Raw genomic sequence first — 236,835 nt, forward strand, 5'->3', positions numbered from 1 at the left:
TATTTCATCATTTATGCATTGGCTATTGTGTTCGTAAACACTAACTAGCTGTAAGCACTGCTACATTACAATTCACATTATAACTTATTATATGTTACTTACTATATGTATTATAGATCAATGACTCAAATGTTTAAACTAAATGATGGTGATACAGGTATATGATCCATTATCCAGAAACCTGTTATCCAGAAAGCTCCAAATTATAGGAAGGTGATTGTAGCATGACCATCCACGCTACAATTATGATCTTGCCCGTGACCATTGGCCATAGGAAAGATCATTCGTCCACTCTACTAATGTTAAGAGCTTGTCAGATATTTAATAGTTAAATGATTCCCTTTTCTCTGTAATAATTAAACAGTACCTGTACTTGATCCCAACTAAGATATAATTACCCCTTATTGGGGGCAAAACAGCCTTATTAGGTTTATTTAATGGTTAAATGATCCCCTTTTCTCTGTAATAATAAAACAGTACCTGTACTTGATCCCAACTGAGATATAATTACCCCTTATTGGGGGCAGAACAGCCCTATTGGGTTTATTTAATGGTTAAATGATTCCCTTTTCTCTGTAATAATAAAACAGTACCTGTACTTGATCCCAACTAAGATATAATTACCCCTTATTGGGGGCAGAACAGCCCTATTGGGTTTATTTAATGGTTAAATGATTCCCTTTTCTCTGTAATAATAAAACAGTACCTGTACTTGATCCCAACTAAGATATAATTACCCCTTATTGGGGGCAGAACAGCCCTATTGGGTTTATTTAATGATTACATGATTCAATTTTCTCTGTAATAATAAAACGGTACCTGTACTTGGTCCCAACTAAGTTGTAATTAATCCTAAGTGGAGGCAAAACAATCCTTTTGGCTTTATTTAATGTTTAAATTATTTTTCCATAGACTTAAGGTATGGAGATCCAAATTACAGAAAGATCTTGGAAAACCCTGGGTCCCACTCCCGAGCATTCTGGATAACAGGCTCCATAACTTTAATAGAAAATGTGCTTATTTGGATTAAGATTTGAATCCAGATCTTTCAGTTGGAAGAACATGATGATGAAGGTTGTTGATCTTACCCACTGCCCATGAACTAGGATGGAAGATCTCGCCTCGTGTTATTGACACAAGGCTGCTACAGATGGATCAGTCACTTAGTAACGCAATTTAGGCAGCCTGAAGACGAATGTCTGAGGCATCATTTGGCCACTTATGATTTATTACTATACAATGCTCTTGAACATGACAAGGGTTAAATAATGTGTTTTGTGCTGTCTCAGGACACTTGCTGTTTGGCCTTCAGCGTGTAAATAAAGGTTCTTTGCTGACAGCTGCTCAATAAAAACTAGAATTCTAATTACAGCGCTTAACAATAAAGTACAGAAGACATTTTATCTTCTAAGTTTATAGAAATGTATCTGGGGACCTAACCATAATACATTGTAGCTATTTGAGGCTATTATGGGCATGTCAAAACAGCTCCAACTATTAAATGTAATTTGCGGTAGCATTTTTAATTGATTGTATTATAATTGGGTTTTATTACTATTTATTCAAATTTTCAACTTGATTAATGATTGAAACAAGTTCTGGCGTCTGCTTTATCTGTGTGTGTGTGAGATTTCCATGGCGTTCCTCTCTTGAACATCAAACATCGCTGCATTAATGCTACTGATATATAAAACCATGCAGTGATTTTATTTGACTGTAAAACTGTGGAGTGAAAAGGGGGTATTAGCTTGAAAAAAAAATGTTGAGCGACACAAAAATATATAGCATAAGCACATTGTACTATTTATACTCTACACAACATACTTTTATTAAGTGAGGTCCCATCTAATGTTTTTGAAACAAGCCCCTTTATCAAGGGCTTTTCCACCTTACAGTGTCACCATTTTTTTTTCTAAATGTGCCCTATAGATTTCAGTGATTTTTTGTGATTGCAATACATGAGGTTATTCACTACAAAGGACTGTACCATTTTTTACTTTTCCAATTTCGTGTGCATTTGACAAGGGTGTCTTCCCATTCCTGAGAAGTAATTCATTACTTGCTTGGATGGGTTCCATTTTTATTTCATACCCACCCCAAAATAAAAAGCTTGAAAAATATGGACTGGTCCTTCATAAAGTGGCTAAATGAAGTAGGTGAGATGTATCCAAAAATCAAACAGCTCCAGACATTGTTTCAAAACTGCAGTGCAATTTGTATGTTTTGTTGAACACCAAGACCTAAGGATAGGCTTGTTTTATGCAGTATCCCTGGTATATTTTTGAGATTTTGCAGTTTTTATGAACTGATAAACTTATTAATGGACTATAAAGGACTCACAAAAGGACACAAATGGACACTGACCGTCACTTTAAGAAAGGGGGGGTTGGGGGAAGGTTTTTTGTTCTACATAAAGCTATTTAATCCCACAATGCCTTGCACCTATAGGCCTGTTAGTCTGACATCAGTAGTAGGAAAACTTTTGGAAGGGGTAATAAGGGATAGGGTACTTGAATACATTGCAGTTCACAATACTATTAGTTTGTGCCAGCATGGTTTTATGCGTAACAGATCTTGCCAGACTAATTTAGTCGCCTTTTATGAGGAGGTGAGCAGGAACCTTGATGCTGGAATGGCAGTTGATGTCATCTACTTGGACTTTGCTAAAGCGTTTGATACAGTACCTCACAGAAGGTTAATGATCAAATTAAGGAATATTGGCCTAGAACATAATATTTGTAATTGGATAGAGAACTGGCTGAAGGATAGAGTACAAAGAGTGGTTGTAAATGGAACATTTTCTAATTGGACCAGTGTGGTTAGTGGAGTACCGCAGGGGTCAGTCCTTGGTCCTTTGCTTTTTAACTTGTTTATTAATGACCTGGAGGTGGGCATAGACAGTACTGTTTCTATTTTTGCTGATGACACTAAATTGTGCAAAACTATAAGTTCCATGCAGGATGCTGCCGCTTTGCAGAGCGATTTGACAAAATTAGATAACTGGGCAGCAAACTGGAAAATGAGGTTCAATGTTGATAAGTGCAAAGTTATGCACTTTGGTAGAAATAATATAAACGCAAACTATCTACTGAATGCTAGTGTGTTGGGGGTTTCCTTAATGGAGAAGGATCTAGGGGTTTTTGTTGATAACAAGTTGTCTAATGCCAGGCAGTGTCATTCTGTGGCTACTAAAGCAAATAAAGTGCTGTCTTGTATAAAAAGGGCATTGACTCAAGGGATGAGAACATCATTTTGCCCCTTTATAGGTCCCTGGTAAGGCCTCACCTTGAGTATGCAGTGCAGTTTTGGGCTCCAGTCCTTAAGAAGGATATTAATGAGCTGGAGAGAGTGCAGAGACGTGCAACTAAACTGGTTAAGGGGATGGAAGATTTAAACTATGAGGTGAGACTGTCAAGGTTGGGGTTGTTTTCTCTGGAAAAGAGGCGCTTGCGAGGGGACATGATTACTCTGTACAAGTACATTAGAGGGGATTATAGACAGATGGGGGATGTTCTTTTTTCCCATAAAAACAATCAACGCACCAGAGGTCACCCCTTTAGATTAGAGGAAAGGAGCTTCCATTTGAAGCAGCGTAGGTGGTTTTTCACGGTGAGGGCAGTGAGGTTATGGAATGCCCTTCCTAGTGATGTGGTAATGGCAGATTCTGTTAATGCCTTTAAGAGGGGCCTGGATGAGTTCTTGATCAATCAGAATATCCAAGGCTATTGTGATACTAATATCTACAGTTAGTACTAGTGGTTGTATATATAGTGTATGTATGTGAGTGTATAGATTGGTAGGTGTGGGTTAAGTGTGCTGGGTTTACTTGGATGGGTTGAACTTGATGGACACTGGTCTTTTTTCAACCCTATGTAACTATGTAACTATGTAACTATGTAACCTGTACAAGGGCTCTGCCCAAAACATGTAGTTTGCTGACACTGCTAATACAAATTGCACTGCAGTTTTGAAACACTGCCTGGAGCTATTTGATTCCTTCTCTGCATTTGATTTTTGGATACACTGTTGGGGGTGGCTCACAGACACCTGGAATCCACAGCCATATACTCCTGATTATTTGCGCTGAAGCATAATCCAAAAATCTATTTTTTGTAGGTGTACATCTCCAAAAACAAAACCATACTAAAACTGGATAGCCCTTTTCATTTTCAAAAAGTCTGCAAAATCTCAAATTCTTTTAGAAACCCTGGATAATAAAATGCAGTGGAATTTAAAAATAGACCTTCCAATGACGTATGTTGATGTTTGCCAGCTTTTAGCTGCCCACTTTTTTCATTCAATCTAACAAGATTTTTTCAATTGCTTAATCTAATCTTAAACATTTGAGACTGAGAAACTTTAAGCCATGGCTGTGTCAACCAGTGGAGACCTTTATGAAGATCTTAGATTGTAAAGAAAGAGCCTGGGTAGATACCCCAAAAATACTTCTTGTGGCATGTCCCATAACCCACCATTTGCTATGATGGTGAGAAAATGGCTGTGGAGGAGAAAGACCCTTTGTTCCCTATCCTTATTCAGTGAGGCGCCAATAGATACTTGTTTAAACCTTCTCACTTTACAAATGGTGTTTAGGTTATGAACACCAAAACATATACATCCCCCAATTTATTTACTGTGTGCCAATAGCAAATCCATTCGTCAATGTTTCCAAACTTTTGGTGGAAATACAGTCTTCTATAATCTGTTGTTACATAGAAGGATTTTGTTAACAACAAAAGCTCTATTTTACTCATGTAAAGCATAAGAGGTAATTTATTATGGGAATGTGCAAAGTGCAAAGAGTAGTGATGAGCTAATCTGATTTGCTCTGAAAGGAACATTTTAGCAGCTACTCGTTTCATGCAAAATACATTAGAGGCTATCCCCCATATATAATAAAAGGCACCAAGGAGCAGTAACCTATAGCAACCACTCAGCCACTTTCCTGTTTGAGAAAAGTGAATTAGTCTTGGGTCCATGTCAGATTGCTGGCAGATCTAGATATTTCCATCGTGGGGCTTTAGAAAGCTGTGCTAAGCTGGAAGGACGCTGTTTCCTACCTCATTACAGCTTTAAAATCCAAAAAAGATCAGGAGAGAACTGAGCAGAGAACTGTTTCTATTAGTTATAGAGCTGCTTAGGCAAAAGCATGATATTATTAGTGTACAATATTGCAAAAATAAGAAAAAAATAGAAACTAGTGTAAATGCGCTCAGATAAGTGTTTTGGTAGATGATCCCATTATTTCCCACTTAGGGCACCTTTGTACCTTTGAGTGCTGCACTCTGGTCCATGCACCTGTTTTTTAATTCATAACAACCCTATGGGCTACATAGACGAATCCTGAAATGGGTAAAATTCGGATTGGATACGATAATTTCTGATGATCGCAAATATCATGAAAATTCTTAAATCAGAAAAAAATAGTCATTATAATATCATATTGGCGCTCCGAAAGTCACAAAATTTTCGTACCGAACAATTGTAATCAGCGGGAAAACCTTTCCGACTTTGATCCTTCTGTGCATGATTTTGGAAGCCTCCCTTGGACTCAATGGCACTCTGCAGCTCCAACCCGGCCCAAGGAAAGTCTCCCATAGGGCTCAATGGCACTCTGCAGCTCCAACCCGGCCCAAGGAAAGTCTCCCATAGGGCTCAATGGCACTCTGCAGCTCCAACCTGGCCCAAGGAAAGTCTCCCATAGGGCTCAATGGCACTCTGCAGCTCCAACCTGGCCCAAGGAAAGTCTCCCATAGGGCTCAATGGCACCCTGCAGCTCCAACCTGGCCCAAGGAAAGCCTCCCATAGGGCTCAATGGCACCCTGCAGCTCCAACCTGGCCCAAGGAAAGTCTCCCATAGGGCTCAATGGCACTCTGCAGCTCCAACCTGGCCCAAGGAAAGCCTCCCATAGGGCTCAATGGCACTCTGCAGCTCCATAGGGCTCAATGGCACTCTGCAGCTCCAACCTGGCCCAAGGAAAGTCTCCCATAGGGCTCAATGGCACTCTGCAGCTCCAACCTGGCCCAAGGAAAGTCTCCCATAGGGCTCAATGGCACTCTGCAGCTCCAACCCGGCCCAAGGAAAGTCTCCCATAGGGCTCAATGGCACTCTGCAGCTCCAACCCGGCCCAAGGAAAGTCTCCCATAGGGCTCAATGGCACTCTGCAGCTCCAACCCGGCCCAAGGAAAGTCTCCCATAGGGCTCAATGGCACTCTGCAGCTCCAACCCGGCCCAAGGAAAGTCTCCCATAGGGCTCAATGGCACTCTGCAGCTCCAACCCGGCCCAAGGAAAGTCTCCCATAGGGCTCAATGGCACTCTGCAGCTCCAACCTGGCCCAAGGAAAGTCTCCCATAGGGCTCAATAACACTCCGCAGCTCCAACCTGGCCCAAGGAAAGTCTCCCATAGGACTCAATGGCACTCCGCAGCTCCAACCTGGCCCAAGGCAAGTCTCCCATAGGGCTCAATGGCACTCCGCAGCTCCAACCTGGCCCAAGGAAAGTCACCCATAGGACTCAATGGCACTCTGCAGCTCCAACCCAGCCCAAGGAAAGTCACCCATAGGACTCAATGGCACTCCGCAGCTCCAACCCAGCCCAAGGAAAGTCACCCATAGGACTCAATGGCACTCCGCAGCTCCAACCTGGCCCAAGGAAAGTCTCCCATAGGGCTGAATGGCACTCTGCAGCTCCAACCCGGCCCAAGGAAAGTCTCCCATAGGGCTCAATAACACTCCGCAGCTCCAACCTGGCCCAAGGAAAGTCTCCCATAGGGCTCAATGGCACTCTGCAGCTCCAACCCGGCCCAAGGAAAGTCTCCCATAGGGCTCAATGGCACTCCTCAGCTCCAACCTGGCCCAAGGAAAGTCACCCATAGGACTCAATGGCACTCCGCAGCTCCAACCTGGCCCAAGGAAAGTCTCCCATAGGGCTCAATGGCACTCTGCAGCTCCAACCTGGCCCAAGGAAAGTCTCCCATAGGGCTCAATGGCACTCTGCAGCTCCAACCTGGCCCAAGGAACGTCTCCCATAGGGCTCAATGGCACTCTGCAGCTCCAACCCGGCCCAAGGAAAGTCTCCCATAGGGCTCAATGGCACTCTGCAGCTCCAACCCGGCCCAAGGAAAGTCTCCCATAGGGCTCAATGGCACTCTGCAGCTCCAACCCGGCCCAAGGAAAGTCTCCCATAGGGCTCAATGGCACTCTGCAGCTCCAACCCGGCCCAAGGAAAGTCTCCCATAGGGCTCAATGGCACTCTGCAGCTCCAACCCGGCCCAAGGAAAGTCTCCCATAGGGCTCAATGGCACTCTGCAGCTCCAACCCGGCCCAAGGAAAGTCTCCCATAGGGCTCAATGGCACTCTGCAGCTCCAACCTGGCCCAAGGAAAGTCTCCCATAGGGCTCAATGGCACTCTGCAGCTCCAACCCGGCCCAAGGAAAGTCTCCCATAGGGCTCAATGGCACTCTGCAGCTCCAACCTGGCCCAATGAAAGTCCCGATAACGAAGCTTGAATGAATCCGAAACTTTTGTACTCGGCGCAACAATATGATTTTGTGGCACAAATTTTGTCGCAAGGTACGAAATTGTCGCAGAAAATATGCTCGGAGCATTCGTACATTAATAAATGTCCCCCTATGAGTAGGCTGCTAGTGCTTAGTGTACAGACCCTAAGGTGCACCTCATAGCCCTCCAACATTCCCATAATAATTAAGCCCTAAAGACACAGATATGACCAAATTAGTTGTGATTGAAGAAATGAACATATTGGAATTGGTTTCATTTAAGAGAGATATGTCAATAATGTACATGTAAACTCATTCCAGCCATAGCATGTCCTTTTCCTGGAAGTTCATTACAGCACCGATATCCCTTGAAAAGAGCATGGTCATAGTTAATATTGATTTTTGTCTTAATAGGCACCGATTTCCAATTACAGAGTTACAGAACATTGCAAATTGTTTATATTTACAACTAGCAATTTAGATTTATGGCTCCAAAGAATTGTTTGCTCACACATTTTTTCCAGAGCTGCCTTTGTCCTATAAGTAATGTTTAATAAGGAGCAAGAACTTCTGTCGTCTTCAGTTAGCTGTGATTAATGACATAGTCAGTTTATAAAGCCACTGTATATATAGTCATCCCTTGGGGATTCTTTAGTAATTCTTCTAGGGACCTTGGTCTCCAGTGGTACCATTTCCCTATAGTGAAACTTGGGGCAATGGCATCAAATAAGTCATGTGGTCGACGGCAGCCCCTTAGCAACTTTGAAGTTTGGCTTATCGCTCTACTTGTAATGTTCATATGCATTTGTGTTGGACTCATGGTTTTCGCATGGATTGCAATCAATGACCTTCAAAAAAGTAAGTGCTTTTACTGCCAATATATAAATATTTAGTATTGAAAATTTGTATATATAGAAAGTATCTTTATATGAAACTGTGTATTATTAGCATATACTTAATATAAAGGATTTTTACAAACCAGGTACAAGTATGGGATCCCTTATCCAGAAAGTTCCGAATTAAGGAAAGGCTATCTCCCATAGACTCCATTATAAACAAATAATTCTAATTTTTAATTTTTAAAAATGATTCCCTTTTCTCTGTAATAATAAAACAGTACCTGTACTTGATCCCAACTAAGATATAATTACCCCTTATTGGGGGCAGAACAGCCCTATTGAGTTTATTTAATGGTTAAATGATTCCCTTTTCTCTGTAATAATAAAACAGTACCTGTACTTGATCCCAACTAAGATATCATTACCCCTTATTGGGGGCAGAACAGTCCTATTGGGTTTATTTAATGGTTAAATGATTCCCTTTTCTCTGTAATAATAAAACAGTACCTGTACTTGATCCCAACTAAGATATAATTACCCCTTATTGGGGGCAGAACAGTCCTATTGGGTTTATTTAATGGTTAAATGATTCCCTTTTCTCTGTAATAATAAAACAGTACCTGTACTTGATCCCAACTAAGATATAATTACCCCTTATTGGGGGCAGAACAGTCCTATTGGGTTTATTTAATGGTTAAATGATTCCCTTTTCTCTGTAATAATAAAACAGTACCTGTACTTGATCCCAACTAAGATATAATTACCCCTTATTGGGGGCAGAACAGCCCTATTGGGTTTATTTAATGGTTAAATGATTCCCTTTTCTCTGTAATAATAAAACAGTACCTGTACTTGATCCCAACTAAGATATAATTACCCCTTATTGGGGCAGAACAGCCCTATTGGGTTTATTTAATGGTTAAATGATTCCCTTTTCTCTGTAATAATAAAACAGTGCCTGTACTTGATCCCAACTAAGATATAATTACCCCTTATTGGGGGCAGAACAGCCCTATTGGGTTTATTTAATGGTTAAATGATTCCCTTTTCTCTGTAATAATAAAACAGTACCTGTACTTGATCCCAACTAAGATATAATTACCCCTTATTGGGGGCAGAACAGCCCTATTGGGTTTATTTAATGGTTAAATGATTCCCTTTTCTCTGTAATAATAAAACAGTACCTGTACTTGATCCCAACTAAGATATAATTACCCCTTATTGGGGGCAGAACAGTCCTATTGGGTTTATTCAATATTTAAATGATTTTTAGCAGACTTAAGTTATGGAGATCCAAATTACAGAAAGACCCCTTATCCAGAAAACTTCAGGTTCTGAGCATTCTGGATAACAGGTTTCCCTGTAACTTGTGGAAGTTTAGCATCTAGTTTTGATATTGAAATGTAATGTATCTAGTATTAATATTGTAATGTCTGATCGACATTTCAGCTTACACTTGGACCTTTCTCAAGATGGGAAACTAAAATAAAGTAATTTAGATTTTTTTACACAAAGTCCTGCGAGTTTAACACCAATAATAAATATTTGCACACATTTTTAAGTGTATAAAACATCTATGTGGGAGGACACTCCCTGCAGTAAGAACATGATCCAAATGCTGAGCTGACCAGCACAAATGGGACTTGTGCAAAAGCAGAATATTTGCTAGATCAACATTTTGGTCTTTGAATAGATGCAAACACAGATCAGATCTGCCCCAAAATTATATACCCGGAGAACAAAGTGTTGGTGTAAATGTCACATCACAATGACATTGTCCCTAGTGACATAACAAATTGCCATAAATTGCATGAGTAAAAATGAAAGAAATGAATAACGTGAGGTGAGGCATATGTTGAATAATGTGACCAATTAGGAATGCACCTGTAGCAATATCCCCTTTGGTGAATATGGCGACTTCTCCCTGTGTAGGATGCACAAGGCCTTTAGGAAGGGAGTTATTGAGAGACAGCTTCCATACTGCCCATAATAATGCTTATCATCAACAGTGGAATTGGGCACCAACCACAGAGGTTACCAATGGAGAGACTTAAAAACCCACAGGACAGCCCTATGGTGTATGTTCCTATTAATGAATCTTGCTGAACTGGAATATATATATCAGCATGCAAATATTGGCCTTTTACATCCTTTCCCTTGAGCCGCCATTTAGTGATGGGCTGTGTGCTCCCTCAGAGATCAGCTGACAGGAAATAATGCAGCTCTAACTGTAACAGGAAGTAGTGTGGGAGCAAAAGATAGAACTCTGTCCATTCATTGGCTGATGGGGCCTAGCATGTATGTGTGCCTCGGCTTGTTTGTGTGCACTGTGAATCCTATGATCCCAGGGGGCGGCCCTTAGTGCTTAAAATGGCAGTTTTCTATTTAGGATTACCCAATGGCACATACTACTAAAATAGTATATTTTTATGAAAATGGTTTATTTAGATAAAGCAGGGTTTTACTTAGCTGTTTTATGAAACATATTTTTATAGAGGCCTACAATGTTTGGGGGGATAGTTCTCCTTTAATGCCTATGTGTCACACTGCAAGGAGCCATTCCCAATATGCAAGTCTGGCAGTAATAAATACTGTAGCCTCTCTCGTGTACAAAGGCATTTAGTAGTGGCACTATAATTAGTGCTCAATTGTTGTCAAATCTCACAAGGAGCCTTTGGCAATGCAGTACTACTGAACCCAACTGCTACCTCAGTAGCTCCTCCCATATATAATGTATATATAATTAAGGTTTCATTCCACTCCCTGGGAGTTCCAGTGTGTAGTTAGTAAATTTAGTGTGCAATCTATCCCCACCCCTTCTTGGGCTGGATATATGTTCAGTGGCCACACAACGAAGGGTGGCCAATGGGTGTTTATGTTCTGGAAATGCCTAGCAACAGGTTGTTATAAAAAGGCCTTTATCTCTGTGTCCTTGTTGTTAGAGAGGAATTATGCACACATTCCTTATGAGCTATAGCCATCTTAACATCAGTCCTGCGATTACGTAAATGCTGCCTTAATGTTATCACGGTCTTGCCCACAGATACTGTAGTTCCCGCAGGCATATGATCAAAGTCAAAGTTTACTCCATGATTAATCATAATTCTCTTGTATGCAGGCATGCAAAACTGCGTACAAAATCTAATTATATTTCATGCATCTGTTGCAACAATAACAATCAGTTTTGGCCTTGGGCAATCACATTTTTGGGGTTTTCTGCACTGAGGAAACATCAGTTTTAACCAAAAGTCCTTCAAACTGGGACCCCTCCTAAATCTCATTGTAGGTAATTTATGGCCCTTAAAAGTTAATTTGTGATCATTCAACAAGTGGGAACAGGCACTTATATTGCAGTGTCACCCACTGTGACCTACAGCACTTATATTTGCCTATTTGTGTCTGTAAGTTACCCTCCCATATAGATCTACGGGGCAGGGACCTCCATCCTCTTGTGTCTTTGACCCTTAACTTATTGCAACTGCATCTTGTATTTATTTGTATTTACTGTTATACTTTGTATTTATCTATTATCTTAATAACCCCCTGTTTGTATTAATGTATTCTACTGTACAGCGCTGCGTACATAAGTAGCACTTTATAAATAAAGATATACATACATACTTTCAACAGAGCATTTAAGGCTACTGCCAAACCAGCTTGATTCTCGATCTATGGATAAACTTAGGCCTGGAATCAGCCCCTATGTTACTGTTTGATACATTAGCTGCTTCAGTTTCTCAGCTGCATCTGAAAAATCTTAACAGCTCATCTGAACTGATACTAAAAACCTGGAAGATTATAAACAGGGTTGGACTGGGTCAGCGGGACACCCGGTGTGACCCCGGACTTGGCCCCACCAACCCAGGCCTGCTCCCTCATGGCATTGCAGATTCTCCCCTCCAACCTTGCCTGATCACAACCACAAATTAGGTAAAACATATGGTGCTGAGAGGGAGGAAGGGGGTTAAATCGGGAGCAGGGCCGTTGAAATTGGAGCCTCGGTGAGTCCCGGCTCTCGAGTCTGACCCTGATTATAAAGTCCGAAGTTAGTTATTATTTTTGATTAAAAAGAAAGATGAACATTTCTAAACTTTTTCACATTTTTCATGGAAAAGAAATTATGTGTATATATAAATATGGAATAGCTTGTCAGAGACACTTTTTGGAGAAATGTAAAAATGAATTGTGGCTACTTTTAAGAACATAATAGTTATAAGAGGACCATACAATAACATATATGTTGACTGACTAATCAATAGAATTTCCCAGAGGGCAGAGGGGTATCCCTTGAGATGAGAAGAATGGTAGTTTTATCTCAAGGGCAATATAAGGGCAATAATATAATATTTTTTTTAATAATATTTTGGGATTCTCTTCCTGACTATATAGCACTGGCAGATACATTAGATTATTTCTATAGAAGGTAAATACTGGGAATAAGTCAACCTACAATCTTTCAGTCAATTTAATGCTGCTCGAGAGAGTATATTGTTGGGGGTCTATGACAAAAATATTAAAATATTGAATTTTTTTTATGGCTATACTTTTCCTTTAAAGAAAAAAATATTAGAAGAAAATAAGCTTCATTAGTGATGACATGCACAAGTGCTATAATAGCTGCAATATTGACACACAGTGACAAAGGTACTAGTTCTCCTAACAGCTTGTGGCATTAGAAGGTTATTTGCCAGTCTGTGATACAATAGCACAACTAAGAAGCATCGTAACTAATTATATATATCATTATTTTTGCCCTGATAACTAAATGACTAATGACTAAATGATTTAAAGAATTTATGACCTGATCCTTAAATTGAAAGCTAAATGTATTTGTCTCTTTCTGCTTTGGCTCTGAAGTCAGCTCTTCTCCATGACCAGAAGTGATGAAAATCAAATACACAACTAGATTACTAGATTTTTTGCAGATTTGTTTAAATTCTTTGGGAAGTCATTTTTATGAGGATCTTCCATAGGACCATAAATATACAGATCCACAAATAAACTTTCACTGATATTCAGCTTTTTTCCTTTTCACTAGAAGAATTGCTACTCTTCTAATTGGGGAAATAGGGGCATTAATACTGGGGAAGAAGACCTTATGGTTACTTGGGGAGGCAGCAATGTAGGGGGGCCCATTAAGGCCCTAATTAATGAGTGTTTTCAATATATGTTGGCAGAACAGGTCAACTTACCAACATTTTGGGGCCCTAAATTGAATTTGTTGTGGGGCATAGTAACAGCTATTTATGCCACTGGGGATTATTTGCTTCTTTAAGAATATCCATAGGGGTGCTTGACAATTCTGAAGTTTTTCCTTATAAGACTCCATTCCCTCGTACTTTGTTGTTTATTCCGGAAAAATATTGGTTCTCCCTTTAAACCTTCAGTATACTGTTTCTAACGAGATTGCTGTTGACTTGCTAAACTGTGTTATCCTGAAGTGGGAGCAGAACAGCTAAGGGGGGAAATGTAATAAGTCATAAATGGAAAAAAATTGCACAAATAAGAATACATTTTTGGGACCGCACAAGTGGACGCGCAAAGGAAAATTTGTTTGCACAAAAGCATACATTTTTACATTGCAAATATTTTTTTCCATTGCTAATTTTTATCGCTTAGAAATCTAAGTTAGAAAGGTCAAGCCTTTTTCTGTGGATTTATCCTAATTGCAGACTTGGGGCACTGTCTGACACTCATTAGAGCATAATATATCCATTATCTTAAATTCCTCTGCTCTAATCTGTGTATGTAAATTCTCCACCCACATAGATTGTAAGCTCTATGGGGATGGGTCCGTCTTCCTCTTGTATCTCCATAACAACACTTAATCGTTAATGCAATTGTAGATGTATGTTCTATGTTTGGATTGCTCCCCATCTGCTCTGTTAATGTGTTGTTGTTGAATGTAAAGTGCTGCATGTAGTGTAGAAGTAGAGTAGTATAAACAAAAAAAACAAAAAACTTTGAAGCACATATGTACCTTATAATTATATGATATATATTATTAAATAAATAATTATATGTAACCCCTTTTTGACTGTAAAGGAGTAGAGGAGCTGGTGATAGAACATAGGGGACATAGGACGACTCCTCCACAGGATGGGCCTTCGTTAAAGGGAAGTATTAGGTTAGGAATAGTTTGGTTGAACTACACCACTCCCACTGCCAGATGTAAGTGCATGGATGAAATGAAAGATAATAAGGATGCCAGGAGCAAAACTAAAGTAACATTTAATTTGTCCAAGACAAATGAACCAAATGCAGGGTTGATAAAACTCACAGTTTGAATAAGGTATAGCAAATATTCAGCAGGTACAGTAGATGATATTTCAGAGCGCAGGTCCACCACCATGGGGAGTAGCAAGGGCAGTATAGAATATCCTCAGGGTTGTCCACATTAGGTGTCCCGGATTCCTTGCAGCAGACGTGGATCAGGGATAGAATATAGCCTGATACCCTCTGCTGCCACTGCGGTCAGCTTTTAGGAGACTACTCCTTTAACTATCCTCTCCTGGTTACAAAGTTACATAGTTACATAGTTACATAGGGTTGAAAAAAGACCAGTGTCCATTAAGTTCAACCCATCCAAGTAAACCCAGCACACCTAACCCACACCTACCAATCTATACACTCACATACATAAACTATAAATACAACCACTAGTACTAACTGTAGATATTAGTATCACAATAGCCTTGGATATTCTGATTGATCAAGAACTCATCCAGGCCCCTCTTAAAGGCATTACCAGAATCTGCCATTACCACATCACTAGGAAGGGCATTCCCCAACCTCACTGCCCTCCCCGTGAGGAACCCCCTACGCTGCTTCAAATGGAAGCTCCGTTCCTCTAATCTAAAGGGGTGACCTCTGGTGCGTTGATTGTTTTTATGGGAAAAAATAACATCCCCCAACTGCCTATAATCCCCTCTAATGTACTTGTACAGAGTAATCATGTCCCCTCGCAAGCGCCTCTTTTCCAGAGAAAACAACCTCAACCTCGACAGTCTCACCTCATAGTTTAAATCTTCCATCCCCTTTACCAGTTTAGTTGCAGTCTCTCCAGCTCATTAATATCCTTCTTAAGGACTGGAGCCCAAAACTGCACCGCATACTCAAGGTGAGGCCTTACCACCTCACCTTGATGTGTTCTCATCCCTTGAGTCAATGCCCTTTTTTATACAAGACAGCACTTTATTTGCTTTAGTAACCACAGAATGACACTGCCTGGCATTAGACAACTTGTTATCAACAAAAACCCCTAGATCCTTCTCCATTAAGGATCCCCCCAACACACTACCATTCAGTAGATTTGTGTTTATATTATTTCTACCAAAGTGCATAACTTTGCACTTATCAACATTGAACCTCATTTTCCAGTTTGCTGCCCAGTTATCTAATTTTGTCAAATCGCTCTGCAAAGCAGCAGCATCCTGCATGGAACTTATAGTTTTGCACAATTTAGTGTCATCAGCAAAAATAGAAACAGTACTCTCTATGCCCACCTCCAGGTCATTAATAAACAAGTTAAAAAGCAAAGGACCAAGGACTGACCCCTGCAGTACTCCACTAACCACACTGGTCCAATTAGAAAATGTTCCATTTACCACCACTCTTTGTACTCTATCCTTCAGCCAGTTCTCTATCCAATTACAAATATTATGTTCTAAGCCAATATTCCTTAATTTGATCATTAACCTTCTGTGAGGTACTGTATCAAACGCTTTAGCAAAGTCCAAGTAGATGACATCAACTGCCATTCCAGCATCAAGGTTCCTACTCACCTCCTCATAAAAGGCGACTAAATTAGTCTGGCAAGATCTGTTACGCATAAAACCATGCTGGCACAAACTAATAGTATTGTGAACTGCAATGTATTCAAGTACCCTATCCCTTATTACCCCTTCCATAAGTTTTCCTACTACTGATGTCAGACTAACAGGCCTATAGTTTTCAGGCTGAGAACGAGATCCCTTTTTAAATAATGGCACCACATTAGCAATCCGCCAGTCTCTCGGCACCATGCCAGACCTCAATGAATCCTGAAAAATTAAGTGAAGAAGTTTGGCAATCACAGCGCTCAGCTCATTTAATACCCTGGGATGAATCCCATCCGGCCCTGGACCTTTGTTTACCTTTACAAGTCTCTTTTGAATTTCCTCCCGAGTGACCCATGCGTCAGTAGCTAAATTACTAGAACTGGGAGTCAAGAAGCTGCTTTTTCTAGCTTATTACTGACTGACTCCCTAGAAAGTGCTATAACAGAATCAACCTCCTCTCAATGACCTTGTCCATGGGCTCTCTGACTTCTCTAAGGGTGATTCCCTTAGGGCAGAACACTTTTGGACCATGTGGATCCCAGGCTTCCTGGAGCACATCCACATAGGTCAACTGCTGAAGGCCAAACACTATATTAAACAAGGAAGAGTAGGGACTCCCATAGGGACTTCCATAATTCCTGTCCCAAGGTTTTTAATTCATTCTGTGCTATACTCATTTGATCATTGGTGGGAAACCTTAAACCAAAAGAAGGAATGGATAACTAATGTGTCTAAAAGTATTTTCCAGTCTGGAGTGTAGAGTGTAGCATCAAGTAAATTCTCTGTAGTATAACACACAGGACTGCAAACAGAGCTTCTAGTTTTACCTTAATATCAAGCAAGCAGTTGTTACTGTATGTTTTTTCAAGCAGTTATCTCTGTTAGTGGAGTGCTTACATCCCACTAAGATTACAGGAATGTTCTGAGTGTCTGTGTCTTAATTGCTTCAGGTGAAATGTAGTTAAAGTGGATAATGGATAATTTTGACTGTACCATTTCATAGCCAAGATAAAAAACACCATGTTCCTTTACAACCTTTTAACTTTTAAACTAAAGTGGCATGGGTAGGGAGTGAGGCTTTAGAAAAGGTATGAACATAATGATAGAAAGAGCTTTTCTAATGTAGGATGTTGTGTCCCAAAGAAGCACTATAGTGCAATCATTGAGAAGACCTGTTATTAGGAAGCACTTGTGATAGAACATTTGAGGCCTTGGCAATATGGCTCTTGATAGTTGATATAAATTCTTGAGTATAACATATGGCTTGAAAGAACTGTATTGCGCACTAAGTCCATAAATAATATATAAAGGAGCAAGGGTACAATTACTGCAGTAAGATGAAAAGAGGTCCTCAATCATAATGCAATTGATAGAATGTCTTCTAACCACCGGAATGGATAATGTCTTGTAACCAACAGAAGTTTATCTATAGTACATTCAACTCAAGTCTGGCCTTGGATTCAGAATAAGCCCTGGCATTTCAAGTACACAAAAGCCCAAACAGCCCCCAGCAGCTCAATAAAAGTGACTGTCTATGGCATCTTACAGCAGTCCCTCTGGCATCTGCTTGAACCCACAGATTGCCAGTCCGGGCCTCATTCACCATATGGCACTGTATCTCCTTCAGTTCATCCCGATAACTATGTGCCTACAGGGGCAAAAGATAAATGTAATCAATTGCTGAGTTTACTGTAGTGTGGTGGGATCCACTGGAACACATCTCAGGGCAACTCCTGCACCAAACACTTGTGGTTAAGAGCACCTAACCCAAAACCTTCTCACATGTGTACATATTGACCCATTAAAAATGCAGGGTAAAGCAACTTCCAAAACCATTCACTCACTTTATAGGCATTATAGGGCTAATTCATATAGAATAGGACAAGGCACAAAGGAGCATTTTCTGCTCCCCGTTTAATATGAAGTGTTGACTGTTGTCAGTAGCACTGGCTCCAGAATGGGAGTGGGAGTAGATTATTAAGCTCAGTAGAATATAATGGGGCTTTATCTGTCATCTACTAAGTAACCTGTGCCTTTTCTCCTTTGAATGGCTGCCCCCAAATATCAAAATTGCTGCCCTCCCATTCCATATTCATAAAACCACCTTTATTTCACATATGGCACAGACACAGCAATGTTTCGGACCTCCTGGTCCCAGCGCCGGATTTGTGTTCCCGGCGCCCCTAGGCCGCCCCCCCCCCCTGCGGCAGAGCATGCAGCGCATAGCATAAACTCCCATACGGAGCAGTGGCGAGAGGTCACCATTGCTCCGTATGGGAGCAAAATTTAAAAATATCGTTGCGGCAGGGCCTTTGTGGCCTCTCCACAAATCCGGCCTGCCTGGTCCTCTGACAAACTTCTCTGGAAACCCATTGTATTTTGCACAATGGCTGCCCCGATGGTTACACAGCAGCTTTGTATATAAACTTTTTTATATAAACTATAGTAGGGTTTCAGAGGCAAACACACCAGTTGTACCAGTGCAGAGCAAAAGTCCATTACATTGTAATTGCTTTTATACGCTTTCATTTTTTGGTATACTGTTCCTTTAAGCGGCTTCTCCTTGGGCCTATACGAGCTATGTTCTGGTGTTCCTGCCAATGCCACAGGGGAAGTGCTCTGTGTATAGGTCTCAAGGAGATACTGTAGCACTAATAACATTCCATATAAAATCCACACACATACAAACCACTTACTGTAATTGTGCACGCGACCTTCATGCTGTTTCCCCCTAAAACTGTATTTATTTGAGAGAAAAAATCAGCAAATCCTCAGGATGGTCAGAAACACTAGTAAATAATAAATTGCAAGAATGCTGCTCCTCTAAATTTTTTATCACAGAATCATTTTGCAGGAAAGCATGTGGCCAAGCATGTTCCGCAGTTTGTGTTTCAAGCTGCACGCTCTGTAGTTACGAAGGGCTGTAGGTTTAATCAGCATGAACACCGGCAACTGACCCTTGTCCTCAGATGTGTATATCTGGCCCAGGAACATTAGCATTCACAGCCGATAGCGAATGAAGTGAAACAAATCTCATAAGTGTAGAAGCAGTTGTTGGAGAAATACAGGCCAAATGCATAATGGAGGAAGGATCAAAGTAGTGAATATTTAAGTTTTCAGCCGACATTGCTATGAATATATGTATCCTATATATAAGTACATGTATTTACAACATGTTAACATGGGGGTTAACATGTCCCCATGGCTTTAAACTCTACAACTTCCTACTTTATGCTGTTACTGGGCAAAGACCCATGTATCCAGTTCATAGTTTTACTGTGTCTTATTGGTTTAAAGGTTGACTCCACCCTTTACTCCACACTTTACACTGTTTAGCAAAGGGGTGGGGCTTCCTCTTTGGCTGCCTCTGGTGTCTCAGGTGGATCAACATGGCCCCAGTAAAGCCATCTCTACCCTAGAGTATCCATCTAACACTCTAGAGAAGTCGGGGACAGGGACCCCATGAATGAGGACCAGTTATATAGTTATTCTCTGTCAAGCACTTTCTATGAAAGTGAGATAGTTAGGTGAAGGAAGCAAGAGCAGTTTTTGGCTCCAACCAGGAAAGTAGCTGGAAGTACCCTTCCATACAGGCACTGTTGGCTTAGCATAGGGCCACGGATAAGACACAGGATACAGGCTAGTACCTAACCCTGATCCACAGTCGGCTGTAGGACTCTTTAAAGCTAGAGGTATTCAACCTGAGGACTGAGGTATCTATCCAGACTGCCCTCCATAGTGGTGCCGAGCTGACAGGTGCATTTACCCTGCCCAGTCTCCCAAAAAGAGGTGGAATAAACCGGAGGCATCCTCTCTTGTTGTCCTCTTGTTGTACTACTGCTATAACATCTGCATTTGGGAGTATATGAGCTAACCCTGTGCACTGAATTATCTTGGATAATAAACCCAGTTATTATTTGTTCATCAGCAAAGAACCTTCTGGCGTCCATTATTTGCTATTTTTTGAACCACAGGAAAAATATAAGTTATTTAGAAAAAGAAATGTAGCAATCCAAACTCTTGGGAGATGTTCTTGTCCTTTAAAAAAGATGAATGCCACTAAGTAAGAAATACTTTTGATATTGCCAAGCAATTACTGAGAAATACATAACAGAATAAAAAACCTGGGAAAGAAAGTGCAGGATGTATGCACAGCTTGCCTACTGAGTGGGAAGGAGAAGATAACCTTGTACAGCTGTGTTTAAACATTAAACAAAAAAAGAACGCAGCAGTCTTATAGCAAACAAATATGGCTGCACTGTTGACATTACCAGCCATTATTATTGCTCCTCAACATGGCTGAGGGTGATATATTTCTCTATAAATTGTGCATTTCGACTTTAGGGTTTTTAGTTTCTGTATTTGGTTTAAATGTATGGAAAGAAGCCAAAGGGAAAAAAAGAATAGAAGAAGCTGCCTAGAAAGGCCTGCAGCTTAAATGAGAGGAGAGATGGATATGATAGCCACACAAATGAAAGGCTTCAGTAAAGAACAGGAGTGAATGAGAATTCCAATAGTGAATTGCGTGTCGTGTTGTGAGCTTGCTGGGCGGCAGATTAAATGGAACTGAGAAGACGTATTTCTGTAAATGGAAGTAATGCAGAGACAGAATTATCAGGGTAGGGCTGTTTTTTCTCTTCTTATCAACAGAGGACAATGTGTCTCAGCGGCACTTACCCCCTAATTTGTCTGTTGTTTATATGAAAAATAAAAGTTGATTGTGATATCTGACTTCAGTCTTTTCAAATACAAAAGCCTCTGTGTTTTTGGAGATTCTTTCATCGCAAATAAGTTGCCGGCTGTGGAAACAGTTGCTTTGACTTGTACATTCACATTCGGAATTACCCAGGTTTCTCAACTCTATAGAATAAGGAGAGGATAAGGGAAAATTACTATAGTTTTTGTTCCTACCTGCTGGAAATCACCAAAAGCAGTTTCAGTTTTGAAGAAACAGCAAAATACACATTCGACTCAACATACCTTGAATTCCTATGCCATAGACATATTTATATTCTGCTTGCTTATCTCCTCTGATGGATATAGATAGACTATATGGCCAAGAGCATGTGGAGTGCAACATCTCATTAACATTAAGTTGGACCTTTGCTCCTAAAACACCCTTTACCCTCTGCTTTGCTAAGAAGGCCTTCCACTAGATGTTGGATCATTTTTGGGGGGATTTGATTCCATTCATTTGTAACACACTGGGCACTGATGTTGGGGATGAGAGTTGGCTTACTCTGATGGATATAGATATAATATATGGCCAAGAGCATGTGGAGTGCAACATCTCATTAACATTAAGTTGGACCTTTCTTTGCTCCTAAAACAGCCTTTACCCTCTGCTTTGCTAAGAAGGCCTTCCACTAGATGTTGGATCATTTTTGGGGGGATTTAATTCCATTCATTTGTAAGAAGTTGGGCACTGACGTTGGGGATGAGACTTGGCTTACTCTGATGACTATAGATATAATACATGCCCAAAAGCAGGGCTTTGTGTAGGCCAGTAAAGCTCTTCCACTCTACAAACCAGTTTTGTGTAGACCTCACTTGTACATGGGGGCAAACTGTTTCCACAAAGAAGGAAGAATGGAATGATCAAGAATGTCATAGTATAACAAAGTAGTACGAATGATTTAGACTAAAGGTGGCCATACACGGGCCGATTGTAGCTGCCGATATCAGGCCTTTAGACTGATTTGGCAGCTTATCAGCCCGTGTAGGGGCAGGAACAAGGGGCTTGCCCGACTGACATCTGGCCTGAAATTGTCCAGATATCGATCGGGCAGGTTAAAAGATTTAGTCGGATCGGGGACCACATCGGCTTGTTTATGTGGTCCCCAAACTGACTGCCCCATTGCCGCCATTATAATTCGATCATTTGGCCCCAGGGCCAAACGATCGAATTAGCCTACATTTTCCCGATATCGCCCACCCGTAGGTGGGGATATCGGGAGAAGATCCACTCGCTTGGCGACCTCACCAAGCAAGCGGATCTTCACGTGTATGGCCACCTTTAGGGGTTGGTTTGTCAACATTTACATTCATTTTTCCACCCAAAAAATTTTTTTTGCGCTAAAACTCCCAGATTCAGTTATGGTTTTGAAAAGTCAGAAAAATTAAAAAACCTAAATGTAAAACTTTCCCCCATATATAATTAACAGGTACTAAGTTTGCCCAGGAGCAGTAACCCATAGCAGCCAATCAGCAGGTAGCATTTACTGGTCACCTGTTTAAAAGCAAACATCTTATTGGTTGCTATGGGTTACTGCTACTGGGCAAACTTAGTGCCTTTTATTACATAAACCCTTTTGTATCTAAAATCTTGCAAGGTTCATGTGGTATTTGTCCTAGGCAAAAAAAAAAACTCTATAATTCACAAATCAATAAATAATCTACCCCTTGACCCCTTGTAATTTACTCTTTTTAATGGGTACTTTTTATTTAATTATGTATTTTATTGCATACAGCAGTCCAGTCTTAAGGTAGTGTTTTTCAGAAAAGCTCCACATTTTTGTGTGTGTGAATATTTGTGAGCATGAAAAGTTCTCCAGAGGTCATTCTGCCCTGTAAGCAGCAATAAAATATATTAAAATGATGTGCCAGGTTGGCTGAGAAGTGCAGTTTACTGTATAAATTCCCTTATTCCCTTTAACATTTCAAATAAAACCAATTAAGGCTCTCATCTGTTGCTACATGGATCTATGATGCATCCTTCTGTCTTGTGACATAAGCAACATATGCTGGACCAGCCATACTAATTGATTTGTATTTGCAACATGAGACGTTATCCAATGTTAGGTTCCAGTATAGTCTACTGGGCTATATTACAAGGTCCAGGTAGCCTTTCTTATTTATACTTAGATTGTAAGCTCTATGGGACAGGGACCTCCATCCTACTGTATCTCACACCACATGGCACTTGATCTCTGTGTATTTATATTTATTTATTGTACAGGTGTCAGACCCCTTATACGGAAACCCATTATCCAGATTACTGAAAGGCCATCTCCCATAGACTTCATTTTAATCAAATAAACCATTTTTTAAAATGATTCCTTTTTCTCTGTAATAATAAAACAGTACCTGTACTTGATCCCAACTAAGATATAATTACCCCTTATTGGGGGCAGAACAGCCCTATTGGGTTTATTTAATGGTTAAATGATTCCCTTTTCCCTGTAATAATAAAACAGTACCTGTACTTGATCCCAACTAAGATATAATTACCCCTTATTGGAGGCAGAACAGCCCTATTGGGTTTATTTAATGGTTAAATGATTCCCTTTTCCCTGTAATAATAAAACAGTACCTGTACTTGATCCCAACTAAGATATAATTACCCCTTATTGGGGGCAGAACAGCCCTATTGGGTTTATTTAATGGTTAAATGATTCCCTTTTCTCTGTAATAATAAAACAGTACCTGTACTTGATCCCAACTAAGATATAATTACCCCTTATTGGGGGCAGAACAGCCCTATTGGGTTTATTTAATGGTTAAATGATTCCCTTTTCTCTGTAATAATAAAACAGTACCTGTACTTATACATACATACGCAGAAACAGGGCTAATAAAGAAACAATACTTGCAATCAATCACATGTCTTTTCATGGTATAATTGGTATTATGTCCCTATCAGAATACTGGCAGGGCAAGATACTCACATCATGGAGTTCTGAAACTATCCTAGCAATGTGGTGGGGTCAGAAGAGCTGCTTCACTCCTTGAGAGCTCAAAGCATGGTACAATTGTTACGTCATGTTTTGCAAGATCTGATTGGATAGACCAGTATCCACTAGCCCGGCACACTGAAAAGGCAGAAGTGAGGCAGGTTTCACCCTTTCAAGGATGGCTTCTGATTGGAAAACCCTGCTGAATAGAGAATTAAACCCTGAGACACTTAAAGCTTGATCCCTACAGGAGAAAATGCAAAAATAGCTTATTAAAAAATAAATAAATAAGAGCACTTTCTTCACATTTGCTTTAATCTTGGGTTGTCTCTAGTGATGAGCGAATCTGTCCCATTGCCCTTCGCCGAAAAATTTGCGAATCTTTCAAAAGATTCACAAATCAGCAAAAAATGTGCGAAATGGCGAAAATTTTTCTTTTGACGCTTGCAACTATTCTTGCGACAAATTGTGGACGTGCGACTATTATTTTGACGCCAGTGATTATTCTTGCTACAATTTTTCAGCACCAAATTTTTTCATCCGTTTCGCCAAACAATCCGCCAATGGCAATACACGGAAATTCGCCGCAAATCCATGTCTGGTGGAACATTTCCCCAATCACTAGTTGTCTCTTTATTCCACGTTAATTTATGTCATATCATACTACTGTCTGCTCCATTCTGTACTATAATGTATAGAGCTGCTTTGCTAAATGCTGTAGACACCATCACTTATGGTTTGTATCCGTTGCCAGATAATGCCATATGTACACCTGGAAATGAGAGCACTGTGAGCGGAACTTTCACCATAGCGTCTGGAGCAGAATTTACACCGAGCTTGCAAAATCAAAGCTCAGTGGACTTCAAAACTCTCGCCTTCGATGTCCAACAACTGGTAAAACTCTCTTTTTTCATATTAATGTATGTTTATATGGATCTTGTATTCTCCCCATGTAAAAATAAAAATAACCATATCTATTTGATTGGCATATGTGTGTATCTTATGTGTGTGTGTATTTAAAAATTTAGATTATATGATGTTTTATGTTTCCATAGATCTATGAGATATTTCAAGCTGGCCTGCTGAAAAGTGTCTACAAATCTTGTCAGGTTTTGGAGTTTCGGTAAGAACAGTCTGTAAGAGATTAGCCACTTAATATTAGGGGGTCATTCTTGAATTTATTATTAAAGGGATTCTGTTATTAAAAAACTTTTTTTTTTAATGTGACAGTTTATAGTGTTCCTACAATAGAATTCTGCATTGTAATCTGTTTTTCAAAAACACAAACAGATTTTTTTTTATGTTTAATTTTGAAATTTCACATGGGGCTAGCCATATTCTTCATTTCCCTGGGTGCCACAGCCATGTGACCTGTGATCTGATAAACTTTAGTCCCACTTTACTGCTGCGCTGCAAGTTTGAGTGATATCCCCCCCCCAGCAATAGTAAGAAATCCAAGTCCGGCTTGGGACTCCTCCAGTTACATGGGAGTAGGAGAAACAATAGGTTAGCTGAAAGCAGTTCTAATGTGTAGCGCTGGCTCCTTCTGAAAGCTCAGACTGAGGTGGTGCCTACACACCAATATTACAGCTAAAAATGAATTACATTTATTGGTTCAAAAATAAAATTTTAAATGGTAGAGTGAATTATGTGCAATGTAAACAGTGTAATATAAAAATTGTAACTATACCATAAAAATCATGACCAAATCCCTTTAATTTTTTTAAAGCTAAATGTACAGTCATTATAACAACACTGATGGGATCATTGATCAAATTTTTGTTTGTAAATTCAAGTTTGTTTTTCTAAATCAAATAAAATAAGCATATCGAATGCTTGCTGAATTATTGATAAGAAAAACTTGAATACCTTGAATTTTTGCGTTTACTACTATATAAATTCACAAGCTTTTAGATGGCGAATGTTTACAGTTTTTTGCCCTTAATAAATACCAGACATTCAAGTTTTTGAACCATAATTCGAATTGGAGTTTTTTTAGTGCAAAAATTTTTAATCATGATAAACGAATGTTGATGAATCTCCCCTACATATAAAGGTATTAAGTACATGGATGAACTGCCGAGCTTTTCCCTCTTAGATGCAAATAGTGCCAAATAGTGGCTAGAAGTCTGTTTATTCTTTCATATAATGGAGAGTTCACCTGTTAGTAATTCAAAAACTTTTATTGCTGTGCCTTAATTGAATGTTAATGTCACCTTTTTGTTCTTTTGTCTAACTGGTTTAAGCTAAGAATGTAACCGTTGACCGTTTGCTTGTAGGTTTTATGAAAATTCTGAAACAAATGACCAATTTTGTCCTGCTTAAATTGCCATTGTCCAACACTTTTCTGCCACAACCTCAACTCCTGTAGAGATTCTTTTGGTTTGGTCTTTTGGTTTGACACAGAGTAAATTGACATCTATGAAGTGAAACTCACTGAGATGGTAATTGGAATTATAACTCTATGGTTCCCAAAACTCTGATATTAAATATTTATTAAGCCCAAACAAACCCAAAAAACTGAAAAATTTCATTGTAAAACTTGGGCATCTAAAAGCTTGCGAGTTCACATACAAGTCAATGGTAGTTGTCCAAGGCAAAATGTATGCACATTTCAATTTGAGTTTTTCTAATACAGGTATGGGGTCCCTTATCCGGAAACCCATTATTCAGACAGCTCCGAATTACGGAGACTGTCTGCCATAGACTCCATTTTAATCAAATAATTCAGAATTTTAAAGCTGATTTCCTTTTTCTCTGTAATAGTAAAACAGTACCTTGTACTTGATCCCAACTAAGATATAATTACCCCTTATTGGGGGCAAAACAGCCCTATTGGGTTTATTTAATGGTTAAATGATTCCCTTTTCTCTGTAATAATAAAACAGTACCTGTACTTGATCCCAACTAAGATATAATTACCCCTTATTGGGGGCAGAACAGCCCTATTGGGTTTATTTAATGGTTAAATTATTCCCTTTTCTCTGTAATAATAAAACAGTACCTGTACTTGATCCCAACTAAGATATAATTAGCCCTTATTGGGGGCAGAAACAGCCCTATTGGGTTTATTTAATGGTTAAATTGATTCCCTTTTCTCTGTAATAATAAAACAGTACCTGTACTTGATCCCAACTAAGATATAATTACCCCTTATTGGGGGCAGAACAAGCCCTATTGGGGTTATTTAATGGTTAAATGATTCCCTTTTCTCTGTAATAATAAAACAGTACCTGTACTTGATCCCAACTAAGATATAATTACGCCTTATTGGGGGCAGAACAGCCCTATTGGGTTTATTTAATGGTTAAATGATTCCCTTTTCTCTGTAATAATAAAACAGTACCTGTACTTGATCCCAACTAAGATATAATTACCCCTTATTGGGGGCAGAACAGTCCTATTGGGTTTATTTAATGGTTAAATGATTCCCTTTTCTCTGTAATAATAAAACAGTACCTGTACTTGATCCCAACTAAGATATAATTACCCCTTATTGGATGCAAAACAATCCTATTGGTTTTAATTAAATGTTTTTTTTATTTTTTAGTAGACTTAAGGTATGGAGATCCAAATTATGGAAAGACCCCTTATCCGAAATACCCTTGGTCCCGAGCATTCTGGATAATAGGTCCTATACCTGTATTTTTGTAGACCCATTAAAAATGATAAACAAAATGTGAAATTGATGCATTTAATTCTTTTTATTTTTTTTCACTGTTTAATTTGATTAAGTCTTTTTTTATATTCTAATGTTTTAATAAATAAGCAAACTTTTGATTTTGGTAAAATTTCGAGTTTATTCTAATTAAAAAAACAAATTCAGAAATAAATAAGCCTTACCAGGTACTTCTACACTAGGCAATCCCATCTCTGTTGTGTCTGGTCCCACAGACACCGTGTCAGCCTGGATACAGACACAGGGAGTTTCAGCATTGTTTTTTATGTGGGTCTTGTGTCTTGACAAGACTTGTTGGATTGTTAAATTACTTTTACCTTACACCTATACACAGATAATTTTCCATGTTGTTCCTTGCAGGCAATTTGCAGTGGAGAGTAATAATTTAGACTGGAGTTAGCGCTCAGGACTGCTTTTTAGCTGTACTGAGTACTTACGCCCATAGATCAAAGAGGATGCTCACCTTCTCACAAACTGACACCTCAATCTACTTGGGTTTATTTGTTAACACTTTCCTCACTGTCAGGAACATCCTATTCTGGTATTGTGAAGTAGGAAACAAGATTGAACTGCTGAGAGTCCTTCTAATTTCCTCTATTCATAAATAGTGATAGTGAATCTGTCCCGTTTCGCTTCACCGGAAAATTCCCAAATCTTTCAAAAGATTCTCGAAACGGCAAAAAATTCGCAAAACGTTGAAAATGTTGCATGTCAAAAAAAAAATTGTAGCTATTCTTTTATCGCGCGGCTATTATTTCGTCGCCCGCAGCTATTATATTGTTGCGCGGCTATTATTTTGTCGCCTGTGGCTATTCTTTTGTCGCACGGCTATTATTTTGTTGCGCGGCTATTATTTTTGTCGCAATCGACAATTTTTGGACGTGCTGCAAATTTTTCCGCGGTGAATTTTTTCATCTATTTTCTATCTATCTATAATCCGCCAATGGCGAAACGTGGAAATTCGCCGCGAATCCATGCCTGGCAAAGCATTTCGCCCATCACTATTCATAAATGAATGTGCCCCTTAGTCCTTGTTAAGTCTTGAACACCAAATGCCACTCTAGAAGAATTGCTATAACAAATAAAATCATTTACTGTGCAAACATCGCCTGTATATTTTAACAAAGTTTGCACACATAAGAAATATTAAATATATATTTCTGCCCAGTACAGTGAAATAATGAAATTAGTCCCAGCTTGAAGGCGATTACGGCAGAATTAGTGGGTAAACGCTGCTCCTCGCTTCTCGAAATAGCGTGAATTTATGTCATTGTTCTCTTTTTTTTGCAAATAAAATGAAATTTCTGTCTGCGGCATAGCAAAGTATAAAAATACAAAATTAGCTTAATGGCGAAACAGCTTGCCGTTTTCTATCCATTTTGATTTGAAACTTCAGCATAATAAACTATACTCTGGAGGGCTAATGGACTCTTGGAAAAAAAAAAAGACAGAAGATGTAGAAATGTAGCAAACAATTTATTCTAAGTGGGCAATGGCACTGCAGGATTTAACAAACATAAGTGATTTGGTTCACTTCTCTAAATTAGAAGCTGCTTGTATTTGGAAATTTAATGTTCATTCCTATTTCTCATTACCACCGAATTAGTTCAGAGTAAATTTAATTGCGTTCGCATATTCTACATTTGCTGGTCATTTTTTTCCCAAATTCTTTGCACCACTTCCTAATACTACAAAGAGATAAAATAAAATCCGCATCTAAAGCGGCGGAGAAATAAAACATGTCCAAAGCATTTAAAAAACGACTAACAATCAACAATAAAAAGAACTGACTGAAGAGAGAAGCAAACAAATTGCTGACGTTACAAGGACTTTGTCCAAATCAGTGGCAAAGTTATCAAAGCAATTTTGGGTGTTGAACAACTTTATGCCTGACATATAATTAATACTTCTTATAATAAGGTAAAGCCAATCTGTTCCCCGTGTATTTATTTTAGATTATAAACGAAAATGGGCCATAGACTTAAGGTCCGGATACACGGGCCGATTCTAGCTGCCGATATTGGTCCCTTTGGACCGTTTCGGCAGCTATTCGGCCCGTGTATGGAGACTACCGACGGGCCTGCCCGACCGATATCTGGCCTGAAATCGGCAGATATCAATCGGGCAAGTTAAAAAATCTAGTCGGATCGGAGACCGCATCGGCTCGTTAATGTGGTCTCTGAACCGACTTTGCCTATACCTGTCATTATAATTTGATCGTTTGGCCGAGCTGATCTGAAGGTGTATGGGGACCTTAAGACCCTGGAAAGAAGTGAAGGAGCACTAAGTAGTGCCAAAGGGTGCCACTTATTGCTCATTCAAAGAGGTCTGGCTTCCCTCTGCACCTTGTGGCAAACAAGAAAATCTGGGTGCAGAGTGCACCATTGGCAGGGCGGCACTGGCGAGCTGCTGTATGCCAGGACAACATAGGCGGAGGATGACTTTTTTGTTTGGGGAGGCTAAAGATGGCCCATACACAGACTGACCTACAGCTAATGTGACACTTAGTGGATTCACTGCTGGTGTAAAAAATTAACCTCCCAACTACCTCTGGCAGTTCCCACTGACTCCCAGGGATACTGTACAAAAGTGCGGGGGGGGGGGCTTTTTTTTACCCTAAAATGTTTAGGATTCATACGTGCACTTCTGTGAGGGGATCTGCAAACATTTGTAGTTCACATTCGAATTCACTTTTATTTGTAATGGTTTTTCAGTTATTTAGCTTTTTGTTCAGCAGCATTCTCCATTTGGTATTTCAGCAGCTATCTGGTTGCTAGGGTCTTATTTACCCTAGCAACCAGGTAGTGGTTTAAACAAGAGATGGGAATATGAATAGTTAAGGGGCCTACTTGGAAGAATAAGTAATACAAAATTATAATAATAATAATAAAATTGTAGCCTCACAGAGCAATATTTTTTGGCCCCCATTTTGAGAGAGGCAGAAGAGAAAGGGAAATTATTCAAAAAAATTAATTAGGAAGACCAATTGCAAAGTTGCTAGGAATAGGCCATTTTATAACATACTAAAGGTTAACTTAAAACTGAACCACCCCTTTATATATGTGTTTATGTTAGTTTTATAGCAAGAAAGGCAGTGGGTACTGACTCCCCAGGCACATTATATGCAGTGAGACGCAGTCCGTATTTACAAAACCAGCACATTATATACAGTGAAACACAGTGGGTACGGATGGCAGATATTCAGGCCCTGGCACTATAACACGGGCACGGATACACAGCACTGTCCCCACTGTAACTTACTATAAATGAACAAAACAATGACAAAAAAAAAAAAAATAGTAAGTGCAAAAAACAACAACAAATATATAAACACACAATGAGCTTTTTCAGAGGGAAAGAGTTAACTTACCCTCCATCTGTTAGGGTAGGGGATAGATTATAAATTATTATAGATGTCAGGTCAAGCAAAAAACAATTTAATGTCAGCTAGTGATTCTTTAGAACTGTATAGTACCTGTGTATAGTGCCTGTGTATAGTGCCTGGGTATAGTGCCTGTGTATAGTACCTGTGTATAGTGCCTGTGTATAGTACCCGGGTATAGTGCCTGTGTATAGTACCCGTGTATAGTACCCGTGTATAGTACCCGGGTATAGTGCCTGGGTATAGTGCCTGGGTATAGTGCCTGTGTATAGTACCTGTGTATAGTGCCTGTGTATAGTGCCTGTGTATAGTGCCTGTGTATAGTACCCGTGTATAGTACCCGTGTATAGTACCCGGGTATAGTGCCTGGGTATAGTACCTGTGTATAGTGCCTGTGTATAGTACCCGTGTATAGTACCCGTGTATAGTACCCGGGTATAGTACCCGGGTATAGTGCCTGTGTATAGTACCTGGGTATAGTGGCTGTGTATAGTACCTGTGTATAGTGCCTGGGTATAGTGCCTGTGTATAGTGCCTGTGTATAGTACCTAGGTATAGTACCTGTGTATAGTGCCTGTGTATAGTACCTGGGTATAGTACCTGGGTATAGTGCCTGTGTATAGTGCCTGTGTATAGTACCTGGGTATAGTGCCTGTGTATAGTGCCTGTGTATAGTGCCTGTGTATAGTGCCTGTGTATAGTACCTGGGTATAGTACCTGGGTATAGTGCCTGTGTATAGTGCCTGTGTATAGTGCCTGTGTATAGTACCTGGGTATAGTGCCTGGGTATAGTGCCTGTGTATAGTGCCTGGGTATAGTGCCTGTGTATAGTGCCTGGGTATAGTACCTGGGTATAGTACCTGGGTATAGTGCCTGGGTATAGTACCTGGGTATAGTGCCTGGGTATAGTACCTGGGTATAGTGCCTGTGTATAGTACCTGTGGGATGAAAACTGCAGCAAAAGTTGAGAGTTGGTTCTTAGGTAAAGTTACAGCTGCAGATTCTTCTTTTCAGTCTTCATTTCTGTACTGCTTCCAGTTTGCAAAATCTCTCGATCCCTGTGTGCTCTGATTGGTCAATTTTACTGTCTGTCAAGAAAGCTGTGCTCTGATTGGACAATCCACAAGAAGAAAGATCCAATCGGAGCACAGCAAAACGGGCTTGCAGAAACAGATTTCCAGGACAGTGCAGAAAGGTAAGGTTTATTTTTTTGTTTTCTTTTTTTTTTTAATGTGCCAAGCAGGTTTGGGGAGGCTTAGCCTCCCCTAGCCTTATGGAAAATCCGCCTATGCAGGACAAAGTCAGATATTTTAGGAATATGCACACAAAATGGACCATAGCCAGTTTATTAGCCACAGATGTAACAAGTATTCAATGTTTTGGGGGGAAAACTCTCCTGGTTTCCTGACCCCAAAATGTTAAATACAGGTATTGGATCCCTTATCCGGCAAACCCGTTATCCAGAAAGTTCCTAATTATGGAAAGACCATCTCCCATAGACTCCATTATAAGTAAATAATTCAAATTTTTAAGAATGATTTTCTTTTTCTCTGGAATAATAAAACACTACCTGTACTTGATCCCAACTAAGATATAATTACCCCTTATTGGGGGCAGAACAGCCCTATTGGGTTTATTTAATGGTTAAATGATTCCCTTTTCTCTGTAATAATAAAACAGTACCTGTACTTGATCCCAACTAAGATATAATTACCCTTATTGGGGGCAGAACAGCCCTATTGGGTTTATTTCATGGTTAAATGATTCCTTTTTCTCTGTAATAATAAAACAGTACCTGTACTTGATCCCAACTAAGATATAATTACCCCTTATTGGGGGCAGAACAGCCCTATTGGGTTTATTTAATGGTTAAATGATTCCCTTTTCTCTGTAATAATAAAACAGTACCTGTACTTGATCCCAACTAAGATATAATTAATGCTTATAGGAGCCAAAACAACCCTATTGGGTTTATTAATTGTTTAAATGATTTTTAGCAGACTTAAATTGTGGAGATCCAAATTACTGAAAGATCCCTTATCCGGAATACTCCAGGTCCAAAGCATTCTGGATAACAGGCCCTATACCTGTAGTTGTCACATTCATTTTGGGATTATTTCAGCAAAGTCTGGCCAAATTGAAATATGTTTTAGCAGTAACAGTTTAACACTAATGTTCATTTACTATTATGCTGTGATAAGTTATTTATAATTATTTATCATTTATATTTAATTTAAAATGATTTGTTATGAATGTATTATTTATAATTGTGGGGAATATTTGTTTCTTATCTTTTTCTTTTTTTCGCTTTTTTTTTGGATTCGGGCATTTCTGAGCATTACCCAGAGTGCACCCACACCACGATTATATATATTAACAATTCAGATATTATAGAGATATAGTGGTGACTATGATGGGATATAAAAAGATGTGATGTGCAATCCTACTGCCGTGGTGTATTCAGTTAGCCATTCAGCCAGGGTGATGTTAGGTCAACCCACTGCATTAGCTGTAACAGATCAGGACACCCTTAGCCAGGAGCATATTACAGAGGTTTGTAACTGCTCCTGGGCCCCTTGGCGTAAGCGAGCTGAGTGGGTTTAATTAAGAGGTAGATCTATTACAGATCAAACAGGTAATTCTGCAGAAAATGTATTACGTATCAAGCAGAATGAAAGCATTCTAATCAATAATAATCCGGTTCTAAATCTTGCCCAGCAATAGAACAAAATGCATTGTGAAGGCGGCCAATGGACAATTCCCCAAGCAGAACTTGAGTGATAAGGCCATAAGGAACAGACTGTGTTAAGATATGGACATTAGGGTCATGGGGGTTAGGGGGGGTCATAGATGGCGACTCATGGAAATTTAGTTACGTCACTGATCCCTGTACCGTAGTCCCCTAGTCACCAAGTACAAGTGCTGAATATTAATTCCAAAAACGTTACTGTGTTAACCAGATGCTTCAGAATAAAATACACGTGCGACGCTTACCACAGTGATTTTATTTTCTAGCATTATTTCTTGTCACCACTTTCCAGTTACACCAACAAACAAGACTGTTTTCAAATTTGTTCTTTCTTCTTAATAGCAAATTAGAAACTGACAGGAGCATTCAGAGCTATCAAAGAAACACAGAATGCTAAAGACTTTCCCCCGAATGCTCGCCGTGCCCGTCTCTGTACGCTATTTTGCATTATGAAAGTTCTGTTCTTTCCATGGCGGAATAAAAGAGAATTAATGTTCCTGGATTCTTTATGCCTGTGACATTATTTTCATGGCAGCTATCTAACGAAGTACAAATGCATTAGAAAACAAAAACATGAGCTTCCAAGGCTTTGTGTACTGAAGGCCAAACTGGGTGACTTGGACAATATGCTGGTTTTTATCTCCTGTATTTGTGAATGTATCAAATAATATTACATTTTACAGACATTTGTACTCCTAGTAACAAGCTTTTTATTTTGTCTTAACTAAAACAGTTTGTCAAGCACAACTTCAGCATCCTATGACAAATAATCTGTTTTTGTATGCCAGTTCATGGCCGCCGACCTCAGTGTATTTCAATGGAAACATTAATAAAGAAAGAGGTTGCCTGAGCCAATAATGAATAGAGTATTGTATTGTTTTCAGTAGTTTTTCTGAATAATGTAATTTGTAGTGTGCATTTATAATGCAGTTCAGCTCTTTAGTCGTTTTAAAGTGTTGCTAATACATGAGTATAATGTATTGCAGTTGGAGGGTTAAACTCCTCATAAAAAAAAAAAGGAAAAACATCTCTGTGCCAAGTGTGTTTTCTGGTCTCTGGTAATTCAGGAGAATGCGGCTTGTTCTGTCAGTTTCCACTGCCAGGTAAATGCTCCAATACATTCAGCTGAGGATGTTAGCGGCTATGCAGATCCCATGCCAAGGATCACTTGGACATCGCCCTGTTTGTTTCTTGTAAGGGGATCAGAACAAAATAGGAGGGATATGATAAGCAAACGTGAAAAGAATATATCTCAGAAAATGATAAAACTGCCAAATGTGTCCTTTGTGAACTATTCATTCACCTTTTCATATCCTTAATGGATCAAAAAGTGGGCATGTGTAGTGTGGGGCAGGCTGGCTAGGTGCCCTAGGCAATCCTTAATACCACCCAGCGCACCACCCCTCTGTGGGACCAGACACAACAGAGATGGGGTTGCCCAGTGTGGCAGTACCTGGTAAGGCTTATTTATTTCTGATTTTTTTTTTAATTAGAATACTGTGATGCACAGCAGAGGGTGAGATTAAAGAAACAGTTCACTGTAAAAATGAAACTGGGTAAAGTAGACTGCGCAAAATAAAAAAAAAAATATTTGTAATATAGTTAGTTAGGCAAAAATGGGCTGGAGTGGGCAGATGTCTAACATAATAGCCAGAACACTACTTTCTGCTTTACAGCCCTCTAAGGTGTTAGCAGTCAAGTAACCAATCAGTGACTTAAGGTCGGGCCATATCAGACATAACTGTTCAGTTAGTTTGCTTTTAAATCTGACCTGCGTGCTCACAAACAAGGTGAACAGTAGTGATGAGCGAATTTTTTCTCCAGGCATGGATTCGCAGCGAATTTCCACATTTCGCCTTTGGTGAATTGTTTCATGAAACTTCCGTGAAAATTCGCTGCGCAGAATTTTTTTGCCACGCATCAAATCGGGTGCGGTCGTGTCAAAAAAGGCACGGTTGCGTCAAAAAAGATGCGGCTGACAAAAAAAATTTCGCGACAAATGCGTTTCGCAAATTTTCTTGCTATTTTGCGCATTTTATGGCGAAGTGAAACGGGACAGATTCGCTCATCACTAGTGAACTGTTATGTCCCATGTGGCCCCCCCCTAAAGTCACTGACTAACTAGAACAGTGATGAGCAAATCTATTCCGTTTCGGTTCTGTGAAAAATTTGCAAATCTTTCAATTGTTGGTGAAACGGGGAAAATGTTGTGCATCAAAAAAACAACAAGAGACAATTTTTTTGACGTGCAAGACAATTATTTTTGACACACAACAATTCTTTTTGATGCAGGTGACAATTTTTGGACATTAATTTTTCTGCACCGCGAATCCATGCCTGCCAAATTTTTTTGCCCATCATTATTCAGAGTATTTAGAGACTATGCTGATTCTCCTATGATGAAAGTAGAAGGATTAGGGTCCTGGGGGAACTTAACCCTCAGTATAGGGGCTCAAGTGTACAGACTTGGGGGTAAATGCTGTCCCTCCTAAGTTCCATGGAGGACCTGAAGCTTGGGGTTAAATATTTTTGTATGTTGAGTATCTGCAGACTAGTAATGAGCAAATATTTTCGCCAGGCATGGGTCTACTGTGAAATTCCACATTTCGTCATTGGCGAATCTCTTCTCAAAACTGTGGTGAAAATTAGCCGCAACAAAAAATTGGCAGAGAATAACGCCCATTGACTTTAATGTATTTGGAGTGAGAAAAAGTTGCGGCCACATCAAAAACATTGCAGTTGGTTCAAAAAAAAAGCCAAGGTCACATCAAAAAGTCACGTGGTAGCCGCATTTACAGTAGCTAATTTTTTGCCATTTTAGTACATTTTTCAGCAGCTTTGCAATGTTTCTATTTGTGAGTATAGATTGATGAGATTGATGTTACTCCGTGCCAGTAAAGAAGTAGTTGTTTGCTTTAAGAATCACCGGCACCCATTTTGTATTTGATCAGCATGAAGATTGTAGTTGTGTGATATCCTTTCCTTCAAGAATATACGAGGGCCCATTATCAGCGTTTAATAGGCTTATTCATACATTTTTGAGTTTGTGAATTCAAGTTTGTTTTTCTAAATCGAATAAACTCACATTTTATTAATGTGGTAAACTTAAAAAATGTGGTGAGATAAAAAAAACTTGAATACCTGAAATTTTTGAGATTACAAACTCGGATACGACTCGAAAACTCAAATATCTCAATTTGAAAATGTGCCTAGACTTTGCCTATTATTTTTCTAATTACTAAAGCCTTTCTGTTTTATCTTTTTCCTAACAGAAACGGAAGTGTGATCGTTCTTTTTAAACTTCACTTTACACAAATCACAGCAAATGAGAACATACACCAGGAACTGGTTTTGGGAATTGAGGCAAATAATGCAGACATTAATAAGAAGTTTTTTATAGACAATACCACCATTGTTATAGCAGGTAAGCATGCTGCATCTTTCATTTTTTATTGGGGGGGGGGTCAGAGAATTTGGTTATGAATCCTTGTGTCTTTAAGAATATTACATTATACATTGTGGGGCAGATTTATAAGTACAATTTTTGGATTGGTAAAAGCATGATTGGAAAAAATTCAGAGCAATTATTGTGGTCATATGAAAATATTGTGGTGCGATCCAAAAGTTAAGAAATGTTCATATCCGAATGATCGTAAACGGTGCAAAACCATTCTGACTTTGAAACTTCAATGTATGATTTTGGAAGCCTCCCATAAGACTCAATGGCACTCTGCAGCTCCAACCCGGACCAAGGAAAGTCTCCCATAGAGCTCAATGGCACTCTGCAGCTCCAACCCGGCCCAAGGAAAACCTCCCATAGGGCTCAATGGCACTCTGCAGCTCCAACCCGGCCCAAGGAAAGTCTCCCATAGGGCTCAATGGCACTCTGCAGCTCCAACCTGGCCCAAGGAAAGTCTCCCATAGGGCTCAATGGCACTCTGCAGCTCCAACCCGGCCCAAGGAAAGTCTCCCATAGGGCTCAATGGCACTCTGCAGCTCCAACCCGGCCCACGGAAAGTCTCCCATAGGGCTCAATGGCACTCTGCAGCTCCAACCTGGCCCAAGGAAAGCCTCCCATAGGGCTCAATCGCACTCTGCAGCTCCAACCCGGCCCAAGGAAAGTCTCCCATAGGGCTCAATGGCACCCTGCAGCTCCAACCCGGCCCAAGGAAAGTCTCCCATAGGGCTCAATGGCACTCTGCAGCTCAAACCTGGCCCAAGGAAAGTCTCCCATAGGGCTCAATCGCACTCTGCAGCTCCAACCCGGCCCAAGGAAAGTCTCCCATAGGGCTCAATGGCGCTCTGCAGCTCCAACCTGGCCCAAGGAAAGCCTCCCATAGGGCTCAATGGCACTCTGCAGCTCCAACCTGGCCCAAGGAAAGTCTCCCATAGGGCTCAATGGCACTCTGCAGCTCTAACCTGGCCCAAGGAAAGCCTCCCATAGGGCTCAATGGCACTCTGCAGCTCCAACCTGGCCCAAGGAAAGCCTCCCATAGGGCTCAATGGCACTCTGCAGCTCCAACCCGGCCCAAGGAAAGTCTCCCATAGGGCTCAATGGCACTCTGCAGCTCCAACCCGTCCCAAGGAAAGTCTCCCATAGGGCTCAATGGCACTCTGCAGCTCCAACCCGGCCCAAGGAAAGCCTCCCATAGGGCTCAATGGCACTCTGCAGCTCCAACCCAGCCCAAGGAAAGTCTCCCATAGGGCTCAATGGCACTCTGCAGCTCCAACCCGGCCCAAGGAAAGTCTCCCATAGGGCTCAATGGCACTCTGCAGCTCCAATCTGGCCCAAGGAAAGCCTCCCATAGGGCTCAATGGCACTCTGCAGCTCCAACCCGGCCCAAGGAAAGTCTCCCATAGGGCTCAATGGCACTCTGCAGCTCCAACTCGGCCCAAGGAAAGCCTCCATAGGGCTCAATGGCACTCTGCAGCTCCAACCTGGCCCAAGGAAAGTCTCCCATAGGGCTCAATGGCACTCTGCAGCTCCAACCCGGCCCAAGGAAAGTCTCCCATAGGGCTCAATGGCACTCTGCAGCTCCAACCCGGCCCAAGGAAAGTCTCCCATAGGGCTCAATGGCACTCTGCAGCTCCAACCTGGCCCAAGGAAAGCCTCCCATAGGGCTCAATGGCACTCTGCAGCTCCAACCCGGCCCAAGGAAAGTCTCCCATAGGGCTCAATGGCACTCTGCAGCTCCAACTCGGCCCAAGGAAAGCCTCCCATAGGGCTCAATGGCACTCTGCAGCTCCAACCTGGCCCAAGGAAAGTCTCCCATAGGGCTCAATGGCACTCTGCAGCTCCAACCCGGCCCAAGGAAAGTCTCCCATAGGGCTCAATGGCACTCTGCAGCTCCAACCCGGCCCAAGGAAAGTCTCCCATAGGGCTCAATGGCACTCTGCAGCTCCAACCCGGCCCAAGGAAAGTCTCCCATAGGGCTCAATGGCACTCTGCAGCTCCAACCCGGCCCAAGGAAAGTCTCCCATAGGGCTCAATGGCACTCTGCAGCTCCAACCCGGCCCAAGGAAAGTCTCCCATAGGGCTCAATGGCACTCTGCAGCTCCAACCCGGCCCAAGGAAAGTCTCCATAGGCTCAATGGCACTCTGCAGCTCCAACCCGGCCCAAGGAAAGTCTCCCATAGGGCTCAATGGCACTCTGCAGCTCCAACCCGGCCAAGGAAAGTCTCCCATAGGGCTCAATGGCACTCTGCAGCTCCAACCCGGCCCAAGGAAAGTCTCCCATAGGGCTCAATGGCACTCTGCAGCTCCAACCCGGCCCAAGGAAAGCCTCCCATAGGACTCAATGGCACTCTGCAGCTCCAACCCGGCCCAAGGAAAGTCTCCCATAGGGCTCAATGGCACTCTGCAGCTCCAACCCGGCCCAAGGAAGTCTCCCATAGGGCTCAATGGCACTCTGCAGCTCCAACCCGGCCCAAGGAAAGTCTCCCATAGGGCTCAATGGCACTCTGCAGCTCCAACCCGGCCCAAGGAAAGTCTCCCATAGGGCTCAATGGCACTCTGCAGCTCCAACCCGGCCCAAGGAAAGCCTCCCATAGGACTCAATGGCACTCTGCAGCTCCAACCCGGCCCAAGGAAAGTCTCCCATAGGACTCAATGGCACTCTGCAGCTCCAACCCGGCCCAAGGAAAGTCTCCCATAGGGCTCAATGGCACTCTGCAGCTCCAACCCGGCCCAAGGAAAGTCTCCCATAGGGCTCAATGGCACTCTGCAGCTCCAACCCGGCCCAAGGAAAGTCTCCTATAGGGCTCAATGGCACTCTGCAGCTCCAACCCGGCCCAAGGAAAGTCTCCCATAGGGCTCAATAGCAGCTCCAATCTGGCCAAAAGATAGTCACAATACCAAAGCTTGAATGAATTCCAAAATTTTCGTTATCGGTGCGCAAAGTACAAAAAAGTACGACTTTTTGCGCAATAACGGATGTAACATGAAAAAGTTTTTTTAACAAGATTATCGTTAACACTACGAAAAGTTCTTAACTTTAACTCGTAAAAATACGAATTTTTTCTAATCGTGGTCATCGTGCTTTAATGAATGGGCCCCTATGGGTTCTAAAAAACTGTATGTTAATATGCATATCTTGAAGATGAGAGGTAAGTATATAAATTGATGTATTGGTAATTTCTCATAAATCCTGCTCAGGCAACAACAAACCTGCCTCTCAAGGTTTTACTCATAGGCTCTGAGGCTCAGGGTAGGGGTCCCTTTTATAAACTTTTCTCTTAAAGCAACATTGATATCTCTTAAGGGGTCTGGTGAAAATGCCACAACACAAGGTACCAGGACTCAGAGGCAGGTGTAACAGGGAACTGGTCCATAGTGTTTATTGGTGTCAGAAAAGATCAAGCAATGTTTTGGGGGCACACCCCCATAATATTATTTGAATATTAAATAAAGCTGCTCCTGGGCAAGTTTAAGAACCGCGGGTGCCCTTATTGTTACCTAAAACTGAGAGGTATAGTTGCTCTACACCCTGGCCTCCAATATATGTGAGGGCTCACACCTGAAAAAAGAGAGTTTCATCTGGGCCAAATTCTGGTAAAGCAACTGGGTTTTAGGAGCCCCAGGTAGCCCCAATTTACCATAGCCTTACACATACAACTGTCAGATATATAGATAAAGCAATAATAGTAAAATATATATAGGGGGGAGCACGAGACAAAATGCTAAATTTCTGCAAAAAAAGTGCTTTTATTTTTATGCCATACACGTCATGTTTCGGGCCCCTTTCGTGCCCTTTATCAAGTGTTTACACAAAGCGAAATGCCTTAAGGCAATAATAGTAATGTTGTCTGTGTTTATTATGGAGTGTGGGCTGCACCTTGTTGTGTATATATATATATATTCCATTGCTGTCAGCTGCAAGTAGGCATTTTACTGCTATATGCAGGTGAAATGTACATGGATCTCAAGTGGTTTTTGGCCCCTGGTACTTGCCTAGCTTGTGCTTGTGTTTAAATGAGGCACAAAATAGGGGGTTTTCTGTAGGACACGTACAGGTCTCCCCAATGACTGCCCATGCCCCTCCCACCTACTCCCACCTCTATATGCAATACTGATAAATACCAGCAGTTCTGCATACAGAATGGGGTCCAAACGTTATCACGTCTTTCCTAATGAATGTCACTCAATATAATTCTGAAATGTAAAATATGGATAGAGAATAAAGGAGAAGAGACTCTCATTGTCAGTATTTACCCTTCTCAACATTAGTTAGACTTGTGCTAAACATACTTTGTGCCTACTGTCTTAATTTGGAAAAAAAAGTAAGTAAGTAAGAGAAAGTAAGAAAGTAAGAGAAAGAGAAAAGTCCCATTCTACTTCTGGCCCACTGAGAAGCTGATCCTTATATGAAACACTATAGCTGGGGTAAGGGAGGGGTCTGTTTATACAGAGGACTTCTCAGTGGACTTCTGATTTGTTAAATCATACAATTCATAAAGCAGAATATACTTTCAGTTTAAGACTTTGCCCTAGTTAGTGCAAGAAATTGCAAAAAAAAAAAGTATATTTTTAATGAAACCAATAGACAAAAGCATGTTCAGCACATTCATTGAACTCACATTTTTAAATGGAAATATACTGCCTGTTTAAGCATTTCCCCATGTGGAAAAAAAATGATTTCAGGCCTCAGTCTACAAATGTAACATATGTGGGAATGCAATAAAAACTATTAGCACAATATCAGTTCACAGAATTAAGAAACGAAAAGTGCATTTCACAAGGTTGAATTGTTCGTTAGACAATTATTACTTGTGTTGCTAATGGTTAACTGTTTGCAAACTGAGTTCAGTCGTTCCAATTTGGATTTCCATTTCGTTTTTTTGGTTCAGTGTTTCTGTTTGTTTTATTATTGCAGATGCACAAGAAATGGCAACAACAAGTCCATCTACGACTCTGAGTAAGCAAAATTCTATTTTTTTTAAATTTTTCTAATACAGGTATGGGATCCCTTATCCAGAAACCCATAATCCAGAAAGTTCTGAATTACGGAAAGGCCATTTCCCATAGACTCCATTATAAGCAAATAATTCTAATTTTTAAAAATAATTTCCCTTTTCTGTGTAATAATAAAACAGTACCTGTACTTGATCCCAACTAAGATATAATTACCCCTTATTGGGGCAGAACAGCCCTATTGGGTTTATTTCATGGTTAAATGATTCCATTTTCTCTGTAATAATAAAACAGTATCTGTACTTGATCCCAACTAAGATATAATTACCCCTTATTGGGGGCAGAACAGCCCTATTGGGTTTATTTAATGGTTAAATGATTCCCTTTTCTCTGTAATAATAAAACAGTACCTGTACTTGATCCCAACTAAGATATAATTAATCCTTATTGGGGGCAGAACAGCCCTATTGGGTTTATTTAATGGTTAAATGATTCCCTTTTCTCTGGAATAATAAAACAGTACCTGTACTTGATCCCAACTAAGATATAATTCCCCTTATTGGGGGCAGAACAGTCCTATTGGGTTTATTTAATGGTTAAATGATTCCCTTTTCTCTGTAATAATAAAACAGTACCTGTACTTGATCCCAAATAAGATATAATTAATCCTTATTGGATGTAAAACAAGCCTATTGGGTTTATTCAATATTTAATTGATTTTTTGCAGACTTAAGTTATGGAGATACAAATTACGGAAAGACCCCCAGGTCCCGAGTATTCTGGATAACAGGTCCCATACCTGTATCTTCTATTCAAAACAATGTGACAGCATTTGAAAATATGTATATACAGTATATAGTAAATATTCTCCTTCCCTTCAGCATGTCCCTCTGGTACTGTATGTTGCTTGCATTACAGCCATGCAGAGGATGATATTAGTGCTGTAACAATGCATTGCTGTTATGTACAGGCTCCCTATGAGCAGTGCTCTGACAAGCCAGATGTATTGTTATCTATGCCCTTCTGTGCTTCTCTTCTGTTAGTGTTCTGTGCCTCCCATAGGCATTACACAGGGGAGAAGAACACATCAAACCTCTTTCCAGGGCTGTAGAATACAAATGAGGGAAAACTAAAGCAGGTCCGTTTTCATGGGGTATTTGAAAATGTTGTACAGGTATGGGACACATTATCCAGAATGCTTGGGATCTGGGGTTTTCTGGATAAGGGGGCTTTCCATAATTCAGATCTCTTACCTTAAGTCTACAAAACAAGTATTTAAAGAGTAATTAAACCCAAAAGGTTTGTTTTGCCTCCAATAAGGATTAATTGTATATTTGTTGGTTTCAAGTACAGGTATGGGACCTGTTATCCAGAATGCTCAGGGTTTTCCGGATAAGGGATCTTTCCGTAATTTGGATCTCCATAACTTAAGTCTGCTAAAAATCATTTAAATATTGAATAAACCCAATAGGCTTGTTCTGCCCCCAATAAGGGGTAATTATATCTTAGTTGGGATCAAGTACAGGTACTGTTTTATTATTACAGAGAAAAGGGAATCATTTAACCATTAAATAAACCCAATAGGGCTGTTCTGCCCCCAATAAGGGGTAATTATATCTTAGTTGGGATCAAGTACAGGTACTGTTTTATTATTACAGAGAAAAGGGAATCATTTAACCATTAAATAAACCCAATAGGGCTGTTCTGCCCCCAATAAGGGGTAATTATATCTTAGTTGGGATCAAGTACAGGTACTGTTTTATTATTACAGAGAAAAAGGAAATCATTTTTAAAAATTAGAATTATTTGCTTATAATGGAGTCTATGGGAGATGGCCTTCCCTTAATTCGGAACTTTCTTGATAACGGGTTTCCAGATAAGGGATCCCATACCTGTACAAGGTTCTGTTTTATTATTACCGAGAAAAAGGAAACCATTTTTAAAAATGTGAATTATTTGATTAAAATGGAGTCTATAGGAAATGGCTGTTCCGTAATTCTGAATAATGACCTGTATCTGTAAAATAGAGTTTTCTCTATTTAAATATAAATAGATCTCTTTAATAGAGTTTTTTGGTACTTGTCTAATGCAAAACAGATGTAGAATATACAATCTCAGGACTATCTCTTGTTACTGCAAGGAATATTCTTGACCTGAAGATGCATAGCATAGTATATATATATATATATAAGCATAGTAACCTTAACAGTGAGCACAGCAGTTAAAATGGACCTCAGTCTCACATTATAATCCTGTAATAATACAACTGGGGGAGGTGGGGGCCTAGCAGCCCCTGCTTGGACTAATACGATTAATAATGTGGACAGGGTTAAAAAGAGCATTCTTAGATAATGTCTTCTGGCATGTCCCATGGGGAGCCATGGCCTAAGGGTCAAATCCAACCAATTTATCAATATACAGTAGAAATTTCCAGATTACACCCCCATCCCCCTAACAAGCAAAAATTAGAGCCTTCTAAGGAGAATATTGCAGATATTGTGAAAGAATGATGACATCATGTTTTATTGTTGCCCCTGTTAATTGAATTTTTTAAATTCTCTTTAGAAATAAACATGTATAAATAATCATATGAAATGATATTGTAAAACCAATAACTGGTATATTCTATTTGCAATGCATGATAATATATATTATTCTTGGTTTATTATTGCAGATGGGGCTACAACAACAAAGCAAAATACAACTTTAGGTAAGAAATGTTATTACACCTTTCAAATTGTTTAACCGCTACAGATTAATAGAAAATCCTTCCTTGTGCTTTTCCCCCAGCCCCTTGGTATTGCTGTTATCCATACATTTACATGCAGTGTGCAACATATAATAGAGATAAGGCATAGTGGCTATAGTTTGTTTTTAGATTAAGGGCTGTATATACCTCCTTAAAGGGGTTGTTCACCAACTCACTGAGTTGAACTTTTAGTATGATGTTGAGGGTGCTATTCTGTGGAAATTTGCAATTGGTCATTATTGATTGTTTGTAGTTTTTAATTATTTCAATTTTTTTTTCAGCAGCTCTCCAGCAACCAGGGAGTGGTTTGAATGAGAGACTGGTATAAGAATAGGAAAAAAATATATAAATAGCAAAATTAGTTTAAATAAGTAACAATAACAATTAAACTGTCGCGTCACAGAGCAATAGATTTTGGCTGCTGGGGTCAGTGACCCCCATTTGCAAGCCTCAAAGAGTTAGAAGAACAAGACATATCAATCAAAGACGATAATAAATAAATAAATAATGAAAACCAACTGAAAAATTGTTTACTATCGGCCATTCTATAACATATTAAAAGTTAACTTAAGGTGAACCACCCCTTTAATATAAGTCCATGACTAGGGCTTGTGCTGAACATATTTTTTTGCCCGCTGTTTTAATCAGAAAAACATATCTATGGTTTGTTGTCATTTCTTGAGCTAAACAGGGCAAATGGAAACTGAAGCTATTCCATGTTTGGTCCTTAAGAGTTAGATAATTACTTAGTTAGTCTGGGTTAATAAAAGGCAGAAGTCCATCAAGCTCAACCCTCTCCAAATAAACATACATATAAACATACATATAAACATACATATAGAGACCTATCTGTCTATCTCACTAATATAAGCTATATATATATATATATGTGCCATTATCTATACAGACTAAGGGGCACATTTACTTACCCACGAACGGGCCGAATGCGTCCGATTACGTTTTTTTTCGTAATGATCGGTATTTGGCGATTTTTCGGAAAATTATCGCGACTTTTTCGTTGCCATTCCGAATGTTGCGCAAAATCTGGCGATTTTTTCGTAGCGTTAAAACTTGCGCGAAAAGTCGCGCCTTTTTCGTAGCCATTCCGAAAGTTGCGCAAAATGTTGCGATTTTTTCGTAGCGTTCGGATTCATTCAAGCTTCAGTATGGTGACTTTTCTTGGGCCAGGTTGGAGCTGCAGAGTGCCATTGAGCCCTATGGGAGACTTTCCTTGGGCCGGGTTGGAGCTGCAGAGTGCCATTGAGCCCTATGGGAGACTTTCCTTGGGCCAGGTTGGAGCTGCAGAGTGCCATTGAGCCCTATGGGAGGCTTTCCTTGGGCCAGGTTGGAGCTGCAGAGTGCCATTGAGCCCTATGGGAGACTTTCCTTGGGCCGGGTTGGAGCTGCAGAGTGCCATTGAGCCCTATGGGAGGCTTTCCTTGGGCCGGGTTGGAGCTGCAGAGTGCCATTGAGCCCTATGGGAGACTTTCCTTGGGCCAGGTTGGAGCTGCAGAGTGCCATTGAGCCCTATGGGAGACTTTCCTTGGGCCGGGTTGGAGCTGCAGAGTGCCATTGAGCCCTATGGGAGACTTTCCTTGGGTCGGGTTGGAGCTGCAGAGTGCCATTGAGCTCTATGGGAGACTTTCCTTGGGCCAGGTTGGAGCTGCAGAGTGCCATTGAGCCCTATGGGAGACTTTCCTTGGGCCGGGTTGGAGCTGCAGAGTGCCATTGAGCCCTATGGGAGACTTTCCTTGGGCCAGGTTGGAGCTGCAGAGTGCCATTGAGCCCTATGGGAGACTTTCCTTGGGCCGGGTTGGAGCTACAGAGTGCCATTGAGCCCTATGGGAGACTTTCCTTGGGTCGGGTTGGAGCTGCAGAGTGCCATTGAGCTCTATGGGAGACTTTCCTTGGGCCAGGTTGGAGCTGCAGAGTGCCATTGAGCCCTATGGGAGGCTTTCCTTGGGCCGGGTTGGAGCTGCAGAGTGCCATTGAGCCCTATGGGAGGCTTTCCTTGGGCCAGGTTGGAGCTGCAGAGTGCCATTGAGCCCTATGGGAGACTTTCCTTGGGCCGGGTTGGAGCTGCAGAGTGCCATTGAGCCCTATGGGAGGCTTTCCTTGGGCTGGGTTGGAGCTGCAGAGTGCCATTGAGCCCTATGGGAGACTTTCCTTGGGCCAGGTTGGAGCTGCAGAGTGCCATTGAGCCCTATGGGAGACTTTCCTTGGGCCAGGTTGGAGGTGCAGAGTACCATTGAGCCCTATGGGAGACTTTCCTTGGGCCAGGTTGGAGCTGCAGAGTGCCATTGAGTCCTATGGGAGACTTTCCTTGGGCCGAGTTGGAGCTGCAGGGTGCCATTGAGTCCTATGGGAGGCTTCCAAAATCATGCTAAGTCTGAAAGTTTTGCCCGCCGCTTACGAGCGCTCAATACGAAAAAGTCGCGACAAGATACGAATGGCTACGAAAAACTTGCGTTTTTTCGCGCAAATCGTATTGGTAACGAAAAAGTCGCGACAATTTCCGAAAAGTCGTAAAGGCGCCGAAAAAAAACGCAAAAAATACGAAAAAGTCGCAAAATCTTCGTTTTCCAATCGGAATTTTTCCAATTCGGTTCGGATTCGTAGGTTAGTAAATGTGCCCCTAACTGTAGATCTTAAGATCACAATAGTCTTGGCTATTATTCATGTACTCATTATGCATGTAGTGATGGTTTATATACTTTTCTCTACATACTATACTCTATTCTTCCATCCATCGAGCTTCCTTGTTCCCATACAGAAATAGGGTATGACCAAAAAAATAGGCTAAATAGATAGAAGCAGGAGGGCCCACTGACACCTGGGCGCACTAGGAGTTTTCCTGGTATCCTGCGCGGGCAGTCCGACACTGGTGATGAGTCCCCTTTTGCTTTGCTAAAAAATTTGCGAAACTGTTGGAAAATTTGCGAAACGCGACTACACCTATTTTGACACAACCGCACCTTTTTTTTGACGCACATGAAAAATTTTTGCAGCAAAATTTTGTGGAAGTTTTCCAAAAAAATTCGCTTTATTGCCCAATTTTGATTGCTCAATCAAAAATTACTTGCCTCTGGGGTCTGGCTGGTATCTGCACCTTGCTGCCCTGCAGGGGCAGGCCAAGTCGATTGAGCGCCCTAGGCAGCCCGGCCAGCCACTTTGCCGCCACCCCTAGGCATGCATGAAGAAGCGCGGATGAGCAGTGACCTAATGGGGTGGGGGAGATGCCGCTCAAAGACAAGGGGTGGGGGAATGGGAGAGCGGGCATGGAATAGGCAGGAGAGGTACCTACCTGGTGCCCCCCCAGCGTTGAGGCAGGTACCACTTCTGCCCCTAGTTCCGGCCCTGCTGTCTTGAGCAGCACTGGTGGGTGCAAAGCAACCTACTCCTGTCCACCTACCATAGATAAGCACCTTGCTTGCACTTGATAAATGACCCCTAGTTCCTACCCCCAGAAGTCTATGGATACCATTGTGCAGGCTTTATGCGAGGATGTGTATTCTTATTTGACAGTTCCAAGCTCTGAAGAAAACATCAATAAATAATTACTCTAAAACAGAGCCACAGAGTATCTGCTTTTCAAGACAAACATATTACTATCCATAATAATCTAGTTCAGCCAGCATTGCTCCAGAATATATTCTTCTGTCATGTGAAAACCCATCTGATATAGCGGCGCCCTGGGACTTTATAAAGCCATTTCCAACTCAGTTTCCCGTTCCTTGTTTATATGATGATGCCTCTGAAATATATCACTGAGTTCTTGGAGGTTTTTATTGTTTACACATCAGATTATTAGAGCGTTTCATTGAATACACAGCGCACTCTGTGTCAATATTGTACCTGTAGTAACCTTTTAAAGAGGAAAATATGTGAACTAAATCTGCCGCATTCAATACCCTCTACATTTTACATTTCCTATTATTAAATCTGTGCAGTAATATTTTTAGATATTCTATGTTATTGCAGGTTCCCCTCTGTTTCCTCCAATGTATTTAGCCTAAACTTGAACTGAGCACAGATTTATTCCTGCAGGTATAGATCATGGGTTTTTATTGGCAGAAAACTGTATCCAAAATGGCATCAATTCTTCGTAAATCTGCAGAACTGAATACATTTGTAAATATATATATATATATATATATATATATATATATATATATATATATATATATATATATGTCATCTGGAATCCTATTATCCAGAACATTCCGAGTTACAGGAAGCCCATCTCCCATAGACTCCATTATATAAGCAAATAATTCAAATTTTTTAAAATAATTTCCTTTTTCTCTGTAATAATAATAATAAAACAGTACCACTTGATCCCAACTAAGATATAATTACCCCTTATTGGGGTTTATTTAATGGTTAAATGATTCCCTTTTCTCTGTAATAATAAAACAGTACCTGTACTTGATCCCAACTAAGATATAATTACCCCTTATTGGGGGCAGAACAGCCCTATTGGGTTTATTTAATGGTTAAATGATTCCCTTTTCTCTGTAATAATAAAACAGTACCTGTACTTGATCCCAACTAAGATATAATTACCCCTTATTGGTGGCAAAACAATCCTATTGGGTTTATCCAATATGGAAATGATTTTTAGCAGACTTAAGGTATGGAGATCCAAATTACAGAAAGATCCCTTATCCGGAAAACCCCAGGTCCTGAGCATTCTGGATAACTGGTCCCATACCTGTACTTTATTCCATAAAGCCCAGAAAGAGCAGTGTTGTACCTAGACTAATGTCATGGAGCCCTGGGTGCCAATGACTCAAAGACTGACACTGATAATCACACAATATTAGCCTATATATCAACCAAATTACAATTTGTTGTTCATCCCAGGCACGTGCAGGTACCCCTATAAAATACAATAACCATTTCCAAGTTTTGTCTGTGTTAAACCAATTAACGTTCCATTGTCGTCCCAAAATGACACTATAATAGCATTATTCGTATGGTCAACTCGTGTAGCATTCATTGAAGTGTTCAACTCTTCCTGCCATCTGTTACTTTTATTTTAAGCCATTATGGGTAGGTCTTAAAAGTCTAAGAACTTCACTTAATTTGTGGTCTGGCCGAATACCAATAGTAGCCTATAATTTTTTTTTGTTTCTTCCATATCGATTGTTAGAAACAGTGACAGGTTAATACAGTCTTTTCTCAGGTACTTTTCTCTATTAAAGCACAACCTGCTACAACAGACTGGCGTTTATTACACCTTTTAGATCACACACTGTGTGATTAAGTGATTTTAGGGGATCCATTTGACTTACAAATATTCTGTGAAATCACTCACAATAAGTTCCAAGTATTCTTGGGTCATTTAGAAATTACCCACTTCAGCTTTTGTTCCCTGGTGTTAATCAGGTTAATCCAACAAATATCTCAGTGGCTGGAGATGATTTTGTTTTAATACAGGTATGGGACCTGTTATCCAGAATGCTCTGGACCTGGGGTTTTCCAGATAATGGTTCTTACCATAATTTGGATCTCCATACCTTAAGTCTACTAAAAAATAATTTAAAAATTAATATATCCAATAGGATTGTTTTTCCTCCAATAAGGATTAATTATATCTTAGTTGGGATCAAGTACAGGTACTGTTTTATTATTACAGAGAAAAGGGAATCATTTAACCATTAAATAAACCCAATAGGGCTGTTCTGCCCCCAATAAGGGGTAATTATATCTTAGTTGGGATCAAGTACAGGTACTGTTTTATTATTACAGAGAAAAGGGAATCATTTAACTATTAAATAAACCCAATAGGGCTGTTCTGCCCCCAATAAGGGGTAATTATATCTTAGTTGGGATCAAGTACAGGTACTGTTTTATTATTACAGAGAAAAGGGAATCATTTAACCATTAAATAAACCCAATAGGACTGTTCTGCCCCCAATAAGGGGTAATTATATCTTAGTTGGGATCAAGTACAGGTACTGTTTTATTATTACAGAGAAAAGGGAATCATTTAACCATTAAATAAACCCAATAGGGCTGTTCTGCCCCCAATAAGGGGTAATTACATCTTAGTTGGGATCAAGTACAGGTACTGTTTTATTATTACAGAGAAAAGGGAATCATTTAACCATTAAATAAACCCAATAGGATTGTTCTGCCCCCAATAAGGGGTAATTATATCTTAGTTGGGATCAAGTACAGGTACTGTTTTATTATTACAGAGAAAAGGGAATCATTTAACCATTAAATAAACCCAATAGGGCTGTTCTGCCCCCAATAAGGGGTAATTATATCTTAGTTGGGATCAAGTACAGGTACTGTTTTATTATTACAGAGAAAAAGTAACTTTTTTTAAAAAATGTGAATAATTTGCTTATAATGGAGTCTATGGGAGATGGCCTTCCCATAATTTGGAGCATTCTGGATATGAGGTTTCCGGATAATGGGTCCCATACCCGTAATAGATTTTAATTATTCACCAAACAGAAAACAGCAAGAGTATAAGAATGAACCTGATTTATAATGCAAATCAGCAGAGAATTAAAAAAAAAACAACAAGCAAATAAGAATTCAGTAATACCATCAAGTATTCATCGTTAATCACCATATTATGCGATTGTTGCTACATAAATTACAATATATTCCCACGTTTTTTGTTTTTATAAATGGTGTGATGTATACGACATAGGATGGTAATACGAACATTAATTCTGCACAAAAAGAAAAAAAATACCTGTGAACATGTTCTGAATTCCATTCTGAAATGTAAATGTGAAGTGGAATTATTGTCTATGATTGCTCTATAAATAACTTGCCTTAGCCAATTCTAAATACGGATCCGATACCAGCAACCTAATCATGTAACGCAACTCATATAGAAGTCAGACCTTCAGCAGAAGGCGGCAGTTAGTCAGATGAACCCCCTCTAATTGGAGAGGAAGGAGAAGTGCAGGGCACTGCCTGTAATGAGCATGTCAGCCACACACACACCAATGCATCGTTTTTGTCATGTATGATATGTGTACAACATTTTAGATACGTATGTAATATTTTTTATTTTAGTTTTCTAAACAGTTGAACATATTTTTTCTTTAAATAGGACAGTGCCCACCTGATGAAAGAATTTGTGCTGATTCGTCATTTTGCATACAAGAAACTCGGTTTTGTGATGGACTTTCTGACTGTCCAGATGGATCAGATGAACATGAAAAGTTTTGCAGTAAGTTCTGATTTATTAATGCTAATTCATTGATTTATTGTACATTGCTTGTATGTCCCTATGCTTATTCTAGGTTTGTATTCACTGGAAGGTTAATTGGTTCATGATAACCACGGAGCGAGTTAGTCACCCCATGAAATACTGTATCTCTGATATCACAGGCGACTAACGACTCTGAAAAGACTTTCCACCAGCAATAATAGGAGTCGCCGGTGGAAAGCCCTTTGCATCGTTTCTTTTTCCAAAGTTGACTGCAGGAGGAAACTTTGCACAACTTTGGATTACTGAAGCAATGCGAAGAGCATTCCACTGGTGACTTCTATTGTTGCTGGTGGAAAGCCTTTTCGGAGCCATTAGTCGCCCATCATAGCAGAGGTTTTTTCGCGGGTAACTAACTCGCTCCGTGGGTTCTTACTCTAAGGCAGCACAGTGGGGAAGTATAATTGCCTTCTAACTTGAAGTTGCAATCTTGCCTATCAATAGAGGTGGCCTCATCAGGAATCATGGGTGGTTGCCAGCTTTGCAGAGAGATAGCATGGAAAATGTTGATTTGAAAAGCTAGTCTGCACTGGGCATCAGTGGGCATCAGCTATTTTATTTTCATTAGCTAAGAAAATGATAAGGAAAGAGAATCTTATTTTCACCAGCAACCTCGCCCTTCTTACCATTCTTCCTCTTTATGTGGAAGTTATGTGTTTTAGTGAACGGTCAGTGATCAACTGGCCTTTTTATGATGTTTACCATTCACTGATTCGGGATTGTTGGCCATTCACTGATTAGGGGTTGTTTGCTTTTACTAATGACACAGTAATACCTATAAGACTTGCTGGCATCTTGAATTCCATCAGAGCAAGCATATAATCTTTGGCATTTTCTAGTTTCTGGTTGATAAGTGTGGTAGGGAAGTTGTGTGGACGTTGGATCAAATGTGTAACTATTGTTCATATGATAAGGCATGGCGCTTTAGTTAGCCTTGTCTGTGTTGTTGGTAGGAGTGTTTCTGTACCTTCCAGACCAGTGTTAGGACCCTGGGACTGCCCAATCCCTTTTGAGTCTCTTCTATTGAAGGACAAGAAATATTATACAAATTATGTTACTCGGAGCAACCCTCTGTAGCTGTGATCTAGTTTATCAGAGCATTGTTGCTGCCCTATAAGTGTGTGCCAGATGTGTTTCCTGATGGAGGTGTATCACCAACCTCAGATTGTCACCTTGTCCGCTGAGGCCTTGTGTAAACCTCCTGGAGGAGACGTGCATGGTCTGGTACCAAGCTCAGTTGTTGCCCAGATGAGATCAAATAAATGATGTTCTGCTGTTTAGTTGCTGATCAATGTTATTGCACAGAGCTTTTGGGAAACAAACTAACAAATAAAACATCAAAAAGGTACTGTATAAAAAAATATCCAAGCCACTGAATGTTGCCCACAAGAGGGCACTGTCTTGGTTCATCTTGATAGCTTGCTACCTATTTTTTCACTTATTCATCTTCTTCTGATCTTTATTTAATTCATAGATGCTTATTGCTTCCAAGAATCACCCAAGAGCCATTTATATATTGGGTTCTTAATTGAAATTGTACAGGTAGATAGTGAGTTTAGCGCTTATAAAGGGGTTGTTCACCTTTGAATTAACTTTTAGTATGACAGTCATAGACATTGATATTCTGAGATGATTTGAAACTATTTTTCATTTTTTATTTTTTGTGGTATTTCAGTTATTTAGCTTATTGTTCCTCAGCTCTTCAGATTGAAATTTCATCAGCTATTTGGTTGCTAGGGCCTTGCTTTCTTTAGCAACGAGGCAATGGTTTGAATGAGAGACTGCATTATAAATAGGCAATGAGCTGAATAGAAAGATAAGGAATAAATAAAATAAAGTAACAATAATATTAAAATTGTAATCTCAGAGAGCATTAGTTGTTTTGCTGCTGGGGTCACTGATCCCCATTTAAAGCTGGAAAGATGTAGAAGATAAAGGCAAATAACTAAAAACTGTAAAAAAATACATAGTGAAGACCAAGTGAAAAGGTGATAGGGATAGGACATTCTTTAACACACTGAAAGTTAAGTTGAAGGTGTACCTCCCCTTTAATATATAAATCCCAAGGTTTATACCTATGAGATTTTAAGAAACGTATTTATCAATTAGTAAACTCACCCATTGATAAATACGCTTCTTAAAATCCCATAGGAATTAATAGACATCGGGGATCATTTATCAACACTGGGCAAATTTGCCCATGGGCAGTAACCCATGGCAACCAAAATGTTGCATCCATTATTCTACCTGCAGCTGGCTGAAAAAAAAACAATCACTGGTTGCTATGGGTTACTGCCCACGGGCAAATTTGCCCAGTGTTGATAAATGAGCCCCAGTGGATGAGTTTTATGTATTAAGCTCTAAACTCACATCTTGATAAATCTGCCCCATAGTGTCAATAAATAGACTTCATACAACTGTGTGCATAAAGTAGGATAAAGGTTGTGCAGTCGGGGGTAGGGCTGCAGGGTCCCACCAATAAAATCTTTGCCCTTGATCAACACGTACAGGGGAGCTACAAGGGAAAATTGTTGACCTAAATAACTATAGATAATTTACTAAAGGCCTCTTGGACTTCTTTTAGATCAAATGAGTGGACTACATCAGGGATTTCACCTGTAGACACCAATTACACCATCATGTCATGTTATTTTAGTTTTTATTATTATTATTATTATTATTATTATTATTATTAACATTTATTTATAAAGCACCAACATATTCCACAGCGCTGTACAATTAGTGGGTTACATACATTGGACATACAGAGTAACATATAAAGCAATCAGTTACCGATACAAGAGGTGAAGAGGGCCCTGCCCAAAAGAGCTTACACTCTACAAGGATGATGTACAGTTTTAATATCTAGTTATTATTTATAACAGAATGAGAGGTTAATCCTGCTGCAGAAAGCCAATTGAGGGGGTTTTATGTAAGGAAGAGAGCCAATCCGGATGTAGGTAGCTAATGGGAGGGGGGTATAAAAGGGATCACCTTGCTGTGAGAAGAAGGCTTTGTATCCCAGTGCCATTTTCATCAATACACAATGTACTTATTAATGTCCACATGGCTTTAGACCAGGCGACATCCAGTTCTATTTTGCCAACACAGATAACAAAAAATCTGACATTTATTGTTATTAAATCAAGAAAGGAAGAAAAAACGGTGCCCATTTTCTGGCACAATGAATTCCATCCATCACGTTTAAGGCTAGACATTCTATGTATCGGCAGCGGCAGAGATTGTCCGCAAGAGAACGGATGATAATCATCCAAGTGATATTCTAAAAAGGTACAACTTAAAACCTTGCATTTACTTTGCTTCTATCATATTTGTTTAAGAAGATTGAGAAGGATCTTTATTAACCTATTCCAGAAATCCTATATTTTTTTTTTCTTTTGTTGAATTTTTCTTCCAAGTCCGATTGAAATGAATAAAGTCATGAAAGCAATTTGAGCAAGTTGGGCTTTCAGAAATCAGCTGCAAACTCTACATAAATATTCACTGTATATTTATTCCTACTCATTCCCATTGGTTTATTCAGCTATAAATGTTATGGACCATTAGTGAGGTGGCTGTTAATGGCTCTGATTATATGTTAACATAAGGCAAAGAAATGTATTGAGTCGAACTGTACAAATGGGCCCTTCTCTCCCTAGAGTTTCACAATCACCAATTAGCTTTGGACGCACAGGGATACATGCAAACTAAAGTAACTTGTATATGGCCACCCTTTAATAATAATATGGGACAGATTTGCCTTTTAACACCTACTTGCTAAGTAAGCGATGTAATGCAGTAAAAGCTATAGAATTTTTATGTGTATTCGGCCCACTAAAAGCTTTTCTTAACACCCCATGCCGCTATAGTATGGATTCATTAACTATCGTTTAACAAGTCTATTGCCTGCGCTTTGGAACTTGCATTTTGAATCAAAAATACATTTTTAATGCATTCCAAAGTGACTTCCAATAAAGTTTGGGGCAGGCGGATTTTAAAGCATTGACATTTCTATTAAACAGGTTACATGTGTGAGTTGGTCATGATGTGCTCAACTACAGCGAAAACTGCTCTACCCTATGCGATGCTATTGCTCAGCAGCCACATTGGCCTTTGAACCATTTATCCCAGAAACAAACTGCAAGAGGGTAGTAAGGATTTCAACTATTTTGTGTTACATGTTAGTATTATTGTATATTATTAATCATAAAAATACATTTTTTATATAATACTTGTAGGGCTGAAAACTTATATGCACATTCCTCAGGCAGTTTCCCCTTTAGTTTAGACACCTAAGTGTGAGCCTAATGTGTAAAACTACTTCCTTATCCAGGGTAAAATAGTTTTCTTGTAGTTCCACTGTGATTGTGAAAGGTAGAGCTTCCATGTACTCAGGGCTTTTTCCTAGATGTCACCTGGTGGGGCGGTGGGTACAGGGCAGTTATTTCATAGTCACTCAATATAACGGTACTTACCCATGGTGATCTAGTGGGATGCTGGGGATGCCCACCGTCTTCCCAGCAGGGACACTTGCCGTCTTATCAGGGGCACGTCTGATGCGCGTGCCCCTTTAAGGTTGAGGCGCTCAAAAATTCAAATATTTAAAGGGCGCTTGTGCATGTTTCCCTTGCCCAACATAGGTTCTGTTGCACTAACGTTCCTGGGTGTGTTTTCTATCTGAATTCTCCGTGTTTGACCTTGCCTGATCCTGTTTTTGATGATTGCTGCCTGTCCTGACCCCTTTGCCTGATTTTGACCATGCTTTTGGATTCCGAATTGGTACCTCGCTGCCAGTACGGTTTTGACCATTTGCCTGTTTCTGACTTCGCCTCCTCCCTCTGATTTTGTATGCTTAGGTTCCCTAGTCTGCCCAGAACATTTGCCTTGGTTCTCTCACATTAAGTCCTGGCGGCTCCCGAGTAGCGGAGGGCTCCTCCCGAAGCGAAAGGTGTCTGTTATAGGCGGAAGAGTGAGCTCAGACCAGGGACCTTGGCTTTTGTTCTGGGTTTACCGTGCGTCACACTCGAGGAGTGAAAAGCAAGTTAGGAGAAGGTACCTGAGCAGCTAAAGGTTCCAACAAGAAGGATAGTATAGTGTGGTAATTTAGCAGCCAGTGTAGGGACATGAGTTGGTGAGCTCAGGGGCAGGAGATTTGTTATCGCCAGAAGATGTATGCCTGGGATAAATAAAGCAGTTTGAAGAAAGTGCTGTTACTGAAGCTGGTGGCTGGCAGACCCTCCAGGTGATAGTGCTTCCCCACTGGTCCAGCAGGTGCCATTTTGAGTGAAAAGTACCAAAGGTACCATATCATTGGTGGTAGTTGCCCTTCAGTTCTATAGTTCTAGAGTACTGCATGCAGCTCACACACACTGTCACTTCTACTAAAGCCAAAACCTCAGGGTGCGCTACAAAGTGTCAGCATCACAGTTGCATATTATTGTCTTATAAGCTATTTAGACAAATTTAAATTGGTTTGTGACCAAGCTTTCCATGAGTAATAATATTGTTGGATATATGAAGAATAAGCTATTCATGTGCTGTCCTAAAAAATGTAAAGGGTCAGTATACCCCATTGTTCAGCATGAGTTTAATAAATAGCTGAACATACGTTTTACTTTTTGTTTTAGTTTAGTTAGAAGATAAAACAAATATGGCACAGGTATGGGACCTGTTATCCAGAATGCTTGGGCCCTGGGGTATTCTGAAAAAGGTGTCTTTCCGGAATTGAGATCTCCATACCTTCCATACCTACTAAAAAAACAAAGTAAACCCAATAGGATTGTTTTGCCTCCAATAGTAATTATATCTAAATTAGGATCAAGTACAAAGTACTGCAGTATTATTAGAGAAAAAAGGGAAATAATTTGTAAAAATGTTAGTTATTTAATTAAAATGGCGTCTTTGAGAGATGGCTTTTCTGTAATTCGGAGCTTTCTGTATAATGGGTTTCTGGCTATTGGTTAATGATCCCCTACCTGTATTATAAATATACTATAAAAAAAAAGTCAGGCATTTATATTATATTGCACTTTATTTTTTTAAAGAATAACATTTTTAATGGTGCAAAGTATGTAGTTGGTTTATGAATTGAGCATGTCACTTACCAATAAAGACCATGATAAATCGACAGAAGTAAAACATAATTGATCAAGATATTTTTGGCTGTGGAGCTAATAAGTCAACAATAATGATTATATGATTAAATATGTGTACTTTTAAAAAGATCATTATCCGGCAAATGATAAATACCAGTGTCGGCTTGTACACTCCCTTGGCCAACCTCTGCAGTTACACAAAGCAGATAATGCGATATGATGTAATTTATATGTATCTCCGGCGAGTTAATGAATGATGCATACCTTCTCAAGCACATCCGAGCAACATTCACACATCACCTTAATAAATGGACCCATAACCCAGTGGTTTTTTTTATCCTGACAGATGTTTGCAATGGTATTGGAACGATTTGCATTCCCTTATCCTTCACACCATTAGCTTGTACTTCTGTTAGCCTGTCCTTTACTGGAGAGAAATGCTCATGTATATTTATGGGTCCTGTATCTTTTTCCGGTTCTTTTTTTTACTTGTTTTAGAAAGAGATAAGCCCTACTTAGAGAATCAGTAATACGTCATTTTTAGCCTCGACAGTTTTTCAGATGCTTTCAAAGCTCCACAAGCAAGGGCTATAAATGATCTAAAGTGCTGTGCCTGGGTTCCTGTGAGATACCAGCCATAGGCATATAATTATGCCGCGCTCCATGCAATATCTATACATATCACTGTAACGCAAACACCTTCCCAGTTTTACTTTCTTCATGCCTTTGTTAGTGCTTGACTTCAGCATTTGTCTCCATTAGTACAGGGCCATTATTGTACAACTAACTGCTCATCTTGGCTACAATGATTTAGAAGTCCCAACTGTTAAGCTATGGGATCAACGATTTTTGTTTGTGATTTATATTGTAGACAATACAAAGGATTTGAATGTTCTACACTTAAAAAAGGGGTGCAGATGACTATACATTAGGTATTATATCTTTACTTAAACATATAGGCGCAATAATATTTCATTTCTATTGTGCAAAGTAATAATATTTATAAGCAGCACGGGTCTGCATACTCTTTTGGTAGTTCCACAGCTGGGTTCCCCGAGTTTGCACATTGTTGACTTATATGAACACCATTTGAAAATAAATTTAAATCTTAAATATTCTGACATTAGAGATAATCGTTCTACATCAGGGATCCCCAACCTTTTTTTACTTGTGAGCCACATTCAAATGTAAAAAAGAGTTGGGGAGCAACAAAGAATAAAAAATTTCCTGGGGTGCAAACTAAGGACTGTGATTGGTTATTTGATAGCCCCTATATGGGCTGGGAGCCTACAGGAGGAAACGTTTGGCAGTATACATGGCTTAAATGCCTCCAAAACTTGCCTCCAAGTCAGAAATGGGAAAAAAGGGGCACCTGCTTTGAGGCCACTGGGAGCAACATCCAATGGGTTGGTGAGCAACATGTTGGTTGGAGGTCACTGCTCTAGATAGTGCATATGTGTTACTGGCAGCTAGTGCTATACAACATTCAAAATACAACTGGTAGTGCATTAATTTTCTGAGTTTACTGCAGATGTCAATAAGAGCATCATGGAAGACTTGCTTCCCCTGCTTGCCTCCAACAACAAAGAAGAGCATTGATATAGCTAGGTCCTATTCAGAGCAACTCTACTGGTTGTGTTGTCTAGGCTACAGTGGCCATTTTCTTAGCTTTTTACCACTTCTCTCCTTCTATCCTGTGCATAAACCCTTAAATCGGTTTCTTATACATCAAAGTATATATTAGTTATAGGTACGCTTATATGTAGGGACGAGTCATTTTTTGCGCCTGATACAGATTTTTTTTTCTGCCAGGATTACATTTTTGCATTGAAGAAAAGTCCATTGACTGCCATGCATTTGGCACTAAAAAAATGCCTATTTAGTATAAGAAAAAATGTGGGGCAAAAAACTCCCGTTTACTGCATTTGGTGCAAGAATAACACTAGGAAATGCCTATTTACCCCAATGCATTTGGTGCCAGAAAAAACACCAACTAACTTCAATGTATTTGAAGCAAAAAAAGAAGCACCCAGTGGACTTTTTTTTCTGCATTTTTTCTCCCGCCTAATGCATTGGAGCCCATGGGAATATTTTCATGTCTAATACAAATTTTTAAGAGGTTTCACTATTTTTTGCTGAAACAAAATGGGGCAGTTTTGCTCATCCCCAATGACATGGAGAAGTCAAGCAGGGAGATATCACCAGCAAATGTCACTATATTTAACACAAAAAGCACAACGGCTCTGATTCTTCTTTGGGGATTATAAAATAGCATTTTCCACTGGCATTCATTTAACCACTTCTGTCCTGTAAGTCATGGCATATACATCACATAAAATGTAATAAGCATTTCCCTTTGCAACCAATAAGCTGGCTTGTACATGTTACCTGCTGTCTGGTTGCTATGGGTTACTAGACCAGACTAGACCGTTGCACATTATACTATGGGATGCAGAAAGTAAAGAACTAGCCACCGATAGTGATAATCGAATCTGTCCCGTTTCGCTTCGCCATCAAATTTGCGAAACGACAAGACAATTCACGAAACGCCGAAAAGTTTGTGAAATGCATTTGTTGCGCGATTATTTTGTCGCCCGCGTCTTTTTTGTCCCCCGCGTCTTTTTTTGGTCGCCCGCTTCTTTTTTTTTGTCACCCTCGGTTTTTTTACACGCCCGCGTCCTTTTTTGACGCAACAATGCCCAATTTGACTCAACCATTTTGTCGTGCGACTAAATGTTTTTACACGCTGTGAATTTTCACAGAAGCTTCGTGAAACAATTCGCCAATGGCGAAATGGCGAGATTCGCTGCCAATGCATGCCTGCCAAAAAAATTCGCTCATCACTGACAATTTTACACCATTACAAGATTTATTTTAAAGCTATTGCCCAAAATTACATATATCTTTAAGCAAGACTGGTGATCCAACTTGTCAATTAAATTTCAGTAAAGCTAGTGTCAAGAGCAATTAGAGCAAGGCAAATAAAAGCGGGATATTGAATGACATTTTGCGCATTAAGATGGCTTAAGGGACAATTATTGTTATTAGAAATACATTTTATTATCTCAGTTCTCAAGATGATGAATAAATATCTTATTTACTTCCTCTCTAACATTACTAATGTATAATAATGAGATTAGAAGTAAAATGGGATGCAGGCACACAACATATTAACTGATTCAAGAACAGAAATCTTCATTAAAACACCCAGAAATAATCAGACATTAACATGCGCTGTGCGTTATTAGGCAGATAGCACACACATATATCAGGAATCACACACAGATCATTTTTAAAGGGATAGTGAATGATAATTCTTCATGGAAGCACAAAATAACAAACTGACTCATCTATTAAGCTAAAGCATTAAACAAAAAGAACTGTTTATTATCAGCAGTCATAGTGCGACAAACCTCCCACATTGGGACAGCCTTCTGCTGTTCATTTTTACAGCATTTTAACGAGCTATTAATCACATAAATAAACCATTATCATTTAACATAAACGTCTACTGACACTTGAAACATTATGTAAACGTTACTTTTTAAAAATAAATAATTTGAGTTAATGTATCTTAATGATTTTATGTTTTATTTATTAAATAAATGATCAATTCCCCTTTAAATTTGTAGGCTTTTTTTATATGGACCTATTTTTAGAATTGAAAATGGTCTAGGCTTCAAGTTTTTTTCTAATGTTATTTTTTTACTGTTTTTTCATCTATTCTTGTAAATCATATTTTAGTATTTCATATTCCAAACCTCAAAATGCAGAACACAACCTCTCTTTATATATACAGGTATGGGATCCCTTATCCGGAAACCCATTATCCAGAAAGCTCCGAATTATGGAAAGCCCGTCTTCCCTAGACTCTATTTTAATCAAATAATACAGAATTTCAAAACCAATCTCCTTTTCTTCTGTAATAATAAAACAGTACCTGTACTTGATCCCAACTAAGATATAATTACCCCTTATTGGGGGCAAAACAGCCCTATTGGGTTTATTTAATGGTTAAATGATTCCCTTTTCTCTGTAATAATAAAACAGTACCTGTACTTGATCCCAACTGAGATATAATTAATCCTTATTGGGGCCAAAACAATTCTAGTGGGTCCTAGCAAACTAGGAGATCCGAATTACAGAATGACCCCTTATCCAGAAAACCCCAGGTCCCAAACATTCTGAACAACGGGTCCCATACCTGTACTTGTAACACAGGCTCCCAAAAGAAAGTAGTAAAGTTAAAGATTATAGTGTAAATTCATATTTCCTTCTTTTATAACTTTATAAAATAGTTTTCCTTTATATGATGGCTGCCATGTTTAAATCCAACCAAACTCCTGCTATTTTGCTTTGAAAGTTCCAGTTGATCAAAACAAAGACAAATTCATAAATGTATTTCCAGCGATACAAACACACAGCGTGTTGCTGCCTTTTGCCATGTTTGTCCGGCACAATTACATTGCGTTTTGTTTGTTTCTGAATTTACTCTGCTAATTTGTTTCCCGCTAGTTATCCACACTGTTAGATTTATAAATATACATTTTTATAGATTAGTTGTTCAGGGAAAGTGTAGCGGCCTTGCTCCCAGTTCTAATTAAAGCTTAATGGGCTTCTTTCTTAAGCACCGCAGTAGCAAAAAGCTGTGCTGGACAAATGCTTGTTTCAAGCTGAAGATATTCCGGCAGTTTGTAATTCAGCGAATCTCATTTCTCGTTGTACAGTATGTTCTTCCATTTGTTTTTTCCTTTCCCCTAGGCTTTGCACCAAAATAACTGTGTGTGCCAACTGTACAGCTGACCCGGTGTGTCATTTGCTTTCATCTTTGTCCCTACTGTTTTTCATTCCTCCGTCTGTTCTGTGCGCTGGTTCGGTCTTTTCTAACTTGTGAGTGAATGTGTGTGAGGAAGAAGGCCATTCTGCTGTTATCTCTGGCTCTTCCTTACACATTCTCCCTGGCAACATAAACTGCCATTAAAAAAAGATGTGATATTTGTTATGCTTTGTTTAGAGCCGACTTTAGGATGTGTGAGTGGAATTTAGTAATAGGCACAAACTCAAGGTCTAGTTGTTTAACCTGTGGATGCTTCACGCTGATTGGTTTCTATTGGTTTTTAGAACTGCAATGTCTGCTTTAGAGTAACCTTTTCTTGTATATTTAAGAGATAATTGATATAATTGATGCCCAAGGCTATATTTTTCATATGTTCTTATCATAATTGCTTATGGTGCATGACAACTGGCATGTTATTTTACCTTTAGCCAGGGATCCCCAACCTTGTATACCTGTGAGCCACATTCAAATGGAAAAAGGCTTGGGGGGGGGGGGCGACACAAGCATGGGAAATGTTCCTGGGGGTGCTAAATAAGAGCTATGATTGGCCACTTACCGTATATACTCGAGTATAAGCCGATTTTTTCAGCATCCAAAATGTGCTGAAAAATTAACCCTCGGCTTTTACTCAAGTTCCTCCAACTAACAACTTACCTGATTCCCTGTGTGCTCTTATATGCTCCGCTCCTTCCTGGTTCCTTGCCCCCCCCCCCCCCCCCCCCCGGCGTGATGTCCCTGCTTCAGCTCCTGTGTCTGTGTCTAATGGGGAGGGGGGAGGGAGAGCCTTTACAAGCAGGCAGGAATGCGCCTGAAAGCTCAAACAGGCAGGCAACGGAACATCATGCTATTGAGGTGAGGAGGGAGGGAGGGAGGGAGGGAGAGGGAGGGAGCTCCTTGAAGTAAACTTCAAGCTGAATTCTCTCAGTTTATGATGTGCTCCTTTTGATAGACAGGTGGAGGAGCAAGGCATTAATGGGTGATTACTTCTGGCCTGGCATCTCACATACTCATTTCCTGCACGTATTTGTTCAGTAAGATTGATAAATCCTAATTTTATTGGAATTTATTTTGATTATTGAAACTTAGAAGCTGCTGCATTTCCAATCCTAGGCTTATACTCGAGTCAATAGGTTTTTCCAGGTTTTTTAGGTAAAATTAGGTACCTCGGCTTATATTCGGATCGGCTTATACTCGAGTATATACGGTAATAGCCCTTATGTGGACTGACAGCCAACAGAAGGCTCTGTCTACTTGGTTTTATTCAACCAAAACTTGCCCCCATGTCAGGAATTCAAAAATAACTGCCTGTGACAGGAAGTAGTGTGGGAGTAAAAGGCAGAACTCTGCCCATTCATTGGCTGATGGGGCCTAACATGTATGTGTGCCTTGGCTTGTTTGTGTGCACTGTGAATCCTATGACCCCGGGGTATGCAATATATTTTTATAGAGACCTACATTGTTCTGGGTATAGTTTTCTATGAGGGTTGGGGTGCATCCCTGTCACTTTCAGGCAGAGGTGGGCTAAGCCAGCTGGCTCCCTAGGCTAATGAGGGCGCACATGTGCAGTGACATTTTGGGGGGCAAAATAGCCTGAACTAGGGGTAGGATGAAGTACCTGCCTAGTGCCCCCCTAGTATCTGCCTACCCTTAGTTTTGGCACTGCTTCTAGTACTGCAATTTACCCTCTCATTTAAGTTCAGATCTTTTATTGTCATCTCAGCTGCATAAGATACTTAACAAGTTTCAGGCCCCAAATAAAAAAAGACAGTACACAACATATATTTTAACAAAAGGTGAGTGATAATGCAGAGCGGCTGTTGTGAGTTCATGTCTAAGGAGTTGTAGAGAAAGCTGGGCGCACCTAGGCAATTTACATATAAACCAGTGTAGTTAGTAAATTCATGGGCAGGGATACATCTTTTTACACATAAGTCTACTGTATTCACATTTTGCCTATTGCTTTAATTAGATACCGTACTTTTTGCCGTATAAGACGCACTTTTTCTTCCCCAAAACTGGGGGGGAAAAGTTGGTGCGTCTTATACGGCGAACTGTCTTCCTCTCTGTGCCGGCGGCTCTCTGCCGCATCCTCGCTTTTATAAGGTTGCGCCTGTGCGTACTGACGTCACACACACAGGGCGCAACCTTATAAAAGCACAGAAGCTGCTGGGAGCCGCGGCACAGAGACGAAGACATCACGGGAGCCGGAGGCCGCTGGGGGTAGGTTAGGGGGGAAATGGAAGGTGCTTGGGGGCCCTGGGGGAAGCTGAAGAATGCTGGGGGTGCTGTGGGGGAGCTGGAGGATGCTTGGAGGCCCTGGGGGATGCTGAAGGATACTTGGGGAGGGCCCTGGGGGAAGCTGAAAGATACTTGGGGGGGCCCTGGGGGAAGCTGAAGGATACTTGGGGGGGGCCTGGGGGAAGCTGAAAGATACTTGGGGGGGCCCTGGAGGGAAGCTGAAGGATACTTGGGGGGGGCCTGGGGGAAGCTGAAGGATACTTGGGGGGGGGCCTGGGGGAAGCTGAAGGATACTTGGGGGGGGGGCCTGGGGGAAGCTGAAAGATACTTGGGGGGGCCCTGGAGGGAAGCTGAAGGATACTTGGGGGGGGCCTGGGGGAAGCTGAAGGATACTTGGGGGGGGGCCTGGGGGAAGCTGAAGGATACTTGGGGGGGCCCTGGGGGAAGCTGAAGGATGCTTGGGGGGGGGCCCTGGGGGAAGCCTCATTATGTGCGAGCCCAGAGACAATTAACTTTATACAGTTGATATAAAATATTTTACTACAGTATTTGGTTCAGAATCTTTTTTTTCTAGATTTTTCTCCTTTAAAATTGGGTGCGTCTTATATTCTGGAGAATCTTATAGGGCGAAAAATATGGTAATATGTAAGTTTTTCAAATATATTTAGCACTTAACAGGGCACACTTTACAATTGAAAGTAAAGTCACATTCTACTTCCTGTTTGGAGAAGCAAAATACAAAAAGTAGGCAATTTATTAAAAAGCACTCTGCATAAACTGACCCCTCCCTTCCCCCAGCTAAAGTCCTTGTTAGGATTTGAGATCAAAAGTAGAAGACTTTTGATGATTTGCTGCTGATTTGTTTTGACTGTGCTCATACTTACCAGTATAAATATATGACTTATAAGATTTTGCCCTGCTTACGTGGAACATTCCACTTAACCCACAAAGTATATAAACATCAAATGGGCCATTCCACTTGTCTGACTCTTCTGCTAGAATCAGAATGATAAACCAGGCGCATTCTGTCAACAAATCACTGCTTAAGTGTCCTGTTTGCTGTTGTAAAAACTATTATACTAATTTTTATGATTTATGGAACGTACTAGCCTGTTTTTAATACGTTGTGGGAAACTCATACATTATGCATATCGCAATCATACACTTAGGTGGACGTATCATTAGCACAGCAAGAACTAACTAAGTAAATCAGCCATTAATCAAACTCTATCCCCTGCTTGAAAGCTGTACGGCAAATCACTTCCACCATAGAGCATAGCGCTTGGTACACTTCTGCCGTATGCTATACTGCTTATTGGTACACAGCTGCTTCTCTTGAAATGTAAAAAAAAATGAATTGCATTTAGGAATGAGATGGGACTCCTGCAAAAGATCCCTCTGCTACTAAATCGAAAATCAAAAAGGACTGCTCATACGTTGAACATTATCAAATAAAAAAAAGCATTACGCTGGCTCTTACCTAAGGGGGAAATCAGCATTCTGCTGAATTTAGGAATATGCTGATTACTTTGAGGTTAATGATGTTAATCCTCCTCAATATAGAAGTGTCAGGCTGATACAATCCAAGCACTGGTTAAAAAGACTCATAAGGAAGCAAGCATTTTTCTTTGCTGTTCTTTCAGTGTCTATGATGTCTAAGTGGTCATACCTCTGTATTCATACTATGTACATATATACAGGTATCGGACCCCTTATCCGGAAACCCATTATCCAGAAAGTTTAGAATTACGGAAAGGCCATCTCCCATAGACTCCATTTTAATCAAATAATTCACATTTTTGAAAATGATTTCCCTTTTTTCTCTAATAATAAAACAGTACCTGTACTTGATCCCAACTAAGATATAATTACCCCTTATTGGGGGCAGAACAGCCCTATTGGGTTTATTTAATGGTTAAATGATTCCCTTTTCTCTGTAATAATAAAACAGTACCTGTACTTGATCCCAACTAAGATATAATTACCCCTTATTGGGGGCAGAACAGCCCTATTGGGTTTATTTAATGGTTAAATGATTCATTTTTCTCTGTAATAATAAAACAGTACCTGATATAATTAATCCTTTTTGGAGCCAAAACAATCCTATTGGGTTTAATTACTATTTAAATATTTTTTAAGTAGACTTAAGGTAGGAGATCCAAATTACAGAAAGATCCCTTATCCGGAAAACCCCAGGTCCCGAGCATTCTGCATCATGGGTCCTACATCTGTACCTGTATATACTGTGTATGTATATATATATATATATATACAGGAACAAACGGAGCACACCCTATTAAACTTCAAATGCCCAGGGTGCTAGCAAAAATATATAAAGCAAGACAGTGAGCTGCACACACCAGGACTTGGCAAAAAAATGATAAGTTTATTTAAGCAAAGAAATCCAACGTTTCGAGCACTAACTGTGCTCTTCCTCAGGGAAAAAACCCACTATATATATATATATATATATATATATATATATATATACTGTATATATTGAACCTTATATCAAATTGTCCAATAATATGCCTGAGTAATCAGTGTTAATGCTAACAGATGGGGACATTACCCACCTAAACTACTTTTGCAATCAAAATGGCAATATAAAAATCAAAAAACTAATTATTAGTACAGATATGGGATCTGTTATCCGGAAACCCATTATCCATTACCTCTGTGAAGAGGCCTAAGGAATTCCATTCTAGGGATTTAAATATTTAACATCTTGAAGTGACAAAAGAGCCGTTGGGTTACTTGTTTTTATCTTTTTGTGATTTAAAGCTAAAATAATGGGAATAATGGGAATGGATTCACGAGGGACAGATCACGTAAAAAATTGCAGGAAAAAAAACAGGAGTTGGACATGGAAGAAACAATAGATGTGGTCTACTTGGATTTTGCCATATTGTTTTTTTTCATGTTATACAGTAACATATGAAAATGGGTCTTCTAAACTAAGATTTATTGGTATTAGCAACGCTGTTTGTACAGGTATAGGACCATTTATCCAGAAAGCTCGGCACCTGGGGTTTTCCAGATAAGGAATCTTTCCATAATTTGGATTACCATGCCTAAAGTCTACTAAAAAATCATTTAAACATTAAATAAGGACATAAAGATTATTCTGCTTCCAATAAAGAATAATTATATCTAAGTTAGGATCAAGTTCAAGTTAGTGTTTTGTTATTACAAAGAAAAAATAAATGATTATTATTTATGATTTGATTTTTTTATTATAATGGAGTCCGTGGGAGGTGGCCTTTCGATAATTCAGAGCTTTCTGGATAACGGGTTTTGGGATAATAAGTCCTATACCTGTACATGGATAGAAAACTGGTCAAAAGATTATGTAAATGAGTTGGTTATCAGTGGTACTTTCTCTACTTTCTTCCTTACACAGTATTCTGTATTGGTTCCTTTTTCACTTTTGTTCATTAAAGGAGAATGCAAGTCAAAATGTAAAAAGCATACTGCCCAATAGTTCTCCTATTGTTTAGTAAAAACGCCACACTTTTGGCTCACCTAATCACATATTTACTCAGTCACACTCACTTCACATTTTCTAGAACAGGCAGCCATCTCTAAAAAGGTATTCTCCCTTCCTTTCCCTCCTTGCTTCATACTGCACATGTGTTTCATTCCCTCCCCCCCTCCCCTCTGCCAGATCCACTTCTGATTGGCTGGTGGGCATGTGTAGCTCAGAACAGGAGACAGGATCAAGTTACACACATGCTCAGAGAATAGGAAGGCTGCCGCTGGCACCTACAGGAAGGGGAGAGAGATTTCAGTGATGTCACTGTAGGCTTCACACTGCTGTAGGCTGCCAGCACCATATCTCAGAGAAGCAAGCAGGGATCTGGGAATTTAGATATGCAGTAAGTACTTAAAAAGAATGTCTTTAGACTTACTTTTAATTTATATTAACCTTTCATTGTTCTTTAATAGCTTGGAGGAAAGTGTTGAAAGTAATGTAACTGTGTTTGTTGATGGCACAAAACTATGCAGACCTGTTAAATCCATCCAGAATGTTTCATTCCTGTAGGGGAGGTCTCTACAAACTGGCAAATTGGATGGCTAAGTGGCACATATATAAATATTGCTTTTTTTCTTCTTTTACTTTGAGCCAATATTTTGTGATGGTCTGTGGTCCACCATTTTGTGATGGTCTGTGGTCCACCATTTTGTGATGGTCTGTGGTCCACCATTTTGTGACGGTCAGAGATTACCTGACCAGAAATAATGCAGCTCTAACTGTAACAGAAAGGCAGAACTTTGTCCATTAATTGGCTTATGTGAGCTAACATGTATGTGTGCCCTTGGTTTGTTTGTGTACACCATGAATCATATGATCCCAGGGGGCGGCCCTTAGTACTTAAAATGGCAGTTTTCTATTTTACCCCATGGCACATAATGTACTACTAAATATACTATATTTTTATGAAAATTGTTTATCAGAGTTCTAATTGAATATCAGAGAGTTGCAAAGAAATACCTCTAATGTGTGGAATCTGCAGGTCCAGTATTTTATTTCAAATGGAGGAAACATGCTCACACCTATTCTGAAGCTGGTGATGCCACCTCATTTGGTAATTATTAAGGTTAAAGTCTGATTAACTGCTGGTTATACATCCACAGCAACATATATATGTATTTTCAGCTTTGTGGTCTATACGTGACTGCCTAAATAAATCACTGGCGCTGCACCCACATCGCAATATGTATCTGTTTTCAGTTGCGCAGCCTATAAAGTCTAAAAGCTTAGCTTCTCATGACACTTTCAGAAAATTGCTGTGGTTTTCTAACTGTTACCAGCTTATGGTTGTACAAAGTGGTGTGATTTTATACCATTTTATCAAATCATTATGCCATTCTAAAAGAGGTACAATCTGACAGTAAAATGTTCTGTATTTAAAGATGTGTAGAGAATAAGTATAATATTTGCCATTTTCAAATATCAGTTTAATGGAAATCGACCGTCATTTTCTCAGACCAAAACATTCCTTACTACAAAACATTATTGTACTTTGCTTCCTTAAATGTGCCAATAATCTGTAAATAACTAAATAAATATCATCTGGTTTTAACAACTCTGCCCTGTTCACTGTTAAATACCGTTTTCCGTTCAGATGGTGAGGGAGCTGCATTAAACAATACAGACAATAAAAAAGATATTTTATAAAAACCAAAATGCCAGTGACCATTAATGTTTCACAGATTTCCCTAAAAGAGACAAGTGTATTCGAACCTATTGCCTACAATAAAGGCTACAACTGTCTAAAGCATACAAATCTAAAATCCTTTAGGAGTTGGGCTCACTAGCTAAAAAGAAAGAATAAAATAACAGAATAAAATGCATAGCTGAACTTATAAAAATGCTATATATGCAGTAAATACAATTACTGTTGCTTATTATTCTAAAATGTATGTAGGTTATTATTTGTTCTGCCACATTCATATTTCAATCAGCAGATGGAGCTGGGAAATCAGGTTTGTGGGCCAAATGATAGTAGACATTAAGTGAAGCAACTCTGAGAGGACTGTACCTTACCTTTTATTTATAGTGTCACCTTGTCTTCTTTGTCTGCACAAGTGTCCCAAAACATCCCTTTCAGAATAACAATCATTCCAGCATTGAAAATACAGCATAAACATTGTTCCACCATTGAAGAAAATTATTCATCCAGGACTTCTCACGCGCTGCACCCATCCTCTGGAACGCTCTTCCCCGTCCCATTAGGCACTGCCAGACTCACCAAGCCTTTAAACAGTTTCTTAAAACTCACCTTTTCATTCAAGCCTATAACTTAAACCCTCAGAAATGCGATTACCCACTGAGCACCCCTAATCTTCCCTTTAACACTCATTAATCATTGGTTTCCACCTCTCACTCTGCACTTACAGTAGCCCAATGACCCGTAGTGTAACGTAGGGAAGCAGGGGCATGACAGATACGTTAGACAGACTTAGCCACTCCCAGTTGCAGGTGATTCGTTGATTCATAAAAGGTATAAATGCTGGTAAACCGTTCCTGCTTCTCAATCCATTTTAGTCAGCATAGTAAAACGCCCACCCGCCCTCCCTATAGAGGTGGAGATAGAGGAGTGTTGTGGGCGGGGTGATTGAGTTGGGGGAAAACAATGGTTGGGTTAGGAGGGGAGTTTTATAGTTAATTGGGGCTGGCATGCTTGGAACCTCAGGGGTAAGAAAATGGATTAGGAGGTGAGTTTTGTTGGGTAGTTGGTTCCGGGCTAGAAGGGCAGCTGGCAGCGCCAGTTGCGCTGCGCAGTTATTGGATTGTTACAGTGTTTGGTTATTTAAAAGTTGGTTTGTTTGTTATACAAATATTTGTGTTATGTTTGAGATGTTTTGTTTCACATTTGTTATTTATGTTATGTTTTAAATTAAAACTTTGATTGTTGTTAATAAATTTTCTGCGGCCATTTTATCCCAAGAATTGGTGTTCGTGTGTTTATTGGGGATGGTAAGTAAAGAGGTAAAAGGGGGTGTTGTTTGGGAGAAGGGTGGATCAGGATCCGACGTTACTCATGTCATGTCACTTTACACCAACATGAACTCTAACGCCATGCTAGTTACCCTGACCTTATGTCTCAGCCGCCCCCCCTTTTAGAATGTAAGCTTTGTGAGCAGGGCCCTCCCCCTAGTGTCTCCGATCCTCATCCAAATGTAACTGTAACCCATTTTGGTGAATTGTTTATATGTACATGTTAACTGTTCTGTATTTTGTACCCCTCTATTCTGTAAAGCGCTGCATAAACTGAAGGCGCTATATAAATAATAATAATAATATTTGATTTTCATCAGGAAGTAAAGATTCCGATGGGTGTTAGTACCGCTGCTGAATGGTGGTGAGTGTTGCTGACACCCTATTAAGCAGAATAGTGTTTGACAAATAAATGTGTTATTTTGTAAATGGGCAACATTTCAAATTGCTGGGAGTGCTTCAAATGTTGAACTACAAATGGGTGACTGAACCCAAAAAAGTCTGAAGAAATCTGGAAATATGAAGCTGGCATTTCTATTTTATATTCTACACTGGTTTCACATTTAAAAACGGATGTTAAAAGAGGTATCACCTGGAATGATCATGGGCTACATCGGGGGTCCCCACCAGTTTTTACCCATGAGCCACATTCAAATTTAAACAGAGTTGGGGAGCAACACAAGCATGAAAAATGTACATGGGGGTACCAAATAAGCGCTGTGATTGGTTATTTGGTAGTCCCTTTAAGAACTGACAGCCTGCAGGTTCTGTTTGGCAGTACACCTGGGTTTTATGCAACCAAAACTTGCCTCCATGTCAGGAATTTAAAAATAAGCACCTGCTTTGAGGCCACTGGGAACAACATCCAAGGGGTTGATGGACAATATATTACCCCTGAGCCACTGGTTGGGGACCACAGGACTACATACCAGATTATAGGGTTGATTCACTAAGGTGCGTTAAAACAAGCGCTGTTTATAGCATGCAGTAAAAATGTTATTGTGTCTTATTTTTCGCTTTTAACGCACGATTCACTAAAAGTATATTTGCGTTAATTTAGACACGATGCTGTTTGCGTTATTTAAGTCGCGAAGACTATTTTCTCGCGGTATTTGACGCAACGAGCGCTAATTAACGAGCACGCACAAATTGTTGGTGCGTGCGAAAAAACACACGCCATATTAGCCATACATGCCATTACATTCGTAAAACTACATTTTTTGAAAATGCCCATTTCCCTGCAAACTGGCGGCTGCATCACTCTGGGGCCAACACAGACTTGAATAAATCCCACTGCAAAGTCCATATTGTGTTGCCAAAAGCTCATTTACTGTACTTTTCTATAATTACCGCCTGCCCCAAGTAGGTGTTAATTTTCGCACAGACTAATGTGATATTTAGCGCATCTAAGTGTTTGTGAATCATGCGTTAGTATTCTTTTCATTCGCTAATTAACGCAATGCATTAAAATGAACGCATTCGGTTGCACGCTATTTAACGCATGCAATATGCGACTTAACGCATGCGATAATACTTACCCAAACCTGTTCCTAAAATGAAACAATAGGACTTATTTTTCTGGTTGACTTTACAAACCCTTAAAATTGCTGCCTTAGAGAAATGTATTTCATAAGTTCTGCACATGGCTCATCTCTTCTATGTTATCTATAAGAACGTGAGCCAAACCTTTGCCAAATTGTTTTGTAGAGCACTGTCTAAGATACTACCAGGGGCGCTTCTGCCATTAGGCGAGTTGAGAAACTCGCCTCAGGCGGCAGAAGCGCCCCAGTTACCAGGGGCGGCAAAAAGCCGCTCCTGGTAAATTTAAGAGCCGAATTTCCGGTTTTTATACCAGAAATTCGTCTCTTCTAGTGTTCTAGTGCAGAGAGCGCAATTGCGCTCTCTGCACTAGCGATCTCACCGCCCCCGGACCCGCTCCTGCGTTTAGAAGGTAAGCGCTGGGGAGCGGGGGGGGGGGGGGCGGCATCCAGGAGCCGCCTCAGGCGGCGATATGTCCAGAATCGCCCCTGGATACTACTAACTAAATTCAAAAACTGAGAAAAAACTCACACAACCTTTGTACAGGTATGGGACCCATTATCCAGAATGCTCAGGACCTGGGGTTTTCCAGATAAGGGGTCTTTCTGTAATTCAGATCTCCTACCTTAAGTCTGCTAAAAAAAAAAGTGTTGTTTTGGCTCCAATAAGGACATTCTGTTTTAATATTACAGAGAAAAAGGAAATCCTTTTTTAAAGATGGGAATTATTTGATTAAAATTGAGTCTATGGGAGATGGCCTTTCTGTAATTCAGAACTTTCTGGACAACGGGTTTCCGGATTTCTGTATTTGCAATGTCTAATGATTTTAGGTGATTAATCATTGGATCAAGAAGGGAATTTTAAATAAGGAAAGCACCATGATGCAAAAATAAAAAATTAAGGAAAAGGAACATAATTATGAAGACAGTCTTAAACAGATGTTTTATATTGATACACTGTTTGTGTTCCATAGGGTAATGTGACCCTACTTCCTGTACATAGAAATGTAAAAGGAAATTATACTAAGGAAAGTTTTCACCTTCAAATCCACAAAGGTTTGTCCAGTAGGACAGCAGTTAAGTATAGCATTCTGCCTCAATATGTTAGAAATAATGGATTCATTATTCAGTACTAGTGATGAGCGAATCTGTTCCGTTTCGCTTCGCCGAAAAATTCGCGAATCTTTCAAAAGATCCGCGAAACGGCGGAAATTTCGCGAAACGGCGAAAATGTCGTGCAACAAAAAAAATTGTCGCCCGCGGCTATTATTTTGTCGCGCGGCTATTGTTTCGTCGCCCGCGGCTATTGTTTCGTCGCCCTCGGCTATTGTTTCGTCGCCCGCGGCTATTGTTTCGTCGCCCGCGGCTATTATTTTGTCGCACGGCTATTGTTTCGTCGCCCGCGGCTGTTATTTTGACGCGCGGCTATTGTTTAGTCGACCGCGGCTATTGTTTTGTCGCGCGGCTATTATTTCGTCGCCCGCAGCTATTATTTTGTCGCCCGCGACTATTCTTTTTTTTGGACGAATTTTTCCGCTGCAAAATTTTTCATCCGTTTCGCGAAACAATCCGCGAAACACGGAAATTCGCCGCGAATCCATGCCTGACGAAACTTTTCTCCCATCACTATTCAGTACAAGAAACAACAGAAAAATTTGTTTGAATATGGCCAATATAAGCAATATATTGAGAACTTTTTGTTATAAGTCCTTAGAAATCAGATTGCTTTGCTTTTGTTGAGGAACATTTTTGAAGCCTTAATTTTGGGTTGTATGAGTTTTCTCTGGCTTTGTGGGTTTACATGGAATAATAATAAACATATATATTTGCAAATGAATGGTGAAATAGAGTTCAAACAACAATTAAAACTAAAAAAAAACTGCTTTAAAATAGCTCTCCTATGGCCTGCTGAGTCTGTAGATTGTAGATCATTGCTTGGAAAGGGGTGGTGCACACTCACAGCATGACTTCCTGATGAGAGATGGCATAAATCAATAGATATCAATAGAAAGAAAAAATTGTTCAGCTTGTCAGGGTAGGAATAATATGGTGTTTAGATTTATCAGAGATTACAAGTGCATTCAATAGAATAAACAGCTACAAAGAGAATAATGATATTTCATATTTGATTTTTGCTTGTGTCTCTGTAACACAATTGCTGGTTTGTATGTATGTATATGTATGTATAACTTTATTTATAAAGCGCCACAAGGGTACACAGGGCTGTACAAACTTACATCATACACAATTACACACAGGGAGGACAAGTGTTATAATAAATACAATAAATATATATAAATGCACAGGAAGTAAGTGCCATGTGGTATGAGACACAGTAGGAAAGAGGTCCCTGCCCCGTAGAGCTTACAGTCTAAGTGGTTGGGTAACATACAGGCACAAATTGGAAGGAAAGAGGCACCAGGTATGGGCATTTGCCCTTAAGCGCAGGACTGGGCAAAATAACGTTTTAGTGCCCCAGAAGGTAACAGCTGAGCTTATTTTTAAAGAGAGTGGGTGAGTGTTCCCTACGGAGGGATTCAGGGATAGAGTTCCAGAGCGAGATAGAAAGGGTTAAGACGAGAGAGCGCAGTGGGTGTGGATGGTGTAAGAAGACGGAGGCTCTGAGAGGAGCGGAGGAGACGACCAGGAACATGTAGGGAGACCAGTGAAGAAATGTAGTGAGGAGCAGAGGAGGGAAGGGCTGTGAATGTTAGCAGAAGGATTCTGTAAGCTCCTTTGCTTAACAGGCAGCCATGCTAGAGAGATTAAGTGAGGCTGAACAGGTTCCCTCTTTGGAAAGAGCAGGAGGATCCTGGCAGCAGGGTTTGGAATAAGCAATGCAAGATGGCTACACTACTTTACCAAATCAAACTATATCAATAATATATTCAGACCTGAAAGTTGCATATACAATAGAGATGTCTAGTTATCAGGTATTATGAATTTTGTGGAGTTAAGCCAAAAATGATGGTAAAAAACACAAAAATATATAATAGTTTAAACCAATATTTGTGGCACAAAAACCAACTGCATGCATTATTTTTATACCAGGTACACCATGCGATGGGCAGTTTTTCTTATCCGAAGCTTCTGGAACGTTTCATTCAAAAAATTACCCACAATTGTATGACCCAAACCTTTCCTGTCGATGGATTATAAGGTAATACTGTTTTCTTTAAATATAACAATCCATGTTAAATAACTTTGAAATTGGGAATATTCCTCCTGCAGAAAATATGTCTACATTAATATTACAGTACAATTTAAAATACAAAAAATACAATTGTATTATGTTAATGATTTTGGTTCCCTGGAACTGGATATACCCTTGAGTTGCCCCGAGTCATCTAATCCACAACAATGTTGAGTTCATTCTTCTGGTACCTATATTGCTAATAATTAGTAACCCCCTATTTGGTTAGCAACTATGTTGCTAGGAATCACCACAAGTATGGATGAGTGAACTTTTTCTTCTGATGACATTTTGTGACAAAATTCCTGTTATCACCAGTGCCCAAATTGTCATAAATCCACACTAGTATTTCAGCATGTGTTTTGTTGCTCCAGAAAAAAATGTGAGTTTTTGCTCCTGGAATGATTATTATGCACCCCTTGCCTTCCATATTACCTAATTGCATGGGAACCCTCCACAGTGCTCCCCCTGTCTGTCTAAGAAGCTATTCGGGTGTTGTGTTTGGAAAAAATGGCAACATAAGAGCCTTTTTCCCCCCTAAAGGTGCCCATTCTCCTTCAGATCCGCTCGCTTGGCGACATTGCCACCTATGGGTGGGCGATATAGGGAGAATCCCTGGGGCCAAACAATTGAATTATAATAACGGGTATAGGCAAAGTCGGTCCGGGGACGACATCAACGAGCCGATGCGGTCCCCGATACGACTAGATTTTTTAACCTGCCTGATCGATATCTGCCCGATTTCAGGCCAGATATCGGTCGGGCAGGCCCGTCGGTAGTCCCCATACACGGGCCGATTAGCTGCCGAATCAGTCCAAGGCACCAATATCAGCAGCTAGAATTAGCCCGTGCATGGGGACCTTAAGAAGTTGTAGAATAGTAGAGCTTCTCTAACAAGGTAGGACAATATAGATGCTGTAGAGCTTTAAAAACACCTTCAATGCAATGTAATTTCATTTTCCCATTACCTCCAATGTATTTGACAAACTTTTGGTGGAATTTCACTACTTCATACATTTTTCTGTGGTTTTGCAAATTTTCTGGTGAAGCAAAATGGTCCAGATTTGCGTATCACTACTCACAAGCAGTTACATAGTTACATAGGGTGGAAAAAAGACCAGAGTCCATCAAGTTCAATGCTTCCAAGTAAACTCATTTATCTTTGTGCTTAGTTCCTGGTCATTGGTTCGGGTCTGTTTTTCTTTATTTTTTTAAATAATGACCCTACACAGTCTGAACCTACATTGTGCAAAACCAAGCAACTAAGATGCATGATTGCTATCTATTAACAGAACCCTATCCTGATGACCAAACCAAGAGAAATAGAAAGAGCTGCCTGACTGTCCACATTTCTGGCTTTGGTGTACTTTTGTGAAAAGGACAATTCAAATAGTTTATATTACAGTGTATTTGCCTTTTAAATGAGAATAACAAACTTCCACTGTTCTGTTATTGTATAGCCAACAAGTAGAGCCAAAAAGTTTCTTGGCTATGGTTTTATCAGTAATTTTAGGCAATTACAGTTATATATAATTCATCATCCCTGAATCCCTCCGTAGGGAAAACTCATCCACTCTCTTTAAGAAAAAACTCAGCTGTTACCTTCTGGAGCACTAAAACGTTATTTTGCCCAGTCCTGCGCTTAAGGGCAAATGCCCATACCTGGTGCCTCTTACCTTCCAGTTTGTGCCTGTATGTTACCCAACCACTTAGACTGTAAGCTCTATGGGGCAGGGACCTCTTTCCTACTGTGTCTCATACCACATGGCACTTATATATATACATATATGTATTTATTGTATTTATTTATTATATCACTCGTCCTCCCTGTGTGTAATTTTGTATTCTGTAAGACTGTACAGCGCTGCGTACCCTTGTGGCGCTTTATAAATAAAGTTATACATACATACATCTTTCGGGGCAAAGCTCTGCTTATATAAATAGGTATTGTACAAGCTCCAGTTTCTAGTGCGGGGATTTTTACTTTCATTGGTCCATTTAGGGTTGTTTTGTACTTTCAAATGCTCATAATCGGAATAGTGTTGTTTGCTGATAAACAATCCCTAAATTTACTTATAATTTTGAAAAGTATACACCTTCACTGCAATACTTTTTGTATGCAAGAGTAAAAGGTTGAAAATCAGGGACAAAATGTATTAAAATGTCAATTCCTTCTACATGTAAGTGGGGTAAACTTAGGCCATTATGGGAGTGGTTCGATTTTTATGAGGAACCAGTTTTTATAGAACAGTGAAAGGGTTTGCATTATAATACTCATTCTTGTTTAACGGGACACCCTCCAGCATCATTTACCCCCCCAACCCCTGCAATTAAACATGCTGCCAGCAACTGGGTAGAGGAAATCTTCTGAAACCCCCAAACGCAGAAAATGTGGTGTTCAAGAAAACTCAGAGGTAGTGATGAGCGAATCTGTCCCGTTTCGTTTTGTCAAAAAATTTACAAATCTTTCAAAAGAAAACGTATAACGGTAAAAATGTCGCTCATAAAAAAAAAATTGTCGCTCGGCCATACTTTTGACGTGCGACAATTCTTTTTGATGAGAGACAATTCTTTTGATAAGAGACAATTCTTTTGATGAGAGACAGTTCTTTTGATGAGAAACAGTTCTTTTGATGAGAGACAGTTCTTTTGATGAGAGACAATTCTTTTGATGAGAGACAACTCTTTTGATGAGAGAGACAGTTCTTTTGATAAGAGACAATTCTTTTGATAAGAGACAATTCTTTTGATGAGAGACAGTTCTTTTGATAAGAGACAACTCTTTTGATGAGAGAGACAATTCTTTTGATGAGAGACAGTTCTTTTGATGAGAGACAGTTCTTTTGATGAGAGACAATTCTTTTGATGAGAGATAACTCTTTTGATGAGAGAGACAGTTCTTTTGATAAGAGACAATTCTTTTGATAAGAGACAATTCTTTTGATGAGAGACAGTTCTTTTGATAAGAGACAACTCTTTTGATGAGAGAGACAGTTCTTTTGATAAGAGACAGTTCTTTTGATAAGAGACAATTCTTTTGATGAGAGACAGTTCTTTTGATGAGAGACAGTTCTTTTGATGAGAGACAATTCTTTTGATGAGAGACAACTCTTTTGATGAGAGAGACAGTTCTTTTGATGAGAGACAGTTCTTTTGATAAGAGACAATTCTTTTGATAAGAGACAATTCTTTTGATGAGAGACAGTTCTTTTGATGAGAGACAGTTCTTTTGATGAGAGACAGTTCTTTTGATGAGAGACAGTTCTTTTGATGAGATACAATTCTTTTGATGAGAGACAGTTCTTTTGATGAGAGACAGTTCTTTTGATGAGAGACAGTTCTTTTGATGAGAGACAACTCTTTTGATGAGAGACAGTTCTTTTGATGAGAGACAGTTCTTTTGATGAGAGACAACTCTTTTGATGAGAGAGACAGTTCTTTTGATAAGAGACAATTCTTTTTTTGACGTGTGACAATTCTTTTAATACTCGCGACCATTCTTATCGATGTGCAACAATTCTTTTGATGTGCCCGACAATTTTACGACGCATGGCAAATTTTTCCACTGCACATTTTTTCTCCTGTTTTGCGAAAAAATCCGCCAATGGCGAAACACAAAAATTCATGTCTGACAATTTTTTTCGCCCATCACTACTCAGAGGCCCTACACCCCCAATATAATAGCCACCTCTTTTAGAGTTCTTATAGTATATAAATAATATGCCCTATACCAGATACATTTCTGTGTATAACAGTTACTTTGCTTTCATGTATTATAGTATATTTCAAAAAGACAATGGTGCTTTTTTATTACATATGGGGAAAAAAGCCACTTCTGATATAAGGGAGATTACTTTCACAGTAGGAGTCTGCAAAATGTATTAAATTCATAGCATTGGATATTACATAAAACTTTGCCATTTTGGGGGTTTATAGTACCTGCAAGGAATATAATTACCCCCCTTTTATTGTTCGAAATGCATTAGTTCTTTTAATTCTTAGGTATTATCCTAAACTGGGTGGTTAGAATAGATGGTCACATTATTCATATTTGATTAAAAATAGTAAACGGGGGAACAATGTCAGTGTTAGGTATCAAAATCCTTTAATGTATGTGTAACTTATTTTCACTATGATTTTGAAAATACCCATTGTAGCCTCGTTAACATCTGGTAAGTATATAATTTGCATGTCATTGTTCCATTACCCCTTTTTTGGCAGTTACATGTATTAAATGACTGTTGTAACTGCTTATCCCAGGAAAACATAGTTATTATGTTACTATCTTTACGTAGGAAAGATTACTACTTTACATGTGAACCGTAAACTCTGAATTGAATTGCTACAATAGCAAATAAAACGAAATGTTCTTGAAATATCAAGTCAATTAAAGCCAATAAATGTATGTTAGATATACTTACTGAATATAGGGCTCGATATTTCCAACTGTCACAGCTCTGAATGTTAGAAGTAGGCTGGAGTACACCACGTTAATCATCTGTAAAATGCAGATAGGTTAACATTCCCCCTGCTGTAATATATAAGGATATTGGGGTAAAATATATTTTACAGTTTGGCCAATAGGAAAATGTCCAAACTGCTCCATAGAACGCATTTCTTAGGGACAAAAGCGTTGTCATATTTTTTCCTAACTCAAATTATCAAGCTTTATTAATTGAAGAAAATATATATATATAACTATAACAGCAAAACCCGACAAGGTTCTACCTTAGTAAACAATGTGATTTTTGTGGTGCAAAAAGTTAGCTCCTCATATTATTTATTACAGGTATGGGATCCATTATCCGGAAACCCGTTATCCAGAAAGTTCTGAATTATGGAAAGGCCATCTCCCATAGACTCCATTATAAGCAAATAATTATAATTTTTTTTAAATGATTTCCTTTTTCTCTGTAATAATAAAACAGTACCTGTACTTTTTCCCAACTAAGATATAATTACCCCTTATTGGGGCAGAACAGCCCTATTGGGTTTATTTAATGGTTAAATGATTCCCTTTTCTCTGTAATAATAAAACAGTACCTGTACTTGATCCCAACTAAGATATAATTACCCCTTATTGGGGGCAGAACAGCCCTATTGGGTTTATTTAATGGTTAAATGATTCCCTTTTCTCTGTAATAATAAAGCAGTACCTGTACTTGATCCCAGCTAAGATATAATTACCCCTTATTGGGGGCAGAACAGCCCTATTGGGTTTATTTAATGGTTAAATGATTCCCTTTTCTCTGTAATAATAAAACAGTACCTGTACTTGATCCCAACTAAGATATAATTACCCCTTATTGGGGGCAGAACAGCCCTATTGGGTTTATTTAATGGTTAAATGATTCCCTTTTCTCTGTAATAATAAAACAGTACCTGTACTTGATCCCAGCTAAGATATAATTACCCCTTATTGGGGGCAGAACAGCCCTATTGGGTTTATTTAATGGTTAAATGATTCCCTTTTCTCTGTAATAATAAAACAGTACCTGTACTTGATCCCAACTAAGATATAATTACCCCTTTTTGGGGGCAGAACAGCCCTATTGGGTTTATTTAATGGTTAAATGATTCCCTTTTCTCTGTAATAATAAAGCAGTACCTGTACTTGATCCCAACTAAGATATAATTACCCCTTATTGGGGGCAGAACAGCCCTATTGGGTTTATTTCATGGTTAAATTATTCCCTTTTCTCTGTAATAATAAAGCAGTACCTGTACTTGATCCCAACTAAGATATAATTACCCCTTATTGGGGCAGAACAGCCCTATTGGGTTTATTTAATGGTTAAATGATTCCCTTTTCTCTGTAATAATAAAACAGTACCTGTACTTGATCCCAACTAAGATATAATTACCCCTTATTGGGGGCAGAACAGCCCTATTGGGTTTATTTAATGGCTAAATGATTCCCTTTTCTCTGTAATAATAAAACAGTACCTGTACTTGATCCCAAATAAGATATAATTACCCCTTATTGGGGGCAGAACAGCCCTATTGGGTTTATTTAATGGTTAAATTATTCCCTTTTCTCTGTAATAATAAAACAGTACCTGTACTTGATCCCCACTAAGATATAATGAATCCTTATTGAAGGCAAAACAATCCTATTGGGTTGATTTTATGTTTAAATTATTAAACAGGTCCAATACCTGTACTAAATAGCCTGCTAACGTTTGTGTTGAGTGTATTCATTGTAAGCAGCCAAAAAAGGACCATAGAAAGGAAAAAATAGACAGGGATTTTTCACAAACATGGCTGAAAAGTAGAACTGCACAAAATCGCAACCTGCAAAGAGCAAAATAGGAACTAGCAAAGAATCAACATTCAGTTCCCGCGCTGCACAGCATCTGCCACTCTTATTTTCCTTTTCAGCTGTTCTATTGTTGAAAGTTTGTATTGAGCGTTTAAGTTATTTTTACTGGCTTTGAAATACAATGTGCTTTTCACTTTCTGTGCCCAAATTCTGAAGTATTTTGCACATGAAGAGATGAAATAGCAGGTTTTTCTCTCCGCAGATCTTTTTTTGGAATGAACAATAAGATTTTCCTTTTTTTTTTAATTTCTGTTTTTTTTTCTCTACACTTGAATATTTTCTGATATTTTTAATTAACATAGAGAAAATAGGTTGGCACTCAGAGCTAATGTCTTTTTTCAATAAATAATTATAAATGTAATAAATAAATGTAAAATCTTGATAAAAGGGGTAATTTATGATCATAGGGGTGCAGGAGCACTGATTGATTGAGTACTCGGCCAGCCCCTTACGGATTGAGTGCAGCCTAATGTGGTCACTCACTGCTAAGTGCACGCTTCAGGTCTCTACGGACAGCTCCTTAGATAGACAGGGGGAGGGCTGAGTAAGGCTCTGGTCCCATTGGTTGATGTAGAAGGCAAGGGGTGCAAAATAATGATTTCCTGGTGAAGCAGAACATACAGGGGCACATTTAATAAGATTCAATGTATTTCTGGGCTTAAAGAATAAGTAAACCTTTTTTTTTTCTATCAGTAAAATTACTCTAAACAGTCTCCAGGATTACCTACCTTTGTCCCAGCATTCTCTCTGACCTGGTTCCTCAGTTAGAAGTTAATCGTTTTTCTTTGCTTCCTTGTGCAGAGTGAAGCCCCACCCCCACTTCCTGTTCAGTTCTCTCTTCAATTCGACTGGAAGTGTGGGCAGGGCTTTACTCTGCACAAGGAAGCAAAGAAAAACGATTAACTTCTAACTGAGGAACCAGGTCAGAGAAAATGCTGGAACGCGGAGAAACCACAATAATTTCTGATAATCTAAAATGTCACAAAAATGCTTTTATTGGTTAATGTAGAAGGCAAGGGGTGCAAAATAATGATTTCCTGGTGAAGCAGAACATATAGAGGCACATTTACTAAGATCCAATGTATTTCTGGGCTTAAATCACAATATGGTAAAAACTCAGAGTAACCACGATAATTTCTGATGTTCTAAAATGTCACAAAAATGCTTTTATCGTTCGTACAAAAATATCGCAATTGGGTTCCGAAAGTCACTAAATTTCCGTGTCGAAAAGTTTGTTTGCCACGAAAACCTTTCTGGGTTTGATGCCTTCCATGCCTGGCTTTGGAAGCCTTCCATAGGAATCAATGGCCCTCGACAGATCAAACCTGGCGAAAAGATAGTCCTGAGGAAAGTTTAAACAAAGCTTTAAAGAATTCTGAAATGTTTGTAGTCTTTGCGCAAAATACGATTTTTTTCGTGTGTTTTTAACAAACTTTCCACATACATTACAAAATGTTCTATAAGTTACAAAAAAAATTAGAAAAAAATACAAAATTATCTCAAAATTGTTTAGTAAATGGACCCCATAGAGAAATTCTAGTGCAGAATTATGAAAATTTTGGGAAAACCAAATTTTTCCAGAAACCTATACCACTCATTCACCCCTTAGTCCCATACAGACTAAGGAATTGTACTACGGTTTTTTAATATTTTTGATAAACTTTTTTATTGCACTATATTTATGAATTTGGATGCATATTTTAGATATTTACGATATTTGAGTTGTTCATATTTACTGTTTTATTGACCTATTAATTTATATTTAGTAGGCTGTCCAGTCACTTTTAATACAAGTATGGGATGTGTTAACTGGAAACCCGTTATCCAGAAAGTTCCAAATCCACATGCTCTCTGTGTTCCGCCGGCCCCGTCAGTTGTATAGGTCCACCAATGGACTAGTCACAATCTATTAACATACCAGTTCATATAAGTAGTAAACATTGGCCAAAAAGTTGGTGATGTGGATGCATTTGCATATTAACTAAATTTATATGCTGATGATAAATGGCATTATTAGTGGTATTATTATTATTACTGCTCATTAAAAGGCATTGTGCCTGAGTCTGAGCTTTCAGAAGGAGGCAGCGCAACACATTCAAACTGCTTTTCTGTAACCTATTGTTTCTCCTACTCCCATGTAACTGGAGGAGTCCAAAGCCGGACTTGGATTTCTTACTATTGATTAGGGATTCACTAAACCCACTTTTTTGGTTTTGGCTGAACCCCCAGGATTATTATTATTATTATTATTATATTTATATTATTGTTTATATTATTATTATTATTATTATTATTATTATTATTATTATTATTATTATTATTATCATTATTTTACTCTTTAATTACAACAATCTAAATAAAATGACAGGTACCAGACTAATATAAAGTTAGAATATCTTTGAAATTCTCACCACAGCGCACTGAATCTCATATTCGCACAGCAAGGAAATCCCATATGACACCTTTTATTGCCTGAAGATTTACAGCCTGATCACTTGAATAGTCCAGGGAGTGTGTCACGGCTCCGGCAGATGTTTTATTAAAAATGTCATTGCTTACTAAATATGGGACAAAGTCAGGGCTCTGCCAGACACAAAGGAAAGGGAATCCAGATATACTTCAAGCACATCTCTTAGAAACCTGCAGGGAAAAGAATGGGATGTAACAATACATAGATTTGGTATTGTGTTGCCAGTGGGAAAATGCAATTTTATGGATGTAGTGTATGTAAAAATGGCATACAATAATAAAATCTTATTGTATGAAAATACAGTTTTACAAGAAGTTCGGGTAAACCATTTCTGTTTACACTGTACTTACATTACGGCCAAGAAGCTTCAGACTGCTTTACAATAATTACAACCATATCATAATGTGTGAAAACTAATGCGGCAAAATTCTACTTTCAGTGTCAGGGATGGCTACAGCATTAAATTCGACTTCCAGTCATTTGATACAGAAGAGTTTTCAGACGTGTTAGATATTTATGAAGGAATCGGACCCAATAAGATTTTAAGAGGTAAGTTTTTCTGACCATGTAACAGTCAACGAATAAAGATCTACAGTATATACATTTCAACTGTGTATATAAAGAGCGAGATCTTCTTTGTTAAATCCATAGGGAGTATAGGAGATAGCACTTTCCCTAAAAGCTTTGAACATAATAAGGAGAATTGACTAATGATATTATTGTGCATTATGTAGGCACTTGGATAGATAGAGAGACAGACAGATTTATATAGATAGATAGATAGATTGATAGATAGATAGATAGATAGATAGATAGATAGATGATAGATATATTCATAGATTGATAGATAGATAGATAGATGATAGATAGATGATAGATAGATGATAGATAGATAGATAGATAGATTTATAGATAGATGATAGATAGATGATAGATAGATGATAGATAGATAGATAGATTTATAGATAGATGATAGATAGATAGATAGATAGATAGATAGATAGACAGACAGATTTATAGATAGATGATAGATAGATGATAGATAGATGATAGATAGATAGATTTATAGATAGATAGATAGATAGATAGATAGACAGACAGATTTATAGATAGATGATAGATAGATGATAGATAGACAGACAGATTTATAGATAGATGATAGATAGATAGATAGATAGATAGATAGATAGATAGATAGATAGATAGCGAGACAGACAGATTTATAGATAGATAGATAGATAGATAGATAGATAGATAGATAGATAGATGATAGATAGATAGGTGATAGATAGATTATAGATTATAGAGGGATAGATGATGATAGATAGATAGATAGATAGATAGATAGATTATAGATAGATAGATAGATAGATAGATAGGTGATAGATAGATTATAGATTATAGAGGGATAGATGATGATAGATAGATAGATAGATAGATAGATGATAGATATGCATAATATTCATGTAAGCAAACATGGCAGTCACTACTGACCCACAAATACTATTTGATATATTATGCGTCAAAACTGTGACAAATCTGAAATAAAATCCCTATAGTTGCCAAGATCATGTAGAAGTCAATGGCAGGTGTGCTTTTTACAAATGGAAGATCATTCTTTGTGTTTTTCGTCTTTTTTTCTATTTTTTTGTTTGGGCTTTTTTTAAAAAGCCTGTTTTAATAAATCACTTAGCATTGATAGTTTTAGAGAAAATGAGTTTGTTTGTGGTTTCAGAAACCTCTAAAACAACGAAAATGAGAATATTGATAAATGGGCCTCTGTGTTGTGTTTGTTACTGAAAAATCAATGTGGAAGAGGTTCTACATCTGTATGGGCTACAAGCAATCTGCTGTACATTATTTCTCTCTTTGCATTATCTGCCCTTCCATAAATGTTTTCTTTGGGTTTTTTCCTCCAAGTCATTCTACCAGGGGCCAAAGAAAATGGTTCCACTCAGGAGGGTGTGGGGGGTAAGTGCTTGTCCAGTGATCAGTACATCCAAACCTTGAATTCATTCCCACCCGCCTACCCTCACTAGAAGATCTACCCTCACTAGAAGATCAGAACCAGGGGTACAAATCCGAGGGCACCGCTGACCTTCTGGCTCCTATGGTTCATTCTACTGCACATGATCATATAAATCTAAGACCAGGATAGATTTAAGATTAAATTGCTAACATGGCGTGGTCCTAATCAGCTTGCTTCATTAAAAATCAGTCTCTAAAGGTCCACCCAGGGGTTTTGCTGCCATGAGGCGAGTTTGCTTTAAGCGGCAGTGCCCGGCATGTTACCAAGGACGGCAAAAAGCCACTCCTGGTAACTTAAAGAGCCGAAACTCCGATTTTTAAATCTAAATTTCACCACTTCTAGTGCAGAGAGCACTATTGCACTCTTTGCACTAACAATGTGCACCCCCCATGCTTCCCTCTAATGCAAAAAAGCTAAGTGTGGGGGGAGCGGGGGAAGCATCAACTTGGCCGCCTCAGGTGGCCAGGACCCCTGAGGCAGCGCTAGGTCTACCACACCCCTAATGCATATGTGGGCTGGACAGAGAACTATCTTTAAACACTATATGTATTCCTCTTACTGCACATTAAAGCCAGCACTACACATTAGAACTGCTTTCAGCTAACCTATTGTTTCTCCTACTCCCATGTAACTGGAGGAGTCCCAAGCCGGACTTGGATTTCTTACTATTGAGTGCTATTCTGATACCTACTGGGAGCTGCTATCTTGCTCCCTTCCCATTGTTCTGCTGATTGGCTGCTGGGAGGGGGGGATATCCCTCCAACTTGCAGCACAACATGTCTATGCAATGTCATTTGAGTGATATCTGGTGCCAGTAACCAATCTTGAAGTTGATAATTGACCACTGGGAGGTTGTTATAAGAATCAAAATGGCTTCCATAAGAAAGACAGAATCTGCAAGCAAATATAGGAATATCATTCAAGAAGCAAGTGAATCAGAACATAATTATATATCAAATTTTCTATTTTTTATCTAAATATAAATGGCTTGAAATAATAAGCACAACAATCTTGAGCAGGGTTGGTTCCTGATTTCTAAGTCATGTTGAGCGAAACATACACTTTCAGTATTTGGTGAAAGTAGATATTATCTAATTCCTGAAGTTTTAATCTTTCCCCGTCTATAATACGATTCATCACTGCCACGATCAAATTACATTTAATCTCTTTAAATTTGCGAGATTTCCATCAGCAAGATAGCGCGCAGGCTGGACACGGCCGAAGATCATCGTACGAGCCGGTATTGCATCTGTCTACATAGTGATAGTACAAGTCACGTCAAATACATAACATTTTATATATGTATAAAAAAGAGATATCGTACAAGGATTGCTGCATCAATAAGATAATACAGAAGCGCCACTGCCTAAAGAGAACTTGATTGGTAGAATGAAATCAACTCTAGTAAATAGGAGGAAATTGTTAAAGTGAGAAAACAGCATATTTGTGAAAACTGCCAAGTATGTTCCTCACTCGGCATTAGACCTTTACATTTTATATCCCTAAAATGTTCTAAAACCAGAATGCATTCCCTTCTCCAAAATGTGATTCTAAATAGACCTCTGAGATATCTGCAAAAATGGAAAAGAACACCCGAAGGGTCTTTAAGAGCAAGGAGAACGTTGACTTATAAGTGCACAGCGTGCCCTCCAACCAGCTTTACTGACATGGAGAAGATGTATTCTGCAGCAATTTGGAAAAGTCATCAAGTTTAGAATGAAAAGGCCCTTACAGATGACCGGAAAAGGCTTTCTCCTACAGATCTGCTTTAGCTATAAAGAGAGCTGAGCAAATCAGAATGACATGATCAGTCATTTTGTAGGAATAAAAAATATTGTGGCTCTACAGTTTGGAATTTACAAGGTAATGCAAAATTGAAAGGCATTAAAAAAATAACTGTGCAAGTAATGGATGGTAGGAGATTGGTAATGTCATATATATTTTACATTATGGTAAAGACCATGTCCTATACATGCTTGAACTTTAGGCTGATATTACCAAAATGTTAACATTCACACTAAAGTAACCATATAGTTACATACATAGTTACATAGGGTTAAAAAAAGAATCCATCAAGTTCAACCCTACCAAATAAACCCAGCACCCACAAACCTATACTGACCTATATACTCACATACAGACCCACACTGACCTATCTATCCACTCACATACAGACCCATACTGACCTATCTATACACTCACATACAGACCCATACTGACCTATCTATCCACTCACATACAGACCCACACTGACCTATCTATCCACTCACATACAGACCCACACTGACCTATCTATCCACTCACATACAGACCCATACTGACCTATCTATCCACTCACATACAGACCCATACTGACCTATCTATCCACTCACATACAGACCCACACTGACCTATCTATCACTCACATACAGACCCACACTGACCTATCCACTCACATACAGACCCATACTGACCTACCTATCCACTCACATACAGACCCATACTGACCTATCTATACACTCACATACAGACCCATACTGACCTACACTCACATACAGACCCACACTGACCTATCCACTCACATACAGACTACTGAGACCCATACTGACCTATCTATACACTCACATACAGACCCACACTGACCTATCTATCCACTCACATACTGACCCACACCTATCTATCCACTCACATACAGACCCATACTGACCTATCTATCACTCACATACAGACCCATACTGACCTGACCCACACTGACCTATCTGATGACTATCTATCCACTCACATACAGACCCATACTGACCTATCTATCACTCACATACAGACCCACACTGACCTATCTATCCACTCACATACAGGACCCACACTGACCTATCTATCCACTCACATACAGACCCATACTGACCTATCCACTCACATACAGACCCATACTGACCTATCTATACACTCACATACAGACCCACACTGACCTATCTATCCACTCACATACAGACCCACACTGACTCACACATTTGACATCTCAGCTGCCAGCTTTAACAAAAGTACCTCATTCAATAGGACATCAGTGTAAAAAGAAATAAAAAAATATCCCTTGGCTATGAAACATTTGCTTGGGTGCTTAAGGCCACAACAGCGGTGAGCACCAAAAATACATAATTTATGGGAAAATGAAACATCCACTTTAGCAACTCAAACACAGCAATTACAGGCCAAGAATTGATTAGACAACAAAAAATGATCAGTTGAAAGCTGCTTAAAACGCAAGGAATGCATTGAACTGCAATACTTAATACTTTAAGTGCAGTAAAAGACAACGGGCTGCCAGAAAAACAAGGTAATTTTGTCCAGTAATAATTGACAGTGGAAACGAAGAAGCAAAAAGGCAGAATTTAAACATCTGTGATAATGTGTAAATATTGTGCCTTACAATAGTTAATCAGGATAAATTTAGGTGGAGAAAGGTCAGCATGAACTGTGTTTTCAGTACAGTACCACCTCCATGGCCCCAAGAAAGGTGGAGTTAAGTTTGCCCATTAGTCACTGAGGTTATTTTTAAGAGTAAGATAATGTTGGAATATGATGAAGATTTCTTAACAAGAATCTTAAGGATTGCCAACAAAAGAAACATTACCATCAGCCTGGGATTTTTCCATATTTTGGCTACTTTGTAATGCCCATAGTGGTAGTAACATACATAGTGGTAGTAACTGTACATACAGTAGTCATAAACAGGTATAGGTCAAACCAGATATTCAAAATACAAAAAAACAAGTGCTTAGGCAGGATCTGAGGCAGAAACCAGCAGAGGTACAATTCAAGAACTCAGCGTTAGGGGCACAAACCCCTAGACAGGTGTCTTAACATAAAGCCCACCAGCGCTGTACAGTAGAATACATTAATACAAACAGGGGGTTAATAAGATAATAATAGATAAATACAAAGTACAACAATAAATACAGATAGATACAAGATAAATACAGCTGCAACAAGTTAAGAGTCAAGGACACAAGAGGAAGGAGGTCCCTGCCCCGTAGAGCTTACAATCTATATGGCAGTGACTAGCATATAGAAAACAGAGGATCATTCTAGTCTCCTGGAACAAATCACCTATACATTGAATTAAACTGGATTTATTACATAGGTATGAGATCTGTTACACAGAAACCAATTATCCAGAAAACTCATAATTACTGTTAGGTCTTCTCCCACACCTTCTCCCACAGAGTCCATTTTAATCAAATAACTAGTTACTGCTCCTGGACAAACGTAGTGCCTTTCATTATATAAAAAAGTTTTAAAAGTTTTTTATAATTAGTCCACCCCTACTTGCGAGGCCGAAACATTGGCTCTTATGAAGGAAATCTTCTTATGAAGGACTTCTTTTTTTGTGTGCTATCCAAAACTCCTTTCTCTCTCTCTCTCTCTTTTTCTGTCTCTCTCTCTCTATATATATATATACATAGTTATATACTGTTTCTATATAGATGACTTTCATGAAGGGATGCTTTAGTAAGTAAGTTCACAACTAGCCTTCCCAAACACAAACTTTGCCCTCTGCCCACCTTTTTATACACAAGTTTGAGGGGTTTTTTAATTGACAATTTCAGGGAGCCAGGTGGATGGCATAAAAAGATGTAATGAGAAATATACAGTTCCATAAATACTCTATTTATTTTACACTGAGAGCAAAAAGAATTGTAACCATTTAATGGGAAAATACAAAGCTGTTTTTAGGAAAAGCTACTGCCTTCAAGTAATACGGCACCCAAGAGAGGTAATGCCTTATAACAGGACAATATTTCCTTCAGTTTAGAAGTGATCTGTAAGCCTTATTGTTTTTAGGTACAGTATATCAGAGAGGTCTCATTCTTGAATGTTTTCTATTAAAACCTGCTCTGGAAAAAGCTTATTCTTTGGGTTCACGGTGTTTACCATATACAGGACATTTATTTTTTTAACTACATTTATTAAGTAAAATGTAAAATTAACATAAAGTAACTCATAAGCCTGGGGATGTGTCTTCATATACAGACAAACATTCAATGGACCCTGTTTTACACACTTGACACTGATGTTCTCTTCTTTTTTGTCTATGCTTTAGATACATCAGTAGTGTTTAATCCAAACATGCTTCCCTTTAGTGAGGCATTTTGTTGCTTGTTTTTGTATTTTTTTTTTAAGTCAATGGCACTCTCATATCTGAAACTTGTGGTTAAAAAGAAACCCTAAAAACAAATATGGGTAGAAAGGCTATATTTTATATACAGGTATGGTACCTGATCCAGAATGCTTGGGACCTGGAGTTTTCCAGATAACAAGTCTCCCTGTAATTTAGATCTTCATTCCTCAAGTATACTATGGTATAATATAATAAGGATATTGGGCTAGGACAGGGATCCCCAACCTTTCTTACTCGTGAGCCACAGTCAAATGTAAAAAGACTTGGGGAGCAACACAAGCACCATAAAAGTTCATGGAGGAGCCAAATAAGGGCTGTGATTGGCTATTAGGGGCCTCTATGCACCCTATCAGCTTACAGGGGGCTTTATTTGGTAGTAAATCTTGTTTTTATTCAACCAAAACTTGCCCCCAAGTCAGGAATTCAAAAATAACTCCCTGGTTTGGGGGCACTGAGAGCAACATCCAAGGGGTTGGGGAGCAACATGTTGCCCCTGAGCCACTGGTTGGAGATCACTGGGCTAGGATATAATATTGGTTGAGTTCAAGTACAAAGTTTTATTTTATTATTACATAGAAAATATAAATAATTAATTACCTTCCTGTAATTTGAAACTTTCTGGATAACAGGTTTCAGGATCCCATACCTATACTAAACTTACTGTGCCAGCCTAAAGTTTCAGAATCTCTATAATAGTAATTATTCAGGCTTTTAAATGTTTCCACTAGGGTCACCATTTTGGATTTTGTGAGAAGTGTCAGTGACACTGCACATGCTCAGTGGGCTCCGGGCAGCTGTTGAGAAGCTAAGCTTAGGGGTCGTTGTAAATTATGAAGCAGGAAATGAGGTTTGTCTGTCACAGAAGCTGATGCTTGTGATGCAAATTGGGTTCTGAGCTGTAATGTAACACAATATATTGTAAGCCAGCGACTAAGCTCAGATAAGTGATAGCAGCCCAGAGCATGTCATGTGAATGAACAGAAAAGAAGATGGGGGGCTACTGGGGGCATATTCAGAGGGGCAGATCTTCCCTGCTAAAGGGCTGTGGGTGCCTTGGGCTGATGCAGAAGCCCCAAACATAATATACAACGTTTCTAAACGACTTCTTTGTTACCCTTTAGTTTTCATTTAAGTAAAGCCAAACACGCATTTCATGATAGTGTTATTACTGTCTGGTAAATAGATTATATATAGATTATGTTTATTTTTAATTAGTATGGCAGCTTTCAACCATGTTAATACAGCGATGGGAGCTGTTATCCAGAATACTCGGGACCTGGGTTTTCTAAATAAGAGGTCTTTCCATAATTTGGATCATAATACCTTAAGTCTGCTAAAAAATCATTTATACATTAAATAACAACCTGCTAGGATTGTTTTGCCTCTAGTAAGGACTAATATATATATATATATATATATAGTACTATATATATATATATATATTGTGTGTGTGTGTGAGTTATATCTAATTAATATATGTGTCACATGAGTTTGAAATCTCTAGTGATAAAAACAATTTCATTAAAAGTGTACATCATATTGCTAATGTGAATTAATCCTTTATATCTTAATATCACTAGCCAAAATAAACACAGGGGCTAGCTAAACCTAAATATAATTGAAAGTGAAGCAAAAGATATCATACCCTAAAGGGGAACATGATATATATTCAAAATGTCATAAGCTTAGTGGAGCTGACTTGCTGAACAGCATAGCCAATTCCAGAATCAGATAAATAAAGTGAATAAGTGCATAAATACAAATAAATATAGGGGAACTTAAAAAGATTAAAACCATAAGCCCTGTCCATAGCATGCTAAACATTACAGAGGGATCTCATATAGGAGGAATAATTCTCAGTAGCGCCAAACAGTATAAAGGTAATCAAGGTTAGTTATAAATAATGTATAGCACTCCATCGATAGTCAATCAGCTAAATTCATAAAAAACACGAGAGTGAGAACATTTCATTAAGGCCACGCGGGGCAATAGTGTCCAATCTCCGGATCCACCGGGCCTCCCTTTGTAAGAGTAATTTGGACCGATCTCCACCCCGTGTCGGTAGAGGAATGTGGTCAATTAAAATAGCCCTCAAAATAGCCCTCAACATATATATATATATGTAGCCCACTTTTTGGTTATTCTGTGCTGCTACCTGCTGATTACTGGTTCTTGGCGCTACAGGAGTCCTGAGCCCCCGCTTACTATGGGGGTTAATAAGGATTTCTCCCTTAAAGGCGTGCCTCCACCCAGGGATGGTGTTGTGGAACTATAATCCACCCCCTGGGAAATTAACAGTCTCTAGTACCTCTGCCTTGGATCCACACACAGCCCCCAGTACCTTGCCCCTCCCTGGGGTAGTAGCTTACCGGCAGGTAGGTGATCCTTGTGCAGGAAATAGTCAGATACACACGGAGTATGATGAATAAGATGAATCGTTTATTATATATATATATATATATATAATATATAATATATATATATATATATATATATAATATATATATATATATTGTAGTTAGGATCAAAAACAGTACTATTTAACTGTTACAGAAAAAAAGGAAATCATTTTTAGAAATATGAATTATTTGATTAAAATGGAGTCTATGGGAGATGATCCTCTCGTAATTCCAAGCTTTCGGGATAAAGGTTTTTGGGATAACGGATCCAATGCCTGTAAATGGAAACATGAAGTGAGTGGAGTATTTTAATGCAACCTATATACTATTTAACCATATAGTACATAGTCTAAATACAGTACATACATATAACTATATAGACACCTGTACATCCAAAATATTAGATTTATATTCAAATCTGTTATAGCTGCTAGAGAAACGCCTGTACCCGCTGAACTTGGCTGAATTATGACCTGAAGAATGATTGCGGCGATTGTTAACATCCACAATAATAACAGGGCTGCACAAATCTGTTGGGTAGCCTCGTACAATTAAACTGTATTCAGTTCATGATTAACAGTAGACTTTATTATTTACTGAACCTCAGGAAATTACATTGCCAGAGCAGTAATTAGTGAACTGTGGCAAGTTAAAAGGGCACCTTTTATATGGCTCAATTGAGAGATCCGTTGGAACACCTCTAATTGACTTTTTATATGGGAGAAAAAAAAGCTGCGTAATAAACAGTTTTAGGCAATTCGATTTTCATTTTTTTCCCCCCTAACAGTCTGTTCTGCAATTGAAGTGGCATTTATACTATTTATTGTAATTCATAAAATCCCTTAATTACCACTTGTTCTGTGTGTTTATTCCTAGCATCCCTCTGGGGAACAAATCCTGGGACCGTGCGAATATTTTCCAATCAGGCAACAGCTGAGTTTATAACGGATTATAGTAATAATCACAATGGATTTAAAGCGATATATGGCACATTTCTGAGCGACAATGTAACAAGTAAGTGTTGTGTAAAAGCCGATGAATAGACAGAGCTTTTTTTATTTTACTATGCCACAATGCATTTCATATACTGCTAATTAACCAAGATTAATGGAACCTACTCTAAATGATACAATGTAAATCTTTGTTGTATATAGATCAGTAAGAATAACCATTTGCTGTGTTAAAGAAACATTTAATATTGAAAAATAATAATGTACTTTTAGGGACCTAATAATAATAATATCTTTCTGTCATATGGGCCATATAGTTTGTACAGTATATATATATATATATATATATATATCAGTGGGGTTTCCCCTGCAGCCTTTCAGCTATTAGTGGGATGCTGGGTAATAGAGATCAACAACATCTGTTGGGCAACAGACATCTTATATCATATTTTATCATATGAAATATATTATCATATATAACACCGACATGCTTTCTATGGGTTACTTTTTATTTCTGAATTGCACAGTTTACATAGCAAATAATTTACTCTACCATTTCAAATGTTATTCTTGAACCAACAATTGTATTTTTAGCTGTAATATTGGTGTGTAGGCGCCATCTCAGTGCATTGTGCCTGAGTCTGAGCTTTCAGAAGGAGCCGGCGCTACACATTAGAACTGCTTTCAGCTAACCTATTGTTTCTCCTACTCCCATGTAACTGGAGGAGTCCCAAGCCGGACTTGGATTTCTTACTATTGAGTGCTATTCTGATATCTACTGGGAGCTGCTATCTTGCTCCATTCCCATTGTTCTGCTGATCGGCTGCTGGGAGGGAGGGGCTATCACTCCAACTTGCAGCTCAGCAGTAAAGTGTGACTGCAGTTTATCAGAGCACAAGAGCAAATTTTGTCACAGCAAATTTTTGGAGCAGTTTCACGAAAAAATTTGCCAATGGCACAACAAAAAATGTGCTCATCACTAGTGTTAAGGCAAGGTAGAAGGTAGGCTCAATTTCAAGCCTGGCAATGTGCCCCCTTTTGGCACAAAACACGTCAGGCTGTTCATGTTTGAAATGTTTTTTTCTTTAAATAAAAACAAACATGTTTTAATTGCACCACTTTTTGTTAATTGGTCCAGTTTTTATTGCCAGCCCTTTTCGCATTTATGGGGTAGTTTTGCTTAATGTGTCAGGGAAGGGTTATAAAGAGGGAAAACAAGTTGACTAGGGTTCAATTCAAGATTAGATTATATATAGGCAGTCTCTGCTGGGAGGTAAATGGGAATGAATTGTAAGAGTAGCTGGGAGCAATTGGCAGAACCAGGGCCACAAATTGGAATAGATAGGGGCTGATTTACTAATCCACGAATCCGAATCCCGAATGGGAAAAAAACGGATTAGAAACTAACATTTTGCGGCTTTTTCGGATTTTTTTTCGATTTTTTTCGCAGCCGTCGCGACTTATTCGTGAATTGTCGCTACTTTTCCGTAGCCGTTACGACTTGCGCGAATTGTTGCAACTTTTTCGTATTGAGCGCTAGTAAACGGCGGCCAAACCTTTCCGATTTTTTTGCGACGGCTACGAAAAAATCTCGACAATTCACGCAAGTCATAACGGCTACGAAAAAGTCGCGACAATTTATGAAAAAGTCACAACGGCGACGAAAAAATCGCAAAATACCGATTATTACGAAAAAAACGCATTCGGACGCTTTCGATCCGTTCGTGGATTAGTAAATCGGCCCCATAGAGTACAATACAAATAAAAGCAATTACGAAAAAAACGCATTCGGACGCTTTCGATCCGTTCGTGGATTAGTAAATCGGCCCCATAGAGTACAATACAAATAAAAGCAATAGCTATAGCTTATAGGATGAAGGTAAGAACAGAAGGCTGCAGAAACAGCAACACTGGTGACAATACCTTACACAAAATTATAAATATAGGAAGACATTGGTATCTGTCATGCAGCCCATGTTTAAGGCATATTTAGGTCATCAAATACATTTTGATCCCAATTCTCATCCTATTTGACTGTTAGCAGAGCCCCCTGAGGGTGCCAGCCCCAATGTCTGGGAACCATTGCTCTAATAAACATAAAATAACACAGCAGCATGAAAGCCTGGGCAAAAATAAATGGCATCATTAAAAAAAGAGGTTTTATATGAAAACTTTATCTCTTTAAAACAAGTGCAGGCCAATGAGGTGCCATGAACCCGCTGCCTTTCCTGCAAAGCCCAATCTCCGAGCGTGACCTCCGCTGGCTAGCAGCTTCCAAACAATGAATGTATTTTACTCCTCTACTTTGTTGAATAACTTTGCACATGAAAGAAAGCGCCTTTCAAATATCCATCATGTTTTATTTTGCCATATTCTCTCAAACACACTAAAACATTTGTCAGCAAATAAAAATCATTTTTTTTTTTTTTTACCTTCGAGGAGAATGGCCACCATTTATTTTCTAAATCTAAAATGACAAGCAGAGATTTTGAGATTTCAATAATAAAAGCAAAGCGTGACTGTCCAAATATAAAACGATATTGGAATTTTCCAGACTCTTCGAAACTGAAAAATTCACGGGCTTGCTAATGTAATATGTCTGGGGAATGTTTCTCCATAGTGTTTGGATTAACCCTGCTCTGTCCTGCAGGTTTTAAAGTTACGTATTGCTGGCATTCTCAGTAGTAATGAGCCAATGGGCAACGTCATGGGCAACAATTTTTTTGATGTGGGCGACAAATTTTTTTGTCCCATGTCTTGTTTCTTCCGCAGACGACAATTTTTTTTTGATGCGGAGGACAATTTTTGGGACGTGGGTGACAATTTTTCTGGACGCAGATGGCAATTTTTGTTTTTGACGCACGTCGAATTTTTCCACATCTATGGCGAAACACAGAGATTGGCCGCGAATCCATGCGTGACAAATTATTTTGCCCATCGCTAATTCTCAGGACAATGGGTTCCACGTCTGCACTCTTTGTTTTTAAGATTTGCGAAACGCGTATGTTGCGCGTGTGGTTTTGCCACGACTGTGCCTATTTTCCCACGACCATGCCCATTTTGACGCGACCACACCCATTTTGATGTAACTGCACCTGTTTTGATATGACCGCACCCAATTTGACGCGACCACTGCTTTTTTTTTGCCGACCGACTAATTTTTCCGTAGCGAATGTTCATGGAAGTTTCATGAACCAATTCGCCACTGCCGAATTGTGGAACTTTACTGCAAATCCATGTCTGCTGAAAAAAATTTTTTTGTCGTCCGTGTCTTTTTTGTTGCCTGCGTCTTTTTTTTTGGTCGCCCAGGGGGGGTTTTGTCACAGGCATTTTTTTTTACACGACTGCGCCCTTTTTGACATGACCGTGCCCAATTTGACGCGACCATGCCATTTTTTTACGTGCCCGCACCCAATTTGACACGCAACAGAATTTTTTTGATGCATTCCGAATTTTTCGGTGGTGAATTTTCACAGAAGTTCCTCGAAACAATTTGCCAATGGCGAAATGCGGAAACTTGCTGCGAATCCATGCCTGCCGAAAAAATTCGCTCATCACTAATCACTAATAGTTACCCCTATTTGAGTCAGATATAACGATCTAAATTATGAAATGACCCCTTTTCCAGAAGACCCCATGTCCCGAGCATTCTGTATAATGGGTTCCATATTTTGGAATTTTTGTCTTTAATAATTTGCATTTATGCTTTATTTAAAGGTTCTTAAGTGGGATACTTTCAGAGACAAAAATTATTTCATTGTATCATTTCATGTGCTAAAACTATATAGTAGAGTTAATAGAAATTCAAGTTTCAACCTTTTTTTTATATAGTGGGGCACTAAAGTTTGCATTGGTGTGTCATCTGTTATACACTTTATGGCTCCTAAAGTGCTTTTAAAACAAATACAGACCTACAGATTTATTCTTAGGAATACCATTAGAGTTGAAATATATGTACCTCCATAAAAGGTTAGAATAAACACCATTCAGCTGAGAGCAAAATGTGCTCCCAATAGTAACCGCTTTCTCTCTTCATTTTATTAGATACTGCATCGCCTTCTTATTAATAGATACAGCTTTATTTATTGCTTTATGGTTTTAAGGACTTGGAGTTAAAGGCTGATGGATAATAATCAGAACTAAAAGAACACCAAAATATAAACCCTTATTCTACTTAAATTGCTGAATGGGCAATATTCGAACATTAGAATTTTAAAATGTAGTTTGATAAACTATGAAGTTGATGAAGCTATAAAATAATAATATTTTTTTAATTGATTCATTTTTCTCTGTAATAATAAAACAGTACCTGTACTTGATCCCAACTAAGATATAATTACCCCTTATTGGGGGCAGAACAGCCCTATTGGGTTTATTTAATGGTTAAATGATTCCCTTTTCTCTGTAATAATAAAACAGTACCTGTACTTGATCCCAACTAAGATATAATTACCCCTTATTGGGGGCAGAACAGCCCTATTGGGTTTATTTAATGGTTAAATGATTCCCTTTTCTCTGTAATAATAAAACAGTACCTGTACTTGATCCCAACTAAGATATAATTACCCCTTATTGGGGGCAGAACAGCCCTATTGGGTTTATTTAATGGTTAAATGATTCCCTTTTCTCTGTAATAATAAAACAGTACCTGTACTTGATCCCAACTAAGATATAATTACCCCTTATTGGGGCAGAACAGCCCTATTGGGTTTATTTGATGTTTAAATGATTTTTAGGAGCCTTAAGGTGTGGAGAACCAAATTACAGCAAGACCAGTTATTCGGAAGACCCTGGGTCCTGAGCATTTTGGATAACAGGTCCCATACCTGTACGGTCAATCAGGAAACATATATAGGAATGATACTGCTGCTAATTACTTTCCAAATAAACATACGCCAACTGTCACCAACATATATATATTCCATACAGGAAAGTAAATAAATAGAAAAACAAAGACCCCAACAGGAACAGAAAAACTATTATATGACTACATTCACTAGTGATAAGTGGATCTATCCTATTTGATTTATATTCCGCATCAAAAAGCTGGCAATGTGATTTTTTATTTTTTCTTTAGTTTAAGTTTGGGTTTTTTTAAAGTTGGTAGCCTCATTGTCAAAATGACCTATTGAATTACCAGAGAGGAGCCTATGTGCAGAGTGAAACATACTGCTTTACAAAAACTGGGTTTTAACAAAAGATTTCATAATAAAAACAACAAGGACCCAACAGTAATGAGTATAAGGGGCAGCAAGAGATCAAAGTCCCAGTACAGGCAATTAGTCGGGGCAGGCAGCAAATAAAACACAATTCATGAAACAGGCAGTCAGGGCAGGTGGAAAACAAGCAGGATCCAATGGGTCAAAACCTGTTAGTCAGAACACAGGGGGCAAGGGCAGGGCAGGAACTGACTTCAGAATTCAGGATCAGCGTCAGACTGGGCCGCCGGGGGCTCCAGGGCAGCCCAGACCTGAACCCTCCAAGGCGCACCCAGGATCCGCCAGTTTCCTTCCCCCAATTTCCCCCAAGTTTCATTTAGGCACGCTTGGGGGAGGGGGTCGGAGGGTGTTGGGGACTCCTGTGGGGGGGTTGTGACGGTGACGGGGGCCATTGGAGGATGCAGGGGCCCCTGAGGCAGAAGCCCCGGTGGGCCCTGGTGCCCCTCAGTCTGACCCTGTTCAGGATACAGGAACTCGAAGCTTGAATAAAGCAAAAGAGTTCATGATATTTGTACTCATGCTGCCTAGTGTTTATTATTCCGCAACATATTCACAATATATATTAAGGACAGCACCCCTTATAGGTGCAGTATATTCTCTTTAGTGCAGTGAGTAGGGCTTCTGCCGAACATACGTTCTGTGTATTTTATCAATCACAAAAAAATCTATGTTTTTTGCTCTTTTTTCAGCTAAACAGGACAAACAGGGAACTAAAGCTCAATGTTTGGCCCTTGGCATGTAGATAATTAAAGTGCAAGTGCACAGATAACCAGAATTCTTTTATGCATGGGGGAGTATATGTGCCCTGGTAATCTAGTTATCTACCTTATAGGGACTAAACATGGAATTGATAACATTTCCCTATTTGCCCTACTTAGTCCAACCCAAGCCATACTCATTGTACTCATGAAAAAATGGGGCATACTGCCCCTTTAAATAATAAATAATTTTTATAATTGGCTTCATTCTAGAGAGTATATAGTTACTGTCGTGTTTTAACCCTTCAGTAACAAGGGTCTTTGTCAAGGAATCATGAAGCCAGCATACTTTAACTTTGGCGTGCCCTATTGAAATGTCAAATGTTGCAGGGTTCACTAAATACTACTAAAAATATAAAATTAGATAGAATTAGAGTACATTTGTCCTAAATTACAGATTTTTATCTCATGGCTTTCAGTAGCCCAACATTTTACATTAAAGCAAGTACTTTTGCATAATTTCAAGAATTTGACTCAATCCAAACCCTGTAAAATTCTCTGAAAATGGAGTAAGTAAATGCTGAATAATAACCTTGTCTGGATTGTCTGCTCTTGTTGCCAAAGTCTTCCAATATTATGTGCAAATATTTATATTTATTTTTGAAACATTATTTATTTATGCCCCTGTATACTGCTCCGTGCAATAATTTGGTGCTTTAGAAATGAAAACAATATTTTGTATCTTTCATTATTTCAAGATGAAGAGAAAATTAACTGTAATTTTGAAGATGGTTTTTGTTACTGGTTTCAAGAAATACAAGATTATGATGGTTGGGAACGGGTACATGGCCCAACTTATCCCCCTACATCTGGACCTAATGAAGATCATACATTTGGTAACTCTTCTGGTAAGCTTCATATATAAGTATGCTCCCAGTAATATTTGGAAATATACAAGTTAATAGTGCACAGGAAACAGTACACATTATATAATTTGTATGAAAATGTATCTGTGCTAAACAATTCATAATAGGGAATGCTGCACTCACAACTACTTGAACCCTTTCCCCTTTCCAGAAGACCAAAAAAGCAAGTATTCAAAATAAAGAAGCTCAAAAACAGCCCTGACTAGTATAATACTGTTAGAGATACACCAAGACAGCAGATCTTAATGTGCAAGCAATCTCATGCGGGCAGCTCAAATGTTCATATTTAGAAAAAGTATTTTTAAGATTCTGGTATTGAACATGACTTGAGTCACATAGGGGCCCTTATTCCCCTTCAAAGCCCAGACAGGGCTCATATAAACTAACTGTACGTATAGCCTTTGAAGGGCCACTTTATTTTTGAGTACTCTTTTTATGAGCAGAACTGATTCATACCTTTGATAAAAAGATAACCATTTTCAATGTAACTTAAATGATCTGATTTGTCGATTTCTGAGGTTGCGCAAATTGTAGCAAAAAAACCTGGCAAAAATCATGGTTTTCATCGTGGCCCAGCTGCTCTAGTGGGCTTCAACGAGCCAATGCGGTCTCCGATCCGACTGGATTTTGTAACCTGCCCGATCGATATCTGGCCAATTTCAGGCCAGATATCGGTCGGGCAGGCCCCTCGGTTCTTCCCCTACACGGGCCGATAAGTTGCCGAATCGGTCCAAGAGACCAATATCGGCAGCTATAATCGGCCTGTGTATGGGGACCTTTAGAGAGGCTGTGTCCAGCCAGAAAGGGACAATACAGTATCTTATCAAGTAAATAACTGCAAATCATCCCACAAAAGCCAACTTGTGTACTTAACCATTTACCAAAATGCATTTTCCATAGGTTATTATTTGACCCCAGGGATTCAAGTGATACCAGGGATATTAAAAAGTGTCCGTCTTCTAAGTCTCCCATTAAAAGAAAATTCCGTGCCGCTGTGTCTGAGTTTTTGGTAAGTTAAATAATATATCAAGCAAGTAGGAATCTAACACTGAGTTTAAATACTGACATTAGAAATATGATCATGTAGAAAGGTACGGAGAATGAGAACTGAATGAACATTTATATACAAAGTTAAATAGGTTGTTCAACCCTAATCAGCAAGGTAATTTCCTGAAACATCAAAGGAATAGGATTCTACATTTTTATTCTCTGTTTTTCATTAACATTTAATATTGCAGCTTCCATAATAATGAATTGTTGTATTTAACTGTAGTTCAAATAATCCTTTTGGCTTTATCACTTTTTGTCATATTTGGCTTTATCACTTTTGTTTTACAGAAGCTGAAAGGCATATTTATACAGGCATGGCCAAATGATGCTCTACTACAATTGTAATACAATAGCTTGTCATGCAGAATCACACTAGTTATAAAGTTGTGTTATAATAATAAGCAAATGTGTAAAAATGGCTCCAATGTTTTGCACAATACTTATCACCAATTGTCACACTAGATATGCCTTCTGAATTAGTCCTGTTCAGTTGGTTACTATTGGGTGTGCTCTAGATAGGTAAAAATTCAGCTTTATTTGTAAGGAGTATGGGAAATCATAATAAAGGGATACAAAATATTTTTTATGAACACAGTTTTGTGTAGTTAATTTTACACTAAAATGCATACATTCCTGTGTTAAGATCTAAATGAACACAGTTTTGTGTAGTTAATTTTACACCAAAATGCATACATTCCTGTGTAAAGGCTTTGTATGACCTATTTGTGAATGTGGATTTATGCAAAAATTTACACCAAAAGTAGACTCATCAATCGATTTGGAAGTCCACAAAATGCAAAAGTAAAACAACAGCTTGAGTCTAGTAAACTTGTGTGGAAATAACCATAGTTATGAGCTTACTTATCTTACACTTATTAACTATCTATGCAAAATTTCACACACCATTACACTGTACAGGTTTCTATGTAGGTTTTGTATCTGTGGTTTAACGGCCATTTCTTTAAATATATCAGCTCTTTAATAAGAAAATTGCATTTTATAATTTTGCCCCATAAATATCTACATGCTGTCTCTATAATGTAATAATGTAGGGGGGAGGGGGAGTATTTATGCAAACAGCATATTTCAGTTTGTTCAGTCAGGCCAAAGTTACAGGATCAGGGTTAGCTAGATCCTCATTGTTACCTTGTTACCATTGTTACCTTGTCCTGGGATGGGTATCCCATGGGTAGGGATAAGCGAATCTGTCCCCTTTCGCTTCGCCATAAAATTCTCAAAATGGCACAAAAATTTGTGAAACGGCGGAAAATATGCGAAACGCATTTGTCGCACATTTTTTTTGTCGCCCGCGTCTTTTTTGTCACCCGCAGCCATTTTGATGTGTCTTCGCCCATTTTTTATGCGTCCACGGCCAAATTTGACGCAACCGTGCCCAATTTGATGTGCAGCTAATTTTTTTGAAGCACAATGAATTCTTCTGTGGCGAATTTTCACAGACGTTTGGCTAAACAATTTGCCAATGGTGAAATGCAGAAATTTGCTGCGAATCCATGCCTGGTGAAAAAATTCGCTCATCACTACCCATGGGGATTCCTTGTTCCACACTGTTGTCTCATGACTGAAATAATACTAATAATACTATAATAACAACATTGAACAACATTTAACCCTTAAACAATACTATTTTAACCCCTCTTATATGCTCATGGGATCCCAACACACTGGTTTCACTGTTATTGGGTGTCATTACTGTAGTACAGGGTTTCTGAGTGGAGCCAGGGAAGTGGTTCAACGTGAACAGCACATTTGGAGGGAGGAGGCCCTCTCCTTGTTTGTCTCGAAAACAATGAGAATTCTGGGAAAATAACTATTTTTCTTTTCTGAAATTTCCATTTTTATAGAATTCAATAGGCTGAAGCTCACCTACTGGGTTTAAAGCACAGCTGAGGTAGCAGCTCATTAGAATCCAACTATAGATCTGTTTTTCACAGCCAGCTAACAGGCAATACAGTCAGTGGTTTGTTAATTTAAAATCTCTTGTTCAGCCTGTATGGTTTTGCCTGATATTTCAAATGTTACCATTTGTTTTCCAAGATCCCTAATATTTCGGATAAAGTAATGATTGCCAATGATTGGTCAGGGAACCTTTATTTTATTTCATTTGTTCTTCTCAGTATAATAACCCTCCCTTTTGGTCAAACAATCAGTTTGGTAAAACTCAAATTTCCCAATCCACTAAATGAATTATTTTTAAAAAATGTAATTTTCATACAGTATCTTTATTCAGCATTTCTGTTAAAGTCTTCCACTGCCCTGTTACATGGTTTTTAGTTGGCTGCAGTCATAAGAGCAAAAGACATATATAAACCCCATATAAAATCAATAATCATATCCAGGTATTGGATTCCTTATCTGGAAACCCATTATCCAGAAAGCTCCGAATTACGGAAAACCTATCTCCCATAGACTCCATTATAATCAAATAATTCAGAATTTTAAAACTGATTTCCTTTTTCTCTGTAATAATAAAACAGTACCTGTAATTGATCCCCACTAAGATATAATTACCCCTTATTGGGGGCAGAACAGCCCTATTGGGTTTATTTAATGGTTAAATGATTCCCTTTTCTCTGTAATAATAAAACAGTACCTGTACTTGATCCCAACTAAGATATAATTACCCCTTATTGGGGGCAAAACAGCCCTATTGGGTTTATTTAATGGTTAAATGATTCCCTTTTCTCTGTAATAATAAAACAGTACCTGTACTTGATCCCAACTAAGATATAATTACCCCTTATTGGGGGCAGAACAGCCCTATTGGGTTTATTTAATGGTTAAATGATTCCCTTTTCTCTGTAATAATAAAACAGTACCTGTACTTGATCCCAACTAAGATATAATTACCCCTTATTGGGGGCAGAACAGCCCTATTGGGTTTATTTAATGGTTAAATGATTCCCTTTTCTCTGTAATAATAAAACAGTACCTGTACTTGATCCCAACTAAGATATAATTACCCCTTATTGGGGGCAGAACAGCCCTATTGGGTTTATTTAATGGTTAAATGATTCCCTTTTCTCTGTAATAATAAAACAGTACCTGTACTTGATCCCAACTAAGATATAATTACCCCTTATTGGGGGCAGAACAGCCCTATTGGGTTTATTTAATGGTTAAATGATTCCTTTTTCTCTGTAATAATAAAACAGTACCTGTACTTGATCCCAACTAAGATATAATTACCCCTTATTGGGGGCAGAACAGCCCTATTGGGTTTATTTAATGGTTAAATGATTCCCTTTTCTCTGTAATAATAAAACAGTACCTGTACTTGATCCCAACTAAGATATAATTACCCCTTATTGGGGGCAGAACAGCCCTATTGGGTTTATTTAATGGTTAAATGATTCCCTTTTCTCTTTAATAATAAAACAGTACCTGTACTTGATCCCAACTAAGAAAATATTAATCCTTTTTTAAATAATGTTTTGTTGATTTTTTTAGTAGACTTAAGGTATGGAGATCCAAATTACGGAAAGACCCCTTATCTGGAATACCCTTGGTCCCAAGCATTCTGGATAACGGGTCCTATACCTGTATAATCAAAGGCACTAAGTTTGCCCAGGAGTAGTATCCAATAGCAACCAATAAGCTGAGTGCTTTTAAACAGGTGACCAGCAAATGGGAAAACAATTATACATCTACATCAATTTTTTTTTTTAATTTCAGGTATCACATGTATGGAGTCAATGTGTACCGTTTAAATGTGTTTAATATCTTCGCCAATAGCACAGAAACTATAATTTTTCAAAAAGAAGGAAATTATGGACCAAGTTGGAATTATGGGCAAGTGACACTATCTGAAACTTCTGGAACTGTGGTATGTATTCCTTTCCACTTGCTTTTTTAGAATAATTATTGGCCACAGAGCCCAAATATACTAAGCCGCATACTTTTAAATGAGGATTATAAAAAAGGGATACCATAATAAGGCACATCTAAAGGTGGCCATACACGCACCGATAGTATGTATATATGTATGTATGTATGTCGGATTGATTAGAGGAACGATATCGCAAGAGCGTTGAATATCGGTAGACCCATCCATCCGGTGGGACAAAAGATTTTGATCAGGCCCTAGCAAAATCTGTGTTTAGAGCTGAATTGTCAAACGGTGGAGGTAGAATCCCTGTTGTTTCTACCTCCATATCTGACGATTCAGCCCTGAACAACAATGGAGGAAACCAATGGTCACAGCAAAGATTGTTATTGGTACGTATATGGCCGACTTAAGGGTGATACAATTTATTTGGCAAGGCAACAGTAAATAGTATCAAGCCAAAACATCAATAATTCTACCCCCATCACTCAAAAATATTGCACCTTATACAGTTCCAACAAATAAATATCTTTAATATAATCTTAAAACAAGTGCAGACATCTGCAGATTAGTGATGAGGGAATCTGTACCGCTTCGCCATAAAATTCGCGAAACGGTAAGAAAATTTGCTAAATGGCGAAGTATTCACACAACGCATTTGTCGCAAAATTTTTTGTCACTCACATCTATTTTTGTTTGTCGCCGCAACTATTTTTTTGTTGTCCGCACTTTTTTTACGCAACTGCACCCAATTTTGACGCGACTGCGCCCAATTTGCCACGCAACAAAAAAATTCCGCACAACAAATTTTTCTGCGGTGAATTTTCACTGAAGTTTCGCAAAGCAATTCGCCAATGGCGAAATGCGGAAATTTGCTCATCACTACTGTAGATACATTGCTATGCTATGTATGGCAATGTCCATAACAAGACAATGAAAATAATACTGTTCTGTACAGCATGTTAGTCTATACTTGTATGAAGTTTTAAGACATATTTGAAGGACAAAGAATGTCAAAAGTACCTGTTGCCCCCAACCTTTGTAAATTCTCACATCCCCTGATTGCCAGTTTGGACTACTAGTAACTAGTGGACTAAATTTACCAACTTGGTTCCCTTGGGTACTTTACTGAAGGGCTATCCCCTGCAGTTGTAAATAATACTGTTCTTTAATTATAATGTTTCTCTATCTATGGTTGGGTGGCTGACCTAAAGATACAGGTATGGGATCCATTATCTGGAAACCCATTATCCAGAAAGCTCTGAACTACAGAAAGCCCATCTCCCATAGACTCCATTTTTATCAAATAATTCAGATTTTTATAATGTATTTCCTTTTTCTCTGTAATAATAAAACAGTACCTGTACTTGATCCCAACTAAGATATAATTACCCCTTATTGGGGGCAGAACAGCCCTATTGGGTTTATTTAATGGTTAAATGATTCCCTTTTCTCTGTAATAATAAAACAGTACCTGTACTTGATCCCAACTAAGATATAATTACCCCTTATTGGGGGCAGAACAGCCCTATTGGGTTTATTTAATGGTTAAATGATTCTCTTTTCTCTGTAATAATAAAACAGTACCTGTACTTGATCCCAACTAAGATATAATTACCCCTTATTGGGGACAGAACAGCCCTATTGGGTTTATTTCATGTTTAAATGATTCCCTTTTCTCTGTAATAATAAAACAGTACCTGTACTTGATCCCAACTAAGATATAATTACCCCTTATTGGGGGCAGAACAGCCCTATTGGGTTTATTTAATGGTTAAATGATTCCCTTTTCTCTGTAATAATAAAACAGTACCTGTACTTGATCCCAACTAAGATATAATTACCCCTTATTGGGGGCAGAACAGCCCTATTGGGTTTATTTCATGGTTAAATGATTCCCTTTTCTCTGTAATAATAAATATAAATAAAATCTAAAACAAGCTAGAATAAAATGAATATGTTTTAATATCTCTTGAGCGTCTTTAAGAGACATAGCAAAATGTTGCACTCTTGCTTAAACCTTCAAAGCCACATTTCTTCGTCATCTTCGCCAAATACGCAGTCATCACAAATGAGCCATTGTTTGAATAAAGGTCTTTCGGTGATGCCGATGGTATTTAAATGTTGTGGCTGAAGAAATATATGCAAATAGAGTGTGAATGGGTAAAATTGTTCCGGAAGACGACAGAAAAGAGCAGTTACAATGGCTTTTTTTTTTGTTATAATGAAGTCAGAAATGCATTGAAGCCTGTGTGCAAATGTATGTTTAATGATTGAATACAATAGCATGAAAGTAATGTATAGTCTGAGCTTTAGATTCTAACAGTTTATTTATCAAGATATTCCACAGTTATTAACATGTGCTAAGTTATATTCTGAGGTGTTATAAAAATGGTCAAGGTAAGATGAACCCTTCTGTAATATTAATAATCCAAACTAGAAACACAGCATTTTATTGGTATGTTAGTTTCCCTAAAGCACAAACCCATTCTAAATTAACTGTTTAAGCTATATTTTTTAAGCTATATTTTTTAGAATAGAATAGAGCCACAGCTTAGAATAACCCTGGGATATCACCAAAAAGTGAAGTTAAGCAGACTGAACACCGTAGCTAGATGATCAAATTCAGCCAATTTCAAGAAGTCAACGCATGTCAACCCCAAAGCAAGCAGTTTTGGCTTATTACATGATAGTGCAATCCCACCAAATCCAATCAATCAAAACTAATAACACGGTTGGTCAATGAAACTAATCAGCAGGTGTGTAGGGTTACTGACCAAGGCAGAAAAGGTTAGAGCTATATAGCTATCCAAGTTGCTGACTTGTTGGCTGTAAATTGTGGGATGGTGAACAATGAAGATTCATAATACAAATATATCTAATAAAAAAATAACTGGAAAAAGCCATTTTTTGTTTATACTTATGCAAATGTTTCCAGTTATGATTTTTTTTTTATTCCCACAATGCACTATTAAGGAGGGTTCTTTATATATATATATATATATATATATATATATATATACTGTATATATATATATATATACAGTATATATATATATACAAGTATGGGATCCGAATTACGGAAAGCCCGTCTCCCATAGACTCCATTTTAATCAAATAATTCAGAATTTTAAAACTGATTTCCTTTTTCTCTATAATAATAAAACAGTACCTGTACTTGATCCCAACTAAGATATAATTACCCCTTATTGGGGGCAGAACAGCCCTATTGGGTTTATTTAATGGTTAAATGATTCCCTTTTCTCTGTAATAATAAAACAGTACCTGTACTTGATCCCAACTAAGATATAATTACCCCTTATTGGGGGCAGAACAGCCCTATTGGGTTTATTTAATGGTTAAATGATTCCCTTTGCTCTGTAATAATAAAACAGTACCTGTACTTGATCCCAACTAAGATATAATTAATCCTTATTGGGGGCAGAACAGCCCTATTGGGTGTATTTAATGGTTAAACGATTCCCTTTTCTCTGTAATAATAAAACAGTACCTGTACTTGATCCCAACTAAGATATAATTACCCCTTATTGGGGGCAGAACAGCCCTATTGGGTTTATTTAATGGTTAAATGATTCCCTTTTCTCTGTAATAATAAAACAGTACCTGTACTTGATCCCAACTAAGATATAATTACCCCTTATTGGGGGCAGAACAGCCCTATTGGGTTTATTTAATGGTTAAATGATTCCCTTTTCTCTGTAATAAGATACAACTAAGATATAAATAATCCTTATTGGATGCAAAACAATCGTACTGGGTTTGATTAATGTTTTATTGATTTTTTAGTAGACTTAAGGTATGGAGATCCAAATTATGGAAAGACCCCTTATCCGGAATACCCTTGGTCCCGAGCATTCTGGGTAACGGGTCCTATACCTATATATATATATATATATATATATATATATATATATATATATATATATATATATATATGTAAAAAATGCTGATGCACACCAGGAAAATTTAATCAAAAAAAGATACTTATTTTATTTAGATCGACGTTTCGGTCCTCACCCGGGACCTTTATCAAGATAGAAAATGAGCAAACATATATATATATATATAATGAGCAAACAAAATATATATATAAAGCACAACGGGTTCCTTGGATGATCACTTCTATAGAGAAATCTTAATTTTACCTTGTTAGAGATGTGGATTATCTGAAATAGCAGCGAGTTTGTGCTTATAGTAATAATTGTTGCAGATAATCACCTTTGTGAATAGGGCATCATTTGGTGGAAATATTAATTCCTGGTTTGCTTAATGTTCCACTTTTCAAGCTTACTTAACATAAATTTGCAAATGTACAGTTGCATCTAAGGTTTTTAGTTATGCATAATTGAAGGATTTAAAGAGTTATTGCTGAGACATTTTAATTTTTTATCTGGAATAACACATTTGCATTTTGGATAAATGCTTTTTACAGCCTGATGTAGGAAACATTTGTATCGTTAAAGGTGCATCTGGTATATCTGCTTGTTTAATATGCCGCTAGCCTATGGGAAATACTCATACCTTCAGTACCTGCCACCTTTCCTGGTAACTCCTGATGTAACTCTGGGCGGGGACGGGGTTTGGTATCAATTTTGAGTCTCAATTTTGACCCAGGCAGCCCATCCGAAAACCAGGCTTTCCAGGTCAAAACTGGACAAGTGGCAAGCATATGCCTACAGCATAAATGTTTTTTTTTCTTAAAAAAAAGTACTGTTCCATGTCTCCTTTTCAATGGATTTGTGAAATTCAGGGAAAAATGTACTCATTTCAGCTGGAGAATCTGAAAAGATTGCCAGGAATTCTTATTTTAACATATTAATAAAACACTTTCATTTTGAGGAAAGTTTTCCTGACTGTTAGAGATACAAATAAACAAAAGGAATTCTGGGACTGATTTAAACCACACGGTGACTCCACCTAAGCTTATCAGCCTGCCTGCACTACACTGATGAGCCCCAAGAAGAGCCTTACCAAGGTGATTAATGGCATTGCACCCGTACACTTCTGCACCCTTTTTGTGTTTGATTTGTGCACCCTGGATAGGTGTCATAGTCCTCTGGGCTTGACCCTAGGCCAAGACTTGGTGGTTCTCACCCTAGCTTCGGCGAAGGTGGATCTGCCCACACATCCTGTTCATTGGCGAAAGCCTTGGACACATGAGCATCGGAGCCCATACCTTTGGGTAGGACTCACAGGCAATGACTCAAAACTGATCGAAACCGGTCTGTAGTTTGGAATCTGATCAGCTATTATCCTGGCTTCTGCTTTAAACCCAGTGGGTGAGGTTTAGCCTATAGGAGAAACCCATGTAAATTGGATTTTTTTAGGAGTTTGGAATTCATTCCCAGAATTCCTTTTGTTTACCTGACTGTTAGGAAAGTGTTAACAATTGGATATCTGTATAAGTGTGTTAAATTCTTCAGAATGGGTTTATCTACTTTGGGCATTATGCTCTATGGGGTGTTAGCCCAACACAGAAAATACACAGAAAATGAAAATAAGTTTATTTTACATAAAGCCTAAAATGAGATAACAGGACAGGGTTCAGGTTGGGCAACAATTGTATTATCAAATGTCAATAGTAACTCTGATAACTAGTTCTGAGCGAATGAGCACATTTTTGGCCCAGTTTCGCAACAAAAATTCACCAATGGCGAATTTCGCCACAAATTAGTGATGAGCGAATCTGCCCCGCTTCACTTCACCGAAAATTTCAGCTCTTGTGTTTATGGTGCTTATTAAATGCACCTTCTTTCCTAGATTTCTAGAACCTTCTCTCTCTTCTGGCAATGATACTTTGTAATAGTGAGTATTTATGAAAGATAACAGTTTAGTAGAATGTTTGTATCTAAACTATTGGGACCAAGAAACCTTTAAAGGGACGTAGCCCCAGATCAGTGAATTATCAGACATAAATAAAAGGCAATGGCATGGATGTAAATAAATATTGCCTTTTAGGGCTCTGGCACACGGGGAGATTAGTCGCCCGCGACAAATCTTCTGTGTCTTGGGCAACTAATCTCCCCAAATTGCCATCCCACCGTCGAAAATGTAAATCGCCGGTGGGATGGTATACGCGGGATGGTATATTGAGCCGCTGCGTATGCCATCCCACTGGCGATTTACATTTTCGCCGGTGGGATGGCAATCCGGGGAGATTAGTTGCCCGAGACACAGGAGATTTGTCCTGGGCGACTAATCTCCCCGTGTGCCAGAGCCCTTATTTTTAACTGATTATTCATTGATCTGTTGCTAAGACCCTTTAAAGGTTTTGTTGGTCCCAATAATTTAAAAGAAAAAGGACACCCCAAATCAAAATCATCTGTGTCCCATTTTGGGTTTAGTAAGTAATGTTTGTATGTAGCGAACCTAAAAAAAAAGTTCGCGAACATGTTCGCGAACATACGCCAAAACCCGCGAATATTCGCAAACTTTGCGAACCCCATAGACTTCAATGGGAAGGCGAACATTAAAAATAAGAAAAGCCATTTCTGGCCAGAAAACTGATTTTAAAGTTGTTTAAAGGGTGCCACGACCTGGACAGTGGCATGCAGGAGGGGATCAAGGGCAAAAACTTCTCTGAAAAATACTTTGTTGGCACAGAGTTGCACAAAAAACGCAACCTATTCTAGCAAAAATACGTGGCTTTTTTGCTATGTCGCGCTTAAACACCATGAAAACGGGATTTGGGGAAAAACGCCATGTGTGACTTGTGCGGCGTATTGTACAATACTTTTGCGACGATAAAAAACGCAGTGGAAAACGCGGCGCGAACCCAAACTGCGAACATACGCTGAAAGTACGCGAACAAACGTGTTCGCGAACACCCGATGTTCGCGCGAATTTGTTCGCCGGCGAACAGTCCACTACATCTCTAATAAGGGGTCATGAAGATATAAGGTTCTATGACTTGGTAACATTAGCCCTTTATTTAAATAATACATTTGTTATGGGAGGGGGGCATTTATGTATCAGTTCATTTATTTCTTGTTATGGAAACATACTACAATTGTATGTTGCACAATTTGAAATGCTCCACTGCTTTTAGCTGGTTTTATTTAGGTTGAGCCCAAGGGAATGGGGTGGCAAACAAGTTTATATGTCTGCTTTTCTCACATGATTTATATATAATGAGCAATAAGATGACATGCCCTGATTGCTGTTATATGGTGCCTGGTATCTATTTTCTTTTCGTTGTCATAAACTTTGTAATCTTACAATGCGGCATAAGGTGCTATGTTTTTATTTATAGTAATATAATTATTAAACCCTCAATTAATTTATTTATATTATATAACTCATTATACAGGTATGGGATCTGTTATCCGGAATAATTCAAATTTTTAAAAAAAAATTCCTTTTTCTCTGTAGTAATAAAACAGTACCTGTACTTGATCCCAACTAAGATATAATTACCCCTTATTGGGGGCAGAACAGCCCTATTGGGTTTATTTAATGGTTAAATGATTCCCTTTTCTCTGTAATAATAAAACAGTACCTGTACTTGATCCCAACTAAGATATAATTACCCCTTATTGGGGGCAGAACAGCCCTATTGGGTTTATTTCATGGGTAAATGATTCCCTTTTCTCTGTAATAATAAAACAGTACCTGTACTTGATCCCAACTAAGATATAATTACCCCTTATTGGGGGCAGAGCAGCCCTATTGGGTTTATTTAATGGTTAAATGATTCCCTTTTCTCTGTAATAATAAAACAGTACCTGTACTTGATCCCAACTAAGATATAATTACCCCTTATTGGGGGCAGAACAGCCCTATTGGGTTTATTTAATGGTTAAATGATTCCCTTTTCTCTGTAATAATAAAACAGTACCTGTACTTGATCCCAACTAAGATATTATTACCCCTTATTGGGGGCAAAACAATCCTTTTTGGTTTCAGTAATGTTTAAATGTTTTTTTTTATTAGACTTAGGGGCCCATTCATCAATGTATGATTGAGTCCGAATACAAAAAATGTATATTTTTTCTAAGTTTTAGAACTGTGCGTATTTTTTACAATATTTTCGTCGATTTGCGCAACTTTTTCGTACTTTGCAGGGTGCCATTGAGTCCTATGGGAGACTTTCCTTGGGCCTGGTTGGAGCTGCAGAGTGCCATTGAGCCCTATGGGAGACTTTCCTTGGGCCAGGTTGGAGCTGCAGAGTGCCATTGAGCCCTATGGGAGACTTTCCTTGGGCCGGGTTGGAGCTGCAGAGTGCCATTGAGCCCTATGGGAGACTTTCCTTGGGCCGGGTTGGAGCTGCAGAGTGCCATTGAGCCTATGGGAGACTTTCCTTGGGCCGGGTTGGAGCTGCAGAGTGCCATTGAGGCCCTATGGGAGACTTTCCTTGGGCCGGGTTGGAGCTGCAGAGTGCCATTGAGCCCTATGGGAGACTTTCCTTGGGCCAGGTTGGAGCTGCAGAGTGCCATTGAGCCCTATGGGAGACTTTCCTTGGGCCAGGTTGGAGCTGCAGAGTGCCATTGAGCCCTATGGGAGGCTTTCCTTGGGTTGGGTTGGAGCTGCAGAGTGCCATTGAGCCCTATGGGACTTGAGCCGGGTTGGAGCTGCAGAGTGCCATTGAGCCCTATGGGAGACTTTCCTTGGGCCGGGTTGGAGCTGCAGAGTGCCATTGAATGGGAGACTTTCCTTGGGCCGGGCTGGAGCTGCACCATTGAGTCCTATGGGAGGCTTCCAAAATCATTCACAGAAGGATCAAAGTCAGACAAATAAATCCCATAGGGGGACATCTTTTCAGTACGAGTTTTTTTACACCAAAATATGATTTTGTAACTAAATCATGTAGAAGTCAATGGCAGATGTCCGTTTTACAACTGGAAGATCTTTCTTTGCTGTGGTTTTAGAGGTTTTCTGTTTTATTTATGCTGGCTTTTGTAAGACAATGTGAAAAAGTCACGGTTTTCTTGTGCCAATACAAGAAAGTTGTGGAGTTTGAGTTTTTCCATGTCTCTTTTTTTGGTTTGTTAATGCTTTTTACAATTCGGATCTTTTGATAAATGACTGACATCCGTGAAAATGAGTTTAGTCATGGTTTTAAAAAAATAACAAAAAAACTATCAAACCACAAAAATCCAAATGTATTGAGACGCAAATTATAGGAAGATCCCTTATCTGGAAAACTCAAGGTCCTAAACATTCTAGATAACAGGTCCTATACCTGTAGTATTACAACTAGCATAAAGTATTTTTCATTACTTTTTTGGCACAGCAGGTCAAAGAAAACATTGCCCTAAGATTATCTTTTTTTTATTTCCAAAAAACACTTTCTTGTTAAATCTCCAAAATACATAATTCAAAAACTGCTATTTTCTGTGTTAAGAAAAGGGCTGTCTAACCTGTAGCCTACCATCTGCATCTCTTTGACAACATCGTAGCATCCCCTTGACAGAAAAATTAAGTGGCCTCAGGACATTTCAGTTTAAATTATATACCGTAGTTTTTCTATGACTGGGGTGTCCTAGCATGTCAAATCCGAGCTGATAGCAGCTTTAGTTTTTTTAGGAAGTTAAGACATTGTGTGTATTGCATTTATAAAAACAGAGAGAGTCTTTTTCACAGCTGCGATATGAAGTTTTTAAGAAGAAGAGGTCAAGTATAAAGTAAATAAACAAAGACTAAAATTGATCTAAGACTTAGGTGATTATGTTGTCGATATACCCTTCATTTCAGAGAAAGACAGATAAGACAGAGGCAGAAAACCAGATTGACCTGTATATTCTTCTTGCATGGTGAAGATATGGCTAAATAAAAGAAGGTAACCGTAAGGGCATTCAATAGTTCTATGTTGTTCCTAAATACTAGGTTGCATTTGAAGCCATTCAAAACCAGCGTTTTGGGGACATAGCAATAGATGACATTGGCCTGTTTCCCGGAAGCTGTAATGAAAGTGGCTTTCCTGAACCAACACGCGTTCCTACCGTTCCAACGACTGCTCTCCTGCCGTGTAAGTACATTGCGCACTCATTTTTTATTTAATAATATCCTTAATTATCTACATCAATAGTCGAATCTCATAGCTATTAATGTGCGCTGGTTTATGAGTCATATCCATTCCTCGGCCCCCTTGGTACATATTATACTATGCTATGCATTTGGATCATGTTTTAGAGCAGTTATTTTGACAGATGGCAACACCGAGCCGTATGAGAAGTGGAGTGGGATAATTGGCTGTGTTGACTTTGAAATTCATAAAATAAATCTGTCTTCTTTGGTTGACTCTCAATTTTCATTGATGTGCACTTTTCTTCTAGATCGTCTTTGCCATTAATGCACTGCTATAATAAGATCTTCATTTATAATTTTCTACCAGAGCATGACACCTTCTGCCATTTATTTGGCAGATCATGAAAGTGTGTATTTGTTACTGCCATGGCTTTATTTATTAATGTTTTGAATGGATAAAATAGAAAAAGTGTGATTTAATTTCTCATCTTTGTAGAAAACGTATAGATTTAAACATAGCAACGACTATACAAGCATCTGGCGCTTAGTTTCCCCTAAGCTGTAGGGCCAGTAATGCAGGTGATGGTCAGTTGAAAAGAACATTTGTTCCTTTCAACTGACCATCACCTGCATTACTGGCCCTACAGCTGCGATATGAAGTATTTAAGAAGAAGAGGTCAAATATGAAGTCAATAAACAAAGAATAAAATTGATCTAAGACTTAGGTGATTATGTTGTCAATATACCCTTCAAATCTTTATTATAATCCATAAAAAAATCATACCCCATGTATGTAGCCTAACGCATTTTATGCTAATCTAGCACTTAATCATAGGCTTACCAAAGTTTGTTTGCACATCTATATATTTACATGGTAAAGCATACACCCACCTAAATTTAAAACAAGTCAATGTAGAGTAGCATTCAACCCCCACTACTACAAACATTTCAATCAATTAACTACATCAAGTACAAAGCCTATTTACTGTAGTAGATATTCATAAATGCTCAGCCTGAAATTCATGTTGTGAGAAATTTAGGGGTCAAATTCCCACAGATATTTCTGGAACTACAGCAGGTTACTGAGGTACAATATCAAAGTTTTTGTAGGTCTGTGGCCTTTTAATTACCAATTATGGGTCCATACCACGTGTCAAATTCAAAATGTCTGTAAAGGTGGCCACACACTTCAGATCCGCCACACACCGTTCAGGGCTGAAATAGCAGATAAGGAGGTAGAAACAATAGGATTTCTACCTCCTTCTGCCGATTCAGCCCTGATGGCAGATTTTGGTAAGGCGCCTTCTCTGGCGCCCGATCAAAATCTTTTAACCGGTCCGATCGGCGATCAGCAGCTTCCTGCGATATCGGTCGACTCACCAACATGCCATACACACACCGAATATCGCACGAAACGAGGTTTCGTCCGATATTATCGGTGCGTGTATGGCCAGCTTAAGTTAATGCCTACATTACTTTTGCTCAGTTTCAAGTTTTGCACCCCCAACAGAGTGGAACCCCAAATTGTAGAGCCACGTTTCCCTGTGCTGTACATTATCACCCATCTATATCCTGTGTGCCTGATATGCATCCCATTTAGAAAAGGTTTTGGGCAATTATTTTCCACCCCGGTACAGATCATTTGTAAAATCTTTCAGTATTGTATTTAATTAGTCATGGGGGGAAAATTTGTTACCACTCACATAAACGTAAACTTCACAGTACCAGGTGAAAAAGACTTGCTCATCCCTACAGTATATTTAAGCATCAGTACCATGTATAACAACCAAGGGCCCACATACATATTGGGTCACACCAGCCAATTAATGGACAAAGTTCCTATCTTGCAAAAATCTGCAACAAAATCAAAAATTAAAAGTACAAATCTTTATTATAATCCATAAAAAAATCATACCCCATGTATGTAGCCTAACGCGTTTTATGCTAATCTAGCACTTAATCATAGGCTCACCAAAGTTAGTTTGCACATCTATATATATACTGTACATGGTAAAGCATACACCCACCTAATTTTAAAACCAGTCAATGTAGAGTAGCATTCAACCCCCATTACTACAAACATTTCAGTCAATTAACTCCATCAAGTACCAAGTCAGTTAAACAGAAGTTTAAAAAAAAAAAGTCTGCATCATTTATAAAATTTATTTAATTTACGTTGATTGATTTTTTTCTTAGTTTGGCCCATTTTTGCAAAGTTCATATCTTGCATTGAATTCTAAATGTATTTAATATGTTATTAACTAAAAGAATAAAGGGGACTATTTATGCATTATTACCAAGTGGTACTGATGTCTGTCAGTTTGTAAAACTTTATCAAAATATATACATTTATTTTCTGTACTGGAGTGAGTTATTCCAAGCTGAAAAAAATCTGCGAAATGCGTTTGTCACGCAACTTTTTTGTTGCGACCTCGCCCAATTTTAACGCAATTGGGACTTTTTTGACAATTTTTGACAATTGGGACTTTTTAAGACAATTTTTTTTGCTGCAAATTTTCGTGGAAGTTTCGCAAAGCAATTCGCCAATGGTAAAATGCGGAAAGTCGCTGCAAATCCATGCCTGCCAACAGAAATTTGCTCATCACTACTCAGCACTGCTACTCGGCTCTGGTGAGAACTAATTCCTAGTGATGAGCAAATGTGTCCCATTTTGCTTCGCCACAAAAATCTCGAAACGGAGAAAAATTCGCGAAACGCATTTTTTTTTTGTCGGCTGCTTCTTTTTTGTCGCCCATGTTTTCTTGATGCCACCGTGCCTGTTTTTTTTTCTCGACCATACTGTTCTTTATGTGACCGCACACTTTTTTTACGCGACCACGCCCACTTTGACGCACAACAAATTTTTTTACTCGCGGCAAATTCTTCTGCGGCAAATTTTCACTGACGTTATGTGAAACAATGAGGAAATTCGCTGCGAATCCATGCCTGGCAAAAAAATTTGGTCATCACTACTAATGCCCCATTATAAATGAAAATGTTGGACTGCTCCGAACTGCCAAAATGCATAGGAACAAGTACTGATAGGAAATATTGCCCTTTTCACTTTGCTTAAAAGTGGCTAAAATATGACTATGTCAATGAGAATTTTTTCTCCATTAGAGTTATTGGGCATTTTGTTATCACACCAAATGCATTGGAGTCAACAGGCATTTGTTTAGAATGCGTTGGATTTCAATTGGCCTTTTTTCCATTTTTTTCCTCAGCTTGGATAAATGTATCAATAAGTTATACACTATTCTGACAGTTAGGAAAGTTTTTATAAACTCATAAAGATATTGAACTACTGTTAATCATTCTGGATTTCTCATTTTCAATCTTTCAGAAATCTTTCACTATGTTGATGTGTATTTATTGTACGACTCCCACTCATGTAAATTAAAGAAAAGTGACAGCATTTAAGTACATATAAGAAAAGATACAGGCTTTTTGCAAGATAATGGTAATTGTCTGCAATGTCTTCTAAGGTAAAATGCTCTTCAGTTTTGCACACTGATTCCTAAAGCTAATTTCTTAATGAACATGCAAAAGTGAATCTTTATGGCCAAAATATCAACAATTACTTTTGTTTGCCGCTCGGTTTGCAGTGAATATTTCTGTTCTGCATGTTTGTAATTAAAAAAATAGAAGTGGAATGACTATTTTACTTGCTAGTTCTCTATGGTGAGTAATGGCAGGAACACCATCTATTTAGCATAGAGTGCCACCTCTGCCGGCTAAGAAAGGGGGGCTGGGGTGACATCATGGGGGGTGGGAAGGAGGTGGGGCCGTGACATCATGGGGGCGGGGCTATGATGTGGTGATCGGCAATTGGCATTTCCCAAAATTCTGAAAACCGGGTTTTCCAGTTCAAAACCGGACAGGTGGCAACCCTAATTTAGCACCCATGGGTGTAGTTTTTCTAAAGTATTAATTGTCGGCAAATTCCAGCCAAAATAGAGGCCTCCAATCATGTCTCTACATGTAGGAACACAGACCATGCCTATTCTACAGATGCAGGCCTCATACTTTAGTAACAATGAAATACAAATAGACAATAAGCTCTAATTCATAAATATGGTATATTGCATATTGTCATTGTGCATTTTCTAATGATTAGTGATGAGCGAATCTGTCCCGTCCCTCTTCACCGGAATATTTGCGAATCTTTCAAAAGATTCGCGAAACGGTGAAAATGTTGCACGTCTTTTGTTGCCCGCGGCTATTTTTTGTCGCCTGTGGCTATTCTTTTGTCACGCGGCTATTCTTTTGTCACGCTGCTATTCTTTTGTTGCCCGTGGCTATTCTTTTGTCACGCGGCTATTCTTTTGTCATGCGGCTATTCTTTTGTCGCCCGTGGCTATTCTTTTGTTGCGCTGCTATTCTTTTGTCGCCCGTGGCTATTCTTTTGTCATGTGGCTATTCTTTTGACGCGACAATTTTTGGACGCACTGTAAATTTTTTCATCCACTTCACAAAACAATCCGCCAATGGCGAAACGCGGAAATTCGCCGCAAATCCATGCCTGTCGAAACATTTTGCCCATCACTACTAATGATCACATGGGGATTTTAAAGTAACTGATCGTTAAGTTTAGTCTTGTCTAGCCAATACCCAATCACTAATAATACAGACCAGCCCTGGATAAAATCTATAGATATGCTTAGCAAGCATTTTCACTTGTAATAAAAATAGTCATTTCAGAAAAGAAACAGCACTCCTTACTCAATATGTTTGACAGCTTTACTAAAAGTGATAGTCATCAAATATTATGAATTGTTGAAACATGGTAACTGTCATTACCACGACATTACTTGTTTTTCCATTTTGCCCATAACTGTCCCTTCTCTTAAGCACCAGCTTCAGGGTGTAATCACTAGTCATTACATGTCAGTCATTGTCGAAAATGATATCTTTCTCCCTCCTAATCTTCTCAGTTTTTAGATCCTTTTATGCACCAAGATTGTGTTTTATCGATATTTGTCACTCAATATCTCAGCAGTCTTTTCTATCACAGCTTTGATGGGACATTTAAGGTGGTTCAGTCAAGATAAAAAAAAAAAACTGCTATGGAGCAATAAATAAGAACACCAAAGAATAAATTGATTGTTCATGTTCTATATATAAATGAAAAATATATAAAATGAAAGTTGTTCCGCTCTACTGATTGATGGCCTGGGTGCTAATGTAGAGACTTATAACAGGAACATTCAACAAATTTGTTCCAGATAAAAAAAAAAAAAATCATTTGACCAACATTTCTGTCTCCTCTGAAAGGTTTCTCAAGCTAGCAAACATGAACGATAGCCATAGTTTTTGTTTTGATATATATTCTTTATTTATAAATGTATTTTTCCATACAAAAGTGATTTTCTGCAGTTAGCCACAATAAAAGATAAGCAAAAATGTCATCATTGCTGTTTAAGCTATCTACTCATGGACCAATAAGGAATCATGGCATAGCTTCGTTGCAGATAGAAATATAAAAGAGACATAGTAGCATAGTAAGTTGGGGTAAAAAAAGACACATGTCCATCACAAGTTCAACCATAATACCTATATATAACCTGCCTAACTGCTAGTTAATCCAGAGGAAGGCAAAAAACCCATCTGAAGCCTCTTTAATTTGCCGCAGAGGGAAAAAAATTCCTTCCTGACTCCAAGATGGCAATCGGACCAGTCCCTGGATCAACTTGTACTGAGAGCTATCTCCCCTACCCCTGTATTCCCTCACTTGTACTGAGAGCTATCTCCCATACCCCTGTATTCCCTCACTTGTACTGAGAGCTATCTCCCATACCCCTGTATTCCCTCACTTGTACTGAGAGCTATCCCCCTACCCCTGTATTCCCTCACTTGTACTGAGAGCTATCTCCCCTACCCCTGTATTCCTCACTTGTACTGAGAGCTATCTCCCCTACCCCTGTATTCCCTCACTTGTACTGAGAGCTATCTCCCCTACCCCTGTTATTCCCTCACTTGTACTGAGAGCTATCTCCCCTACCCCTGTATTCCCTCACTTGTACTAAGAGCTATCTCCCCTACCCTGTATTCCCTCACTTGTACTGAGAGCTATCCCCATACCCCTGTATTCCCTCACTTGTACTGAGAGCTATCTCCCATACCCCTGTATTCCCTCACTTGTACTGAGAGCTATCCCCCCATACCCCTGTATTCCCTCACTTGTACTGAGAGCTATCTCCCCTACCCCTGTATTCCCTCACTTGGTACTAAGAGCTATCTCCCCTACCCCTGTATTCCCTCACTTGTACTGAGAGCTATCCCCCATACCCCTGTATTCCCTCACTTGTACTGAGAGCTATCTCCCATACCCCTGTATTCCCTCACTTGTACTGAGAGCTATCTCCCATACCCCTGTATTCCCTCACTTGTACTGAGAGCTATCTCCCCTACCCCTGTATTCCCTCACTTGTACTGAGAGCTATCTCCCCTACCCCTGTATTCCCTCACTTGTACTGAGAGCTATCCCCCCTACCCCTGTATTCCCTCACTTGTACTGAGAGCTATCCCCCTACCCCTGTATTCCCTCACTTGTACTGAGAGCTATCCCCCCCTCACTTGTACTGAGAGCTATCCCCCCTACCCCTGTATTCCCTCACTTGTACTGAGAGCTATCTCCCCTACCCCTGTATTCCCTCACTTGTACTGAGACCCCCCCCTGAGAGCTATCTCCCATACCCTGTATTCCTCACTTGTACTGAGAGCTATTCCTCACTTGTACTGAGAGCTATCTCCCATACCCTGTATTCCCTCACTTGCTAAGAATCCATCCAGCCCATCAGCCAGTACAACTGGTTCAGGGAGGGAATTCCACAACAAGCCTTCCCAGACTAGTACCAGTAGAACATGGGTTACACTGTACTCTCTTACCCAGAATGGGCCTTCGCTAAGTGGAAGAGTAAGGTGAGGGTGTTGTGAAACTACACCTCTCTTCTGCTAAGCAGAAAAATGAAGACAGAGGGCGCCAGCGGGTTTTGCAAATAACAAAATAATAAGTGTTTATTAAAACACATGGTTACTCAAAATACAGCTTGAGAGGCAACACCACATACAAAGTGTAATACAGACTAACACTCTCCTGCGGGCAGACTGGCAGGAATCTCACTTCCCCTCTGCGACACACCCTGTAGTGGATCCCTCAGGAAATTCTCTATCCTGATTCCCTATTCCCTTGGATATCTCCAGAAAAACAGCAAATCCTATGCAGGAGCTCAGTGCTGCTCATTCTAGCTCAACCCTAACTGCCTTACACCCCTAGAGTGTACTATAAAGGGGGCTACACCTGCCCCTATCTAAAGCCTCATTCACGGGGCCCTGTTCCCCGACTTCACTGGGCCTGGGCCCATGCCCTGGGCTCACAGCACACACCCACCCTGTTCCTCGGGTGGAAGCAAACAGGAAGGTGCCACTCCTTTCCCAGCACTATACCAAAGTGAGGCAGGATGTGGTCACCATACCCTCTAACCAATAGCACACATTTGTTAATAAACTTACTTAGATACATTCCCTTCTGCCCAGCAACTAAGGGAACTGAACCTGTAGGATTTAAAGTAGTGATGAACTAATTTTTTCGCCAGGCATGGATTCGCAGCGAATTTCTGCATTTTGCCACTGGCGTATTGTTTTGCGAAACTTCCGGGAAAATTCACTGCGGAAAAATTTGTTGCGCAGAATTTGTTTTTTGTCGTGCATCAAGTTGGGTGCGGTCGCATAAAAAAGGGCGTGGTCACGTAAAAAAAGGGAGCGTCGCGGAAAAATTGGGCGCAGTCATGGCAAAAAATTGCGGGCGACAAAAATAGGTGTGGGCAAAAAAAAAGACACAGGCGACAAAATTTTATCTCAGTCATCATGAAAATCAGATATTAGTTCATCCATACATGTTATCTTTTTCATTTCAGTTATCCATTGGAGTGTAGTATCATCACAATCGTACTGGAGTTGGGAATATTTATTTTTCCTAAGAAACATTTTAGGGCTCTGGCACACGGGGAGATTAGTCGCCCGCGACAAAACTCCCTGTTCGCGGGCGACTAATCTCCCCGAGTTGTCATGACCCGCCATCCCACCGGCGAACATGTAAGTTGCCGGCGGGATGGCACACGCGGCGGCGCGATTTCCCAAAATCTCCGAAAAAGACTCGCGAGTCGCGGGCGACTAATCTCCCCGTGTGCCAGAGCCCTTAGGGCAGTTGTACAGACGGTAAGAGTTAATTAATTACAAAATAAATGGGTTATCCTGTTTCCTTCCTAGAAGAGACCTCTTGTCAAACCCATAATTGGGATCAGTGGGCCTTTTTATTTTGAGGTAAATAGTTTCATATGGTTCAAATGACAGAGCTTAGAAATACCAGCAGGGAGCGTTATGCCAAGATATTTGATTGAATCAGTTAATAAAGCAATTTTTTTTGTTCAAATTATCTTTTTATTGAGTTTTAATGCAGTTACAAGAAGTCCAACTGGGCATATGGCATAGATAGAAGTATGTTATATCCAAAGCAAATTTCATCAGACAACAATACGACATGCAGAAGCTGGTCAAATGAATATGTTGAGGCTCTAGGGTGTATTTCCAGTTAACATAATCTGTAGCAGTGTGTCGTATACGGCTCTTGTATTTCAGAGCATAGAGCGAACAGTTGCCATATGGCAGTGGACCGCCAACCAAATTAGTTAAACCATTATAATAAAAAGGACAGGTAAGAAGGAAAGAAGCCAGATAGGGAGGGGCAGGGAAAAGAGTGGGTGATGTATTCAAAACTAGGTGGGGGGGTATATATGGAGTACGGGGGTGGGGGTAAAAGTGGTCCTGTCTGGAAGGGTTATAAAGTTAAGATGTAAGAAATGTTCAAAACCATATAGGTGGCGGTAGAGAAATCTTTGGGAAGCTTAGTGGGTTCAGGAAGGTAAGGTAACTAGGGTTCAGGAGTAATTGAGGGTACATACCTGGGGTCAGAGACCCAGTAGCAATCTGAGTTTGTAAATTCCCTCCAGTAAAACCATTTTGTAATAAATGTCTGAGATTCCGCTGCAGAATTGAATTTCAACTCCTCAAATCTATGGATCTCTGCCACCTTGTGCAACCAATCCCTTACTGAGGGGCTTTCAGTGGTTCTCCACTTGATCTGTATGAGAGCTTTGGCGGTATCTAACAATATCAGAACTAGGGAGTTTCTATATGCTTTAATTGAGGTAGGAGTGTCATGTAGGAGGAATAATAAACATAGTTTTAAATGCCTTCCCCAAATGTTTGGATCCAAAACATCAAGTCCAGTTGTAAAGGGCAACAAGTGTATATGTCATAAAGAGAATATCAAGAATTGTCAATTTACTGTATATTCAGTTGCTCATAAGAAAATTAATAATGGACATGAATACCCCCATAGCCATAAATAAGTAAAAAATCATGTTCCTGTCTCTGGTCAGGCAGATTCAATCCATATTAATTGTAATTATTATTAGAAGAATTACAAATCATCTAGTCCATAAGAAGCCCTGGTGGACTCCGAAGAGCAAGTCAGTAAGTAAAGCACATGATTATGTTGGTTTATCCCATGATATGCTTTAATGTAAATTCAACCACAAAAACACATATTTCAATTTTATTTTACTGAGTGCCGTAAATCTTTAATTATTTGAGTAGAATAATTGTATATTTCCACATTTTTGTTAAAAGAGATGTTCAAATATTATTGTATTCTAACCTTGTGTGTCTTTGACCTTTAACAGCTGATTGCGGGGGACCTACTGAACTATGGGAGCCTAACGTTACATTTCATTCCGCCAACTACCCACAAAATTACCCAAATCTTGCTTCATGTAAGTTCTCCTTCCTTCGGAACATTTTGTTCTCTCAAGCTGAACATTCTAAATATCAAGTATGCGATAAACCGTAATACATAGTTAGTACTTGTCATCTTTTAGATAATTGCATTGAGAAAGACTTGTGATTATTGCAGTTTGTTGATCGGAAAAGCACATCCCACTTTATCTAAATGCTTTCAATAATAATATAAGTGCACCAATAGAGTTTTAAAGAACATTTCACAATGAAACTTTTCTATATGACCTGTAATTGGCAGATGTATGTCTTTCACTGTGTACTACTCTTTTGTCAAATCTTAAAGCAATAGGTAATATGAGCAGAGTCTTCCCTGCACCAGTTATCCATAACAATCAGTAGATTTTACTGCTGTAATACAGTATATTAACAACAAAGACTCATACAAAGTAAAGTCATACAAAAGTCTGTAGAACTTGTAAGAAGAGCTAAGGGGGATGTGCTATAAGCGTCTATTATCATTTAAGCATTTTTTCTGTTCTTTTTATCATTACAATCTATTTTTTAAAACAGATTTGCACTATTTTGGGGCAAGGTATTGTACAAAGTTGCTGTACATCTAATAAATGATTACATCTGCTCTACCAGAATTGACCTCACAGAAATGTGGACCATACCATTATGGCATTGGCAGGGCCCCTCTTATAAACTGCAGGGCCCAACTGGGATCATTTTGGCAAGACCCAAATACAAGGGGGTATATTTATCATACTGTGTAAAAAGTGGAGTAAACCATTACTGGTGATGTTGCTCACAGCAGCCAATCAGATGATTTGCTTTGGTTTTCTAACTGTTGAAATCTAATTGCTGATTGGCTGCCCTGGGCAACACCACCGGAACTGCTTCACTCCACTTTTTCAGCATGATAAATATACCCCAAGGTGTTGCCAGCTGGCACAGGGTTCCAGGCTGGGTGGGAAATAGTTCAGTTTAAAAATAAAACTGGGTAAGTTAGCCAGTAATCTAGACTGGAATAAGTGGATGTCTAACATAATATCCAAAACACTACTTCCCCTTTAAGCTCTCTAACCTCTTAGTTAGTCAGTGACTTGGGACATACCTGTTCAGTTAGTTTGCTTTTGATCCTGAGCACACAGGTCAAATTCAAGAGCAAACAGTTGTGCATAAAAACTTGGCACATTGCAATGTGATTTGAAATGCATTCTGGTATTTTATCCCCACAAACATTTACTATCACAGATTCCAAACTGGCAGTCCTTCAGTAACATAATAATTTTGGCTGGAAAAGAAACACCCATCTTGTTCACACTTTTTGCCTAAATTAAACTTGCCTGTTAGTTCTGCCAAAGGTTATCTAAGAATGGGGTCCCTTGTTGATTAATTGTACAGGTATGGGACCTGTTATCCAGAATGCTTGGGACCTGGGGTTTTCCGGATAAGGGGTCTTTCTGTAATTCGGATCTCCTACCTTATGTCTGCTAATAAAATTATTTCAACAGTAATTAAACCCAATAGGATTGTTTTGGCTCCAATAAGGATTAATTATATCTTAGTTGGGATCAAGTACAGGTACTGTTTTATTATTACAGAGAAAAGGGAATCATTTAACCATTAAATAAACCCAATAGGGCTGTTCTGCCCCCAATAAGGGGTAATTATATCTTAGTTGGGATCAAGTACAAGGTACTGTTTTATTATTACAGAGAAAAGGGAATCATTTAACCATGAAATAAACCCAATAGGGCTGTTCTGCCCCCAATAAGGGGTAATTATATCTTAGTTGGGATCTAGTACAGGTACTGTTTTATTATTACAGAGAAAAGGGAATCATTTAACCATGAAATAAACCCAATAGGGCTGTTCTGCCCCCAATAAGGGGTAATTATATCTTAGTTGGGATCAAGTACAGGTACTGTTTTATTATTACACAGAAAAGGGAAATCATTTAACCATTAAATAAACCCAATAGGGCTGTTCTGCCCCCAATAAGGGGTAATTATATCTTAGTTGGGATCAAGTACAGGTACTGTTTTATTATTACAGAGAAAAGGGAATCATTTAACCATTAAATAAACCCAATAGGGCTGTTCTGCCCCCAATAAGGGGTAATTATATCTTAGTTGGGATCAATTACAGGTACTGTTTTATTATTACAGAGAAAAGGGAATCATTTAACCATTAAATAAACCCAATAGGGCTGTTCTGCCCCCAATAAGGGGTAATTATATCTAAGTTGGGATCAAGTACAGGTACTGTTTTATTATTACAGAGAAAAGGGAATCATTTAACCGTTAAATAAACCCAATAGGACTGTTCTGCTCACTTTAGTAGCCTTTATAGTGTTATATAATAACTAGGCTTGTATGTACTAAATCGCTCAGTTATGTCTGTATACTTATCATGCAGAATTTGATATACTCTACTTGTGCAGGACATTTTGCTTTCCAACTATATATGAGCTGGATATCTAGATGTCCAATAACATCTAGAACAGTGATCCCCAATCAGTGGCTCGGGAGCAGCATGTCGTTCACCACCCCCATATTTTAAATTTTTATTTGGAGGCAAGTTTTTGTTGCATAAAAACAGATGTACAGCCAAACAGAGCCTGATGTAGGTTGCCAGTCCACATGGGATTACCAAATAGCCAATCACAGTCCTTATTTGACATCCCCAAGGAACTTTTTTCATGCTTTTTTGGCTACCAAACACTTTTTTTCATCTGAGTGAATTTCATGAGTGAAAAAGATTGGGGATCCCTGGTCTAGAGACTGTCTTGTGCAGATCATTTATAAATTTGAATTTGAATTCATTAATAACCCTATAATATTTTAAACCTTTCCCCTGGAACATAAGTTCTAAGAGAGAAACTTCTATCTTTCTCCCTTGTTTATAGCTTCATAGTTATTTATCTAAGTAAGTCATGGTCTTTCTCACATTTATCTCATAGTGCTGCTGCTATCAACAGAAATAATTGCTGTGACTATATATATATATATATATATATATAATTCCTTGCTGATTGCCAGTTTTTTACACTTAGATACAAACAAACTTGTATACTGCATCTAATTCCATTCCGCTTCAGCATTTATTTTGGTAAGTGAACAGAAAGAAAAGGCTTTAATCAGGCAGCTGTATCTTCGTCTTTTCTGATGTCTTCATTAAATTATAGTTATTACTTAGCTTTGCTGTATAGGAAAGCAGTAGAGTAATAATGTTGTACTGTATAAAAACCCAGCAATGTTCCCTGCTCTGCATTGCTAGACCAAATTAGTGCCGTAACTAAAACAGCATCATGGCAATGAGATATAAATATGGGGATTTCAGCGCTGCTACTGTGCACCATCGACAGAGCCGTGCCATACATGATGCAAGTCATGGCCCTGTGTGTGTTGACTCTTTTGAAAATGAATAATTCCTGAGCAATGATGCATTATCTGCCCCCATATTCCATTTCTAGTATCTTCCAGCTGAAGGACGGGTCAATATTTATTGATCTTTGTCAGTGGCCATTACCCCCTTGACATCAGAAAAGAGATGAGGTGCAACGTTTTGTAAAGAGCAGGTAGACAGGGAATTTGAGAGTTGTGAACCAATTAATATTGCTTTGTAGAGCAAAAAGGAATGCTTATTAAGTAAATGACAATTTAACTGCTGATTATATATATTTAGAAACTAGCAGACGTTTTCAAATAATAGCAAAACATTTATGCTTCTGAGAGGTTCTCCAGTGCTACAATGCCATTGTTCAGGTAGTTGGATTTGTACCCAGCATTGGCTGGTAGACCAGTTAGAAGACAAATGAACCACACAGCCAACCAGTTTCAGCACAATCTCATTGGTCAGATGGCCGGCATGGCAGATTGAAGTACCTTCATACTTAAGAACATATGTTCTTCTTGTGGCATGGTGCTCAGCTCTCAGCTGAGTAGTGCTCTAAATACTAAAGAATGGTACTTGTACCTTTATTGCACACTTTTATTATATTTAATATTTGTTTTCGTTTTTTTTGGGGGGGGGTTGTCTATGTAAAGTTGGGGGGAACACGGGCCAAAAAAATTTCATTACGGTAATGATGCTTCATTGTTATTTGCATATGACAATAAAACTTGAAGGCTTGGGAGTTTGGAGTAGTAGACGAAAGCTCAGCAAATTTGCAACCCTCTATCTGAATGTGAACCTATTTAGATTGGTCAGATGGGTAGGAATGTACATTGTTGCCCATTGCCGCAATGCACTACTGCAGGGATCCCCAACCTTTCTTACTCGTGAGCCACAGTCAAATGTAAAAAGACTTGGGGAGCAACACAAGCACCATAAAAGTTCATGGAGGTGCCAAATAAGGGCTGTGATTGGCTATTAGGGGCCTCTATGCACACTATCAGCTTACAGGGGGCTTTATTTGGTAGGAAATCGGTTTTTATTCAACCAAAACTTGCCCCCAAGTCAGGAATTCAAAAATAACTCCCTGGTTTGGGGGCACTGGGAGCAACATCCAAGGGGTTGGGGAGCAACATGTTACCCCCGAGTCACTGGTTGGGAGTCACTACTCTACTGTATAGTCCAAAAGTGTGTAGGTCAGTGTATAGGTGTGTGATTTTGGATTAAATGGATAGCAATAAATTGGAAGTGAGAGGGGGAGATGCTTAGTTGCGTCCCCTGCCCCTCAAGAATTCATCATTGCTGAATGCAGGCAGGGGTGTGTTCATGAGATGCAGGTATTTGCACTTGGTTTTGGTGCACTGAGACAGGGCAAAAAAACAACTTGAACTTGAACTTAATGATTAATGACGCTCTGAAAGTCACATTGCCCTAATTGTTAGCATATTTGTAGCATACTAGTCCATGTATCAAAGAGACAAGCTGCTATACTGTATCTACCCGGAAACCTATAAGCTGAAATCAAGTTACTGCAGATTCAGCAGTTTGCACCCCTGTTGTAAATGAGAAGCATATTAGAAGTCATCAAGGCCTTCTGTGACCAGTTATTGTTATTATTACTATATACTGGACACGGTAGAACAAAACTTTGTCCTCAATGCATTTTCCATAGCAGGTGTGTGTGTCCCAGTTACAGGGGACAACAAAAGACGTTTTAGCACCTGCTTTTTTAAAAAAAATAGCCTAATTTGAATGTACACATTAATTTTAAATTATAAGAAAAATGTTGTGCTCTTGGTATTTGCTTAAAAAAGCATAAATAGAATTATTTTGAACTATACTTTATTTTCTTAAAATAAGAGGATTTTGGAGGAAAAAAAATCCAGCACGTTTAACCACCTACACTGAGCAGAATAAAGGCTTACACCTGGGAAGTTTGATAGGGATATGTATCATGTTAATAGCTATTAGAACTAACAGACATGCTCAACCAGAGCTTGGGGCTCCCCTACAGCCCAGCAGCTTATCCCCCAAGCACCAATATTCCTTGTGTAGGTGTTACAGGTGTTACAGTACCTCAGTAACCACGAATACTGCTAGATTTAGAGATTCAGCATCAGTGGGGTCAGCTGGTACCTCAACAAACAGATGGAGTCTCTACAGGTCCAAACATTGATTTGGCATCTGTAGGACCATTATTACAGTATATACAAACATAGATTTATCATTTGTGAGTACTGATGAGCAAATCTGTCCCATTTCGCCAAAAAAATTTCAAAATGGCGGAAAATCTGCGAAACACGTTTGTTGCACAATTTTTTGTAGCACGTGTCTTGTTTAGTCAAGTGTGCCTATCTTTGATGTGACCGTGCCTATTTTTTACGTGACCACGCCTTTTTTTGACACGCAACACATTTTTTTGTGGCAAATTTTTGTGCAAGTTTCGGAAATTCGATGCGAATCCATGCCTGGTGAAAAAATTCGCTCATCACTATTCATCCATTTCAGATTCTATGGGGTCTGCACAAATAGATTATTGGCCTACACGGGATTTATACAAGCATTCACAGATTTGTGAGGTCCATTTTCCAGCATCTATGAAGTTATCTAATAGGAATGTCACATTTTACTGTCAATAATACCAGCCTTCGGGTTAGGGGCAGGTTGTGATGTCATTTTGGGGTGGGGCTATGTTGTAAGGGGTGGGGAAATGGGTGGGCTGGACAGGGTAAAGGTGGATGGTGCCAGAAAATGCTCGGGGTTATAGAAAAAGCCAAGGGTGGCCCATGGTTAGAAAGGGTGATAGGCAGCGGAGAGGGTCAGGGAAGGGAGGGATATTTCTATGAAGGACTGAAGATGAATATTCTGATCTTTTATATGGCACCAACTTTTAGTTCATTAATGGTTTTAAAAGGTTTTATTCGCAGTGTCAATGTCCTTAAGAGTTTTTTAAATGCATCCAAATTACGCACAACTTTGGTGGCGTATTTGTATTTGAAAATGTAAAATTGGCATTATATTTGCCTACAACAAACACGCACAGCGGCTCTGCTCACACAAACCATGCAAGCCATTTGCAAATGTTTATGCACAATGCGCATTTCACAGTGATTCCCAAAAAAAGACATACAAAAAATGCAGAAAACAACCATATGCAGCAAAAATATGCGCTGCACGAACTTTATAAATGTTCCCCACTAGGTTTGCCCAGGAGCAGTGACCCATAGCAGCCAATCATCTGGAAGCATTTACTGGTCACCCATTTAAAAGCAAACATCTTATTGGTTGCTATGGGTAACTGCTCCTGGGCAGTGACCCTCGACTTAGTGCCTTTTACAAATAGGGGATTGAGTCTTTATGCATTGAATTCTCTGCCATTGCCTTTAGATGCATTTTGTTGCATTTCATGTGCTTCATTGCTGCGACAGTGGAACATCTATGGTATATATCATACTGTATGCATTAAAAAATGCAGTTTAAATTTCATATTCTGTGACCGACCAAAAGTACAAGTACAGGGGCTTTATTATCAGAAAAAGCCATTATCCAGCAGTTTCTGACATTACTGCATTTCCCCATAGAATCCTATTTAAAAATAATTCTTAATGATGTTTATTTTTGATAAAAGTAGAATGTACCTGAGATATATCACTGTTCCAAAATAAAAAAAAGCAGGTAGCGAATCTTCTTTCTTCCAGCACGTAGTTATTTTCGCTGAGCCACAAGGGGAGAGAGTCCCAGCTGTTTGAGTAGCAGCACATAAGGCTTATAGCAATATACATAGAGTCCGGGGCTAAAAGCTTTGCCTTTGCTACTGTATAATCCCCTTAGTCCCCAGCAATGTCCACAACATGAAAGAAATAACAGTTATTAGTGCCTCATGTTCCAGTATATATGCTGACATGCCCCCATTAAGAGAATGTGCATTATTCTAATACCACCTTAAGAATGCCTCACTTTTCTTTATTGTCCACTTGTTTTTTAACAAAAAGGAAGGAAAAAAAAAAGCTTTCAGCAAAAAGAATCATTTTGTTTCCTAACAATGGAATGAAAATGAAGATGCAAGGCATCTTATAATCTCCCAATTTTCCCTGGAGGAGAAAGCATGCTTTTAAAGCACTTCTATCGCCATAATATGTGCTTTTCCCTTGGTTTTTAGCTTAATGGATGGATGAAGCTGCCATTATTAAAAAAACTAAATATATAAATAGCATATGCGGCAGGGCCATAGCAAACCGAATGCCACAAGGCAGGAAGCTCTATGAGCAATTCTAATGGAGTCTGCTAATTTTCACACCACAACAGTGAGTATAAGCAAACTCTCCCAGCTATAAGCTATACGGAACATTTCTACATTAGATGAGCTTCCAGCAGATGTAAAAAAGCATTACTCCATGTCTGTTAAAGTATTTCTCGCACTTTATAATTACAGATGCTATGATCAGGACCCATAAAACTCTTAATTATGTTTAATTATTTGGTGAGCCTGACAAATAGTATTTATCACATACAGATGCAATGGAAGCATCCATACGACTTAAGGTAGACATATAAGGTGGCCACACACGTGGCGATTTGCGATCTTTCATGCCACCATTGGTCGCACGAAAGATCGTACAATCAGTCACAAACCATTCAGGGCTGAAACGGCAGATAAAAAGGTAGAAACAATAGGATTTCTACCTCCTTCTGCCGATTCAGCGCTGAAGGCAGATTTTGGTCAGGCGCCTTCTATGGCGCCCGATCAAAATCTTTTAACCCGACCGATATCACCAGGTTCCTGCGATATCAGTCGACTCGCCGACTTGCCATACATGCACCGAATATCGTACGAAACTAGGTTTCGTACGATATTATTGGTGTGTGTATGGCCAGCTTAAGATCCGCTTGCTTGGTGAGGTTGCCAAGCGAGCGGATCTTCTCCCGATATCCCCACTTACGGTAGGCGATATCAGGCTAATTTGGTCGAATAGGCGTCCGTCAGTTCGGGGACCACACCAACGAGCCGATGAGGTCCCAGATCCAACTCATTTTCAAACCTGCTCGAGTTAGTGCCCATACATGACCGATAAGTTGCCGAATCGATCTAAGGGACCAATATCGCCAGCTAGAATCGGCCCGTGTATGGCCACCTTAAGGCCTCCTATATTGCTACTGTATTGCCCCAGGGTTATTCGTTTCACTTAGTAATACACGTTACAATCCGCTGGATTTTGGCATGGCATATTTGTGTATCAGTGGGCAGCAGCATAGCTTTGGTACTCATATGATTTACTTCTTTGTCTTAGGGGTTATACAGCAAGGTAATTTGAGTTTGACCCAGGCAAGAAACATAATTGTAATGCAGAGCAATTCCAACTCTGAAAATGTTGGCTGCAACTTACATTCGATTGGCTACCAAACATTTGTGTTTTGATGCATGGGGCGCAACTGCACCAGGCGAATATCCCCCAAGTGCCACAATTATGCTGGAATTATGGGGGAGATGCTGTGATATGGGCAAAAAAACATGATGCTTTGCATCTAAATTTGCATTTTGTACCATTGCATTATATAGAGTAGAACCGGATTTTATGTTTTCCTGGAATTGACACCATTTTAATGCCGCCCCCTTGGGTTCTACTGTATGTGTGTCCAGTACCCTATAGTTCAACACAGTTTAATTTTCCCTGCTCCAGTTAATCATAATATCCACAACATAATACAGTACAGCTATGGGACCTGTTATCCAGAATGATTGGGACCTGGTGTTTTCTGGATAATGGGTCTTTCCTTAATTCAGATTTCCATACCTTAAGTCTACAAAAAAATGATTTAAACATTAATTAAACCCAACAGAATTGTTTTGCGTACACTAAGGATTAATTAAATGTCAGTTGGGATCAAGTACAAGGTATAGGTATGGGACCTGTTATCCAGAATGCTCGGGACCAAGGGTATTCCAGATGAGGGGTCTTTCTCTAATTTGGATCTCATACCTTAAGTCTACTAAAATATTTTAAGTAAACCCAGTAGGATTGTTTTGCACCCAATAGGATTATTTATATCTTAGTTGGGATCAAGTACAGGTACTGTTTTATTATTACAGAGAAAAGGGAATCATTTAACCATTAAATAAACCCAATAGGGCTGTTCTGCCCCAATAAGGGGTAATTATATCTTAGTTGGGATCAAGTACAGGTACTGTTTTATTATTACAGAGAAAAGGGAATCATTTAACCATGAAATAAACCCAATAGGGCTGTTCTGCCCCCAATAAGGGGTAATTATATCTTAGTTGGGATCAAGTACAGGTACTGTTTTATTATTACAGAGAAAAAGGAAATCAGTTTTAAAATTCTGAATTATTTGATTAAAATGGAGTCTATGGGAGATGGCCTTTCTGTAACTCAGAGCTTTCTGGATAACAGGTTTCCAGATAAGGAATCCCATACCTGTAATGTTTTATTATTAAAGAGAAAAGGGAAATCATTTTTAAAAATTAGAATTATTTGCTTATAATGAAGTCTATGAAGGATGTCCTTCCGTAATTTGGAACTTTCTGGATAAGGGGTTTCTGGATAATGGATCCCATACCTGTAATAATTTGCGGGGTTTTGGCATTTTATTTGTAGAATTATTTAAGGAATATTTGCTTTTACTATTGATACACATTTCATATTTTCTATCCTTATTTTATATTTTATTTTGAAGCTAATGGTGTGTTTTTCACTCCTCCTTCTCTGTAGGTGTTTGGTACCTGAATGCGGCCCCCGGGAAAAATATCCAGCTTCACTTTCAAGTTTTTAACCTGGAAAATATATACGATGTTGTAGAGATTAGAGACGGCAGAGGACCTGATTCATTGTTACTGGGTAAGAATCCTGCTGGAGTGAGCTCTTGCTTTCAAAAAAAACACAGACGGATTTCGAGCTCTTTTCTGAGTCGCTGAGAACTAAGAACTGATAGAATCCAAGCTGTGATAGAAATACAGAAAATGACTGTTGTGCCGCAGTGCAGAGGTTCTGGCCGGACTTTGTGTATAAGAAACAAAATCGGGTCGCAAAGTTCATCTCTCCCATGATCGCTACTTGCTGAGAAGGGCTTTTTTGATGGTGGTGGTATGATGGGAAGGCCCTTGACAATATGCTTAGACAGGAACGAATAATACGACTCTGTATGAAAGACAAGTAATGGTTGGATATGAGTCTGATTATTAGTTCAGAAAAATGATGGACTGGGATTTTTTAATACATTGAAATGCACACAACAACCTTCATGAGCATCAGTGCAAATTGACTTTTCTATTCTGCATGGGTTTGTTGTCTATCTTATATTAAATATTTAATCTATTCTGTTATTCAGTCTTTTCCCCTAATGGGTAGGAACAAAAACATTTATGAATTCTGTTGACAAAAAGCACTACATAGACTATAAGGTCGATAACGCTTATCGCATGCTTTTTTGCGTTAAAAAGCATGCAGTAATTAAGTTCCGATTCATCAAAGTCATTTCGCATGTGTTAAGATGCATATCGCAAAAAAACGCACAATCACAATGCATTATTTACCTCGCATTGTGTTAATTCTCACATAGAAATAATACTAACGCATGATTCACAATCACTTAGGGGCATATTTATTATGCTGTGTAAAAAAACGGCGAGAAAATTTGCGACACATCGCCAGGCTTCGCCGTGTAAAAATGGCGTAAAAACGGCGTAAAATCGATGTTATTGTTTTACGCGTTTTTCCTTCCACCGAAACTTATGGAAAATAACAGCGTAATATCCGGCGTTCAGATGGCGATCTTTTCCATTTATTTTACACAGCTTTTTACTCCGTTTTTTCGGCGAATTAGTTTTACACCGCATAATAAATACACCCCTTAGACGCGCTAAATATCGCATTAGTCCGTGCGAAAACAAACACCTATTTGGGGCAGGCGGTAATTATAGAAAAGTACAGTTAATGAGTTTTTGGCAACACAATATGGACTTTGCAGTGGGATTTATTCAAGTCTGTGTTGGCCCCAGAGTGATGCAGCCGCCAGTTTGCAGGGAAATTGTATTTTTCAGAACAGTAAAATATAAAATATATAAAAATATATTGCACGCAACAGGAAATAACGCACACGGCGGAAAACAACACAATAAAAACGCTCATCGTGTGTTAAATAATGCAAACAGCATTGCGTCTTAATTATGACGCCTGTCCTTTTTAGTGAATCGAGCGTTAAGTCGCAAAAAATAAGAAGCAATAACTTTTTCAACGCATGCTATAAATAGCGCTCGTTTTATCGACCTTTACTGAATCGGCCCCAATGAGTTTTAAGACCATTAAAGCAGGTAAAAGAGCAAGAAATAAAATTGCACCTCTCTTTAGATCAATCCAAAACTCCCCTAATGGTTAATTTAAAATTTTTTCAACAATTTCAAGGTGTTTTGCACTTAAATTCACAAATTCGAATTAGAGTTTCCTAAAACTCTTTTAGATTTATCGAGAGCAAAAAAACAAATGTAAAAATTCAGAATCTGAAAGCTGCAAGTTTATATAAAAGTCGATCCCCCATATGTAATAAAAGGCACTAACTTTGCCCGGTATAGTTTCCAATAGCAACCAATAGCGATGAGCGAATCTGTCCAACTTTGCTTCGCCAAAAAAAATTGTGAAACGACTGAAAAAATTCGCAAAACAGCAAAATGTTTGCAAAACGAATATTGCATGACTTTTTTGTTGTGTATGACTTTTTTTTGCCTATTTTTATGTGACCACGCCCATTTTTATGTGACCATGCTTATTTTGACGCAACTTTATTTGATGCGTGACAATTTTTTTTGTGGCAAATTTTCACAGAAGTTTCGCAAGCAATTCGCCAATGGTGAAATGCAGGAATTCACTTTGAGTCTATGCCTGGCGAAAAAATTCATTCATTGCTAGCAACCAATAAGATGTTTGCTTTTAAACAAGTGACCAATAAATTCTCCCTTCTGATTGGTTCCTATGTGTTACTGCTCCTGGAAAACCTTTTTATTACATAACCCCAAGTGGGAGTTGTCCTAGCAAAATTCAAGTGACTTTTTCAATCTCAGGTTTATTTTTTAAGTTGTTTTTAAAGTTTGTAGACCCATTAAAAATGATAAGTAGAATGCAATTGCGCTGCATTTGCGTTTAGTCATAAATAAGCGTACATTTGAGTCTGGTGAGTTTTTGAGTTTTTTCGATAAGAAGTAAAAGCTCACAAATTCAAAATTCAATATGCCTCTATATGTGGCAATTCAACCTAGAGGTGCATTTTAAGGGACAACTAAAGCCTAACTAAAGAAGTAGGACAGAAATTGTTGTACATTATGTTTTGGGCTTCTGTACCAGCCCAAGGCACCCATAGTCCTATAGCAGGGAAGATCTGTGCCCCCAAAGATGCCCCCAGTAGCCCCCCATCTTCTTTTCTGCTGATTCCCTGTCCATGCTCTGTGCTGCTGGCACTTACCTGAGCTTCTGGATACCAGGTCCCATACCTGTACTTGTCTTTTACATGAATATTTTATTATTGTTCTGCACAGTCAAAGTCAAAAGGGACATTTTCAGGAATCCATAGTCATCATATATTCTACAGGTATGGGATCTGTTATCTGGAAACCAGATATCCAGAAAGCTCCGAATTACAGAAAGCCTGTCTGCCATAAACTCCATTTTAATCAAATAATTCAGAATTTTTCTCTGTAAATAAATAAAACAGTGCTTTGTACTTGATCCCAACTAAGATATAATTACCCCTTATTGGGGGCAGAACAGCCCTATTGGGTTTATTTCATGGTTAAATGATTCCCTTTTCTCTGTAATAATAAAACAGTACCTGTACTTGATCCCAACTAAGATATAATTACCCCTTATTGGGGGCAGAACAGCCCTATTGGGTTTATTTCATGGTTAAATGATTCCCTTTTCTCTGTAATAATAAAACAGTACCTGTACTTGATCCCAACTAAGATATAATTACCCCTTATTGGGGGCAGAACAGCCCTATTGGGTTTATTTCATGGTTAAATGATTCCCTTTTCTTTGTAATAATAAAACAGTACCTGTACTTGATCCCAACTAAGATATAATTACCCCTTATTGGGGGCAGAACAGCCCTATTGGGTTTATTTAATGGTTAAATGATTCCCTTTTCTCTGTAATAATAAAACAGTACCTGTACTTGATCCCAACTAAGATATAATTACCCCTTATTGGGGGCAGAACAGTCCTATTGGGTTTATTTAATGGTTAAATGATTCCCTTTTCTCTGTAATAATAAAACAGTACCTGTACTTGATCCCAACTAAGATATAATTACCCTTATTGGGGGCAGAACAGCCCTATTGGGTTTATTTAATGGTTAAATGATTCCCTTTTCTCTGTAATAATAAAACAGTACCTGTACTTGATCCCAACTAAGATATAATTACCCCTTATTGGGGGCAGAACAGCCCTATTGGGTTTATTTAATGGTTAAATGATTCCCTTTTCTCTGTAATAATAAAACAGTACCTGTACTTGATCCCAACTAAGATATAATTACCCCTTATTGGGGGCAGAACAGCCCTATTGGGTTTATTTAATGGTTAAATGATTCCCTTTTCTCTGTAATAATAAAACTGTACCTGTACTTTATCCCAACTAAGATATAATTACCCCTTATTGGGGGCAGAACAGCCCTATTGGGTTTATTTAATGGTTAAATAATTCCCTTTTCTCTGTAATAATAAAACAGTACCTGTACTTGATCCCAACTAAGATATAATTACCCCTTATTGGGGGCAGAACAGTCCTATTGGGTTTATTTAATGGTTAAATGATTCCCTTTTCTCTGTAATAATAAAACAGTACCTGTACTTGATCCCAACTAAGATATAATTACCCCTTATTGGGGGCAGAACAGTCCTATTGGGTTTATTTAATGGTTAAATGATTCCCTTTTCTCTGTAATAATAAAACAGTACCTGTACTTGATCCCAACTAAGATATAATTAATCCTTATTGGATGCAAAATAATCCTGTTGGGTTTATTTAATGTTTTATTGATTTTTTAGTAGACTAAAGGTATGAAGATCCAAATTACGGATCTATCTGGGATACCCTTTGTCCTGAGCATTCTGGATAACGGGTCCTATACCTGTACTAGAAATAAAGCCAAATACTAAGTGATTACAGTAAGGTTAGCAGATTATGTGGTAAGGGAAACTTCTAGAAAATCTATCTGTAAGGGTTGCAATTCATTGACAGCATTTGTATGTAAATGTAATTAGTGCAAACCAGTGTTTATGAGATGCTTCTCTTATTTTAATGAGCTGGTCACATTAGTTAGACTTAGTTGCTCTGAATATGAAAGTCATGACATTTTGCATGTACGTTTTTTTAAAGGGTGAGTGTTTAATTGCACAATAGACACTTTAATTAATTCTCCAGTGGGGCAGTTTTTATAGGTCATAGTTACAGATAAGTAATACTGAAGAATAATGTATTTTGAAAATAATGAGGGAGATTTTTATAAAATAATGAATTACCAATAAGTCCTATATCTATCAAAACATGTTTTCTTGGCTATACTTTGGTGCATAGAAAATGTTCCTTACACTTTGCATCGGATAAAAACGTAGATGAGAACACAGCTTTATACAATATTATTATAATTATGTATAAATAAATATTGAACCTTTCATGTGCACTTACACAAGGATCGCTAATTGTGATGTGCCATCTTGGAGTGGCTCAATGTGTTCCATAAAACTGGTCATTAAGAAGTGTTCATTTAGCAGGGTTGTCAGTAAGTGCATGTTTGCCTAATTTGACTACCTAAGGTTAGGGCCCATTTGAGCTGATCCATGGCCAGTGAGCCAACAGAGGACCATATTAACTGCCTGTTGCATTCTTGCCCAATGGGATTTGAAAAAATGCCCAGTAGATTAGTGGTGAGCTAATTTTTTCACCAGGCATGGATTCGCAGCAAATTTCGTCATTGCCGATGTGTTTTGCAAAACTTCCGTGAAAATTTACAGCGGAAAAATCTGTTGCATGTCAAGAAAACTAGTTACGCTTCAAATTGGGCGTGGTTGCATCAAAAAAAGCGCGGGTGACAAAAAAAAGACGCTGGTGACCCAAAAAGACGCGGACGACCAAAAAAGACAAAGGCAAAAAAAATTGTGCGACAAATGCGTTTAGTGAATTTTCTTGCCTTTTCGCGAATTATATGGCGAAGTGAAACAGGACAGATTCGCTCATCACTTCAGTAGATATCTTTCAATTCCCAAAGCAGATATTTTTCAGGCAGGACATAGTTTTGTCCCCATACAAGGGCCAATAAGCTACCTAGTTCAGTCAAAAGTGAACGTCAAAAACATCCAGGGGTACAATTACACTTATAACCAAAAGTATGAACACAACTACTACTACTTGCCCCACATCTTGTTCCAAAATCAATGATATTGTTCTCCTTGGGTAAAATCCTCTGTTCTTCTGGGAGAGTGTTCCACTAGATCAGTGGTCCCCAACCAGTGGCTCGTGAGCAACATGTTGCTCCCCAACCCCTTGGATGTTGCTCCCAGTGACCACAACACAGGTGTGTGTTTGTAAAATCCTGGCTTGAAGGCAAGTTTTGTTTGAATCAAAACCAGATGTACTGCCAAACAGAGCCTCCTGTAGGCTGCCAGTCCACATAGGGGCTACCACATAGCCAATAACAGTCTTTATTTGCCCGTCCCCCCAAGAACCTTTTTAATGCTTGTGTTGCTTTTTTACTTTTAAATGTGGCTGACAGGTAAAAAAGGTTGGGGACCCTGCACTTGATGTTGGAAAATTGTTGGTGGGATTTGCTTCCATTCATACTTAAGAGACTGGACGTTGATTTTGGGAATCATGAATGGCCTATGTGTGTTTCCATTCATCTCTTAAGTTTTCAGTTGGGCTGAATTTAGGGTTTTGTGCAGGCCAGTCCTTCTACTCATACTATTCATAATACTGTATGGACCTTACTTTATGTGCAGGGTTATTATCCTGCTGAAATAGAGACGATTCTTTCCCAAACTGTTGCTGCAAAGTAATGAGCTGGTTACCTTAGATCACAGACCTAGTTGCTCTGTTGGAGCTGGTTACCAACTATCTCTGCAACCCAGTTCTGTATGGACCCCACTTTGAGTGCAGGGTTATTATCCTGCCAAAACAGAAAAGATCCTTCCCCAAACTGTTGCTGCAAAGTAGGAAGAACAGCATTGTTATTTCATTGTTAATAGTGGAACCTGTGTTGCCAATGATATCTTTGGGTTAAATGGCCAATTCCAGTAATTATAGGGCTATCCGTGTACTTTTGTCCATACTATGTACCTTTTCTTACCTTACCTATGCAGCATTGGTCAATTCTGCTTCTAATTCCCCAAGAATGGTGTATTTGTTGGGGGGGGGGGTAGGTTGTTTCTCAAGCACCAACATTTCTCCCCCATATATAACCAAACAATCCCCCAGCTGACCCCAGCAGACCTTCCACTATTTAACACTTTCTGCTTATTAACAAGTGAATGGTGTTCTTGTGAATGCTAGAGGGAGACATTACAGCATAACCTGTCAAAAAGGGGATCTGCGGCAGTAAATTTTAACAAGTCTGAAAGATGTTGCTGTAATGTTTATTATTGATAGAAATGGAAAAGAGAAAAAGCTTTTACTTTGGCAAACAGTACAGCTAGAAATCCATTGTAAACATGTCAGCAAATGTTTTAATATAGACATATCAGTTCGCTGCATTATTAAAAAAAAAAACACATTTTCTGAGAAAAAAGTTGGAAATTTAAATGTTGTATATCAACACCAAGCACATTAAAAAGATGCTGGAAGGGTTTTTATTTATTTATTATATATTGAGAAGCCTAAAACAAAATATAAGAAACCGAAAACTTAGAACCTAAGCACAATGTATCCTAAGAGTTTTGAGCAGCAATGAAATATTGCATTCTTAAAAACAGCCATGGCCCACAGAGGCCCAAGCCTTCAGACCATAACTCATGCCTTGGTTTGCAGATACAAGCAGTATAGCAGTCATTAGCTATTGCTAGGCACAGGGCTAGGTGCTAATAGTATTGCACAATTGCACCTATCAAAATTGCTTTGTGCTAGGGTCTGGGGTATGAGCACCTGAACCACCATGTACCATGGGTAAGATTATTCTACTTTACCTGCTTAGACCTATACACCCATCACAAATTTACCTTATGTGCCTATATACTGATTGCTGATTTGCCTGTTTGGCCTGCTGTGAGGCATAAGGAATTAGCGATGATCCAATTTTTTCACCAGACATGGATTCGCAGCAAAATTCCAAATTTCGCCATTGTCGGATTGTTTTGTGAAACCTCTGAAAAATGTCGCTGTGAGAAATTTGCGGTCACATAAAAAAAAAGTAAAAATATGGCGTGGTCGTATAAAAAAAGGCGCAGTTGCGTCAAAAAAGTACCCTTGTTTGGTAAAATTTTTGCTGTTTTGTAAAATTTTCCATAGTTTCACAAATTTTTTGCCGCACCAAAATTGGAGAGATTCACTCGTCACTACAAGGAATCCCTGTTCTACCTACCTTCAACAGGTAGGTAGGTACTCCAGATGCACCAATTTAGTTATGTAAAATTTAGTGATGAGCGAATCTGTCCCGTTTGACTTTGCCATAAAATTTGCCAAACTGTGAAAAAATTTGCGAAATGGGGAAAAATTTGTAAACCGTGCCCTTTTTTTACGCATTTGAGTGCCGACTGAGGACAGGAGTAGTGGTGAGAAAATCTGTCCCATTTTGCTTCACGGAAAAAAATTGTGAAACTGCTGAAAAGTTTGCAAAACAAAAAAATTGCCGAAATGCGGCTACCACATGATTTTTTTTTTGATGAGCGCAACTTTTTTTGATGTTTTTTTCTCACTCTGCGAACTTAAGTCTCAGTGAGATTTTGCGGCACAAATGCAGAATTTCGCTGAGTATTTGATATGGAACAGCAATGAACAGCACCTTCCCACAGACTTTTTAAAATTGCTTGTGGTAATTAAAACTTCCAGTTTGGCACCAGTCTAAAAGTAAATTAGTGGACTGGCAGTTCCGGCCTGATTCCAAGATCAGTTTAGGCCTTAAGTAACGGATAGAAATGGAGGAAAGAGACAACTGATGGAATGTATTTGAACTGATAGCAATGACTCCTTAGCATGGCATTTTTTTCTTGTAATTGTCTTCCAAGGTCTTTGGAATTGAATTTTTCTGTGTATGTTATTGTATCAAATATCTTCAATGCTTGAATATTGTTTTCCCTCTACTGTTGTTAAAGTATAATATTTGCAATGATTTTGAAACCACTAAATTCTCAATTTCTGTTCATTTAGCTGTTTATACTGGAAGTGCTCCAGTAAAGGACGTCTTCTCCACAACCAGTGCAATGTCCGTCTACTTCACCAGTGACTCCACTGGAACAGCAAAAGGATTCCTTGCAAACTATACTACAGGCCTCCGCCTTGGCATGCCAGGTTAGCAGTCACTATTCCCCTTCAACTTCTGGGATAAACTTCAACATGTGAAATTATTAACCCTCATTCCAATTAATAGTAAACATGGTCAGTGATAGCCTTTTAGTTTGGCTGAAGTCATACCTGGAGAACTGCATTTTGAAGAGAGCCTAGAGCACAATGGTGATGGGGGGCGCTGGGTCTCTTCTGCTTGCCTTCACCTACTTTGGGCCCATCTAAGTCCAGCATACTGAATCTTCCAGCCAATGGCGTTCTGGCTTCTGGGGGATTTGTAATGCAAGTCGGTGGAGGATGCTGAGCTGAAGCAACAAGGGTGGGGAGTTGCCGGGGTGAGCGGGTGTAGGACTTGCCTTGGGCACCCTCAACCTTAGTCCATATAACATTTACATCAAGTGCAAATGCTGCTGAACTCATCAGCTATTAAAAATGAATTTTCCTGGGTTTATACACATGTATTGATTTGCTGTGTTAAATTTATTGTTATTGCTAATATAATTATACTTTCTTCTCTGTGAAAGTTCTAAAACTGGCAGCCATACAGTATATAATCACTTTATTATAATATCTTTATTATAATAGAGGCCTACTAATTAACAGTTTGCTAGAGGGGGTTGCAGATCAGAATATTGCAATATGTACAAATGAGGTTAAGAATGCACAGAAAAAGCAAATATTAAAGTCATCTAAATAATTAATTTCATCTTGAAACTAATGGGTTTTTTAGTTTCAGACGGAACACTGTGGAATTAATTTACTTGATCTCTGTATCACCCCCGTTGCTGTTTCATATGAAGCTTACAAAAAATCAAACTCCATTTCAAATAATTTAAAGAAAGACATGAACCATTACAAAAATTAAAAGCAGGACTATGCATTAGCCATAAAATAATTGCTCGTGCTGTATTTCACTGCTCTGCTCCATCTTTTTTCCCAGCTTGCAACTGGTGCTAAAGTGTAGACCAAGTTATTAAAGAGGTATCACACATTCAGGAACCTAGTGCTAAAGGGCCAGGCCAGAGGGGAGAATGATGGGAACTCTATGTGCATATTGCAGCCTTCCATAATGTAACTGGACCCAATGGCTCGGCATTGTACACCAACAAAGATATAGGACTTATGTAGGACTTGTTGGACCTCTGGTAAAGACAGATTGGACTCTCGATTAGAAAAAATGTAAATATAAATATGTGGTATTATTTCGCTCAATTTAGCGGGGTGCACATTAAAACAGGAGAAGGAAAGCTGCCCACCAACGTTTTTTTAATATGCTGAGAGGAAGATTAACGGCAGGGGCTCTGTGGTGCCTTGAGAAACTCGCCTCAGGCGGCAGCACATTGCAAAAAGTAACTTCAAGAGCTGAAATTACAATTTTTACATCAGAATTTTGGGTCTTTTAGTGCAGAGAGCACTATTTCACTCTCTGCACCAGCAATGCAACCTCTCCACCTGCTCAGACGCAGAAAAAAAAACCACAGGGTGGGGGGCACGGCAACCACAGGCCACTCTAGGGTGGCACTTACCCCCTTTCCCTCTTATTAAAGGAGAAAGAGTGATAAAAACTCAGTAAGTCTATGTAAATACAGCCATAAGCACTCACAGAAACACTGCACTGAGCTCTCTGTCAAAAGATTTGTTGTATCTGTTTTCCTGTGCCAGAGACACGCAGCTCTCTGCTCTCTCCCCTCTCCTCCTCACCCCTCCCTCAAGAATGCTAAAAACTCCCTGATCTGATCTAAGCCAATCAGCAGGAAGCTGACTCATAGGGGCACATTTACTAATCCACGAATCCGAATCATGAATGGGAAAAAATCGTATTGGAAACGAAAATTTCGGAAGATCGCAAATATCACGAAAATGCCTACGAAAAATTCGTATTAGTCACGATAATATCGTATTGGCGATCCGAAAGTCACAAAATTTTCGTACTGAACAATTGTAAACAGCGGTAAAACCTTTCCGATTTTTTCGTGCTTTTGTAAATGTGCCCCATAGTCTTACTAACTGAGCATGTTCACTTGATCTGTGCAGGAATGAGGCATTATGGGAACTTTCTTTACCCAGCTCAGCATTTTTTCTTCCTGTTTGGCTTCTGATCATCTGAACAGGTGAAATATGGGGAGTAGTGATGAGCGAATCTGTTCCGTTTCGCTTCGCCAAAAAATTAGCAAATCTTTCAAAAGATCCGCGAAACGGCGAAAATGTTGTGCGGCATATTATAATTAATAACATTATTTTGTCGCACGGCTATTCTTTTGTCGCGCGGCTATTCTTTTGACGCCCGCGACTATTCTTCTTTGACGCCGGCGACAATTTTTGGACGTGCAGCGAATTTTTCTGTGGCAAATTTTTTCATCCGTTTCGCGAAACAATTCACCAATGGCGAAACGCTGAAATTCGCCGCAAATCCATGCCTGGCGAAACATTTCACCCATCACTAATGGGGAGACTTAAGGGTACTATTGAGAGAACTGAAGGTATGCCTGCAGCTTGAGATTAACTCTTTATTAACCTTTCCTTCTCCTTTAACGGTTTAGTGGTAAGTACTAGATTTTAGGGCTTATGTACGTCCGCAAGTGCAAAAGTGGTCCCCACACTTGCCTGCAGTCAGTTGCACATAAAACCACTTTCATTAAAGGCCCTTGTGTCAAAATGTGCTCCTTGCACTTCAGTTGCACTTGGCACACTCAGTCCTTCCTTTCTTCCATTCGCCCCAGTTTAGTTACTGAAGAGACAGACTGATTTCCAACAAAGCATGCTTGCAGTGGTGTCAGTGGTGGCAAGTGAGACTCAATTGTGATAGGTGCAGAGCAGTTGTGCCAAGAGCATTGCCCCTTTGGGACCACATGATGCCAGTTCTGGTTAAAAAAGAACCACTGCATTGTGGGGAAAAAACATGTTGATGGCTTATGAAGCATTGAAGTATATGGGTATTTGACCTGCTGGTCATTATGTCCCTGTAAGATCTTATTGAGGCCACTTTCCTTAATCACAATACTACAAATTTTCAAATAGGAACCATTTGTATTTCTTATAGGAGAATATTTATTGTTCTTCCTTTTATTGCAAGTGCTGCAGAAGATATTATTTGGCACAGCTGAGAAGGCATACACCCCTTAGCTCATAGAACTACTTCTTATTCAGCAAGTGTTTCAGTGAAAAGAGGCTGCCTGGCAATTTTCTTCATAGTTCCACTGCTCAAAAGAGAATAGTCTCTAAAAATGATTCAGAAATAACCTTAATCACGTTTTCTTCTATAGGAGAAGAAAATGAACTTTACAACCTCAGCGCTCTGTTAATGAGAAAACATTAGTTACCATAATAGTGATCATATTGCACATATTGATTTATGGAGTAGAACTTTGTTTAGAACTATCAAAGATCAACACAAGCAATCCCCATGAAGTCACCTTACAAATTAATTTAAGCATTATGGTGTTGAACTGCAATATAAGTTAATTAGCTGTGTGAAATGGTGTGTTTCCAGTTGACAATTTAAGATAACAAAAAGCAACCGAGCAAGTGTTTGTATTAGAGAAGCCAAGACACAATGAAAGTAGTAAAATATACTTATCTATTGGAAGCTGAAAGGTCACTACTTCAATTCATGGAAGGGAAAGTAAATACATTTACTCAAAGGAGCAATACACAATATAAGCAGCATAAATAGAATAGCAACTCTTCATACACCAACCTCTTCACATCTAGTGTAGAATCCCCCTCTCCTTCAAAATAGCCATCTGTATATGGATATAATGCACACATTCTATTTATTATAGTGGCAAGTTCAGACACACAGATGGATGAAATTCATTATATAGAGATCCTCATCAAAGTCAGTAGTGAATAAAAAAATGACAAACACTTTTCTCTTTCTTCCCATTTGATAAACAGAACAGCTCATTTAATATAGGTTAGGACACATGATACAGATTCCCCGCCCCAGGGAATAATTAATCCTTATTGGAGGCAAAACATTCCCATTGGGATTGATTCCTTATCCTGAAAACCCCAGAAGGGATCTAGCGAACCTCAAAAAAAACTTACGCCAAAAAGCGTGAATATTCGCGAACTTTGCAAACCCCATAGACTTCAATGGGAAGGCTAACTTTAAAACCCAGAAAAGTCATTTCTGGCCAGAAAACTAATTTTAAAGTTGTTTAAAGGGTGCCACGACCTGGACAGTGACATGCAGGAGGGGGATCAAGGGCAAAAATTTCACTGAAAAATACTTTGTTGACACAGCATTGCGTAAAATCGCAAAGGCAGCTGGCAGGAAATACGCGGAAATACGCGGCGTTTTCGCGCTATTACCACCATGGAAACTGGATTTGCGGAAAAACGCCATGTGTGGCTTGCGCGGCGTTTTTAGGCCGAGTATAAAACGCAGCGTAAAAACACCACGCGAACCCAAATTGCGAACATACGCGGAAAGTTCGCGAACTTGCGCGTTCGCGAACACCCGATGTTCGCGCGAATTAGTTCGCCGGCGAACAGTTCGCGACATCTCTAAACCCCAGGTCCCAAGCATTCTGGATAACAGGTTCTATACCTGTATACATATGAAGGGACTGGAAATGATACGAATACAAAATGTGCTGGAATTTTCTGACAAAGAAGGACCATGAATTTAAAGTTATCAGCTGAGGTTCCATATCATGATGTTGTCGTTACCAAACCCACATGTGCCAAGTGTGATAACTAATAAAAGTCTGGAGCACAATTAGCTTGTGGAGAGCTAATGGCACCTGGGAGAGAGACAGTCAGGATAAGACAGATATAGAACTATGGGGGGACAAGTTCTGAGACACAGTGTCAAAGGTTGTCTTGAAGTGTTGGTTTCTCTCCAGAGTTTCCATCTGTGTTGGTTTCCATCTGTGTGAAGTCTTCTGTTCTTTGTTTGGCTTTCCTCCCACAGTCCAATGCATGCTGGTAGGCTAATTGGCTCCCGATTAGAGGCGGCTATACAAGTTCAGATTTTAGTCTTCTTCTGATGAACATTCGGATATTAGTCATACATTTAAATGCAACGATCTGAAACTAACGTTCAGACTGAAATGGTAGGATAAAATACAAATCGGAAGATGTTCTGAACATGAAATAGTTGGCAGGCACCAATCGTATGAAAGTGACTCCCATTGTAGGTCCCCCAAGGATATCGTCGGATACACAATACATGCACAGATTTTATTGTTATCCATCTGAAATTTTCTAACCTGCCTGAACTACTAAGCAACCAATCGCCATGGTAAAATTAAATTATTGGCACGATAATTTGAAGTCCACACATGGTCCGAAAATCGTACAAAAATAGGTATATATATATACAGGTGTGGGATCCCTTATCCGGAAACCTGTTATCCAGAAAGCTCCGAATTACGGAAAGGCCATCTCCCATAGACTCCATTACAAACATATCGTTCTAATTTTAAAATGATTCCCTTTTCCCTGTAATAATAAAACAGTACCTGTACTTGATCCCAACTAAGTTATAATTACCCCTTATTGGGGGCAGAACAGCCCTATTGGGTTTATTTAATGGTTAAATGATTCCCTTTTCTCTGTAATAATAAAACAGTACCTGTACTTGATCCCAACTAAGATATAATTACCCCTTATTGGGGCAGAACAGCCCTATTGGGTTTATTTAATGGTTAAATGATTCCCTTTTCTCTGTAATAATAAAACAGTACCTGTACTTGATCCCAACTAAGATATAATTACCCCTTATTGGGGGCAGAACAGTCCTATTGGGTTTATTTAATGGTTAAATGATTCCCTTTTCTCTGTAATAATAAAACAGTACCTGTACTTGATCCCAACTAAGATATAATTACCTCTTATTGGGGCAGAACAGCCCTATTGGGTTTATTTAATGGTTAAATGATTCCCTTTTCTCTGTAATAATAAAACAGTACCTGTACTTGATCCCAACTAAGATATAATTACCCCTTATTGGGGGCAGAACAGTCCTATTGGGTTTATTTAATGGTTAAATGATTCCCTTTTCTCTGTAATAATAAAACAGTACCTGTACTTGATCCCAACTAAGATATAATTACCCCTTATTGGGGGCAGAACTGCCCTATTGGGTTTATTTAATGGTTAAATGATTCCCTTTTCTCTGTAATAATAAAACAGTACCTGTACTTGATCCCAACTAAGATATAATTACCCCTTATTGGGGCAGAACAGCCCTATTGGGTTTATTTAATGGTTAAATGATTCCCTTTTCTCTGTAATAATAAAACAGTACCTGTACTTGATCCCAACTAAGATATAATTAATCTTTATTGGAGGCAAAACAAGCCTATTGGGTTTATTCAATATTTAAATGATTTTTAACAGACTTAAGTTATGGAGATCCAAATTAGGGAAAGATCCCTTATCTGGAATACCCTTGGCCCGTGCATTCTGGATAACAGATCCCATCCCTGTATATATATAATATATCTAAATACATAATGGTCTCTTCTCTTTCACAAAGTATACATTCTTTTACAAAGTATTGTTATTTAAACATGTTATTATTTTATTGTATTTCAAAATATCTGAGCTTTTTTAATCAGACGATTGACTGGGTGGGGCTTTATATCGATAACACATAAAAGATGGCTGATCACACAAAACCACATCAAACACACTGCAGTAAAACCCAGGACTTGCACTTCAAAGAAACATTTTTATATATAAAATATAGATTTCAAGCTCTTCTAGAACAATGCTTGATGTGAATGGATGGACTCTTTGAAGTTCTTTGCAATTTGTTGATGTCATATAAATATAGGATAATAAAATAAAGGCATGGATTTTCACTACTATAAGGCTGCTGTGCCTCTGGGCGGGTATAGCAAGTCCTAGAATTAAGGACCCAATTACTTTCTCAAGCTTTATTTGACAGAGAGAAAGTGCACTTAGAGAAGGAATCTTGTATTAAAAATACAAAACCTTTATTTTGTCCATTTAAAGACATAGAACAATCCATGGAGAAAAAATACAAATTCTAAGGGGGGGGGGGGTCATCTTTGTAGCCCCAGGCTACTCCCTCAGAAGCAATGTGATCCCATGGGACCTTGAAGCATCAATATATACATCACCAAACATATGGCCACCCCAGTTAAAAACTTTACCCCCAGGGTTCCATATGCAATATACTGTACCAGCCTTTAAAGGCACACTGATGTGAAATTTACATACAGTATAACACTAAGGGGCACATTTACTAAGACATGAATCTGAACCGAATTGGAAAAATTCCGACTTGAAAACGAACATTTTGCGACTTTTTCGTATTTTTTGCGATTTTTTTCGGCGTCTTTACGACTTTTTGGAAATTGTTGCGACTTTTTCGTTACCAATACGATTTGCGCGAAAAAAACGCGAGTTTTTCGTAGCCATTCCGAAAGTTGCGCAAAATCGCCCGATTAAAACTTGCGCGCAAAAGTTGCGCCTTTTTCATAGCGTTAAAACTGAAAAGGTGCGCCGTTTCGCGCAAGTTTTAACGCTACGAAAAAAGCGCAACTTTTTGCGCAAGTTTTAACGCTACGAAAAAAGCGCAACTTTCGGAATGGCTATGAAAAACTTGCGACTTTTTTCCGAAAAAATCGCAAAATACCGATCATTACGAAAAAACGCAATCGGACGCATTCGGCCTGTTCGTGGCTTAGTAAATGTGCCCCTAGGTCTATCAGCATTGCTCCCACTTTGAAAAATGTGCAAATTTTTGAAAAGATTCGCAAAAATCCCGAAAATACAGCTCATCAAAAAAGGTCGCTTGCTTTACGACTTTTTTTTGGACTTGCGTCATTTCTTTTACACGTGTGACAAATTTTTTTGCCATGCATCAAATTTTCCCGCTGCGGAATATTCCCATGCAAAATTCGCCACGAATCCATGCCTGCCAAATTATTTCACTCATCACGACAAAACATATCTATATTGACAGAAATATGACATTTTCCATTCTCTATTTAAGTTCCCATACATTTCCATTGTCCTTTATTGTAAATTAAATTCCCATCTGGACAAACTTAATTCAAAGTCCCCCTTGATAGCCCGACACTTATCTATAACATGAAATGTAACCACAGCTTTGACATTATGCATCTCTGTGACTTGTCAAAAAACTGCCCAACCAGAATGCCCTCCTACAAGGAAGCAGGATGCCCACTAATGGCATGTAAAAGTGTATTCTGTGTAATAGGCTTGTGATACAACATTGTCTTTATATTCTCCTCAACTGCCAATAACACCATATCCAAGAAAGGAATTTGCCTTGGTTCGGTTTTAAATGTGAACATAGTCATATTGCAATATTCTACAAAAGACTGAAAAACCAGTTTGTGTTGTATTCATGCCAAATCCAAACAATCGTCAATGTACCTATAGAACGTAATCATCTCCAAAGAAGTGAATATATGGAGTTATATTTGTCTTTTATTCAATTTTTTAATACAAGGCAGATTTTATGTACTTTTGAATTCAAGATTTTTCTAAACTCAATCTAAAAGGAAAATTGCATTATTACATTTGTTTTTAAAAATTTGACTAATTAAAAAAAACTCCAAAAATGAAATATCTTGAATTGTGAAACTACAGATCCTATTGACTTTGAGTTTTCAAGATTTTTCATTTCAATAATGAAGTTCAGTTTTTTCAAAATAACTTATTATTGAAGATTTTGTGCGGCAATTTTCTCGAATCGAGGAAAAATATTATTTTGATTGTTTTATATTTTTTGAAATGTTACATTTTTCAAATTTTTTAAAAAAACTTATTTTAAAAACATTAAATCACACTAAAATCCCATTCTACTGTTCATTTTCAGAGTCTACAAAATCTCCAATGGTTTTTTTTTTTTGAAGACTTCAATTTTAACATGGAATTCTGAAAATATACCTTCCATTGGCATTTACAGATGCTCACCAGCTTTAATCTGCTGTATTTTTTCAGTTTTCTATGTTATTTATGTTTGATAAATATAGAAAACACAAGGAAAACTCACATTTGAAATGAATCATATTATTTTGCCATGAAAAACTCAAATTATGGGAAAAAAATATGATCTGAAATTTTAATAAATCAGTCCCTAAGACTCCTGCAGTTTTATGGTAGTTGTAATTAGTAGTGATGAGCGAATCTGTCTCGTTTTGCTTCACCATAAAATTCGCAAAAGAACAAGAAAATTTGCGAAACGACAAAAAATTAGCAAAACGCATTTGTTGCGCGATTTTTTTTTTTTGTTGTTGCCTGTGGGGTTTTTTTTTGTCACGCACGTTTTTTTTTTTTTTGTTGCCCGCGTCTTTATTTTTTTGTCGTCTGCGTCTTTTTTTTTGTCGCTTGCACTTTTTTTGACGCGACCGTGCTCAAAGTTTGACGTGGCCGTGCCCTTTTTGACGTGACCGTGCCATTTTTTGTCATAACCGCTCCCAATTTGCCGTGACCACGCTGCGCCCAATTTAACGCGCAACTAATTTTTCCGCACCAAATTTTCACAGAAGTTTTGCGGCGAAATGCGGAAATTCGCTGCAAATCCATGCCTGCCGAAAAAAAATTGCTCATCAATAGTAATTAGTCATTACAAGTTGACGCGGCAATTTCTACGTATGGATAGAACATACAGTATTTGCCATTCACAATCTGTATTCTGTATTCAGAATCTGTGATGGGTTTGTGTGTGACCTTTAAGTCCCATATTATATGTGGATTCTACCCGCGCACAAATGATGGCAATTAGAACAGAACAACAATGCCGGCATGTTACACAGAGGCCCATATTTATCATAAGTGCGCAGTTCTAGGCCATGGTCGTTGCTATGTATTTATCATAAAAAAAAACACTGAATAAAAGTCAATAAAAGCGTCTTCTTTTGATAAATACAGAGCCTTCCCCTTACGCCACAGTTCTCCCAATTCCCTCTTGATAAATGTTGCCCCGTGCATTTTATTATCTGGTTGAAGAACTCGACAGTGGAACTATGCCTCTGCATTTGAGCCTGTGACTGTTGTAATTAGGGCGTGAAAGCCTGCACACAACAAGCAAGTTTATAGATTATTTTCAAAGGTTATGAATAAATATACTGAATATATTACGAGAAGATGTATTTTTAGCTTTTGCTGATAGATGCAGCTATAGTAGCCGGTATAGGCTGAAATTAAAGTTCATTTATGCTCAATGGTCGAGGCAATCTGCCTTTTTATGCTTAGGCATTTTTAATGTAGAAATCTACTCAGTCTGAAACAAATGTGTCCCTCCAGAGAGATATTCTTCTGAGGAAGACATATTAGGTGTTGCATGAACATATATTTCCTTAATTTGTCCTCCTCTCTTGTCTGTATCGCTTTTACTTTGTTCAGCCAAAATCTGCTTTATTTTGTGCTGTTTCAGCTCCTTTGTACTTAATGTAGCTGAGAAAAGTCAAGCTTATTCTTTCTGCTTCATATATCACCAACAACAGTGGCCAGATAGCAGAAATGATTATCAATAGGAGGATGATTATGCTTGGTAATGATGTATGAAGCAAAAAAGTTATAGTGGGATCCGGCAACATTACTTTCTGCAGACTGTATGGAGAAATTGATCGAGATTGGTACTAGCAAATATTTGCACAGCTTCGGTATTTACCAGCTGTTGTTATGTGTCTTGTTCTATAAACCTTTGGTCAGGGCCTGACCTGAATATTTTGGCATGCTATAGCTTTCTAATGAGAGGTGCAGCTGTCGTTCTATTGTTCTTAGCCACATTATTATTATTATTATTATTATTATTATTAACTCACAAAGAATCCCCCCAAAACTGCACTGTGTACCGTATCTATATTAAAGTATGCAATTGTGTAGTTTTTAAAATATTTTTTTTAATTCTTATGCATTTCTAATTATAAATGGAGAGTGCTGTTACTAAATATAGGCAGTTTACATATACAGGTATGGGACCTGTTATCCAGAATGCTCGGGACCAAGGGCTTTCCGGATAAGGGATCTGTCCATAATTTTGATCTCCATACCATAAGTCTGCTAAAAATCATTTAAATATTGAATAAACCCAATAGGATTGTTTGCCTCCAATAAGGATTAATTATATCTTAGTTGGGATCAAGTACAGGTACTGTTTTATTATTACAGAGAAAAGGGAATCATTTAACCATTAAACAAACCCAATAGGGCTGTTCTGCCCCAATAAGGGGTAATTATATCTTAGTTGGGATCAAGTACAGGTACTGTTTTATTATTACAGAGAAAAGGGAATCATTTAACCATTAAACAAACCCAATAGGGCTGTTCTGCCCCCAATAAGGGGTAATTATATCTTAGTTGGGATCAAGTACAGGTACTGTTTTATTATTACAGAGAAAAGGAAATCATTTAACCATTAAATAAACCCAATAGGGCTGTTCTGCCCCCAATAAGGGGTAATTATATCTTAGTTGGGATCAAGTACAGGTACTGTTTTATTATTACAGAGAAAAGGGAATCATTTAACCATTAAATAAACCCAATAGGGCTGTTCTGCCCCCCAATAAGGGGTAATTATAACTTAGTTGGGATCAAGTACAAGGTTCTATTTTATTATTACAGAGAAAAAGGAAATCATTTTAAAAAATTTGAATGATTTGCTTATAATGGAGTCTATGGGAGATGGCCTTTCCATAATTCGGAACTTTCTCGATAACGGGTTTCCAGATAAGGGATCCTATACCTGTACCATATTTCATTACTATTGTGCAAGTAGTTTAGTTTGGCCATATGCTTTACATCTGTTGTAAGATGAGTAGATGTTTGCCTGATTTTGCCACCCATTATTATTATTATTGTTATTATCACCATGTATTTATAAAGCAACAACATATTTCACATTGATGTATAATACATGGATACATGGATACAATGAATATAGAGTACAACATCTGATAACTGATGCAAGATTTAAAGATGGCCCTGATCAGAAAAGCTGATATACATGTGGAGAGGCCAGTGAGGCTAGTCTTATTTTTTGTACTCTAGACTAATGGTGTCATTATAGGGACCTCAGGTAAAACTGTTGGGAGAGGACTACACAACAGTCCTATGCAGTCCTCACCTGCCAGACTAGATGACAGCTGACTGAGCCCTGAGCAGATATCAGTCATGAACGCCATTGTTTTGCCCAATGAACAAGCCAATAAGTTACATTACAGTGTCTAGTAGTCTAAAGCAACTGGACTTTCTGAGTTTTCTTGAGAACATTTAACCTTCCATCCAAGCAGCTTCTTCAGTTCAACTGAAGAACTAAAGAAGACTCTCTGACGAGTGGTGAAACATTTTCAAGAAAACTGTAAAAGTCCAGTTGCTTTAGACACTAGATTTTGTATATCATAACCTGGATGAATAAAAATCTTCATAGACATAAGCCAACACCTTCCTTTGCGTAGTTATTCTGCTTATCCAGTTAAAGACCCATTATCTTGCAGTCATGTCCATAGTTAAGGTGGTCAAACACCTGAAGATCCACTCGCTAGGCAAGGTTGTCAAATGAGTAGATATTTGCCTGATATGGCCATCTACGTGCCGGGCCATGTCAGGTTTATCTGATCACTAGGCTCTATGGCCAACAATCTGATCATAACGGGGGTCTTTAAACCCGGCGAGATATCTTTTAGTAAGAAATTCAGGAATAAACTTCCAATCTGGTTTGAAAGGGCCGAATCAGCAGTTTAAATCCTAAATCTAAAGTCTCAGAAGGGATAGTTTACTAACATGGACTAAATATTCTGATATAAAGATAACTCATCATGACAGAGCTGTACTGTAATTCTAAAGCTTTTAAAATACTTTTTTTTGTTTGTTTTAGGCATAAATGCATGATAGTATCCCTTTAAAAGAACAACTTTCTTTTTTATAGTGCATATATTTACTTTATTTTCTCTTGAAATGTTTAGAAACACAGTATAGAGCAAGAAATGTTTCTATTTCTGTGTTTACACATATTAGTGAGAGTAGCCATAAACATTGTAATGAGGTAACACCATTCACTGGCTCGCCTGACAGGTGCCCCCCAGTGGCTAAGTTATCCGGGAAAATCTACTTGTGCAGCTCTAACCTTTGAACGAAGCATCTCGTGTGTGGGTGTAGTTTTATTTTAAGCATTTGTATCATTTCTGCTATGGAATAATTACATGTTCTCACTCCTGAAAAGTGAATGGTGTGGTGGAAACTCCAGTATGAAATATCACTTAATATACCACCCCTGTCCCCTTTCTTCGGGTGCAAATGAAAGAAAATTGCACCAGAAACCCAAGATCAAAAAAAATTATACAACATTATACCCCATGCCCAACCTTTCTAACTTGTGAGCCACAGTCAAATGTAAAAAGACTTGGAGAAAAACACAAGCCCCATAAAAGTTCATGGAGGAGCCAAATAAGGGCTGTGATTGGCTATTAGGCAGCCTCTATGCACACTATCAGCTTATAGGGGGCTTTATTGGTAGGAAATCTTGTTTTTATTCAACCAAAACTTGCCCCCAAGTCAGGAATTCAAAAATAACTCCCTGGTTTGGGGGCACTGAGAGCAACATCCAAGGGGTTGGGGAGCAACATGTTGCCCCTGAACCACTGGTTGGGGATTGCTGCTATTAGAGAGCACTGAAATAAATAATGAAAGCGCGGAGGGACTGTGGAGCCAGCTGTGGCCCAGTGCAGTCAGGAAGGGCAGCCCCCCTTGCTCGCTCCTCCTCCCTCCTCTGTGCCTGCATTCCCACGCTGCTGCTGCCACTCTGCTTCCTGGATTCCACCGAGCGGCATCCCCCTCCCACCCTCCCTGTTTAAGCTCACTCTGTTTATAAAAATAAAAAATAAAAAAATAAAAAATCATCATATCAATATAAATTTGTGGTTTGTCACAGAAATTGGCGGGGGGTAGTCCTTGGCCATTTAAGTTCTGATGTTGTCTTATGGCTTCTACATGCCCACTGCAGTTCGCAGTGGCCGGCATTCGTTAACAAAATGGTTTATTGTTTGGAAAAGTTTGAATATACATGGCAAGGACTAATTTTGGACGTTGTATTTGATAATAAAGCTGTGGCCGAACTCCACCCACACAACGGTGTCATTGCGTCTTTTGTCAGCTAGGTGCAACGGGGCAAGAGTGATAATGGGAGGGAACAAGTCTCCACAGTCACATGCTTGATGCACAAGATCCCATTGGTTTCTTCTAACTTGTGAATTGGTCAGACTGTTCTAGATCAGTAATTCATTTCCATAAAGGTCAGAAGTAAAAAGATGTGTTTTTAAGTAGGTGTCAGGGCCACAAGGTGGATAAACATTATGTTCCTGACTCCATGCACTGAAATTTACATGTTCCATCTTTATCTTTCAGTACTTTGGATTAACTAGAGCAGTCTGAGAATATTTCAAAATATAAAAATGTACTTATCTATACCATCTTATTTCATATTAGAAAAAACCTACATTTGTGAATTACCACTGATGTTATTACTGACAGAAAATAACATGTTGAAAATGCCATTTTTCCCAGGGCCGCAATACAGTATTTCTGGCAATTAAATGTATCAAAAACAAATATGCTGTCTAGTAAATGCGAGAGTGTGTGGGAAAGAGTAAGCAGTACTTCAGGTCTTGACAAGTGCTATATAAAATGATTTTGTTTATGGCGGAGATGCTATCTGCTGGTGCTGTAGCCACTCGTACTGATGAGGCTCCCTTTCATGTACCCATTGAACCAGCTCCCCCCTTGCAATTAAGCCCAAACACCTCGGCACCTCTGAGCACTGACTCGTTTCTTTGATAATACTCCTTTCTTGTGATTTAGAGAAAGTTCTTTTTGTTGTGGCAGACAAAACGGAATACTGCGGCCAATTAATGAGTCGTAGAGTAGTTGCTATGATGGGAATGTGATAATGCAGCTCCAGTGCCCACTGTAAAGTCTGTTTTTTTGTTTTTCCTAAGCTATGACGATAGATCTCCAAGCCCTAACAACCCTCTTTTGTTCTTATATATGTATTATTTATACATCCTGGCCTGCAGCTTTGAGGATTTTTGGAATATTTTTTTTAAATGCTCTTATTTTATCACCTCTGCATCAATACAGCACACATGAAGCTAAAAGGGCTTCGGTTATTGGAAAACATGTACTTTACAAAATGCATCAATTAATAGCAGTCTTCCTGCAGAATCCTGCATTGAATTTTATTTTTCAAAAGAGCAAACATTTTTTTTTTTTTTTAATTTGACATAGGGCTTGGTATTTTCTTAGTTTTCCAGGTGCCCATAGCCATGTGACTTGTGCTTTAATAAACTTGTCATTTTTTACAGCAGAACAATGGGAAGGTGGCAAGATAGCAGCTCCCTGATACCTGTATTGCTAAAAATGCTCTCATCTCCCCACCTAGTGGTACATATGAGAATAGCACTCAATAGTAAAACACCCAAGTCCAGCCATGACTCCTCCAGTTAGTTGGATTGTGAATAGCTGACTCTTTCTGAAAGCTCAGACTCGGGCACAATGCACTGAGATGGCGCCTACACACCAGTTTTACAGCTACAAAAATACTTTGATTGGTTGAAGAATAACAATTGAAATGGTAGAATGAACTATTTGCAATGTACAGTTTAAATTAGTAGCACAAACTACACCATTACAATCCTGACTGAATCTCTTTTAGTTACCCTAAATTGAGGTATCAGGTAATCCTCGACACTTATGTCTGTATTCATTTTCTGAACTGTATCCCTGTGTGCCAAATGACTGCAACCAACTCCTGCTCTTTTTCAATACATTGGTGAGGGGGCACTCTGATTTTTGTTTTTCAATTTTGCTATCTTAATTTTATTAACTTTCTAATATTTAGCCAACCTTGTACTTTATATGTTCACAGAACCATGCAATTCAACATCTTTCCAATGTGGCAGTGGAGAATGCATACCAAATACCGCTGTCTGTGATAAACACCGCGACTGTGATGATGGCACAGATGAAAGACATTGCGGTAAGACCCTGCATGATAAATGACACAAATGTAAAAATGATCACTCTGGATTTGGGAAAATACTTAGTAGCTGAACTGAACTAGCAGTAGCTGAACTTCAATATTTTGCATTGTGAATAAAGAGCTTCTTATAAATACAAGGTACATAAGACATTCCTTTTAAACCCAACATATTTATAATTTACAGTTTGATAAAGGCCACAGGCCTGAAACATTGTCACTAATATCATTCTGAGCATATACATTTATTTTTGTACATTGCCATGTTTCAGTGTGCTAATGCATTATGCTTTTGAGGAATAATTATTGGTCCCAGGCAGTTTGGGGTTTTTATCAGTATAGCGTCTGGCACCCAAAAGGTAGATATTATATCCCAGGACTATAGTACTGTATACTTTGAGGACAATGTCACACTGAAATCAGAAATAATTCATAAAGAAGGATGTATACAGTAGATACCAGTATGACTAAGGTGCACTGCTGGTGTTGGGAATGTGCAGTATTTATTGCTACTGTGACACTTGATATTTTTGGATCCCTATTTTGCTTGACCTCCTATGCCAGAAGGCCGCATTCTGGTGCTTACTACATAATAGTTCCTTTTAAAGCAGGAGCACCCAATGTATAGAATGGGACCCTATGCATGTATGTATGTATGTATAACTTTATTTATAAAGTGCCACAAGGGTACGCAGCGCTGTACAATCTTACAGAATACACAATTACACACAGGGAGGACAAGTGATATAATAAATACATACAATAAATATATATATATATGAGTGCCATGTGGTATGAGACACAGTAGGAAAGAGGTCCCTGCCTCGTAGAGCTTACAATCTAAGTGCGATATTTTATCATCCAAGATTTGGCAAATGATGGTCCTTCTTGTTCATTGTTGAATTCTTCTAAACAGAGAAACAATACATGTCTCCTCTAGTACTGGTGCAAGAGAAAAATCACTTGTGAATCTGAAAAATGATTTGAGGAAATATAAAATTGTTTGCCTTCCCATAAACTGAGTAGGTCACACCTAGAGATCAGCTAGAAGTATAGAGTTTTGTTTTTTTTTGTCAAAGCCGGTCTTTCTCTGTCTCCTTCTTAAACTATGTACACTTTGACATGTATAAAGTCTTAAATCATTATTCAATCATTATTATAACTGAAATTTAAACCACATTTGATTTTACTTCTAGTCCGTCTCTTCAATAGCAGCATGAGTGGGCTGGTTCAGTTCAAGGTGCAGAGTGAATGGCATACAGCATGTATAGACCACTGGAATGAGGACATTTCCAATGACATTTGCCATCGGTTAGGACTAGGGTAAGTAAAGCAATTCCACTGTATAGATTAAGATGTATACCAATATTATTGGTTTCTGTACTGAGTAGGGTTGGCACCAGCAGGGGGCGGTGTCCTCGAACAGGGTGGCTTGATGATGATAGGGGGTGGAGCTATGATGTCACAGCAACTCCAGGAAGATCAGAGAAGAAAAAAAAAAGGGTAGGTTTCCACTAGATTCTAGTGGGCAGGTCAGGGGCTGAACGTACTGTATGGATATTACAAATTTACTGGCTATTACATTGCCGGTAAATTTGTAACACTGGCCCCGGTTTTGGCAGGTATTTTACCAGGTAGGGAAGAAGCCCTAGTACTGAGAGAGAGTTAAAAACATGCATTCATTAGGAACATTTTTCTTACTTGTATTATTTTACAAGTCCTTCTTTAGTTGCACAGCTTGAGGGAGGCATTCATCAGAGGAAAAGCTTCAGTGTTGAAGTGGCATACTGTATGTAGAACTCAATGGGAGGGTCTCCCAGGGCTGCCTTGTATCTCACCAGGATACAAATAATTAAAATATGTTAATGTCTACTACTAATAAGAGATTACTGATCTGAGATAGGACATATTATACTCTGATAAAATAAATCTTCTTGACAAGTTCTATATTCAGGTTGCTTATTAAAATTTCATTTGTACATTCTCCCTATCCTAGTGCAACAGAGAGTGTCAACGCTAAGCCTTAAGCTTGGCCATACATATAAAGAGCTGGGGATCTTTGCCCTATTTGGCCACCTACTTGCTGGACCACATCAGGCTGATTATTCCTGAGTTTTATACAGGTTCTCTGGGAGGTGACCACAACAATGGGGCCAACCCACACATCTGGGCCCTTCTCCAGAAGTCTAATGTGGTAATCTAATTACCTTGTAAGCCAGTGTAGGATAAAAGTCCAATAGAAAGTCATCTATCATGACCATTAAGAAGAGGGCTGTGTTCTTTGTTTCATAATGACGGTTCTTAAAGAAACATTATACCCCCAAAATGAATACTTAACCAACATATAGTTTATATTATGTTATGTTTGGAAGGGGTAATATGGGATAGGGTACTTGAATACATTGCAGTTCACAATACTATTAGTTTGTGCCAGCATGGTTTTATGCGTAACAGATCTTGCCAGACTAATTTAGTCGCCTTTTATGAGGAGGTGAGCAGGAACCTTGATGCTGGAATGGCAGTTGATGTCATCTACTTGGACATTGCTAAAGCGTTTGATACAGTACCTCACAGAAGGTTAATGATCAAATTAAGGAATATTGGCCTAGAACATAATATTTGTAATTGGATAGAGAACTGGCTGAAGGATAGAGTACAAAGAGTGGTTGTAAATGGAACATTTTCTAATTGGACCAGTGTGGTTAGTGGAGTACCGCAGGGGTCAGTCCTTGGGCCTTTGCTTTTTAACTTGTTTATTAATGACCTGGAGGTGGGCATAGACAGTACTGTTTCTATTTTTGCTGATGACACTAAATTGTGCAAAACTATAAGTTCCATGCAGGATGCTGCCGCTTTGCAGAGCGATTTGACAAAATTAGATAACTGGGCAGCAAACTGGAAAATGGGGTTCAATGTTGATAAGTGCAAAGTTATGCATTTTGGTAGGAATAATATAAACGCGAACTATCTACTGAATGGTAGTGTGTTGGGGGTTTCCTTAATGGAGAAGGATCTAGGGGTTTTTGTTGATAACAAGTTGTCTAATTCCAGGCAGTGTCATTCTGTGGCTACTACAGCAAATAAAGTGCTGTCTTGTATAAAAAAGGGCATTGACTCAAGGGATGAGAACATAATTTTGCCCCTTTACAGGTCCCTGGTAAGGCCTCACCTTGAGTATGGGGGGCAGTTTTGGGCTCCAGTCCTTAAGAAGGATGAGCTGGAGAGAGTGCAGAGACTGCAACTAAACTGGTTAAGGGGATGGAAGGGTTAAACTATGAGGTGAGACTGTCAGGGTTGAGGTTGTTTTCTGTGGAAAAGAGGCGCTTGCGAGGGGACATGATTACTCTGTACAAGTACATTAGAGGGGATTATAGGCAGATGGGGGATGTTCTTTTTTCCCATAAAAACACTCAACGCACCAGAGGCCCCCCCTTTAGATTAGAGGAATGGAGCTTCCATTTGAAGCAGCGTAGGTGGTTTTTCACGGTGAGAGCAGTGAGGTTGGGGAATGCCCTTCCTAGTGATGGGGTAATGGCAGACTCTGTTAATGCCTTTAAGAGGGGCCTGGATGAGTTCTTGAACAATCAGAATATCCAAGGCTATTGTGATACTAATATCTACAGTTAGTACTAGTGGTTGTATATATAGTTTATGTATGTGAGTGTATAGATTGGTAGGTGTGGGTTAGGTGTGCTGGGTTTACTTGGATGGGTTGAACTTGATGGACACTGGTCTATTTTCAACCCTATGTAACTATGTAACTATGTAAGTGTCCTAGTAAATTTAGTCAAGCTGGAATATATATATATATATATTTATGACCCATTATCCAGAATGCTCGGGACCAAGGGTATTCTGGATAAGGGATCTTTCCATAATTTGGATCTCCATACCTTAAGTCTACTAAAAAAATCAATAAAACATTACTTAAACCCCATAGGATTGTTTTGCCCCCAATATGGATTAATTATATCTTAGTTGGGATCAAGTACAGGTACTGTTTTATTATTACAGAGAAAAGGGAATCATTTAACCATGAAATAAACCCAATAGGGCTGTTCTGCCCCCAATAAGGGGTAATTATATCTTAGTTGGGATCAAGTACAGGTACTGTTTTATTATTACAGAGAAAAGGGAATCATTTAACCATGAAATAAACCCAATAGGGCTGTTCTGCCCCCAATAAGGGGTAATTATATCTTAGTTGGGATCAAGTACAGGTACTGTTTTATTATTACAGAGAAAAGGGAATCATTTAACCATTAAATAAACCCAATAGGGCTGTTCTGCCCCCAATAAGGGGTAATTATATCTTAGTTGGGATCAAGTACAGGTACTGTTTTATTATTACAGAGAAAAGGGAATCATTTAACCATTAAATAAACCCAATAGGGCTGTTCTGCCCCCAATAAAGGGTAATTATATTTAGTTGGGATCAAGTACAGGTACTGTTTTATTATTACAGAGAAAAAGGAAATCAGTTTTAAAATTCTATATTATTTGAATAAAATGGAGTCTATGGGAGATAGGCTTTCCGTAATTCGGAGCTTTCTGGATAATGGGTTTCTGGATCCCATAGCTGTAATAGTATATATTGGCCTTTTACATTCTTTCCCTTGATCAACCATTTAGTGATGGGCTGTGTGCTCCCTCAGAGATCAGCTGACAGGAAGTAATGCAGCTCTAACTGTAACAGGAAGTAGTGTGGGAGCAAAAGGCAGAACTCTGTCCATTCATTGGCTGATGGGGCCTAGCATGTATGTGTGCCTTGGCTTGTTTGTGTGCACTGTGAATCCTATGATCCCAGGGGGCGGCCCTTAGTACTTTAAATTGCAGTTTTCTATTTAGGATTACCCAATAGCACATACTACTAAAAAGTATATTTTTATGAAAATGGTTTTATTTAGATAAAGTAGGGTTTTACATATGAGCTGTTTACACAATATATTTTTATAGAGACCTACATTGTTTGGGGGTATAGTTTCCTTTCAAGTGTTATATACAGTATATATATATATATATATATATATATATATATACAGTATATATATATATTTGTAATTGCTTTGAAGCTGTAACGATAATTAAATCTATGTTTTTCCCTTCTGTAATAAACCTGCAATAGTCTACAGAAGACACCTGTATATCATAGAGCTATTTCTAAAGATGCAACATACTGTATAAAATGTTAGGATTAATTATAAAGCTGGCTGTGTACAATTAGAATTAATTGTCTGTATGACGTGAGTATTTATAGTTCTTACAGATGGAATGCACGGTATTTCACACTACCCAAGCTCCATATTTCTCCAACAAGACCATTTTCTCACTTTCAGATGTCGGGGTTAAAGGGAAAGTGACAATTAGAACAATGCTTTGATTTCCTATTTCATATTATAAAGGAGCTCTAAGCTTTTCTTCCATTCTTGTTTCATTTCCTTGTATAAAACTTCATGCTGCTTATATTATAGATATAGTTACTTTCCTACTCAAACTTAGAAATATTCTTGAATAATTTGAAATGTCAAACCTTGACTCTGTTCTAAACATGGACAATATTTTTCTGCAAACACATTTTCCACTGCTTGATCTGCTATTTAGCAAAGTAAAATGCTTTCATGCATTTACTGTGAATTCTCAAAGCAAAACTCAGATAAAACAAAAAAAATAAATAAAATTCCTAAATCTATGGATAATCATTTTTACATTTTCTTGGTTTTGTCTTTGCTTCGTAAAGCTGTCTTGATAACTTGGTAACTATCAAGCTTGTAGTAGAATTTGTTCCTATTAGAGGGGATTATAGGCAGATTGGGGGTGTTCTTTTTTCCCCATCAAAACGATCAGAGCGAAACGGGACAGATTCGCTCATCACTACCAATCACGATGTATCAGAATTCCATACTGGAATGAGTGAGTACTTCTATGGATTCCATGGATTCCATAACCCAGTGGCCCCTAGAGGTTACACAGGGGACTGCGAGTAAGGATAAGCAGGAGCATTAAAGAAGTAGAAACAAAGTCAACACTAGGGTTGCCGCTAGTGATGGGAGAAATGTTTCGCCAGGCATGGATTCGCGGCGAAAAATTGTCACCGGCGTCAAAAAAGAATAGTCGCGGGCGTCAAAAGAATAGCCGCGCGACAGAATAATAGCCGTGGGCGACGAAACAATAGCCGCGCGACAAAATAATAGCTGCAGGCGACAAGTTTTTGTCACACAACATTTTCGTGGATTTTTCGCCGTTTCGCGGATCTTTTGAAAGATTCGCGAATTTTTTAGCGAAGTGAAATGGAACAGATTCGCTCATCACTAGTTGCCGCCTGTCTGCTTTTGTACCAGTCAGCTTGGTTTTCGGAAGGGCTGTTCTGGTCAAAACCTTCTGGCAGGACTCACTGAGATTGACAAAGCAATTGGCCAATCGCTGATTGCTGTGTCATAGCCCTGCCCGTTGATGTCACTGCCCACTCTCTTCCACACACAACAATGCATGAATTCTAGGAAATACCGATGCATTGTGGGAACAAAAACATGGAGTTTGCATCCAAAAGTGCCCTTTGTTCACTGTGTCAGGGTCAGTGCATGCAACCTAGTTTCTTTTATTTTTCTTTGATGATTTGCTAGGAAAGTATTACTGGTTAAATCCGTTAGAGCGAAATTAAATTGTTACAGACTGAAATGTTTCATTTGGCTTCAGATTTGTATGGAGACTTTATGCAATCAACGGTGCTCTTTAATAAACACTGGGCAAATTTGCACCTAGGCCAGTAACCCATGGCAACGAATCAGCATTGCTGGTTTGTTACCTGTTGTGTGCCTGTAGTTATATATATATCTATATATATGTTTGTTTCAGGCTATCCTACCAATATTAGCTGGCAGTTGTGTGATGAATACCTTGAGACACAACAAGCTGCAGCTAATTATATATATTTCATATCAAAAATCAAAACTCTCACTCCCAGTATTCCAGTACTGATCCAATTATCACCCCTCTTCCTGTATTCATTACAGACCAGTATCTGCAGCTATTGTTGTGTATAAAATTAGTGTCTAAGGAAAGCAGTGGGATGATCCTCTTTGGCTGCTTTCTATACGAAGCCAAGGACATGCTGAATTATTATGGGAAGGTTATTAAGTGAGACATTCTTTCTGTTAACTGTTTTTCTGCCAGGTCCTTATGTCTGTTGCACTAACCAGTATATTTCATGTTTATTCTTCTAACTTCTACTACCCATTAATATTTCCAGGCAGAGTAGAAGAATCGCAATTGACTTCTTGTTTGATATAGGTATGCGGAATGTTATCTGGAAAGCCATTATCTAGAGAGCTCCGATAGACTCTCAACAATATAAACAAATAATTCAATTTTTTTCAAAATGATTGAACTTTTCTCTGTAATAATAAAACAGTACCTGTACTTGATCCCAACTAAGATATTATTAATCTTTATTGGGGGCAGAACAGCCCTATTGGGTTTATTTAATGGTTAAATGATTCCCTTTTCTCTGTAATAATAAAACAGTACCTGTACTTGATCCCAACTAAGATATAATTACCCCTTATTGGGGGCAGAACAGCCCTATTGGGTTTATTTAATGGTTAAATGATTCCCTTTTCTCTGTAATAATAAAACAGTACCTGTACTTGATCCCAACTAAGATATTATTAATAAAAAAATTGAGAAACATGGCTATTGCATGACTTTTTTGATGCAACCACAACTTTTTGGCCACTTTTTTTTTTGCACAACTGCAACATTTTTCTCACTGAGCGACTTCTTACTGCAGTTTCGCGAAAATATTCGCCAGTGGCAAAATGCAGAATTTGCTCATCACTAATGAAGATCCAAATTATAGAAAGACCACTTATCCAGAAAACCCCAGGGCCCAAACATGCTGGATAACAGAATCCCATACCTGTATTTATAAGTTCACAAAAGGTGGTTGTGGAAGCACTCAAGGCTAAGTACAATGGAAGGGCAACTGACCTGGCCAACCAGCTGCAAGCATACATAAGGAGGAGTAATTTAATACCACGTTTTCCATCTCTTTTTTTTTTACATACCGTGGAGCATTTTACCCACAATGCCAGGGTCATTGCCACCATAGAAAATAAAATATATAGTTGCAATAAGATAAGAGTCAAAGATACAAGAGGATGGAGGTCCCTGCCCTGTAGAGCTTACAATCTATATAATATTTAATAAAATGGAATTTATCTTAATCTGTTCATCTCTTACAGGAGATCTGTGTAGGGTTGCCAACTCTGCCAGCATTTGTCACCAGGCAGGGGGTGGCCAGTAACATCATGGGGGTGTGGAAGAGGTGCGGCCGTGATATCACGGGGCAGGGGAATAGGCGGGGTTGTGACATCACTGGGTAGTTCTATGATGTGGCGATTGGCAATTGGCTGTTCCTAATTTGGAAAACCAGGCAGGAGGTTTTGACCCCGTGAGCCCTTCCAAAAACCGGGCTGTCCGGGTCAAAAAGTGGATAGGTAGCAACCCTAGATCTGTGGTATAACCATAAAATACCACTTCTGTAGGGTCATACCCCCAAAACTAAAGGAAAATATATTTAGACTAATTAATGGATTTTCTTAGAATAGAACTGATTTTCTAGAATAGTAACTGATCAGAATTTATTTTTCTATTGTCTACAAACAGTGGATTCTCTCTGGTCCTGAATCCACCAGAATCCTTGGGATGTGCTGCCTATAATGCTGCACCCTGTAGGGGAGAGATCCTGAAGCTCTTGGGCAAAGTAGGAAACAAAAGCCAGATTTTGGAAAGAGAAAACAGACATTTATTTTCATGCAGAGCATAAATAGCAATCAGCAGGAGAGGGAAAAAAAAAGGAAATACGAATTATGCTGTAATTGAATATATGTATATATGTCACCCACAGGAATGGTTATCAGAATAGCCGTCAACAGGAAACAAATCTAAAGGAAAAAAATGTCAATATCTAAAATATCCATTTCACAGTTCCGTTACTGACTCTTTCGTCTTTACTCCTTTAGAAATATTGAAAGCCAGAATATTCCCCAATAAGTGTTCAAAATTCTGTATGTGTTTCTTAACAAAATTCTCAGGGTTTCTCTATTTTTCATAGCAATTCTCTCAAAATCTACATCAAAGCGCAGCCATTGTAAATGATTTAATAGTTGTGAGCATTAAGTGTTCTAGAGCGGAGATACATTAGCTGAGCTGAAATCCTTTGCCTTTTATTGCAACATGTAAAATGCTTCCTTGATACAGACACTAATATAATCCAGGGGCAATTTTTATTTATCATTACTCTCCATAAAAATACTTACACATCCATGTGTATATATATTTGTATAAAGAGGGAAAAAGAGACCAAGAAAGACCCAAACACAGACAGAGAGGGATTTAAGCACAGTACTTTATGGGGGCATTTCTTAATGCTCAGTTTTTTTTTTCACAATTCAGTTCTTTTGGTACCAAAATAAGTTTTTGTTGTGAAAAAATACAACATTTTTTTGCTATTTATTTTGCGACAAAACAGACAAATCCATAAGCAAAAGTATGCTATCTAAAACCTTTCAAGATCATGTAGAAGTCAATGGCAGATGTCCCCAATAATAAAAAGTAGTGTTTTTCGTGTTTTTTTCCAAGTCTTTTTACATTTACCTGCTTTTTCATTTTGGATCTTTTGATTAATCACTGACATTCACGGAAATGAAATTCCCCCCTTAGGGATATGTTGTAATTGTGAGGTCATGTTCTGATGAAGGTAATCAGGCCCAACCCACAGACAGTGTTCCAATTCAGAGTCGGACTGCGGTACCCAGGGCCCACTGGTGGTGGCTGGGGTGCAAATGGTTGCGGGCAGGTGGCAGGGCCCATCCCAGTTGGCCAGTCTGACCCTGTTCCAATTTATCCAACAGTTGTTCACTTGTGTCAGGGCACTGTATAGGCCGGTATAGTTCTTCCACTCCTATCTCAGCAAACCCATACTCTATAGGACTCGCTTTGTGCACAGCGCCGTATTTGAGTGTAGAGGCCACCCCATCCGCAGATTCCCTTCTCACTCACTGAGAAGCACTGGGGAGAGGATAAGCTGGAGATTTTTTCACGTCCCATCCCCAGTGCCCCGTATGTGAGAAAAATGTACTTGCAGTTGAGAGGCATGCCGTCCCTAATTTAATGCCACTTTAATCCCGGACCTTTATGGCCTCACCACAAATCTGGGCCTGTTTGTGCATGGGTTCGATTCTTTCCCAAACTGAATATAAGAAGAAGCATGCTGTTGTCAAGAATGTAATTCTACACTATAGATAGAGGAGACAATAGGATACTGTAATGATCACACATGCAGTTTTGCACCAAGACCATTCATTCACTTCTAACTAATTATATACTGAGTACCAAGAACAATGTTCCGACATCCTAAATACAATATATACAGTAAAAGGCAGGGTTTTTTTTACACTTGCAATAAAAAATATAGTGAGTGGGAACTTAATCACAAAATGCATTTTATACAGTGGGAGGCATTGGGTCCTGACACCCCAGGTACCCTCTCACCCTCTCCACAAAGCAGGTAACCCCAAGCTACAATAAGGCTGGAAAAGACTTAGCAACCTACAGGTCAAAATTAGCTCAGAGATCTTCAGCAGTGGGGAATATGCGCCACTGGCCACCTGGTGGCAGGTGTCAGAATAGCACTCAGCAGAAGATTAGGAAGAAAAGCTGTCCAATACAGATTGAATAGTTGAGGCAGTAGTTATCTGAAAGAGCTTGCATAATTCTCTGCTGTCTGTATCTGGATTGTGTATAATGTTTAATGACTCAAATATAAAGGCAAAAATAAAACATTTTATTTAATGTAGGCCATTACAAATGTTTATTTTTATTTGTACACAGATGTAACCCGGTGAGCTTAAGGTGCTGCTTGTACCAGTGAAAGTGCTGAGTTCTCTGGCACATCCCATGTCTGTCGCATGATTAATGTAGTTTAACTCCATTTCTCAGGCACTTAGAGGATATATATATTACATTTTAATCTTCCCTTGAAAAGCACAGGCCTGTCTTTAATACTAATGTTTTGCTCGGAGGTGTATGTCTGTGCAAATGATCTGCAAGTGATCGGCTACGGGGCTTACTTTAAACTGCCTGTCATCCTGGCGGTCTTCTTTTGGCAGGCACTCAGCTTTTGTATTAATGTTTAAAAAGCACAGCAGAATTTCATATCTGGCTCTAGCCATTATACCTGGAACAAAAAAGAACATAAACCGGATTTGACTCCAGTGAGACCGTATGGCCCCCACCTCCCTTAAGCCTATATCATAAAGTATTTTGCCTCATTCTGCCTGCAGTGTATTATTCCATAATTCAGCAGCAGCTGATGGGGGTGGTATATTTTATGATACTGCAACTAGTAAAGGGAGAAAAAAGAAACACATCCAAGGCCAATATTTAGGTGGGGGGAATGAGCAAAGAGGATTTGTCCAGGGCTCTCAGCAACAAGGGTGCCCAGTTGGGCAGAGGTCCTCTGATAAATGAAAAGCAGTGCTATATAATAATAATATAATAATATATTAACACACTTAAAGGATAACTATACCCCCAGAATGAATACTTAACCAACAGATAGTTTATATCATATTAAGTGACCTATCGAAGAATCTTAGCAAACTGGAATATATATATCAGTAAATATTGCCCTTTTACATCCTTTCCCTTGAGCCGCCATTTAGTGATGGGCTGTGTGCTCCCTCAGAGATCAGCTGACAGGAAGTAATGCAGCTCTAACTGTAACAGGAAGTAGTGTGGGAGCAAAAGGCAGAACTCTGTCCATTCATTGGCTGATGGGGCCTAGCATGTATGTGTGCCTTGGCTTGTTTGTGTGCACCAGGGGCACCCTAAACAACCGGGTCTGCCAACTCACCCCTGCACAAGTGGTGGGGCAATAACAAGGGACTGTGGACTAGGAGTAGACAGGGGTGCTTCTGCCATTAGGCCGCCTCAGGCGGAGATATGTCCAGAATCGCCCCTGGGAGTAGGCAGGAGAGGTACCCGCCTGGTGCACCCCATTGTTGTGCACCCAATAGGTGCCTATTCTGCCTAGAGGCAACATCTAGAGGACCACAAGGAGGCCTTCTGTGATTTAACATCCAGGAGCCGCCTCAGGCGGAGATATGTCCAGAATCGCCCCTGGGAGTAGGCAGGAGAGGTACCCGCCTGGTGCACCCCATTGTTGTGCACCCAATAGGTGCCTATTCTGCCTAGAGGCAACATCTAGAGGACCACAAGGAGGCCTTCTGTGATTTAACACCACAGACAGATAGGGTCCCAGCCTCCCGGCATTGCATGCACCCTTCATTTATATGACACATCTGACACGTCCATGAATTTTATTCCATTAAATTAAAGTGGTTGTTACTAGGGATAGATGAATCTGCCCTGTTTTGCTTCGACCATAAAATTTGCGCTACTTTTTTGTCACCCGTGTCTTTGTTTGTCTCCCGCATCTTTTTTTGTTGATGTATATATAGACATCATTTCTGACTTGACTGCAGCCACATGAACCCTTGACCATGTGTAAATATTACAGGCATTGGACCTGTTATCCAGAATGCTCCAACCTGGGGTTTTCCAGATAATGGAAAAAATTAAAAAAAGGATAAAAAAAAAAAAAACCCACTAATTATTTGATTAAAATGAGGCCTATGGGAGATGGCCATACTGTAATTCAGAGCTTTCTGTATTACAGATTTCTGGATAATGGATCCCATCTCTGTATTTGCTATATGGTCTTGCGGTTTCGGACCAATACTCGCACCACATATTCGGATCAATGGTGGGTTCTGGCTAAGTTCTTCCTGACGCCCTCCCCGCCAGCGACCTACTATGCCCCCCTTCCACTCCCGGCAGCCTCTATTTATAGGCACACACTTTCCCCGCCTCCTCCGTGACGTCAGTAATGGGGCAGGTTGGGTGTGAGCATATAAATAGATGCGGATCTGCGGGATGGGTTGGGGGCAGGTTGGGAGTGGGTGGGTGAGGGTCGGATGACAAATGGTTTCCATTATTACTGTGCCCTGCATTAGGGCTGGCACCATAAAGGCTTCATGCCCACCTTATATCTAACTCTGTTCATGATGATCTGCAATTGTATATGTTACACATAGGGGTATATTTATCATGCTGTGTAAAAAGTGGAGTGAAGCATTACCGGTGATGTTGCCCAGGGCAACCAATCAGCAATTAGATTTCAACAGTTAGAAAATCAAAGCACGCATCTGATTGGCTACTATAAACAACATCACCGGTGATGTTTTACTCCACTTTTTACACAGCATGATAAATATATCCCATAATGTACATTCATTCTAACCATGTCCTACCAGCAAATGCCAGGGTTTGTACCATCAGTATTTTCTATTGATAATGACCATATAGCAGCTGATAATGATACATACGTTGGATAATTATGAGCAGGGAATGTAGCAGGATTCTGTAATACGGTAACAACGCCGCTAATTCTAATGTGATTCTGCTTGCTATACAAACATACATTGTAGTGTGACCTCCTCCCAACTGTGTGGCATGTCTGCAATAAAAATAAATCTCAGTTTTATTATCCAAAGGTTTAATGCGGAAGCCTCCCCCACTCTGCAGGGCCAGCCATGGATTTTTTTTTCTCTTGCTACAATTTGCCTCTAATTCTTGTCATTTTGCTTTACTCTCCGTTTCCCATGTGAACCAGGGCATTTTGCATGGATCACAATATGGGCAGATTAAGTGATTATTGTAGCAGTTTGGGTATCTTTTGTTTGAGTTATTGTCACATAAATTAGACATACTGGTGAAATGCATTTCTCTCTGCCAATACTAATGAAATAGATTAAAATGCATGTGTAGGGAATTACTGAAATGAGACAGAGAGAGAGAGAGGGAGTGGGCTGTAATTGGCAGATAAAGTCAGTATTAACTAATAGAAAGTTGGCAGCGTGACTACGGAAACTGCATGAACACACAGTACAGACTTTAGAGGTCATTTACAAAGACCCCAAAGATATAGGGCAGGCTTTAGAGGTCATTTACAAAGACCCCAAAGATATAGGGCAGGCTTTAGAGGTCATTTACAAAGACCCCAAAGATATAGGGCAGGCTTTAGAGGTCATTTACAAAGACCCCAAAGATATAGGGCAGGCTTTAGAGGTCATTTACAAAGAACCTAAACACACAGGGCAGACTTTAGAGGTCATTTACAAAGACCATAAAGACACAGGGCAGACATAAGAGGTCATTTACAAAGACCATAAAGACACAGGGCCGACTTTATAGGTAATTTACAAAGACCCTAAAGACACAGGGCAGACATAAGAGGTCATTTACAAAGACCCCAAAGATGTAGGGTAGACTTTAGAGGTCATTTACAAAGACCATAAAGACACAGGGCAGACATAAGAGGTCATTTACAAAGACCATAAAGACACAGGGCAGACTTTAGAGGTCATTTACAAAGACCCCAAAGTCACAGGCCAGAGTTAATAGGTATTTACTAAGATCCCAAAGACACAGGGCAAAGTTAAGAGGTCATTTATAAAGACTTAAAGTCTAAAAGCTGTTGGGTTCATGTTGAAGTCAATTGGAGCTGTCCAAGGCAATGTTTTTCGGTCCTTACCCTTTTTAGATATTCAAGTTTTTGGGGATCTATTCATGCTGCAGGTATTTAAGTGATGTAAAATTCATGATTTGAGGTTTTCACATTTTTTTTTTATGAATTTCCACATCTGTGGGATTTATTTGTCACTGTTTTTAATAAATGAGTAGATAATAATACTATTTACATAAAAAGTGAGTTTAGTCACAGTAGAAAAAAAAACCTCTGAAATTACACAAATTAGAATTTTGATAAAGGGCCCTCCAAGAGTTGTGTTAAAAAATTGAATTATTTGAAATAAAATAACAATAAATAAATAAAAAAAAGATTAATTGCAAATGAAGGTAGAATAGTGCAAGATAAAATGAATACCCCTTTAATAGTGTCGAAATAGGGTGTGGCTCTGCCTGCCAGATGCTTTCATACTCAAGAAATAAACTGTCAGCTGTAGGAGGAGCCATTCCATTATTCAAAGCCAGTAGGAAGCTAATTGTTGATGCATGTTTCTTTATGTAGCACAACCAGGTCTCAGTATAGAATTACCATTCCCATCACATACAGAATTCACATACAGAATGCACAAAGAATCTTATTTATCCGCTGCTGCATTTATGGTTTTCATTGCTAGAGATGTAGCGAACTGTTCGCCGGCGAACAAATACGTGTTCGCGAACTTTCAGCGTATGTTCGTAGTTTGGGTTCGCGCCGCATTTTTTATCGTCGCAAAAGTATTGTACAATACGCCGCACAAGTCACACATGCCGTTTTTCCGCAAATCCCGTTTTCATGGTGTTTAGCGCGACATAGCAAAAAAGCTGCGTATTCTCGCTAGAATAGCTTGCGTTTTTTGCGCAACGCTGTGCCAACAAAGTATTTTTCAGAGAAGTTTTTGCCCTTGATCCCCCTCCTGCATGCCACTGTCCAGGTCGTGGCACCCTTTAAACAACTTTAAAATCAGTTTTCTGGCCAGAAATGGCTTTTCTAGGTTTTAATGTTCGCCTTCCCATTGAAGTCTATGGGGTTCGCAAAGTTCGCGAATATTCGCGGGTTTTGGCGTAAGTTCGCGAACATGTTCGTGAACTTTTTTTTTTAAGGTTCGCTACATCCCTATTCACAGGCTGTGGGTGGTTCAAGCACGTGTTAGAGGCTCCTAAAGCATCTGCAGCTGGATTTCATCTTCGATTAATACTATGAGGAATATTTATCAAGCTGCGTGAAATATTTTAACCCCCCCCCCAAAACACAGCAGCGCAGAGACCTGTGGCAATACTAGAAAGGCAGAACCTACTGTGCAAAGTCTGATTGTGGACCCATATCAATGTGCCCCTCTACTATGAGATGCATTTTATACTTCCTAGAATGCAATCTGAAGTTTAGCCATTAGCTATTCCTATAATACTGGCACTGGATATACAGTAGAAATAACAACCAATGCTTCTATGGCGAACTATGCCGGAATTAATAATACAAGCTCCTGCCAATGCATTAGGCAACATAATATGGCCCCATGAGAAGATCTGCCAGAAGTGTATACAGTAGCTGTATACGTAATTGGGATCCATGAGTATTACAATGGCTCTAAAGCTAGTTATGGATATTGCAGTCTGTGCATTAATATTATCTTCTCTTTTGGGGCTGTATTTAACATATATGCACTCGAGGGCCTGTGGCTAGGGTGGCAGCTTTGGTGGTGTAGCCCCCCATAAAAAATTTAGTGGAAAAAAAAAAACGTTTCCACTGCCACCAGATCCTTTGCTATGAAATCCGATGGCAGGGGTGGGGGATACCTGTCTGGTGCCACACCGGAAATGATGTCACATGCAGCACATTGCGTGATGATGTCACTTCCTCCAATGGGTCCAGCAGCACTTCGGTGCCTAGGGCAGCATTGGACCAGAATACAGCCTTGCTCCTCTTGGGTTTCAACTCTGAGGAAGGTGACCTATACAAATGGATTTTGTGCCACTAGAACTTGCACTTGGCTCCAAAGCGGCATTAAAAATTAGAGTGCAAGAAAGGTGCATCAATATACCTGTTTTTATAGATGTTCTATCGCTATAAAGGGAATAAGAAAGATTGATAAAGCTTCTTCACACTACTGTGGAGAGAAGTACAGCTCTTTCAAAGCGGCAGCTTATTCCCTATATAGTGGTAGAACGTCTATAAAAACATCAATCTCACAATCTCCTAGCAGAGTGCTATGACAATACCGACTGCTACTACCTTTACTCTGATCAAAGGTTCCCTGCTCCCCAACTTCTGTAAGGTACTTGGTCACCTTAGAGCTCAAAGTTTGATACTGGGGCCATCTGCTCCAGGCTCCCCATTACCTCTATCCCTGGTACTAGGTGGAGACCAAAGAGGTGAGACATGTGCTCCTTCCCCTTATATAATCTAGAGACAGGAACTAGTCACCCTAACCCTGGGCCTTTGGTGCCTAGGGCAACATTGGACCAGAATACATCCTTGCTCCGCTTGGGTTTCAACTCTGAGGAAAGTGACCTAAACAAATGGATTTTGTGCCACTAGAACTTGCACTTGGCTCCAAAGCGGCAAGAAAGGTGCATCAATATACCTGTTTTTATAGACGTTCTACCGCTATAAAGGGAATAAGAAAGATTGATACAGCTTCTTCACACTACTGTGGAGAGAAGTACAGCTTTTTTAAAGCAGCAGCTTATTCCCTATATAGTGATAGAACGTCTATAAAAACATCAATCTCACAATCTCCTAGCAGAGTGCTATGACAATACCGACTGCTACTACCTTTACTCCGATCAAAGGTTCCCTGCACCCCAACTTCTGTAAAGTACTTGGTCACATTAGAGTTCAAAGTTTGATACTGGGGCCATCTGCTCCAGGCTCCCCAATACACCCATCCCTGGTACTAGGTGGAGACCAAAGAGGTGAGACATGTGCTCCTTCCCCTTATATAATCTAGAGACAGGAACTAGTCACCTTAACCCGGGCCAGATAGGAAACCTCCATCCCTTAGGACACAGGTTACAGATTGGGACCTCCCTGAGCAGCAGGAAACATGATATTTTGGATATAGGGGAAAAGTGATGAGCAAATTTTTTCAGCAGGCATGGATTCAATGCAAAATTCCACATTTCAGCATTGGCAAATTTTGTTTGCTAAACTGCTGCAGAAGTTTGCAGTGGACTTTCAGGTCGCATCAAATAACTTGCGATCACATCAAATAAGTTGTGGTTAGATCAAAAATGTCATTTGGTAGCCCCATTTTGGGGACAGATTCGCTCATCACTATAGGGGAACCCTTTGGATATTTCAATGATTACATGATTAAATCAACAAGTATCCGCCTACATAAAGAACTTTTTGAAGCTTTATAAGAAAAAATTCTTTAAAAATTCAGAAAACTCTGAAAAGATTTGTGAAGCAGTGTAAAAATCTGCGAAACATGGAAAATGTTGCGCATCAAAAAAATTTGAAGTGCACGTCAAACAGATTGAATGCTCAAATTTTTGCGCCCACTTTGCAAAAAAATCAACCAATGGTAAAACACAGAAAATTTCATGTATCACTACTCATTATTAGTGATGAGCGAATTTTTTCGCCAGGCATTGATTCGCAACTAATTCTGCATTTCGCCATTGGCGAATTGTTTTGTGAAACTTCCGTGAAAATTTGCCGCAGAAAAATTTGTCCGCTGTTTCGCAAATTTTCTTACTGTTTCGCAAGTTTTATGGAGAAACAGGACAGATTCGCTCATCACTACTCATTATTTTCCTGGGACTTAAGGATCTAGGATCAGAAAAATTCATTGCACGGATTTTTTTGTCGGGCATGGTTGCGGCAAAAAGGGCACGGTCGTGGCAAATTGGGGCATAAAAAAAAAGTGCGGGTAACAAAAAATAGACGCCGGCGACAAAAAATTGACGTGGGCAACAAAAAAAAAGTGCGACAAATGCTTTTCACAAATTTTCTGCTGTTTCGCAAATTTTCTTGCCGTTTCACAAATTTAATTGCGAAACAGGACAGATTCGCTCATAACTACTCATTATTTTCCTGGGACTTAAGGATCTAAGTGCAATGTTAGAACCCAGTGTTGCTGTTGAGCTCTAACACCCCACAGCACAGAATTGAGTTCAACTGCTCAAAGCAGCCAAATACATTCTGATGAACTGACACATTGATCAAAGGAGTAAATGTTGCTATAAATGCACAAGTTTGTTGAAACATTTCCCCGGCTGTCAGTTTGAATTTCACCAAATCCTCCCCTAAGGAGCAGCGTCTGTTGGTTTGTTTATTACTGAGTAAACTCAAATATTTTTATAGGGAAGTAAACAAAAAAAATGACCATTACCGAGAGCAGAAAATATTCATTATATTTACAGGTCGTCCCCATCAGTGTGTCTTCTTTTCATCACAGCTTCAACCCAAACTATGATTTTTTTTTTACATGTTTGTGCTTAAATGTCTAAAAACCAAACAGCATTTTTCCATTTGAACAAATGCAATGAATAAATACATAAAAGGAACAGCGTGCGTTTGAGAGCAAGGGCATCCTTTCTGGAAGACTCTAATTTTAATGGAGGCCTGAGACATGAATAGTATTAAATATATTCCTCCATTCCAGAGATTAATTTTAATACAAGTGTTTTAAGCCAATATTAATGTAACCGAGACCCTTGAGTCATAAACTATTTTTTTTCCAGTCCTTTCATCTTTCTCAGTTGAGAAAGGAGAGGAAATATCAGTAGCAGGCAGCCAGTTGCTTTGGTGTAGGCTTTTTTTGCGATTAATGAAGTAAGTTAACATATTTTTTGATCTAAATATGTAATTAGCTGTTTTTTTTCTCCCCCATCCTTTTAATATTTAATTACAGAGATATTGGGAGGAACATGAAAGGGAATGAAACATAAGTAAAAACTATAGAACTGTTATTATTCATTAATTGTTAATATCCCGGCTAATCTTTCCTATTAGTAACGTGCCGTATGCAACTTCCCAGTTTTTGACCTTCGTGATTCCGCTTTGCGCTGTATTTTGCATTCTGTACTGCTCCCAGCCATTTGTTTCATATTTTAACCATGGGACTTGACAGTTATGAACAAAATATAGCAATGCATGATGTGAATTGCTTCATGAATATCCCAGAGCAGAATGCCTACGGTTCTTTTAAATCCATAAAACAGTTGTCTCTGAATTTTTATTTATTTTTTACGCCAATCAAGGAACCATTTACTTTGTTCTTAGTGTAAGGTTGTTAATATTCAATGTCAGACTGGGATGCCAGGGACCCACTAGAAAACCTTGGTTTCCTTATTCCCCTAGTCTCTATACATACTGTCATTTAGCCTTCACTCTTTGTTCTCATACAGAAATGCAGAATGGCCAAGATATAGGTATAAAAGGGCCAAAGGGAATTTTCCTGGTATCCTAGTGGGCCAGTCCAATGCTGTTTTCCTATGAAGCATATGCTACAGGAGACCAGGGTGTATTTAGGTGCAGTGCTGCCCTAAGCACTGGATCTAAATTTGCCCCTACATTGTGCGTGTCGCCACACATACCAATGTTGCAATGTTGACCTGATGTCACTCCTCTGTAACCCCCTACCCCCTCACCCCCCAGCTCTGTCATCAGATTTCCTATGGAAATCAGTGGCTGAGGCTGGAGGCATTTTTAAAAAAAAATTAAAATTATAGGCAGAATATAGGCACCCGAGGGCTGCCCCCCAAAATGCGCCACCCTAGACACAGGCCTAGTGTGCCTTATTATAAATATACCCCTGCTGGAGACCCTATTCAGGCAAACTTAATGTACATTTTAGGTTGCAGAGCTTCTAGTACAGGTATGGGATCCCTTATCCGGAAACCCGATATCCAGAAAGCTCCGAATTATGGAAAGCCCATCTCCCATAGACTCCATTTTAATTATATAATTCAGAATTTTAAAACTGATTTCCTTTTTCTCTGTAGTAATAAAACAGTACCTGTACTTGATCCCAACTAAGATATAATTACCCCTTATTGGGGGCAGAACAGCCCTATTGAGTTTATTTCATGGTTAAATGATTCCCTTTTCTCTGTAATAATAAAACAGTACCTGTACTTGATCCCAACTAAGATATAATTACCCCTTATTGGGGCAGAACAGTCCTATTGGGTTTATTTAATGGTTAAATGATTCCCTTTTCTCTGTAATAATAAAACAGTACCTGTACTTGATCCCAACTAAGATATAATTACCCCTTATTGGGGCAGAACAGCCCTATTGGGTTTATTTAATGGTTAAATGATTCCCTTTTCTCTGTAATAATAAAACAGTACCTGTACTTGATCCCAACTAAGATATAATTACCCCTTATTGGGGCAGAACAGCCCTATTGGGTTTATTTAATGGTTAAATGATTCCCTTTTCTCTGTAATAATAAAACAGTACCTGTACTTGATCCCAACTAAGATATAATTACCCCTTATTGGGGCAGAACAGCCCTATTGGGTTTATTTAATGGTTAAATGATTCCCTTTTCTCTGTAATAATAAAACAGTACCTGTACTTGATCCCAACTAAGATATAATTACCCCTTATTGGGGCAGAACAGCCCTATTGGGTTTATTTAATGGTTAAATGATTCCCTTTTCTCTGTAATAATAAAACAGTACCTGTACTTGATCCCAACTAAGATATAAATAATCCTTATTGGATGCAAAACAATCCTATTGGATTTAATTAATGTTTTATTGTTTTTTTAGTAGACTTGGAATGGTATGGAAATCCAAATTATGGGAAGACCCCTTATCCGGAATACTTGTATATGCTTTATTGGGTGTAGGTTTAAGCCTTAAACCCCAGTGATCCCCAACCAGTGCCTCCAGAGCAATATTTTGCTCCCAGTGGCCTCAATGCAGGTGCTTATTTTTGAATTCCTGCCTTGAAGGCTAATTTTGGTTGCATGAAACGATATGTACTGCGAAACAGAACCTCCTGTAGGCTGCCAGTCCACATAGGGAACTCCAAATAGCCAGTCACAGCCCATATTGCTTGTGTTGCTCCCCAAGTCTTTTTTCATTTGAATGTGCCTTATGGGTGAAAAAGGTTAGGGACCTTTGGTTTAAGGTATGTCCCTGTCCTATAGTCTATGCCCTAAAGGGGTCACTGTATGTTTATTAAATCCTGTAGAGCCAGAGAACTGGAAACTTATAGACAATTTTAGATAATCCAGCTAGCAGGGCTGCACTGATTGTATTTAATTTAAAGTCAATCACTGCTGTCCTGGTAAAGGCATTCATTAGAAGTGTAACTGAATTTGTACTTGAGCTGATTAGTGATGAGCGAACTTGTTGCGAAACGGCGAAAATGTCGCGTGTCAAAAAAAATTCTTTTGACGCCTGTGACAATTCTTTTGATGCGCAAAATTCTTTTGATGCCCGCGACTATTCTTTTGACGCCCGCAACAATTCTTTTCATGCGTGTAATAATTTTTGGACGTACCGCGAATTTTTCCGCAGCAAATTTTTTCGTCTGTTTTGAGAAACAATCCACCACTGGCGAAACGCGGAAAAACGCCGCAAATCCATGACTGGCGAAACATTTCACCCATCACTAGAGTTGATACCTTTAAGCTATATGTTTCTCTTATTGGTGGGCTATATCTGTTTCATTTTTGTATGTATCTATTACATTTTTATTGCAAAGGTCGGGTCATGAACTGATGTTCTGCTGCAAATGGGGGTCTCGACCCCAAACTGCCTAAAAAGCCTTCCATATATCTAAATGCTAAATAATGTCTGGAAGGGTTGAACCTGATCGACAAGTATCTTCTTCAGCTCCAACCAGTAAACTATGGAAATTCCATCTTCCACTATGAGAGTTTGCAGAAATACAAACAACTCATACGATTCGTGCTGGCAATGGTACGAAACTCATAGTCTGTAGAGGATAATCCGCAGATTTCTATTGGTTAGGGCTGAGAAGAGGCAGAAGCAGCATTCTTTATCTACATAATACACAAACTCCTGATTATGTAAAATAAATTAAACCAAAATATTACTAAAGAGCAATCTACTTTCGGCTTGACATATTGCGGTTTTATTATAAATGTCAAGAAATGATTGCGGATTAGCTAGCCACAGTAGATAAATGTGGTCATTTCTTCTGTATCCAAATTGCTATCTTATAACCAAAGATATACACATGTAATCCTTCTGGGTCTTATCACTTTGGGGAATTTCATTAGCAGTGTTCCCTTTATTAACATTCCTGTGCCATTTGCTGCAGAAAATAAACTTCACAATGTGGCTTCCTGAGCATGAACCAAGCATTACTCGTTATGGGTTAGGAACAAAAATGGATCTCTCTTGCTTTCTTTATATACAGTTTAAGGGTGAAGACACACAGAGCTACTAGTAGCAGCTACTTGTTGTGGCTACTAAAATAGACAATGCTGATTTTTACTGGTAATTGTCTCTGCGTGTGTTTTAGCAGAGGCAATTCTCATTATTGTCTATGGCAGGGGATTTTATGGAGTTTAGTAGCTGTGACAAGTAGCTCCGTGTGTCTTCACCCTAATGGCACACAGGGCTGTTTTTGGGGCTTTATATGCAGTGTTTTAATTATCCCAAAAGGTGTTAGCATCCAAATCAGGGCCCCACTTAAAGAAGGAGAGTCATTTTGGCATTTTACTGCCAATAGATTTGCCTAGAACATTATATTTATTCTGCAGAAAGCTTCACCATACCTAAGTAAATAGCCCTAGAAGTTCCTCTGTTTGTTCAAGATAGCAGCTGCCATTTTAGTTTGGTCTCAGTAGCTTCCTGCTGCAGCTCTAGCCGTTGGCAACACAGATCACACATTCTGATAGGAGGGGGAATGAATTCTTATGAATTTTTATGGGAGTGGGAGCAAAAAGAGGGAGGGAGAGAGGAAGAGAGGAGTGTGTTTATTTTGATAGAGGACTCAGTGCAGCGTTTCTGTGAGTGCTTATGGCTGTATTTACATAGACCTTTCTGATAAAGCTTACTGAGTTTTTACTTTTCCTTCTCCTTTAAGGCTCTTTAACAGACGCCTTATCTGGAAACCCATTATCCAGAAAGTTCTAAATTACAGAAAGGCTGTCTCCCATAGACTCCATTTTAATCAAATAATTCACATTTTTAAAAATGATTCCCTTTTCTCTGTAATAATAAAACAGTACCTGTACTTGATCCCAACTAAGATATAATTACCCCTTATTGGGGGCAGAACAGTCCTATTGGGTTTATTTAATGGTTAAATGATTCCCTTTTCTCTGTAATAATAAAACAGTACCTGTACTTGATCCCAACTAAGATATAATTACCCCTTATTGGGGGCAGAACAGCCCTATTGGGTTTATTTAATGGTTAAATGATTCCCTTTTCTCTGTAATAATAAAACAGTACCTGTACTTGATCCCAACTAAGATATAATTAACCCTTATTGGGGCAGAACAGCCCTATTGGGTTTAATTGCTGTTTACATATTTTTTTTTTTTAGTAGACTTAAGGTAGGAGATCCAAATTTCAAAAAGACTCCTTATCCGGAAACCCCCCGAGCATTTTGGATAATGGGTCCCATACCTGTACCACTAATAAATGTGTTTAGGGAATACCAGCATTTATTATGGGCAAACCTGACATTCTTTTCCCATATTTACGGTAGGTACGGCCGTTTCCAAATGAAATGACTTGCGATCATCGCTGTGTTATATCTCCCTACTTAACAAATTGAACTTGTTTCAGAAATGTAAACCTCACCTCGGCTGTATTGTCAGAAGGAAATGGACCATTTGTTACGTTAATTCAAGTGGAGGACGGTAGCCTCAGCCTTCTGCCAAGGTAGGAATTTAACAGTGTGTTAAAAGTCAGTTTAAATCATACGCCTAATGCTACAGTAGCTTGCTGTGAGATGTATAATGCAGGTTTAAAATATTTCACAACCTTTTTTTGCTCAGCTGGCTCCTTATATGTTAGCGAAATCTTGGAAGAAAAATATACAGAGCAAATAAATAACTTCAATACAGCGCCAGCATAGAATATAGGAAAAATGTGCAGTGGCGGGGCATGTTACCCTAGTGTCTGCTGTGAGGGGCTGCTCTTTTCTACTTCTTCCTGATCAATAGAATTTGATTCTTTCTACTTGTTGACCAGATCAATAAAATAATATAAAGTTGGCCCTATATACCTGATTAAGCCACTTATGATGGACCCAGTGTCACCCTTGAAGAATCAAAGAGGTTGTTCTTCTTTAAATTAACATTTAGGGGCTGATTTACTAAGACACGAATTCCGACCGAATTAGAAAAATTCCGATTGGAAAACAAACATTTTGCGACTTTTTCTTATTTTTTGCGATTTTTTCGGCGCCTTTACGGCTTTTCGGAAATTATCGCGACTTTTTCGTTACCAATACGATTTGCGCAAAAAAACGCGAGTTTTTCGTAGCCATTCCAAAAGTTGCGATTTTTTCGTAGCGTTAAAACTTGCGCGAAAAGTTACGCTTTTTTCGTAGCGTTAAAACTTAAAAGGCGCGACGTTTTGCGCAAGTTTTAACACTACGAAAAAATCGCAACTTTTTGCGCAAGTTTTAACGCTACGAAAAAATCTCAACTTTCGGAATGGCTACGAAAAACTCGCGTTTTTCCGCAAAAATCGTATTGGTAATGAAAAAGTCGCGATAATTTTCCGAAAAAATCGCAAAATACCGATCATTACGAAAAAAACGCAATCGGACGCATTCGGCCCCTTCGTGAGTAAGTAAATGGGCCCCTTAGTATGATGTAGACAATGGTATTCTGAGACCATTTCCAATTGGTTCACATTTTTTATTTTTTGTGGTTTTTCAGTTATTTAGCTTTTAGTTCGGCAGATCTCCAGTTTGGAATTACAGCAGTTATCTGGTTGCTAGGGTCGTGTTTACCCTGGCAGCCAGGCAGTGGTTTGAATAAGAGACTGGAATATGAATTGGAGAGGGCCTGAATAGATAGATAAGGAGTAAAAAAGTATTAAAATTAAAATTAGTAACATAGTAAGTTGGGTTGAAAAAAGAAATATGTCCATCAAGTTCAACCATAATGCCTATATATAACCTGCCTAACTACTAGTTGATCCAGAGGAAGGCAAAAAAACCCATCTGAAGCCTCTCTAATTTGCCACAGAGGGGAAAAAATTCCTTCCTGACTCCAAGATGGCAATTGGAAAAATTATTAGAAAATAATTAAAAAGCAATAGTTTTTTTTTAGCTGTCGGGGTCAGTGACCCCTATTTGAAAGCTGGAAAGAGTCAAAAGAAGAAGGCAAATAATTAAAAAACTATAAAAATAAATAATAAACATAAGTTGCTAGATATAGGACATTCTATAGCACAGAGACCCCCCTCTGTGTGGCCCCCCACCTGTCTGGCTGCTTTGATGGCTTACTCTTGTGTAAGCTTTAAATGGTATCAGTACTGTGATTAACTGCCCCCCTGCATGGTTCTCACCTCAGATTCAGGCTGTAATCAGGCTGTATTGTTTAAATATGTAATTCCCTGTGTTGTTCACACCTTTTAATCTCTGCATTGTTCCCCCCCTGCAGTGTTCACACCTCAGGCTTAGGCTGTAATCACCCCCATTGTTCCCCTGTTCACACCTCAGGAGCAGTAGAAACCCACAAATAATCCCTGCACACTACAAAAAGAACATATACTGAGGTGGTACTGCAATTAAAAAGTTTTTTAATATATACAGTAGTTATTGTGCAGACTGTAGGAGCAATGCCAGCATTGTGTCACTGTAGGCTGCATGTGTGTGCCATACACACAGGCATCATAGGGCAAGCAGAGTATGGCACACACAGGCAGGGTAGGGAAGGCAGAGTATGGCACACACAGGCCAAGTATGGCACAAACCAGCCAAGAATGGCAAACACAGTGAAAGTATGGCACATGCAGGCAGGGTAGGGAAGGCAGAGTATGGCACACACAGGCAGGGTAGGGCAGGCAGAGTATGGCACACACAGGCCAAGTATGGCACAAACCAGCCAAGTATGGCACACAGGCAGGGTAGGGAAGGCAGAGTATGGCACACACAGGCAGGGTAGGGCAGGCAGAGTATGGCACACACAGGCAGGGTAGGGAAGGCAGAGTATGGCAGGTTTTTGCTGTACTACAACCATTAATATGGGTATGGTCATGTGATAACATGGGTGTGTTCAAGTGGGTGCGGTTTCAAAAAGGGGAGTAGTCAAAACTGGCTTCCATTATCGGCCCTCCACCACGTAGGTCGGAAAAATTCCGGCCCTCGGTACCACAGAAGTTGGACAGCACTGCTATAGCATATTAAAGATCTCCAAACAATGTGCATTGGAAGCACATAAAAATAAAGAACGTGACATTATGGTATAATATTTCTTAAATAAATAAATAAAATAATACATTTTGTCCATAAATAAATTAAATAATACATTTTGTCCACCAGTGCGAAATGGTGAGCTGATGCACTCACCAAATGTAAAATACAGCAAGACAAAGTAAATGTGCAGATTCTTGATGGCAGTGATAAAGCGGGCACCTCAAATTATGATAAAATGAGAGAAAACAAACATAGTGTAATACTATTTATTATAAATAAAACCTGCCCATATACAGGCTACTCACAGGATTGTAGTACAAATCAGCAAGAACAATCTCTACGCGTTTCGCGTGATCCCGTCACTCTTCTTTTCTATAGCATATTAAAAATTGACTTAAACTGTTTTCTTTAATTAGACCAGTGGGTCATCCAATGTGGCCGCCATATTTGAAAAATGCCCATTATTTCTTGGTCAGAAAGGGGTTGATCAGATCTCTCCCATATATGAATAGGGGTTGGATATTGGGGTTGTAGAACTGCAATGCTGGATTTCTGACAGTGCCTTTATTTCTTTTGTCCTATTTTTTCCTCACCTAAATTGACTCCAATTCTGCTGTTCCATTTTCTTCTTCTTTTACCCTCTTTCTTGGATCTATGCCGCTTCCCAGATCCATTAACTATTGCAAGTTGCTTGTATATGACATACCTTTTCATTGAAAGCTTCAGTATGTATATGTGTGTATTTTGCAAAATGATACAATATATATATAAATATAGATCATCAGCATTCTGAAGCGAGCAAGTGTTGAACAGAACAAGTTATTGCAGACAGTTCTAACTGTAGATGTGTTCTTCATTATATTTACTGTGTCGTTTTCTTCTATGATATTGCCAGTTCTGTCAGAACACTGCTCTTTGTGTAAGAACATGCCCTTCTCATTAAAATAAGAATAAATTTCGCTTATGTCTATGGAGAGAACCGGTATCATATCACTGACAGCCAACATTTGTACGATGATGTTCTACAGGGATTATCCAATATGTTAGGATGATATTTACTGATTAGGAATTGCTCTCTGATATTTACAACAAACAAGCAAAATATAACTGCAGCTCCGGGAAGGAAGCACAACATACAGAAATGATCACGCTGAATATTAAAGGGGATCTAAACGTAAAAATGAACAGATGTGAGCTTACTCAGGGTGTTTCTCAGAGCACTTTTGTAATTCACATTTGTTTTCTCTCTTTAGCAGTTTTTGAGATACTTGTATGGTAATACAGTTTTGGGATCCATTACGGGAAGGTCATCTCCCATTTATTAAAAAATGATTCCCTTTTCTCTGTAATAATAAAACAGTACCTGTACTTGATCCCAACTAAGATATAATTACCCCTTATTGGGGGCAGAACAGCCCTATTGGGTTTATTTAATGGTTAAATGATTCCCTTTTCCCTGTAATAATAAAACAGTACCTGTACTTGATCCCAACTAAGATATAATTACCCCTTATTGGGGGCAGAACAGCCCTATTGGGTTTATTTAATGGTTAAATGATTCCCTTTTCTCTGTAATAATAAAACAGTACCTGTACTTGATCCCAACTAAGATATAATTGCCCCTTATTGGGGGCAGAACAGCCCTATTGGGTTTATTTAATGGTTAAATGATTCCCTTTTCTCTGTAATAATAAAACAGTAACTGTACTTGATCCCAACTAAGATATAATTACCCCTTATTGGGGGCAGAACAGCCCTATTGGGTTTATTTAATGGTTAAATGATTCCCTTTTCTCTGTAATAATAAAACAGTACCTGTACTTGATCCCAACTAAGATATAATTACCCCTTATTGGGGGCAGAACAGCCCTATTGGGTTTATTTCATGGTTAAATGATTCCCTTTTCTCTGTAATAATAAAACAGTACCTGTACTTGATCCCAACTAAGATATAATTACCCCTTATTGGGGGCAGAACAGCCCTATTGGGTTTATTTAATGGTTAAATGATTCCTTTTTCTCTGTAATAATAAAACAGTACCTTGTATTTCATCCCAACATGATAACAGGTTCTAGACCTGCTTTTGAGTCAACCTAGAAAATAACTAACTAAATAGGAACTGCATAAACAGTTGGGGTCACTGACACTCTGGGCCTTCAAAGAGAGCTGCTGAGCCAAGCCTGGCTAGTCGTATAAAACTGTGTAAAACTGCTAATATCTCAGAATCAGAGGACTATTCCAAATAAGTTTACATCAAATACTTTTTAGGCTTTAATACAGTAAAGGTGGCCATACATGTCCATGTAACATAGCCCCTTCATTTAACAGCGGCTAATATCCGCTATTCCTAGCATCCACTCCAAGCAACACCACCCTCTCTCAATCCTTTCACTCTGCTCTTACTATTACCCTTCTCTGGTTGTGACTAATTTACTACCTCCCCGAGCCTCTTAACCTCTAAGGAAGGGTGGATGGGACTAGGAAAGTAAAATAGTGCCAACCTCCTTCTGCTTTGCCTACTTAAACCCCACTTTTCTCCTTCAGCAAATTCACTACCGCCTACAATCCCTACAATCCCTTGCACCTAATTCCTCCCGTGTCCACTTCTTTGACCTGTCATGGCCCCATCCCTTCATTCCTACTGGGGCCCCCTATACTGTAAATAGTTGATTTTCTATGTATAAATGACAACTGCCAGGCTGCTTAATGTTGATGTAGGAAGACAGATGCTAAAGTAACATTATTGCACAATCAATTTGCATTCTATGACTCTATGGCTGTGTGCAAAGAACTGAAGGGATGTCATTGGACAATATGACTCTAAGCACTTATACTGCCTCTTATCAGCATTAAGCAACCTGAGGCCTCTGCTTGCTGTTGAGCTATGAATCCAAGCACCTGGGAAGTATCTGGAGAACTGCAGGTTGTCCCAAACTGGCTTGTTTAGTAAGAGAATGTAAATGGGAAATGAACTATATTCGTACAGTATTTTTCTGTTTGAGCCAACATGACTAATGTGTTGATCCAAACTGCTTGTCACACAGCACTGCAGCACACCAGATTATGAATAAAATCGCCTTTATTGAAGATTATGATCATAGTGACGATTCAGACATCCTTGATAAAGCTGTCGAAGCCAAACTGCCCCATTTTGCTTCGCTTAAAAATTAATGAAACCGTGGTAAAATGCACAAAATGATGATATTGTGCTAAAATCATTGGGGTTAATGGACTTTTTTGCTCACTTCAAATGCATTGAAGACATTTGGCATTTTCTCCTGCACCTAATACATTGAATAAATGTGTGGTTTTGCGCCCAATGCCTTGGAGTCAATGGACATTTTTTACAACGTTTTTTCTAACTCCAAGTGGTTTGGTCATGTTCTTGTATGTAATAACTGCTGAGAGAACCTTGGTCACCAGGCTGGATAGTATGTAGATAACATGCCTCCCGTGCTTTCCATTCCAGTTGACTTCCTTATGCCTGTTTGCTTAATTCGGTATTCTTTTCCTACCCATATTGGCACCTTTATTGTTAATGATGTGCCGAAGAAATAGAATATATGGGGTATTAAATTGTTTTAACTGCTTATACTGAGCCTTGGCAGGCGAGATTGTATTTACTCCATTTTGAAATGTCCTGTTTCAGTTTCAGAATCAAGAGGGGGATAGTTTTTGGAGAACAGAACTGTATAGTAATTTCTTAATGCAATTTACACATAATGTAGGTTACTGACCTGCCAATTAACTTGAAATTCAGTTGGACCAGTGTTCTTAGCTTCAATCATTAGAATGAGAAGGATATTCATTTCTAAGTCATTAATCTTATATCCTGATATCATTGGTAACTCTCTGATGATCAGGAGTATGTTGAAATGGGCAGCCTGGTGGAAGTTAGTGTTGAAGTATATTTGGCAAAAAGTCCTGATTTTTATCTTCTATCTTTAAATTTAAAGATGTACATATTCTGTGTTTGTTTCGTTCAAGCAAGATCGCAAAAATCAGTGGATATAGCCACCCGTATTGCCCCCTTCCCTTTAGGATGAAGACACACAGAGCTACTAGTAGCAGCTACTTGTCGTGGCTTCTACAACAGACAATGCTGAACATTTACTGATAATTGTCTCTACGTGTGTTTTAGCAGAGGAAATCTATGGCAGGGTATTTTCTGGCATTTAGTACCCGTGAAAAAGTAGCTGCTACTAGTAGCTCAGTGTGTCTTCACCCTTAACCAGTCTCTCTTCTCCAGTAACCAGGGGTGTGAGTCTGGGAGTGATCTGGCTTGACAGATTTTGGCAGACATTGTTTCAAAGTATTGGGGTTCCTCTTAACTAGAGCAATGTAAGCCCCCCGGCCTTTATTTCATGCTGTATATAACATGGTGGAATAGTATAGCATTGAGATCCTCAACTCTCACCAGCTGAAAAAAATCTGGCACAAGTTGCAGACTGCAGTGCCAGTGGCACAGGGCAGCCCTATTCTTACCAACTGCCATAGTGTAGTAAGTACAGTGTAGTGTTAAGACTTATGCCTGCTGGTGCTCCCCGTGTGTGTCTGAATTACCCACAACTCATTTTTTTTAATTTTTGCATTTTGCACCCTACCGTGCATGTCCAAAATGACTCCTTATGCCTGTTAGCTCACCTTTTAATGCTATGTTTATTATGTTTGCCTGGAAGGGTGCCAATAAACATGAATCCTTGCATTTAGAAGGTTAAGTGCAAAAGCTTTATTCTTCCAGCAGTTGTTTCTGCCAAACTGAAAATGTTCTATTAAAAAAAAAAAGGTTTTTACATGTGACTTTATATACTGTATATATGCACTGAGCCAACCAAATTGCTTAAAGCAGTGTTAGGCAACCTATGGCCCTCCAGTATCCATGCCACCAATGGCACATGAACTGTGGGAGTGGTAAAAGGACAATGGCAGATAGAAGTAAAAAAAAACAAGTATATATGCATTTAGCTTCTAATATTTCCATAAGACCAAGCCAACGGAAGGAAATGGAGCCATTGTGTCCATTTATATTTATTTATTCTGTTACCTATTAAACATTGCAGGGAGTGATGCATATTACAAGAATATTATGTAATATTTTTTTGTTCATTGAAGCATTTTAATAAATAAACTCAGGAAACACATTCCATTGACATATTACTGAATGGAGGAATGTAATGTGATGGTGTCAAAAGATACACTGGATAAATAATAATGGGAATACTGAGAAATGATTTCTGTGGTATTTATAAGAAATATACCTCGGTATCATAAAGGTTGTGATAGTGTTATATGTACTATGCTTGCAGAATTGTTGATCTACTTACACAAAGATGACTTAAGGTGGCCATACACGGGCCAAATTCAGCTGCCGATATTGGTCCTTTAGACCGATTTGGGAGTTTATCTGCCCGTATATGTGCATCAATGGCGGGCCTCTCATAAAATCAGTCAAATCTAGATCGAGCTTGTTTGATTTTTCCTTTGGATCAGGGACTGCATCGGCTCATTGACCCTTTACCTAGCTTTCCATCTCAATCCAGCAGCCTTATTGGTCAACCAATCAGAGCTGACTCTGCACTATTTAAACCCTCCTTCTACATTACTTCCTTGCCTGAGCATTAAGGTAGTTTAGGCTTGAGTATTGTGGCTTGGCCCTAGCTCTCACCCTCCCTTGCCTTCTTTTTGCTTCAGTCCTGTTCCCGCCTCTGTCCTGCTCCTGTCTGTTCCTTGTTCTAAGCCCGCTCGGTTCCACTCCTGACTTTTGGTCCTGCCTTGGTTATGTCCTGTTTCAATCTGTCCAGCTTGCACAACGTTTCAGGGGTCTCCCGTCTCTCTTCCTCAGGCAAAATCATAACTTGCAATAATGGGAAAAATACATCCAATAATAATGTAATGAACAGTTCTGTTACCCTTTTAAAAATATTCAGACAATTAAAGAGGCTTCTAGAAACCAAATATTTTACTATAGGGAAATACATCAAGCCTTCTATTATTTACAAATTGTCTCATATATTTTAATGGGTCACCAACTGTAAAACACGGCTTCAGAATTCAATAACCTTTATATAGAAACTCAGCCAGTGACCCTGAACATTTACGTTATATGTAAAACCCATGTCTACTGCCGCATTTCAATTCTAAACTCCAACAGAGTCTTTCCTTCAGCTGTACTAGCCGGCCTCATTGTACGTTGCTACAGCATGTGGTGCTCACTTTATAAATAATAATAGGAATTCACCCAGCATAGAAGCACCACCAGAAGCATTAAGGAAAAGCTGATTTAATCAAATCTCAACAAACCCGCAAACCATGCTATCACAAAGAAAAATAGAATCAAGCTGAAAACACAGTGCAGTGGAGGTACAGTCGATAGCCGCAGGCATAAAATGCTAAAATGTGGATCCCCCTTAAGCTAAGCAAGAGCAGGATGCTATCTATAAAACTATTTTTAGTCTTTTATTTATTATTTTTCATTTCCTTGTATGCGTTAGGCCAACACTCTGGTATCTATTGCTTACATGGCAGAATATTGTTTTAGAGACATTGCATACAATTCTGGATTGAGATATATATATATATATATATATACACAGTATACTGTATTTATGTTAAACAATGTTTTTCTTCCAATGTCAATGTTAGCAATTATTTTCTTGTTCCCTATGCACACACCGTCTTGTTGATATCTGGTCTCTGGGGCAATGTATTGTGATAGGGATTTCTGTGCTATTTTTTTATGACTGGTTTCACCTTTCGTTTTAACTTTCAGATATTGTTTGTCAGTTTCTATAGTTACTGCTCTAATAGCTTTTCTTTCGGTGTTATATTTCTTTTGCTCCGTACTTACCCTTACCCATATTAAATCATTTCTAACATACAAGATGTTTATTTTACTAAACACAGTGCAAAATGGCTACAGCAAAATCAATGGCACCATTTGTCTTTCCTTGACAGATGAGATTCTTTCTGTAAATACTATGAAATTCTGGAATCTGATTTACTGGTCTCTTGTATGCTGGTGTCACCTGTAAAATAGATTTAAAGAAACAATATTCGTCCTATTTTCTTTTTCTCCTAGTTGTTTTGGTAAGTTGGGTTGAAAAAAGACCAAAGATTGAGCTCTCCAAATGAACCCCAATGCACATATACACACACACTCACATTGACCAATCTATATCAATAGCCTTGGATATTCTGCTTGTACAAGAACTCATCCAGGCCCCTCTTATAGGCATTAAGAGAATCTGCCATTACCACATCACTAGGGGGCCGATTCATGAAATCACGAGTTTGAATCCTGAATGGGAAAAATTCGGATTGGATACGATAATTTCGGAAGATCGCAAATATCACGAAAAAAATTGTATTAGTCACAATAATATCGTATTGGCGATCTGAAATTATTGTACCAAACGAGTGTAAACAGTGGGAAAACCTTTCTGACTTTGATCCTTCTGGATTAAAAAATCTGCCCCTAAGAAGGGCATTCCCCAACCTCACTGCCCTCACCGTGAAAACCCCCTACGCTGCTTCAAATGGAAGCTCTGTTCCTCTAATCTAAAGGGGGGGCCTCTGGTGCGTTGATTGTTTTTATAGGAAATAAAAGCTCCTTTTCTGAAGGTAAAACAACCCCAACCCTGACAGTCTCACCTCATAGTTTAAATCTTCCATCCCCTTTACCAGTTTAGTTGCAGTCTCTGCCCTCTCTCCAGCTCATTAATATCCCTCTTAAGGATATTAAAGGACCAACTGAATTTTTTCACAAATTGCAAGCTGCTAATTACTAATTGATAGTTGTTTACAAAAAAATATCCATCAAATTCATACAAAATATACAGTACATACCATCTTAATGGCAAAACAAACTGTATGTTTTTGTTTTTATCATATGTTTCTGCTCATCACCATAACGTACAGTTAATGAGAAGTCTAAAATAAAAATAAGAATCCAGTTCTGGAAATAGTTATAGTTATAGTCAGTTTCTGTGCATATATATAAGCTAATTAAGTACATTTTTTTATACTTTTGTAAGTTCATTTACTTCTTCCCTGTTAAAATGGAACAATACAGTCTAGTTATTGATAAGGCTTATAGGGGGACCAAATGAATTCTTTAAATTTTTTTTCTAAATTTGATTACAAAAATTTAAATTTAAATTTTTGTGTTGACTATTTTTTTTCCTCAATGACAAGCATACAGTATTTAGTAAAACTCCATTTGCTCAAATGAACAAATAAAAAACTCAATGGCTTTAATTCACTGAAGAACAAAGGTCAAATTTCCGAATTTGACTTTTTAAAAATAAAATCCCAAAATAAATTAGCTTAAAGAGATACTAACGCCAGAAATTAAACCTTTTTTACAAATTTAATGAAGTATTTGGCCAATGCTTTTACATTACCTATCTGATTCCCCATGTTCCTCTATGAGGGGGCGGCCATATTTGTGGCTGGAACTGACAGGCTGAGAAGGGACAGTCAGGTTGGCAAAACAGTCAGGGCTGCTTTTGTAAGTAATTGCTACTAAACCTATCAGTGAAAAAATGATAAACATGACCTATAGGTAACTTTTTATGAACATTCATATTTTGAAGAGAAGTTTTTTAGTGTCAGTATCACTTTAAAAGCTGAAAACACATACCCTATTGACTTATATTGAAGTCTGCCTGATTTTAGCAGCCACATTTTTTCACTTGAATTTTCAATCATTTTTTGAGTTGTGATAGATTGTGTAAGCCGCAACTGGCAACCTTGCTGCCCCTTGGGTGAGTGCTTACCAGTTTGTTGTGAATCCGCCTGGAGAGGACTTGACCAGGGGACTGAAGGTTGCTGCTTAACCAAATGAACTTCTTTATTTAATCCAAACAGTATGATATGCAGGTTCAGGTGTCTCTCCCCTTTATCCAAACCAGGAGATTCTCTTACTCCAGGTAATCTCCCCTCTTTGGGAATATGCTGTGACCTGATCTAGCCACTGAATGTACCTGAACTATGGCCAGTAATGCCGGGAGGTAATAACCTCACTGATATCCTTGGAGGGGCTTCAGACTGCCCAACTAAATACACTATCTACCCTTTCACTCCTAAAGTGACTATTAAAATGTCTAACTGATTTATCTAACTGGATCCTGTAGCTCGCCTCTGAAAGAGGTGAAGTACCAGGAGGAAAGACCACAAAATTTGAGTCATCCTCTTTTATATTACAGAACACCACCACCTAGTGGTTACTGCTGAATTGCAGAGGGAACTCTCTTTTAACCTGGAAAGAATAATTATCGTACACACACCACCCTTAGGTGTCCATATCCCACAAGGCCACCCACTGGTTTGCCTGTCTAAAGGGGAACCCAGTCTGAGGGGCCCAAATCTTGGTGTCCATACATTAATAGCTGAAGAAGCCACTCGGATGAGTGGTGAAACGTTTTCAAGAAAAACTCAAAAAAGTCCAGTTGTTTTAGACTTAATTCTACTAGATACTGTATATCATGGCCTGGATGAATGAGAATCTTCATAGACAACATTAATGACCATATAAATTAACTCCACATTACTAAAATTATATTTTATGAAAGACAGATGTCCTACATAACAGAATTTTATGTCAGTGTATATGAAAGATATTGTATATGAAATAATAGAAAAATCATGTGATTGCAGAATTCTTTAAAATACATTGATCCTGATATACAATGAAACAATATGCATAAAGAATGGTTGCTGGGCTAAACCGGTCAGCCTAGAGTCACGTGCAGTCCCACCAAATAAGTTACGTAAGCTTCCAACAGTAAATAAACCCTGAAGAATGATTGAGTGTGAAAGGACCCAGTCCTCTGTGGAGGCTGCTATGATTAAGTAATTCTTTATTGTCAAAAGTATGAGCAGTCAGCTGTGGCAGGTGTTATTGCCTAGAGAACTCAATATATTTTCTTTAAAGAAATTTCTTGGAAATTGGAAAATACAGCTAACTACTCCATGGGGAACACGACTGAAGCCATCTCAATGTAGATTGAGGGAATGGCAGTGGAAAGGTGTATGAGAAACTACTGAGATGAAACCTGGTTAAAATGGGATTGTTTCTGTGCTCTGTTTCTTAGTTTGCCATTAACTGTACCAAGATCATTACTTGCACAGAAAGCATTTTCAAACCTGACCTGGCAATAAAATTTAGTATTTTTCCCAACTGTTATTCCCTGGACCACTTAGCAATAGGGGGGGTGGAGAAAACTTGAAAGACTATTATCTGTCTTTGTTTACTTGTTTACTTATTTCATAAGTATGGCCAAAAAAGACACCAGACTTATTGAATGGTGGTGGGAATCAAGGAAAATTAGCTTTCACCTAGGGTGTATTAGTGTATGTCTTTGTCAATCAGAGGCATGGCCTAAGTGGCCAAACTGTTGGCACATCTAGGGGCTGATTTACTAATCCACGAATCCGAATCCCGAATGGGAAAAAATCGGATTGGAAACGGTGTGACTTTTTCGTGTTTTTTTCGACTTTTTCGTCGCCGTCACGACTTTTTCGTAAATTGTTGCGACTTTTTCGTAGCCGTTATGACTTGCGCGAATTGTCGCGACTTTTTCGTAGCCGTTACGACTTGCTCGTATATTGTCACGACTTTTTCGTATTGAGCGCTCGTAAACGGCGGGCAAACCTTTCAGACTTTGCATGATTTTGGAAGCCTCCCTCACTCAATGGCACTCTGCAGCTCCAACCCGGCCCAAGGAAAGTCTCCCATAGGGCTCAATGGCACTCTGCAGCTCCAACCCGGCCCAAGGAAAGTCTCCCATAGGGCTCAATGGCACTCTGCAGCTCCAACCTGGCCCAAGGAAAGTCTCCCATAGGGCTCAATGGCACTCTGCAGCTCCAACCCGGCCCAAGGAAAGTCTCCCATAGGGCTCAATGGCACTCTGCAGCTCCAACCCGGCCCAAGGAAAGTCTCCCATAGGGCTCAATGGCACTCTGCAGCTCCAACCTGGCCCAAGGGAAAGTCACGATACTGAAGCTTGAATGAATCTGAAACTTTCGTACTCGGCGCGACGGCTACGAAAAAGTCACAACAATTCGCGCAGGTAGTAATGGCTACGAAAAAGTCGCAACAATTTACGAGCAAGTCGTAATGGCTACAAAAAAGTTGCGTCAATTTACAAAAAAAATCGCAAAATACTGATCATTATGAAAAAAACGCATTCGGACGCTTTTCGGACGTTCATGGATTAGTAAATGTGCCCCCTAGTCTAGTGCAAATAGAAAATGAGCTTTAATAAATGGCTCACTGGTTGAGTTATGGGATTTTGGGTCATGAGGTTGTAGAATAATTTCCTCAAGATGACTCTAATGTCAACTCCTTTTTCCTCTGTGCTTTAAGCTCCAATGTACGACAGTGACTTTTTTCTTTCTTTAATTACTACATACAAATAACCCATAACACAACAAAGAATGAAAGTTCTAATGTGAAAAGTTTCCTTGCAGCTCATGAAACACAACTTGCTAGATTAAGCCTTTATCCCTGTGCCTTACCCTTTCTAGAAATTTAATCTGCCTATTGTTAAAAGGATAAGCGTTTTTTTTTTCCTTTTAACGTCTACATCGACAGGGATATGTTCACTTTATCAGTATCCATGGAAACCCATTCATTGAGATCAGTATGACAAATCTGTCGAATTTTGATTTAAAACCCATTGTCCGCGGAAATCTGCCGGATTTGGAACGACTGCACCGAAAAGAAAGGGGGGTGCTCCCTTTATCACGAAATTGATTTTGCGGGGGAGATATGTGTATTAAGTTGAGGAGCTGGAATGCTATTTGCACTTAGTTCAATTACGGCCTGATAAGAAAGAGAGGAGGCAGATTAGCAGGACAAATTGTATTTGCTAAATCAAACCCGGTAATGTTTTGCTGCCAAGTACATTATCTGGTGGGAAACCGTAAATTGCCGTCTGTCGCTTTGTCAGTTTATTTGCAGAGGACAATGTCCCAAATCCTTGCACTGGCGGCACCTGTCATGCCGACGGAGTGATGGAATCCATCTAGAACTTTTTTTTATTAGCTGAATACGGCACAGTCAAACCCTATTTGAAAAAAAAAAAACGAAGCAAAATATGTAGTTTCCTGTGCTCTTTTGTGTATTATTTTTCATCTTTTTTTTTTTATCCCGGGCGCTTTCATAATGAGAAGAAAAATCCCAAATACAATGTGTTTTGTGTATATGTGAACAGGTTATTGATTACCGTGTTGCTTTCTTTTCGCCTTCTGCCTTTATTTCTATTCTGCAATAACATTGCAGTATTTTCTATACATGTGGGAATACAATACATGCTTTGCATTGTGCTGGAGTTTAACCTCTGTGTAAGCTATTCTAATACCAGGCACTCCGACCTGGAATTTGTTAGCTTCTACTGATCTCTAGTGGCCGCCGGGAACATTGGGATGAAGGGGATGAATACAAAGCAGCAGCCTCTTTATGTTTAATTTGAAGGAAAAATCAATTCTTGGGGGGGGGGGGAGAAGTCATTATTATTGTTATCATTATCCTCGTCTTCTACGCCACGATTATTATTCTTTTGGTTATTTATTGAACAGATTTGTCCTACACGTGAGATGGGGGGACTAATCAGAAGGGGTTAATCCTAAATGCCGGTCGGTTAGAGCTGTGAATGTGAATTACTAGGCTACAAAATCATGCAAATGACTCTTCGCTGCATGGACTGGTTTTTAAGTGGAGTCTGTCTGCAGCTGCGGTTCAATACTGTACATGGAAATGCCTGACTGAGATGGCATTTATAGCGCAAAAGCAAAGCTGTTTAACCACCATTTAACCCTTTACCTGCATAGGATCTGGAATGCTTTCAATATTGAGAAGCATTATTAACGTAGAGCCTATAATTTTGTGTGTATCTACTTTGAATGCCTACATTGAGTGTGACTCACATGCAGCTAAAGGGTTAAGGCTTTAAGCAATTTTTAACCCCCAAAGATCCCAGGTGCACCTATCCTGCAATAATGAGGGTTTCTTTTTCTTTTTTCCCACCTCCTTTTCATCTTTGCCATGTTCCCACTCTCACTGTCTGTTTCATTTGTTGCTAACCTGTGTGGCTAATGCAGAGGCACGTTTCAGTCTTATCCTCTACAACAAATAGTAGCCAATCAGAAACATCATTTTATTATTTAGAGTCTGCTGGACCAATTAAAAGGAACTGCTAATTGGTTGCTATGGGTTACTGCACAGTAGAATAATGTACCTGACCCATGTTACAGAACTAACCTGTTTCTATGTCCCCTTCTTGATCTTATACTTTTTTTTCTTGTCTCTCTAGTTTTCTCATCCTCCCTTGTTTCTCTGTCATTTTTTGATAATTATCCATTGAACACCATCTCTTGAATCACCAGAAAGCTCCAATTAGAGAAATGACTCTAGTAAGAATGGAGGTAGAGAAGGCAATGACATCATCTATAAAGTGAATTTATCCCAAAGCAAATGGATATTTGGAAATACCAGTATACTATATTGAAAGTACAGGTATGGGACCCGTTATCCAGAAACTCGTTATCCAGAAGGGAAGGCCATCTCCCTAATACTCAGGTATAATCAAGTGTCTCTAACAATAAAACAGAACTAGAGATGAGTGAATCTCTCCCGTTTCGCTTCGCCATAAAATTCCCGAAATGGCAAGAAAATTTGCGAAACACATTTGTCACGTGATTTTTTTGTCGCCCGCGTCTATTTTGTTGCCTGCAGCAATTTTTTTGTCACTGTGGCAAATTTTTTTGTTGCCCGCGCTTGTTTTTATGTGACCACGGGCAATTTGATGCACCAAATTTTTCTCTGGTGAATTTTCACAGAAGTTTCGCAAAACAATTCGCCAATGGCAAAATGCGGAAATTCACTGCGAATCCATGACTGGCGAAAAAATTTGCTCATCACTAAACAGAACCTTGTACTTGATCCCAACTAAGATATAATTACCCCTTATTGGGGGCAGAACAGCCCTATTGGGTTTATTTAATGGTTAAATGATTCCCTTTTCTCTGTAATAATAAAACAGTACCTTGTACTTGATCCCAACTAAGATATAATTACCCCTTTTTGGGGGCAGAACAGCCCTATTGGGTTTATTTAATGGTTAAATGATTCCCTTTTCTCTGTAATAATAAAACAGTACCTGTACTTGATCCCAACTAAGATATAATTACCCCTTATTGGGGGCAGAACAGCCCTATTGGGTTTATTTAATGGTTAAATGATTCCCTTTTCTCTGTAATAATAAAACAGTACCTGTACTTGATCCCAAATAAGATATAATTACCCCTTATTGGGGGCAAAACAGCCCTATTGGGTTTATTTAATGGTTAAATGATTCCCTTTTCTCTGTAATAATAAAACAGTACCTGTACTAGATCCCAACTAAGATATAATGAATGCTCATTGGATGCAAATCCTATTGTGCTTAATTAATGTTTAAATGTTTTTTTTTAGCAGACAAGGTACGGTGATCAAATTGTGAAAAGACCCCTTATTCCAAAAAAATCAGATCCTATGCATTCTGGATAACAGGTCCCATACCTGTCTATCTAAGTAGATCCAAGATGCTTTCAAAAGCTTCAGCGTCTCCAAACTTCTATTTGTTTTGGGAATATTGGCTTTATAGACAATGTCATCACCTTCTCTGAGTTTATACTTCCTAGATTAATTTCTCTAATTGGTATATCCCACTGGTACTTAGAATGTACATTCCATTTCATTACCCTCATTCTTGTCCAATCTTTTTGTGCCCTAGATTATGAGTTTGAGGCAACAGAAATGATGTGGCAACAAGATGTGACCCTATAGTATATGTTACATATAAACATGAAACACCAAGATACTATAAAATACAAGTAAAGGACCTGTTATCCAGAATGTTCGGGACCAAGGATATTCTGGATAAGGGCTCTGGTACACGGGGAGATTAGTCGCCCGCGGCAAAACTCCCTGCTCGCGGGCGACTAATCTCCCCGAGTTGCCTTCCCTCTGCCATCCCACCGGCGAACATGTAAGTCGCCGGCAGGATGGCAGACGCGGCAGCGCGATTTCGCGCAAATCGCCGAAAAAGCCTCGCGAGTCTTTTTCGGCGATTTGCGCGAAATCGCGCTGCCGCGTCTGCCATCCTGCCGGCGACTTACATGTTCGCCGGTGGGATGGCAGAGGGAAGGCAACTCGGGGAGATTAGTCGCCCGCGAGCAGGGAGTTTTGCCGCGGGCGACTAATCTCCCCGTGTACCAGAGCCCTAAGGGGTCTTTCCGTAATTTGGATCTCTATACCTTAAGTCTTCTAAAAGATCAATAAAACATTAATTAAACCCAACAGGATTGTTTTGCATCCAATAAGGGGTAATTATATCTTAATTGGGATCAAGTACAGGTACTGTTTTATTATTACAGAGAAAAGGGAATCATTTAACCATTAAATAAACCCAATAGGGCTGTTCTGCCCCAATAAGGGGTAATTATATCTTAGTTGGGATCAAGTACAGGTACTGTTTTATTATTACAGAGAAAAGGGAATCATTTAACCATGAAATAAACCCAATAGGGCTGTTCTGCCCCCAATAAGGGGTAATTATATCTTAGTTGGGATCAAGTACAGGTACTGTTTTATTATTACAGAGAAAAGGGAATCATTTAACCATTAAATAAACCCAATAGGGCTGTTCTGCCCCAAAAAGGGGTAATTATATCTTAGTTGGGATCAAGTACAGGTACTGTTTTATTATTACAGAGAAAAGGGAATCATTTAACCATTAAATAAACCCAATAGGGCTGTTCTGCCCCCAATAAGGGGTAATTATATCTTAGTTGGGATCAAGTACAGGTACTGTTTTATTATTACAGAGAAAAGGGAATCATTTAACCATTAAATAAACCCAATAGGGCTGTTCTGCCCCAATAAGAATTATTTATATCTTAGTTGGGATCAATTACAAGGTACTGTTTTATTACTACAGGGAAAAAGGAAATCAGTTTTAAAATTCTGAATTATTTGATTAAAATAGAGTCTATGGGAGACAGGCTTTCCGTAATTCAGACCTTTCTGGATAACGGGTTTCCGGATAAGGGATCCCATACCTGTATTAAATCAGACAATTGCAAACATTTTTCAAGCCTTTCATAGCTGCATATACTATCTGAGTTTTACAATCTGTCTTCATTCCAGCCTTAGTACTATATGCCTGAGATGCTCATAGCCCATATACAGTAGAACTGCTCAGAAAGATGGTTTTACACGCAGATGTGGAATAATAGCTGGAAGCTATGAGGACATAATAATTACAGTGCATATTTTCTGTTTCAAGGGAAACCATGAATTTAAAAAGTTAATCTCTCAATGCAAATGTTGACTTCCACAGAATGTAGAAAGATATTGTACTGTGTGAATGCTACGATTGTTCCATTCAATAGAAATTGTACGAGAAATTGTACTATTTAACAAGAAAATAAGGATTAAAGTGGGTTTTAGTGAATTTACATTAATGGGGATTGTGTAATTAAGGGCACTAAATTTGCCCAGGAACAGTAACTGATAGCAGCCAATCAGCGGGAAGCATTTACAGATCACCTCTTTAAAAGCAAACATCTTATTGGTTGCTATGGGTTACTGCTACTGGGCAAACGTAGTGCCTTTTATTACATATGGGGGAAAGAATTTTATTTATGGGTGGCTGTTTGCTAAGCCACATGATGCTTCCATGAAATACACTGTTGTGCAAATTTTTAGTTCTCTATTAAGCATTCCACCCCTGGGGCAACGGCACTAAACCCACAGCACAGGCTTTTGCTAAGTACCCATGCGTATTAAATTGTGCCGTGAAGCTTTTAATATGAAAAAGAAGCAGATAGAGAAAAAAATACAACTTGTTGTATTTATGTTACAGTGACCAGTGTGCCAACCAGTCTGTTATTCACATTCAGTGTCAACAAAGAGGTAAGTTATGATTTATTATATAGAGAAATGACTTATAAATAATAGGAATGAAACTATAAAGAAAGAGACTTTCTTTGACAAAAGGGTGATATTTTCTTATGCAAAGTCAATTAATAAGTGGTAAGGGAGTTATTTTTGAATTCCTGACTTGGGGGCAAGTTTTGGTTGAATAAAAACAAGATTTCCTACCAAATAAAGCCCCCTGTAAGCTGATAGTGTGCATAGAGGCCCCTAATAGCCAATCTTAGCCCTTATTTGGCTCCTCCATGAACTTTTATGGTACTTGTGTTGCTCTCCAAGTCTTTTTATATTTGACTGTGGCTCACAAGTAAGAAAGGTTGGGGACCCCTGTTATAGAGAAATACTACCTAACCGAGTAAGAGATATAGAGATAAAGACAGATACAGTACAGGTATAAGACATGTTATCCAGAATGCTCAGGACCAAGGGTATTTCGGATAAGGGGTCTTTCTGTAATTTGGATCTCCATACCTTAAGTCTACTAAAAAATCAATAAAACATTAATTAAACCCAATAGGATTGTTTTGCATCCAATAAGGATTAATTATATCTTAGTTGGGATAACAGGTACTGTTTTATTTCTAAATAGAAAAAGGAAATCAGTTTTAAAATTCTAAATTATTTGATTAAAATGGAGTCTATGGCAGACGGGCTTTCCGTAATTTGGAGCTTTCTGGATAACAGGTTTCCGGATAAGGGGTCCGATACCTGTACTTGGACAGATATTATTGGTTATTTTGAGAGCATGAGCAACAATTGTTACTTAAATTCTGATATTTTTTTTTTCTCTTTAGAATGCGGAAAACGCCTTGTGCCCATCAAAAGCGGTTCTAAGATCGTGGGAGGAAGTGATGCGGCATTAGGGGCATGGCCGTGGATTGTCTCTCTGTATTATAATGACAGGCAAACATGCGGTGCTTCCCTAGTAAACCAAGAGTGGCTTGTATCAGCAGCGCATTGTGTGTATGGGTATGCAGCTATTAATTACTATGTACATTTAGGGGCGTATTTATTATGCTGTGTAAAACTAATTCGCCGAAAAAACGGAGTAAGATCGCCATCTGAACGCCGGATATTACGCCATTATTTTCCATAAGTTCCGGTGGAAGAAAAAACGCGTAAAACAATTACGCTGATTTTACGCTGTTTTTACGCTGTTTTTACGCCATTTTTACACAGCGAAGCCTGGCGATGTGTAGCGAATTTTCTCGCTGTTTTTTTACACAGCATAATAAATATGCCCCAAAGACATTCTGGGGCGTATTTATTATGCTGTGTAAAACTAATTTGCCGAAAAAACGGAGTAAGATCGCCATCTGAACGCCGGATATTATGCCGGATATTACGCCATTATTTTCCATAAGTTCCGGTGGAAGAAAAAATGCGTAAAACAATTATGCCGATTTTACGCCGTTTTTACGCCATTTTTACACGGCGAAGCCTGGCGATGTGTGGCGAATTTACTCGCTGTTTTTTACACAGCATAATAAATATGCCCCTCAGCCACAGTAATGAAATTATTAACATTAAAGAGAAGGGAGGATAATAGGCCACTGTTCATATCTTGATGAAAAACTTATAGTATCCGTACTGCAAAAAGTTCAGCCATAACCCAAGATCATATCCACAAAAGGACCTTGAATTGTATATATTTATAAAACCCCGTCCCAGGAGAGCTGCACAGAAATATCAGTAGTGATGCTGTATATGGTATCAGTGCGACAAGGGACGGTGGTGGGAATGAAAGGCCTTTATTAACGCTCTACAGTTCCCCCCCCCCATACAGTTCAGATGTTAACATGCACTGGATCGTACGGATAAACCACTTGAGAAATGAAACCCATTATTGCTGATGACCTGATAGATACATAGCAGCAGTAATGCAGTCGTGATCAGTGTTTAAGAGACATGATATGGATTATGGCTGTTCTGTAATGTCTGCCGTCGCGCTGGAGACACTAAAATGATCCATTATAGCAATTCATTTTGCAACTACAATTACAAAACAGCCATATCTTTTCATTCCAAGTAGAAAGGCATACAGCTCACCGCACTGCCAATGGCTGATATCTCTATTACCAGGGAAAGAAATATTTATCAGGTGAGAAACAGGAGATGGGCTTCTCTCTTACTCACTCACATATATACATATATATATATGCTTTTTATTTATAATAGATATTCCTCTATATGTAATAAAAGGTAGTAATAAGCGAAATTCACAACGAATTTCCTCATTTTGTCATTGGTTGATTCTTGCGTGAAACGAGTGGAAACATTTGACGCCAAAAAAATTGCATGCGACGCACACATCAATAAGAAATTGACACGTGTCATTTTTTTTGCCGCGCCAATTATATTTTTTTACGCTCTACATTTTACACGTTTCAGAAATTTTACACCGTTTCACAAATTTTTCCAAAGTTTTGCTAAATTTTCGTGAAAGCGAAATGTGACAGATTCGCTCATCACTATTAAAAAGCCCAGGAGCAGTAACCCATAGCCACCAGTACAAATAAGATGTTTGCTTTTAAGCACGTGACCATTGAATTCTACCTGCTGATTGGTTACTATGGGCTACTGCTCCTGGCCAAACAATTCCTTTTAAAAAACCCCATTTGATTTTTAACCTATTTATTAAAGAACAAGAAAAGCCCTTACAAAGGCCCCCCTCGTCAACTACTATAAATCTGTTCTGGCACCTAAAGGTTCTCCTACCCCTCATATTAATACTGGTTATAAAAACAGCAGAATAGCAGGGTTGGTGGCCACCGCCTTCTGTGAATCCAAACAGTTTAAAGGAATGCATGTTTTTGGTTTTTTTTCAAACTCCTCAATTAAGAGAACTTTTTCAGCACTTAGTGATATCCCCCCCCCCTTCCAGCAGCCGATCAGCAGAACAATGGGAAGTGAGCAAGATAGCAGCTCCCAGTAGGTATCAGAATAGCACTCAATAGTAAGATATCCAAGTCTGGCTTGGGACTCCTCCAGTTACATGGGAGTAGGAGAAACAATAGGTTAGCTGAAAGCAGTTCTAATGTGTAGTGCTGGCTCCTTCTGAAAGCTCAGACTCAGGAACACTTTACTGCTGCGATGCAAGTTGGAGTGATACCCCCTCCCAGCAGCCGATCAGCAGAACAATGGGAAGGGAGCAAGATAGCAGCTCCCAGTAGGTATCAGAATAGCACTCAATAGTAAGAAATCCGAGTCCGGCTTGGGACTCCTCCAGTTACATGGGAGTAGGAGAAACAATAGGTTAGCTGAAAGCAGTTATAATGTGTAGTGCTGGCTCCTTCTGACAGCTCAGACTCAGGCACACTTTACTGCTGCGCTGCAAGTTGGGGTGATACCCCTCCCCCCCTCCCAGCAGCCGATCAGCAGAACAATGGGAAGGGAGCAAGATAGCAGCTCCCAGTAGGTATCAGAATAGTGCATCCAAAAATTGTAGCAAGAATAGTTGCGGGCGTCAAAAGAAAGGTTGCGCGTCCAAAAATTGTCGCAAGAATAGTCGTAGGCATCAAAAGAATAGTCGCTTGTCAAAAGAATAGTCGTGGGTGACAATTTTTTTGCCGCACAACTATTGAAAGAGCAAAACGGGACAGATTTGCTTATTACTAGTTACAAACCTAGGGACGGTTGGGAGGGACTCTGCATCAATTAAGGAAAAATAGTGTCATCATGTCTTCATTATTAATGTAAAAGCCGTGCCTTTATCTGCAGGAGGAACTTAATACCATCCAATTGGAAAGCAAGACTAGGCCTGCACACCAATCTGAATCTGACCCAGCCGCAGATAGCAACTCAGATGATTGATCAGATTGTCATAAATCCACAATATAATAGGCGCACGAAAGACAGTGATATAGTAATGATGCATCTGCAATTCAAAGTGAATTATTCAGGTAAGAGGTTTACTGATCAGTTTTCTGGCTGTGCTGATTAATTATAGAGACCGGGCAGAAGCACTAATATCTCAACATATTTATGCACAAATATAACTGAATCGGGCATGTGGATATTGCAGCACAAAAACACTCTCTACAGAACAACGCTGGGGCTGAAACTCACAGCATGTTGCACATCTTAAAAATGTTAATTTTTACAGAACCATTTTTATATATATTTTTTTTTAGAGAAAAGGAAATCACTGCTTGGAAATTGGTTTCTCCAATCATGCACAATTGAGAATAAAGCATAATTGCTTTTTGAATACTGTCATCTTGGGTAATTTACCATTATCTTTATGTAATAAGGCTATTGAGACATTAAGTGCTTGCTGGTGTGTATTAGATTGATGTATATTATAGAACTAAAAAGACAAATGTATGCTTTATAGTTAAAAAGACTAAACGTCTTGCAAAGCCAATGGCTGGATACTCAACCACTGTACCAACAATGCTTTGAAGATATGGCACACAGAAATAACTTACGCTATATTATAAATTAACATAAACACAAAGGATTGGATTATATTCCTCAAGCAGTAACCCATATCAAGCCAATAACATTAATTCTATATCATTGCCAAGGAAACAGCCTGTTGCTGAATTAGAAGCTTTAGGGCTCTGGCACAGGGGGAGATTAGTCGCCCGCGACAAAACTCCCTGAACTCCCAAATCGGCGAAGTTGCCTCGCAAGGCTTTTTCGGCGATTTGCCAAAATCGCGCCACCGCGTGTGCCATCCCGCTGGCACTTTCGCCGGTGGGATGGCAGGTGATGGCAACTCGGGGAGATTAGTCGCCCGCGAACAGGGAGTTTTGTCGCAGGCGACTAATCTCCCCGTGTGCCAGAGCCCTTAGGGTGAAGACACACGGAGCTACTTAGTAGCAGCTACTTTTTCACGGCTACTGAATGCCATAAAATACCCTTCTTTGGACAATATTGGAGAATTGCCTCCTTGGAGAATTGCCTCTGCTAAAACACACGTAGAGACAATTATCAGTAAATGATCAGCATTGTCTACTTTAGTAGCCATGACAAGTAGCTGCTACTAGTAGCTCTGTGTGTCTTCACCCTTAAGGATATGATATGGGAAACAAGCATGAAATAGATATTAAGTCAGAAAAAAGTGTGGAAGGGAAAGAGTTATGAGCCCGGAGGTTTTAGCATTACTAAATCTGCTCCAAGAATTTTTTAGATAATGGGCCATATTCAATTAGATGAGAAAACTTTATTTATGGTTTATCACGTAATAACTTCAATGAAGTCTATGGGAAAATATAAAATTGAATTAGGAGATTTTTTTTAATCTAATTGTACCTGTCCTTTAATTATATCTGAAAATGTTCATCATAGACATGGTTTGTGGAATGTCTCTGTGGAGGCAATGAACAAACATACAGTAGGAAGGCTGCAGTTGTATCCCTATACCCTCACTTTCATGTTCATCTCATTATTTCTGTCCCACCACGTTCCTTATGGTCCCTAGGCACCACCCCCTGCACCTCTCCCCCAATCAGCAACAGGAGAAAGCTTTTTATAGACCCGGCCTTGCTTTGTTTTTTGCCTGAGCAATCAGGTTCTGTTGTGAGAGAGTTTAGCATTTGTGCTTTAGTTGTGAAATCTGCCTGTCTGACCCTGCTAATTCCTAACCCTCTGGTACTGAGTTGTTGCTGATTCCTGTGTATGATTTGTTTCCTACTATCCCCTTAGTCTCATCCCTTGGTGCAGTGTCTCTGATTTCTGTGTAGGAACTGCCCTAACATCTGAACAGGTTCTGCCTCTCTGTGTTACTGTCTTATCAATGCCTGCACAGTTCTCTAGCCAGTAGTCCAGGTATCAGACCCCTTATCCGGAAAGGCCATCTCCCATAGACTCCATTTTAATCAAATAATTTACATTTTTATAAATGATTTCCTTTTTCTCTGTAATAATAAAACAGTACCTGTACTTGATCCCAACTAAGATATAATTAATCCTTATTGGGGGCAGAACAGCCCTATTGGGTTTATTTAATGGTTAAATGATTCCCCTTTTCTCTGTAATAATAAAACAGTACCTGTACTTGATCCCAACTAAGATATAATTACCCCTTATTGGGGCAGAACAGCCCTATTGGGTTTATTTAATGGTTAAATGATTTCCTTTTTTCTCTGTAATAATAAAACAGTACCTTGTACTTGATCCTAACTAAGATATAATTACCCCTTATTGGGGGCAGAACAGCCCTATTGGGTTTATTTAATGGTTAAATGATTCCCTTTTCTCTGTAATAATAAAACAGTACCTTGTACTTGATCCCAACTAAGATATAATTACCCCTTATTGGGGGCAGAACAGCCCTATTGGGTTTATTTAATGGTTAAATGATTCCCTTTTCTCTGTAATAATAAAACAGTACCTTGTAATTGATCCCAACTAAGATATAATTACCCCTTATTGGGGGCAGAACAGCCCTATTGGGTTTATTTAATGGTTAAATGATTTCCTTTTTTCTCTGTAATAATAAAACATTACCTGTACTTGATCCCAACTAAGATATAATTACCCCTTATTGGGGGCAGAACAGCCCTATTGGGTTTATTTAATGGTTAAATGATTTCCTTTTTTCTCTGTAATAATAAAACATTACCTGTACTTGATCCCAACTAAGATATAATTACCCCTTATTGGGGGCAGAACAGCCCTATTGGGTTTATTTAATGGTTAAATGATTCCCTTTTCTCTGTAATAATAAAACAATACCTGTACTTGATCCCAACTAAGATATAATTAATCCTTATTGGAGGTAAACCATTCCTATTGGGTTTAATTACTGTTTAATTATTTTTTTTTAGTAGACTTAAGGTAGGAGATCTGAATTACAGAAAGACCCCTTATCCAGAGAACCCCAGGTCCCGAGCATTCTGGATAATGGGTCCCATACCTGTACTCATTACAGGGGTGTATTCAGTGCAATCACCCTGCAGCCTGTTCTTGGGTGACCGACTTCTACATGATTTTAGATCTGATTTAGGGCTATTTTATTTTTTTTTTAAGATTTGTTGTGGTTTTGTCGCATAATAATTGCGTTTTTTTTCTACAACAAAATCATATTTTGGCACAAAAAATCTAAATCATGAAAAAAATTACATTTTAGTAAATGCCCCCCAAAGAGTTTTAATATGCTTCTTTGCACATATAAATACATGTCTAATATACAGTATGGGGCACATTTACTAATCCAAATCCCGAATGGGAAAAAATAGGATTGGAAACAGAAATTTTGCGACATTTTCGTCGACATTGCGTTTTTTTTTTCATATTTTGCACTATTTTTTTGTCGCCGTCATGACCTTATCGTATTTCACGCGACTTTTCCGCCGCCGCCGCGATTTTTTCGTATTGAGCAATTGTAAATGGCGGAAAAACCAATCCGATCTTTTCGCGACGGCGGCGAAAAAGTCGCAACAATTCGTGGAAAGTCGTGACGCTGACGAAAAAGTCACGACAATTCGCAAAAAAGTCACGACGCCGACGGAAAAATCGCAAAAATACCAATCATTACGGAAAAAACGCATTCGGGCGCTTTTCGGACGTTCGTGGATTAGTAAATGTGCCCCTATGTCTCGAATTATTTTTCTTTATTAGCTAAACTGTGAGTCAGAAAAAAGCAAAAATAAACCCATCACAGTACAGTGCTCTGGTTATTGCTCTTTAGGGTCTTAAACAAAGGATTTCACTTGTCATCTGGTATCCAGCAAGTCAATACAGTATGTGCTTAAATGTCCTGTTTTCTTCCTCTGTAAACTTTCTTTTTAAAATGTGCTGAAATAGAAACCACCTTTGACATTTTTGTTTTGTATTAAAGCAACAAAATGCCAGGGGGACTTGTTTACTAGCAAAAAAAGGGCAAACTTAATGTATATGCAAAAAATAACCATGGATTTCAGATGTATGCCGTCAACAAAAAATCACATAGTAACAGAATTATAATAACTGATGAAGAGCAGAAATATTTAAAGAAATTCTTATTAATTTGGAAATAAAAGTACAGGTATGGGAACTGTTATCCAGAATGCTCGGGACCTGGGTTTTCCGGATAAGGGGTCTTTCTGTAATTTGGATCTCCTACCTTAAGTCAAATCATTCAAATATTGAATAAACCCAATAGGGCTGTTCTGTCCCCAATAAGGGGTAATTATATCTTAGTTGGGATCAAGTACAGGTACTGTTTTATTATTACAGAGAAAAGGGAATCATTTAACCATTAAATAAACCCAATAGGGCTGTTCTGCCCCCAATAAGGGGTAATTATATCTTAGTTGGGATCAAGTACAGGTACTGTTTTATTATTACAGAGAAAAGGGAATCATTTTTAGAAAAATTACAATTATTTGCTTATAATGGAGTCTATGGGAGATGACCTTTCCGTAATTCGGAGATTTCTAGATAACAGGTTTCTGGATAAGGAATCCCATACCTGTGCAACAAACACAAGTATTGTTACAAAGAGATTATATGGATAGAACTAGTGTAAATGGGGGGGAGATTGAGATTCTAAATTCATAATGATCTGTCCATGGTTTCTAGAGGCAGCTTGTTAGTAAACTATATTAAAATATGGGAAACTGCATTTAACTGTCCAACAAGTTATTCATGTCTATACATATACAGATTCTTATAGATTAAAGCTCCTAATTTCAAGGCTAAAGTCAGTAGAGTTTGTATTCTGCAAGAAAAAAAAATAATAAGGAAAGAGTTGGCTTATTTACTAATTGGCTTATTTACTAATTCTACATGAATTTGACATGGGGGATCCATTGGATTTACATAATGGTTAATTGATTTGTTAGTAGACTTTAGGTATAGAGATCCCTTATCTGGAAAACCCCAGGTCCTGAGTATTCTAGATAACAGGTCCCATACCTGTGTTACTTCTTATATTCTTAAATCTATCATGTGATTTACTCTCAGTTGTACATATATAGTATTGTTATTGTTACATACATATTTAAAAAAGGCTGACATTCTAACCATTAAATGGATCTTTTCTTCCTAGATTACATTCAGCCTATATGTTTGCCAGAAACAGACCAAGAATTCTCTGTGGGGATAAATTGCTCAATAGCTGGATGGGGCAGAACACAAAGTGGAGGTAATTTACCTTTTATAATAAATATCCTGATAGCTCAGCCTTATGTATGCCTTCTGCCATCTGACGGTATAAAACTGGCAATTAAATCATAATAAATATGATATATTTGAGATGTTTTATGTTGCCGTGGTGCTACTTGTGTTTAAAAAATATATAGAGAATGTGGGACCAAAAACTTATTGTAACACCTATGACCACTACCCACAGCTCTCAAATGAGAACTAAATTCTCTATAGCATTAATGATTCAGGCCTTCAAAGTTGTGTGAAGGAGATCTTCGTCTTGGATTTTGTTAGGCGTGTCAGTGACACTGAACATGCTCAGTATGGTCAGTGGGCAGCTGTTGAGAAGCTAACCTTCATCACAAATCATCAAGAGGAAAATATAGTATCTAATGCCATAGACGCTGATGACTACAGGCTGATTAAATGATTATGAAGAATGCAGTGGTTTCTGAGCTGCTATGTGCTAATAATCTACATTAATTACTAATAAGCCTTGTGTAGTGACTTTTATAATCTATATATAAGTATATTGTGAGTGGGTCCCTCAGCTCAGGTAAGCGACAGAATCACAGGACATGCAATGCGAATCAGCAAAATAGAAGTTGGGGAGCTTATAGGGCACCTTTAGAGGCCCAGCTCTGCACTACTAATGGTCTGTGGGCTCCTTGGGCTGGTACTCTCTTTATGGCACAACATGGTTTTTATGTTGGCTCCTCCTTTCCCTGTATGATAGTGGGATAGTGGGGTCTATTTATTTTAGGAGAGTGTAAATGACAAGTTAAGGAAGTCTACAAAGGTTTGTAATACATGAGTAGACTTTATGGAAAAAGCAATATAATGATATGTTTGGGCTTTTATTTATGAAAAACTGTGTGTATGAATGTATTTGTCGTTTGAGAGAGTTATAATGGCTGCTTCTCATTGCACAAAAGTTCTTTATTAAAGCCTGTCCTTGGTTCCTTGGTTTCTACTACTAGATTTCCTTTATGGTGCACAGGGTATTGCATTTATACGTTTATTAAAAAACCATTTATGGATTACATTACTTTTACCTGTTAACTTCTGTGTATGTTTTTTGTTCTCTATAACCAATTGACAGTTAGAACAGCAATATTTTGTTTTATAATTTCTGTTAAATCCTGCACTACACCGATGAGCCCCAAAATGGGCAAAACCACGCCGTAGTTGGGGATCTGATCAGCTATTATCCTAGCTTTTGCTTTAAAAACCCTATGGGGCACATTTACTAATCCACAAACATCCGAAAAACGTCCGAATGCGTTCTTTCCGTACTGATCGGTATTTTTTCGATTTTTTTCGTCGCCTGCACGACTTTTTCGTGGATTGTCGCGACTTTTTCGTCGCCGTCGCGAAAAAATCGGATTGGTTCTTCCGCCATTTACAATTGCTTAATACGAAAAAATCGCGACGGCGGCGAAAACGTTGCGCAAAATAAGATAAAGTTGTGACGGCAATGAAAAAATTGCGCAAAATACGAAAAAAACGAGACGGCGACGAAAAAGTTGCCAAATTTTTGTTTCCAATCCGATTTTTTCACATTCGGGAGGTTATTCGTGGATTAGTAAATGTGCCCCTATGGGTGGAGCTCTTTTGGATTAGTTCCTAGTAGCCTATAGGATAAACCCAAGTAAATGTATTTTTGTTTTTGGAGCTCTTTGGGATAAGTTCCCAGAATTCCTTTTGTTATATAGCCTAAATGATGGGTATCTGCATTGCAGTGTGTCTGTACCCATTCTCTTCAGCTGGTTTCTAGGTTATAAGTATCGAAACACAAAGTCTGAGCTCAACAGAAAATAAAAAGAACTCCCACTAACAACCTCACCAACATGGCAATCATGTTTATGATGCTGTATTTGTAAATCAAAATTTATGTAGGGAAATCATTTTAATAACCTCTTAAACCTGCACTGTTTATTGCATCCATGATAATAAAATGGAAGTAATTACTGACCTGCTATGCTCCCAGGCCACCAATTTAAAACCATCACTACTGGGAAATGCTGATTCCATGGATATGCATTATAAAAAGGGAAGACTTGAAATTAAATGACTTGCCTAGCCTGCAGTGATACGTAGGATATAATTTTATACATAATCATTAACAGCTCTCTTTTTTACTGTTTCATTTATTTGTAACCAGGTCCTGTTCCGAATATACTGCAAGAAGCAGAGATTCCACTTATATCAAACCATAAATGTCAACAACAAATGCCGGAATACAATATTACAGATAATATGGTGTGTGGAGGCTATGAAGAAGGAGGGATAGACACGTGCCAGGTACAAGTTGTGAGAAAGCGTGTGTGAGTTATTCAGCATAGGAAAATTAGGCAACTGAAAACACAACTAAAATGATTAGAAGTTATCAAACCATTTCAAAAGAGATTTATTACGTGCTGATTGTGTGTAGATGTCAATGTTTATAGCCAATTAAATGTATAACTGGTAATATGGGTGCCTCCATGACACTAAGGGGCCGATTCACTAAAGTGCGATAAAACGTGCGCTATTTATAGCGCACGGTAAACATTTTATTGTGTCTTAATTTTCGCGACTTTTCGCACGATTCATTATAAGCACACTTGCGCTATTTTACGTGCGGTATTTCATGCGATAATTTTGTCGCAATAAATAGCTAGCGCGGTATTTTTCGCATGCATGCTATTTATTGCAAGCGCTAATTGTCGTGACATTAATCACGCGACAATCGGCAGCATAAAACTGGCGACATTTTTCCCTGGGAGAGCACAGAGTGCTAGAGAGGTGCTGTATAAATGTTTATTTGCAATAAAAAACCCAAAGAACCAATAAAAATCTAAATAAGAAAAAAAAAGAAGTGCTAGAGATAATAAAATGGGGGGGGGGGGGGCATTTAAGAATATTTAGCCAAATACTTAGGGGTCTGTTTGCTAAAGTGGTTTAAATTAAGTGGGAGATTTTAGACACAGAAAAAATGTCAAATATGTTATGGGCACTTTATTAAACGGGGACAAATATAATATTGCAATTATTCTGGCAACAAAACATTGGATTGACAGTTATCACACTCGCCAGAAAATACGCTACGTACTAATTAACGCAAGTTTTACTATTCAGCAAAATGGGCTAAAGGCAAAATTGTTGGCAGAATATTTGCAAACATTTAACCCATATAGCATATTGATGTGTTACTGATAAATGTAAGAGTGCAGGGGAAACTACATGAAAGTATAGAATACCATATCAAGGAAGGATAATTAACTAGACATTACTCAGTTCAAAAGTAGAAAAGTAAAAAATTTAATATTAACAATAAAAACTTGGAAAAAAGAAAAATAGGTAAAATAAAACTTAGGGCTTGCTGCCCTTCTGTTCTCGCATGTCCCTCTTTAGTTCATTCCCCGGAGCTGGGCCAGCTCGGCCTTGATGTTATCCAGGTCCTCCTGCACTGATGGTCCCTCGTGCGCAGGAGAACCTGGCGCCCAGCACTTGGCCTGGGGGGAGTCCGGGGCCTGGTGGGAGATTTAGCAAAGCAGTACAATTATATTTAACCTGCATTGTAGCTTGCAAGAATTAACTAAACTAGATGTGTATTTTATATTCAGGGAGATTCTGGAGGTCCAATGATGTGTCAACAGAATAATGAATGGTTTTTGGTTGGAGTGACTTCATTTGGATATGGATGCGCACAGCCAAGTCGGCCTGGAGTTTATGTCCGCGTCACCGAGTTCACCAACTGGATTAAGAGCTTCATAATTTAGAAAACAATTCAAATGGATTCAACAGGATAGATGTCCATCATAACAGAAAATAAGACTAAAATACTGTAACTGCAAAGGCTTCTTAGAATGTCTTCTTTCATTGCATATAGTTCCAAATAGGTGACGTCAGCAACAGAATGATGTGTTCTTGGCAGAGCTAACCAAACATAATATTGGCTATCATGGCTTGCTGTTATCATATAAAGAATGTGTATGTAGAAGATGCTAGATGAGATTGGGTAATGATGATGGGTGGTCTAGATACTCTAGTACAATCAAAATGATTAACCAGCATACTGTATATACTTCTGTACTGGCCTGAACCATGACTAGATATCCTTATCTTCATAAATAAATGACCCTTATTCCATCCTATCACGCACTTTAGATCTCCCATTCAGACATTATTACCATCATGCTATAAACTGTAAAAGCTATTTAGCCTATGAGGATATTAGTGCTTTTAGTTTACAAAAATGAAACAAATATCATGTGCTGTTAAGCAGTTTCCGTGTACACGATATGTGCTCTACAAATTGTATGTTCTAATCCATTTTTTTGTTTGCTCATATTTAAGAAGATATTTGCTATTATCATCCTATATTTTATTCAGTATACAGTACATGTACATTCTTGACACATCTTTTCATCTTGCAGTTCTTCTTCTTCTAGATATTCATCACGCTGTAGGACAGACTGTGCATACAGAATTGCATTGGTTAGAAGCAAAGTCTGATATATAGATGATTTTTATCTGTCTTTGTCAACATAGCATTGGGAAATAATAAAAACCATTTTCTGTTCTTGATTCTATATGTTCAAATTGATTTTCTAGCTTGTGTGCCTTGAGTCTATCTACTGGCAGCCTGCAAGACTGACTGCACTATATCTCCTCAGAAAAGGCTGGAAATAAAGTTAACAATGGTCCCATGCTGTTTATAAAGGAGCACTTGAAACCTGAAGTCTCTGTGTTTTACCGTTGTGAATGATGTACTGTTTGTTGCCTTTTATGTTCTATAATTTTACTCACATTGATGTACGCAATAAGAACACAGATTTTTTATGTTGCACGGCACTTAAACATCTTTCCCCTGGTATGACATTATTATTTGAGTGTGTGTGAAGAATTTTCTTCCCAAAGATCAAACTTTCTCAAAGCGATGCACATCACAAGTTTTATTTTTATTCCACAGGGCAATGAACATTTGTACAAAAGCTGTAATACGGTTTTCAGGTTGACAAATTGTCACATTTTTTTTTTTACTCCCTTGCAGTCCTGATCATATTGCTTCATTTCCCAAATTCCAGAAAGTCAATTCAGCCGCTTTTTTTTATAGAGTCGCAGCAGGAACACGAGGAAGAATGGAAGTCTTATTTCTGACTTCTCCACCTCACATTTAGCAAATCACTTTCAAATAAATGTACGAGGGCAGAGTTTGTACGGTTCTGAAAATGACACTATGCTGTGTTCATTTGGCCCTGTAATTGGGTAGGAATAGCTAGACATCATGTGTTCCGTCTACTTGAGGCCAACATTTTTCTACAATGAAGACAAGCATAAAATGCTTGGCTAAATGGTTTAATTTTGCCCTTTTGAATAACCATTTTGTATGGGATTTGGGTATTGACAATGGTAATAATAAGTAGAAAAATAAGGAGATGTATAAGGGCACTTATTAACAGCAACAATACTAGTTTAGTCCTCTTCCCCTCAAACCAGTCTCCTGGCCAAATCACCTCCCCTAGACAAGACCTTCTAGATGCAGGTTCCTTTAAATACCAAGGGCTCAAGATACACAAGCATCAACCCAACTTTATTAAACTGAGCCTAGAACCTGCAACCCAATCCTTTTGCCTCTTATACTCTGGGGCAGAGTGGTGCTCTTCAAAATGGTATTTATTCCCAATTTTTTGTACCTGCTCCACAACACCACAATACACATACCAAACAAATACTTCTCACAAGTTGACAAAACCCCAAAACTACATTCATCTGGAACAATAAAACTAGAAGTGCCAAACAGACATTTGGCTACCCCAAATGTGGAAAAAACAGATTTAGGCACTGGGGCACATCCCTAGAGGTGTATGAGTAATAACTACAACCTATAGGGCCTGGACAATGGTCCTCCACAAGGTAGGAGCTGACTCTCTGCTCCTCTGTTCAAACCTCCCAATATGGAGGAACTCTAACCTAATCCACTTTGTGGACTTCACCAATTTCCAAGTGTGGCCACTAGGGGGCTTAAACAACTATGAGAGGCCTTCTCAGAACAATTCCGAACCCATTCACTGGTACTGGAGGACTATCCACTGAGGAGACTTCTAAGCTCTAAAAAAACCCCATCCCAAATATACTGGCTACTGGTAAGGGCTCCATCGGCTCCATTCCACGCTGGGGGACCTCGGAGAGGACCAATGGGAGGAGGCTACTGATAACACAATACAATACAAGTTCCTATACCAGGTGAAATTGCACACATTTGGCAGAAGAGAAAATGCTAACTGCCACAGATGCCAGGCAAAGGCTGCAGACTTCCTCCACATGACTTGCCAATGTCCCCAAATACAACATTTTTGGAGAACAGTCACAGCGTACCTCCCTACATACCTGGCTTCCCTCCCCAGTGTTGCCTACTTGGTATCCTTAATGACTTCCTTCACTATGCAAAGAAATGCATTATTCTAAGAGGGATGGGCCCCAAAATTACTATAAAGAATATGTGGCAAAAGCTAGTTAACGTGTCACTCCCAGTTATTAAACTTACCTATTTAGCTAGGGGCTGTCTCAACAAAATTGAAAAAGTTGGGCAGCCTTGGGTTGACATAGAAGGACTGGTTCTCTCCAATGCATAGCTGACCTAGCTGGAAGCATTAATTCCAAACTCCTAGGCAGAGCTACCAATTCTCCCCTCCTTCCCCTCCCAACAAAAATGAGTGTTTTTAAAAAAAGATATAATTACCCCTTATTGGAGGCAAAACAATCCTATTGGTTTCAATTAATGTATAAATGTTTTTTTAGTACACTTAAGCTACGGAGATCCAAATTGCAGAATGATCCTATATTCGGAAAACCACAGATCCCGAGCATTCTGGATAACAGGTCCCATACCTGTATGATTTTTATTGTGATCTACAATCATTAATTAATTTTTCTTAAATTAAAATGTGTCAATTTCTACTTGACAGAACAATAAATGATTCTTTCAGGTATTATCAATGTTTTTTTTTAATAACAGGAATAAATAGCTGGGATAAAATTAGAACCTTATTCTAGAAAAGTATAGATATTACAGTATAATTTACTATATATTGTATTTTTTTTCATTTTATAAAAAAACAAGGCACGTACAGTTTCTACACTCCGACAGTTCCAATAACAATTCCTTAAATTCTCTTTTTGGGCAAAAATAAAATATGGATTGTTTTCTCTTCTGTTAATATTTACAAAGAGTTTGGTGAAAAATTGTAAATAAGAAAATGTTTTTGTGAGGCTCACTCAAGCACATAATAACATGTAATTAAAACTTATGAAAACAGAATGTACTTCAATGAAAAATGTTGCAATTTTGGAAAAATAAACATGAACAATATGCTCTGCTGAGTTTACTGTATCATTTCTATAGCGTGAGACTTTTGAATCGAGAGTAGAATATCTATTTACTTATGGACTTGAAAGAGAAATGCAAGTGGTTTATGGAGGTTTCCATGGTGGTCCTTTTAATGAACTGATATAATATATATAATGAAGGAAAGTCATTTTGGCATTTGTGGGGGTTCACTCGCTGGTAGGCTGCAAATGAGGCAACTGCACACACCAAGACCGGTGTAAGGGCTTCCTGCCCGCGTTTATTTTTCAGCGGCTGCAGAAGTTTCCCCTCGCAGGGGGTATAAAACAACAGTTCAAACAGAAATATCAAGCCTCCTGGCTAACACAAAAATAAATGCTTCTCTTTCTCCTGAAGCTGAGCAAATCCAGCAGCGTGTCTCTCTCACACACACAGGCTCATCAGCTCCCTGCACAGCTTCAGGTGTACTACAAATAGGCCTAGGGCCTCCTGAAAACCTGGCCTATGGATTTGGGAATCCACCCACCCTGCTCTTGCGGATTCCCAGTAAGACCAGCCCCGGATCAACAATTTAAAAAACTGCAGAGAAACAAAGTGTTTCTATGCCCCAAAACACTACTGGTCTCACCTCAGTAAAAATGTCTGAGAATCCGTGGCCCAACATACCTGTTGTCAATCACTTTTCCCCAGGAAACCGGGGACCTTTTTGTCACCATACCACACATTTTACTGCCAATAGATTCGCCACATTAGTGCCACCTAGAATGCTATATTTATTCTGCAGAAAGCATTACCATACCTAAGTAAACTGCTCTAGAAGCTCCCTCTGTTTGTTTAAGATAGCAGCTGCCATTTTAGCTTGGTCTTCATAGCTTCCTGCTTGCAGCTCTAGCCGTTATAGCTCAGATCACACATTCCTAAGGGAGGAGGGAGTGAGTTTTATGAATTCTTATGGGAGGGGAGAGCAGGAGAAGGGAGATAGTTGTGCAGACTCTGGCCGTGGGAATGAAAGATTTTTCTGAGAGAGGAAGTCAGATGCCCTAAGAACATGTTTACACAAAAGGAGACATGAAATCCTGTGTTTCTTTTGATAGAGGACTCGTTGCAGTGTTTTTGTGAGTGCTTACGTCTGTAGTTACCTTTCTGATAAAGCTTAATTATTTTTTAACCTTCCTTCTCTTTTAAGTTCACCCTTTTATTGTGGTAATACTTCTTTGTTGGTTTGTTTGTCTGTCTACAAAAATGCGGTGTGTTATATTTCACAATTGTTAGCATTTAGAAACCCAAAGTTACTAAAGTGTTAGGGCCAATTAGGAAACTGCTGAAACCTTGTATATTTATTCTCTTGAATATCATAGGGAAGACTTAGGGGGAGATTTAGTAATCCACGAATTCGAATCCCAAAAGGGAAAAAATCGGAATGGAAACAAATATTTTGTGACTTTTTCGTCGCCGTCGCAATTTTTTTGTATTTGTCGCAACTTTTTCGGTGCCATCGCAATTTTTTCATATTTGTCGCAACTTTTTTGTCGCCACCGTGACTTTGTCGTATTTTGCACGACTATTTCGTCGCCGATGCAATTTTTTCTTATTGAGCGATTGTAAACGCCGGAAAAACCAATCCGATTTTTTCGAGACGGCGATGAAAAAATCGAGGAAAATATACGAAAAAGTTGCGACGGTGACGAAAAAGTTGCGGAACATACAAAAAAGTTGCGACAGCGATGAAAAAGTCACAAAAATACCAATCATTACGGAAAAAAACGTAGATTAGAAAATCTCCCCCTTAGATTTTACCCACTTGATAAGAAACTATTAAAACGAGGGTTGTAGGTCCATCTGTGTAGACATTAATTACATATATTTTTGGTACAAAGTCAAATGTAACGTACACATTAGATATGTTTTAAAAAGGGTTGGATGTCTTTTTAGAAAGTGAGGCAGTAGGAGGTTAGTGACATTAACGTTAATCCAAGGGCTGGTCTGACTGCTTCTTGAAATTAGGAAGGATATTTTGAAAATGGAAATCGCTTCAGATTTTTTTTTTACTAAGTAATTACGCAGTTTTATGGTATAAATAAGGTGATGTACCATGTTAGCCAGTCAAAATGTTTACAGGGTAACCCTTTTGAAATTAAAAATAACAAAAGGAACTAAAATGTTCTGAAAGCTTGCTATGGTTATCTTAGTTAGCCAATAAAGGTATCCCCTTTATACCACTTTTGTTATTTTTTATTTCAAAAGGGTTACCCTGTAAACATGGTATAAATTAACAAATAGCATCCAAAAATGTAGAAGAAATGCATGTTTTTTTGTTTTGTTTTTTTTTAGAATTATATTTGTACTTATTTTCCAAACACAAATGAAGAGATAAAAGAACCAGTGCAGAGGTACAATATTCAAGTGTAAGAGATTGTTATCTTCCAGTCATTTTCAGAAACAACATTTCCAACATTTTACAGAGACAATAAAAGGAAATAGTCCAGATCTCAATATTTTCATTTAGTTTGTGAGAACAGCCGACTGCCAAGGGTTCCGCAATTCTAAACAATACAGTTATTTTCTGCTAACCGTTAGCATTCACATAAAAACATGTTTGCTTATGTTCCCTGTACCCAATTTATTCCTTTATTCTATGTCAGAAATGTGGTGTTATGGGCTTATTTATCTGTTTTTGAGTTTGTTTTGGAATGCGACTTTGTTTTTTTTCGAAATCATATAAACTTGCATATCGAATGCTCACTTGTTTATTAATAAGGAAACTCATTGGAATAAAAAACTGAAAGATTTCATGTTTAGAGACTTAAAAAACTAGTAAAACTTAAAAAATTTGAGTTTGAAAATATGGTTTGACTAGTGATGAGCAAAATTTTTCAGCAGACATCGATTTGCAGTGAATTTCAGCATTTCGTCATTGGAGAATTTTTTGCAAAACGGGCACAAAAAATTGCCGCAGCAAAAATTTGCGAGACAAAAAAAGTAAAATAAGGCCACACGTCAAAAACAATATTTTTATATCCCCCATTTTTTGTGTTTCGTGAATTTTCCGCTGTTTTACAAATCTTTGATCATTTTTCACCGAAGCGAAATGGGACAGATTTGCTCATCACTAGGCTTGACTTTGCTAGGAAAACTCACCTTGACTTCTATAGAAACTTGCTTTTAGATGGCAAATTTTTACATTCCAGTTTTAAGGGGTTTTGCACTTTCTAACAAATACATATGTATTGCCTAGCAATGTAATTTCAAGCGAATCGGTAAAAGAAAAAATTTCAAGCATTTGTCAACTTAGCATTTCTCTCTGTGACAGTTTCTTGTATAGGAGCCAGAGGTGGGGGGGTCGCTTGATTGCAGGAGCTCACCGAGAACATAATTCAGACAGCCAGCATTGATAGATAGGGATGAGCGAATCTGTCCCATTTTGCTTCTCCGAAAAATTCGTGAAACGCTAGGAAAATTCGCAAAACGGTGAAAAATCCACAAAATGCGTTTGGCATGCATTTTTTTATCGTGCACGTCTGTTTTTTGTTGCGTACGTTTTTTTCTGTTGTCACTGCGTCCATTTTTAAGCCGCCACGCCTCATTTTTACTCAACCACGACTATTTTGCCGTGCCCGCAACTTTTTTTGTGGATGATTTCCTCTGCAGTTTTGCAAAACAATTTGTCAATGGCGAAATGTGTAAATTCACTGCAAATCCATGCCTGGCTAAAAAATGGAGTCATCACTATTTATAGAACCGAACCAAATTGCTCCTATGCACATGTCCATTCTTCCAAGCTAATTAGCATTCCTCTCATTCCATTTGCTTGATAAGCACTACCAAGCTCTATTATAAATTTTCAACAGCGAAGTAGGGGCAACGAGCATGTACGCAATGTGAACATTACTGCTGATGCATAATTTGCTCCGCCCGCTCCTTGGATTCTGGCGTTGCCTGTCTGCGAATGGACTAATTAAAGGTACTTTGAACCTGCATTTTTGTTTTATTTAGATGGAGATTTTGAATGTGAGCTTAATTAACAAACTTTGGGATTAGACTTGTGTATTACTAAGGTGAACAACCCCTTTAATAAATACCAGATATTTGTGTTTTTGAAACATAATTGAAATTTGAGTATTTTTTACCCCCCAAAAAACTTGTGAAAAAAAATCAAACTCGAATTTGTCCATAATAAGAGTTCCATAAAAAACAATTTTCCAGAAAGGGCAATGAAGTATTGTGTATTAAAGCTGTGAAAGGGGATGCAAAGACAAAAATCCTAATCCTTGTGGGTGTTATTTAGACCAAATGAAATAATTTTGCTATATAAACCCATTAAAATGAAATGAACTCTGATTACAGCTCCCGGAAACCTACAGGGCCAGTGGCCCTCCTGATGTGGGGCTGCTCTGTATCAGACTTGAAAAAGATACAAAATCAGAGACTGTCCTATACCAGATTTTAAAAAGAACACACAGGAGTTTGCTTACTGGATTGGCATTGGTCAGTTGCCGATAAGAGCAAGTCCGGCCCAGATAAGGAAGTAAAATACAAGCAGGAAGTGGAACACGCCCACTCCCCGTTCAGCTGCAGGCACTGAGGAATACAGAGCTCCAGTTAGCTGTGTTTTAAAGGGGACTGCCAATAGATTTGCTACATCAGTGCCACCTAGAGCAATATATTTATTCTGCAGAAACCATTACTATACCTGAGTAAACAGCTTTAGAAACTTTCTCTGTTTGCTTAAGATAGCAGCTGCCATTTAAGTAGCTTCCTGCCTGCAGCTCTAGCCATTATAGCTGAGATCCACATTCATAAAGGAGGGGGGAGGGGGTTCTTAGCATTCTAGTGGGAGGGGGAACAGGAGAGGGGAGAGAGGAGAGAACTGCACAGACTCTGGCCCCGGGAATTAAGGCTGTTTCTGAGAGAGGAAGTCAGACACTGCAATATCATGTTTACAAAAACAGAGACAAGAAATCCTGTGTTTCTTTTAATTGAGGACTCAGTGCAGCATTTCTGTGAGTGCCTATGGCTGTATTTACATAGAACTTTCTAAAAGCTTACTTAGTTTTTACCTTTCCTTCTCTTTAACTGCTTATTGATCAGCTGAGGCATGAGGGGTGCTGTAGAGACTTTTCAGTGAGCTGCAATCAAACACCATGTTCCCACTTATATGCATTGAACCACTTTTCTGGTTCATTTGCCTACTCCCTGAAGTGGTGATCCCAGTAGATGTGTCAGTGGATCTTTCTGGAGGGAGAGAGTTACAGTAATTCTACCCCACAGTTGTGATACTACAACCAGAATATATGGGGCACTGCGGCAGGGCTGTTATTGCATTCAGGCAACGTTCCTGGAAAAAATATTTTTGAAGAAAAACTGGGGTGTGATACCACTCGAGCATGATTTTATATAGGCACGTACACGCAGTGTACGTGCGCCTTCCCACCACACTTCCGCATCTCCGGCTTCGTCGCGGTTCATCAGAAATCCACGGGGGATCGACTGGTAGACCGTGATTGACGTCTTGGCCACCCTTGCTTTAGAGGCTGCTATCCAATTTTTTTCCCACTGTTCAAACATTATATATGAAATGAGATTTGCCGAAATCACCTAGCGGCACATATTTCAGACTAAAAAAAAATATTAGGTGCTAAAGATTGTCAACCTTTATATACTATTGCGAGTTCAAGTGCAATGCGCTAAAATGGATGCAAAACTGAGAACGTATTAACGCCATTGGCAAAGGTATTTCCAGCACTTACCTGTAGATTTCACCACATTTTGCGTTCTGAAACATGCCATCGGAAATTGTAGCTCATTTTGTCTCACTAAATCTGAAACCTTTCAATAAGAATGAAGGGAGAAAGCAAAAACACTTTGCAGCCTGGTTTTACTCTGACTCAAGAGACTTGTTATGTCTGCCATTTATTAACATTTTGAAGGAAGGGAAAAAAACATTGCCGGCTGTTTATTTTAGCAAAGGAGAACTTAGCAATCTATTGTTCTGTCACTATAATTATTTCTGTCATTCAAAAATAGCAATTTTAGACCTCCGGAGACAAAGAATTTGGAGTTTGAAATATAAAATAATGCATTCGGAACAAAGAACTATGAGAAAAGTCTTTGTGCCCCATAATATCTAACGAAACATGGTGGCATTTTAATTCTGTTGGAAAATGTTTTGTTGTTAGCTCTAAAACCTGTTTGCATAATTTTTCTATTAAATATGTAATGTCAATGCTAATTATACAGGTATCGGATGCCTTATTCGGAAACCCATTATCAAGAAAGTTGGAATTACAGAAATGCCATATCCCAGACTCCATTTTAATCAAATAATTCATTTTTAAAAATGATTTCCTTTTTCTCTGTAATAATAAAACAGTACCAGTACTTGATCCCAACTAAGATATAATTACCCCTTATTGGGGGCAGAACAGCCCTATTGGGTTTATTTAATGGTTAAATGATTCCCTTTTCTCTGTAATAATAAAACAGTACCTGTACTTGATCCCAACTAAGATATAATTACCCCTTATTGGGGGCAGAACAGCCCTATTGGGTTTATTTCATGGTTAAATGATTCCCTTTTCTCTGTAATAATAAAACAGTACCTGTACTTGATCCCAACTAAGATATAATTACCCCTTATTGGGGGCAGAACAGCCCTATTGGGTTTATTTAATGGTTAAATGATTCCCTTTTCCCTGTAATAATAAAACAGTACCTGTACTTGATCCCAACTAAGATATAATTACCCCTTATTGGGGGCAGAACAGCCCTATTGGGTTTATTTAATGGTTAAATGATTCCCTTTTCTCTGTAATAATAAAACAGTACAGGTATAGGACCCATTATCCAGAATGCTCGGGACCAAGGGTATTCCGGATAAGGGGTCTTTCCGTAATTTGGATCTCAATACCTTAAGTCTACTAAAAAATCAATAAAACATTAATTAAACCCAATAGGACTGTTCTGCCCCCAATAAGGGGTAATTATATCTTAGTTGGGATCAAGTACAGGTACTGTTTTATTATTACAGAGAAAAAGGAAATCAGTTTTAAAATTCTGAATTATTTGATTAAAATGGAGTCTATGGGAGACGGGCATTCCGTAATTCGGAGCTTTCTGGATAACGGGTTTCTGGATAAGGGGTCCGATACCTGTACCTGTGCTTGATCCCAACTAAGATATAATTAATCCTTATTGGAGCCAACACAATCCTATTGGGTTTGATTAAATAATTTTATTAGCAGACTTAACATAGGAGATCCGAATTACGGAAAGAACCATTAACTGGAAAACCCCAGGTCCCGAGCATTCTGGATAATGGGTTCCATACCTGTATATTTTTTCCCATGTATGTACCCTAACCCTTTTACTTTTTTTGCCCAGACTGTTAATCAGTGCAGTTGAGCAGGGCTTCACCATATGGAGAAACAACAACAAATGTCCCATATATACTTGAATTCAAACTTCAAAATCCACAGTATATACATATTAGTAACTAGTCCCCATCATTTTCTGAAACATGCAAACTGAGCTCAGAATGCCAGCCTATATCTGTACATATCAATTGCTGGTAGTAGAGAAGTACTAATACCATTACGGTTTAGCAGATGCTCATTATACAATATGAAGATACATTTCTGTGGAGATGGGCTTCACCACCCTAGGGCAGGCCTTTGTGGAGATGTTCTGTTCCTGTTCTGGCACTTGAACTTTGTATTTCTTCTCACAGAGAGATCAGGGCTCATTTGCAAAGCCCCTGGGCACCAGTGCAAGAGCCCTAAGGGGTGCAAGAGTGTCCCCCTTAGTGCCCATTCTAAGAGAACTTGCAACCAGGGTTGTGCTCTCTTTACAAAGAGTAGTATCAAGAGGCAGACTCAAGGTCCAGGGGCTGGAGGGAGGTCATCTTCATCCCTGCCTGCCTAATGCAGGCCCCACCAGGTTCAAACTTCAGTACACGGGTCTCTGGGATCTGAAACAAGGTCAGCTATTCAGCCAATGCCCCACGCATTGGGCAAAGTGCAAAACAAATTGCTGATTGTTTTTTTGCACTTTTCAAACTATGTGGGGCATTGTGAACGCTCTTTAAACTCACACCTCTTGCAAGGCTCTTGCAACGTTCCACCTGGTTCTAGATTAATAGAAAAGATCATTAGTCTATCTAATGAGGATCCATAAGCTATAGCAGCATGCTCATATAAAGGCTCGAGGGCAGTGTATAACACCACCCTATGCAATATCAACCAGAGATGGTATGAAAGGCAGTGCGGACGACAAAAGAATAGTCATGCGTCAAAAAAATAGTTGCGCCCAACAAAAGAATAGTTGCGGGCGACAATTTTTTTGACGCACGATTTTTTCACCGTTTCGTGAATTTTTCACCTTTTTCGCGAAACTTTTGAAAGATTTGCGAATTTTTCTCGAAACGGGACAGATTCGCTCATCACTTGTGAAACCATATCCAGGAAACTTAGAAGTACCAGTCATACTCTGAGAATGAAGGCTATTTTAAGAAATGTTTGTCTATATGAAACAAACAAATGAGATTGAAAAAGAGTAGTATGCTGTTTGGAAAATTGGGTAGCTGGGGTTTAATGATCAAGCTAACTAATGTTTTTTGTTTGTTGTTTTTTTTCAATTTTGTTTTTGAATTGAACTAGAATTAAATGTTTGGATCATATTGCATTGTTTCTGTACCTTAAAGGGGAACTATAGTGAAAATTAAAATGTCATATAAGCTTTGTCTTACGGAAATATGAAACTTTCCAAATTCCATAGCATTTGTGAAATAATCAGATTACACTTCACTCTCCCCCCTCTCAGCATCAATGTCTCTTCTTTCTCTCTTCATACAGAGTCAGGGTCAGATTTTGACTGATGGGTTGGTCCAATACACCTTTTAGCTCCCTTTGCTAGCAGATGTGTTAGAGCTCCCTCAAATAACCGACTTCAGCACAAACAAAATAACTGACTCCGGCACAAATCCTGCATGTAGAGAAACAAGATTTCTTCCAAAGCCGGATATTTTGAAAGAGTGAGCCCTAATACCTCTTCTAGGCAAAGGGTGCAACCGTCGTCCCCCCCCCAAAGGATGTATTAGACCTAAATGTCAATCAAAACCTGACTCCACTTACTGCACCAAAAGAGAATGAAAGGAGACAGATGATGAGAGGGGGATAGTGAAGGGTAACTTGATTATTTCAAAAACAGAACAGAATTTTTAATTGATTATATTTAGAAAGTTTCTCTTTTCATTTGGATGAAGTTTATATTAAATGTTTATTTTCATGATAGATCCCATAAACCAAGGAACAGGATTTTATATTCTTGTGCAAAGTCAACACATCACTAGGTTTGGTAAATGGAATTAAACCAGTTTCAAAATAAAGGAATTGTTTTCCATAAATAATTGAGGTATAGCTAAAACCTACTGACTGAAACACCAGTCAACAACGGTTAAATGTTCTGCACAAAGAAGGCACAGTTGCTTCAATCACATTCTCCATTGCAGTCTTAAGGTGGCCATACACGCCGACGTTGCCAAGCGAGCGGATCTTCTCCCGGTATCCCCACCTACGGGTGGGAAATATTGGCTAATTAGGTTGTTTGGCCCTGGTTATGGGCGTCCGTTGATTCAGGGGCCGCATCAACGAGCCGACTAATTTTCAAACCTGCCCAATCGAGATGCGGCAGATTTCAGGCCAGATGTCAGTCGGGCAGGCCAGTCATTAGTGCCTATACACGGGCCAATAAGCTGCTGAATTGGTCTAAGGGAATTGGCCCATGTATGGGCACCTTTAGTTTGCCGGTATATAGAGTCATCATAGTCATACCATTGGTAATGTGTCTATTTCCCAACCTATCCATACACCCGGTCTGTCATTTCCTGATACATCTAGATTCTAGAAGGTTACAGAAGGAACACTCAGATTACTTCCCTTGAACAATTAACATTGTCTGAAACATTAAGGTCAAGGGATCATTTACACCCTGGTGGGGGTTATAGCACAATACATGTCAATTTTGCTTTATTTCTAATATTCCACTGCAACTTGCCAAAAGGGGGGATGTTGTTGGTCTGATATTTAATATTTTATTGTTTCTTATGGGTTGAGAGACCTGGGTCAAGTTCTCCACCCTTCAATAACTAGCCCATGGACTCATTTTAAGAGGAACCTCAATGAACAGTTTCGCTCTTGGTGTCAATGGTATCAATAGCAGGAAACTTTGACTTGGTTCAAGTTAACTTCAGAAAGCAAAACAGATGTTTGACTTGATGCTGTTTGTAGATATGTGTTTGGATAGATATTTATAATAAAAAAAGACTTGCTCCTCCATCATTGCTTCTTTATTCACCCTACAACATTTTCTCTCTGCCTTTCTGATTTATATTTTCAAAGCAAGGATGAAAGCTGTTTCTGCATGCCATAGGATAAAGTTTGATGGATGTTTATGCAAGATCCGAAAACAGTCTAAATGTTATTTTTCCATGAATTTAAATAATGTAGGCACTTACCATTGCAAAACATGTATAATATTGCTAACAAATATGTTTTTTTTTAGCTGCGGCAGAAATAATTTATTTAACTAAACATAAATCGCATTTCTTTTTAATGGGGGGGGGGGGGGGGGTTAACTCCTGAAGTGCAAAGACTGATGATAAGGCATCAAAAGAGAATTCATTTATTATCTGTTTAAAACAAACACATGATAGTTAAAGGCATAATAATCTATGATTGCCCTAGTAATGGTCTCAATGGTATAAGATCATAGGGTTGATTCACTAAAGGTCAATAAAACGTCCTTTATTTATAGCATGCTTTAAAAATGTTATTGTGTCTAATTTTTCGCGTCTTAACACACGATTCACTAAAAGGATACTTGCGTTAATTTACGTGCGATGCTGCTTGCGTTATTTTGGTCGCGAAGACTATTTTCGTGCGGTATTTGATGGAACGAGCGCTAATCAACGCACCACGTACAAATATTTGCCGCGTGCGAAAAAACCCACGCCATATTAGCCATACATGCCAATACTTTCTGAAAATGACTGTTCTGAAAATGCCCATTTCCCTGCAAACTGGCGGCTGCATCACTCTGGGGCCAACACAGACTTGAATAAATCCCACTGCAAAGTCCATATTGTGTTGCCAAAAGCTCAGTAACTGTACTTTTCTATAATTACCGCCTGCCCCAAGTAGGTGTTAATTTTCGCACAGACTAATGCGATATTTAGCGCGTCTCAGGGGCATATTTATTATGCTGTGTAAAAAACGGCAAGAAAATTCGCCACACATCGACAGGCATCGCCATATAAAAATGGCGTAAAAACGGCATAAAATCGGCGTAATTGTTTTACGCGTTTTTTTCTTCCACCGGAACTTATGGAAAATAACGGCGTAATATCCGGCGTTCAGATGGCGATCTTTTCCATTTATTTTACACAGCTTTTTACTCCGTTTTTTCGGCGAATTAGTTTTACACAGCATAATAAATACGCCCCTCAGTGTTTATGAATCATGCGTTAGTGTTATTTCGGCACGCAAATTAACGCATGCGGTAGCGCGTAAATTAACGCATGCGATAAGCGACTTAACGCATGCGGTAATACTGTAGCGAATCGCGTGTTAATTTTCGCGTCTATTTTAACGCAAAAAAGTGTGCGATAAAACTTATCGACCTTTAGTGAATCAGCCCTCATGTCCCCATTGTTAGGCCTTGTTCAGTAGTGTAACAACTTTGAAGGGGTCCAATGCACACCTACCACCCAATGCACACCTACCATACCTTGCCTTTACCCACCGGGCCACTCATGTCCCCCTGCTCCCTGGCCACGCTATTGGCTCACTTCCTCCTCCCCCCCAAACATACTGAGGAGATGTGAGGTAGGGAGTGGTTTAGATTATGAAAAATTAGACTTTCTCCCTTTGTTAAGACTTAATTATTCTGTTCAGTCGGGAACCAGGATCTTTGATGGGGAAAATGCACTGATGTCACTTGCCCTTGCCTACTTGATGCTGCCCTAGTCAATATGGGCAGAGAGATGCAGAATTATGTAGTTGAACTTTGCACCAGATCTTCTTACCCAATCAGGGGGTAGTGCCATTGCCATGTGATTCTTTTGGAAGAATACTGACACAACCTGCAACCCTGAAATGACCACTACATACAGGGTGGCTGTAGTTCCAAGATGTCTCATTTACTTGTGCGCCATTAACCAAAGAAGACTGGGTGGGTACATTAGAGTAACTATACGGAAGTGCACTAGATGCCAGGACTGCAAGGCCAAAGGGCTCAAGTTTTATGCACAGCAGCTAGGCATTACCTATAGGCAAAATTGCATGGGATTCATCTAAACAGATTGGGAGGGCGCAGTGGAACTTGGTGCAAATAAGTAGGGGGAGCGTGTTTAGGTGCAAGTAACTTTAATGTATAATATCAGTGCGCAGAATACCTGCGTCTGTTTTTCCAGAACCAATGCTGTCGTCACAATTTCACCCTGTACAGACATCTCTTGTTTGTGTGTATCCAGGACATTATGTCAGACAGTTTTCATGCGATTGCATATGATTTGTCATGAAATGCGATTTTGGCAAAATGGATGCAGATGAGATGGGAGCAGCACAATTGTACCAAGCACATCACACCCCCTGGAAATCTAGGTAAAACTCTTGTGAGAAAAAAAAACATGGAAATTGTGCTCAAAATTGCACTTTGCTCTGAGCCCTAATGTGCGGAACGGTCCAACTTCAGCTCTGTTATGCTATTCTGTACGTCTTGAGTTTTAAAGTCTTTGCTGAAATGTCAGACATTGTCAAAAAGTCATTGTAATGATGTATAACATCTATTTAGCATTCCAGTGGGTTCCGTCCCATAATAATACCAATAATAGTGCATATAAGGAAAATAAACACCGGAGATGGGTCCATCACGTTGGATGCTTTCATGAACATTTTCCAAAGTATATATTTCTGCTTTGTACCCTTTATGTTTTGTGCTTAGTCTATAATCTTCTATGGCATTAAAGTCACCTTCCACTATCACATTGTACATCATTGTGTTTGCTAATAGAAATGGCCCCTTTTTCCCATTATTTCATCTAGAATCCTTTCTTTTTGATGCAAATTCCCCCATCAGTGCCCATTTTCTTGTCTAGTTTTGATGTTTTGTTGTACTGAGACGTGTTTCCCATTAAAGCTCTATACCTGGTGGCAGCCTCATTACATGTTATAATATTTCCTTTCTTTGACTGTACATAACGCTGTTGTGATCGTTTCCATTTTAAATGATCTCAGTTTCATTTGCACGGCATATTGGCAAATGGTAGCTTTTTTTCCTCTGATGTGTATTACTGCGTGTGTGCTAAATTACTAGCATACAAAGTAGTATTTTATACCTCATTACTCTGACATTTTGACAACGTCTGACACATTTCAGACTTTGGAATATAACATAATGTGACTTATAAGAGAGCTGAATTACATACACAGAATTAGTACTTCATATGCAGTTGACTCACTATAACTACTTAGCTTAGGGTTTATATATATATATATCACTGCTGCAAAACATTACTGTGAAATCGCATTCTCACTTACGGCATTTATGGTCAGGATGTTATTTTACTATCTCATAGCAACATAATTAATCTAAGTTGAAATAAAATCAGAAGCGGCACATAATGTACCAGTCGGCAGAGCTGATCCCGATAAAGGCAAAGAAACCTCCCATAGTTCTTAGCTGTTGACAAGCTGAATGCTTTCCTGCATCCGTTTGTTGCTTCTGAAAGTCATTATGAGGCCGAGCATTCCGCAGCTTCCCTACACGGTGATGAATCCTTGACATTGCCTCACTAAGAAGCACTTCTCCTGCAGTGTAAATAGCTGACCTCTTGTCCTGCATGCTTAGATTTAGAAGGTTTTGTAGAACGATAGCTTCAGCCACAAAAACAGATCTTATTATCTCACCTATTATCTGTCATCTTAAACTAAATAGATATGGTTCCTAGGGTTTCACTAGGGCCTCTAAGGGCAGTCTTGATCCTGCCTAACCTCCAGCTCATTTACTTATCAGCACCACAAAAGTATGATAGATGCAGGAGATATCGTCAAGGAATAGTCAATGACCTGATGACAGGCGTTGGATGAGAACTGCACTGGTAACTAATAGTCTCATTATTATTTTTCCAAATTTGTTTTTAACCCATACTCCGTGATTTTTATTGTGTAGTTTTTATTACTTGATGATACTGTGTACATTGCAAATAATTCATTTTGCCATTTAAAATGTTATTTTTGAACCAACACATTTTTTA

General features: G+C 38.9%; 1 protein-coding gene across 1 annotated transcript; it reads left to right on the forward strand.

Annotated features, from left to right (window-relative positions):
* The first annotated feature begins 24,522 nt into the window (after positions 1-24,522).
* Positions 24,523-219,766, forward strand: tmprss15 (transmembrane serine protease 15). Its single transcript, XM_031896188.1, has 24 exons — positions 24,523-24,726; positions 24,888-24,955; positions 36,915-37,066; positions 42,015-42,056; positions 51,886-52,005; positions 76,309-76,417; positions 85,682-85,791; positions 95,702-95,839; positions 102,451-102,600; positions 103,519-103,627; positions 107,362-107,512; positions 117,359-117,500; positions 127,243-127,332; positions 137,428-137,553; positions 146,062-146,202; positions 162,074-162,184; positions 163,381-163,507; positions 186,548-186,643; positions 206,046-206,095; positions 206,911-207,085; positions 209,837-210,018; positions 215,097-215,192; positions 217,359-217,498; positions 218,803-219,766. Exons 1-24 carry the CDS (start codon positions 24,523-24,525, stop codon positions 218,956-218,958), a joined length of 2,985 nt encoding a protein of 994 aa, XP_031752048.1. The 3' UTR covers positions 218,959-219,766.
* Positions 219,767-236,835: the final 17,069 nt, after the last annotated feature.

This window comes from Xenopus tropicalis, chromosome 2, assembly GCF_000004195.4.
Source record: "Xenopus tropicalis strain Nigerian chromosome 2, UCB_Xtro_10.0, whole genome shotgun sequence".
Lineage (NCBI taxonomy): Eukaryota > Metazoa > Chordata > Amphibia > Anura > Pipidae > Xenopus > Xenopus tropicalis.

Coding starts and splice junctions, on each gene's coding strand:
- tmprss15 (XM_031896188.1), top strand. CDS start 24,523: ATGTATAGAGCTGCTTTGCTAAATGCTGTAGACACCATCACTTATGGT. Junction 163,508..186,547: donor TGCCATCGGTTAGGACTAGG/GTAAGTAAAGCA, acceptor AACTTGTTTCAG/AAATGTAAACCTCACCTCGG. Junction 207,086..209,836: donor GCAGCGCATTGTGTGTATGG/GTATGCAGCTAT, acceptor CTTTATCTGCAG/GAGGAACTTAATACCATCCA.